Source organism: Buteo buteo, chromosome 15, assembly GCF_964188355.1.
Source record: "Buteo buteo chromosome 15, bButBut1.hap1.1, whole genome shotgun sequence".
Taxonomy (NCBI): domain Eukaryota; kingdom Metazoa; phylum Chordata; class Aves; order Accipitriformes; family Accipitridae; genus Buteo; species Buteo buteo.
The window spans coordinates 1-288,358 of record NC_134185.1 but is presented as its reverse complement, the minus strand read 5'-3'; the positions used below and the strand labels follow the sequence as shown (position 1 = coordinate 288,358).

General features: G+C 39.6%; 4 protein-coding genes and 1 long non-coding RNA gene across 8 annotated transcripts; 1 reads left to right on the top strand and 4 right to left on the bottom strand.

Moving 5' to 3' along the window:
• Nucleotides 1–64,401: 64,401 nt before the first annotated feature.
• PRIM2 (DNA primase subunit 2) lies at nucleotides 64,402–196,824 on the bottom strand. 2 transcript variants are annotated; one of them, XM_075046408.1, is made up of 13 exons: nucleotides 196,286–196,808; nucleotides 195,525–195,628; nucleotides 195,145–195,224; nucleotides 188,554–188,674; nucleotides 167,526–167,615; nucleotides 166,565–166,702; nucleotides 123,458–123,525; nucleotides 113,496–113,568; nucleotides 112,179–112,364; nucleotides 88,609–88,735; nucleotides 87,674–87,756; nucleotides 71,026–71,094; nucleotides 64,402–65,028 (listed from the first exon to the last, which is right to left on the bottom strand). In XM_075046408.1, exons 1-13 carry the CDS (start codon nucleotides 196,440–196,442, stop codon nucleotides 64,801–64,803), a joined length of 1,524 nt encoding a protein of 507 aa, XP_074902509.1. In that variant the 5' UTR covers nucleotides 196,443–196,808; the 3' UTR covers nucleotides 64,402–64,800. The 2 variants fall into 2 exon arrangements, 1 of the variants encoding a protein (XP_074902509.1); XR_012653012.1 differs by lacking the exons at nucleotides 64,402–65,028; nucleotides 71,026–71,094; nucleotides 87,674–87,756; ... (1 more) ...; nucleotides 112,179–112,364; nucleotides 113,496–113,568 and adding an exon at nucleotides 137,651–137,746 and having other exon boundaries at nucleotides 123,495–123,525; nucleotides 196,286–196,824.
• Nucleotides 196,825–213,549: 16,725 nt separating this feature from the next.
• Nucleotides 213,550–229,602, bottom strand: LOC142039668 (uncharacterized). Its single transcript, XR_012653011.1, has 3 exons — nucleotides 229,552–229,602; nucleotides 222,422–222,498; nucleotides 213,550–213,659 (listed from the first exon to the last, which is right to left on the bottom strand). It is a non-coding gene; the product is annotated as an uncharacterized LOC142039668 (long non-coding RNA).
• A 1,638-nt stretch (nucleotides 229,603–231,240) lies between these two features.
• RAB23 (RAB23, member RAS oncogene family) lies at nucleotides 231,241–246,422 on the top strand. 3 transcript variants are annotated; one of them, XM_075046406.1, is made up of 7 exons: nucleotides 231,241–231,636; nucleotides 233,309–233,546; nucleotides 234,374–234,459; nucleotides 240,021–240,177; nucleotides 241,719–241,801; nucleotides 243,090–243,182; nucleotides 244,046–246,422. In XM_075046406.1, exons 2-7 carry the CDS (start codon nucleotides 233,392–233,394, stop codon nucleotides 244,183–244,185), a joined length of 714 nt encoding a protein of 237 aa, XP_074902507.1. In that variant the 5' UTR covers nucleotides 231,241–231,636; nucleotides 233,309–233,391; the 3' UTR covers nucleotides 244,186–246,422. The 3 variants fall into 3 exon arrangements, with proteins under 3 accessions (XP_074902507.1, XP_074902506.1, XP_074902504.1); XM_075046405.1 differs by having other exon boundaries at nucleotides 231,241–231,640; nucleotides 233,345–233,546; XM_075046403.1 differs by having other exon boundaries at nucleotides 231,258–231,636; nucleotides 233,345–233,546.
• Nucleotides 246,423–251,017: 4,595 nt separating this feature from the next.
• On the bottom strand, nucleotides 251,018–259,756 carry BAG2 (BAG cochaperone 2). Its single transcript, XM_075046407.1, has 3 exons — nucleotides 259,365–259,756; nucleotides 252,917–253,026; nucleotides 251,018–251,881 (listed from the first exon to the last, which is right to left on the bottom strand). Exons 1-3 carry the CDS (start codon nucleotides 259,520–259,522, stop codon nucleotides 251,481–251,483), a joined length of 669 nt encoding a protein of 222 aa, XP_074902508.1. The 5' UTR covers nucleotides 259,523–259,756; the 3' UTR covers nucleotides 251,018–251,480.
• A 5,861-nt stretch (nucleotides 259,757–265,617) lies between these two features.
• On the bottom strand, nucleotides 265,618–288,097 carry ZNF451 (zinc finger protein 451; the record flags this gene model as incomplete). Its single annotated transcript, XM_075046638.1, has 7 exons — nucleotides 265,618–266,778; nucleotides 268,898–268,972; nucleotides 279,099–279,285; nucleotides 280,346–280,476; nucleotides 284,496–284,630; nucleotides 285,752–287,406; nucleotides 287,950–288,097. Coding segments are annotated over 7 exons (2,384 nt in total), but the record flags the coding sequence as incomplete, so codon positions are not given.
• Nucleotides 288,098–288,358: the final 261 nt, after the last annotated feature.

The window sequence follows — 288,358 nt, the reverse complement described above, 5'->3', positions numbered from 1 at the left end:
TAGAGGAGAGATTTTAAATCATGCTGAAGCACAAATACGACTCACAAGACCGTACTCTGCAGATTTTATGCAAGTGCTAGAGCATCATAGCTTACAGTTCAAACACAGTAAAGATTTTGAAAAGAAAAGCAGAATGGCTCTGATTCCACATTGCTCTGCATCCTGCAATCTTCTACATACGTACAAAATGTAATGCAGCCAAACAAAAGCAGTGTTTTTCATCCACTTTCCAGTGACACCAGTGAGGTACCTATCCAGGCAGGTCATTTAGGAGTACACACAAATTTCAACACGCAAGCACCGTAATGCTACTTCTAACTTCCCAACAGGGTAGCAAGAGCTGCTTTGCTGGATTGGGCCCTAAATAACGACTTGCCATACAAGACAAAGGAAGATACAGTATTTTCTATTAGATAACCATTTTAACCTCTTCTTTAAGTAAACAGAGCGCAAACTGAAGGTTCAGTCTAGCTGGCAGGAAAGCTCGTTTCATTAGTAATGGGAATTTAACCTGTAGGAAACAGGGCGGGGGGAGGGGAATTAATTTTGAACATGCCTATCTGAACACACAGTCACAGCACTTGGAGAGGAACCTCGCTTAGAGGTCCCTGGCGACGATGAGAAAAGTTTTATTAATTTCCCTTGAAGAACAGCAGGCAAGGGTAGGAAACATGTCCCTGCAAGTCTCCAGTCTGAAAGGGGCTGCAACACACAGATAGGGGCAGCCACAGCAGGGTCACCCTTAACAGAGGTTGCTTCTTTCCAAAAAGCAGCCTGGAGGCGGAAAGGAGTTTCCACGATGCTGCCTCGGTGGGGCTGCTCCTTCCTGCCCCCATACGAAGGTGAGGTTCTCCTCAAGGACTTCTTGTACCGAGGGGTTTCCCATGCCTCCTCAGCTCCAAAGGGGAGCTGAGCAACCAGCGCTACCCCCGGACAAGACACAGAGAAACACACGTCTGAGGGCAGAGATGGCAGGAATTGGTATTAACCTTCTCTGTCTTCATGGAAGGGCTGAGGTAGGGTCATGTGTGAGGATGGCCAGTAACCTCCCTGTGGTACAGGAAGGGTGAGAGTCTCCATGACTGTCGTATTACTTGTGTTACTATATAGTAATGTAACAGGCAGGGGTTTTGTCCCCATTTCTCTGCTACGCTGAGCTTCTTCCTGAGCTGTTCCTCCCACAATTTTGTGTTGCTGCAGTTTTGCTTGTCTTTGCGAAGCAGAAGAGCACCAGCATCTCCTGTCGCTTAGGAAGAACTGTAAAAACCCTGATTTGAAAGGACCTCTGGGCCTGCTGCCTGGCTGCTTCAGGCAGCAAAGGATTCGCATGCTATTGAATTACGGTCTTCTGTGGTTGAAGGGAGCAGCAAGGGAATGGCACGCTCACTGGCTGATAGCGCAGCTGCTGAAGCATCTTTTTACAGATTTTAAACATCAGGTCTCTCTCCTATAGTAGCTGTGTTGCATAAACAGCACATGCAGTGCCTTAGCTTTCAGACTAGCATCCAACTGCTGAGAACAGCTTAGCCTGATGTCTGGTGGGGTTAGTCTAACAGTATATATAAATTTATACATACTCCTGCATTACAGAATTATGTTATACGCACATACAAAAATGCAATCATGCCTTATGTAAGGTAAGCATGTTTACATGAGGTATCCCAAAACACATACCTCTAAAGCCCTATGGAATCATCCATATCAACATTATATACTATAGAACAGAAATATTTTTTATATTATTTAAATACAAAACGTTTACAGGTTTTGATTTTCAAATTACACCTGTCCAGTCTTTACAAAATAATGCAGGTATGCATACAGATCTGAGTCCATGTGCATATATCTAAAAGATCACATATGTATATATACTGTACATATAAAATCACACACTGTGTGTGTGTATATATATATATATACACATTCTCTGTAATATGAATGTGTTATTATGTGAGAAGAGAACATAACAGCTTGTTTCCAGGGAAATTACAGCTAAAGTTCTTAAGCACATCTCTCTCTGCCCACATGAAGAACATTTGAGGCAGTGGAAGAAAAAAAAAATAAGACTATGGTATGATCTCACACTTGCATGCAAGACAGAATTTTGCAAGGCTATGAAGAAAGCAAGGATATACTTTTTCCTCCAGCTGCCAGTGACTGTTGAGCTCAGATACTGCAAGCCAGGAGACATTCCCTCTCATAGAGACAAGACACCACCAAGCTGCTGGTGACTCCCATCTTGCTCCTCAGCAAAATCTTCCATCAAGTTGAAGAACTGGCAGCCTTTTGAAGGTACCAATGAAAATGTTTCAAAAGCAGCAGTAAAGTGGCAGTGAATCCACTTTCTCTCCTCCTCCTTTGACAACCTTACATACCACACATACACACATGCAGATTATCTATCCTTATACTTATGAATGTATTTCTCTAATGCATGTGTACCTGCATGCCCAATATAGAGTGGTTCTACAGGAGTTTAGGACAAATGGTTAAAAGAATGTAAAAATGTATGCACTTCTACATGTGCACAGATTATCTAGGACTCCGTTACTCATGAGCAGAACAAACGCAAATGAGTGGAGAAAACTGCACAAAGCTGTGTCTTTCACCTATTTTATTTCTTTATAACATTTATGGAGGAATTTCAAAGCTAATTCTCAATCGTAACTTGCCATTTTACAAGCATGTTTAACATCTGCCGTGTCAGGTAAATGTGTAGCTATTTACTCTTCTGTAGAGATGGTGCTGATTACATAAAGGAGCAGGTGTATGTCTTGGGTAATGCAGCTGAAACAGAAATATTTTGTCCCTGGGGAAACCAGCCATGATGTATGAAATGTGCTGAGGATACAGGATGCAGTGCTTACTAGGAAAGTCTCAACAAATTCCCTTGCAAGGTGTGCACCTCTGTACATCGGGAGCATCACCACCAGGTACCTGAATGTGCTCTAATGAAATTATTGCACTGACAGTTGCAGACTCTGTGCTTTCAACAGGGAGGCCAACAGCAATTTTCCTTCACAGCAAGACAGACTACGCCCTTTTTCTCTCTGTCTCACACAAACACACACACTTTGCATACAACAGCCCTTAATATGCTCTTCTTTCCTTTGGGGACCACAGATGTCCTGACTCAACAAGCGCATGCAGCTGGCCAGGACCCTGCTGTGGAGCTTCGTTACTGTAATGGTTATGAACTGTGCCAAAACCTACCACTTTCTCCTTCTGTGCCAGTACCATCGTTTTGCTCTAGGTGCTCTTCTCCACATTTAACCTCAGATTACAGCCCGCACCCATCACTGTCTGCCCTGATGTTGTTCTCCTCCATGACAGGCAATCAGCTCCCAGATCATACTCACAGCCACCTGCTGCACCTTTCTCCATTTCAGCTTAGCTTTCCTTTCATCCACCCAAAATATAGCACCTCCAAGCCATATCACACATAGGCAGCCTGTCTTTGGACGAAGTTACCTCGCAGTATTTACTACGTAATTTGGTAGCTCACTCCATAATGGGCTCTACTCTGGCTGCAGGCAGATCTAGTCAAGATATGTTAATTAGCAAGCAAGCAGACCTATGAAATATTGGCCTAGTAATTATCCACTGAAAATTTTCATCTTACTGAACCATTTTTGAGCCCATCTAAATTGCTTCCCATCAGCCCAGCAGGGTTGTTTCAGAGGTAGTGACTGCTACAGTACAAAGAGGGTGAACCTTTCTAATGAAAAACCCTTCCTGAGAGTAGTATGCAAATAGGATTTGTTTCATTCCTTATAGTCAGCAACTCTAAATGCTGCATGGCTGCCCCACTAGCTAGAAGAAAGGCATCGTGCTGGATGTACATGCTGCCCTCTCTCCCTGCTGTTTCTTTCCTCAGTAAAATTCACGCTCAGGAAGAGCAGCGTAGTCAATATAGCTCACTGAGCAACGCAGCACAGAGGAATGAGGCTCTTGCAGAGAATATAGAGTCACACTGCAGCCTTCTCACTTCTGAAAGCCCAAGTGGTTTCCAAACATTGTGCCCTTCCCTGTACGCTCTGCTCACAATCTGGAAAATCATAAAAGGGTTGTAGTTCAGAATGGTGCAGAAAGGGCAATGAAATACTGCCCTGCTGGCACAGTTCAGTGTTAGGTGCTGCTCTGACTTCATAAATTGCAAGAGACCACAGGGTCTTGCCTGATGGAGAACTTCCTCAGTGGATTTTTAACAGCTCTTTGATCTGAGACTTCACAGTGTGATGCACAGATTGACTGAAAGACACAATGATGTTACTGAAGTTTGAGGGTTGTTTGATTGGTACAGAATTGTACTAGCTCCCCTTGTCTCCTGTGTCATTTAATTTGATCTTTCTTGAGCTTCTTCCCTGACATTTCTAATCATACAGCAGATTTTTGTAAAAGCCAGGGGAGCAGAGGGGAATGCAGGACACTGGATTGTTCTCAACCTTTTGCAAATGCAGTGGCCTACCACAGTATTTCTCTCTTTTGCAGGGGTGCTTTCCTGGAGTTTTCCTCCATTCTTCCATCACATCTGTACAAGCGCATTTAGAGATGAGAATTCAGAAAAAAATAAATGTATGAGCACAGACCTTGCAGGGGGTGAGTTTGTCATTATTCTCTTTAATGGCATTGATTTCCTTTTCATTTTCACTGCTGAAGAGAAAAGAAGAACTGTAAATAAGAGAATAACGCTACTGTCACACTGACATACTGTAATGAACAGCACAATACGCCTTGAATGAAAAACACAGGAAAGCAGTTCTGCAAAACTACCATTTCCAGGGTCATAGGTGATGTATTTATGGAGTTTTATTTTTTCCTGGCTTATTGTGTAATGGAATCATTGAAATGCAGAACCAGAAGGTGCTCAAGGGGTCACACAGAATAGCCCTTAGTGAGACATTTAACTTCCTCCTCCGAGGACAGGGGAGTTTGGCATCCCGCCGCACCTCCCCTAGTGCCTGGGGACCGAGGCTACGGGTGCAGAAAGCCCAGTTCATCAGGGCATGGGATGAGCTGCACCTACCCAGCATGTTCCTTCTGCCCCTACAGCAGCCCTGGACCCGTGCAGGAAGGTTGAGCTGAGGAAGACTTTTGCCCAGAGCAGACCACTGCTGCACCAGAATAAGTCACCCTAGCACCCTCATGAATGAGCTTTTGGGCAAGCCAGAAACAGACATGAGGCTGAAAACTTCTCATCTACCCAACCCCTCCTTGTACCAAAACACAGTCCCCTGTGTCCAGACCCCCATGTATCCAATTTGCCTTCATGAACTTAACCCAAGATGTTCTATAACTGTGCATGCTGCATTTACCCTAGAGAGAAAGCTTTTCCTAGTATCAAAAATAATTGGTAAATCAGGCTAATTTATTCTGGTCTCTCAGCAGAAAGTAAACCATGGCATAAATTACTAGTTCCAGAGTAATTTCTAATAAATTACTAATTCCAGAGTAATGTTTCATGCTTCTGTCATTACTCCATGATAAAGCTTGACCCTAAGCAATTTGAGACTTATATTTTTCAAATAGGACTGTCACAAACATAATCCAGCAAGAAGGCAAGGATAGAAAGGTTTGCTGTTTCTTAATGAGAAAGATGCTTGGAAACACCTCTTTTTAGGGTGATGCTAAGATACAAGTGAGTAACTTGTAGCGACCTTACGTGGTAGGGTCAGAGACAACCTGAGAAGATGACTTGGAAAACCTGGACTGGTGATGATCTGTGACAAGAGGAAGTAAGTCTGTTTTAATGGAAATATTTCCTGACATAACTATTCGGAGATATTTGAGTTCAACAGTGAGTCAGACCCAAAAGCAATGAAGCTATTCGCACTTATTCAACCAAATCTCATCAAAAACTACCTTTATGAAAAAAAAGCTTTAATGATACTAGAGAAAGGGGGCTGGAGGAGGGGCAGGGGTGGTAACCACCAGGTTAAGCTAATTAATAGGGTTTACAAAAAAAAAAAAAAACCACACAAAACAAAACAACAAACCACAAAGGCATTTGTTTGGTGATTGCAACAGAAGCCCAGAGGATATTGTGAATTCTTCTAGACTTCAGCAGAATACCAGTCATAGTGATTTTGTCCCTCTCCTATCTAGCAATTATATGCTCACATTTTACTTGATCCTAGTCACAGTTCTTTAATTCTTCTTGTGGAGCAGACTTCACTGAAACAGATTATCATACAGCAAGGTCTTTGCTATTTCCCTTGCTGCATTTATCTCTCCAGAGACTTGTGTAGGAAACCAATCACAGCATCAGCTTCTTTCTGTCCATGCAGAAACATGAAAGGTTATGAGTTTCACTACTCAAGACTGCCTTATAGTCTAGTATTTTAAATGAGGCCATTTGAAAGAGAACTAAACCTCAGAAAATGCCATAAACCTCCTTGGAGAGTATGTATTCTTCTGCAAGTTAAACTTAGCTACAAGTCTGAATTTACAGTTAGCTTTAGTATAGACTTGCAACAGAATGAAGGAGTAAATGCCATGATGTCATGCTGAGACAGACCTTTATGTGAAAGAAAAAAATGCATACGTGAAATTCTGAAGTACTTGGAAGCAGTGAATCTGAGCATTAGTGTCCAGAGAGGGAATTTATGTGATACGCAGATTTATCTGTCCTTATAGGGTCAAGTTTTTTATACTAGTGGCTTAACAGTAGGGGTTTAGGTTTTGTGCTCACAAGAGTTTTATGATGCTTCCTGAATATTTCTTTGCCTATCAAGCATTCACAGACAGAGTAGGAATAAAGATCAATGTATTTTTAACTTACTTACATGGTACATTTGTTACAGATTATGCCATTTTGAAGACAGACAACAAGCCTCAGAGCATGACTGTGAAGCAGACCTTCAGCCAGAAGATGAGTTCTGCCTATAGGAAAAGAAGCACAAGAAAACATACTTAGATGAAGAATTGTTGTATGTCAGACATTAAACAAGAGACAGAAGGAAAGCCACAGGGAGAAACAACAATGATTTAACTGTACACTAAGAAATGCAAGCTGGGTCTACTTGAAGATCATCTAAGGAGAACTTGAAGAGCTGATATGCCAGGCAATCACTGGCTCTTCCGTATCAGTTCTCCTCAGCTTGTACCTGCCAGCGTGACTGTAGGTTGTTGGCCAGCTTTCTGTAAAATAAGCTCTACAAGCAGCTGGGGGGTTTTATACATGAATATTAGTTACCAAAGAAAGAAAAGAGCAGAAAAGAGGAGAGCAGCAGCCGAGCAGCAGGAAAGATGTCCAGAGTTGCAGGGCAAGCAGCCATTCCTGGGAGCCGCAGGGGTGGGAGCCCGGTGCTCTGGGCCATGCTGAGTGTGCAGAACATGAACAAGAAAAAAGCCTGGTCATCACCCAGAAGTCCGAGGTGAGGTAGACTTTGTCTGAAGCCACAGCAGCAAACTAAGGGGCTGCAACAGAGCAGCTGGGCCTGGAGCAGCAGCCTGGCAAGGGCCAAGGAGCTGTCAGACGGTCGCAGAGAAAATGGGCTTTTAACTCTTCCAGGGCAAGTCTGTAACAGGGAAGTATTTGGACCACTGAAGGTGAGTAAAAGATCTTGCTGGTCCTACTTCCATTGACTTGAAACACTGTCTGCTTCACCAGATGAAATGGGCTCCACAGAGCTTCCAGGTCCCACGGGAACATGCCAATGCAGAAAGGTACAAAGGAAATGTCACCACCTTTCCCATGCAATGCAATTCACACTGACACACATCACTCTGAACCCCTCTCCCAAACCATTTGCATTTACAAAATGAGCAACTCGCACTTGCAGTTTTTACTTTATTGCCTGATCTGAACACCGGTTGCTTAATCTCTAATGCTTCTCTTAGGGAGTTTCTAGGTATCAAGACTGCCACCCTGCAGATGAGGAACCTGCTACCTGGAAGGCTGTGCAGTGTGTTTTAGAAGCAAAAGATGGACCGAAGTCCAGCTCTCCCTCAGAGCAGAGTCAATACAGCAGCACAATATTTGCAAGTAGCTTCAGTGACATGAAATTTAACTGACATAAAAATGTAACCGAATGCTGTTAGCTTGTGCATGCCTGCCAAAATCAAACTCTTACTCCAGTGTGCTCAGAGGCGTTACACAGCTCCTGAGCAAGAGGAGTACATCAGCACCACCTCCTGGCAGCTGCCTAACTCCAGAGATTTGTGAAATGACGAACTGCAGGAGAGAAAAAAATCTGATCTCCACGTGGGAAAAACGGCAAAATCATGCTGTCCATGCACTAACGATAATATTTCCAATTCCCATAATCGTCTTTTGGTACCAGGATATGTCCCTGCTATTTGGGAGTGATCGTCTAAATGGTAGCTAATGCCTTGAATGAATGCAGGGCACCATGGTAGGGAGCGGGATGAGAGATAAACACACCAAGACGCACATCTTTGGCACATAAGGACTTGGGTGAAACAAGCCCAAAAGCTCTCCCCACATTATGTGTTGTCATCTGAAGATCAAAACACTCCGAAACTTTAGTGCAATGGCCTGAGAGAGGTTTTGAAATGTGTATAAGCAGTCTTTGCAGTAAGAAAGTCTGAGTACATCCATGCTTTGCTTGCTCCCCACATCAGTGTAGCCAAGACTGTGGTCTTCTTACAAAAGCCAGAAAAGTGATGTCAACATTTGTCTGGAGCAGAGAAAAAGCAATTCAAAGATAAGTGCTGGCAGTTCCTTCAGAATGTGTTGGATCCTGTACTTGAACATTATGGCCTTGCAAAGGGCAGCACGTTGATTATCAGCACTACGAAAAGGATCAAGACAGCTTCCTAGCTCTTTCTTTGCACACTTGACAGTGCAAAATTATGATGTAGGAGGGAAATCACTGAGCATAAAATGCTCCCTGACTCTCAAAACTTACAGGGAGAAAAAGGGAAAGAAACTCTTGCAATAGCAAATGAAATTATATTATACTTACACCAGTTTTTCAAGCTGTGAGATTACTCAAGTAAGCAGAACTGCTGGTAACCAGGAGGAGGGCCAGCTGGCAAACTGAAACCTGTTTATGTCTGTGGGAAAGATTAAGGTCCTAAAACAGAGGGAAAATAAACCTTATTATTTTTAACTAAACCTAAAAAAAAAAAAAAAAAAGGAATTTGGGAGAAATCCTGACTTTAATGCCTCACAAAGAAGCTGCAAACTTCAACATTTCACAAAAGCTGAACAGCGACCTCTCAGGATTTGCACAGAGGGCTTCTAATTTGAAGGTTAGAAAATTAATTTTCCCACTTCCAAAGTTCAGTGAAAAGGTTTTCAAAAGCCCTCTTCTTTTTCTGGTTTATATAGCTCCCCTCCCTTCACTTTCTTGTGGCCAAATACAACTTCTAATATACATCAATAGAAGAGCTATTTGCAGGTATTAGCAAGGGCTAGCACCTTTTTTTTCCCTTACACAGATTCAAGGCCTTTGTTTTTATAATGACTTAATTTATTAGTCATTTTTAAAGGTTATTTAAGGATAATTTCTGCTCATTCACTAAAAGAAGTGTCACGAGTTAATCTGGCTCCTGTGGGAGAACAGAATGACACTCCAAGGACAGACTCAGTCCCTCTGCTCTTCAGCCTTTGACGAAGAGTCACCTGGGCAATTGTCACTGCGGTGCTATGATAGGCAAGCAGGTTATGTTCCATTAAACCTGGGGACAGAAATGTTTTTCCCTGGCTCAAAGCTAAATCTCACAGATCCTGCTTCAAAATTTAAGCTGATCAGGGAATAAATCAATATCTAAATCTGCTTGGAATCATGAGGAGGGAATATTAGTAAAAGTGAGATGTCACAAGTTCTATGTCTCACCTACCACTTCCCAAGCATACTAAATACAAGATACACCACCTTTACCCAAAAATCAACTGAACAAGTCTGTTTTGCTGGTCAGGAGGAACCACAGAGGGAGGCTACACAGCACACATACGTGAATAAAAGCCAGATAAGTAGGTCAACTTCTCCTTAAGTACAATATTTTTTTAACCTTCCTTTAAAGCTTAATATCTCAAAGCAATATCAAGTAGATTTCCTGAGTGGACATCCAACCCCTATTTCAAGCTCTAGACTTTCCTGAGTTGTTGATAGTGAACCTTAAAATTAAGGAGGAGGGGATGGATCGTTCCCAGAGCTGTCCATGGCTCCATCTCAGGTGGATATGTGTTGTTGGTAGCAGTGAAGACCATAAGGTAGAAAACACTTGTCCTTACCATTCGTACCCAACTTCCTCTCCAATCACTCAATGCTTTCAAAAGCTGGGACTGCAGTTTTGCTTTAGTCTGTGCAACAAGTTCTTATGCAAAATCAGAGGTTTTGTGAGACAGACATGAGACAACCTTTTTCACTAATATGCTCAAAGCAAACAACAATCTGAATATACCAGACACCTCATCATGGCAGATACATCTTTTCTACGTGTGTATTTAAACATACGATAATGCATAGCATATGTTTGAAGAGCGGGACAGTAAGCATTCATGTTGCCAAGCTAGGGGATGGTTATTCAAATCTGTTATAAAAAGCAGGATGCAAGTATTGGTATTATTCATCAGTCCTATAAAGAAGAATAATTATCCCTGTTAAAAGGCCTAGGTTGCTGGAGTTAATTCAGGGGAAACACTGATGAGCAAAAGCACAGCCCCCAAACGCTGTGCTTACACCACTTTGGTAAATTAAAAATAAATAATTTCTTAATGATGAACAGACAGATATAAACATAATAGTTATTTTCTCTTAAAAGGAGCTTAAAGATCAACTGAGAAGTTTGGCTTACCAAAACATGCTCACATTTTGCAACCAAATGAAATAATTTAAGTTAGAAACTTTTAATTAAAAGTGCTTTATAAATTGCATTCATTATGTATGTTTGCAGTGATATATTTCTTTGCTCTCTGAAGCAATCTGTTTTCCGTGGTTTCTTTTTTTTCCCACTTAATAAATTATCCTCATTTACACAAAATGTTAATACCAAACTCTTTATTAATAGGATAAATATGGACTTCAGTAACAACAAATTATGTGGTGTCACTATTAAATGATCTGCCCCTTCCCAGCTTAAGTTCACTGTTCAACACCAAGCCTGCCAATGGTTTGGCAGCTGCTTTTTGCAGCACAGCACAAGAAACATTTAAAGCAAAGCTTTTAGGAATTACTCCTTTGGAGTGGTCTAGTACAATCTGAGGTTTCCTGTGCCCTATTTTGAAAGAGGACTGTGAGCATTTCCCTTCGCTGCATTGGCCTTCCTCCCACAGTGCTGCAGCAGATTAGGATGCTCAGGAAAGCCAGTGGCAGGGCGGACAGACTCTTTCTTAGCTGATTTGAACAGCTTGACATTTAAACAAATTTAAGACATGAGCCCCCAAATATATTATGTTTTCTCACAGATTTTGCCTGCTATGCCGGATGCTCTATCCTTAAAGAGAACACACAGACAGAGACAACTCAATGGAAAGGGGAAAAGACTGCTTCCATAGTAGCATTACAAGCTGCAAGGCGTATGCAATGATAGCAGAGCGTCTTGCTTTTCTTATAAAACCTTATTGAATTTTTTTCACAAGAACAAAAAGTCGGGACATGGCCTTCGGCTGTCTCAAACACTCCCAGCGCTGGCACCCAGGCAGCAAGGAGAAGACTACCACCTGGTGCAAAAACAGGGGCCAAGGAGGAAACAATGGAAGGACTAGGTTAGGACGAGTAATGGCTAAAGATCCAGGCAAAGCTGGTAAGACTGTGTTTAGCTTAGAAAGAGGACTGACCTCAGAGGACTGAAGAAGAGACCGTGATAGATGTAGTCAAGAAGGATCTCTAACCACCAAAGGAACTCCCTCTTCAAAATGCAGAGCATAACCCCAACTTCCTAAACCTCACCACTCCCCTGATATCAGCCATGGGCTATAAAGTACCTTGGAAAGGGCACTTTTCATTCTCCTTTACTGCTGGTAAACACAAGCGATGACAATCTGATACTGCTATCAGTTATTCTGCTGCTGAAGTGACAAAGATCTGTGTGATAGAAGGCTCCAGTTCTGTCAATAGACAATTCCTCATGAGAAAATTTCTGGGTTTTCAGTCTGACTTCTAAAAACCCAAGAATACATAGGCGTTTCTTCTGAAGAATCAGTAAGGTTGCAAAGTCAAGGATTTAAAAGTTAACAAATGGTAGAATTTGTGCAAATTCACTATGATACAGTTAAAAACTACAGGGTCATATGACATCATGTTCTTTATAGGCTCTCCCACATCATTTAGTGAATAAAACAAACAGTACTCAACTAAATGAACACATTTTGTTTTCATTGTTCATTCTGATCCTCCAGGCCTTGCATGCTGCAGTATTGTTTACAAACACCAAGGGGCTGGGACTTACCTAGGTTTCAATGCTCTCATTGTAGACATCTGTTCCTGAGCTGGCCACCTACCTTCTCTATAAAGCAATGAAGAGGATATAGGCAATTTTAAGAAGTAATTCTTGAGACCCAGTTGAAACACCTGCTTTATGATAAGATAAATCATGCCCTACAAGTGCCTGCTTCTCACCTTCAAAAGAAGCCAAGGTGCAAACACCAACACCTAGTTGGATAAATCCCATATTCACAGCCTTAGATTTTTTTCCAGAGTCCATCTGTATACCTTAAGCACAGCTTTTAATACCTTTAGTGGCAGTTGTTGAGTGCTCAGCAATTTTGAGCATTGGACTTAGATGTATTCAGTCAGGTACTAAAAATTGACACCTTTCCAGACAATGACCATGTGAGAAAAGTCAGTGGACAAGCAACAGCCAGGAGTTTTGTGGCAAAGGCCAGAAAAGACTCTCTCTCCCTCCAGGGCAGTAGTATTGCCTCACCTAAGAATTTGTCTTTCCCCTAATTTACAGTTCTCTTAGCTTCCTTTTTTAGGGAATTTCCTATTTTTAGGTGATTTTGCAACTCAATGACCCTTAGGATGTAGGCCGTGCATGTGCATGACAAAGGTATGAGAGTGGAAGACGAAGGCTACTTCTTTGTTATTCCATGCAAAGGCACTCGTGATTGCCTGCAGACTGCTGCAGCTGACCTCCGGAGGGTCATCAAACAGCCAAAGCTTATTTGGTCTGCATGGACAGTGGAGGTTTTATAGCAATTTCAAAGGTGTTTACCATCTTCACCCTAACAGAGAAAAAGCAGGCTCAAGAGCTGATCAAATTGTAGCCTGAAAAATAGGGAGACAGGCAGGGCTGTCAAGAGAGGGGTCAAGATCTGCAGAAAATCACATGCTTAGTTTCCTTAAGGAATAAGGAAGTCCACCTCTTGGCAGGACTGTCTTTTTCCAAGGTGGCCTGGTCCCACACCAAAAAAATAATTTCCCCCCTTTCTAGACATTTATTTTAATGTAATACTGTGGTGCATTGACCCTGGCTGGACATCAGGTGCCCACCAAACCTCTCTATCACTCCCCTCCTCAGCTGGACAGGGAGGAGAAAAATATAACAAAAGGCTTGTGGATCAAGATAAGTTACTGTCACAGGTAAAACAGACTCAACTTGCGGAAATTAATTTAATTTATTACCAGTCAAATCAGAGTAGGATAATGAGAAATAAAACCAAATCTTAAAACACCTTCCCCCCACCCCTCCCTCCTTCCCAGGCTCAACTCCACTCCCAGTTTTCTCTACTTCCTCCCCCGAAGTGGCACAGGGGGACAGGGAATGGGGCTTGGGGTCAGTTCATCACACGTTGTCTCTGCCACTCCTTCCTCCTCAGGGGGAGGATTCCTCACTCGTCTCCTGCTCCGGCGTGGGGTCCCTCCCATGGCAGACAGTCCTCCACAAACTGCTCCAGCATGGGTCCCTTCCCCGGGCTGCAGTCCTTCAGGCACAGCCTGCTCCAACGTGGGTCCCCCGAGGGGTCACAAGTCCTGCCAGAAAACCTGCTCCAGTGTGGGCTCCTCTCTCCACGGGGCCACAGGTCCTGCCAGGACCCTGCTCCAGCGCGGGCTTCCCATGGGGTCCCAGCCTCCTTTGGGCATCCCCCTGCTCTGGCGTGGGGTCCTCTATCCCCAGGCTACAGGTGGAGATCTGCTCCACTGTGGACCTCCCTGAGCTGCAGGGGGGACAGCCTGCCTCACCATGGTCTTCATCACCACAGCCTGCAGGGGAATCTCTGCTCCGGCGCCTGGAGCACCTCCTGCCCTCCTTCTGCCCTGACCTGGGGGTCTGCAGGGCTGGGGCTCTCACAGCTTCTCACTCCTCTCTCCGGCTGCCGTTTCTGTGTCCCAGCAACTTTTTTTTCCCTTCTTAACTCTGTTCTCCCAGAGGCACTACCACCATCACTGATGGGCTCGGCCTTGGCCAGCGGCGGGTCCATCCTGGAGCCGGCTGGCGTTGGCTCTGTCGGACATGGGGGAAGAAGCTTCCAGCAGCTTCTCACAGGAGCCAGCCCTGTAGGCCCCCCCCCCCCCGCTATCAAAACCTGGCCACACAAATCCAATACAAATGTGTATTTCACTCCATTAGCACTGTGAAATTCCCTCCTGAACCACCCTGCCCTCTGCCACCCTGCAGGCAGGAGCCCTTGCAAAGGCCGATGTTTGTGATGTATGAGCGCGAAGAAATCGTGGAGTACAGGAAGCATCCAGAAAATGAGAGTTACCTGGCTTGAAAAAGTCTTTTATCCACTGTCTTCAGACAGAAGATGAGTTCAGCCACATGCCTCAGCAGACCCAGTTACACATGCCTGAAAATGAGGTGCACAAGTGTGAATACCTTAATATGGAAAATGAACTGCCTTAAGAAGAAAACTTAATGTAACCACAAAGCTAATAGGTACTATCACCATGTGTTTGTTCATATTTCCTGGTGATATTTTTGACATGAAGCTTAGCCTGGAATGGAAGATATATAAATATATATTTCATTTGGCAGCCTGAACTAGATAAACAGTATATCACTTCTGTGGATACAGGATTTACAAATGTCTCTGGCGACTAGAAACTCTTGACAATCCTCAACACAGTAATTGATCTTACTTGCTGGCCTTTTGCATTCATATCACTTCAGTCTCTCCTCATATGTTAAATAATTCAACCATCTTATTTTCTGATTGCAAAGTTAGGCTTGACTCACATTTTTTTCAGCAGCATGAGCCTGCAGAGTAAAGAAATGGTAACAGCAGGCTCCTGTGTGGTGGATCACTTTCGTGACAGCGTTTTGTTCTTGCTGTGAGTGTGTGCTACACTAGTGCCTACTTACATTTTATTTAATAAGTCAAAGCGTGAATTCCAAAAATAAAAGCACAAATGTTTCTTTTATGGGGAAAAAAATACTGGTTGTCAAATACATGTACTTATTGTTGAGGACATGAGTGAGTTAACAGCATATCTAACCTTTACTAAGGAAGGGTATCTGTGCTATTCAAATACTTTTTTCTTCTCTCTTCCTCTAATAAATTAGAGGACAGAAGGGTAGGTGTGTCTTCTTATGCAAGGGCTTGATGGAACACAAAAAGAATTTAACCACTAAACATGGACTCATTGACTGTTTTCCCAGGAGAAGCTGTACTTGCAGCATATTTTACATCTGGTGTACGTTAGCCCCCGTCAAACAAAATATTCCTTATAAACACATGGAAGGGTCATTTTAATTCCCCCTTAAGTAGATTGACTTGGAAGTACTTGGCAGAGGAACACTGGTGACAACCCATCAGCACTAACCACATTTTCAAGATTTCTCCAATTAGCGTTCCAAATCCCTAGAGCTCCTCTAGAGTACATCTGCAGAAAACACAACTGGGAAGTCCCTCAGCGTGTGCTGAGTGGGGGGGTCCTCTGACTCCGGCCCCTGCAGGGCAGGAACCGCTGTACAGAATTACACCCACCAGGCAGACCTGCCCTGGACGCAACCTTCTTCTCACCAGGGAGAGCGGTGGGGCCACCACAGCTGATGTGACGCTGGCAGCCGTGGGGCCTCTGTCCCCTTCCTGCTGCTCGTGTTCCATCTTGATCTCCAGGCCCCCATTGCCTGCCTGCTGCCTGTGTTTCTCAAGGGCCTTCTCACCTCTCCACACCCTGGGGGAATTTCATGCTCCAAACCAGTACCAGTGGCTGCGTGCCTTGGAGTTAAGACCAAACAAGCAATGATCACATGTGGCCTAATAAATACTTAACAGCCCATTACAAACTCACAAGAATTCCTGATGCTGCCCCTACATTTCTAGACGACAGCCTTAAGTGCCGACATGAGGAGGCTAACCTTTATGTTTTTCAAACAATGGCTATTCTAAACACGGCATACAAAAACACAACAGAAAGCATTATTTTTAGCGTTGGGGGGGGAGGCATTGCTAGCACGTGTATGTTTAAGATGTAGAGTACAATATATGTTACAGTGTTCAAAGGGCACGTTTAGCTTGTGGTTTGGCAAAAGCCCTGCTTGGAGACATACTCAAGGTTTTCTGCCTTTGACAGCTTTATGCTCATGTTATCAGCATGTTCATCTTCTCTTGGGGTTTTAGCATTCTGAATGTTCCTGCTACGGTGTCTTCAAATCAAAATAATGAGACACAAGCAGGCACTATCTTACATATGTCATTGTCGGTAATTGACAGGGACTGCTTACTTGCAGACCCTCGTGGCTGTAACCCAGGCAAAGAGCTTAAACTCTATATTGAACTATAACTCTAAATTTAGAACCATTATGGTCCTTTATTAATAGTAGCAATACTCAGCACTTGCGTATAGCAGTGCCTTTTATAGGAGAACCTTGAATGTGCAGTGAAAGCAATAAATAAGCCACAAATCACCCTTGGATAGTTCAGGATGATTATTATCCCTTCATTTTACAAAGGAGATTCAAGATGGGTTTTTTGTTTTGGTTTGGTTTGGGTTTTTTCAATAGCAACCATTACTGCTTCATCTAAATGTTTGCAAGGAAAACCAGGTCTGCCTAGCTAAGTTTTTAGTAGGTTTGGTGGACCACTCTGCTTTTACTCATAAATTTTAAGGCCATGAGGAATGACTATGATCACCTAGTCTGACCTCATGGGTAGTACAAGACTGATCTTTCTGGCTGGAATATGGAAATTTTCCAGTTCTGTAGAGCAGTGTTATATCTGTACCCTTACTACACACATTATACACTCTATAAACATATGCCATACGCACACTCTCAAGTGAATCAGTCCTGTTAGGATCAAATCAGAGTTTTTGTGACCTGTCAATGTCTCTTATAAATTCATTTCACAGTTGACCTTCCTCAGCTGAGTACATGTAATTGCCAGCACCCACACCGCAGCACGGTGGTTTATGGAGAGTGGACTCTATTCATGCACCACCATGGCTAAACACTGCAGAGGTTTGTTACAATTAGAGTAACATGCAGCTTGGTGTCTTATTGCCCAGAGTGAATTACATCCTTACTGTGAGCAGAATATTTAGTGTTCGACAATAAAAGATGATAGATGTCTGCAAGGAATATTTTGTAACAATTACCCTGTGCCACGTGCTCCGCATTAGCATAGCAATGAACTACTCTCTTCTGAGATAACGTGAAGGAAAATCTACCTCAGAGGTTTTGTCTCTCTTTTTATATTTAACTCATTTCAAACATACAAGATGTGAGAACAAAACAGAGTGGGCAAGACAAAGCCATTATGACGATGCATGAGTACATGCATAAATTCACCGGAGAACAATAGGATGAGAAAAAAATCAAAGATAAACAGCAGAGGTACAGGTACACTAGAAGGATGTATATATACCATAGCAAACTGAAACTCTTCTTTCGACTGGTTTGCTTAATGCTATAGAGGAATAATTCTGTTCATACTCTCTTCAAGGGAGATATGCCATGTGTAAATCACCAGGCACTGCATTTTTACTCTTCAGAAGTGTTTTCTATTAGATATATATACAGGATTTTTCCTACTCAAAACCCTTTTCCTGCGAGCCTCTTTGTCCATTGTTGAACCAGTGGCTGATGACATATCAGTGGAAAGACCCACTGTGGACAACAGACTGGGCTTCTAAATGTATCTCTTTTTCATCAGAACCTAGTGGGGTTTAAATCAGCAGCGTAACAACAATATTCCAGGTTTGGGGAGAATGTACCATTGAAGTACTTTCAAATAAAACCCAGGAAATTAAAAGAGAAGATATGAGGAAATGATGGGGGGGGAAATGCTTCCTACTGACAGCATCTTGCCAACAAACAGAAATGCTTGAGGAAGGTTATTGTACTGTGTAGTAGAGATATAACTGGAATATGACTTGGTAACATTTTTTGTTTTGTTTTCAGCAGAAGTGGAGCAGCTGTTGTTTATGTGTCCTATCAGGGTCTCACATACAGAGAACAAAAAAATTGCATGTCTTAACTACCAACCTTCCTTCCAATAAACCATGGACAAGAAAAGAAACACACACAGGGCATGTGTTAAATCAATACTTTCAATGTCCAGCAGAAAGGAAAGATGTTAATATTTTGTCGCTGTTGAAACAGCTGTAATTATGATAACAAAGAAAGGGAGAGGACAGGGAAGAGATGGTACCAAATTAAAAGGACATAGAAACTAGGGACTTTAAAAGATTAAAAAAAGATAATGGAACTCTGTTTGGCTCATGATGCAGCTACATTGCACCGGCAGCCTGAGTACTCCCTGTATAGGTCCATGCAAGGAGGCTTGCTCTTACACAAACATAGTTGTTCCTACAGCAAAATTGTCCTGCTGTTAACTGAATTCTTCCTGCCCAGTATGTGAAAAGGTTTGTTTTGCTGGGAATAGTCTAGTACCCCTTCCCAGTCAATGGTGCTAGTTGCAGAACTTCCCTGTCCCTCAAGAAGAGGCTAAAAAAGATACAGGAAGACTGCAAGTATTTATGGGATCTCTGAAAGTAGCTAGCGCTCAGCGTGGTTTTAATCACACCATCTGCCATGTGAGGAATAATGGGTTAAATATATGTGCTTGACAACTGTGGACAGAAGGGCTCAGGCAACAGGACTTGCCAAATGAAAGGCTAAGACTACAAATTATTGCACTCTGTGAAATCAAAGTCTTGACAGTTATTTCTCAGAACTGCTGAGCGCCTTTTCTGACAGGTCTCTTTAGGGGCGACTGTCTCTTGAGAGTAATGGAGGTGGCACTAACTTTTGAGGGAGGCAGAAGTGCAAATACAAGAATACAGGGGGCTTCTGCAGAGACAGCTCTGCAATAAAATTGGCATAAGTGAGCAAAGGAAAGGGGAAAAATCAATTGTAGGAAGTATCACGGACTTTGATGCTCCAGTCTCTGTAATAGAAGACGTGTCATTACCTCTGACAGACATACACACAATTCTTACTCTTATACATAGAAGACCTTGTCATTGATTTGTTACTGAGAGCTCCCATGAGGTCAATGAAAGCCTGGAAAATGTGGCCATATGTTTCAGTCTTGCCCTTGGTTGGGTAGTTACTGACACCTTCCTTATCCAAGATTAAAGCTTCTTTATCACATTTTATGTTTCCAAGATATAAGTTATTTTAAAGTAATTGACTGAGATAGTGATCTCTGGAATTAAGATAGGTGTGATTTGCATGCACATCTGCTTTGCTATAAATTGTTGGCAAGGAAATGCAGTATCTAAACTTCAGCTGCTTTGATCATCCCCGTATTATATTTAATAAGCTCAAAGTGAAAAATATGTAAATAATAAACTAATTTTACCAGAAGGAAGGAAGGAAGGAAAGGAGGGAGGGAAGGAAGGAGAAAGGTTGGCCCAGCCTCTAAATAAAAGACAGCATGACACTACCAAAACTTGTACAAAGGCCCCTAGTGATTTTTTTCTGTCCTGAAAGGTTTGATCTTTTGGATAACAACAGTGCAACTGCAGCAATGTTTCCAGATGTATAAGTATGTTTCTAAGACACAACTTTTGGTTTTAGTTAGGTGTTGCTGAGATAGAAGTTAAACCAAAGGAGAAAAAGGAGGCCTCACATATCTGTTATTTCACATATGTGCCAAAATATATTGCCTGAACTGCATAGCATGAATCCTTTAAGTATTGCTTGTGTAACACTCACTCAAGGTGAATTAAATTCAATATTTAGAAAAGTTTCAAGCCAGTCCTACTTTTATCAGTGCAGTTCAAACTGGAATGCACTTTGGCCAATCTTAGGACTTTTCTATTGTAAATGAAGCTAAAATCATTGATCAACTTTTTGCATAGTCAAACATAACATAATGATTTATAATAATGGGGAAAACTCTCTAAATTTCTATTCAACATCAAGCAAAATTAGAATATTTTTTTACTTCACCCCCAAGAAAACCCCATATTCTTTTGCAGTAAGTTTCCAGATGGTTTGATTTTTGTGTATTCAAAACCAAAACGTTTCTAGTGATTCTGTTTTTAATATCATTTGACAAAGGACTATAACAGGCATCTAGGTGCCAACAGATTTAAATCCTATTTTAGTAGGTGCTGCAAAAAATCCCAATCTCTGCCATAAGAATCATAAACTTAAAAAGATAACAGACAGCAATAGAAAACAATCATGTTGCAAACAAAAAAGAGAGGGGGCACAATGAAAGGTTAATAGTGATTATTTCCTGTAAGTGCTGTTTGAAATATAAGGTATTTTACTTTGGCAAACCAAAAGTAAGAAGGATATGAATATCAGAGGAAAATAGTAAAAAGGCCACAGGTAGGTATGAAGAATATTTAGGAAGAAATGGAAAGGTCCAGAAAGGAAATTAAAGGCTCTGAAGTTGCCTCTGAAGAAAGGAGAAGGCCTGAGGGATAAGAAAATCCGTTGTTAAAAGCAGCCAAAGCCCACACTTAAGCCGAAGCCGAGAGGGCAGAAGACAGTCTGTGACCGCCGCTGTCAGGTTAATTGCTCATCATCATCTGTGTTACACCGCCCAGCCCCTGCTTGTCAAGTCCTTCCGCTGTCTTAAAACATAGATTAGAAACCCTTCAGAAAAGACACCAGCTTTTAAATGAAGATTTGGTAATTTTGTAGTTAGCAGAATGGAACAAACATTTCTGATTTGGGTCTCCCACAACACAAGGACCATTATTAATTGCAGAAATTGTACAGCCCTGTGCAGTTGTCATTTACACTGCACGGTTAATGCAGTGATTTTTGTCCTGTGGCCTACAAACTTCCAGGAAATTCTTATTTCTAAGTCCGCAAAAAGTAACTAAACCCAGCATTCTGTTACAAACAGACTAATAAATAGACTACGCAGGAATCCATAGCTCTCCTGGAAAGCACTGAAGCATTAACACATTGAAAAAAGATGAAAGCTACCGATCTTGTACCATTTTGCTGTAATCAGCAAAGGAGATAGAGACACCCTGCCTTTACGGCCAGCGCGTGCTCTGTGCCTGGTTGGGGAGCAGAGGAGGTCCTGGGAGCTCCAGCCACCTCGTGCCAGGATGCTGCCTGCTGCCGCTTTCTCCCTGCAGGTAGCAGAGGCATGTCCCCGCCTCTGACAACATGCAGATTCGATTAAGAACTCTGCCTCGGGTCTTCAGAATTTGCATAATCTCTTTTCTTTTTTTTTTTTTTGCACGCCTATAGTTGTAGACATTATACCATTTGGCTAATTGAACGTACACTGAAGATGGTTTCCTTGCAGAGCGGGTGTTTTGACTAGCACTTGGGAGGTATCGAGGTCTTAAGGAAGGGGAAAGAGAAGAGAGAGTCGTGCAACCTGTTATATTTGCCGACTTTCTCTTGTTGTAAGAAATGCAGCCCTTGGAAAATTGTTGAGCAGAGCAGGTCAGGGTGCTACTGCCTCGTCCTTCCTGACACACCGTGCATTCCTACTGTCCTTGTTCAGTTCACAGACTTGGGCAGAGACACTATACAAGGTAAAAGAGCTAGCTACATATGTATTGGAAACATGCTTTTAATTGCTGGCCTGCTTTCACTACCAAGTATTCTTGTTTCCACCTGTTTTATAAAGGCCTTCTGCCTAGTAACACATTTCTATGGGGTTTTTTTCCCCTGTATGTTTTGGCTAGTTCTCCCTGTTGTTTTTTTTCTTAAGAAGTTGCTTATTTTTAGTCATTCAGAGGAGTATTTCCCACCATGTGTTGGTATGTTTTTGTACAGTTTGGGTTGGGGAGGAACAACAAGTGGTCATTTTAAAAAGGTCTGGTTTTCAACTAGGTAATATCAGATGTGAAAACACAATTGAGTTCAGTTATAAGAATTTTTATATATATATATATATATATAGGTGAGTAACAGAAGATACAGGGACACTCAAAATACAGATTTTTAATAATGACATTATAAAAAATAGGTAGTTAACTTGAAAGGAACCTCGAGAGAAAATATAATCCATTTCTTACCTTCAAGCAGGATTGAACGTACCTACACTATTCCTGGCAGATACTTATCTAACCTAGTCTTAACAATGCACACGATGGATCTCTCAAAAACCTCTCTAAGCAACCTGTTTCCACAAATAAGCACCCCTTTAACATTAGAAAGGTTTAGGGAATTTTTTTATGTTTTACTGTCTCATGCAAACTTGTCTTGCTGCATTGAAAGTACATTTCTTTTTGTCCTATTCAGAAAGAACAAAAATTAATATTTGGAGGGATTGGTTTTCTCTTACTCAGAATAAAGAATAAAAACCTTCTCTTCCTAAGAAGATAAAGATAGGTACCAAGTTTTCATTCCTTCAGAATTTCACTTACCCTCTACAAATTCCCAAAGATTAATAATGACTCATGATTGATTCAGCCAGTTCTTCCAATATCCTACACAGATGTCTTGATCCAGATAATTTGCTAAACTACTTTAAGTGTTCTCCCATCTGTCTTTCCACTGGTATAACCTGAGCTTTCATGCATTTATTGCCAGTCTAAATAGCAGTTGGCCAAGTGATAATCTGATGAATGAAGCTAAGAAAGCTTTAAATATTTCAGTATTTTAGGTTTCATCTGTCCACAACTTTCCCTCTTCACTGAGTGGAAGGTTTTTCTTCCTGCTGTTGTACTTATATAATGATGTATTTTATACTGCATGTTCTTGGTTTGCTTATCTTTGTATGCCTTGGTTTTTCTGAATTTTTTCTCTCACTCCTATTTCATTCTTTACAATTCATCCTTAGTAACTTGACCGAGTCTCCACATCTGCTCTTTTTAGACTTAGAATTTGCTTTTAGCTAACCTTTTTCTTATAGCACTTCCTATTCTTCCTCCTCATTGAAATAATTCATACCTGAACATTTAATATTGCTTCTCAGGGAACTGTCAACTATTTCTAACTCCTTTTTCCATCTCAGACTTGCCTCCTGTGATTAGCAATACCACTGCCACCATAAATCTGAAACCACATGCAGAAACCTAACACAACTTTTCCACATAGCAGGGAATGAATTTCAGAAGTGAGAAATGACTTGCAGAACAAATATGAACTCCATCTATATATATGAATTGGAAAAAGTCTCCTTTCAAATGGTACATGAATTTGTCAGGTTTTAAAATGTGTAATGATGGGTTAATGTTACTGCATTGAATCCCAGCAGTCAATGGTGAAGAAAACAGACTTTCATAAAATATGTTACTATAGTTCAGGAAGTTGCGTGGAGAATTAGAACCAATTTGAAAGTTTAAGACAGCTTTTCTCAATGGCAAAAGTCAGCTTAATAAAAGGTTCTGTTGCTAGGACACAGTATTCACTAGATGTCAGGATGACATGCTTTTACTTTAAATAATAAATGCTAATTATGAGTTTACTTAACAGATAACAGACAAAGGTGTTTCCAGCTTATCTTTGTCACATAAAAGTTTGGGTATTCCCATGGGGACAGAAACGAGGATCACTAAAGTCAGCACAAAGCCTCAGATTTACCTCAATGGTCTCTAGATGCACCTTTAATGTGTATGATAAGATAATGTGAAGTGAAAAACTTGAAGATAAACATAATCAAAGCACAGCTGAAGAGCTCTGCAGTCATACAGACTTGTTAACCAAGTAGAGGTACATGGCATCGCTGCTCAGATATAGAGAAATAAATAAAATCTATCCCATAAGTCAAGTCTGAAAAAAGAATAAATAGGTGGTGATGTAGAAAGATCTATGGAGCTCTTTATCCTGTTGGTGCTGAGCCAAGTTATGACTATTGGAGAACATATCATTCAAGTGACTTTCATACTGCTGTATAATGGACTGATTAAATAGGCTTATAAAACATTAAAGAACATAGAAAAACTACTACAGATTAACAAAAAAAGGTTTGACAAAGCTCCAGGAAAGGCGAAAAAGATCTGACAAGATATAGGGAACTCTCCAGCCATCCAGGTACACTTCTCAAGTCATTGACACGCTCACTACAAAAGACTTACAAGTGTGTACATGTTGGTTGCTTAAAAAAACTGAAAATCCAGAAAGGTAAGCTGAAATTTATCAGGAATCCTCATAAAGCATGGAGATTTGCAGGCTGCATAATAGGATCAGAGCATGCAAGTTTCTAAAATTAAATTATCTTTTCTACTTGAACTGTAAACGGTATTTAGAGCATATCTCATCTTCTGGGGACCATCACAGGTCCAGACAGCAATGGATTTTGGATTTCATAGCATTACATCTATTTTCAGATAAAGCCAACTGGTCAACTACCCATCCCAGCCGAACAAAAAGTTTAGTACCTTTAAGAGATAACTTAATGCAACCCAAAAAGTAAATAGTGACAGCAAGACAACACTACCCTGAGAGAACAGAAAATACACAGCTCTATCCAACAGCAGCTCAGCATTCCCCCATTAAAGTAACTGTCAATATGTATTATTCTTCTCATAAAGACAACATATTGTGAAGTGCCAAACTGAACTAGACAACTGAGCCACAAACAGATTTCCCTGCTGCAAAAAGTTTCATAAACTGCTATCCCTTACCTAAGGGAGCACTAGATTATTCAAAGCTGGAAGAAAACACAGTGCTGGAAAAAGCTGGTGAGAAGCAAGTAGGTATTTCTTAGCATTATTGAGATTCAGAAATTTTGTCCTTAGGTACTCAGAAATAGCTGAATCAACATTAAAGATATTGAGAGAGGACTGGGGTTTTACACAAGTTCAGGATGTAATAACTTCAAGGGAAAACACCTAAAGAATAATGACAGCTTAAAGGTGTCACCTTTTTTTCTTTTAATGTCACACAGGTTTTTAGCTTCTTGAAGAAAAAATAATTTTAAAGCCATTTCTGTGGCTCCAGAGGATTGCAATGTAAGGTTTGAGCCCATCATCTTCAGGGATTTCCTACCCCTTGGCAGGATGAAGGTCAAGCTCCTTTCACTAGCATGGATTCTGAACTTACATCTAATGATCAGCAGCTTATAAACATATATAAACCATATACATTTCAACCCAGGCATTGCTTTGAGCTTTGCTATAGATACTTCTGAAAGAGAGATGATCTTTAGGGTACTTGCTGCTCTTGGAAGAGTCAGAGAGGGAATCATTTGGCCCAACAGGTTTAATTAGAGGTTGTACAAGAAAAATGAAAGGACTGAAACTGTCTTTTCCTTTTCAAGACCATTCTCTATTATCCTGTCTGTCCACACAAAAACCATGGTCTACTTTTTATTTCTCTTTCAGATCTATTCCTTCCAAAACAGACACATTTGAATTTAGCTGTACAAAATGTTTATGTTCATCCCGGTCTGTAAGTGCCAGTAGCAATACCACCAGATGCATGATCCCAGGGCTTGGTCATGCATTACTGTAAATATTTACAGTACAAAGAGTTATGCTACAGGATTTGGAAAGATGAGATATTCTGATAGTACGGTGGTACTTACACAACCAGATGTTTATGATCAAATTAGAAAAAGGTTATACATCCTGTGGGAATGACTCAAGAGGAGCTCGAGGTACTCCCAGAGCACAAAAAGCTGCAGGTTACCTCTTCCCAGCTGACATTTGGCAACAGACCACATGCCCTTCCAGTCATTTGCATTGCAAAGTGAACAACAGGCATATAAATCACCTAAAATCTCAGACGTTCACCTGACAGTGTTACGAAGAGTAGATGATTAACAGCACTTAGCTATGACTAAGCGAGCTGACATGAGGTTTACTCCATGTTTTACAGTTGATATTTCACTTTTGTTTTCATCTCTGCTTTGCTTTTGCATTATACTTTGTTAATTGCTTCAGGAAATAGTTAGAGTTTACAGGCTGCCTGGAAGTTGGGATGTTTTAAGAGCATGTACTCAAGCACATTGATCTGAATGATATCGAATCTATTCTTTCCCGATGATGCGTAGCAAGTGACCTTACCTGATTGCACAAGTCTACTGCTCTTCCATTAGTAGTTTACAACTCATCGTTCCAGTTTTCATCCATATTAAATATATTATAAATCTTTAACTTGAGAAGCAGCCAGCCATTATGCAGGACTCCAAAATGTACTGAAACTCCTCTGTTGTTTGAAATTGTGGTTAGCTCCTGGGGATGGGTTTTGCTCTGGGCAGGCAAGTTCTCTCTGCTGGAGTATGCTATTAGGAAAAGCAGTGACAGAAGATTTCTTACTTAAAGAACCCCATACCCAATAACACCTTTATGCAAGTCATCATGAATATATGAACACATGCACTCACCAGTAGCCTTTACTGAGCACAAGTTATCCCCCTAAATATAGTGCAGGTACAGGACAGCCTTGGCACCTAGCTCTGTCTTTTAGCATTTAGTGAGTGACATTATAGCATGATCAGCTGCTTCAGAGAGTATGTACAACATTTTAACTAAAAATTACATTACTTTTTTTCCTTTGTTCCTTAGCTGATGGTCTCACACCCCTAGGCAACCTAGTGCTTGACAGAACGCCTATACATTCTTTGCAATAAGACATAGAGCAGAGATCCAAATTCAGAATTGTCCTTTAGCACTGCAGTTTTGTCTGAGAAGAAAATATACATTTAATGATTTGACGGGGTTTCACCTATCATATCCATCATTATTGTGCTGCTATAACTAACAAAAGTTTTCAGAAGATCCAATAAACTAAACAGCAAAAGTTCTGTTATTTGATGCAACCACTGTCCACAGCATGAGGGTGATTTTTGTCCTTGCCATTTCAATCACTGGAAATAGATACAGAAAATTTGAGATTTTAGCTTCTCATTTTGTTTTTGAAGCAGTGAAGTGTCAGCCATCATTAACTACGTACAATGTACCTGAATACAAATGAGAAAGGAAATGTGAAGAAAACCTTACCTATAGCAGTGCTACCAGATAGTGCAGTAGTACAATATCCATATGGACAAGAATAACCAGAACAGTGTCTACCACTTCTTTTTGACAAGGTAAAGTCCATGTAGTTTGAACTTAAAAAAATAAAATCTTCTTCTAATGAAGTTGCAGTCACAACTTACAGTCCATGTGTAGTTAATACAGATAAATATATATTTATCTACTTCAGTTCTCCATAGTCGAAAATTGATGAGAGGACAGTCATTATTAAAGCAGGCATTATGCTGAAATAAAATGGATTACAATTATAATTTTCAAAGAAGGCTTTACGTTTACTTCACAAAACTTGTGTTTGTAATGTCCAGGAGGCTATGATGCTTTGCACACAGGTTTGCCAAGTTTAAACTGGAATGGGCAGGACAAGGAAAATTAATCTGTGCACTGTTCTTCTCTTCTTGAGAAACAGTTATGAGAACTTCAGCACGTCCTGCCCAAAACAGAGCTATTGCATACACAGATGCCCGCGGTCCCACCAGGGCAGGCAGGGCAGCCCCAAATCCCACCCTGATGGAGAGGGGATGCACAGAGGCTGCTGCCACCTTCCCTCCTCCCTTGTTTCCACTACACTTTCTGTTATTAAAGGTCCATTTTGCTAGAAGATCAGCCTGCAGCTTCTCCGTAAGCTGCTGTCCCTGCTCTGCAGCCTGTCCGGGGTGGATCAGAGGGGGACTGGGCAGGAACAGCTTTGCTGGGCTGCAGCTGGCAGCTGAGCAGAATTGCACTGGAGCCTCCCCTGTGCCCAGCTGAATTAATGAGCCCGGCCTCGCTGGGTGGAGGATGTTTATTCCTAAAATTATCTGGGGCCCTGGGAAGCCCACGTTTCCCCCAGGCACAGGAGCCTGCTACAAGCATTTCAGTTTTCTAATATCAACTTTTTTCATAAGTAAGTTTCATAAGTAAATGTGGATGCTTTGCGAGCTTGCAGGTAAGCCTGGAAAGGTTTACAATTTTTCAGTTCCAATACCTGCGATTGGATGTGATTTTGTACGAGAGCTTAAACAACATGTTTTGTATGTTTTTTTAAGGGACCCTTAAATAAGCCTAAACATAAACTCTCCTGGCTAACAAAACTCACATTTGTTGGTATTTTGCATACCTGATCTCTGATACTATTGCACAAAACCACTGCTTGCTGAGGGAATTAAACACTAAGAAAGCTTCCTAGTAAGTCTCTGCTGTTCAAAAACCCAAAATAAACCAAAACTCTGGAGGCTTACACAGACTTAATTTCCTTTCTCACTAACCTTGCCAAATAATTCCTTTTCTGTAGTGATCCCTGCACACCACCAAACCTTTTAGTGTGAAAACCAAAGGTCAACTTTATGGTGATAGTGCTGCTTTACTGTTTCGTTCACTGTAGGAGTGAAACTAGGGCAATGGAGGCTCTTCTTTTCCCACTGGCATTACATTCACATGGATGATATTAAACCTTAACAGTGAAAGAAAAGGGTATATGGTGTATACATAGAAACACTCACTGTCTTTGCCTTCACACCTCTTACCCAGAAACTATGGACCTGTAACCATGAGAGCTGGACTCAAGAGGAAACATGCTGCCCCTGTGTTTCCTCTTACTGATAGATGCTATTCACAACATAGTTTAAAAACATTTAAAACTGACCCTAACTTCTACAATGAAACATTATTGCGTGCTGCAGGCGAAATGGTCACGCCTGAAGTAGTGTCCTCCACATGCCTGAAAGTTTTATTCATCTTCAAGGTGGGTCTCAGCGGTATGTCTCTAACAAAACTTTGTTTCAAAAACAAGTCAACTTTGCAAACTAGTTCTGCACAAACAGCACCAAAGGGTTTGTCATGCCTTCACGATTTACATGAGAGTTGTTCATTTCACAAATAAGGAGATGGGTATTTCTGACTCCAGCTAACCCAGACCTCCTTCTGTGTTACTCATGAATCATACAAAACCTCCACCACGGAAGTTTTCACAGGCTATGCCCTTTCTCTGTGCCTTTAGTGTCCTCCCACAGATATAAGTGGCGGCTCGGCTTGGCACCACAAACCAGAACTTATTTAATTGTTCTCTTGCGTTGGGGAAGTCAGAAGAAAATCCATTTTAGTCCTTTCCAGGTGCATCTGCAGGGCCAAGAACAAAAAAGAAAATAGGCAGAAAAAGTTTAAGAAATTCATCTGCAACAAGCAAAGTATAATCCAAATCTGTACACACACAGGAAATGAAATTGTTCCATGAGAACACTTTTATATATTAGCTCTCCAGAGATAAAGTGCCCTTTAAGACATGAATTCTGGACATTACGGGTAAGCAATGAGAGAATGAAATTCCAATTACTCACCTTGGGCACTAAGAGAAAAACTCAGAAAATAAACATACCGCTTCTACTGTCCCTAGCAGCTCTACCCATACACAAGGGGCAGAGAGAGTTTGTGATAAACGGGATCCCTTTCAAGGTCATGTCCCCATAATAAGGATGTTTTGTATTTTTGTTTTCCTTTATCCTGAGGCTATTCCACCTCCAGTCACTGCAGAAAAGGGCATGTTGCTACTTACAAATGAAGAGTGACCTAATACAGTTTTATTACCAGGCTCTGGTAAACTGGGAAACAGATAAACAGTGGCTCAAGAGAAAAGAGCTCTTATCTACTTAATGTAGACAAGTGAGCACATGAACAGAGGCCAAGGGGAGTCTCTGGTGGAAAGCAACCAGCTCTGAACTTTGAGCCAATGCAATGGTCACAAGAGACCTTCATGGGGACTGCAGCATGCTGGAAGACAAAGAAAAAAGAGGACATTACATGGAAGAACAGCACACAGGAAAAAAATATTTGCCTGTTTGATACAAATGTGTTTATGGAGAAAAAAAGTTCAACTCCTCAGAGTATAAGAGAGGACATCATAAAAACTACCAGAGTAAATGTTAAACTGTGAAAAGCATATCAGATAAGAAAGTTGTATGTTTAACTAGGTTAGAGGTTACCGTATGTTTTTAGCCAACCTTCATCTTATCTCACATATTAATAGCTTTATGAGCACACTCACCTGGGAAAGGTATGGGTTTGACCACTTAAAATGACTCTAAGGATCAGCTGCAGATCACTTTCCACCGCTCAACGGGTCTCCCCAGCAGTCCCCATCAGCTGGAGAGCCTCTGATGCCCGGGTCATTCGGCACCACACCACTGGTGACACTTGGAGGTGAAGGCCATCCCTTCTCTCCATTGCTCCTGCCCCTCCACCTGCACAGCACGGATGCTCGTGGAACTGCACTAGGAAATGGACTGCAGAAATGGTCTGGACTGAAATAACCCTCCCAGATGAGCTACCTCACAGGCCATGAGCTTTACTTCCAACTGTTTAAAACTTTTTTTTTCTTTTTTTTTTTCCCCAACTACAGCTGTAATGACTGCTTAAGCATGCTACAATTTGAAAACTAACTTTGCAGATTTTATGCTTTTTATGCAGCTTTGCACATTTCACATTTTTTTCCTGGACTTGCTGGGAATCCTGCTATGACCATTTTGAACTGGGCCCATCCATACCAGGCAGGACCATAAAGCAGTGTCTGAAGGAATCAGCTACAAAGAACAGACTAGAGAAGTGTATGAAGCGCTGATCACCCCAAGACTGAAAAAATAACTTTATGTGCAAATTAGAAACATTCCTGGAAGCATGTTTGCTCTGCAACATTAAAAGCTTAATTCACTTGATGACTTTGAATAAGAACAAGCAGAACTTTTCTCATTTTTAAATACAAAAGATACCACTGCATTGCATTATTTTCCAGTTAGTAATGCTTGCTGAATAATTATATTTTATTGTATCTCATTCTTTTAGTATCCTTTTTCTGGAGAAATAAGGAGCATGCGTGATAGTAGGGAACTGCCCACATCTGCTCCAGTGTATGCCATAAAGAAGCATACTTTATGATCACCATTTATTATTTACCAGATTAGTTGCTGGACAGTAAGAGCAGAGCTCCTCAATTTTTATTCTCAGTGGCAGAGGATGAAGAAAAGAGGAGTGGCAAATGTTAGAGCAGCATCCCTGAGTGACCTCCCCATCTGCATTGCAGGAGAGAAACTCCAGCACCACCCTGCAGAGTAGGCAGTCCAACACCAGAACTCTTCTAAAACATTTTTGGCATTTTACCTGTAGACACATGATGTTTTTGAGCAGTAGGGAGCAGGGAGGTAGGGGCAGTAGGGGCAAGGAAGAGGTTTCTGCCCGGCATGAGATAGAGATGACCCAAGAGCCACCATGCCAGGCCCAGTGGGAAGAGGACACCTCCAGCATTGGTGAAAATCTTTTACAGCTCTCGTTTGCTTCTTCCTTTCCCTCATAAATAACATAACAGGCACATCTTTGCTGGGACACTCCCAGCCTTCTTGAAAACTGCTGGCATTTCATAGCTAAAGACAGGAATTACATGATGAAACGGGTCATTAAATAAAGCAGCTGCTTTTATTGTAGCATATTAACTTCTGTGTTATTCTGGAAAAAATACTTACACTTGGGTTGAGTGCATGCTCCATTCCTCCAAAGCCAGCCACTGAGCTTAAACCATTTGTCAAGCATTAAGGGAGTCAGAACCACACTATCAGAGGTCACCGACTGCCTCATACATTCATTTGCTATAATTTATTTTTTTTTAAGCATCCAAGGCACTTCTTCACAGTAACCCACACGTGGTACCTGGCTCCATATAGCACTTACGGCATCTGTCAACATCTGTAGCTGCTCCCAGGGTAATGTGGGAGGTGCCCTCAAGGAATAATAGCCCTGCTGAGGGAGCAGGTTCTTAGGTCTGGGGGCTTTGGGTTTTAGGTTTAAGCTAAAGGTACTGCACTTGTATCTGTCAGCCCAGCTGATTTTTCCAACACACATAGAAAAACCTTGTGGGATTCACAGAGCAGGTGGTGCCCATGGGAGTCTGGGAAATGAGACTGGGGCTTTTATTTTCCAGAAAAGACACAAAACACATCTTAAGGAAGGACAACAGAGCACAGCAGAGAAAGTATGAAGGGAGGTAAAGCGGGGATGAAGAGAGGAACACCCTGAAAGTCCACCTCACAGCATGCTCAGTGGTAAAATCAGATCCTGTTAACTTCTAATCAGATGGATGCTTGGAGCTTACCTTTTTGTTTCTGCTTGAGGAAACTCTGTGCTTATGCTCAGATGAATAGTCTCCCATCTAACATGCACTTTCAGTTTATGGAAATACAACTTTTAACATTACAACTGCTTGTATCAAAAGTCATTTTGATGCCAGATGAGAGTTGCTCAGGATTGTTTCATTGGAAGGGTTTTTCTTCCACAACTGCAATATGTTTTTCCTACCAAAGGAAATAATAATGCAACAAAGGTAGAAAGAGAGTAACTCTGCAGAAGGGCTGTGCAGTGGGGTTCTTCAGACTAACCTTATTAAAAGGATTTTGTACTGGGATGCCCTCCCTCTTCCTTTTCAGGGTTATTTTTTTTTTGAGTGCCCCTCTAGATGTTGGCATTGCAGTGGGACAGGCATCCATGGCACCTACTGTCTACAGGAGCAAGTCCCAGATGTGCCACAGTCCAAGGAGGAGACTTCTAAACATAAAGGTGCAGTGGCTTCATACACGCCAGCATTGCCCTACAGCCTAGGATGCCCTCATCAGGCACTGTCAGGGCCACGTACCCATCTCTTCCTCCCTTGGCATGGACACTACAGACACAGGCTGGAAAAGCTACTGCCAGGTCAGACCATAACTCCCCACAGCATCCTCCTTGCACCAGGGACATCTGGGTAGCAAAGGAAAGCTTCCCTTGCGAAAGGGAAGATGACAAAAAGAAAAAAAAGGATCTACAGAAACCAGCAGTCTGGCTTTTTTTAAGCATCAGTAAGCCAAGAACAGATTTCCCTCCCCATTACAGTAATTTGGGTTTTTACTCTGACAGACCCGTTTCCTCACTGCAGCATCGCCTCTCGCAGCTGCCCAGGCAGTAGACGGGGCAGGATGCCTTGCACTGCCCGTGCTGTCTCAGTATTTTCCACCAGCTGCAACATCTTCTCTTGCACCAACCTCAGCATAAAACACGCTGTTTAAGGTTGTCCAAGTCACCAAAAACATGGAGCTGTTTTGCTGCCTCTCAGCGAAGTGGGCGAGCCAGTGCTATAGGATAGAGGACTAACCAGGGACAGGGCAGGAGGATGGAAAGGGACAGGTGATGAGATGGAGGGCCAGCACAGCAGCAGCCTTGGAGAGCTTCCTCTGCTCTCAGCAGAGGGATGGAGGATGAGGAGGTCACAGGGAGAGGAAGGACCGGCCAGGGCTGCCTTTCTCACGCACAGCCCGGCAGCCGCTGCAGCAGCAGCTCTCCAGGGCTCTGCCAGGCACAGAGCTGGGCAACAACATCACGGTCATATCCCTGATTTCCTAGGCACCCACCTCCTCTCTCTATGCATGAAACTACTCTTCTTGACCTTTTTTGGCCCCCTTTTTTTGGCCCCAGTGAGCTAATAAATCACAGAAGGTGGGGTAAGGAGGGGAGGAGGGACTGCAGTGCTCCTCTGCACACAGGCTGAGCAGCACTGGTTTACACAAGTCTGCTCCTCTGGTGTCAGAGGTGGAAGTAATGAAAAGCTGTGGGTTGATACATTTCAAACCCTTCTGACAGAGGGGCAGAGTTCCTGTGCTCATACCCTTCCACAGCAAAGGAAATTATACCTCAACCCTCAAAGTTAAACACCTATTTCTCCCCAGTATCAAACAAACCTGAAGCTTACTCCAACAAGGAGATTTACCAACTGCTACTTTAGACTATTGAAATGTAAATTAAAATCTCTTAGGGCTGTGTTCTAGCAATTTAATTTTAGGGTGTGCAAAGCTGTGGAGGAATGCCAGGAAACGATCTCCCTCCCCTTGTAGAAAAGCCAGATTAAAATATGGAAGCTGGTTTACAGTCTTTTGTGCTGTCATTCATCCCACGCTACCTCTGTCAAACAAATGGCTGGGAATCAGGTGGTCATCAGTAAGTCTCAGAAATATCAATGAACTTTACAGGCAGATTTCATACTTTGTACTGGGTACCAAAACCACTTCTCCTCAGGAATCCTCCAAGGTGGAGCTGAAGAGAACCAATACTTTACACCTGTGAAGCACCAACCATCCTAGTCCTGCTATCTACCCCAGAGCAAAATGGGTGAAGCTTCCTGCCAAAAGACTATATGGGTGTGAAGAAAATGTATGTCATCTAAAGCTGCTGAAATTGCCAGATCCAGGGTCTGTGGACTGTGCAGTGGGAGTTCAGGTGCTGAGGTAAGTGGTCCTCTGCTAATCACTATGATACAAGGTAAGTAACACTAAACTATAACCAAGTTACTTCCCATTGCAAATCAGAAAAAGAAAAAAAAAAAAAAATCAGTCTTTTCTCTTCATTATGAGAGAAGTGAAGCAAGGGAAGAAGCCTGGAGGGAGCAAATGCTCTTCAGAAGCCATTAGAGTTAAATATAGAACAATTTCAAAGACCAAACATTTGTCCCCTCTTCTGCCTAACCCACTCTGTTGCCAGTGTGCAGGATCATTTCTATGGAGTCAGAGTGAACACGTGGGACAAAAACGTGATCTCATCAGTCTATGGCAGCCCTGCACATCAGGCTTTCCAGGCCTCTTTCCCCAAAATTGCTACAGAGCAAATACTCCCCAAACACTGCGTTATGAGAGGCTGCTCCCAGCACGCCCAACTCCAGTATCCCACTAGCCTAGAAACATGGGAAACACCATCATTCACTGTTAGCACAGTCTGTGGCAAAAGTAATACCTAAGGCTACAAATTAGCCTACATGCTGGTCCACTCCAGAAAAAAACAAGGCAGTCGGCACCTAGGTTTCTTACTCATTTTGGGGGACGCCACCATCACCAGTGTAACAGAGACACCAGAGCTATTTTATCACTCTCCATGCAAGTCAGATTTGCCAGCCACAACCACAAGAAGACTGCGCTATATGAATGCCTTGTACAACACCCTGTGCAAATTCCTTCCAGACCAAATCAGGGAATGCCATAAAAAGGCCATAGCTGAAGGGAGAAAGCAAATCCATATATCCTGACTGCTAGTAAAGAAATGTATCCAGCCCACATTAGTAAAACTAGAAAAAGGTACCATATTACATCCCAAAAGGAAAAAGCTGTGCAACAGAATGTTCATTGAACACTGCTGACTGTACCAGAGCAATAGCCCTTCCTCAAAAATTAGGACCAGAGAGACAGAATTGCTCGGAATCCTCAGTCTTGTCACTCCTCAAACCCACTCCATCCCCCCGTGACCACAAACCTGCTCTGTTTCTCATCTCTCTTCATTCCAAGTCTCTCCTCATTGCTTTTTGGGTCCCAAAGGCTAGCATTTGGAGAGAAAGCTCCAAAATCAGCAGTGCAACCTATTGCTTTGCATAGTACAAAGGACATACCCATGCAAGGCAAGATTCACTCCTTAGCTGTAATAATAATTTGGCAGCCCTTCCACACTGACAGGTATATTGTTACTGAGGACAGCGGGGCTGAGCCCATGCCCTGTGGTGTGCTGGCCAACTGGCTTCTCCTGGGACACCTGGGAGAAATTTTGGAGAGTTCTGAAAGCAAGATCATTAGAGGTACATTTCACCACTGCCACCTTGAACAGCAAAAATAAGTCTGTAATCACAATGGCTTTGTCTGATTGTGGGTGTAAATTAAATATGCTGGAAGTACAGGGAGCAACAAATACTCTGATTTATTGTAACAGGCACTGATCCCCATTTATAAAAACTTGAATTTGTGCTGTACAGCGGTTCGACAAAAAGCCTCGGTAAGTCATTCGCTATCCAATAGTTACATTGAGTTATCACATGAGCAGCCATTACTCAAGGTGACAGTCTCAGCACAACAAGCCCCTGTTGAGAGCACTTGAGTTTATGTCAACATGAAACAGATGAGCCTAATGGATATCTGCCTGGATGAGTCCAGTGCCAGCACGTAGCCACAAGCCTGACTGTACACAGTGGGACAAATCGAGCAAGCAGTGCATCCCTCCAACATTACTCTCTGCACAGTAAGACTGACATTTTATCTGCTTTTCTTTAGATAAGAGATAAGCCTGGGGTTTTGTTGATTTCTTTTTTCTTTTTTTTTTTTTTTTTTTTTATGAGGGTGTAGGAAGTAAAAATAGCTCCTAGTTAACAGCCACCAGTCACATCTGGCAACATGTTTGGGGGGGGGGGGGGGGGGGGGGGGGGCAGTAACCTTTCAAAAGTGATGGGAGAAAGTTTGGCTTTGATTTTCTCCATCAGACCTGATCTGCCTGGCACACTGCAGCACAAAGATACCCAAAGGCCTGGCTATGCAGCCCACTTTGGGGAAGAAAGGAGCTGTGCCCAGTTCTGGTGCAGGTTAGACCAGTCTTGGAGGCTACTCTAACCCAAAATCTATAATCTTTTTTAGCTAATGCCGTAGATTTACCTATTTTATCAAACATCTTGAAAGGCAAGTTTTCTAAAGCTTGTAGCTGAGAAAGATCAGGATTTCCTCCATGGCTCACTCTTGATTAGCAGGTATTTCCTTACTGCAAGCAGAGATCCCTCTTTCTGAGCTGATCCCAAATTAGTTTTCTTAAAACCTGTAGCTGAGCCTCATGGTACAAAGAGAAGATTCATTCCCTAACCAAGGATAGTAGAGAACAAATAAAATGCATGCCCGTTATTTTTCTACTGTCAAAGTTACTTCAGCGTCATTTTATAATACACAATTCTCTAAATTGCATACAGAAATTTCCTCCTCCTTCTAAAAAAAGTAATGAAACTCAATGTCTGAGTTAATTCATCTTCTGACTTTTTTTACTGCAGTTTTAGGCTTCTATATCTTCACTGCATATTAGAAGCAGGGGGGGGAACCCAATAAGTAGCTAGTGAGATTGATTTCTGGAGTTATTTAATCTCTGGGGTTTTTTCAGCACTGAATGCAACGTAGCCAGTAGGGAACAGTCATGTTTGTGTTCATTCGTCTGACTGATAAAGGAGAAAAAGTCACTGCCTATTGCCACACGTTCAGCAGGGGATTAGCCAAATCGCCGCGGTCCGAGCCGTCAGGCCCGTAGCCGCCCTCCCTCCATCAGCCTCTGTGCAGCCCTCCCAGCGGGCAGACGCACGGCATGGCCCCGCACCGCTGCACCCCCAGACCCCGGGTGCCATCGCCCCAGAGCAGGGTCCGGCCAGGGCCAGCCCCAGCCACCGCCAGCTCCCCTGGCCCCGTGGCGAGTGCTGCTCCCGCAGAGCCCGGAGGCAGCAAGGGGCTGAGAAAGTCCTCCTCGCCACAGGCACTGAGGAAATGTCGCCACGGGCAAGCCAGGGAAAGCTACCTCTACCTGGAGTCATTTATTTGGAGCTTTGTTTAAAAGGAACGCAAGGCAGATGGGGACAGAACAAATCCGTGGTGAGGAGCGAAGTGGGATAACAAATAAGACGACAATGTTGAACTCCGCTCTTCGGGGAGCACGTTAATATTCTTGTCTAACATGCCCCTTTGGTGATAATACACTGGAAACAATTCAAAATCGTATTAATATAAATAAGGGGGAGCTGTTACCAGAGCTCAGTTTAAATGGCGAAGCTCTCTATTAATGTGTGTTCGTTAGTACTCTCTTCTCTGGATGTGTATATCTAATTTGCAACTAAATTATTCGGGGGTGGTTATGCTATACATGACCCCGACCTGATGCTGCAGTACTTTTACCCCCAGAGAACCAGGGGTGGAAGGGGTGAGGAGCAGGCTCTCATCTGAACCACTGCCAAACAGCATGGTACAGCAACTTCAGTACTTCATCAGGCAAAACCTCCTTTAAAAGGCAATGGTTATTTGCAGAGAGTAAAGAGCAAGAGATTAGAGCTCCACTGTGCGGCACAGCCACAAGAAATTACACTGTGTCTCTGTCCAAAGATGGAGAAGCCCACTTACAGAAACCACAGCAAAATTGGCTGAGTCGTCCTCCATCCATCACAACGTCAGTAGCTTCCTTCTCAAGGCAGGCAAGATGATGATAGATACAGCACAAGCGTATTGAAGTGTGTCTTTCTCCTGAGCCACAAATAAAGCTGCCTGCAGGATCTGCCTCCCCAGGAGTAAATGCCAAGGAGAAATCCAGGGAAAACAGAGGGAGCTGGTAATTGTGCGATGCCCACATCCCTCAACAGACACGATGCTACAGAATGGAGCATGCAGTCCCAATCTGGCACTGTTTACAAACACAGTGCAACTGGCATCATTTCAATATTGTTGTAACAGGTGAGCATACGTATAGCCTGGGGAGGAAATAGCATTTTTATTGACTGACAGATTGCAGTACTACGTTACATTGAACATCCCATTAAAAATGGAGTGAGCCCTGCCTAAAATATGGCAATGTGCAAAGGTTAGCGGTACGGTGGTCATTTTATCAAGGTTAAGGCCACCCTTATTTGGAACAGCTATGTTGGTTATGAATGTTAAATAAACAAATAAATACAAATTGTATCTCAAAGCCAGCTTAGCTCTGCCAGGGGAAGCCTTAGAGTAGGTACAGATATGCTTTTATCAGTTTAGTTGAGCTGTTTGAGGAAATAGCATAACAAAAGCAGCATCTATATCTGTATCTTTACCGCAGGGCTCAGCAGACATGCAATGCCAGCACAGCTGCTGCAACAGCACTGCTTCCACGATAAACCACCCCTGATGCAAGCTGTATGCATGAGTGTATGTACGTATAGATAATTTGTGTCTGTATGTACATATCCTGACTCTCAAGTCCCAGTTCCAGCTGGGGCCACAGCCTTTGACTGCTTCTGGGGCACATGCACTCCTCAGCAGCTCCTGACAGTGGTGACAGTCGCTCCACTGCCTGCTGCCACCTCCCTTCACTCTGCACTTCTGGCCTGCCTAAAACCAGACCAATAAAGTACAACACAGCTTAAAAGTTATTATGCACGTATAAATTTGACACTTCAGCACTGAAGATTTTGCAGGGATCTGAATTACATCTCTGCTAATTATACATTTAGTTTTCCTCACTCTGACAAACTCATGACTGGCATTTGTTTGCCTCTGATTTCTGCACTGAGCCTCCATCTCTACTGCAACCGGTGCTTGAGTATTCATCGAATACCATTACTCATCAAATACCATAGAGAGTAAGTGTTCTGGGTTGTCAAAAACAAGGACTGAAGAAGGCCCCATGAAAGATTATATCACTTAAAGACCTTCAAGGGATATTATGGAATAGCCAAAGAAGTTTGGATGGGATGACATTCCTGTCTTGCAAAAATTTTTCAAAGGTTTCAGAATGTCTACTATACCAATCAGAACATGTATCCCAAATGAGAACGATGGGAATTAAATCTTGCCTCTTTCAGACCAGGAACTTCCCTTCAAAGCCCATTCCCTCTGAGAAACACATTTCATAAAGAAAAAAAAAAATATTCAGCAATCTCTTTAACTTACCTCTGCATAAAAATTCTGCTCTGAACTATCAGACAAGGAGCAAAATGGTAGCAACTCACATTTAGGTTAGAAACATGTATATTTAAATAATCTTTCATTGAAAGCAGAGCCAGCCCTGAGTGCAGGCAGAACCAATCATTTCATCACCTGTCTGTGCAAAGGGGGATGTCCTAAAACCTGCACGTTCCTGTCCTCCAAACAGCAGCACAAGAATAAAGCTTTTACAAGCCTCGACCTCCCCTCCCATGCCACTTGCACCTTCTCTGGAGTCAGGATCTGGCTGTTCCTCCCCAAAACGACAATGCTCAGGTCAGCTTCTGATGCTGAGCAGCTCTGAGCCAGCTCTGGGATTACATTGGCTCAGTCATTCTAACTGGCCAGGCAGAGCTTGGGTCTCCCAGGGAGCTCTGCTGAAACAGTAATTAATGAGAAACTGGAGATATTTCTCCTATTTGTTATAACAGCAGCATATACATGGGCCCTCTGTCCGTGGAAGAGCAATGAGGAAATACCTGCAGAGTATTCACACATATGTCACTCCACCTTTTTAGACACCACAAGGTACTGGTGCTAGCAAAAGCTTTACAATCTCCCCTGGGTTCATAAATCTGAGGGCCTATATAACTCTCAGTATCCCCTAAATTCTACCTTACATTTGGACAGATCCAGCACAGCATTTCTTTCATTGACTACATGTTACACAGAGCCATAAGACTCCTTGGATGGAGCACAGTTGGGAATGTATTCTGGGGAAGCAAATATATTATCTATTATAATATATACATGTAAATATATATACACACACATATATAACCACTAATTACAACACTGCTCATGAACACAGACAGAGAACATCCATGTTCAGATGACTAACAAAAACATATTTACTACATGTGGCTTCCCTTGTTCAGTTATAGCCAGTCATTGCTGAAGTACTCGGGAGCTTGGGGCTTTGATAGCAAATGGACAAGCGGAGAATGAGATTGTAAAGTAACCCCCTGTCTGGGAATCTGCTCCCTGTTAAGCAGAACACACCATTACTTCTTACAGGAGAGAGAAAGGCTTTCTTGGCTTCTCCTTTGACACAGCTAATTCTGGTGGCAAGAAACAGCAGAAGGAAAACCCTGCCCCGGGTGTTGTGCTGCGCACCTCACACTTCATTCATGGTCATTCTTGCTGTTGGTTTTCAGAAGCCTGCGCATTCTTGCGGAAGTAGGCTGCTCCCATTAAAAAATCCCTCTAATATGTAGAACAGATGGAAAGCATGAAATTGTGCATGGAAAAGTGGGGGGAGGATTACCAAAAAGTGGCTTTTCAGTTATTAATTTCTTCCAAAGTCTGAAGAAAAGTTAACCTATAATATTTCTGCACTCACTTCAGCCAGCTCATGTTCTTAAAATTCATGGGAATTACAATTTTCAAAATAGCATTTAAAGGCCACACTGGATTCCAGACTTTTTTTAATCATGAGACAGAATAATCATCAGGTCACAACAGATAAGGCTAGAAAGAGCCAAAACCCACTGAAGTTGAAAGATACCTCCAAAAGCTCCAGCAGGATTTGGTCCAGAGTTCGCCTTGTACTTTCACTACCCTAAAAGCTGCTGGCAACGACATACATGGTACGATTTCTCTTTTCTCATAGTGAGAGTCACATGAATTGATAAATGCTGCCTCATTTGAAAGCCGGGTGCTTAGTCCCTGGCTCTAATAACACTCTGCAGACTGATGACTGATTAATTGACAGGCATTTTGGGGATACCTAGTGATGAATATCAACAACAAAGTGAAATGTCAGCAAGTGAGTGAAATATATTGCAAGGCTTGTGTGGATTATGAGAAGTTGTATTATCAAACAAGAGAACAAAGTCAAGGGATAAGCAAGTGTAGAATCAGAGCATCCAGCAGGATAGTAATAATTAAGTCCAGGGAGATAATTTTATAAACATAGATTTAACGGCTTTACTGAGATTCTCATCTCTTCTTGTATAACCAGTAGGTTTATTCAGAGATCGTGTTAGTAATCAACTTGAGTAGAAGTGGCAATGTGAATAGAAAAGGGGCTGCACAGAGGGATGGTTAGGTTGAAGAAAAGCAAAATTACAATTTCCATACTGCCTGCTAATGACTTAACGACCTCAAATGTGGTCCATAGGGGGCTGCAAAAGAAAGCTGTCTTTTGAAATTCAAGCAGAAGTTTCATATCTGTTATGCTAATTTCCAGACACTAATGTGACCAATTTTGTATATAAACAACAATTTCATCTGTCATTTTGGGCTCAAGTTGCAATCCTTTTCAGTAAAAACAGTAACAGTAAGTAAGTAATAATGTCCCTTAGGCTAGAATTGTGACCCTGGTGTCATCCAGAGAACAAGCCATGTTAATCACCCAGCTGCAATGCCATGAAAATAAACACATCTGTTTATGAGCAATTGCCTGTTCTTACGTTCCTGTTACTGGGTGCATCCTGTGCACCATTTTACATTTATAATGAGGCTTGCCAGAAAAGAAAAACTCTGCTTAACAAAATGGTTCATATTTCACCACTGAGTTTTGCCTGTTGTAAAGATGAGCTAGAACAACTGTGCATGGCTTTGGGAAGGGACAGGAGAAAAGCATGGTCCTAAGATAATTGCTGCAGATATCCAGTGTTAAATCACCATTCCTTGAGATGTCTGATTTCTCAGCAGTTCCCTAGCCATGATACTGTGCGATCAATATTCCACACTGCACGTATAAATGAAATGACTGGCTTCCAATTTGCAGCCTCTAGACCCCTAAGGAGTCCATGGAGTGATTTTAAGTTGTGCAAGAAAGGGGATTACAAAAGCAAGCTCCTATAGTCCACATATGGTTGGCTTGGGAGTTTTTTAGTGTCCACAAATTGCTAGAAATTGAAATTCTGTAAATGGGGTTCCAAACAGACTAACAGGAGTGGCAGCAACCCAAATCATGAGGCTTGACCTGCAGCCTCATAAAACCAGTGCAAGCACCACTGCCCTCAAGGGCTCCTTCAGCCTTCCTGCTGCACACACCAAGCCAGAACCTGAGGAGCCTTTGTAACAGACATCTCCTTGAAACTCTTGCCCAAAGCTTTTCATTTCAACAGATGAGAATTTCCCTACATCAAAAACTTTCCAATCACCTGTAATAAACACAGGCATACATAGTTTGCACAAGGCGCTTCAATCCTTGGGTTTTGTAAGCTTAGAATCAACAATTCAACTGGAAAATTGAAAAAAGCCTCAGTATAGTGAGAGATTACAACCGAAAAGAATCATCATAAATTATTATGAGAATAAATATATATTCTTTTTAAACATTGTAAAGTCTGATTTCACATTTAAGCAATTGTTGCATTATAACAGCACTTAAATACTTATAATTACATGTTGGTTTCTATTGTTCAGACCATTTTATAAGAACATGTAAGGCAAACGCTCAGATATAAATCCCAGGCGGTGATTATTTTTAATAGTGCAATTATTTTCTCATCATAATCACTGGGGTACAATTCCTGTTAAACTATTCAACATTCCTTGAGAAAGTTAAGTAAAAATCAATCTGATTTACTTTAAGGTAAGAGCTTCCCATTCCCAGCTCTGCTCTCTCCCCATTCTGTGCTCAAATAAATATAAATGTGTATTAGCTATGGGGACAATCAATGAAATTATGTTAAATTTGCAATTCAGCCAAGTGTCTGCAAATTCAACTTATTATTTATATTTTGAGTCTTGTTGATACTGCTGTTATTGAAAAGCTCAACAGCCCATCTCTTTAATGTAAGCAATATCTGAGGCTTTTACACCTCCATTTCATTAAAGTTCAAAAATTTCGTGGCCTAGTTAAGTGGTGTAGGCAGTTTTCTAATTATTTACTGGAAATTGTGAAAAAAGGGTTGGTCTCCTGAAATGCATTTTATAAAACAGCACATTTTCAGTAGGTGCCGATAGCTTAGTACACATGCTGTATAAAAAGATTTGGATGTGTGGACCTTATAAAATCATGACTGACTGTTTTTACTTCCCATAGGACTTCTCTGAAGAGCTCCTGGTGGAGGTCAGAGAGCAGCAGGTCCCTCCAGACCCTGTGCAGCATGTCTTGCTCCAGGAAGCTGTGTAAAAAAAAAACCAAACTCAAAATGTCATTCTCCCTATTCCAGCAGTAAGAAAGCAATTAGCCTGATGCTAGCAAACCCTGACAGGGATGAGGAAAGCCTGCCCAAAGACTGTAGGGCAATGAATTTCAACCCATAATATGACAAACACTGGTGCAAATACTTCAAAATCAATTTGAATCTACAAGGATGAGTTCACCGCAAAGACCTCCCCTCCCACGATTGCTAACACCCCACGACATTTATCAGAGGAGTACAGGTAATGACCTCACTTCTCCTTGGAAGATTACATTCTGCCTCCATGAACTCACCTTTAAAATTTCAAATGGATTGTACATTAGTTATTTCCTGTTTCAAAACATCCATTATTAGCAAAAATGACATTTTGGTAGAGAGAGAAACGATTTCAATGTAATCTGCAAATCGATTTGTAAGGATTTCAGCAAAGCAATTAGGAGAATTTCTGGACTACAAACGCTGTGTAATGTGAGATTTCATCTTGACTGATAGACCTGTCAGGATTTCCATCCAAAAATACAGCTGTGTTTCCCTCCTCACCACCCTACCTTTTCATGAGTTATATCTGAAAGTTTTTTTCTCTCCTGTATTTATTATTGGCACCTTGGCACTTTACCCAACTTTAATCCATTTTAATCCTCCTGTTGTCCCACTGAGCAGAACAGATGCTGAGCAGGACTGGAGAAAAAGGACAAATTGTTGCCATATCTGCAGGGCTCAGGATCCACCAAAGAGAAATGCAAACCCAATTAAACCTCTAAAATGTACCGAGTGCTTATTGGGCAGGGGAAAGCAAGGCTGACCAAAGCTGAGTTTGGGTACAGCATGCAATCTGCAAGATGACAACCAGTCTCAATGTTTCCTAAAAAATAGGCAAAATGCAGGATCACAAGTTACAAGCTCTGCCAAAAGGCCCCAGGGCATCATTTTAGGAAGCTATATGGCTTTTCTTTTTTTTTTTTTTTTTTAAGCTTTTTTTGCCCCTCCTTCCCTCTAAGTGCAGTGAATTCATAGTTGTGTTCCAGATTCTTTTGAACTATGCACCAGAGACATCATAAATAACAACCTTGCTGCCATCTCATTAAGACTCAGAAATTTTCCAGACATTAAAAAACTGAATTACTTTCACACTTGCAGATTGTGCTGCCTCACTGGCAGCTCCCTCTGAAAGGCTCCCTGACATCCCAAGCTTAGTGAAAATAAAATCAAAACCTTAATTCATCCTCTTTCTTCTTCTCCCCCAGTTCTTTGTTAGATATATCACATCCACAACACTGTATTTTTGGCCCCATATCTCAAGGGTCATCTCCAGTTCCCCCTTCCCTCTCTCACAGCCCGTGTCATTCAAATCTGTGAAGATCTATTATTTTTCTTTTCCTCCTTGGATGCAGTCAAGTCCCAGTTTGATTATTGCACTTTTCCTCCTGGGGCCCTTCTCCACCGTAATTTTTTCTAGTCTATCCAAACCTCTCTTCCATTCTGCCTTGTGAAACCCCTCAAACCTAGCTGGTAGGTTAGTTTAGATAGTTAAACTAAACTTAGTTTAAGTAATTAAATCTTGCACATGTATAAAGAAATGCCTTATGAGAAGCTGGCATCCACACGCAAAGCTTAGCTTTTGCTTTGACCTGCATGTCCCTGCATCGTCTCGCTAGGGTAGGAAAGAAATTAATGAAGTATTTAACCAACTTCCAGAGTTTTTGTGTTGGAAACAGAAATATACAGATCAGCTGAGCTGGGCAAAAGCATCCAGCTAGGATCCTCTTCCCTAAGCTTCAGACACAGTCATGCCGGCTGCACTGGGAGGGAACAGATCAACAGAACATTCAAAATAATTAGATACCCACAACACTGCAAAGAACTTAAATAGGGGGTTTCACACTCTGAAGAAGTGGGATGGACCTGTTCATGACAGATTTTTCGTGGCTGTGTCTGAACTGACTATTAAAGCAAACAACGGAGCAGAAGAGTGAACTCAAGGCAAGAGCAGCCTGCACCACCCATGCAGTCAGAAGGGAGTTTTCATTTCCTACCTTATGTACACCGTGCTGCAGCCCTTACACACAGATAATACACGGCCCTTAGGAGCGAAGCAGAGGATATGTTATGATAGGGGAGTGGGAACAGTTCCAGGTGAGCTGCCAGAAGCACAGGAGGTTTGAAGGTAATATCAAATGGCAGATAGAAATCTAGCATCCCTGGACCAATGTGAAATTCAAAACATTACAGAATTAGCAACTAGGAGTGCTCCAGAACTTTTAGCATCAGGATGCTAGAGGAGGCCACCTGGAATATTTGTTTCTATTGTAATGCAAAGTCACTGCTCAAGTAAAATACCCCTTTACACATCAAGTGCCTGGAAAGAGACTTTTCATCATTGCTCATTGTCATTGCAGGCAAGCTTGGAGAATCCAGCTGCAACAATCCTCTCAATGTGCTATACAAACTAGGAGAATCAATACACATGGTGTAGAGTGATGCAAATGGGCCAGAGCTGGGGTAAGGAGGGATGGTTCCCTCCACTTTGCAGATGAGACAGGTAGGCAGTTTGCCATGGATCACTAGGGAAATCCATGGTCACATCTCAGATTGAACACAAACTCTTCCAGGGTCTGTAGCACGGTCTTTGAGTGGCAAGAAAGGTGACGTTCAGTGGGTCAGCGCTAACAGCAGCAATGGAGTTGTGCCAGCTAAGCCAGCATGAACCTGGTATGTTTATTAAGAAGGGAAAATGAAAATGAATGCATTTCACTCACTCTTGTGTCAACATTTCAGTGTGTCCCCACACAAGGACTCCTCTGCCTGCTGCTGGCACATGGGAGCTCACGGCTCTGTTAGTCACTTCCCATTCCCTCACCTTGTAGCAAGGTGTTTTCTTCTCCCTTTGAACAGCCCTGCAAGCAACTCCCCTTTATTTGTAATAATGTCAAGCTCTTCCTAAAATTTGTCACGTCAGATGAAAAACAGGTACATGCAAAAGCATTGTGAAATCAGCAGCTTTCCATACACAACCAAAGCCACAAGATTTTCAGCCTCGCCCCGGGCTCCAGCAATCAGGGGCCTTCATTTTTCACTTGCTCCTGTTATATGGAAGATATCAAGTAATTCATGTTTGAGAGGAACTGGAACATGACTGCTCATGTCAGAAGCTGTCCCCTGCCCACCACCAGCATGATGTGGACAGTTGTGCAGCCCTGCCTGCATGGTCAAGCTCATAAAGAGGAGAGCTGTGCATTTTCTCAAAGCATCACAGAGAGATGAAGAGATTAATGGAGCAGGAAAAGCCAGTGTCAACAGCACAATCTGTTACTGCAGCTGCACCACTTCAGAGCTTTGGACAGCAAATTGTGTATTTGCACCCTCCCCCACAACTTCCCAGGGAGAGCACACTATTTTAGAGGTATGACCAGAAAAGTCTAGATACAGGCTCAGCACTGCCAAAAATTCACTGTAAATGGATAGAGGGGTTTGCAATCAGGTTAAAATTCAGAAAATATTTGGCCTTAGGCTCACATCTGGCATTAAACTCTGGCAGTTTCTGGTAAGCAGGCAAGACAACGTTTTTCTCCTCATATCTTAATGGTCTTGCCATCATCTCCCGGTTCACCAAGGCAAAACCCTATTCCACCTATGTATGGGACATGAACCTTCTTTTCTTGACAGGATTACCCACCTCACCCCCATTTACCATACTTCGTCATGCAAGCTGAATACTCTACCTGCTTACGCAGCCTGAAGATGTGACTCTGCAGGTTTTCATTATTCTCTTTGCAAACTACTCTGTATCCTTTTGTAATGGAGGTAGATAAAACTGGTTTCCCTCTCCAGGCCCTAGAGTATTTTCATTTTTTAAATACTGAATAAAACAAATTAAAAAATCATGTTAAGTGACTGCTTTTACCTATACTTATGCCTAAGATATGCATTTCGTAGTGCATTAATAAGAAATTTGTATGTCAGAACACAGAAGTATGCCCACAGTCCATTGTGACAAAGCATTTATTTTTTACTGTATTCAGCCGCCATCTGTGGCTCACTGCGCAACCTGTCAGCTGCCACTGGTGGTGTGACCTCCTGAGCAATCCTCATTAGTACAGCTTCTTACCCTATCATTTAAGAAAAAGAAATTACTATGGAGTAGCTCCCAAATGTGCACCTCTCCCTACAACTAAAATTCAAGGGATGAGGCAAAAGACAGAACATCTGGCAGAGAACAGTATATTTTGTATGTTAATTAGCAGTAGAGAGCAAATAAAACATGTTGTGGAAATAGAAAATTGACTTCTCCCAAATCAGGAGAGATTATAAGAATATATGCCTACTCTGAAAAGGAAAAGCAAGTGACTTACTCTGCATACAAGAGCATCCCCAGTGAAAGGCAAGGTAGCTCCCCAGCCTGGATGCTGTTCAGCAGGCAGAGGAAACACTCCCTCTCCCACAAAGGCTGAGGCTTCTGGATGATGGAAATGCCTTCCCTCCAGTGTACACTTCAGGCATTATTTAAGGGAGTGAAGTACAAAAAATATTTTACCTTTTTGACTTTCTTGTTTGGTATCTTTCTAGGCTCTTTGATGTTGTGTCCTTGGAACTGAAATCTCAAAAAGCAACTACAGGAAACTGAATTTTTATTCTTCTCCAGTCTTTTGTCAGGAACAAAAGTGTTTGCTTACTGACCTACCTGTGGAGAAACACAAAGCAACACTTCAAACACCCATTCCCAATCAGAAACACAAGGTAAAAGCCAAACAACGGGGACCCTGCTCAAGGATCATAAATTTCCTTATGCGACTCCATTTCTCTAACAAGCTTCTGTTCCTGAAAGTACTATTACAATTAAAAAAAAAAAAAAAACAAAAAAAAAAAACAAAGAAACAAACAAAACAAACCCCCCACACACAAAAAACAAACCCCCCACACACACCCCAAAATGCTCTCTTCTAAAGCAATTCTGGAATGGCAGAAAGAAGTGACCAGACTACTGTTTTGAACATGTTTCCAGTGCTCATGAAATATCTTGAACATATTCAAATGACAGCTCTGAAAATAAAAACTTCTGTGGCTAGAAAGAGCTGAACAGGAGTCAGAATATGCTTCTTGCTTAGCTCCAGACATGTCTCTTTAACCCTAACACTTTAGGGGAATGTATCTAGAGTGGGGAAGATAGCTCAGTCATCATGTCAAAGATGAATAAAGTGTTCAAGTACCCATTCTGGATATCCAAGTATCCAAAAATTGTTTGTCATAAATTATTAGATTGCATTTAAACAGATAAGTTAACAGAAACAGGAGTTCTCTTATTCCTTAGTCAACCAAATCTGCCAAGCAAAAGATATTTTTGTTGCTTTTTTGGCTATGTAACAATTTACATATTACAAATTGTTAATAGTTATAATTACAAAATATTAAAATATGAACTAGACCAGTTTTATGGCATCAATCCAAAATCATTTGCTGCAGCACATAAGCTAGTGCATGAAATTTGCTGAAGCCAGAGTTTCGCTCCAGCTGTAAAAATCACAAAACTAGAGTACAAAACACAGGGTTCAACTACAAAGACATTTATGAACCTTAAATACTTGTGTTTAGAGACTATGAGATCTCTGATGCTCCGAACAAGAGAAAGTGTTTACAGACTATACACAATCCTATTCTTTGCTCCATCAGTAATTATAAAAATAGTTTATATTTGGGGCATTTCATCTCATCTTCAAGATCTTTCATAAAGGAGTATGGTGATAAAACATGGGGCTGGCTTTGGTTTTTGCAACACTGAAGTCAATCAAGTATCTGTATGCAGTCCAAAGGGACAACAAATCATGTTTGTCACACCTACACCCAATTTTCTGAAAACAAAAGATGTAATAATTTACAGAATCCTAGATGCCCTATATTTATCCTTTCTCTGAGAGCTAGAAGTGAAGACCGAATCCATCTCCTCCCACCCACCCACCCCCTTTTTTTTATAAGCACCTTTTTTAATAGACACTTTTTTTTGGTGGTAGATTTCTTACTACAGCTGAAGCTTTTGCTTGAGGCAGAAGATGTTCGAATTGTTTGAAACAGAGCACTCTGGGCTCCATGGAGTGGCCTAGATTATACTTCATATGAATGAAGTTATTATATTAACCACAACATTCATCACAGAGTATGACAAAGTTTAAAGTGCCTTAGATTTGTTATGAAAAACAGTATTACAAAAAATCCTTCCTATTATATCTGTTTAATTTACTACCTCTTTCTACATATATATTCTAGTTACAAGACATGTTTCTTTTCTTTATTGGTAAATATTAGAATGATATGAAGGATGAAATTAGAAAAAATATGTGCTGTTGTGAACTCTTAGTTACAGAGTTACTTGCTTCCACTGCACTGCCTGCCAGGTAATTCACTGATCTATATACCCTAATAAAAACTCACGCAGGTCAGTCTCAAGCACAGACCCTTATCAGGCAGATGGGTTTGAGGCATCTCAGTTTCCGGAGCCATGAAAACACAAAAAAGTCATTTTCTCCGCATCATGTCCAGCCACCTTTGGTTACCCCCAGCTGAAATTACCAGGTACCCAATTACAGCCGAGTTAGCTGGCAGCAGCCTTCAGGCAGGTTTGCCACAAGGTGTGAACTCGTACCTCTGGCTGTGGAGCAAGATTCATTAGCCACACTGAAGCAGTGACTGAGCACATCTCTGGAGCACCAGGACTGAAAACACAACCTGAAGGCTGCGGTAGAGGTAAATCACATGCAAAAAAGACACAGGAAAAAGAAATATCAGAGGCATAGAAGAACATCTATGTGCAGAAATATTAAACACTGGACTCTTCAGTTTAGGAAAGCAATAACTGAAGAAGGAGAGCTAGGACCTCTTATACTGAGAAGGTGAAAAGAAGTTAGCTGCTCTTTCTCATCATACAACACAACAATACGATCAGGCACTGAGCTTAAAATAACAAAAAGGAAGCACTTTTTCACATAATACATAATCACATTGTGGAAACTATTGTTACACAAGCACGTGAAGGTAAAAAATATAAATTACTTCAAAAACTGTTTTAAAAATTCATGGACTGCCCAGAGAAGGATCACTTGCCCACTTTCTCTCTTCCTTTTCCTAAGCATCTGGCCAGTTACAGCTGACAGGGGTGAGATATGGAGTAGGAAGCTACAGGACTCACTCACTTAGCTTCATTAGGTAGAAAGCACTCCTCTCAACTCAAAATGCTCAGGGAGTTCAAAGCAGCAGCAATAACAACGAAAATTTAAGATTTGTCCATCAGAATAAACAATATACCAAATAGGCAATAAGTATACATGAAGCTCGTTACTGCCATTCTATGCTGTGAGAATTGGAGCTGGGATTGAGAGATTCCAAGCAGCTCCAGTATTTTTCACCGGAGTTACAGAGCTTCATTCAAACAGAAGGTCCTTCAAAACAGAAGGTATCGTGACTAGTTTGTGTGCGTAATATTTACTTGTTTTTATTTGGATTGAAACAAGCAAAGAAATCCAGGCTCTAGATGCCCTTGTAACCACTCATAAATGCAAGTAGTGCACCAAAACCCAATACATTAAAATAATCTTTATAAATAATTATGAACTGACACCTAAGAGCTGACATAGCTGAAATTACAAATTAGAAATGTCATCTCATGATGTGCATTAGCCCAGTGCCACTCAAAGCCAATGTATTTTTACTCATATCAAATTAGAACTCCAAGCTACTGTGGATTTTTTCCTTGAACAAGGTACAGCTGAAAGGTCTGCAAAGAGAAACCTGACTCTGAAGCATTTCTTTTGGAGCAATCCATAAACCATCTGCATGTGCCATTAATGTTGGACATGGGAACAAGGCTGCTCTGTGTCAAAATGCTCATGACAGAAGTGTTTATTTGGAAAACAAACCATAAAGGCTAATAAAAAGGTCCTTGATAAGATGACAAAAAGATTACAAAGCTGAATGAAGGAGACTTGGACAACAATAAAACAAAGACGTGGGCTGTTCTTTCTCCAGAAGTTCCAGGCAAGGGAACAGGTAGAGCTTTCTGGACTCTGAGAAGAGCAACATCATGAATGGAGGTCTTGTCAGACACCAAAGCATCCTTCTCATGGACATATATGTGAAACGGGCCCGTTCCTGTGCCTTTTGTTATCACTGCAATGTCACATCAATGACACACAATGAAGAGCCAGAAAGTGAGGGCTTCTATTCAAACAAGAGCTTCTGCATTGTCAAAGATCCTCAAAAGTTTGTGGACAGCAAGAGAACTCAGATAGTAAGGGAGGCACAGCCTTCAGCTCAGGGTTATTTAGCATGTAATTTGATTTCATGTGTTTTCCTGCTTTGTATTCATTGATTTCAAATCTGTCCTCAGCACCCGTTTCTGCCACAATAGCTATGGTAAATTTCCAGCTCATATTGGATAGGCAAGTCGCCAGCTGAGACTATGGACATAATTAACTTGTCTATTTTAGCAACACACCTCAAACCTTCAATTTATACAACAACACATCAATGTAAAAACATCTTCTTGTCACAGTTCTTTCTGGTTTTTTAATCATCTGCCCCTCATATTTGTTACTTTAATTCATCACAACATCTTGTAATTTAAATTGTAAGCTGTTGAGGACAAAAAGTATTCTGTCTTGCATATTCTTGTGTAATGAGACCATGAAAAATGAGACCCTGCCACGATAGCTCCTCTGAAAATTAATATACATCATAATATTATTATCACCCTTCAACCATTTCCTTATCACCTCGAAGTATATTTTTTCCTTGTCATGGTTTAACTCCAGCTAGCAACTAAACACCACACAGCCACTCACTCACTCCCCTCCCCCGCAGTGGGATAGGGGAGAAAATCAGGAAAAGAAGTAAAACTCGTGGGTTGAGATAAGAACAGTTTAATAGAACAGAAAAGAAGAAACTAATAATGATAACACTAGTAAAATGACAACAGTAGTAATAAAAGGATTGGAATGTACAAATGATGTGCAGTGCAATTGCTCACCACCCGCCGATCGACACCCAGTTAGTCCCCAAGCGGCGATCCCCCACCCCCAGTCACCCCAGTTTATATACTGGGCATGACATCACATGGTATGGAATACACCGTTGGCCAGTTTCGGTCAGCTGCCCTGGCTCCGTCCTGTGCCAACTTCTTGTGCCACTCCAGCCTTCTTGCTGGCTGGGCTTGAGAAGCTGAAAAATCCTTGACTTAGTCTAAACATTACTTAGCAACAACTGAAAACATCAGTGTGTTATCAACATTCTTCTCATACTGAACTCAAAACATAGCACCATACCAGCTACTAGGAAGACAATTAACTCTATCCCAGCTGAAACCAGGAACATTCCTGTATTTTTTAAGCAGAGCAATGGAAGCTGCTCTCTGATTGGCATTCAAACGTAAGATGCCAAGTGCTGCACCTCTTTGCACTTTGCACCATGTGCTTCCTACAGCATGCATCTGCCACAGAGAAAAGTGTGTTATTGCAGCAGCAGATTAAATGAATCCAGACAGTTTTTGTCCTTCAGGGAAAGACGCTTTGTTTTTGTCAGACTCCGGTCTGTCAATGCTCTAAAGTCACAGGATAGCATTCCACAGCACACGGCATCTCAGTATTGCGCTGGAGATTAACAAATGGAAATTGTGTTCTTCTTTGGGAAAAAAATGATCTTTCTTACAACATCTATTGACCAAAACGCTGCAGGTCTGGTGAGTAGTTATCATTTAAGCAACCTTAGGCTTCCTACAGACCGATGAAGGAAGCAGATGGGTCTTCACGCATTCCTGGTGCGTATTTTCCCTCTTCCTGATTCCCTGGACACAGAACACATGAAATGAGACATCGACAACAAAGTTCATCTGAATGTTTCCATTAAGCCAAACCTGTTTTGAAGAGCAAACTTGACATCAAAAACCCATCTAGGGAGTGTTTTCCACTGAAACTCTGCTCAGAGAGAGCACGCACAAATGGAAAGCTCTGCTGCCTGCGAAAGGAAAAAAGCTCTTGTGGTTGAATCACACATCCATTAGTAGCTGTGAATAGTAAGAGCAGCCTGTAATCATTAATACTACACCTTGAAATGATCACTTCATACTATTTTGCTTATGGGCAAGGGTGTTCTTAATATATTTTTTTCTTTTATGCTAAGCAACCTGTTTTAACATCACAATTCTTTTGATAGTGTGATTCTGTGCATACATAGAAATGAAAATCTATACAGGACTTTTTTTTTTTTTTTAGATATTTGTCTTCTAATAATCATGAGTTGTAAAAAAAGTCCTTCAGATGTCACCCACAAGACCTCCTGTTTTTCTAGGGATCTGATGGCTCTTTTTGACACATGCAGTTTACAGCCCATGTCCCACTTAGCTCACTACTCCACAACCAGTTCATCCATGCCGAAAATAAACATATTGATGCTTTTATCCCTCCCTTCCCTATTCCAAAGCCACCTTGTGACCCCAGGGACCAGGCCAGATTCCTTTCAGTGCTAACAACTGCTCTGAATCATGAGCAACAACAGGAGTGATTGCCAACAGAAACCTCACACTCCTTTCTTCATCCCTGGAAAGTTAAGATTTTACCAGTCACTTACAAACATCCTGTGGAGACTATTTTAGAAGTATACGTTTATTAGATTTCAGTCTTCCATCTTGCAGAACCAACAGATGCAGAGTAACCCATGGTTTTAATCATTTTCCCTCCACAGGCACAATTCAGCCGTACAGATAATTCATGCTGTAGATTCTGCTCAGTGAAGCACTGCAAATTATCCACACAAGCAAAAAACCACTTCCAGAGAGTAGATTTAGGTTAAGCATGATTCAAGGATCTGCATGCAAGACTCTCACCACAGTGAACCATGAAGACATTAACAACATGATACATTGAAAAGATACGCTAAATGCATTTATTTATTTAGACTACAGAGAAGAGCCAACTTTTCATTCCCAAAACAATCATTCAGCGACAGTTGAAAATTAAAACTCTTCAAAAGCATACAGGAATAGCATGTGGTGGTGATGTTTGTTTGGTTTTAATTAAAATATTTAGACATCTGGAATTGAAGGGAATGCCAACAACCTTCAACTTACTGGTAGAGAGAGGAAATAAGATACTTCTAGTATATTCCTACCACTTAATTTTAGTTCACACAATTAAAAATGTTAGTCCAAATCAACTTGATTATTATATTATCTCATTTATACACTAAGCATTCAACTTCATGTAAGATCTCTGAGTTTTCTAAGCAGCTGGTCAAGGTACACTGCACAGTCCACCTGCCTGGCAGACCTGAGTTCATAATCCTCAGCTGAATAAAGTCATGAAGAACAAACACTTTAGTCTGACACTATGAATCGCAGCTCTGTTAAGACATCAGCTGACACCAATTGCAGTATAAATCTTGCTCAGTAAAGCAGAAAGGGTCTATTCACTTCTTTATCATGTCAGTTTAACAATGTCTGTTAAAAATGGTCTTTACTAAAGCTTCAGTTGCACTCATTTAGACATTTCTTCCAGGTTTATGGACAACATCAGGTCTCAGTAATTAAACGGTCTCTATAGTTTTGATGATTAAGAAGGTGACAACTGAACAACTAACACTATATATAGGACTCCTACTTTCTTTTCCATTTTAAGATACTGTTCTTGCAGGCTGAAACACTCCTCAGGTAATTTTTGTTAGAGGAAATGGTTCTTGCAGCCATTCTCAGTGAGGAAGACTAGTGACTTGGTCAGGTTTAGGTCTACTAACATGAAAGGAAAGAAGTAATTTATTGGGAACAAATTTTATCACTGGCAATAAGATCCAACTGACTTTAAGAAATTATGAAGAGACTGTAATAAAGAAATGCAGCATTTTTCCAAACAGTTTAAATGTGATTAAAAGCTTTTTAAAAAATTCTTTTTTTTAACATTACCTGGAAATACTAGATCACTACAGCTGAAGAGTGGAAATGTAATTTTTGAAATGGCACTGAATTCTAATAAGGAAAAAAGCATTTCTAGAATTTGCTACATGTTCAAAAATAATTTTGTATCAGAAATAGTGTGGCCAGCAGGAGCAGGGCAGTGACCGTCCCCCTGTACTGGGCACTGGTGAGGCCACACCTCGAGTCCTGTGTTCAGTTTTGGGCCCCTCACCGCAGGAAAGACATGGAGGTGCTGGAGCGTGTTCAGAGGAGGGCAACCGAGCTGGTGAGGGGCCCGGAGCACAGGTCTTATGAGGAACGGGTGAGGGAAGTGGGGTGGTTTAGCTTGGAGAAAAGGAGGCTGAGGGGAGACCTTATAGCTCTCTACAACTACCTGAAAGGAGGGAGTAGTGAGGTGGGGGTCAGTCTCTTCTCCCAAGTAACTAGCGACAGAATGAGAGAAAATGGCCTCAGGTTGCACCAGGGGAGGTTTAGATTGGATATTAGAAAAAAATTCTTCACCGAGAGGGTTATCGAGCATTGGAACAGGCTGCCCAGGGAAGTGGTGGAGTCACCATCCCTGGAGGTATTTAAAAGACAGGTAGACATGGTGCTTAGGGACATGGTTTAGTGGTGGACTTGGCAGTGTTAGGTTAATGGCTGGACCCGATGATCTTAAAGGTCTTTTCCAACCTAAACGATTCTATAAGATCAACTACTAACTAGCCTTTTGAGAAACTGGGTCTGAACCGAGAACCCAGAGAGTTGGTGGCGGGGATTACTGCAGAGATTTGAGCGGCATCCCTGGAGAACTGGGCTTAGTGTGTTTTAAATTCTGCACAACAGACAGTTTAGTAAATATTGAACCTATCATGTAATGAAATAATCATGTGGCAAGAACATTGCTTGCAAAAATATGAAAGGTCTGTTACCGCTACAGCTATTGTTTTTTCAGACACAAACCCCATTTATCAACAGCACTTTAGCAGAACCAGTTATACAGCTATATGGTATACAGAGATATGATTTTCCCCTCCCAGTTCTGTATTTAAACACCTTAAGTAAGTATCGCACAGGTGAACTGCTTTAAAATAGTTTTCAACTACCTACAGGAAACAAGTGGCTCTTCTCTCCTCTGCTACCTAATTTGATATGTTTTGGGAGCCCACATCACAGTTAAAAAGAGTCGATATCCCATCAGATCTGCTTCATAATCAATTTGGATATGCCAGATCAGTGGCTGTGCTTCAGATCACTTTGGCCTTCAGTTTGGAAGCAATTAAGCAGGCTGCATATTCTACTATTTTCATTTCTCATAAGGATAGTGAGGTTGGTTTGCTTTCCCCTCAGAAGTGAAGTTCCATTTACATATGCTGCAAAACAATTTGGAGATCAAAAGAACAACATTGCCCCTAGAACTGGCACAAATAAACTGTCATGAGGCCTCCTGGGTGTAATAGGGGAACTTCTACAGAAAGTTGGACAAATGTGTTTAGAAGAAAATTTGCTTAGATTTTTTTTTTTATCTATATGCACTTATTTCATTTGGTGGGAACTTCAGAAGGGCAAAGGCAGGAGTTCATTTCATATGGCCTATGAAGGTCTTCCAAATTTGTATTGTGTAGGGACTTTTTTCTAGCTGATGCATGAAGATAAAATGAATGAAGTGGCATTATTTAATCCAAAGTTGCAAAATCCTGAGGTTTCAAGGTAAGGCCTAACATATCTCATAAAAGTCTGTTTAAGCCAAAATATAGAGGCAATAAAGTCCACAAAAATCAGTGATGAAATTAAAAAGGACATTCAAATGTATTTTTCCACTGCATAATACATTTGAAATTTTTACAAAACAGAATTAGAATATTCTTTAAATGAACATTAAAAAGGGGAGAGGTTTTTTCCAAGGCTCATTTCTAAATATACTGATTATATCAACTATTATAACTCTTATTACACACCCTATAACTGATCTGAAGCATATATTTAAACAATAGAATTTACTTTTACTATTTGTATGTTGATTCAGATATTTGTACTTCTTATTCTTGATATGCTGTAATAGTGATGAAACTGTGAGAAGCAAGACGTTAGGTGAATACCTAAATCCAAGCGAAAAGTTCCCCAGCTGTCAAAAATTATATTTCTATTAATACTAGATCCTGAAAAATGCAGTTTTACAATCACTGCTTAGGACATCATAATAAAGAGATGTGATCAACTGTAGATAAAACCATTACCTTCAACAGTGCCTCCTGATTTAACAGAAAGACAGTGTAAGAAACTCCCAGCCTCCTTTCTAAGTCACAGTTGACATGGATTCTCCATTTTCCATTCAAAATCATATAGCAACAGCAATTATAACTATTTTTTACCTACAGCACATTAAGACCTTTACATATATTTAATTATGCTCTAACTCCAGAGATCAGGGTAGAATTAATGTCATTCAGCCGGTTTCCCGGGATTTTTCTACAGCCAACCATTTCTCTAAAAACTGTAGTTGGCCAAACCACTGACACTCCAAAGACCTGAACACTGAGTGGCTGAATCACACGTTTCTAACTCTCAGGGCTCTCTGCTTAGATTGCCTCTATATTCTACCCAAAAGCACTAGAGCAGCTGTCTGAACCAAGGACACTCTGCAGCTTGGAAGATTAAATTCTTATTAAACATAAAAATAAATCCAAGTGTCATAGACTTTAATGGCCAAAAGGGCCAGTCAGATCATCTGCTTTGAACAGTGCAACACAGACCATTACATTTCATCCAGTAGTTCATGCATCAATTTGAGCAGTTCAGTTTGAGCAAAGACATTTTGTCTGACCTAACTTGATTTTTACTGAAGTTCACTTTATATGTGCTGCCATTAAGAATGGCAGAGACTTTCTGTTTGGGGAACACCTCCCATGATACAACTCTGATCCTGATCAGAATGTAAAGTTCTTCTAAAAAATAAATACTAAGGTTGTGCCATACCTGCTTCTGCTATACTAACGTCCCTCTCATTATCCCATGTTCATGAACCATCTTAATCAAGATTTATATGACAAAACAACTTCAATTTGGCTGAAAACTTTCATTTCAGCTAGACACACAACATCTTGTGATGCTTTCATTGTAGTTATCAATTTTGTTTCAAGAGATATTGAGAATTCATGTATCTTCCTGCTTTTTGCAGCCTCATCACCAAGTCCTGCTCTCCCTCGACAGACCTACATCAATATCACCTTCCTGTCTCTGCTAGTGATCTACTTTTCACCTACCTTAACCCACTTCTAAAGTCTTCCAGTGCTTCCTCTGTTAACAAGTTAGTATTTAGGTTATCTATTCCTACATATTTCCCAGCTACAATTCACTCTTGACATTATTCCAGCCATTTTTATACCTGTTTTCCATTCAGTTTACCTACATAAATGCTTCAGGTTCCTCGGGGGATTGAATTACACCCATTGATCATAACCTTTGACCAATTCAAATGCCTTAGATCCTTCAGCATTTGAGGGATTTAAACAAATCTTAGCAAATAAGTGTGCTAAGGGGTGAAAGTCTTTATTTTTCTTTTTGTCAACTAGATACCAAAGGTAGAAGTTTCGATGTTGAGATAATACCATTACCAAGAGTACTTCAAGAGTGCAGATCCAAGTCGAAAGAAAGGTTAATATTCTCAAAATAGTCTGTTAAAAGCAGGGATCCACTGACATGAACTAGGCTTCAGATTCAGATGGGCCAGTGAAGGATGATAACATTTTGTAGAGTGGAAGGGATAATTAAACATGAAAGGCAGAGACTGGCAAGGATGGCAGCAAGGACAGGTTACTCTGCTAATGTGAACTAAGTAGTGGACTTCATACAAGTTCTAAAAACCACCATCAGTAACATCTATTTTGTAGCAGATAAGGAGGAATACACAGGATGGTGAAATAAGGAGACTGTGAACAGCAGAGGTTAGTTAAAAGATGCCAGTTATTCAGTAGACCCACAGTGTGGTAAAAAAAGGAAACAAAAACAAACAAACACCCATAAAATGACCTAAAAGGACAAAGTGATTCTTTTGTGGATTTTTAAGAGACATGAAATAGACAGATATTTTAGAATATTCTATATATGCTTTAAAAAAAAATAAATAAAATCTTAAGGATCATGATGTGAAATCTACCCAAAAGAACCACTCAGATACTGAGACCTTGACTTCATCTGTCTAGCTGTAATTCATTAGATGTGCACTAGGGAAAACAAGGAAAGCATCAGTAATTATATTGCGATAAGCTTGCCCAAAAGCTCTGCATTACATCTGCCCTGCCCTAATGGTTTAGGTACATGTAGGGAAGAAACAAAAACCATAAATGAACTCTTAAGTTTAACATCCCTGCAACAAATCTGGGCCAGGAAGCCAGAAGATGATAGCAACCCAGGTAACACAAATGTCCTTGACAGGCCAACATGTCTAAGTAACACTAAAAGTTTTTTGCCATAGGTGCAAGGTTTTAAGTGTTTTCCTTCCTTGGTTACAGTGAAAAAAAAAACCAGGGTGCTAACCCTGGGGTTCTGGAATCTTTTTATTGTATTTAGCATATTACCAGATTTGTGGGAAAATAGGTTTTTCAAATAGTAGAATCTTTGATATGTTAAACTTCCCTGAGTATTTTGATAGTAGAAACCACAAGAAATTTTACATTTCACAGCCATGTGAAAAGAACAGCACCACAGAGCATGTACCTGCATCGCAAACACGTTGCCCTATCTCATTCTCTACACATATTCTTGCTGCCATGTCTCTTTCAATTACGTGGGCTTGAGACTGACTGAAATGTTCACCATCTTCAAGGGAATCTCTCAGTCATCCCCACTTACTCTGCTTTGGCTTGCACTGCTGATAGGTCTGGGAGCATGCAAACTGGATTCCTTCTGGAAGAAATCCACCCAAAAGGCACACTCTGCAACGCTCCTCTATCTCCTAATGCCCACTCCAGCCATACTATAAGACTAAAACTAGTCAAAGGAAAACTCTCAAAACATGCCCAGAAGGAACACCACATGCTCAGCATCAATGCTTTTCCTGCATGGACCCGCTCCTATCATGCCATGACGGTACCAGCTGCCCTTGCTGTTCCCCTTGCCGAGGCAGCACTCCACACCTCAGCAGAGCACTTCGTAAGTCACAGCCAACCTGTGAGCTCCTCACCTTCCTTCTGCAGAACACCCAATAATGAAGTTCTCTTCATTAGATCTTGAAAGGCGGTGAAGTCAGAGACTTTTCTTGTCTTTGATGCTAGCACTTCAAAAGATTACAAGCTATGGACCGGCACCCCTTTTGAAACACCCACCTCTAAATTTAACCGTGGTAATATAAGATCAGATGTCGTAAAGAAGAGTACTTCCTACATGAGCACCATGGCTGCACAGGGCTATCTTTTGGCACAGTGAATCCCCTCAGAAATGCAACTGAGTATTACCTTAGTATCTCCTTTACTGATCCAGAATACAGAAGTGTCTTGTCAGAACAGTTTCAAACTTTAGATGTTTGTGTGTCTCCTGCTTTTTTTCAAGTAGCAAAATATAACAAAATTTACTTTAAAGATCCACTTAGGAGAATTGATGCTTGCAAATAGATCCATCTGCAATGCTTTATTGCAGAAATACATTTTCTTTTCAACTTGTGAAAGAGTAGCATTTGGGATTTTGGGGGGGGGTTGATTATTGGTTTGGTTTGGTTATTGGTTTATTTGCTTATTTGGTTTGTTGTTATTTCTGACTACTGCATAATCATATCAGGGTCACTGAGTTTTCAGAATCCTTCTCTTGTGACTAAATACTATTTTTAATAGCACTACTACAATGCAGGGAATGTTTTCAACTGAATGATTTACATATTCTTAGTGATTTTTCCTTTCTAATCTCAAACAGCTCTATAATTAAGGAACAAGTGATTTTTACTGTATTTACAAAGCAGTAAGAGTTTAAAGCTCCTCAGTGTCAAACTGCTCAAAAGGAGGATTCTCATTTTTTATTTTTCCACATTATCAAGTTCAAAATATTCTGCTTTCAAAGACAAATCAAAACAGTCAAAAAGTATGAAATATGAAAATAAATTGCCATTTTCTTCAAATAGCAGCCAAAGCATTAATTTCAGTCCTTTGCTAGCTACTTGTAACTGTATGCTATAATTTGTACATTTTTCTGTTATATATTTTATTATAGTCCTCCTGACAGGTAATAAAAGGGAAGAAAATATAGTTTAAAGCAATTTGTAGTACTATTAATCAAGAGAGGTAAACTCACAATAATGAAGTAAACCAATGAAGGACAAAGGCTTTGTCACATACAGTTACATCTGTTGCATTTCAGATTAAGATTTTTCGCTCAGAGGATCTGTGTGGACCTATTCTCTTCCTTGTAATAGAGACTTATTTTTTAAATTTTATGCTTGAATTCCAAAAAATAACTTTATTCTGCTGATGTAGCAATCCATTGTAGAATCCGAGAACAAGCAGCTCATTCCCAGCATAACGGATTTCAAAGCACGCGCGAAGCTCAGAAACGCAGAGCTGGGAGTTTTATCCACACAGCAAGTGACAGTGTCCACACGGGTAGGGTTAGGGCATAACAGAAACTTTTCTACTGAATCAGAAATCCCCTCGGCTGGGAAACACCCCCTGCGTTCAGTGCCCCGACCACCTCCTCCTTCTCCCAGCCGTCTCACTTAGGAATGTCAACCTCACTGCAGGTCTGGAAGAGTTTCGCTCCTGTTAAGAGGGCCCACCATGTCCGCTAAGGCACCTCCAGCTCAGGGAGCCAGAAGACCCTTGCCACTTGTCAGGACACTTCAAAACCCCAAAGCCGAGTTTCCCAAGCCTCTAACCCCACCAGCGGACTTCCACGCCTCAGGCGGGGTGCTGCCAGGAGCTTAACCGACAGGAGAAGGCAGGCCCCCGGGTGGGTTCGCAGCTCCGGCCCCTGGGCCCAGGACCCCCAGCGCCCTGCAGGGCCCGGGCGCAGGGCCTTTGCTCAGGCTGCAGCTCTGCTGCTCCCTCGAACAGGTAACATCCAGAGCTGTATGGGGTTTGGTCATTTACACAAAGCAGTGGCTAAAAATAAACTGAGGAATAAATCAGGGAAGAGAAGAGGAACAGCGAACCCCGGCAGATGCTCTTCTAACCACAGACGACATGCTTTGTTTTCAAAGCCTGGTCTTGCGCTAGCCCTATGCGAGTTACGTGCCCTTACAGGAACACTCTACGTGTGGAAAACCAAAGATTTAAAGTTAGGCCAAAATCTTAAGAGTAATCAAATAGCCTTTAGTCCAGTCACAATATTAATAGTCTAAATCCGTCAGTTATTGTAGAGAAAATAAAACCTCTAACATAATACAACTAGCAAATGTTACATACTCACACACTCCCTCATATCTGTTGCACACACCTTTCCACCACCCCTTGGGGTCCTGGCATCAACAGCACATGGTCAGGGTCCCACGGTGTTCATCAGGAGTAGTAGGATGCTGATGGTGGGGATTGTTCTTTCTTCTCTCTAGAGTCCACCTGAGGTAATATTACACACTTCCAAAAATGTTCTACTCACTGTTCTTTCTTCATTGGTCTGACAATTCCACATTACAGCCAAATAATTATATATAGCATGGTTTACTCACGTTGCGTATTTGTTCTTTCTTCTCTTAGCCCTAAAAACTTGTTTGGCACAACTCTTTATGTTGTATTTCTTTAAGGATCAGCACTTGGCCATGAGCAATTTGTTTATGTCCATGGGGCCTCTGGCACCTAAGATCATAGATTAAATGATTCTACACACAATAACTACTTACTACTAGCCATTAGCTACAGAAATACATCAAAATCATCATAAACATAGGCAGTACACTACACAATTGTACAAAGTTAGGCTGTCACTCAACTGTTGCTGTTATGGCTAAAACAAAGCTTCAGGAAGGGCAAGATAAGCCCAGATAAATCAAGCTCAGTGAGTCTTCATGCTAAGGCCTTGCAGAGTTAATACAAACTACTAGCAATGACAATACTGTGTTTATGTGGTTACTGGTCTATACCAGTAGCTAGGTCACCCTCCAGAGAAGGGGAAATGTCGTCTTGAAACTCCTTAAACATCAGATAAAATAAAATGCAGGCCTTCCAAATCCCCAGGAGAATACTCTAACAGCATGATATAAAATACCAGCTCTACTTAGAGCTTCCACCCACTGCCCAGTGGCCACTGCTTGATTGCATGCCATTCCTGTGCTAGGTGACTTGGGCTTTGGGGGAATGGGTGGAATATAGGTGACCAAAGCTGCGTTCAGACAGCTGTTTAGCTTAGCAGGACACAGGAGGCTCCAGCCACGCTCAGACATTGAGGAAACTTTAAAATTGAAAATGAATATATGCTAGTAAGTTTTTACCTTCTTCGAGATGAGTCGGTTGGTGGAGCATCAGTTTTTTGGATTACCTTCTTACATAGAGGTGTCTCAACTCTGCTTATGTTCTATTTCAAGCACCAAAACCAGCTCTCTAAATTTAGTGTCAAGGTACACAAATTAGGAAGCTGATTTCCCTCAGCTCCTCATGTAGAAAAGAGACAGACTCCTCCAGAGGGTAATTTTGATCATAAGAACTCCTACTTAATTACCATCCAAATACAGCTAAAAAGAAAATACCACAAACTTTTGCTTTGGAATTTATTTATTAAGAAGAAACATATAAAAGTGACCACAAAATGGGATAAAAATATTTAAACATTTTGAAGAAAAAAAATAAAGGTAAGTCAGACAAAAATCACCTAATTGGGAAGGAACTTTCATTTCCCACCCTTCAACATGCCATATAAAACAGTATCCTAAAGCAGCAAGAGTAAGTACTGGATGCAATTATAGCTTCATTATCTATCTTTCTTTCCTTCAGTCTATTCAAAGCACTAAATGCCTGCATATTCCAAGTAGCGAAGTGCATATTCCTGAGTATAGACGCAAATTCAGCTAGAGAAGGGAAAGAATGAAAGAAAGGGGAAAAAAACCCCCAAACAAACCCACAATCCCAAACCAAAACAAATAACCCAAATAACACAGCTGCTTAGTCTTCAGTGAAGTACGCCTCCAGTCCCTCCAGGTCTGCATCAGCTGTTGTATTTGAAGAGGTGGGAGTAGAATTTGAATTCATGCTTTCCTGACTATTATTTTTTTGTTGAGAGTTTCCTGAATTACTTGGCTCCTTCTTCAGTTCTCTACCACCACTTAATAGTCTTTGACTCTCTGTAAAATACTGATTAGGATGATTCAAAGAAAACCCAATGTCATCAACCTGCACATAAAAGGAAAGGAACAGTGAGTTATTATATTTATTTCAAAAAGTCATCTTTTTCACAGTCAAGAACAAATTAATTAGCAATTTAATAAGTTCTGATTTTGTTGAAGAAAAATGCATCAATTTGTAAATACTGTCCCAGTAAATATTAGCATGACACAGATTTACTTTCATCACAAAATTTCTTCCTTCATGTTAGAAATAAAACAACTGCTTTGGCACATTCAAAACAGTATTTCACATTGTCTTTGCTGTAGTAAAGAAAAAAAAATGACCCCATCTGTCCTACCTTTACAGATGTAGGACAATTGAACCTACACCTTAAAACAGCATTTCCCTACCCAAAAGGGACTGAGACAAGTCTAGAGTGCAAATGGCAGTAGAGAATATATATTGATATACCACTATAAGTTGTAAAAACTGTACAATATAAATCTAGATCTTAAGTATCAGTGTGAAACTGTGAACAGAAACAGGTAGCTTCACCTCTTCCCCTGTTTTCTCCAGTAGCCACAAATGCAATATTTACATGGCAGCAGGCTAAGACAGAAGCCCTATAGATCAAGCTTATCTCTGCTCCATCAGTGCCAACATCACCACCCTGACACTAGATGCACCACCAATACCAAAGAACATTTAGTCTTCAGTAGAAAAGAACACAGAAAACTAGCACAAGGTGTGGCGTATTTTTATTGCTCCTTTCCACTTAGGAGGTGCATTCTTTCAGCTCCATAATTATTTGATAAATGAACATTAAATTAATGCTCATCAAGTATTTCAAATGAACAAAGCTTTCAGCTTTAAAAGTAAGCTATTCTGACATATTAACCAGAAATCTCAATTATAACCCTTGTATCTCTTTTCAGGGCCTCAGAAGTTGAAAATGCTTACTTTAACAGGTGTTTCCACCTCATATTCAGGCAATCTGCACCTTCTATCTGCCCATCAGTTCATGTGAATACTAAGAACATTTTTAGAAAAATACTGCTTTTAAAAAACATTGGAAAACTTCCCAAAACTGGGATACAAGAAACCAAGGAAGACTAAGAGCCATATACTGGTAATTTTTTGCTCCCACTACTTCTCTTTTTCCCAGAAGGGTGGGACCAATTCAAGAATAACAAGCAACTTTGCACACACACAGCATCTCATAAGGACATATACTGTGGCTGATCTGATATGCTAAAACCCATCAGGTTACATTTCAGCCACTTGTGAAAGATCATAAAGCAGAGAATCAATGTGTGTTTTAAATGGAACCCTGATTCAATGCATTCCCACCACCTAGCTTAGCTCTGTCAGAAAATGGCAATGTGTAACAAAATCTAATTCAGACACAAAAAAGACATTAGCAACTGTAGTAAGTGACCTTGTGTGAAAAATCTTAGCTATAAGTGACAGGCCTACCACGCTAATTTGGCACTCAAAATAAGACACAAAGTAAAAAAGAAGAAACCTGAAGCCACCACTGAGTTTCATTTCAGTCTTATCTGGATGAATTTCATCCAGCCACCTTTCATCCATGCTCCAATTTCCATTATGTGGGAACCAAATCACTTCTTTGCACCAAAAAGGCTTAAAAAAAAAAGAAGTGATGCAGTAAAAAGCTGGCTTTCCTAGAAGCAGCTCTTAATTAGTTCTATTATTTTTAACCTTAAAATCTCAGTTTTCTTCAGACCAATTTAAGGTTCACTTTGTAACTCCTAATTTTGTTCTAAATTCTTCTCTCGCCAACAAATTGGAGTAAGCTGTAAAAGTAGCTCATTGTACGAACGGAGCCTACAACCATGTTCTCAGAGGTGATTGACAGTATCTGGCTAAAAGCTATTTACAGGTTGTTAGTTAAAATTTAATATGACTCCATGTACCCTATTTTAATTAAAAGAATTCTGCCCATTTTATCACCTTTTTTTTAAGAGCCTGAAGAGAGAAAGGGGAAGTTTTGTTAATCATCATTATCTTCATTTGTGATCTAGTGATACATAAACAAATCTGTTCTGCGTAATTTTCAACAAGGTTCTCTGAATAAAAATATTCTGCTCTGGCTGGAAATACACAAGAAATTTGACCACAAAAATGGACGTGAAGCTAAAACAAATTTCCTGGCTTTTTTATGTTAGACTGCTCATGTTACTTTATATAAGTTTTACAATGCTTTTAGGTAATATGGATCAAAGCACATCAGTTTTAAAAGCTGCATCATTAACTTAATTATAAGTTACCTGAAACTTACTACCAGAAATAGAGGAACTAGATATCCCCAACTGTTTTATCCATTTACACCTGTAAATCCATCTGGAATCCCCATGCCAAAAGAAAAATGTATTTTCTGGGCAGTCAAAAATTTAAGTTTACAACATGTATTGATCCAAGTGAAAAGACCTGTCACTTTGGCCAGAACTGTTTATTCCATCTAGTAGGTGATACTAACACAAGACTTTTTTTGGATTCAACACATTTTGCACGTACTGGCCTTCACACAAAATCTAGTTTTGTATTCCTGCTATAGCACATCTTGTTTTGAAAAACCTGAAGCTATCATTTTGTAGCTATAGTATCTTTTGGTTTTAACCAAGAACTTTTAAAACAACAGCTCATAATGCTATAGCTGAAATTACAGAAAAAACATGTGGAGCAATCATGGTGCTACAGTAAATGATATCAATTAACCACATCACTTTTTTCCTTAAAAAAAAAAAAAAAAAAAAAAAAGAAAAAAAGAAGTCCAGTGTTCTCACGATTTGATCACAAAGAACGAAGAAAAAACATTTTTTGCAGATGTTTTAAAATAAACTATTCAAAAGTGATTCTTCTGTACCAGAAAGTTTGCTATGTGTCAGATTTCATTTACTTTTTAAAAATACACAAGGACTGTAAAATATCAGTATGCAAGAATAAAATGTTTACAGATAAATATTCATAATCAGCCATTACAGCTGTAACTGTGACAAGTAATTAATATAGCAATATTCATGCAAACAGCATCAACATCATTAGTTCCTTTGGAATATAACTTAGTAACACAGGCATTAGCCAGTTAGGCTTTCTTATTTGTTCATAATGCTCAGGCTCTTAAAACAGTAGATTTATACAGTGGATTTATATACAATCAGATTTCAAAGCACTAATTATTTCTACAGGCAACCTGCCACAAGAACATTAATTTAACCTACTAGTAGTTCATAGCTGATATCACCAATCTCTTTTACTTGACTGCATATATGTAGCCAAGATTTCTGAACTGTTTGGTCTGCAAATATGTTTCTCTATTTTGAGTTGCCATCCAATTCTATCAACTAAAATAAAATAAAATCTTGCCACTATTGTGACCATGAAAGGAATTCCTCATTGCTGTGACTATTTACTTCGGGTTACAGTTATGCTGCTTACATTTTCAGGGTGTCTCATTTCCACTTGACATAAGTTGCTTTGTGTCCTCACTTTAGTACAAAATAAAAACTTATCTAAAAGGGATAATTAAGATGAAATATCTTATTATGAACTCAAGTACAAATATTGGAATTTCAAACAGTTATGATGCTTTCCATATGGCTTAAAATCCAAATTTGACCATAAAGAAAGGTACTTTAGTATTTTGGTAGTGTTTGACAGAATACTTACTCTAGTTACACATATAAACATAGCTTATTCTTGATTTTTATTAAAATATCCCAGGAGAAAAACATGTCAAAACCATTCATGCATTATAAGTACTGCTTTCCTTTCCCACACTTATTGAAAGACTTAACAGATTGTGTACATATGCATTTCCTTAACACATTAGTTCCTGCCTGAAGACAATGCACTGGACCACACAAATAATGTTTGCCTTTGTTTTGTGGTTGTGAGATAGTGAAACAAAGGTTCAGGAAAGGTATAGCATTAAAGTTAATAAGCCTAGTTTACACTGAATGTGCAGAGAAGCTGCTTTTAGGTAACCTATGCTATTTGAACCAGCAGCACTAAGGTACAAAGACACCTCCTCCCCAAAAAGTAGTTCTAAACATTCTCACTCTAGTCCAGTATAGTCTTGGTGCCAAGCACTGGACTACTGAGGCCAACAGCAAAGCTGCTGCCAGCATAAGATGCAATAGAAACTTAAGAGGTGATGATGGGGAGGAAATACAAAGAGAGTCCTTAAGTAGACATAGTGTGCAACTGACCCCATGAACTTAGAAAAATATCATAATCTTAAACAAGTCTCTAGTACAACGTCATTCATAGTAGATCTAACTTACATATGCACTGTAACTGTCAAGAATTATACTAACAGCTCTGCTGAAAGTAAATCAAACATTTTCTTGATAAAATCTTTACATAATTGAAGATGATATTCTCCATGTGAACCAGACCATTATTCCTAGGAAAGTTTTACTTAAGATTATTCACCTATTTGAAGAAACAATAACAATCAATTTTATGCTGATTGATTCTTCAGAAACTTCCTTCACTGAAGAGCTCTGCTAGGCATATACAGGAAAGCAAGGGTTCAATTGTTTGATTAGGTGTCTCCAGCTTCAGAGACACATCTTTTGTCCACCCCATGGAAAAAAAAAATTACATAGCTATAGGACAGAAAAATCATTCCAAGGAGGCTGGTAGCAAGTTTAACAGCTAAATCCTGTAAAAAATTGTCCTCATAAGCATGTGCCATTCAAACTACATAAAATGCCTTTCTGTGCATTCTGCTTTCTCTCGCTAAAGAGACTTACCAACAGCAAAGCAGAAAGATGATTCTTAGTGCAAGCAGCAAAGACAGATATTTATATTACCACAAGACTGAAAAAAATAATGCTCTTCTGGAATTTGCCATAGAAGAATGGAAAGACAGCTTTCTAAAATGCAACAGATCTTCAGCGCTGTGCTGATTTATCCTACGGTGAATGTTGACCTTGGGATCTTATAGTCATCTTGGGAAAATATTGTTTCTACTGACAGCCTTACACAGGACAAGTGTTATCTAAATTTCAAACTGTACGTAATTTTGAATTTCCTTCCAGATTATTAGACCCGTTTTATCATTTTCTAAGACTGTAAGAAAAAGTGTTCCTCTCAGATGATAGCTGCAGGTACTGGTTCGGAGTATACCTTTGCTATACATTCACATGTAAGACTGCTGGAAATTTGGGAAGACAGACAGTTCCATTTAAATCAAAGGTGAAAACCAGTAAGAACAAAAAAAGTCAATGGTAAATGTCTCTGAGTGGGTCATCTAATCCTCATCCATATCTTTAGCAAGGCTGTCCCATAGTCTGCTGTTTGAAAGAAATGTTTCCATTTTTGAGTTGTGGAGGGAACAAAGGTATAAGAAGGGCTGTGCTTTGTTTTTTCTTGATAACAAGGAATCTTGAACCAATGCGAAAGCTGGTTCTTTGAATCAAGAAATCACATAGAAGATGGACTATGGCCATTGGCTATCTTACAATTTTGTGGAGGATCTTACTTTAATTTTGTCTATGATTAAGCAAATGGGAAAGCTCTGCAAACGTTCATCTTGATTTAAAAACTAATCACACATGACTAAAAATGTGAAAAAACATCAAGTGAACATTAACAATATTAACCATGTACGTGCTGGGAGATTAGAGTTTTAATTACACTTTTTAGATCCTTTTTGTTTATTTTTTTAAGGTATATCTCAAAATATCAAACTTGCGTAACAGGTTAAAAACCACAAATTTGATTAAAAACAGGATATTGAAAAAGTTAAATGGCTTGAAATAGATAAAATTCAACAATATTGACATTTTCAGGAAGAAAGCATAACCTTTTACTACATCTTGTAATGTTCAGGATATTAATAAGATCAATATATAAATGCAGAAAAATTACAAAAGAATATTTGAAATTATTGAAATGAAAACTAACAAGGCAAGACAGCTAATGATGGATGTGAGAACCACAAATAGTCTCTGGACTTCATGCATGATTTCCAAGGCCTTCCTCAAGACAAAGACGGTGATTACAGCGTAACAAAAATTAGTAGCTACTTACATCATGCACCAACTCAAAGTACTTTTGACAGGCCAGCTGGTAATGCATGCCCTTCACCAGTTCCAGGATCTATACAGAGAGAGAAAAGCATAAAGGGTTCAGAAGTAGCACACATACATCTTGGTTATACTTACCATGACAAGGTATTTCATGACAGCCTTGTGTAATACCTCATGGAACTTTGCAGCACAAGACTTCTTTCACATTTGTGTACCCTACTAATAACTGACAACATTTAGACACACTATAGTTCTTTAAAAATACCCTGGCTACATTAAAAAAGAGATAAAACCACAGGAAGATACACTTCGTCCTTAAAACATAATTTCAATACTCTAAACTTCAAGAGTAAGTTGAATTTATTTTGGTAATATAATTGTGACAGTTATTGTCAAACTATCATATTGCAACATCTCTTCCATAATTGCAGACATAAATCTAGTAATTCAAGTGGTTGAAGCATGAAGCAATCAAGGACACGATTTGTATTTTTATTTTCTATGTTACTAGTTCATGCAGATGCAGAATAAACTAATACTGTGCTCACATCAAGAAAATTTAATGCAAATCCTTTAGACAAGTATCTGTGAGAGGGGAATGCTTTTACTTTCAATCAGATTTGTCCTTTTTGAAATGAAGTTATTTCTAGTCAAGCTCAGCAGAAATGTGAGTGAATAGCCTGTTTTGAACACCTATTAGGAAAATCATGCCGTCTTTTGTAAATACAATTTGCTTCCCAATCCTGCTTCAGGTAATCTCTTCTGTGCTGCATAAAGTCCCATTCTTATCACCAGAATGCAATGCCGGTAGAAATTTTTTAAAGTTTCATCACCTCCTCCCTCCTTTATATAATCAAAATGTATGCTCTCTCTGCTTATCAAACAGAGAAAATTGCTGGAATTAAGAGATAGCCTCAAGTGGAAGGAAAAATAGTTTTCAAGAAATGTTAGTTTCAAGCCCCTTTCCCAAGGTTGACCTTTGTGTCAAACACAGCAATACAGTCTGGCTTAAATCCCTGCTGTACTCATTATTGGATGCCGTCTTGTATTTATTGACAGATGTATAAATAAATCACATTTGCTGAATGGATAAAAACAGCAACATACTGCCAAGAAAGTACTTAGCCGCATTGTTTCTCTGTAATAGCCCAACTGATTACATTTCTATCCCTCTTGCCACCTCCTTTTAAATCTTCTGCAAAAGATCAAGGCCGAGGCCAAGTAGGCAGTGAAGTCTGAAATCTAGCAGTATCTGTGTACATAAATTTTTTTTTCTTTTTTTTAACCTCCTCCCTCCTTTGACTAAAAAAAATAGTGTCACATTAGGTAGTTAAGGATTGAAGAAAACTCATCTATTCTAAATACTTCAATTACATATTGACTTATGTTTTCCTGTTTGTACCTTACAATAAAATCTATGCTGTGCCAAAGAGCTATCTCTATTTTTAAGTAAATGCTAACCATATTGTATGTACGTACTTTTTAAAAAAGCATTTTTCACGTGATTTGGAGTAATGATCAGAAGACCTCTATGTCTGTTGCTTAGTTGAAAGAAATATTCATCACATTCTGTAGCATTCAGACTTTTCAAACCCGAATTTTCCAGCTGAAATAAGTCAACTAATTTAATCTAGTTCATAAATACTTTAGGTTTTCTCAAAATTATTCTTCATTTAATCAAGATTACACCTAATAAAAATTATATAAATAAAGAGTTCTCTAAACTCAGGTGTAAATACATTTTAAATCTCAGAACCTTAAATCTCAAACAAAAACTTGAGTATGAACAAAGTCTGAGTATAAACCCTGAAAGTTTAAAAGCATCAAGGTTCTCTTGTAATTCAAGAGAACTTTTTGAAAAAGCTGATCACTTAGAAGGCTAGTAGTCATTCTGCGGTTTAACTTTTGAATCACAGACCACGGTTATAGCTGCTTTTTGTATCAACGATGCCATTATCCAACCATCCTGAAAAGCGGAAAAGACAAGGATTATCAAAGCTAGCTTTTGATTCACTAATTCACAATGATTCACAGGTTGTGAGATCAAGCTTCTGTTGTCTTCTCTGACAGTTCAGTGGAAAAAATGGTAACTTCAAGTGACAGATTATCAGAAGATGGACTGCTGACTGACACAGCATATATGATGACAGAATAAAGGGGCACTTATAAATAAATTCCAGTTTTGGAAGAGAGATTATTCTGAGCAAACTATTCTGAAACCAAGCCCATTTAAGCCCTTGACCCATCCTTGGGAAAATCTTGACCCACTTTTAAGGTGGAGAAGAGGACTTCATTGAATTGATGCTGCTGACATATGAAAGCTATAATGGTCATGTTATCAGAGCTGGCCTTGAGGGACTTTAAATTCTTAAAAAGCAACCACGTTGTCTTGCAGCAGCTCAATCTTTACTGCCCAGCTACACTGCTGTTTCACAAAGGAACTACTGTCCCACTCCCTTGAGACTCCTTCTCAGACCTCTCAGAGGCTGCTATTAGGTCACCACGTGGATTTTTCTGCTGTACTACTATGAAGACATATATCTTGGAGAACAGCTGCTAGAGGAACCTCTACCAGCATTCTCCAGTGAAGTTTGGTAACTAGGTCTTCATGCCACTTCTTTTCCCGACAGAGTGCTCCATAGAACAGATGCCCACCAGAACAGACCACAGACTTTCACCCAGTTTGTTACATTTATTAACGTACATGATTGCACTGGTAGTCATCATTTTACTCCTGCTCCTTTACCCTCTCCACCACATCACTAACCCAGCTTTGACTGGTTGGCCAATTGCAGCCAAATTTGACAAGTAGAGATGACAAAGCTATACAATTCCTACATGTTGATTAAAAGTTGTGGTTGGGTAGAAAAGCCAGACCAACATTTGTGGCTCATTCAGAAAAAAACAGCTATCATTCAGCTCCTACTTGTTCTGAGAGGCAGCCAGAAGGCAGCCAAATGATAAGCCTGATGTTTAGCATATATGTAGGTTCAAACCAGCTACATCATGGGGGACCAGGTTCACCTTCTGCATATATGATAGGGTTGAGGAATAAGGGGCATATTAAACATATCCAAAGAAGAACAGGTTTAGTAGATTAACTGGCTTTAACAGGGAACAAGTTGCTAAGAGAAGAAACAAAAAAAAATGTTAAAAATGGCAATAGAATGGAGCCTAGCTAGAAAGGAGTCCTCTGTGTGAGAGAAACTAACAATCCTCTATTTAAATAAAACAGAATTATCATTCATAATAAATATTATCTTTCCCACTACATTTGTGCACATAATGAAAGCAAGCTTGCGGCTGTTTTTCACTAGTGTTACCCAGAAACAGACCTCCACTCAAAGCTACCTTAATTCACAGCAGCAATCTTTTGCCTCTACATATATTAAGACATTTACACTACATTGCTCTATCTTGCAAGTAAAGGTACATACTCAAGGACTCTTTTTGTTAGTCCTTATGTGCCTTTTCTTTCACTGCCATCTGCAACTTGCTTTTCTGATGTTGCTTTACTGACTACTAATGAGGTTAAGATGATGTTTGGCAGCTGTATGCAGCCACCGGCTTTATAGATCCTCAGCATTCAAAGCTAAGATCTTGCATAGCAGGATAGTTTGGGCTCTGTAATTATCCATTGTTATTTTCGCTTACTCCAAGTTAGTTTGTTTTATTTGAAAAGTGCAGAATTAACTTATATTTTCAAAATGAAAATCTTTCTACTATAGATTCAGTAAAGTATGACTCATTTCTAACTTTAATTCAAAGGTGACTGAAGATATGATTGGGTGCAACTGCTGGAGTGTATCTGAACACATTCCAGTTTTCTTCTCCTTCAGGCTGGTTTGTGACCATCTCAGCACTAAGTCGTGTCCCAGGACTCCCCAGTGCCCTTTGCCTCCTGGTCAGTACAGTCATCAGTCCTTTTTGCTGCTTTCAGATATTTCCTTTATATTTTAAACTGATTTTGAAGGTTTCATGTTTATAATGTACAGATATATAGCACAATTTTCTCAGATTTAAGCTGCTTTCCCTGAGGGACTCTCTTACAGGCTAGAAAATCATTGTTACAGCTTTGCCAGAGCTCCCTTTCCTTTTATACTCTTGTTTTCTGTAGGGAAGAGTTCTTGATCGCACAGTGTTGAGAACTGCACATCATGATACTTATGGCACCATAAGAGATCAATTTCTCCCCTACAATTTGCATCACAACTGTCAAACAACAAAACCTAATTGTATTCTAGCCCACTTTATAAAAGTAAAAGAAAGAGGCAGTCATGATTCAGAAGAAGGTATTTTATTAATGTCTCTTAAAAATACCTGTATTTTTTCCTCCATTTTTACTGTACAGGTTTTCTAGCCTGAAGTTTTTATTTCATGTGTGTCAGTTAGGAACTCATTAAATACTTAACAAAAGTGTTAAGTGAATGTCTGAATGAAAAGAATATGTCGACATGTGCCCATATAGCTGCACCAACCCCTGGGCAGCTTATTAAACGAAGATGGATGTTAATTTAAACTGAGTTAATCATTTCAAAAGGAAACAGCTCTAATGCTAGTTGGTTTTGTTTGCTTGGTTGTGGGCTATTTTTCAAAGTCTTATAGAGTCATCTGCTGAAAGTCAATGGTGTGAACATCAAATGCAAGAAGGGTTAATGCACCTGAGTATTCCACTTCTCTGTTTTCACGTAGTTTTAAAATAACGCTACAAAAATGTACATTTTATTATTAGAAATTTTTTGGCTATGTTTCAGTGACACATTTTCATTTAACTGACAAATCCTGCATGAGTTTACAGCCACCTATTTTAAAAGACAGTCATGCCTGGTTTCAGATATGATAGATAACCCACATTCCTCTGTTGCAATGCTGAGTCAAAGCCCAGACTGTTATCAAGTATGAAAGCAAGCATCTGAAATACTTCAAAATTAAAATAAAAGGAAAGTTACAAAACAAAATAAAATTGAACTATTTGCTTCTTGTACGTTTTAAGTTCGTAACATAACAGTTCCAAGAACAATGAGCTGAAACATTTTTATTTCATAAGTTCATTCGTTTTCCTATTTTCTCATCCTGAACTGTGTGTTTATCCCTTTGACTTTTTTTGTGTGCTTTTTTCCTTCTTTCTCTTCTAAATAAAAATTTCATGAGTAGTTTTAAACACTAGAAATTGAAGCTACTGAAGTGTGAAGACACAGCCCCTAATTCTGTCCACCCATTCCTGCCATCTGAAAATGAACCTCATTCTTCCTCACCTTCCCCAGCTGAACCTATAGTTAGATAATTTTTTCATCTATTTTACCACTTAGTAATCTATTTTACCAAGGAAAGGAATGGAAACACAACAGGCAGGGATGAACAGAGTAGAACTGCCTTCCACACCAGCAGGGCCCATTTAGGCTAATTAACTGCTCATGGAACTGAAGTCTAAGATTTGACTAATGAATTTGAATACTTCTAAATTGGACACACTGAAATTAATGCCATTCATCTCTTTAACAACAGGAAAAAAATATGCATTTTAACTCTACTTTTCATATTATTTGCTCTAAAAGGCACACTTGACTGAGCACTGCCACATGTTGCCCAGAGACATTGTGGAGTCTCCATCCTTGGAGACAGTCAAAACCCATCTGGACACAGTCCTGGGAACCTGGTTCTAGATGACTCTTCTTGAGCAGGGGGGGTTGGACAAGATAACCTGCAGAGGCACCTTCCAGCCTCAACTGTACTGTGATCCAATAATAAACAGTCTCAATAGCACCTGACCATACATTTTTACTACATCCTTTTGGTGGTTAGAATATCAAATCCAAACTTTAAGAAATATATTTTCTAGTTCAACCATCTACCTTATGTACTTTCAACTGTGTTCTATGTGTAATAAAATCTGTGCACATACTCTAAAAGTCTTCTGTATTCTTATAGGGGGTTTTTTATTATCAAACAGGTTAGCTGTGCTTCTTACTGTTTTTCTGCATCTGTCTTGCATTCTCTCAAGTTTTCTCTTCCTATGCTGTTTTTTTGTTTTACTGTCACAGCCCTTTCACCAGTCACTAGTCAACATTTACACTTTTTTTATTACCAGCACTTAAATCAGATTTTAGAACAGTCCACGCTTATTTAATCACATACAGACTTTTTTAACGTTATAATCTCGCCTGACAACAGCCAGATATAACTTCTTATTTCTAATACTTGTTTCCACTTACCAGCAATAAACTGAAGATTAGGAAAATTTAGTAGTCTGAAATACTGTAACTCAAATTTTTAAAATAATTAGTTTTAAGCCGTGTCATGTTAGGATGTCTTAAGTCATCTTAAGATGTTAAGCCACGTCATGTTAATACTCTACAGGATTCTACTCACTGATGATGTCAGTAATAGTAACACCACAGCACCAATAAACACACACTATAAAAGTCAGGTGGGAGTTTTTAACATCAGAAAAGAGCTGATCAGCATTGGCTGGTTAAATTTGTAATTGTATTCCTTCGGCTTACATGCAAAGTAGTCCTAGCGAAATCAGTAAGCATGTTCATTCTTGAAAAAATAACTAAATACAAGACAATTAAACAAGGCACAAATTTCAGCTGAGAAACCATAGAAGTGTAGTGTCAAAAATACAGGGTCTACAGAGTAAGTCAGAGAAAGTATAATCTCAGATAAAATGAGGAAGACATAGTCCTAACACACAATTATTCTCAAAACAATGGAAAGGCTGAATGTTGTCTCCTATCTATTAATGTCTTCCATCTATAGAAAATACGTGGAAACTTTCAGCACACAAATCTACACCAGAGTGCCACAAAGATTTATTTTCACTGTGAAGTTTCCTTGAATAATCTTACTTTTGAGACTTTTACACTGTCCACTTTGAAAGATTCAATAATTTTAAAGCATTTACAGGTTTTGATGTAGTAAAGGCAATAACTATCTGAGAGTTTTTGGGCAGTGAACAAGGGGTCCTAGCCACCAGTTGAGAAACCTGAGTGATGTACAGTTTCTGGATTCAAGGTCTAATGCTTCTAAAAAATTCTTGACAGCAAATGTGTAAGGGTACCCTGTTTTATGATCTGAGTTTTAACTAGTTAATTTGTGGTGGGATTTCAATGGTGGTGGGAAGTGAATTTTCAATGTGGTGAGAAGTTCAACGAGTCAGTCAAAACCTTTAATTTAATCCAATTATGGCAAAAGCAGCTTTTTAAATTAAGAGAACAATTCTACTAGAAAGAACATTCTTTCTTCTTTCTTCTGAAGTTATCTACTGTTCATTTATATAAGCATTTTTCCCTAAAGAAATGCTTTTGCTCCAATTACAAAAGTAAAAGCAAAAAGGATGAGTCTAGACGCTCTATTTCTCTTGATTGTAGAACCAGAAATTTTTACTACCTTTTGCTATTGTGATAGAAATGAATTGGTAAAAAGGTAATTTCTCCAAGAAAGCTTTCAGAAACAAATAATAGGTACTTTGAAGTAACTCTAATTCAAAGCCTATCATATCTATTTTTCTATTTGAGGTGTACAGGCAACACGTTACAGTGCCTTTAGTACAGCACCGCAACAGATGTATTTATCTTAACATATGCTTTCATCTTTATATTCTTCAAATTGATTAGCTATTGTCAAACCTGGTTTCAAAAAGATTTTACCTTATTAGCAGTATACTGAAGACAGAAATGAAAAGTGATCTGAAATATACTATAAATTCAAATGTTATACAATCACACATAAAATGCTCAGCTAACCACATTACTTCTCCAAGAAGCATTTTTAAAACAAACAAAAAAAGCTACTATCATAAATAAAGAAATAGCCTAACCTAAGGAAAGTGTGAAATAAATACAAGTTAAATAATTCAGTTCTTGGAATAAACATCCGGATTCATTCTTTCTGCTTCAGGCTATATAATAACTAGGCGAGACCTGGAAGTTATCTGCTCTATTACCTCAAGAAGATGACTTCAGCAGATGCAATCTCAGACAAGATACAGCCTCAGAAAATCTGGACTGGAATAGCAGGCTGGAACTAGATACTTCACAGCAAGCAGATTCACACATTCAAATGTTTTGATCACTTTTTCATTATTGACTGTACTACAAAATGACTGCAATGTAAGCAGTCCAATGCTCAGATTGACTACTGAAGTCATGTGAGGTCTGGCAGTATTTGCTCTGCACCATCATCCCAAGTTCCAGCTTTCCTTTTTCACACCTAGCCTGTCCGCAGAGAGCCCTTAGGAAAAGCACTGTGAGGATGGGGTTTGTTTCCACCACAGACCAGCCAAATGCTTTATCTGTTGAAAAAAGCTCAGAAACTTCCTGGTCTTATGAACCTAAAAGGAAACAGTGTACTCCATATCTCAAGAGCATGAAGGACAGCCCTAGAAACAGAAGACTGAGAACAGCACTGGAAAACTAACCATATTGGGTAAACCCACAACCATCCAGGCTGGACTCTAGCCCACATTCTGGCTCATATAATAGCCATGAGGAACAAGCTTCATAAACAAGAAAGGTGCTTGTTCACAGGCTTGAAGGGAAAACATGTTGAGTACTCTAAAACAACAGATTAAAATCCCAGTGAGGGACCAATTCATGACTACATAGCTAAATCCAAAATAAATGTTTGGAGAATTATGCATCAGTCACATAAAAATGGACAGGTCTCATAAATTAAAAATTCTGAGCAGAGAAGGCCAGTACTTGAGAAGCTAAAGAAAGGCTCCACATTTTTCAAATCTAAGAAATATCCCAAAATAAGCAAGATAAAAACACTAAAAAGATTGAAAATAACATTAATAGATGTATTCTGACAGTGTCAGATTGAAGTATACACTCTTGCTGTTGAAAAACACCCAAACTCTTGACCAGAGAAGAATGTAGTTTACCATGGAGAATCAGCTACCATCTACACTAGAAAATGGAGAACCTTAAGGACAACTGAAGCACTTGACCAAAGTGCTAACAATAAACTGCAGGAACACGCAAAGGCCTCAGGTTCTGAATGGACAGACAGAGAAAGCCTGGAACCAGAACTAAAATCAAGGCGGAGCACGGGTGATTTGGAAAGATCCCATAAAAACAGATGGCATAAAGACCAAACACAGCAAGAGAAACACATCCAAACCAATGGGTTGCTGCTTGCAGTTTTTTCCTGAAACAACCAAATCCACCTGAAGCAACTGCCAATCAATTTGAAATCAACTAAGACAGTAGCCTGAATTTTATTATTCAAGGACCTCCTGAGATAACCTGTGAAACTTATGGGAGAACTAGGAAAAATAATTACTTACGTGGTTGCTAATGTACTACAAATCCAAACCTTCTGATGGTCTAAAGCACAGTGAACTAACTTCATCGAAGTTAAACCACCACCACTCAGGTGTCTGTATCCCCTTGATGAACACAATATATTCAGGAATAAGCTATGGTTTTTGTGCTGATAGACAGCACAAAGATCATTGAAAAGAAACACATAAAACATGAAAAGAGCATTGTCCTATGACAGCCCCCAGGCCTCTTATCAGCAAAAAAACCCCCACGTTCTCAAGACTAGTTTGTCAGCAGGACCTTGATGAATATTAAAAAATGTTGTGAACAAATGGAAAGGCAACACCCTCAAACAGTACCAGTTCTGATCCAGATCACTATGTATGAACTGGAGATAATAAGGGTTCAACAGACAGCTATGAAAAACAAAGAGTCCCCCAAACAAGAAACACAAGCCTCCAGGCACTGCTGATAAAAGCATGTGCTAGGTCTCTGTCAAACTCAGACTTGAATATCTGTACTCATACTTGCACAAATTAAGATTAAGACACCAGCTCTGTTTCATCTGGGGTACAAAATAGCCACCAATGTAAAATTATTTGTGCACAGCCTAAGGTGCCATGGTTTCTCCAGCCCCTCTGGCCAGGACAGCATCTACATCCTGACTGATGCTTTTGGAAGGCCTGACGAGTTTCCAGTCAACCTCTGTTTCAGAATGAGAATTTAATCTCAGTAGGGAACAGAAATTGTTGACTTTTCAACCCTTTAAAGTGAACTTTTTAGCTTAGGAGAGAAATATTTATTACTGCTCGTGTGAAGAAAGAAGTGTGATGTACTCCTCTCACAAATAACCACTTGCCCAGAAGAGTGCCCTGGAGTACCCTAGTTCAACAAAAACTACAGGACTGTACAGAACTTTCAACAACAGCAAAACAGTTGGTGAGCACGTGAACAGAACTGTAGGTGCGAGCTCTGAAGATCTCACAATCTTGAGCACAAATATGCTCCCTGAGACCTAGCATGAAGATGTCTTTTAAAACTCTCATTTGTTTTCATGACAATGGCTACGTAACAGATTTGCACATTATCTGATAAACACAGGAAAAATTTTAGGGCAGAAACCATCCACCCAAGAGGTCTCCTGGGTAAAGATATTGGCACATTCTTGAAAAGAAGCATGCTATATGCTTATACCATATAAGTAATCTGTAGCCCCAAAACATTTAGTTTGGGTGAAAAATACATTACTAAAAAAAACCAAAGATTGATCTCCTAAAATTTAGAAACCACTACAAGCAAAAACCTACGGTTCATTTTAAGAATTAAAATTATCTTGAAATGGATAGAATTGGTGAATTAAAAAAAAAAAAAAAGGATTCCACTGCTCTGTTGCAACTACTGTCAGCTGAAGGTCATATTCCTAGAAAGGCAAAAAAGGAAGCAAGTGCCCATTAGTTCAACAAAATAGTGAATGGCTAAGTTGAGATGCTGCTGGGAGACTGGGTTCTCACAGAGGAAATGCCATAGCTAAACCTTCGGAAAAAAACCAATAAAATTTATGTCTGAAGATGAAGGATTTCTCTGTAGCCAGTTATTGGCTGAGTCAGTTCAGGAAGTCGTATCTTCTCAAGTCCAGTAAATTACTATAAATTACAGGTAAAAATCACCTATTAGGAGGATAGTAACTGTCTTGGTTTAACCCCAGCCAGCAACTAAGCACCATGCAGCCGCTCACTCACTCCCCCCCCATCCAGTGGGATGGGGGAGAAAATCAGGAAAAGAAGTAAAACTCATGGGTTGAGATAAGAACGGTTTAATAGAACAGAAAAGAAGAAACTAATAATGATAATACTAATAAAATGACAACAGTAGTAATAAAAGGATTGAAATGTACAAATGATGCACAGGGCAATTGCTCACCACCTGCTGACCGACACTCAGCCAGTCCCCGAGCGGCGAACCCCTGCCCCCCCCTTCCCAGTACCTAAACTAGATGGGACGTCACATGGTATGGAATACACTGTTGGCCAGTTTGGGTCAGGTGCCCTGGCTGGGCATGAGAAGCTGAAAAATCCTTGACTATAGTCTAAACACTACTGAGCAACAACTGAAAACATCAGTGTTATCAGCATTCTTCACATACTGAACTCAAAACATAGCACTGTACCAGCTACTAGGAAGACAGTTAACTCTATCCCAGCTGAAACCAGGACATAACCTTGACATGCACCAAGTAAAAAAGCAGTACCCCAGGCCACAAGTGATGCCCAGCAGAATGTTTCCTGATGTTAATCAAAGACACCCTCTTAAGACTTGAGCAGGAATACTCTATTTTTTTAAAGTCAAACATGAGGTAGTTCAAACAGGATTGGGATTTAGACAGCAAACTTGACCAGATTCTAGAATTAGGTGGTCTTGGCATAGTGACCGAATCCTAGGATTCCACAGTGAAGTAGCCTGATATCAAACTGTCTTGGATTTTTTTGCACAGCAGGAGCATTCTTGCTGAAGAGAAGCATCAGAGGAAAAGCACAGCTTTCCCAATTAGGGAAGCTGACAGCAGTCCCACAACCTGTCCATCCCAGGAACAGAAATACTAGCACTTCTTAGATTCCAAGATGGACAATTCAATTTTGGAGTGCCCATTCATAAAAGGTGACTTCTAAGACACCATTCCCCACTGCTTGCAATCCATTAAATATGTAAGTCTATACTTATATATACGTTTGGTTTCACTGCTCAGTGCATTACTTTCACAGATCTTATAGCATTTATTTTGCTGCTAGAGAACTTGGTAGTGCTATAATACCTGCTGTACACAGAGAGCTGAAAGGATAAATTGATTCAGGAACAGAAGGTGTATTGGGTTTGCGTGGCCAGGTTTTGGTAGCAGGGGGGATACAGGGGTGGCTTCTGTGAGAAGCTGCTGGAAGCTTCTTCCCCCATGTCCAACAGAGCCAATGCCAGCCAGCTCCAGGACGGACCCACCACTGGCCAAGGCCGAGCCCATCAGTGATGGTGGTAGTGCCTCTGGGAGAACAGATTTAAGAAGGGGGGAAAAGTTGCTGCACAAAAGCAACTGCAGGCAGAGAGAGGAGTGAGAAGCTGTGAGAGCCCCAGCCCTGCAGACCCCCAGGTCAGTGCAGAAGGAGGGCAGGAGGTGCTCCAGGCGCCGGAGCAGAGATTCCTCTGCAGCCCGTGGGGAAGATCACGGTGAGGCAGGCTGTCCCCCTGCAGCTCAGGGAGGTCCACGGGGGACCCCACGCCGGAGCAGGGGGATGCCCGAAGGAGGCTGTGACCCCATGGGAATCTCGTGCTGGAGCAGGGTCCTGGCAGGACCTGTGGCCCCATGGAGACAGGAGCCCACACTGGAGCAGGTTTGCTGGCGGGACTTGTGACCCCGCGGGGGACCCACGCTGGAGCAGTCTGTGCCTGAAGGACTGCAGCCCAGGGAAGGGACCTACACTGGAGCAGTTCATGAAGAACTGCAGCCCGTGGGAAGGACTCACGTTGGAGAAGTTTGTGGAGGACTCTCTCCTGTGGGAGGGACCCCACGCTAGAACAGGGGAAGAGTGAGAAGTCCTGCCCCTGAGAAGGAAGGAGCGGCAGAGACAACATGTGATGAACTGACCCCAACAGCCATCCCCCTGCACTGCTGGGGGGGAGGAGGGAGAGAAAATCAGGAGTGGAGTTGAGCCCAGGAAGCAGGGAGGGGTGGGGGGAAGTTGCTTTAAGATTTGGTGTTATTTCTCATTACCCTATTCTGATTTGATTGGCAATAATTTAAATTAATTTCCCCAAGTTGAGTCTGTTTTGCCTGTGACAGTAACTGGTGAGTGATCTCTCCCTGTCCTTATCTCGATCCATGAGCCTTTTGTTATATTTTCTCTCCCCTGTCCAGCTGAGGAGGGGAGTGATAGAGCAGCTTTGGTGGGCACCTGGCTTCCAGCCAGGGTCAACCCACCACAGAATGTCCAGTGTGTTACCTTTCAATGTGATTTCCAGATTGCTGTAATTTGCACTCAACAGCAACTGCCAGTCTTGCGCTTTCATTTGAATTCCTTAAAGCAACTCCTTAGCCACAGAGAAGCATGCATTACTACTAATCTGGAAAACAAAAGTCTACTGTTCACATGATCTTACGCCTGTTACCACTGCAGGGAGTCTCATAACTCCCTCAGTGTCAACCATCAAGAACTGAGCTGGGAAACAGTTGAGCAAACAAGAGTTGGTTCAAGTTACTTTTGCTCAGATTTCATATAGAGGCTTGTAAAACATCCAAAACTGAATTTTCAAGCTGTCAAGCATGAACCTGCTAGCTAGCTGCAACTGGTATAGGCTAGTTGTAAATTTTGGTTAACATCTGGACTAAACAAAAGTGACATGTTCTGATCTTCCCATTAATAAAGAGACATGACACAGAACTACCAGTTAGGAACCTGACCACAGCTTTTGCAGATAGACTATTTAGATCAAGAAAAATGGGGTCTTGGGAGCCCAGAAAGATGAGGGTGAAGATCCTGGGAAGCTGAGGATTATGCTGGAGATCAGAGATGCATGGAGATGAATGCTGGGGAAAGCCCTGGGACCACAGCCTGTAATGCCTGAGACTGTTAACTGCAAGCAGCAGAAAAGCGGGTATTGGCATGACTTTCTGCCCCATCCTCCCAAACCAGCAGTAATTCCCTTGCTGGGAAGGAAAATTGAGACCTCAGTAAATACACCACCAGGTTGGGGAGCAAGTGTAGGACCGTGTGAGACAATCAAGCAGGGGTATAGCTCTAATCTCCTTGATTCTTAAAAAAAAAAACAAAAACAAACAAACAAAAAACCACTCCAAAAACAAACCAGTATCCAGATCCACTACAGGCTGTCATTTACTGTCTCATCTGTGACACCATGACACACATTTGTTGATGATTCAACTACTTTGTACACTATCTTTCATTAAGCGTGAGAGACTTCCAATCATTGCAGACAGCTCAGGGTCCTGGAAAACTGATGTAAAATTCCTGCTCCTTTTGAGTTTGCTGTCCTGTGCACGTGGCCATGTGAGTGTCCCCTCAGTCTGGAACAACACATTTATCTACCATAAACCAGGCAGAGAGAACTGAAAAAGCATTTAGGTACATACATTGATCTGGTTTTGGCAACACAGAAGGGAACTTTTCACTTTGTGACAACTTGCTTGTCTAGAGCACATAAAGCAAGAGAAGACACAAAATGAAGTCACATTTGAAGACAGCAAAAGAATTTTGGAACAACGCAAGGAACAAGTGTAAGAGGCCCTGAGCCCCAGGAAAGACATACCATTTATTAAAACACATAACTGAAAGGTCAAGCTCTGAATCATTCATCAAAAATAGGAATCTGTCAGGTTGTAAGGAAGCTCTCATTTGATCTGGAGTTAACAGGAGGTCTAACAGACTCAAAGGGTATGGTTTGAGTCAATGTCAATCTTGAGGCCCAGTTACGGGAAAAGCAACTACATCAGAGGCTTCAAAAGATTGCCAAATCATCCACCCCTAACAACCATTCACTGAGCTAAAGGAAAAACAACATTTCTGATACTCAGCGACTATCACCAGCATCAGAGAAGACTCTAAAAAGCCACGGTCTGGACTGAAGGATCCTGAACTGTTATTAGTCATGCAAATAATATTGGACCACGCAAACATAGCAATGAGGAGTGGTAGCAATAAGATCTGTACGAGATCTTGGGGACAGATGTGAACCGATCATCTTCCTCTTCTCCTACTGAGTATCTCAAAGACTGATGTAAAAGATCAATTTCTGAAAACCCAGCACAGCCAACTTCTTTTGTATTTATTTATTTAAGTAGTAGGAGTAGTTTTTGAGTGGAGGGTGTTTTGGTTTGGGTTTTTTTCGGTTTAACACTAGGAGTGGCCACTGCAGAGCCCTGGACCCCAACTGCACTTAAACAAAATTCGTGGACAGGACAGCATCTGTTTCCAGGAAAAGACAACGTTGATGGAGACAGTTTTTCTTAGTCACTTTTGATAAGAAAATTTAAGATTCCTGGTAAATCCCAATCCTACTTTACAAGGGAAAAAAACCCAAACATACACACACAAAAAACCTAAAATCCAATTCACATCAAGTGAGGAACTATGTTAAATATAAAGATACTGCCCTACTGTGCAAATTCACTGAAGAAATAACCTCTACTAAATCCTACCCACACATAGCAAGGCAGCTAAAACAGTAAATCCTCACCAATCTTTCCAATGATCAGCAGGATAAAAATCTCAGTGCAGCATCAATTTTTGATGCATATAAAAAGGAAAAAAAGCCAAAGGAAAGTATCTCTAGTGCCTGTCAGATATATGGAAGGCAGTCAAATGCTTATTTATATGAACCAGGAGAAAAGAAAAAAAACAAAAAGAAAAAAGGAAAAAGTCTGGGTATTTCATGAATGACTATGAGTGAACAATAAACACTTTAAAACTATTCTCTTTTAATTTGTATCTTAATTATTCCTTCCAAGGGAGAAGGGAGTTCCACTACTTTAAGTGGAACTTTCATGCTCGTTTCTGTCTAGTTCAACACTCTGTTGAAGCCTGACAAGCAATGGTGATACTCCACGTGAACTAAAGACAACAACTTAAAGCAAGTTTTTCTTATGGACCTAAAGCAAGTTTCAGGCAATTAATATACACAACTTTTTGCTGAACTGTCTCAGCTTAACTCTAACCCATACTCCATTGAAAATGATGGCATACTTTCATAGCCTTAACCTCTTGCTAGAGCAAGCAATGGGAGTCACAGTCCTAATATATACACCTCAAAAAGTTCCAATTCCTACATTGTCCTTGCTATATAAGGCAGGGTTTCAATTTAATGTTACCTTTTAAAAAGCTACTAAAAATCTTTGCTTAATTTCGCTAGGCATTTCATGTGCTTTTGTTGTTTAGGGGAAGTTAGCACAATGGATGATTAAGAGTGTATGTTTTTTAGAAGTTTATTACAGAAAACAATTACTTATGTCTACTGACTACACAGTAGAGTCTTCCACAAGTCACTGCAAGAATAAAAATTCTCCAAAATATTGCCAGATTCATTTAAATTGTTTTTTTATCACAGTGCAGTAAAATGAAGTAAAACAAAATTCTGCATTGTATCCACTATAGTAATAAACCAAGTCATAATATTAAACAATAAAAGGTGATGACAATAACCAACACATCAGTGGAAGCACTGGAGCCAGAAAGCCAAGATTCCAGTTTAAACCTTTTATAAGAAGAGATACATCACAATACATACTGACAAATTGCATATAGCACTCCTACAAAAATAAAAAGTAAAATTGAAAAGCAGTGCCTTATTAATGAAAGCACCAAACAAAATATGCCTTACTTGAGTTATTCCACTGGGAGGGATCTTGTATGACTGCAGCTTCTGTTTCAATAGCTCAGGATCACTGTGGCGGAATGGGCACCCTGACAGTAAAAAACAAGCAAGCTCACAAACAAGGCTGTTTACCCAGGAGTTAGTGCAGTAAGGCACTCGAGAGACCAGCTAAGCTGTTCCTAATTGTCTAACAACTTATTAATAAGAAAGTTAATTGCCCATGCATACAATTGCTTACTTTTTTTTTTTTTTTTTTTAATAATTACTCCACTGCATGGTTATCAGGGCACCACAGGCTCAAGAGTTACATAAAATACCCCACCATAAACAGGCCACAATTCTCATTCACTGGCAGGAAAAGAGTTTTAGTTAGTTCCTTACTAACAATGATAGCGCTGGTACATTTAATAGCTGTGAAAAAAAGCAGGAAAAGACAAGTAATGAGAGCCAAGTGGTCTTTAGAGCACAGTCCTTTGTAAAAGTATTACTTTATAAATACTTTAGGAAGTTCCACCACCTTAAATAAGAGTGAGGTTTTTTTGTCCCAGAATTAGTTTTGAGAGACAACTGAATGAACGACTTAGTACTAAAACAACAACAGTGAAGCCAGTGCAGGTTTTCCATGTTTAGTCACACAGAGGCAGGAGGTTTTCAAGTACCCTAGCAAACATCAGAATTTCTGTACGATTTAATTAGTATCTCAAAACACCTCTAATTGGTCACTTTTTAAAGCATCTGTACATTTAAAGTCTCTTTGCACTGCATGACACAACGTATATAAAAACAGAAGGTATCAAGTGCTATCTAAAGAGAACAGTGCAAGACCACTGTGGCCTTGAAATTAAATACATAACTTAAGAGACTACAGGAGGGAGCAACTTCTCTAGCCAAGGGTTTCCACTGTTTTTAAACTTCCTCTTTTTTTTTTTAAGGTAACTCACCATGATAATCCCCTTGACTTGGTGGATTGGACATGATAATCTTCATGCAGCTGTATGGAGTATAATCAGTTCTCTTTCCTTCTTTCCCATAGCTGTGGCGAATGCTGTAAGCATAACCTTTGTCAAACTAAATAAAAACAAAAGAATAAATTCTTACATATTGTGCCAGTGATTCTATCTGCTCCACAAACAGAAATATTGGATAACAAAATAAATCTTTCAAACATATTCAAACTGAGAAAAACAAAAATCGAGTTGCTTGCTGCTAGCTTTGATTTTTATACTACTTGGACTTGTATATGCACATATACATGTTTTACAGACACATCAAGAGAGAAGTGTGTAACTGCATTGATTTAAGGTCTTTTCAGCTCATGCAGTAATTGCTTTAAAGATAAGATGATTTAAAGATCAAAATTTTGAACCCCATGATGTTGGTAAATGGAGAAAACATAGTAATTCAAAATCTTTCATAAATGGCCATAAATTGATTGCTTTATCAGGCAAAAAATAGAAATAAAGATTTCTTTACTCAGGTTCACATTCATGTTCTCCCAAAGCATAATGCTTCACCTATACTTTGTTTCAGCACTGAAGTTCAATTCATTAGACTTTAAAATGGAGTATAGTTTGCTTGTACAAAAGAGAAAGATTTTAGCAAATCTCTTTTGTCTACTGATAGATTACCAACTCCTCCAATAAAATGAAATCTTCCAATGTAATATAGATGTAAACAAACATTTATCTTGGCAGCTGAGTACAGCACTATCAATATATCATTTTAGATAAGTCCTGTGGAGAACATTCAATGACATAAGTTCATGTTATTTTATATGTGGCAATAGGTGACATAAAATCTGTAGTAGAATCAGCTAATTTAACATATGGATTCCGTTAAGTTGCATTAGCTACTATAAGACATCAAGGAACATTTTTCAAATACCACACTTCTACTCCTAAAAAAACCAAATAGGATAAAATAATGAAGCATCATATTTACAGTTACACATCCTCAGTCTCTCTTCTCTTCAAAAAAGCTATGACAATACATAAAAGAACAACTGTGCTCTTGCTCAATTCAAAATTTTAGCATTAAAGTTATGTAAAGTTCTGTGTCTGAATATAAACAACTCCCATAAGAATTTATGTTACCTTCTTAAAAACCACTTTAAAATGATTTTTTTACTCTGGTATTTTACTAATGTAAGACAATGTAATATACTGAGAGAAATCATTCACGCATACAACTCGTAACACTACTACTTCAAGAATACTCTCATTTCTACAGATAAAAGTAGTCCCCTGTTTGGCCTGTGGACTTCCAGACAGTAATTCAGAATATTCATATACCTATGAAATACCTCGACCTGCTAAAATATCTTTAAAATAAAATAGAAAAATAAGTATATTTTTCTTCATATAAAACACTTCAATGTTTTTGAAAAATATCTATAACATAATATGTAAATACATAATAAATGTGCATAAAAATATACACAACCTTTGAGAATAAAATCCTAAATTGCACCGGATTCAAAGGGTAAAAAAGAAACTTCTCCATCAAGATGCTGGTCATAATCAAGTCAAAGTATCAAGAAGAGTAATATTCAGCACTCATTCAAATAAGGCTTAAGACATCCAAAGCTCTGAACAAACGTAGACCAATTAATCCTTACTGTGCATTTGACAAAGTCACTTTATTCTATTTTAAAAGATTTTTTTTAAAGGGAGAGAAAAAAGAAAAGAGAGAGAGAAAACAAACAGCATTGTGTTTTCCAGCATAGCCACAGGCAGGATCCAGCACGTCGGAATATTCCTAAGCCAACCATTTTGCTCAGGAGAGAAAAGAATTGGTTGGTTGAATAGTAAATGAAGACAATTTTTGCTAGCAACACAGCTGGGCTTCCTTAGAAAGAAGAGTAAGACTGTATGAGGATGTGCTATAGGTGCATGCACATACTTGGGAAGGGCCAGGAGAACAGGTACCCTCCCCTTAGCTGAGTCCTGCTGTTGCTCTTGCAGGAGCTGCAAATGGTATATTTATTCCAGAAAAACAGCAAACATCAAATACAAAGATGTGCATATTTTAATTACAAACCTCTGAGTGAACCTGTTAAACTGAAGATGGAGTCTGTGATCCTACAGCCACCTATTCTTCCACCCAGAAGCTCCGGAACCTTTCCTCCTTCTTTGCAAAAGATGAATGAAAGCATATTTCATTTGCTTAACAAAGGATATTTGAGCAAGCAGTTACGTTAGATTAAATTAGGTTTTTGTACGGGAAAAGCAAATCTTGTATGCTTCAGGATGTATTGCTTAGTTTGCCAGAAAATTAACACCCCTCTTTAACAGTTCTGTATACTAAAATCTTGGGCTGTACTTTTCACATCACTTGCCTTAATGCCCACAGAAATTACTTTTACTACCTAACTCATTATTTTATGCGGAGAAGCAGCTCTTGTAGTAAATAGAAACAACAGCTACATAATAACACAACATGGCCTTGAGACAGGTTGGGTATTTTCTCACTGCTTTCTTGTAATCCTGTTTGGATCTCAGAGTTTTTCCAGTGACAGATGGCAGAAAATAACATAGCTACGTGGTGCAAGTTAGCACCTGCGCAGTTACATGCTTCACTAAGAACTCTCTCATCCTTGTGATTCAGCGTTTCTTATCACTGATCAAGGAAACAGGATTCTAGCAGGGCCAATATCCAACAGGCTGTGTGGTCATCCTCAGTGGGAATAAACCATGAATTGCAGCATTTCATTTCAGGAAACACATCCTGCAGAACAGCCCTCTCTGTACATTGGGGGATGAACTCAATGATCAGACTCACTCTTTCCTAATACCATTACTCTAGGATGGGCACAAAGAAAAATCCACCTCAGGAGCAATCCCTTTTGCCAGCAAAAGCATCAAGGTATAATTAGAAATGTTTGAAATGTGCAGAAATGAGAAGGCAGAGAGGTAGGGAACTGTCCCCTCCTTTTTATTCTAACCCCCCAAATCAAAGTGGTAGGATTTTCACAGTTCCTTCAACAAAATAAAACAAATTATGTGCAGCACGCATCACGCATATAGGTGTTTGCAGGGACATTCTAACTGCTTATAAATTGCTTGGTTTAAAACTATGTCAGAAAAACAGTTTAAAACCTGTAAAACTACTATTACAGTATATTCTACTGCAATCTACTGTAAAGTCATTATGGCAAAAACCTGTAAAAGGTCAAAACTCGAATTAAGTGATTTGAAAAAACACTTTTTTGGTGATGGCCCTGTAAGAACTTTTGAGGACTCTATTGAAGTCTGATATGAACTTGCTCAACAATAAAGATGCTGCATGAGTGGGTGCATTTACCTTGTTTTCTGCCTGACAGTTTCCATTGAGACAAAAGAAACTCAAGAATACAAAGGCAAAAAATTATTCTATTACCATAGAAAAACTGAGTATGCACATACATCCCGCCCTAGTCTGTGCTAAATATCAATGGAAACTTACTGCCAAAATTACAATGTTACAGAGTTATAAAACAGCAATGTTAAAACAACATCATTATATTATTGAGTATCTACACCTACTAGATCACCTACTGTTGGTAAGGCTTTGGAACAGGGATTCTCTGCAACTCTTTAACTGTATGGCCCACATCTCAACTATCGCAGTTATTTTTCCTCTATTTAGCTCTCTAAGCTTTCTAAAAACTGCAAGGCATTTGCAATTTATGTGCTGGGTGGATGGGCTATGAGGGAGAAAGGGATCAAGAAATATGTCTCATTTAAGCCGTGAACTGATTCACACTGAAGCTAAGAAGCTGAGGCAAAGACAGCCCTTTAACAACATCTCTATCAAAATTCATCACTTAGGTGCTGGCTGGCATGTGCAAATCTTGGGATTAGCAGCAGTGTGAGTTTTAACTTCATCACTGAAGATACCAAGTTTTTTGAGGACTTCTCTTTCCTCCAGGCAAGGCTATAGGATGCACGTGACACCTGGTCTGAAAAGCACTGCTGATGACAAGTGGGTAGTTTCGAGTTTTTATGCATCAGTATTTGTTGTAATGAACCAAGATGCCCAGTGTATGGTACCGAATGTACTAATGATGATCCCAGAACAGGTGACACCAAGCCTTTCTTAGACTTCTTCTCCCTATAAGAAACTAAGCTCTTAGCACTGATCAGTGGGACTAAACCACTAGTCCAAAGTCAGAATCAAGGAGGCTGAGGGAAAGTTCCCTGGGCATAGATGAGCATACCGTACCAAGGAACTTACATTTTGCTTTTATGTGGTATATTCACATGAGTATCAGACTAATGCAGATTAATTTGCCTTATAACTCTTAGTTAAGACACACACACTTCTAACCTTCTCTAGAAGACATACAAGTTATAAATTAAAGTATAAGTAAGGTATAAATAAAAAGGTGTTCAAAAAAAAAAAGATATATAAGCATAAATTAGCAACTGATACAGCCTAATACCACATTACTACATTCCAGACAGGAATTTAAGGAAATGTTATTTTCAATAAACTCTGGTCACAAAAATGCACACAAGATCTTTGGATATGGAATGAGGATGTACACCAAAAGGACCATTTGGCAGGTATACGCTCTCCTCTGAAGAACAAAGAAGGAAGAATGGGTCATGTGTACATCATAATTATCAATTTCATAGAATCACAGAATCACAGAATGGTTTGGGTTGGAATGGACCTTAAAGACCATCTAGTTACAAGCCCCTGCCATGGACAGGGACACCTTCCAATAGACCAGGTTGCTCAAAGCCCCCTCCAACCTGGCCTTGAACACTGCCAGGGAGGGAGCAGCCACAACCTATCTGGGCAACCTGTTCCACTGCCTCACCACCCTCACAGTGAAGAACTTCTGCCTTACATCTCATCTAAATCTACCCTCTTGCAGTTTAAAGCCATTACCCCTGGTCCTATCACTACATGCCCTTGTAAGAAGTCCCTCTCCAGCTTTCTTGTAGGCCCCCTTTAGGTACTGGCAGGCTGCTATAAGGTCTCCTCCGGAGCCTTCTCTTCTCCAAGCTGAACAACCCCAACTCTCTCAGCCTGTCTTCACAGGAGAGGGGCTCCAGCCCTCTGATCACCTTCGTGGCCCTCCTCTGGACTCGCTCCAACAGGTCCGCGTCCTTCTTATGTTGGGGGCCCCAGAGCTGAATGCAGTACTGCAGGTGGGGTCTCACCAGAGGGGAGTAGAAGGGGAGAATCACCTCCCTCGACCTGCTGGTCACGCTTCCTTTAATGCAGCCCAGGATACGGTTGGCTTTCTGGACTGCAATGCAAACACACATCGCTGGGTCCTGTTGAGCTTCTCGTCAACCAGCGCCCCCAAGTCTTTCTCCGCAGGGCTACCCTCAATCCATTCTCTGCCCAGCCTGTAGTTGTGCTTGGGATTGCCCCAATCCATGTGCAGGACCTTGCACTTGGCCTTGTTAAACTTCATGAGGTTCGCACGGGCCCACCTTTCAAAGTCTATCAAGGGCCCTCTGGATGGCATCCCTTCCCTCCAGCGTGTCGACCACACCACACAGCTTGGTGTCATCGGCAAACTTGCTGAGGGTGCACTCGATTCCACCGTTCATGTCACTGACAAAGATGTTAAACAGCACTGGTCCCAATACCGACCCCGACAAACGCCACTTGTCACTGCTCTCCACTTGGACATGGAGCCATTGACTGCAACCCTTTGAGTGTGACCATCCAGCCAATTCCTTATCCACCAAGTGGTCCATCTGTCAAATCCATGTCTCTCCAATTTAGAGACAAGTATGTTGTGTGGGACAGTGTCAAATGCTTTGCACAACAATTTGATACAACTGAATACACTTTCAAAAGAGAACAATAACAAACGACATTCCCAAGGCCTTCCAGCTACAGCAGAATAAAAGTAACATCATCAGTGAGAGTTACTTTCCTTCTATCAGTTGTATTTGCAGATTAGTATGCAGATCTGGAAATAGAACTAGGTCCTCCATAAATTTTGTTATCAATTCTGATATTCAGTGTGTGTATTAGGATGCAAAATAAATTGCTGACAGGTCTTCCAAGCCCTGCGTGCTCAAGTTCACGCTTCCGCAAAACTTTCATGTTTCAGTTTAACTACTTTTATATACTCATGCAATTTTTTATACATCTATTCCTTATGGTACTGAGAGATTTATTTATTTAAAGTCTAACAACTAAGCAAAATGACTGCAGTAATTTTGTCTAGCTTCTTGGCTGACCACCAGATTAGTTCCAACTCTGCAAAATTCAAAGTAGTAATGGTTTAACACCTTTTTTTAAACAGTCATTGGATAATTTCCTGTCTAAAAATGTTGAGCTTGTATGGATAACAGCTTCAAATTCATAAATTTATCGCACAAACTTGTGTACCTTCTGAAATAATTTGTTCACTTTTTCATCCATTTCCCAGGAAGTCACTCAAACCATTACTGTTGACACTGCTAAGTTGGCATATCTTTTTCCAAGCAACTTTTTTTTTTAAGCTCTTAAAATAACCTCCAGTTGAGGTTATCTTTTCCCAAACACAATTGTCATTGAGGAGGACAAATAAATGCTTCTCCATCTGCCAACAACAAAAAGTTTCAATTTATCCTAAATTCTCCACCTGTAGCACAATTTGTACCTTAAAGGTACAGATCAGAGACATCAGCTAAAATTGAGCTGGAAAATTCTAATATATTGTGTGGCAGTCATTACAGACTGATTTACATCAAGTACAAAAAACCTCTTCCCCTCCAATTTCAAGTTTTCCAAACCACATGAGGCAAGAACTACTTTGCCCTGGAGATGGCTCCATCTACCACAAGGAAATCAGCAAAGTTTCGGTCAAACTCCTCGTGTACTACCCACATGAATATAAACTGTGTGGCTGATGAACTAGTTTTTGGGCTACCCCAGACCACTCATGCAAAAACATGATTAATGTAGGCTTTTATTTACAGTAGTCTAAGCTTGCCTTAATATAACATAGCTAAATATACTATTTACATACACTATTTCTCCACACATTTACATGGACCAAGACTTTGAACCAGGAAAAATATAAAATAAACCATAGCAGGCTGTCTTCTGCCTTAAGACACTGCATCAAATTACCAGCACAACACATCTTAAAGCCATCTGCTATAACAACATGATTTTCCTTAGGCACACACTTGGTAATCTATGAAAGATTTTATAAGCTACTTCAAGACACTGCAGTATTTCTTTCTGTATCTAAGTTATCAATACTTTTTTTTGTCTGTTAATGTTTCATGTACATTATATTGAAAAAATTCAGATACAGAAGATGTGTTTCAAAACAGATGGTCAAAGAAGAGACATTTCAATTCAGATTTGATTGTTTGCAGCAAACAATGAAGGAGTTGCTTTCAAACTGAAGCCTCTAAACAAGAAACTGGCACAAGGAAGAATGCTCTTTTGTAGACGGCCACTATAAGTTTCTGTGAGTATAACAGCTTGTGGACATCATAAAGGTAAATGCTACTTTAAAAACTACTTTAAACAACAATTAAGAGCATGTAAAATTGTGACTTCGTTTTAACGTTCACCAGCAAGAGTAGAAAAAAAATACTGTTATGTTTGTTATAATACTTGATTAATTTCTACTTCTAGTAAACTGAAATGTCTCTGTGACTACAGAATTATACAGTAGTCTTTGTTTAAAGATTATTTCTACAGAACATGATCTGATTCTCTTAGCATAATGTCCTACTTTCTTGGCATAGTATCACCTATACATAGCATTTTTCTTAGAGAAAAAGAGATATATCTGAAAGAAATAAACCCTTTCCATATTACACTGCACTGATCTCCAATTCTTTATGGGATTATAATGCCTAAGTCATTTCACACAGTACTCTACTAATTATACTAGTAATTTTCTCTAATATCGGTAATATTTCCAAAAATTACAAACTTAGAAAAAGATGAAAATGCTATGTATCTGTGAATATCACTGTTTTGATATTCCCAAGAATCATTATTTTTCCTGAATATTTGCTTAACTTACTGCAAAATTTTCAGTAACACTATCAAAAAAAGAAAAATCTGAAAGAACAGCCGTTTTAAGGCAAGAATCAGCTTGTGGGTGACAATTTCACCTATATCAGAATTCCACTAACAAATTAATACATAATCTTATTGAAAATACTGAAAGTTTCATGCTGGAGGTTCAGAATGTTACTGAACATAGAGGTGTAAATTCCTTGTCATTTCAAATGAAACAACTACACAAAGAAATAGTCATGTTTATGAATTATAATCAAGAATTAGAATGAAATTGGGAATTATAGCAAGAAAATAAATATTTTAGATGGTAATTAACACTAAACAGGTGATGAGAACTTCTGTTGCTTTTTTTTAAATAGAATAAAATATTTAACCTTATTTTAAACAAGAATTAAAACAGCTCAATTAAAATGGCAATATTTGACAGCACCATAAGAGATACCATGCTTTTCTTAAGTATCTATAAAAATACTTTGATATTTTCCTTCAAATAACAAATGAACACTCAATAAACCTGATTACTGTAAACATGGGCTTTTTTCAACAGATTCTGCAGACCATTCTCTACAGTTTTAAGGAAGTCTTAAGAAAAGTCTTTCTAACATCAGAGAACAATATTGAATCCTTTACCAAATATTTAGTCCATAAAACACTAATTTAGAAAGTTTAATATGAGATGGAAAAAAAAAAATCCAATAATCAATTTCTAAACCAAGAAACCTCATTCAGTTAGGAAAAAAACCCACACTGCACTTCTGGTACTCCATGGATTACAAGCACACCAATGCCTTTCAGATTGTTCTGCTGATGTTTTTCAATCAGTGTTTCTCACATTTCAATATTCAGGGAAGTTAACTGATGTAACTTGGAAGTGTACCTTTCAGCAGAAGGTAAGCAGTAAATTAGCCAGGGTATTCGTTTCACGAGAAATGGCAGAGAATAAGAGTCCCCAAAACATTCAACGGCAAAGCACTGAATGCACGGAAAGCATTATCACTGAAAGAGATGTAAGAGAGTTAACAGATTGCAAAGTAGACAGAAATTTGGCATGTGGTACAATAAAAAAACGACTAAGAAAGTTAAACAGAAGTAGAATAGTAACTAAATGTGTGCATCTGTAGGAATAAGATTCAGCTCCACACATCTAAAACCAGACGTCTCCCATTATTGTCAATGGAGGTCAATGCAATCAGAGGAGCCTGGGGAGCAATTCAACTTACCCTAACACAGGCACCTAGAGGCTCATTAAATAAATCATTCTCTAGACACTACTGACTGTATAGGCTAGATCTCTATTGATCATAACAGCAGCTTAGGATCCCAGTGCAAAGAATATGTATACCAAGGAGAAAAGAAATTCAGTAAGTCTGTATCAGAATTGGGAGAAATCCATACTCATAAGTATACTACTGCAGCACGTATTACAGATTTTCAGAGAAGATGGATGAAGACTGGCCAGGGACCTCTGCAAAGTCCAAAACCTAAATTCCTACTGCTTATCCAAGCTCTATCAATACTCTAAACAAGAGTGCTCTCATATGATGTTCTATAGTTTTATCTGAGCACAGTGAACATATAACACATTTACAGTCTCATGTAGCTCATGATCTATTACACTGTTGCATATACTGGAACCTAGATCAGCATGTACAATAAAACCCTAAACGTATAGGGAAGAAATAGGAAAGAAGACTGATGTCAGCATGGAGACATGTTTTCACTCTGTGAAGAATACTGAAATGTATCCAACTGGACTCTGGTTATAAGACCAAGCAGCAATAAAATGCAGGACTGGGACATGAGGTTTAGACTGCATGCCAACAGAGGGTTTATTCTCACTAGTCTGCCACAACATCTTAAAGCTATGGATGAAAAGACAGAGGCATTCAGCAGACCAGACTGCAATCGGCCAAACTGGCAGCCAAATGGACTTCAGAAGAGATTTAGAGGAGATCCTGGCTCCAGCTCATACCGTAGATATTTGGGATATCTTCTGCTTCACTGAAAATAGTCCAATGTGTTACCATGTCCAATTGTTATCATTTAACTCAACAGTCTAGGATAGCGGGCTCCTTCATTCTAGTAATAATAAATTTTCTTATAAGGAAGGAGAAAAAGCATACCAGAAAGCAAAGCTATCCAAGAAGCCATACTACAAACTGGAAATTTAGCAGGGTATGATGACTCCCAGGTCGCTGGGATAGTAAAAGAGAAACTCACAAATGAGAGGAGGTCTGAGGAAAAATTTTCTTAGCCATTCCAGCCAAGCAAAATTAGTAGGATCTGCCTCATTTTGAACAAGAATCTTGGCATTAGAACAACAGACATGTTCAACCACAGCACCAGAAATTAGTCCAAAGGAACAGTGCGTATTGATCTGCTCTTGAAAAACACTGCTGCTGGCACAGGCTGCAATTCACCTATGCTAGGGTGTTCCCAATTTCAAAGACCTCTAGAGGATACTGGAATTAATCCAAGGAAGTCTGGCTCATTATCCAATATCCCAGTTCTACTCAGTAACTCTGCCAGAGAGTCAAAAGACCTCAGCAAGGTCACCACAACAGTTGAAGTTCTCTGTCTATGCATCATTTCCAAAGAGCAATCATCTCCTGACACAGTGGAAGACATCATGTGCTCACTGAATTATTTGTGTTTTCCAAGCTGGTTGAACTACGCAGCATTCCCTAAACCTGCAAACTTTGAAGCAGAGACTGGAAGGTTTTGCACACCTTTTGGACTACTTAAACCACAGAACTGTTCTTCCCTTTCAAAACCACATACCTGCATAGGGAGTTCACCTGAGTAAGCACTCCCCATCTTGACTGATTAGATATCGTTGAATTACTTTCTTAATTTATCATCGCATCCTCTTGCAAGCACCCTTGTCATGTAGCAATGTTATTAGGAATCCTTTATAGACTGTTATTCCTCAATCTATACACTGATCAGAATGACATATGAAGCCAAGTTCAGCATTAAATGACAAAAGGCATGCCAGAAGCAAAGTGAGTTAAAAACACAAAGGCAGGCCTTCTTCATTGATATGAGATTGAGTGGTAAATTGGTGTTACCATCAGGTTTTAACAGTCCAGCAGCAAAGCACTCCTCATTCATTAGAAATCCATGACTGACCTAATCTAGGCTGTAATGAGATACAGTAAAGTCCAAGAGATTCAATTTTACCTTAAGCCTCAGATTTGCAGAAGATACAGCATCACTCAGAGATCCAGTGACTTGGGCTGGAGAATATGCCTTCAACCAATCCAACTGACAAAGATATCAACATGTGATACAACTGTGGCAAAAAACTTGCCTTTTTCTGAGATATAGTTAAACCTCTTGGACAAGGATCAGTGTCAGAACAGAAGGATATTAAGTGCCCACTCACACAATGTCTCAAGATATCAACAAATCCCCAGTATAAGTGCATATTAAAAAAAAAAAAAATCTGGATAAATTGATCATTGGAAAAAATCAAGTAAGTCTGAAAATAAAACTACAAGGAGGCTGAGTAATGAATACGTTTCCTCAGACTGATAAGTATTCCTTATGTCTACTCTTGAAACATGTAGGCTTAACTTTTTTGATGCAGTCATAAAAGAATGACAAAAACAAGGCATTAAAACACAAAACCGTATGTGGAGATTTTATGTTTGTCAGTCTGTTTAAATAGAGTAAACTACATATTGGAACTCTCCAAACAGCACAGTTTGGCTCAAGAACACTGGCATTCTCTCTGTAAAAACTCTGCTGTAAAAACAGATTTTTTTCTTTATTAAGAGCACAATAAAAGACAAAATCACATTTTAAGATGATATTCAAAAGAAAGAGAAGTGCAGAAAAACAGATAGTAGCCCTTGCTGCCATAATAAGGAGAACTGTTTACATATAAAGACCCTTTTGTACTCTATCTTATGGACAGTGCACTGCAATGAAGACATATTTGAACTTTAAACTGCAAGTATGACAAGAGTCTTTCTGCATTCAACAACAGAAGAAAGCTTGTTTTAAACCACACAAGACTATTTTCCCATCTTTAAATTTTTTTTTTTTTACTTTTATTAATTCACCATTAATTAAAAGATGTCTTGAATGCAGGGAAAAGGCAAATGGAAAAATAAAGAAGCTCTACTGCCAGACTGCTCTGAACTGTCTCAGGAGAAGTAACATGCACCCTACTTTTCAGTGCCTGCTGTAAGATTCTGAAAACAGGGAAATAACTCTGGTAACAAAACACAAGAAAAAGCCCAATGATTGTAATTAATCTAAAAAAACAATCTTTTTTGTTTTTAAAAAAAAAAAAAAAATTCCTCAGAGTTTCACTGGTATTGCCCCAGTCCTCATGCCCTAAACCCAACTCCATTACGTAGATGAATTAGAAAAAAGAAAAAAAATTGGAATTTAAACAACAAAACTTGTCATAAAGACCCCTTCTGCTCCCCCATGTACAGCAGGGACATTTGTTTTTCTCCTTGTGCGAGTGGACTTAAGAAGGGACATAGGGAACAGGAAAAGCTCAGAGCACACCACATTATGCTGAATTCAGTTTCACAGCTAAATAGCATTGTACGTTTCAATATAAAATCAGAACCTAACCTTCTTTCTAGCAGTAGTAACCTCTATAATGTTGAAATACTTCAGCCCTATCACAGTAATTTAACTTTCCTAAATCAATATATTAAATTTCTGAAACATAAATTGTGCATAGCACAAATAATGTATGAAAGAGCTGTCCTGTCTTTATTCATGAGATTCAATAGATTTCAAAGTCATGTGGCAGAATGTTAAATTAATTCTGAAAGTAAAAATACATTTTTATTTACTTCGTGCCTATGTGGTATATCAGCAGAGTGCACAGTTGATACAGCATGCTGCTTTTCTGGATGACTGAATATGAAATATAGCCACGATTTGCTGGCTGAATATAGACAGATGGAGTATGACAGCTATATGATGTTATGACAATTACATGGACATTATCAAAAGAGAAGGCAAAGTATACAGAATTCTGGGTTTTGTTTTGAAAGTCAGTTTATATGATTACAGGAAATCTTAACATTTAATAAAATAATTTTAAAATACTCTTTCAAACAATAATATCAAGATTAATAAACTATTCTATCAAAACTCTTCTGTTCAAAAAGCACAGGAACACAACTGGAAGAGACCTGCTATGTCATTCAGTTTGTCCTGGAATGTAATAAAAAGATACAAATTAATAGATTTGCATCTCAAAAACAGTTAACCCCTGTTTCAGAACTTGGAGTAAATGGCTGAAGAGCTTAAATACATTACTGGTGGTGTATGTGGCAACATACAGCTGGTGTTTTTCAGCAGATGGCTATAAAGAGAGAGCTGCATGGTTAAGAAGGTATTCAACAGAGCCTGCTAAAGACTGTATTTAGTGATGCTCAGATACTTCACAATTGCTGAACTTAGAAATTTGGCAACCAGATAGACAAACCCATCTATTACTTTTCTTTAAACATCATGAACTTACTTCTTTACTGCTGCTGTGATGACTAATAAAACAGAAACCTCTTCTGACAAGTACACAGCCTTTCTATAGAGATAATAAAGTGCAAGTCTGACAAGTGGTTCAAGACTACAAAAAAATTAAATGTCTGGCTTTAACATCCATTTTTATACATACAATTCTAAAAAGGTTCTACAGTATGGAAAAAAAATGTGTGTTTCTGGGAACAAAACAAGTCATAAGATACCAGATTCTGATCTAAATTAGTTTTAGTACAGGAAGGATACTTACTGCTTTCATTCTTGTCAGTGCAAGAAACTTATCACTAACCTGTTCCTGCACTAGATAACTAAATACAGATTTCAGTGCCTAATATGTAACAACTATGAAAACTGACCCTATTTCTTTTTATGGCAGTTAGTACAGTTTAAAAAAATCACTAAAATTATGCCAGCACTGTAATTAATGTCTCAGAAGAGAGATTATGTAGCTAGAGCTCGTCTCTGTCCCTAAGACATGCCACAGGCTGAAAGACCGTCCAGAATTTCCCTGTATAACATACTTTTGATTTTCAGTTTTCATCATCTGAATTAAGGGCAGATATATTTTTAACAGGTTAAAAAAAAGGCTGAACAAATTGAAGTAATTTAAACTGAATAATCATAGGAAAATGCCACTGTAACTTTGGCTTCACAGCAAAGACTGCAGAATTCCAGTTTTAAAAGAACATAATTGAGAAATGTGGTAGCAACTGAAAAAAGGATTGTGTTTGGAGTGAAAGAGCACACATTTTTTACCATAGCACTTATTACTGTGATTCCTAGAATATTTATTTGCCCACACAATAACCTCCAAGTATATTATAGTCTAAAATTATTTTATGTTTTCTAGTACATCATCACCAGTTGTGGTCTATTTGAATAACACCTATGAAACAAAAATATGGTGAAAAACAACATCTTTATACCAGCTCCATTTCATTGAAAAAATATTGCTTTAAGATTTCGATCTATTACACAAAAATTAACTTTTTTTTTTAATTATTCTAAGGGTTTTTTTAAAAACAAAGTTTCTGTAAGAAAGATACTGTCTTACCAAAAAAGTTAAAATATAAAATGACAATTAGTGAGACAGATCCTTGTCAATATTCAGTAAGCTTAGGTAACTGTAAGATACACTGATAAGCTAATTAGTAGCTTAAGGGCTGAGAAAAAGTTTCAGAAGGAAATACACAGAAGCATGACTGAGTTTAATATGCATCTACATTAGCTACAGGGCATAATTAAAACTATATCACTCTCTTAAATCTACATAATTATGTCCCAAAGACACTTTCTCTTTAGTATCCCCAACTTTACTGATAAACCAGTAAGAGCCTCAGGTTTAAAAGCTCAGGCAATATTGGTTTAAAGTAAAATACAACCTTACAAGTAAAAGGGTAAAAAAGTATGGGTTTGGTTTGGTTTTATTCCTTCTAGTGCTCAGAACTCCAGATGTGGCAGGCAAAACAAAACTCTAACACACACTGAAAGAAAACAGTACCAACTGAAGTTGCAGATTATTCCCCTGCCAAAAGGTACGGGGAATTGATGCAGCATATACCACTAGGGGTAAAAAAAGTGAACATGACTAATTTTGGAAATCCCAATAACTCCATTAATTGATACTAAAAAGCATCATTAATTTGGGGGGGGGGCGGGGTGACCCCTTTACTGGTGAATATTCTACCTGTAAATTTAAATACCACCCAAGTTAGCTAGTTGGATTCAACAGCACAACATTATGCACCACTTACCATGTATTACTATTCTTACTCCAATTTTTTAAACTTCTGAATACAGTTAAATCATGTGCAGGTTATATACACACACATATACGCACACATATATATTCATTTATTTATGTATTTGTTATATAAAGGTGTAAGTTAACAGTACCTTTTCAGTCATGATTACAGACATTTCATATGGGTATAAATGGTGAAAAACTGATTACTTTCACCTTATTTTGCTGAAGTGGTAGGACATTTCTACCATGTATCACAAAGAACATCTCATCTTATAGTCACATCTGATTTCTTACCATCTGACTTCTTACAAGTCAACTGGAGTTATGATGTGCTTAATTTACTTGCCTAATCTGGAAAAAGAAGTAAAATGGACTATGAGAGAAAGAGTCACAAAACACATATCTATACTCTTTGTTTAATAAAGAAGTCAGAGCAGCAATACCTACAAACTTGTACACATTTGTGTGAGTATTGTGAACAATGTAGATAGATGTTACTGGTAAATCTCTTTGCAGCAGTCAGGATTTCCTATTTACAGGAAAGTAGAAATAGTATCAACTGCTTTGCAAAACTTGTGTTATTAATCATGTCATGCAATGATGGCCATAAATACAACATAACACGTTACTTTAACGACAGCAGTTCCATACTACTACTTAACCATAAGTCCTAATAAAAATCATCATCTGATGCAAACAACTTTAAACTATTTTGATTTGATCTCACGATGCTTAATTAAACAGGAAGCAAACAGCTATCTCTAGCTCTAACTAGATGAGCTAATTTTCTGCAGTCTTTCCAGAATGATTGCATCCACAACAGTATACAGAAGTAGTATTGACAACGCTGACAGTGACTTCCCTTTAGCCACGGGCCAGGGTTATGTGTTTACAGGCATTGCTAATATTCTCTACATTTAATAGAGTCAGTGAGGAATCTTATCCCAGCACCTTCCTAGGACTCAGCAGAATTGAACAGGACTCTGCAAGAAGGTATTCAGGTTTCATCATACTTCTTGGAATACAATCAAATGCAACCCCTGTGAGCATGCTTTCTCAGTCCTCTCACTCCCAGAATCCATTACAGATCTCTTTCCTATTGCTTTGGTCAATAGGTACACAAATCAAACTGAAGAAATCAAACCATGCAGACCAGTATGTCAGTAATATGCCAACAGCACTCATTTGAGTGTTTCAAAATTCTGAAGTGCTCCACAAGAGAAGGGAGCAGAATGCTAGCAAGCGTAAATGAACGCACACAGGACACGAAGGACACAGACGACAAATTCCCATCTATAAAACACAACTTTAGATAAAAATGATAATATATGATAGCAAGAATCTTGCATAGACTTAACATACTTACTGTGATATAGTTATTGCCAAAAAAAATCCAATTTTAATGGCAATTGAAGCTTATTTCCATTCAGCTAAAGAAAGATATTATGATCCCTTGGACTAAACTCTGTGGCCAGACCACAGAGGTTTTGCAAGAAATTCCTAGTTTTCAGCCTCAGCTCTAACCATTCATATGGAACCAAATGGGAAAACGCAATAGCTTTCCACAATGTTAAGTGCTCAGGATTTTTAGTTATTGAGTCCAACTCCTCATTGCTTTTTATTAGCAAATTACTGTAGCCAAAGGAAAGAAAACAAAATGTTTTTCCACCTACAACCAACAAGAAAATTCTACTAATTCAGCTTGACTCAGAAACAACAACAGCAATGCACGCATTTATGGCTTCAAGTCATGCTTTTAATTCTCATGCCTAGTTGTATAAATTTTAACTATAAACCAAATTCACTCAAAACACCTCTTCTGTATTGTTTATTAAAATATAAAACAAACTCCAGACTACCCTGTTCAGTCAAGATCACACTAGCTAAACAGATCTCAGCAGCCATCTCTCTTCACATGAATACCATCTTCAACAACAGTTATGTCCCATTTGAACAATGTGCCTGTTAACCTCCAGGCTTCAATCTATATGCAAAAAAAACCATTAAGGAAGCTATATGAAAGGAGTAGATCTCCTGATCATTGATTCACTGCCATAAAGCTGATTTCTGGAAACTAATATTACTATGGAGTTCACACTATCAACATTGTTAACTTGGTGTTCAGTGTATCACTGTGGCAAAGACTGTTCAGCTCCTAACAACAGACATCTTGGTCAAGCCACTTCACAGTTTTGCACAAATACTCTGATTTCATAGACCTGGCTGTTCAGAGGAATACCACAAAGGACTATACCACAACCAAATAAAACAACAACAACAAAAAAACCAACCCCCAAACCAAAACCACACAAAAGAACTCAGGAATACCGAAATCTAAAAGTCCTTTTCTTTAGCCTTTGGGGTTGAAATTAAAATTAAATATTAACTTTTACTTCAAGCCTACATACCTAGGATGCACTTGGACCACCTACTGTCTTGAAATCCCCATAACAATTGCATATGACTTTTTTTTTTCTTCAAACTTGCATTTAAAGAAAAGGTTTAATGCAAATTCAATAGTAAGTTTGGGAATCATAATGAGTCATGTAAATGAAAATGCATTTTCATGCTTCTTCTGACAATTACATCACTTTTAGCCTGCTATTAAAGCAACTTCAAGAGCTAACTTTGTTTGTAGAATACAAAAAACATTTTGAAACATAACAGTATTTTGACTTACTTTATGCTCAGTTATACTAGGTAAGCATAGCCATTCAACATATAATAATGTTATGAAAAGAATGTCATTTTTCCCAATACAGAATAAAAATCATTCACTCAAAATCTTTAAAATTCACCTGTTATATCTCACTACAACTAAAGTATGAAATGATAATTTCCAAATAATGAAAGAGAAATACAGATAGTAAGTGGTTCTACTGAAGCTAATTTTTACAGTCACTGGTAGAGGAAAAAAAAATTCTATTTCATTTTATGATGAGTTTAACACAAAAATACAATTTAATCAAGAACTTGACTATCTATTCCCCTGATAACCAATGAAAGCAAGGGCAATATGCTTAACTACATTAATACTTTGTTACCATGACGTACTCTTCCACTTCCACAGATTTCAGGGGGATAAGATTTTACAGGTAATATATGCTGGACTTTTATTACATTTTTCTAATATCCTAGAAGAGAACAAACATTTTCTTAAAGTTCTATAACATCCTTTATACATCTCAGGAGAATTCAAGCTTAGCCATCTATTTGCATTACAGTACTACTGATGTACAATTAAAAAAAGATCAGATTTTAATCTGCATAGAGGAATTTCAATTATATTTATATCTTTATCTCTTAGATGTCAAATATTGTGGCTTGCTGTCACTCTAGGCTGCAGATTTGTAAAGTTTAAATAATTCAAGAATAAAAGTAGTAAATGACATTCAATTAGAGAATTATAATTAAAATGTGACAGAATAAAGATCCTTTTCTCATTTATGAATCAAAATATGTTCCCAAAATAGTAGGCACCATTACCCAATATAAAGGGGGCAAGTAAAAAAAGAATCTAGCTGCAAATCAACCCCCAAATCTCAAAGAAATAAGAAAGTAAAATACCAAAACCAAACGTAACCAACTGACTGATAAAGAAAATATTCCTGGGGATTTAAGGAGGTGGAGGTTGTTTTAAAGAATCACCACATAATCCATGCATTATGAATTGCATTGGGGATAGTTGTGCATGCTTAAAAGCACTGCCCCGAAGATGATATCAAGTGCCTATTTTTATTTTCATTTAAATACACGGGGCGGGTTGGGGGTGGGGGGGAGGGTGTATAATATAATTGGATAGACCTACAACGCATTATAGCATAAGCACTTCTAGTTTACATCTATACGTTATATTTGTTTATTCCTTATGATCGTGTCTCCCTCTAGTGGCTGGCCCTCAGAAAAATGTACTTCTACCTGCATTCAGACCTGTATGCAGAATCACAGGATAATTCAAGCTGGAAAGGACCTCAGGCGGTCTCCAGTCAAGCTCCCCCTCATGGAATTTCTGGTTGGCCCTGGTAGAAACATTCAGGACCAGCTCTTTGCAATCAAGGTAAAGCCTCACTTCTGAATCTAGATTCAAGGACCTCCTAAGATCATCTAGAAAAGAAATGGAAGAGCCAGGAAAATCAAATCACTGGAACTACCTCATTGGGATGTATCTTCTTCCCAAAGTTTCACCACTTCTTAACAGAGTAGGAGACCTATTCCTTTGCATATTGATGCAGTATATGGCTGGCAAGTTGTCTGTCCTCAGTTTCATACATGATCATCACATGTGGAAGAAACATCTAGAATATATTAATAATCAGCTGAAGCTCAAAAGCTTCATTGTGAAGGGTTTGCTTCTTTACCAATCACAGATTCTGAGCAAGGTTAAGTCTGAGTAAATGCTCCTCTTCCTTCTCCCAGGAAAACATCTGTCATGAGGACCTTCACTAGCAGGAAGGGATGAGGAGGCACACCTCAGACAGGAACCTCTGACAACTAGAAAACAGCCTGGTTATTGCTACTTGTGACCAACTGCTACAGAAAACAAGACGTATGCAGTAAGATGATCTGGAAAATTAAGTCAAGAAGAACAAGAGGCTTCACTAGCCTGAATACCACCACATCCCCCAGGAAAGAGTTCTAGAACACAGGGGCTAAAGAGCCATGTCTTGTTCTGAGTAAGAGGTCACAAGGACGAAAAAGCTGTTCTGTCATCAGGGTAATTTTGTAAATATAATAATGCTTAAGTTTTGGAGATTTATTAAATAAATAAATAATTTTTTAAAAACCCGAACTCTTGCACAATTTTCCGATGCACTTCAGTAGTATATGCAACAATAATATCAGTGCAATATCAAATTGCAGTATCAAAGGAATTCTTTTTCAACACAGAAGTGCACAACTAGCAACTGTCTCTTCTGTAAAAAGTGGTAAATAATCAGAGTACTAAAGAAATAATTTTATACCACCGTGCACCAAATACTGCTAAGAAAAAGAATATATATCGTAAGTATGTATGTAGCAAAGGAAAGCAAAAAGTGACGGGTTGCCCTAAAGTCATCTATCTGCATCAAAACCTTGATTCCAGGCTATTAGCTCAAAAAGTAACTGAATAATGCCCTAAGGAAACTGATCCAGCTTTCACTCTTTCCTTTGTTCTAAACACCACATTATCTTTCAAGTCTCCTATTTCACATTCACAGACTAATGATATAGAAATCATATTGAAAACAATAACAGCCAAGTAACAATCTTCACTATGAGAGGATTTTATTTTCAACTCATCAGAGAATTTTTGCAACTGTACTGTAATTATTTAATTTGCCTTGATTGATCTTACTACTTTCTTGTTTCAAATACTTTAAAGGCATACTGGAGTTACTCCCCTCTTTTTTTGGGGGGGGGAGGGGGGGGGGGGTGTATTTTTTAAGCAACAAGAACAGCATGCAAAAGAATCTATGGGATCTAATATCTGTTTAGAGTAAGATTACATTTTATAGAAAAAACAAACCAGCCTTAAAATAATACTGAGGTTATGAAGCCAACTGGCATAACCAGTCAGAAGTAACACATCTACCACCATTTGACAGTTGATCCTATCATCTGAATAATAATAATTTACCATTTAGGCACTCCTAGCCTAGCACTTAGCAGAGTAATTTTAATTACAGTGCCTAAAGAAAAAAACATTTTATTTTGCGCTTTGCATTTGCGTCTGTTGTGAACGTGCCAGTACATGATCATCCCCCCCCCCACTTCCCAAAAGAGCATGTCGACTGGTTTCAGTGCTTTCTTTGTAGGCCCTACTTGTTTTTTGGGTTTTTTTCCCCCCACTGAATACATGGTTTCACACTTCATTTACAATATACTTTACAGATTCCTCTCTAAAGCTAAAATACTGTTTCTTGAAAACTTTTCTACAGTGTTTTTATCAATGAGCCCTGGGGTATGTCCACATCAGTGATTCAGAGCACAGGAGGAGTTCTTTTTAGTGCAAGTTTTCCTTGTGCCTATGCTTAACCTGGTGGTAGGCACTCCAGTGCACTGCTGATGTGTCAAGGTAACTTCCTTCCTGCTGAAGACTGAAGTTGTGTGCCAAAAATTATTAGGATTGAGAACCGGTGTAAATGTTGAAGCCATTAAAGATGAATGTGAATACACAATTTTGAAACCATAACCATTTGCAGCAAATTGAACATTCCCTCTTTGCAATATACCAGTCAGTAACAAATAGTCTTAGTCTTTAGCAAGTATCATGCATGTATCTTCACAATGCTCCGGTAAGACAAAACAGTGTAATTTTCTCCACTCTACAGGAAAGGAACAATGGCATGAGTGTCAGAAAATAAAAATGTCAAAAGAAGAAACTACCAATAAGAATTGTATTAATCTTCATTTTTTCAGGACATTAAACATTATGTGGCATTTTACTGTGAAAAACCACAGGCCACTGACTTCAATTACAGGTGTGAAAAATCAGCTTTTTTTTTTTACCCAAGTCTGAAGTTGGTTATCTATAACTTGAGAAGAATGAAAATTACGTGGAAATAGCAGCCTGCTTCTGAAAAATACAGTAACTACAACCCCTTGCTTCATTCACAATATGCTTTCTAAGGTCTGAAGCTAAACACAGGATCATAAAACTTCATTTATTTCTAGGGTCTATCAAGAGTTTCAGGACATGGTTTAGTGGGCATGGTAGTGTTGGATTGACAGTGGGACTCGATGATCTTAAAGGTCTTTTCCAACCTAAACAATTCTATGATTGAGAGATGCTATAGTAGAAAGTCATAACCCTGTGACTGAAAACAGGATCCAAGGTGCACCCATGTCTTCATACATGTGCATACACCTAGGGTCAAAGCACAAGCAGGTGGAATCAGACCTGTTCACATGATAATTTTTTAAAACAGAAATCATAAATGTATATATTTACACTGTTATTTTTTCTGATAGCTTGTTTTTATTATTTCAATTTCCTTTAAGCACAGGGAATTGCAAGTGAAAAGTCTGTATTTTCCTAATTTGACTAGGAATTAATTGGCATTCAACTGCAAAATTTAAGTTATTACCTCTCTTCAAATCCTTTCTCGAAATCTTTGTAAGGGAATGCATGTTGGATTTCTTTTTTAACAAAATACATATCTCCTCTTAAATCATATCCCATTCAAGGAGCTAGATTTACAGAGGTTTAGGTACTCCTTCAAATTATACCTTCAAATCCCTTTCTCCTTTCCAAAAAATCTGCAGACCAGTGGATTTATCTTCCGGGACTTGAAAGAGACATATGTACCATAATTCATTGTAGTTAATATTACTTTCTGCCCCATATCTTGTATAAATAGCCACGTCCCAGAGAACCTAAGCTAACAAAAGATTGTCTACCAAACACTCCAAAATACTTCATAGTATTCTGGAAAGCTGAGATATCACAATATTAGATGCAAAGTATCACAGTCCAAACAAAAACGACATAAGGTCTGAAACATCTGCTCTAACACATGCCACAGGCCAGGCAGAGACAGATGAAAGAGGAAGCCTGCTTGATTCTACCTAGGCTGTTCAAGGCAAGGAGCAGGTCACAAATCTCCAAAAACTGGCATGCATTTTTCATGCTCGCAAAGAGACAGTACATGTACGTTACACTTTCCTCACTCACAATACTCTCAAAAATATTAGCAAGGGTTAGACCAATGACTAATATATCAACAATACTGCCCATTGCACCGAACAGCATTTTCTCACTATTTCCTTGAACACACTCGTCTGTCTTCATTTACCTCCAGTTTCTTCTTTTATTCTTAGACTAAATTTGCTAGGGCAAGCTCACCTTACACATAACTGTCCAATTATTTTTATTTTTTTCTTTTTAATTAACCAACAAAAAAAGGCTAACCTTGCCTTTCAGATAGTACTGTTTGTAGTCAGTTACCTGCCTGGTGATTTAATTTAGTCCCATAGTACCTGTATTTCATAAAGGACATTGGTTTCCGAGTGATTTAGTGGTAAAGTAAGATTTTTCTAGCCCTCATCTATAAAAAGCCTCTTTGTGGCTTGCCTTTTTTCCCCATGCTTTAGGAGAATGATCAATAAAATTAATAAAATCATAAGTAAAGAGGAAAAAAACTCCCACCTTTAAAAGATATAACTGTGCCTTTTGCCCAATTATCTACTTTAACAAGAATCTATCCAAATATGTAGCTCAATGTACATATTAACTACATCCTCACATTCATATATTTAGATATTTTTCATTTGTTGAATTACCTTGTCTGCATCCACTTTTCCTCTGATAAATTCTTTCTTCCAAAATTCCAGTGCCTGTTCCAGAGTCAAGCCAATGCCTTTTAAGAACAGTCCGTATTGCATACGGCCTCCGTGACGGAGATGATGGTTATCACGCAGGGCTTTGTGCAACTGGCGCATGCAAAGAGGGAATGATTTCCCTGAAAGCTGTCAAGAGAAAAATTTGTGTTTGAGGCATACTGATCCTTTAATTTGTAGGATATATGCTTATTGTGATTATTAATTAGCTCCACTTGAAAATGCCAATGGCTGTAAGAAAAGATATTCATATGCAGAGCACCTTGGGACTGATGATAACACAAGTGTATCCTTAAGCCATCACATCCAATAACCATCTCAAGAACAAAATCCAAAAGACAGAGTAATAAAGGTGGTAATATCAGAATATTTTCTGTTACAAAGCAAGAAAGGTTTAACTACCATCAAAAAAAATATATCCATAGTTCCATTACAAAGTTTCTTGCTTCTTCCTTATTCTAGAAGGGCAAGGCGACCTTTGTTAAGTTTTCTGGGGTTGGGGCGGGGGGGGAGATTATTTGGGGGTTTTTAAACATCTTTGAAAAACTACAAGCAGGAGTAAAATTCATTACAACCAATCTGCAGGTTGTTCCCCTGAAGAATACTATTTCTTAAAAAGCAGGCTCTCAGAGATAAAAAAAACATAATGTTCAAGTTTACTTCGGCTTTGCATTTTTATTTTTAACAGTTGAGTCATGCCATGGAATTCACTACTAAAGGAACACTGTCATGGTTAAGACAGACACTGAAAACACAAACGATTTCTGAAGTTCAGATAAAGGAGCTGTAATGTGTTTTTAATTGTCTCTGCACCATTGAGGTGGTTTTACATCCATTTTATTTACTTCCTTGTTTTGAAAAACCCTTCTGTAACTCAAAAGTCAAAAAAACAGCACTGAAAGGGCTAATATTGCAATGCAATAGTCATAAACTAAACATCATGGGCTGCAAAATTATTAAATAAGAAAATTTTGTTAAACTCTACTTATAATTGTGTTAGGTATTTGTGAAAGTACACAAAATTAAGCAGCAAATTAAGCAATTCATATAGCTCCAGTCTAAATCCTGATTAGATGTATTTTCAGTTAATTCTGCTCCTTTTAAACTTTATCATAATTTCATTCAAGTAGTTCTCAAGAGTTACAAAGCAAGTATGAATCAAAAAAAGATAAAGACTCTATATGTTAACTGTACAAAGAGTATTTGAATTTTAAAAGTTACGTATCAACATACAATATAGCTCAAACACAGAGGACTTACAGCATCAATCTGTTCTAGAGAAATTTTTCCAGTGTTCTTTTGCACGCTGTAATCTGGGCCGACATAAGAATGGCTGGAAAAAAAAGCAAACAGTACAACATCATTTAAAACTGTTCAAAAAAATTATTTTTTTTTAAAGTTTACAAATTTACAAAGAAATTGTTTTACCAATTAAGGGCTGCAAATATTTTATATCAGGCAAAACCAAAAAAACAGTATTTGATAGTTACATAAGTAATTAAGATTTATAAAACCAACATTAGAGTAAACATGGTAAAGAAACCCTCCCCCCTTTACCTGAAAGGGGTAGTGAGGGGTCATTCAGAATTCAGATCACAGGACCACGGTACTGCTGAGGCTGAGAGAGACCTCTGAAGATCACCTAGTCCAAGCCCCTGCTGAAACCAGAGTTACCTACAGCAGGTTGCTAAGCATCTCATCCAGCTGGGTTTTAAGCATCTCCAAGGACAAAGACTCCATAACCTTCTGAGCAACCTGTTCCAGTGTTTGACCACCCTGGCAGTAAAAAACTGTTTTCTTATGTTTAAGTGGAATTTCCTGTATTTCAGTTTGTGCCCATTGCCTCCTGGGCTATCACTGGATACCACTGAGAAGAGTGGTATCCCGCTTATCAGACATCTATTTATATGTGCTGATAAGATTCACACACACCCCCTCCTGAAATTTATCTCCTCCAGGCTGAACAATCTTGGCTCTCTCAGCCTCTCCTTGTTATGTACTGGGGAGCCCAGGGCTGGACACAGCCCTGCAGATGTGGCCGAGTAGAGGGGAAGGATCACCTCCCTCTGCCTGCTGGAGTGCTTTTCCTAATGCCGCCCAAGAGACTGTTAGCTTTTTTTGCTTCAGGGGTACACTGGTGGTTCATAGTCAGCTTGTTGTCCACCAGGACCCCAAGGTCCTCTTCTGCAACCCTGTTTCACAGCCATTCAGCCTATACCGGTACCTGGGGTTACTCCTCCCCAGATGCAGGGCTTGGCATTCCCTGTCATTGAACTTCATAGGGTTCCTGTCAGCCCATCTCTCCAGCCTGTCCAAGTCCATCTGAAAGGCAGCACACCCATCTGGTGTAAAACATTCCTCCCAGGTTTTTATCATCTTAGACTTGCCGAGTGCCCACTCTGTCCCATCACCTACGGCATTAAAGAAATAGCTAATTCTATAAAGGAGCCGGTATTGACCCCTGAGGTACTCCACTAGTAACTGGCCTCCAGCTAGTCTTAATGCCTCTGATCACAAACCTCTGAGCACAGCACTTCAGCCAGTTTTCAGTCCACCTTACTGTCCATTTACCTAACCCATATTTGATCAGTTGTCGATAAGGATGTTGCAAGAGACAGTGTCAAAAACCTTGCTAAAGTCAAGATAAACAATACCTACTGCTTTCCCCCCTATCTATTGAGCCTTCTGTTATAAAATGATCAGCAATGAGGTTGGTCAAGCATAATTTCCCATTCACGAATCCATGCTGACTGCTTGTTTTGGGTTTGTGTGGCATGGGTTTTTTTGGTAGCAGGGGAGGGGTCCACAGGGCCGGCTCCTGGGAGAAGCTGCTCGAAGCTCCCCCGGCTCAGAGCCGGACCCGGCTCTGGCCCAGGCCGAGCCCCTCAGCGATGGCGGTAGCGCCTCGGGGAGAAGAGATTTCAGAAGGGGAAGGCCCCGTGAGGGAGTCGGGGGAGTGGGACGTGAGAGGAACCCCTCTGCGGATGCCGAGGTCAGGGAAGGAGGAGGGAATGCCCCCGCAGCCCGCGGGGAGGCGGCAGGCTGTCCCCCCCAGCCCGTGGAGGGGAGCGGGGGAGCGGATGCCCACCTGCAGCCCAGGGAGGAGCCCACGCCAGAGGAGGTTGGGTGCCCCCGAAATGGCTGTGACTCCATGGGAAAGCCCGCACTGGAGCAGTTTGTGACTGAAGGACTGCAGCCTGCAGAAAGGACTCACGTTGGAGAAGTTAGTGGAGGACTGTCTGCCGTGGGAAGGACCCCATGCTGGAGCAGGGGAAGAGTGAGGAGTCCTCCCCCTGAGGAGGAAGGAGAGGCAGAGACAACGTCACAAACTGACCACAACTCCCATTCCTCGTCCCCCTGTGCCACTGTGGGGGAGGAGGTAGAGAAAACTGGGAGTGGAGTTGAGCCAGGAAGGAGGGAGGGGTGGGGGAGGGTTTTTAAGATTTGGGTTTACTTCTCATTATCCTTGTTTTGATTTGATTTGTAGTAAATTAAATTGATTTTGTTTATTCCCAAACTTGAGTCTGTCTTTTGCCCATGACCATAAGTGGTAAGTGATCCCCCCCTGTCCTTGTCTCGACCCACAAGCATTTTTATATTTTCTCCTCCCCATCCCACCAGGGCCGCGGAGGAGGAGTGAGAGAGCGGCTTTGTGGTGCTTTGTTACTGGCTGGGCTTAAACCGCAACACCACTCACGATCACCTTCTTGTCCTTCATATGTTTGGAACCAAGATGAGGCTGACCAGCCTATAGTTCCACAGATCCTTCTCCTCATTCTTTGTGAATGCAGGGTTCACTTTTGCTTTCTTCTAGTGATCAAGAACCTCTTGTACTTTGCTACTTGTGTAGCATTTTAAAAACACAAACTTACATATCACTATGAACATCTACCATGAGGGAAAAGTAAAAACTCAAAAACTACTTACGTGTACCAATAAAAAGCTGGGAAGGCTTTTACTGCAATACTGACATAAAAACACATTAACTCCTGACAGTAGCTGTCTAGCCAAAATAGCACAGGACTTTGCATGTGCTGCCTCATCTTTCATTCATACTGCAACGAAACTACTTCTGATACATGACCTAGATTCAGGTAACCCTACACTACAGCAGAGACAGTCACGTCAACATTTTCACCAAAGTAATTTCAAATCAAATACAAGCGTCTAATGCCCAGCTTTTACTTTTAAATATGTAGACTTCTTGAATGAGGATATATGCAGGGCTGCAGAACAGGCCAAGAGAAATGCTCACAGCAGAATCCAACTGAACTCAAAAGTGACAGTACAGCAAGCAATAAAGCTAACAGGGACTTTGGATACAGCATCTTGGTCCAAAAACCAGGTTGCAAAGTCTGGGTAAGACCACATTTCTTTGTGCAAGACAGATTTTGCAAGTAACAAAGATAATTTCTTAAATCTTCTGAAAGCATATAGAGGTTAACTTCAGAAAAAAGGAATTTAGCTAAATAATGATGCAAGGTACTACAGATTATTTTGTGACATTTCAATACTGTAAAGTGTGAAAAGCATATAGCCAAGAGTTGATTTTACTACAGTACAAATCATTTGTTTAATTATACATGCATTCATTTGGTCTGGCACACACTGGAGCACTAGGCAAGCTTACTGTACTTAATAGTTGTTTTTTTCATTACTCAAAAATGGATAAATAAATAAAAGTATTTGAGCTGTGTATGTCTATTACTACTGATTCTACTAAAGTATCTAAATTTCCTTGCAGAACCAGATCTACATCACTTCACTTAGGCAAACTACAAACAAAACAAAAAACACAGTCCCAAAAATATTACCATCAAAGCATAGAACAGCAGAAAACAGCTGTTGCTTAGGCAACTTCACTTTTTTTTGGAAAACAACCAATTAGGAAAATGACCGGTCAGTTACCACATTCCAGGATGAGTGCTGGTAACTTCTTAAGCTGCTCTACCCTAATCACTTCAGATCATCTGCTTGTGCCCTACAGTATTTATTAGAATCACACCAATACTGAAAAACACTAAGCTAAAGAAAACCACTTTTTCCTAGCATCCGTAGAAAGGATTGGCCTGGGAAGAGCGGGCCCAAAGAGAAGACACAGAATTTTTCCTATACAATTAGTGAACAAAGACTTCAGAAGTTACTGCTAAAAAGAGGACATACTCTCTGAATCTTGCGGACCATTACATCTGGACTTGGTAGAAAACATTACTACAAGGCCAGAAATACCAATGGAAGAGGGTGGGAGGGAAGGGAGGGGGAAGAAGAAGAAATTATACTTTTTGGACTCTGAAAAGCTCAACTATTCTCAGCATGGTAAGCAAACAAGAAAAGTTTCTCATAAATGTTTCCTCATTTTTACACTAAAAAGTAGCATACGAGCTTTGCAAGGTCAAAGTTTCTCGATATCTGACACCACTCACCAAAGAGCCAAACGCTACAAACAGCCTTCAAATGCTGTGCTCTGAAATAAGAGTGTGCTTTATCCATCTGTCCTGGTTTCACCTGGGATGGAGTTAATTTTCTTCCTAGTAGCTGGTACAGTGCTATGTTTTTGAGTTCAGTATGAGAAGAATGTGGATAACACACTGATGTTTTCAGTTGTCGCCAAGTAGCTTTTAGACTAAGTCAAGGATTTTTCAGCTTCTCATGGCCAGCCAGCAAGAAGGCTGGAGGGGCACAAGAAGTTGGCACAGGACACAGCCAGGGCAGCTGACCCAAACTGGCCAAAGGGATATTCCATACCATGTGAGGTCATGCCCAGTATATAAACTGGGGGGAGTTGGTCTGGGGGAGATCGCTGCTCGGGAACTAAGTAAGTATCAGTTAGCGAGTGGTGAGCAATTGCATTGTGCATCGCTTGTTTTGTATATTCCAATCCTTTTATTATTATTGTCGTTTTATTATTGTTATTATTATCATTATTAGTCTCTTCCTTTCTGTTCTATTAAATTGTTCTTATCTCAACCCTTGAGTTTTACCTTTTTCTTTCTGATTCTCTCCCCCATCCCACCAGGTGGGGGGGAGTGAGTGCGCAGCTGCATGGTGCTTAGTTGCTGGCTGGTGTTAAACCACGACACCATCCAATATATGTGGTAGATTAGAGCTGGGCATAAAGAGGCCAGCAGTGGTCATGTGGCCTTAGAGAGCTAAGCAGTTGGATCCCTGTCCGAAGGAGCTGAAGGGACTAGGGCTTTTGGGTTTGCCATTTTAGGTGCCAGGTCTTCTGATTTCCTACAATAGAGATTCCCAAGGTCCCTTGATTTCACCAGAAGAAAACACCACTTTGATTTCTCCATGGATTGCCATTATTTCCCTCTACAACCTTGTGTGGTGGGTTGACCCTGGCTGGACACCAGGTGCCCACCAAAGCTGCTCTATCACTCCCCTCCTCAGCTGGACAAGGGAGAGAAAATATAACAAAAGGCTCATGGATCGAGATAAGGACAGGGACAGATCATTCACCTATTAGCATCACAGGCAAAACAGACTCAACTTGGGGAAAACTACCTTGATTTATTACCAATCAAATCAGAGTAGGGTAATGAGAAAGAAAACCAAATCTTAAAACACCTTCCCCCCCCTTTATTCTCAGACTTAACTTCACTCCTGATTTTCTCTCTACCTCCTCCCCCACAATGGTGCAGGGGGACGGGGAATGGGGTTGGGGTCAGTTCATCACTCGTTGTCTCTGCCGCTCCTTCCTCCTCAGGGGGAGGACTCCTCACTTGCCCCCTGCTCCAGTATGGGGTCTCTCCCACGGAAGACAGTCCTCCACAAACTTCTCCAACGTGAGTCCTTCCCACAGGCTGCAGTTCTTCACAAACTACTCCAGCGCGGGTCCCTTCCCCAGGCTGCAGTCCTTCAGGTACAGACTGCTCCAGCGTGGGTCCCCCGCGGGGTCACAAGTCCTGCCAGCAAACCTGCTCCAGCGTGGGCTCCTCTCTCCACGGGGCCACAGGTCCTGCCAGGACCCTGCTCCAGCACAGGCTTCCCATGGGGTCCCAGCTGCCTTCGGGCATCCCCCTGCTCCAGTGTGGGGTCCTCTCTCCCCTGGCTGCAGGTGGAGATCTCCACTGTGGACCTCCCTGGGCTGCAGGGGGACAGCCTGCCTCACCATGGTCTTCCCCATGGGCTGCAGGGGAATCTCTGCTCTGGTGCCTGGAGCACCTCCTCCCCTCCTTCTGCACTGACCTGGGGGTCTGCGGGGCTGTTGCTCTCACATCTTCTCACTCCTCTCTCTGCCTGCAGTTTCTGTCACGCAGCAACTTTTTTTCCCTTCTTAAAATATGTTCTCCCAGAGGCACAACCACCGTCACTGATGGGCTCGGCCTTGGGCAGCGGTGGGTCCGTCTTGGAGAGGGCTGGCATTGGCTCTGTTGGACATGGGGGAAGCTTCTAGCAGCTCCTCACACAAGCCACCCCTGTAGCCCCCCTGCTACCAAAACCTTGCCATGCAAACCCATACACCTTGAAAAAAAAAAAAAAATTAAGACTATCCTTTGTTCTATGGTCAATGGTCCTCATTTTTTCATGTCATTAAATGTTGCCAAAGAGCTTCCTGCTGCTGGTTTGAAAACACAGTACAACACAAACCAACTACGCTTGTGATCACCTTCACTTTCTTGTGCTCTTTTTGCTTCCAGTTTTAGCTCTTACTTTGGACTTATCCTTTCTTTTATTCCATGTACCTTCTAGGTTACATCCTGATCCTGATCAAGCTTCTTACTCACCTGAAATATCTGTAGCTCTTCATAATTTCTTTTTGTGGTTTACTGCAAAGCAAGCATATCTTGCAACTAAAGATCAATACATACATTCACAGCACTGTTGACCAAGAAGAAACCTCCACTATAGCAATGTTTCCAAGAGTGGGACCTATGTCTTTCAAATAAACAGCTGCAGGACTGTTCTAATAAATACTGTATCATTCACAGATGTGTTAGTATATCATGAGATTTAGTAAGGCTATGAAGGGCACTTTATAGATGTTGAGAATAGTAAATGACACCAGACCATTAAGGTGTGCATTCTTCTTTTCTTGCTTGTGAGATGAGCGTAAGTGAGGAGGGTAAACATGTCTGCATGAGTGTTGTGTTACCCATTAAAAAAATCCAGTCTTGCAAAACACTTGGTTGCTGTATCAACCTTGTGAACTACCATTTGAAGACAGAATTAATAGAATCATACAAAACGTTGGTTGCAAAGGACGGTAGAAGACCATTTAGTCCCACACCCCCACTTCAACTGGGACTACTGCCAACACTAGTCAGGTGAGACATGGCTTTTTCTAGCTGCTTCCTAAAAATCTCCATGAACCAAGATTCCACATCTCTGGGTAATCTCCTGCACCTATCATTCTAGCAGAGGCATTTTTCCTAATGTCCAATCTGAACCTCCCAAGCTGCTATATGTGACCACTGTCATTTGTTACATCCTCTGGTACCGTCAAGAATTCCAATACTGTGATGTTTGCCCTTCAAACACTTCTAAGCTGCTATTTGATCATTCCTAAACCTCCTCGTCACCAGACTAAACAAAGTCAACTCAGCTTCTCCTTATAATTCATGTACAGGCACAGTCCTATAGTAGATTGATGGGATTACATATGACAGCTTTTGTCTATCTTTGAAATTATTCCTGCTGAAGATTTTAAATAGTAGAGTGTTACGACCCTGTAATTTCATCACGAAACCCATATAAACTCCTTTGCAAGCAGGAGTTGCAGAAGTGTTCTTCTCATGCATTTAGACATAAAGTTTCCATTTCTATTAAATTGCTAAAATTTTAGCAATTTAAAATCTCCTTGTAGCCTACTGTGAGCATGTTGCATCAAATACTTTAACATTTTAACTAAATATTTTCTCTTTTTTTTTTGTCTAGTACGATTAATACTAGAAAGCATCAATGAAACAGAATAGGACAAAATGAGGATCTAAGTTGCAGATAAAATATTTGTTTAGTCCAGAACAGTCCAATTACAAAATACATGTTATGTCCATTTAAAAAAAAAGGACACAGATTAAAATATCTATGCAGACATAATCCACAGTGAAATGACCTTTTCTGAGGACTAGCTAATTTAAAAGTCACAAGCAGATATGAATAGCTGCCAAAAAGTGTGTGGGGCATTAACAACCAAACAAGGGTCTGTAACCTTCAACTGCATTCTCTTTTCATATGTTTCTATCTAAGTTTTGCTCCCCTGATAAAGCTCGATTGACATATGCCAAAAATAAAATACTGCTGTAAGAATTCACACAATGAAGGTAGAGGAAAACCTACAACTAACTAATACTCTCCTTTCTTAGGAGCAAGATGAAGCAAAAACAAATCACAGATTCACAGAAATAAATAACAGAGAAGACCTATTTGGTCATCTGTCTGTTCACTGCCAGTGCTTGGTTTTCAAGTTGTAAGGTTTGATTTATTTTGTCTATTTTAAAGGAACTTCCAAAAAGGCAACTCGGAGGCAATTGGTGACAAAATGTACTAGGAATAGCCCCTCCATTTTCACAAAAGCAAAATGGAAGTAAGTTACCAGTCGTTAAACATACATACCCAAGTTAACATAAGAATGTGCAAAAGATACCTTTTTGCATAAATGTAGGATTCAGTATCCCTGTTAAAGTAGCTGATGTTTAACTAGCTTTTTTTGCAACATTTTCTTTTCCCATATTTAAAAAAAAAAGCATAGGGAGGATTGTGTTTGCTGTGATACTGAAGACTGTTCCACTTACATAGATGCACAGCATATATCAAAAGAAATTTCAAATTTTTCAGTAATTGCTCCTAGAAAGCACGATTTATAAAAAGCTAACCTAATTGCTCTTTAGCTTCAAATGGAGAAAGGTATGCCACAGAGGTGGATTTTTTAAAATCTCAATGAGATGTATAGTAATAAAAACATGGAAGGTTATTGACATTCAGAAGTATCCTCTAACCAGCTACGTAACAGTTACACTGCAATAATTTTTTTTCATTTATTGCTCTTCAACAAAGTTCAATCATATGTAAGTAAGCAGAGATACAATGAAAGCTATTTTTCCTATTCTGATTTACACTAAAAAGCAATAAAACATGAAACTGTTCCTATGTGATAAAAATTACAAGTTTGTTTTTTTTTTTTAAATTAGAATAAAATGTCAGGTTTTGAGTACTGATACCTCAAGCAGTAGAACGCCATAGGAAATAAAAAGAATGCTAACTATATCTGCATCGTAATTCCGGTGCAGTGCTGTCATGACAGAACCTCACCGCTTCCATTTCTAACTCATCCAGCATCATTTCAGTGATCTTAATGCAAAGCTGTATGTGTTCAAAAAGAGAGTTTCATTACTGACATTCAATATTTAAGTAAATTTCTACCCTTAGAGATATTAAAAATTCAACTAAATAAATACCTGAGCAACCCAATCTAACCAGATCTGCATTGAGCAGGGGCTAGATTAAATGATCTCCAGAGGTTCACTCCAAGCTAAATTATTCAATGATTCTAAGCCAAGGCATCTCCCTCTAACTACATGGTCTTTGTCCTCCTGCATGCTACCATAGTAAGAAAACTCCCTCAAACAATACAAAGTGGTAGAAAGCAATCATGTGTGTAAGAAAGAGACCAGATCTATGCTTAACCTGAAGAACATGAGAAAAGTATTTTTTCTTAGTCTTCATCCCCAAACACATTTGAAGAAAGCAGAACGCTTCTATATACTGTATACTACTAGGAGAGAGGCAGGCTATTTTAACTGTGTCGTAGAACACTTTTAATGGTTCACATTTTCAGCTCTCTCTTTAGGTCCATTAAAAGCAGAAAATAGGACTTCATTAATCAATAACAGTGATGGAGAAATCTCCCCAAAATATCATAGAGCACAAAGTATTTGCAACAAGGAAGGTCCATACTCTGAGCAGTGTCATTTGGAATCTGTTTTGGTCATAAAGAAACTTAACAACTTCGCCTTTACTATAAAGAAAAAACAGCTTTTGTAAAAGCTACAAATACTTTCTTGTTACTGAGAAGAAATACAAGCTCTATAAATTACGTTTCGTGTCATTCATAAAGCTTTTGTTAAGTTTAAGGTATACTTTCAGAGGTTTTTTTCCAGTCAAAGCCAATTGCACAGATGAGGCATCTGAAAAAAGACCGTAGCTAAAACATTCTAATAATACAATTGTGTTTTATCTGTCTGAAAGAATACACTCATGCTTTCAGTTTATGCTACCTGAGATGATTAAGCAGAGGCTGTAGTCTCTCATCAGACTGTATGGAAGGCAGTGATCGTGCTGTCAGCTAAAAGAAAACAAAGGTTCAATTAATAAAATATTAGCTTCAAAACAACTGATAGCACAAAGCAGGAATGATGTAAGAAATCACCCTGCGTTGCTACTCTACACAGCATTGGATAGGACATACTTTCTCCCATTAGAAGTAACTAAGCACAACTCTCCAGAACCTGAAGTTAGCAGAAATAATTACAAGTTAATGAAGTTAAACACTGAAAAATAATTTTTCTAAAATTACAATGTTATTTGAATTAAATAGCAAGACATCATTGAAAGTGCTATACTTTTTTCCAAACATATTTGAACTAGAAGTCATATTCTACCTAGACAGCCTTCTCGCAATCACATAATGTAAATATAGTCCATTAAGTCACATTATATACAATTTACATTTGTATAGAAAAATTTGCATAAAATTTAGCACTATATGACTTTTATACAGACATGCCCCTGTGTACACTGTTTTAAATGGGCATAACCTGTATTTTGTAATTTTACTGTTCTAAACTAAATCCATACTTCTTTCTTGTTACTTTCATATGACTAGTTAAAACATCAAGCTTTTTCTGAAAAAATAAACCTAGTAGTCTATAAATCAACAAGTACATGTCACACTATTGCAGGATACTAGTGAATTGGTGTATTAACTAAAATAATTGGAAAAACATGTATTAAATTTGCTTAATATCAGTATATAGGTGTCTACCTTCACCTATAAAAGTTACAAGCATAGCAGTTCTGATAATGCTGACATACATCTAACACAAAATATTTAACATAACATGCATTTCATGATTCTATTGCTGCCAAGTTAGGCTGTATTTTGAAAACTACCTTTGTACAAATTTAAAATTTCAACATATTTCACCTTGTATAGATTACCATTAAGTTCCTAAGTATTTTACAGGTAACTTAAAATAGCAGGCATGCAGTTATATATACTCTTTAAAAATCTTATTTAAAAAAAAAAAAAAACCACAAAAAAACCCCAAACCTTTTAGCACCAACACTGTAGCTTCACCTTGCTGGCTCCAACACACAAGTAAAGGCAAGCACTGAAGTAGGACTGACTAGTGGGCTGCAACTTCTATTTATAACCCACAAATATACCCTGTGCTCAGTGTTTGGGTACATGGGGTTTATTTGTAACCATAGGATCCATTGGCTCATAGGTAGACTGTGTGGATATGGAGGAGTTTAAAATTTTCGTGAAAGATGACCCATTCATCACATCCATCTCATAACCTTTGCTGCTAGGCAGAAGTCAGACTGGGGCCAGATTTTAAACTTGTGCCTGAAGCTAGCAATACCAACCATCGGCTAAATAAGAGGAGGTTCAAAACAGCTAGTCTGTCAAGTGAAAGTTGAAGCAACTGAACACAAGGACAGCAGGGAAGGAGGAATGGGCCATTTCAACCATTAAGCCACTCCTGACCTGCAGCAGCAGCTCTTCTCAGTCTCGAGTAACTCAAGTGTACTCATCCCATCCGACTGCTGCAGTAAAGGTAAGTCAGGCAGTCTTAGCAATCCATTCACCTTTCTTTTTAAAAAGGCTGGTATCTTGGCAATTACAGCATTATCCGCATTCCCTTATTTTATGGAGCTAGACTGAGATGCATACAGTATACTAAAAATTCAGTAAGCTCTATATTTATTCAGAAGTTTCTTTTGATTAAAAAAACCTAATTTTGTTACCACTGAGTATTAAAGGCCAATACACATATTGTTCTATATTTGTGTCCTCTGCAAAGTAACCCTCTAATTTTGTTTTAAACACAATCAGAAAACCAGAAATTATTTCTGAAGAGAACTTGGAAGCTTTCTAAATACCAGCCAAGTTATTCCACTTGGCTAAAATCAGAATAGAGCCTGAATTACCTGAAATACCATCTGCTTCTCTTTCTGTTAATAACGTAACTGATACAGAAAACAATATTTATGTGCACACTTACATACATATGTATATTTTTATATGAGACAAGCATACAGTATTTTTCTCTATATAGTACTTCAAATACTACATTTATTCAGAAAAAAACAAATTTTTTCCTTGTTATAAACAGTGCATTTAAGACAAGATGACATTTATGAAAGTCAAAGTGGACAGTGATATAAGCAGCAAAAACCAGTAAAATTCAAAACCTGCAAAAGTATTGATATTATTGTCAAAGTTTATATATACAATAAACTACATTGTTATGGAGATATTACCAATGAACAGAAATACTGTTTTAAAACTAATTTGGGAGACTTATAGGAATTGAGGTAGAACCAAGAACTAGTGATCTTGGTGTTTAACCAAGTTTTTCTTGGTGTTGCAATGAGAGAATATGGAAGAAGTGGACTACCCTGGCTTTTTCGGGAACCACCATTAAAGGGGAAAAAAACATAAACCCTTGAAGTCACAGGAGAATCCACATGGCCAATGTTTTTCTTTTTTTTTTCTTAGTGTCTTGTGTTTCACCAACAATTATGGAATCTGCAAATTTTACGAGCAAAATTAATCCCCATTTTCCTCCGTTATGTTGGCTGGAAGGGCAAAATAAAGTTCTCTACAGAATATGCTCTTGTGAACATAAGATCATATACCTTTCAACTCTTTGTTAGGGTAGTTCAAATGTTTATTTTCAGGAAGATGTGGGATTCTCATGACACTGTCCTTTTCTATCTGAAACTAAGGATAGTTTTCCTTAAACACAGTTGAGGACACCTCAACACAGTTGAGGAGAGACCATCAAAACTTTTGAACAATTTTAAATGAAAAAGCACATTTTCCTTTAACTTACCTGGATTATAAAAGTAAAGGGTAAAATTTTAATTTTAATGTATAAAGTCTTTCCTCACAACTGTATTTTTTCTAACTGAGCCACACTGTAAATAAAATTAGCTTTTACAAAGGTGGTGGTAAATGCTAGTGTTTTCAAACAGCTAAGAATTTTATGTCCTTTTCAACAGTCTTCTTCTAAAAGAAAAAGATAATCCCAATTACAGAATCCAAACTGAGATTCTGAAGACTTTTTCCAGTCACTCTGAAATGAAATTTAGACAAATTCCTGCAAGCACAGCCTTGCCTTCATCTCTATATAGTACTCAACACAAAGATCACCTTACCAGAAAAAAAAAAAAAAAAAAAAAAAAAAAAGGAAAAACATGCTATTCAATATTTTAGATACATGGAAGACATCAAAATGTTGTCAAGCAAGGAGCATAGCTCCCAACTCTAGTCATGCTGAAGCAGTTTAATTTACAGAGAATATAAAACATCACAGACAAGCTATTTCCAGTCCTAAGGCCTGGTTGATCAGAGGAACAGGCAGAGTGAGCCGCAGATAGAACATGTGGACATCTCAGAGTTGAACTGAGATGGTGAAAGCTGGGGTGAGTGATGTAGACCATTAAGGCAAATTAAGCACCATGTTATCAACATCACACATTTAAAATTGAGAAAGGAGGAAGAATACTTAAGAATATGAGGAAAAGGAATGAATAAACTGAAATCTGAGATGACATCGTCAGTCCAGCTCCATACTAGCTTTAGTACCAGAGTCACCAGCTGTCTTTGCTGCAATTCAGACTGCCAACAGTAAAAAAAAAAAAAAAAAAAAAAAAAAAAAAAAAGAGAAGGCGCACAAGCATTGGAGGGAAAAATCAAACCAGAATCTTCATATATTTGAAGTAACCAGAATTTCCAAAACCAAGCTTTCTAAAGTTTTGACAAAATTCAGTAATATTGTTAAGCAATCTTGTAGAAGAAGAGCAAGAAGCTGAGTTCTTTTCTATTGAGCTCTACGCAACAATCACATCTCTAGTGTTCACTATGCTGAGATTGAGGCAAACAAACAGGACATTTTCATATAGCATGAAGAAGGTAACATTTTGAGAATGCAGAAAGCACATGATGATTGGAAAACTACATGAACATTAGAATTATTTAAAATCTGGCATTGGTACTTCAAGTAATAATGAAGGTAAAAGGATGACAACTCATAGGCTGATGTCTAAGAATTGGTCTGGTTTTCTTCCACCCAACAAAAAGTTAACTTGACACAAAGCCTGAAGTTAAGTAGCAGCTCCACATGCTATCAGGAAGGAAATGACATTTTTATACATGGCAATTAAGAACAAGATTATCGTGGCTCAATTAACTTGTCTCAATTTTTTTAGGAGTGTGTGAATTTCTTGATTTTGAGGTTACCATGTGAGAGCTATTTGCTCTCTGTTTTTCTGCACAAAAAAGAAAATTTTTATTTTCACAAAGAGTACTTTCTAAATGAGATGTCCTAACTAGCTGTATTGCACAAGAAAATTTTATTATGCTGTCAGATCATTTGATGAATACATTTTTTTTTTTTTTTAAAATCACATTAAGTTGGATGTCAGTGAGAAAAAGTACATGGAAGGCTCAGGAGCAAAGCACAGAAAGAAGAGTTTTGTGGCAAAGGTTACTTTTAGCCGAGGCAGGCTACTGAATTACTCCAGGCTCTTTCCACAATTGGGGGGGGGGGGGGAGAAGTTCCTTTAGAGGGGTGCATTAGAGAATCTAAAATGTAAATTATTACCAACAGTATTTCCTTATCAACTGCTAAGTACTCCTAGAACAACAAGGAGTGTCTGAAGGCATGCTGTCCAGATGCACATCTGCAGCCTGCGATTTGCCTCTACACAATTTGTCAAGCCCATCAGGGTTGTTTTAATATCCCAGAACTACCTGTGCAGGCATTCATGCTACTTCTTTCATATTTTAACAAACATTGTACAAGCAGGCTTAGTGTGCTTTTGCCTCCTTAGTTCTTTTAAAACCCAGATAGGCAGGATTACATCATACGAGACTCATATTTAAAAGGGAGGGTGACTGCACTGTGAATATGTCTAGGGACAGGGCATCTCAGAGAATGCTCAGTCCTTGGAAAGTTACCTTGCTTTTTCCCCCAAGAAATTCCTCCTTCATAATTCCAAGCTTTATAACCAAATCTACTTGAAGGAGGCTTGCAGAGACTTTTTAGCTCTATTGAGTGCTAAACACACCTCCGAAATACCTAGTACGTTTAAAGGTGAGCCCACAGTTCCCAGAAGGCACTCTGCAGTTCTTGGAAATACAGGCACTTCTCTACAAGGACTACCTAAATTATTTAACCTGTATCTCCATTGGCAGTTCCAGAACAAACATCACCTCCATATGTGCTCCACTGTGTGGACTGTAACAAGGTCTGGATTAAGACCAGACATAGGTTTGGGAGCCTTATGTGGCATAGGTGAAAAGATTTTCCTAGAATGTTTTTCTCTGTTTATTTCTGCTATGACAGTTACACCGGTGACAAAGGGTGTGAGGGAATGGCTCTAATCCAAATGCAAAGATGAAATAAGGTTAAAGTAGGGATTGATCAAGGCAGCCATAAAAACTAAAGACAAGGCTTTAACAAAAACACCCAAAACCAACAAACAGAAAAAAGACAGTTACCTTTGCCATCTGCAAAACTCTACCATCACCTACAACCATATAACATCATGCTCAGCAATAAAACTGAGGGGCAGTTTTTCCAAAGTAGCCATTGCTCAGGGCCTGGTTGGGCATTGGTCTGCTAGTGGTGAGCATCACTTGTGGTTTTTTCCCTTTTTTCCCCTTTCACTTAATAAACTGTCTTTACCTCAGCCCATGAGTTTTCTCATTTTTGCCCTTCCTGAATCTCTCTCGCATCCCTCAGGGAAGGGAGCCAGCCTGGGTCAATCCACCACATACATACATAAATTCATTTCACACCAATAAGAAGCTGATTAAACATGGATTTCACAGTATTTTGAAAGCTTAGTTGTTTATCTTATAGGAGTCCAAAAAGAGCTGCTACTCGTTTGTACAAAATCTACTGAAGGTTGTTCTTTACCACTTCCTTTTACCTTTGACACTCAACAGCAAATCTTCCCTATTAACAGAGGCAAATTTAAAAAAAAAAAAGAAAAACTATATTCCAAACTTTGGAAAAAAAAAAAAAATAACGTGTTTAACTAGAAACTAAGATACAAAGGGTCAAAATCCACTATAAATAAAGTATTTTATATCCCTTTAAAAACCAGAAAGTTGATCCCATGTGGATAGAAAAAAATTGAACTTCAACCCCCACTCCTAACTGTTTCCCCAGTAATCTAGGGACCTGACCTGAAGAAGCCACCTCCAAAAGTAAGAAGTATAGTCACCATATGCATTTGAAATGGTACTAACAAATTATACTATTTTTAATTATCAAATTTAATGTACTAATTTAGAGCACATTTTTGATACCTCCCAAAAAGGTCAAAGAAAAATGCAGGAAGACTGTGCTTACAATACATAGTATTACACATCAGCTAATTTTTCCCTACAATTGCACATCTCCCTACAATTTTCCTGTACAACCATTTTAACACTTCACCACTCCATTACTGGGCTTCATCTTTTAAGTTGGAGAGATCACATCCTGGTTAGTTACTTATCCATTTTACTTTTAGTTGCTCCAATTAAACAAATTGGTGCCAAAACTAGTTTTAAACACTACAGGGGACAACACTGACAAGATAATTATATGGTCTTTAATACTATCCGCAAATGTTTTATACCATTAGTATAATAGTTTCTAAGCCTTGGTGAAAATCAGTCAACAAAGGTTCATAAGACCTGTTCTCCACCCACAGAAATTTAAAATTAATAAATTAATTAAGTAGACTTGAAGCAATTACACTATTAACAGTAGCAAGAAGTAAGAGGACACTGTGACAACAAAGCACACAGATGAAAAAAGAAAAGCAGAAGAGTATAGAAAGTGTTTACCTTATAAAATTTCATTGCTCAATTCCAAATCTTTCCAACTTTGTAGCAGCAGTAACAAAACCAGTAGAATAAGTGAAGTAAAAACCTCTATGACAAGTTTATTGTATGCTGATTTTACGGATTTAGAAACACTCCTATATTCCATACTCTAACTCTTCAGCTAAATGTCATGAATGCAATCGTGAAAAACACCTACAGCAAATTTCTTTAACAGTGATTTTGATGCAGCATAGAATAACTAAAGTTGCTAGGCTTTTGTTAGATTTCAATTAGATAACTAGCAAGTAAATTTTAGAAAGTAATAAGAAACAGAAATTAGAAATTAAACTATTGGAGGGGAAACAAACCCCTACATGTTTTGAATCTTACACCACACAGGTTACAGACAACATTTTTATGAGGATTAAATTTACACTGTGAAGGCTCTTGCATCTTCCCATTTTATGTATTGATGAACAGAAAAATAAATTATTAGATAGCTAAAACTTTAAGTATAGAGAGGAAATTTCTATTTAGAAAGCAAAGAAACAAACCATGGATTGGTGTATTCTTTTACTGTATTCTGTACTCTTTAGTTCGTTCTCCCACAAACAACTGTTTGTTCCTATGATGCACTTCAATGCCTTTAGCATTACAGGCAACTGCATCCTGCATTTCTATTTCCCAGTTGTTATGATCAGAAAAGAGAGAGTATAAAGAAAATCAAAATTAGTTTGGATATCAGAACTTCAATTTCAGCCTTCCAAGTGAAAGCTTTAGATGGTTCTTTATTGCTTTAGTGCAATTTAACAAATAGTTTTAGGAAGAGAGGAAAGAAACATTGTCTGTGTAATGCCAACAATTTGACATATTCAGAGTGAACATATCACTAAAATCCTTCCTGAATAATGCTGTATGGATTTAAAAAAAAAAAAAACAAACAAACAACAACTTAGCTCAGACATTAAATTATTACAGTTAGGATCTTAAAAGTTTAAAGAGAGAATCTATTTTAGCCTCTTATTGCTGCCTAAGGAATAAGTCTTAACTTACATTTTTTCTAATTCATTTGGATTTGTAATATGCTACTTCACAGAATGTGCCTTTCCCGTTAAAATGTCTTAATTGTGACCTTTGCTGTTTGTTAGCTCATCTTAAAAACGTTTCCTACTCACTGTTGCCCTGAAACATTTAGTTAGATAATTCTTCCCTGTCTGCTCTGAAAAGGACACAATACTTATGTGATGGTTCAGAAAAGCATTAGTTATCAGCCCAAAGCTTACAGATTGGCCTCATGTGCTGTCTAAAAGGAAAACAAAGGCATGAAAGTTTAGATTGTTTGCCAGAACTGCTTTTGATTAGTATGAATTGCAGTATTACAAACTTATTGCCAAAGTTATACAAGACAGATTTTTCGACTGAGGTTGGAGCAGAGAAGAGAAAAAGATATTAAACTTGTGGGCTATTTCTAAACAACCTGTAATGGACATTGTAAAAAAAAAACAAAACACCACACCAAAAACAACTATTATCCAGCAGGCTTAAACATACCAGTAACTTACATCTCTACTGTATTTTCCCATAGATCTGTGAAACAAAATAAATAAAGTGGAAACCTTGATGCTAACATAAAATTGACAACTTTGCTTCTGTAGACAATAGCAATTATACCATAGCTTAATCAGTGTCAACAAGTGAGTAGAAAATGAATACATAAACTAGACAAAAATAAGAGAGACATGGTTCTATGCATGTAGACTTCACAGGAGCCTTCTCAAGCTGACATGATGCCACCATATTTCTGTAAGGTAACATTACGATTACCCTAATTTTAACAGTGAAAGGTGCTAACTTTGCATCCTGCTGGAAGTTTTAATGAAACAGTGACTTTTTGCTATAATGCTCCTGTGATCAGTCAGAAACAAACTTAGCTTAGATATGAGCTAAAGCAGGATCTGACCTGCTGACCAGTAAGACAGAGGAAGATGAAACTCCTTTCACTTGTGATATACATGCAAACCACAGCTTTTCCTGAAATTCTTAAAACCTGCTTTTAAAGGTCCCAATATGAACAGTTCCTCTCCATCAAAGACTAAATAACAAGCCTATTTTCAGGAATTTAAAATCTATTTATCCAACAAACAAACTTTGGCAGAAAACAGAGGTTAACAACTGCATTGCTCCTCAAACCATTCAATTCTTAGAAAATTATTAAAAATCATTATGCTATACATCTACTAGAAATAGAAAGTCTTCCTTCTTACACCTCTGACTATGGAGTATTTGTTCCTGTTAATTGCATCACCCAGCTGAGTATGAGCCTGCACAGGAGCAAAGTGCAAGAGGGAGATAAGGTAAAAGATAAATGGAAGCAAAGACGTGAGTAAAACGTAACATTGTAGTAGTACCCGCAGTAGTAACACAGCCAAAGTAACTGTAGGGAATTAGAAATTATCTTTTGTGGAATGAAAGAAAATTATGTTTTAGTCTGGTAATCCAGCAGTACCTATTCAAATCTTTCTCTTGAATTTTTTGACAGAGACTACATTTAGAGATACCTATTTAACATTACTAAGTGCTACACTTGTTCCAACTAACTCCTTAATACTAGATAAGCTTTATTCAAAGATGTGTTTGGTCAGCAGCATTTTAAGTTGTTTTCCAGATGTAACCACTGTTACAGAGTATCAGCTTTTATGTAACCAAAACCAGACATACACATTTTTTTATTGACAGCACAGTAGCCATGACATATCTGAGAGTTAGAAATACAGATCCCAGCTTTCCCCCTCTCACTGGGGATATCTGAAAAATGAGAGAGGACAGCAAGATGTTTTCAGTGAAACTTTTTTACCTTAATTCAGGCTTTTTCTCCTTATGCCTAGTCTAGATTAGTTATCCTCCTGGAGTCTCTGCCTGATCAAAAGAAAAATCAATCTCCAGGAGACTGATTTGAAAACAAAGGCATTTGGGAGGTTTTCCTCCCCTCAATCCCATTTTAAGGTACAGAACAGGTTAAACATAATGCTAGTTCTACTTAGTTCTACTTACTTAAGGACTGTGTCATAACATTCATTATATTATTATAGATACACTACACATATCGAAGTACTCTTTACATATTTTTAGTATTTAGGAACAACACGAACCATGCAAATACCCAGCATGATTACAGTAAATAACAGGCCTTTAAGTCTCAGTTCCCCCTATATTGAGTCCAACTACAAGTGTTTCTCAACGCATATAATCAAGACCATGCTTTTATTTAAAAAGGGAGACTCTACTACATACTGACATCTTATTTCAAACATAAATCACCCAGGTAAAGTCTTTTTCTGACTGCAATCTGATTGTCTGCAGAGATGAACACTAGTTTCGATGTACCTGTTATTCCAGAATACAGCCTAAATGGGGGGAGTAATAGTCACAAAAGGCTTCTTAATACATTTCTCTTTGATTAGAAGCACTGTTGATGAATAGGAATTCTAAAACTTTAAAACAACTTCGTTTTCAACAAAACCTGAATTTTAGCTAGCAATTCCCTGAAAAGTAGTTTTAAAGGATATGAACTCCCCAGCAAGGCAGCCTATTTTTCTATCCTGCGTTTTTATGCACCACGCATCAAAATACTTGCCTTAAATTAAATTTAAAATATAGTGTCTAGAAAAGTTTGGTACTTCTGAGGAAGTCTAATATTGCTTGCTTTTGCCTTTTTTAAAGATATTTCAGAATTATAACCTTACATGGTCTTCAAAACTGTACGATTTTGCAGCCACTGCTAAGAAGTCACGAGATGCAGATATTGCCAGAACCCAAGAATTCAATTTAATCACATTTCAGAGAAACACCTTCAACATCCAACTAAGTTGCAGGCTGCCTCATACAAACAAAAGCTGATTGATTTTGAAACATCAGCTATCTTGCTAATGTTGTAAGAAAATGTCACAATGCAAATGCTATGCAGCTGGGGAACCTGAAATAAGAGAAACAGTGTTTGCACGCCAGTATGCTGCTGTACCTAGACAGTTGACATTTTAGCGTTGATCAATTTTCTTTCGAAAAAAGTTGGGGTTTAACCTTTCACAGCATGTTACAAATCTCCAGTGTTGTACAAAATTAATACGTAAATTTTGCCAAGGCTTCTTCAGCTATTGAAAGTTATTTCAGCAACACTTACACTGAAATATGCTCAATAAAAATTAAAGCAAACAATTAATATTTTATTTATTCCACATGAATTGTTCACACACAATCTGTGTGACAGGAGATAACATTTTTCAAAACTAACAAAACTATTTAAGCAAAAATGTTTTTGACATTACTAAATGTTTTTTTGCAATGGGCCAATATAATTTAATACATAAAGCATTTAGATTATTTTCATATGGCACCACCAAATTTATGGAAGAAAGGAAATAAATAATACAGACTGGCATTACTGGGCTCTTCGTACAAATGTAACAACTGACATTTTCAAAGGACAGGAAAAAATTCCCTCATGAATCTCTAGTGGTTGATACAGGTGTCAAAATAAGGCTGAAGTTGTTTTTGTGGGTTTGTTCTTTGTTTTTGGTTTTGTTTTTTTTTCAATTAAAAACTCCCCACGACTCTCTCCTCTCACACACACACACCCCTTCTCAATAACACAAACCAGCCCAAAGAAAATCACAGAGAATGCAAAGTGGCCTTTTATGTTTTAAGGAAAGCAAATCAAAAGCAATGGCTAACTAATTTAAAAAAAAAGAATTCAAGTTGTAGTCTTAGCACTGTAATTTTCTTTTTTTTTTGGACTTTAAAGGGGATGGCACAACAGTTGTTATCAAAGTTGCTTAAATGCTATATCTAACAATTTAAAAGCTATATATAAGTTATATCATAAAATATAGATTATAAACAATAAATTTTATTTTATATATATATAAAAATATATATAATTAATGTCTTTTTATGTTTAGTCAGTTTATTCAAGCTGCCAAAGAACAAATCTTCCATGGCAGAAGAAACAAATTAATAGTTGTGAAGAACTTCCTTGCTAGCATGTCCTAGATATTTACCTAATACTTTAAGAACCTTGAAGAAACTGAACTCCACTAATTTCAGCTCAGCATTTGTCAAATGCATTCAGAATAATAATTAATGTTTTCCTTAGGCATTTGCTTCTGAAAGCAATTGATTTCTCTTTTCCATTTGGAAATGTCTAGCTTTCATATTCACACTGAGGTATAAATAACATCTGTGTTGAAGATTAATATTTAGTCTTTAAAGCAAAATTTTTCAATAATTAAACGTTGTTTAATTGGTCAGTGAACTGTTGCTGGTTTTTGCATCATTATTGCTTGTGCAGATACTCATTTCACTTGCATATTAGGGTGAAAGTATGTAAATGAACTCATCTCTTGTACTTTTTTGTATTCTAACATAAAGCTAAAGTTGACAGTTACCAAGATGTTCATTAGATATTTTTCCCCAAAAACAGATTATTAATTCCAGCTTTCTTACAATAGTCCATAGTGTCTTTCAGGCTTTAATTATATGTAGATTGAAGTAGCCACTTAGCTACCTTGTCAGCAAAATCCAAATCTTCTGTTAAATAATACTGCTTGCCATAATTGTGGAGGTTCTTCAGTGATTTTATCAACTGTTACACCACTGATTTGCCCTTTACCAATAGCTTACTCAACTTTTAATTTAGTCCTCAGTCTTTTTTGTATCTAATTCCAGATACTTAGTAATATTAAAACTAAGTACATAGTGTACTGGAACACTTGTCTTCACAGCAAGCCTGGAAAATGAAATAATTTACTTTATTTCATTACAAATTCTGATACATGCAAATATTTCATCTCTTCAATACTGCTTACTGTTCTTTGCATGCAGATCTTTTGTTTCTTTTTCTGGCATTATTTATGAACAGAAGCTTCTACCTTTTGCTGTCTTTCTCCCAGGTTCACAGACTAAATATTGATTCCAGTACTCCAAGGTAACCTGGAATCTGTTCTTCAGTTCAACTATACATTGCTGCTTTAATTAACTTGCACCAACGGAGTGTTATTGGAGGGGGGGAGGGTCACTCAGACAGCAGTGATTTCCCAGAGGTTTTAATGTTATGATTTTGAAGTTTTTCCCCCCTCTTCCCTACATTCATGAGAAGGAAATAAAGAAACCAACATCTCTACATAATTTGGTAGAAGTTACTAGCCAATACCACACAGGGAGCAGTCAGCTAGAAAGCATGAAAGATTCATTATTGCTTCACTAAGCACCCTTAGAGTCACTGTCAGAAACCATCCATGGTAGGATTTTCCCATCACAAACTTCATCAGTCTAGCGCTAATGCTATGCTCCAAAACTGCTTTAAGAACAACCATAACCACACTAGCAAAACTTCTCCAATGCTGAAGGGCAATATGCAGTCAAAAAGAGAAGAAACAAGTGTCTATAAACCCATGCAATCCACTCGATTAAAATCTCATTTTCCATAGTCATCATTACTACTACAAGGCTTCATTTATTGTTCTACAGTGTAAACCATCATAAAAATTTTGAGTTAAAAAGCTGTTATGTAGTTATTAATCTTGACAAACCTTATTACTAAAGCCCTATGCCATTCACAAGGCATTACAGGAAATACATATATCTGCCACTGTATAAAAATGAGATAAATCAGTTTTATTACAGAACTTTAGAGGAGATATTTCATTTTCTTAACAGGATTTTACTACTGGGAATCAATTATTCAGTCCAATTCTGGGCTCCCCAGTACAAGAGAGAGACACAGGCATACTGGAGAGAGACCAGCATAGGGCCACAAAGATGATGAAGGGACTGGAGCATCTCTCCTATGAGGAAAGGCTGAGAGAGCTGGGGCCGTTCAGCCTGGAGAAGAGAAGGCTCCGGGGGATCTTAGCAATGCATACAAATACCCGAAGGGAGGGTGCAAAGAGGATGGAGCCAGGCTCTTTTCAGGTGTGCCCTGAGACAGGACTGGAGGAAATGGGCACACACTGAAACACAGGACATTCCATCTGAACATCAGGAAACACTTTTTCACGGTGAGGGTGACCAAGCACTGGCACAGGTTGCCCAGAGAGGTTGTGGAGTCTCCATCCTTGGAGATATTCAAAACCTGCCTGGACAGTCCTGGCAACCAGCTCTGGGTGGCCCTGCTTGAGCAGGGGGGTTGGGCCAGATGATCTCCAGAGGTCCCTTCCGACCTCAGCCGTTCTGTGATTCTGTAAAAAACCACAGATCAGACAAGTTCCACCAATCTTCCAATCTCAACTGCCCAAGTATCAAAGATGGTCAAAAAGAATCATGGTTGTTTAAAACCAAATACATGATACGTAATACAGACCTCCAGTACCAAATATTTCTGAACAACTACTAGCATTCCTGTTTTCCGTACAAGAACTTCCATTCTCTAAGCATCCTCAAAAGTCCACATTTTCATCTGCAATGTAGAGAAATTTTCAAAATTACTAGTGATTAGCAATTAGACACAAATTCTAACAAGATTATTAAATCCTTTTTCAGGAGTTATAAGGACAAAATGAAGTGATTTTTTTACAAAAGGTTCATTTTACTCTTAGACTACTTTCAGAGAAAAATAATTAACAAAAATCTTAAAAACAATTGCTGGTAGGGACCAGGATTATTTACTACAGTTTACACTGCCCAAGGCTATTTTCCTATTCAGTCTTTAAACAGTAGGGTAAAAACATTAACATCTAAGGAAAAAGGATCGCATTGCAAAGCAATTCCTCTGATTAATGAGCTTCTCAAATATTCATATATTCAATTCTTTTTCTTGAGAAACTTACTATACAACTTCAAATAAATTTAAGTAATCCTTAAGAATTCCATACTTGATCTTTAGTAACAACAAACATAGAAAAGATTTTATTACAACAGTCTGTGTGATGCCAACCTCTTACTTTCAAACCTCAGAAGGCGGCATTTGAATTTCAGTGTTTTATTCTCTCAACATGTGATACTGCTTGGAAGTAATTGTTTTGTTGCCAAGACTTAGAAAATATCCACCTTCTAAAAGTAAAAACGTATCTGGAATACTTTTGCTCAGTTATGCATATTTTACAATATTGGGGTTTTTTTCTTTTTAAGAAGCAAAATCAAATCTTGCCAACCTTTGCAAGAGTTTTAAGCCCTAGCTTCCCATATGTTCAAGTACCAGCGATTACATTCTTATCTTTAGTGAATAGAGCTAAAAACATGACAGGCACTCAAATTTCATGCTGCTAAAAACCAGCATTAATCTGAGCCTACTTGTCATCATTTTCAAATATTTTACTTAATCTCAACTGTCAGCAACAGCAATGACATTTCTCAAATATGAGTAAAAGTTTAAATATTTTCTTTCCAAACCAGAAAAGGACATTTGCATCAAGGAAAACTACTAGCAACTCCAACAACGTGCAATTTTTTTTATTCCCATTCTTAAAATGTTGATTATTTACATTTACAATTATTACAAATATTTTACTTCTGAATAAAATACACTCTGACATAAGAACACTTACCCCAGGACTCAAGTTCATGAAGCAGAAAACCAAGCCTTCAAAAAACTGCTTAATTATAAAACATAATATTGTTGCCTTAGAACTTAACTATGGTAGTTGGACCTCCATTTCATCTCCTATCAAGGCCTGTGGCTTGGTGCTTTTAGGTAAAAGCAGAAGTGCCCACAGCAAGCTGCTAAAGTGAAGCTGAAGCTGGTGGGCTTCAAGGTCCAGGGACATTCTCCTTCCCAGCCCACCGCAGCCAGGCTGCTGCCACACCTTGACCCTAGCCCCAGCCAGTAGCAAGGCTGACCACATACACACATTATTCTCATACACACACACTGTACAGACACTGCTGGCCACCAGAACACTACAAACACAAGAACAGGCACCACACATAAACAGCACATGCATAAACAAACTATAAAAATGGTCTGATCTGTTCATACATGTTGGCGGATCTCATGCACATGAGCCTCTTGCAGCTGGCCACAAACTGTGGTCTCCTCAGAGGCTGCCTCTCAAAGCCCTGACTCGCCCTCTGGAAGCTGACTTGGACGTCATCCCCTCCAGCCACCAACTCCCAAACCCTCTGCTCTCTCAAGTATCCTGCACCCAAACCTATGGGCTCTGGCTCTCAGACCTCTGAAGGCACCCACCAGATACTCTGGATTGAAGTTCACTAGCACCACACACACAGAGAACAGAAAACCCTCAACCATGAAAATAATTAGGAATAGTGTTTAGTAAGATAGATTTTCTTATCAAGTTATTACTGCAGTGATAAGGCACTGGGCACAAGCCTAATTATCAGTAGATTTCTTATGCTCCCTTTTCCTGCCTTTGGGTCTCCCACTAGATGATCCATAATAACTTATACACAATCCCACAAGCCCCCTCAAACATCCCATAATAAGTTTGCTCTTTTCCGTGAGACAGATGATAATCTTGTTTCCCTCAAGGCTTTGAGCTGCTCCTTCAATGGTCCATCAACCAACAGTCTGATAGCTTTGGTCTTTGGTATCTTCTTAATTATCTCCCATTCTTCAGAGTCTTTGTATCTGAGTGTTTAATTTATTACTTGTCCTGTCTTTTGTCCTAGCTTTTCATGCCAAATAGCCATTAACCAGGTATGCTTGCGTAAGGATATGTGGAATGTAAGACTACTTCCCATGTCCAACAATTAGATGTGTTTTGCCCCTTGATGTTAACCAATAACAATAGCAATAGCCCTATATTTTACAGAACCAGTAAGAAAGGCGACCACTTACAGATGAGGTAAAGGAGAGAACACAAGGAAACCACATCACAGGTCAGTCCAGACTGATACAAAAAACCTCAGTTACAGCTCATGAAGCATTAGGACACAAATTCAGACTGCTTCACCACACAGTTTGGCAAGATTTTGGTTATTAAAGGACTTATACAGTAAGACATGAACACTGGAAAAGCACAAGGTGTGGACAGTAACTTCCAGCTTGTTTAAATTAGCCCTGCATGCAACAATGAAATGTAGAATGTGGGGCATACTCATGAAAAAAATGGCTATCCCACCAGGATGTCTTTCCTGAATACAGATGGTATAGAAGAATGATCTTGTTCACAAACAATGATGCTGTAAAGTGGCAAATACTGTATTCCACACACATGTGCTAAAGACTGCCTGAATCACTAGAGCCATGACACAGAAGCTGAGAAAGTAAAAATCATCATTAAGTTATGAGCTATAATAGTAATGCCAAGTTTAGTCCCTCAGTCCCTCAGAACTGGCTCTGCTACCTCTTTCTACTACTTTTCTACCTAATCACAGAATCACAGAACTGCTGAGGTTGGAAGGGACATCTCCGGAGGTGATGGAAGGAACCTCCTCCAGAAGTCATCTGGTCCAATCCCCCTGCTCAAGCAGGGCTACCTAAAGCCTAGGACCATGTCCAGGCAGGTTTTGAGTATCTCCAAGGTAGGAGACCCCACAACTTCTCTGGGCAACCTGTGCCAGTGCTCGGTCACCCTCAGGTATTTATATACATTGGTAAGATCCCTCTGAGCCATGCCTTCTCCAGGCTCAACAGTCCCAGCTCACTCAGCCTTTCCCCACAGGAGAGATGCTCCAGTCCCTTCATCATTTTAGTGTTCCTTTGCTCCATTGTCTCCTGTATGCCCATGTCCCTCTTTTACCAGGTAGCCTGGTACTGGACATGGTACTCCAGGTATGGCCTCACCAGTGCTGAGTAGAGGGGAAGGATCAACCTCCCTTGACATGCCAGCAACACTCCTCCCAATGCAGTCCCATTAGAACTCCTTGCCACAAGGACACATTGCTAATACTCAATCTTGTCTAGGCAGAGCTTTAGTAAAGGATGAAGATGACTGTCAACTACTTCAGTTATCCAACATGATATCCTCAACCTAGACATGCTCTTCTTAATAAGCCTCCTACTAGATTCAAAAATATATTTAACAGAAAACACCCTGGACCTGAAAGCCAATGACTCTTCAAGAAAAAGGGCAATTGCACAGAGAAATAAACAGAATTACCTCCCTTAACAGAATCTTATACACAAGCTAGCAAATCCACTCCTAACTGGAGTATAAAGGCAATTCAACCCTTTCCTAAAGATGAATACTATGAAAAGCATTACATCTAATATCAAGACACTGCATCTTTCAGTCTCCATGCCCCCTCTGGACAGTAACTAATACAGCTTCATTGACAAAGACAGATTCATTTTAAACCAACATAGGTCTAGAAAATCAAAAGGTAAGTAAATACCATGACAACTATTTTGCACATTTTTCCCAGACAAAATGAGGTTAGAGTGATCCTGCTATCTACACTCCTCTTCAAATGTTAGAATTAATAACTTCTGCCCATCTTGGCCAATCTCACTACATTTGATAGAGAAAAGAATCTGAAAGACACCAAGTCTTAACAAGTTTCACAGGAAAATATTAGTTGAGAAACATTATTATGTCTCAGAAAGCAAAACACTACAAAAAAAGAACATAAACTGTACAGAACAGCAGAGACTCTACAAGGAAAACATGTTATATGTCAATTACAAGAGAATTTTCAGAGTTTTCAGTTTGCTAAATTCTGAAGTATCCAAACAAAATAATCACAGGAAACTACCCCCCTGCTCAGATAACAATGTAACTGAAAAGATTAGCAGACAAATAGAGAACAATTACCTAGTAACTGAGGTGTGTCTACTACTTTTCAAGGACAAACTTCAAGAACAGGACACTAGCAAAATATCAGAGGGCACTATCAGGACCATGACTCTCATCAGCCTGTATTTTTTTCTGACTACTGGTCATCTGGAAGAAAGTCTGAGAGCTGCTCCTATTAGCTAATGCATCTGACTTACTGTGAGATGACTAGTGAAATAATTAGGCACTGAACAAATAAATGCACGTAATGACTGCAGCACAAGGGTTGAAAGAGACTATGGAGTCCAGCAACCAAAAGTGTACAGGATTGAAAGATGTCAGTGGCTGTTTGAAGCCAGCTGAATGTGTAAAAGAAGAATACCCAACCTAAAGAAGTGTCAAACCAGGTATTACCACTGCATTTCAGGAGAGAAGCTACTTTACAGTAATGTGGTCAAATAAAGGGGGCATTAAAAAAAAAAATTTATGAAGAACGTACTCCCCAAGCATTAGTCTTTCAACAGATCCAGTATCCATTTTCTAAAGCAAGAAGCACATATTGCTAGGCAAAACCTGTGAGTAAATACCCTTTGTAATCTTTGTATTATTCTAGCATTCTTCACAGCTTATCACCAGTTGGGACCCATGAAAATACACAATGAGTATTGGCCAAGTGTATGATGGCAACGGACAGCAGAAGTTTGGTTCCTCCTGAATTACAGCAGGTCACCACCGTTGGGACAGAGGAACAGAGAATGTAATTGCTATTGGCAGAAGATCAGAGGCTTTAATTACCAGTTCAAGTAACTTTCTACATAGTTCAGCAAGCCACTGTTCAATATAGTAAGAAAAAGTAAGGTCTATATACAATTTAAAGTTAGAAGTGACTAGACCCAAATATGGATCAGTCTTGTTCTGGGTAGTTTATCAACACAGCAATAGCAAATAATAATAAATAATCACTTGTCAATGAGAGTCAATTTACTAATTCTTTTGCAGATTGGTTTGGCATAACACTTGGACACCAATAAGGCTCCAGTAATCTTCTTACTAAACTGTGACCCGATGTGTTGAGTGACACTTTTTTTTTTTTTAAATACTCGTTAAATACTTTATTATTTCCTGAAACACACTGATGACAAGTCCTACTAAGCATACATCCTATAGCACTCAACATATTCCATAAACCCTATGACCATAAAAACCCAGACTCCAAATCTGCACTGTTCTTAAACTTTAATTTTGCTTTTTACATTTTCTCTAATGGTTACTGAAAAACATGTGAAACACCACTCCCCATTTTGCATAAGAAAACTAGCTTCTTTTCACACTAACATGCGACCTCACCAAGACTAAGCATGTACAGAATATTCAAGCAGGAGAAGAATTATCTGGGACAAGGACAATAAGGTTACTGAGGTTGGGAAAATAAAATTATTTTCAAATATATACAGGAGACAATGAGAGAGATTAGGAGAAAACAGAAAACATCTCCGATAAAATGCCAGAGCAATCACAGTCACCCCACAGCCCATATACAACAATATTTTAGAAAGCAAGGTTTAATGGGAAATTATTTGTCTAAAAAGATTATCTCTGCTTTTTAAGGTCAACTCAATAAGTCAAAAATGAAGGGCACATGCAACAAAACGTTAACTGCTTTTTTTTTTTTTTTTTATTGCAAACTTTCTGCACCTAATGCCTTTAATAAGTGACAAATGAAAACAACTGTATATTGTCCAAGCCTGCTTGGAAGTTTCACTCAGAAAATAAGACATTGACTACATTTGTCCAGCTCTAACTCTTTAGATGATTCCAATATACACTGGGAAAACAAGGAAAGCATAGATAATTGTTATGGGGGTAAGCTTGCCAAAAGACTACATTTGCCTTGCTCTAATGGTTTAGGTATGCACAGGACAAAAACAAAGAAGCATGGATGAACTCGTAACAACTTTACATTCTTACAACATATTTGGGGCAGAAAGCCAAACAATGATAACACCTCAGGTAACAACAGCAAGCAGGCTTTAGATAGGGAGAAGGTCAAAGACATAACATCACCAACGAGGCCACTGACAGTTTATGCCAAGTGTCTGCATTAGAAAACAATAAATAAGTGAAAAATAATAGCCCTGTGTAGAAGGAGGTGACACATCCATGAACATTCAAGACTGCAAAAGGCTGAGCCCAAGGTGGAAGCACTATACAAGGAAGCCAGGACACCAGCCACAACCTGCACCCTTGAACAGCTGGAGTGCCCTGTTCAGAGTCCATGGCACCAGTCACAGCTTGACAAGAGGATAAGATAACTTGTTTGATGTGACTATTCTTCACAGAATGTGTGAGCGGATCATAAAGTAGAAGCCGTGAAACAGTTTGGTGAGTAGACCTTGGCTAAGGGCCAAACTTCCACCCAGACATTCACATACGCCTCCTCCACAGCAGAGTGGGAGAAAATAGATAGAAAAGCTCATAGGTCGATTACCAATTACTGTTACGGGCAAAACAGTCTTAACTTGGGGAAAAATAATTTAATGTATTGACAGTTAAAATAGATCTGGATGGTGAGAAACAAAGACAAAAACCAAAACACCATTTCCCACAACCCCCCTGTTCTTCCCAGGCTCACTCCTGTATTCCCAATGTCTTTACCCAACTCTGCCAAGTGGTGCCAAGGGTGGATGGGAAATGAAGAAAGTAAATCAAAATCAGTGTGCAGTGTTGCATTCAAGAAACTGCAATGTTTTTAACTATGTTCTCAAAAAGGCATATTAATGGTATGCTGTCATGCAGGTTTTTTATTTGAAATTTTTTTTTACTATTTTACCAATTATTTTACCTTTTGCAACAGTCTTCCATGAAATAATCTATATATAAACACAAAACACAAAAACCTTACTACCAGTGAAGTAGCATTAAAGATGGGCAGCTCTTTTGTATCATCTAGCAAGAGGTAGTTTTCTGCCATGTAAGGCCCAATACCTTTTCTTTTCAGAAAGAGGCACTCCAGCTCTATCCCCACCATCCACTGCCATTTTACTTGTTCTTCACCAAATGTCACATCTGTAAAGTACTCCAGATAAAGAAGGTAATGTACACATTGACTGTATACCTGAATGAACACGTTACTAGTAATTCAGTTTGTCTGAGACAGTTTGAAAATTGGATAAAGACAAGGGTAACAGCCTTCACCAACCACGTTTATTTTAGGAGATCACAGTGGAACTAGGAATATGAAAATATGCTTCCTGCAGGTGGTATATTTGCACCTCCTTTCTTGAACCACTGGCAGAAACACAGACCAGATCATCTTCCCAAATTTAAGTTGTGAATGTGGAAGTTCAGTTCCCACAACTCCAGGGTTAGAAACCAGTCCCCCTTTAATTTTAGCACAAGTAATGTTGTAGGAGCATTTGCCTTGCTCTTGAGCTGGCAATCTCTAAAGCACTTTTCATGAGAGTGAACTAACCTCCTCCTGGATCAAGATCTTTCAAGAACAATGTCACTGTGGTAATACAACTAGATAGTAAGACATGCCAACCTTGCACCAAACAACAGAGAGATAAAAAACAACAGAACAAGCAAGGGAAGTCATAGAATTTCATTGGGGCTTCTGGGTAGAAACAGACAGGTGATAAAAGACAAGTTATACAAGCTAATCAGTCAAGTCTAGAGACAACAAAATTAAAAAACCCAAGATACTCTTCATAAAACATTGTTTAACTCAAATATTATATTTCAAAAACCTAGTAAGTGATCAGGTAAGACATCTCGGGGGGGGTTAATTAAAATGCAGCAAAGTTGTTTAAAACAGCATGTTTAATTTTTGCGTATTACCAAATACTCAGAAACAAGAATCTGCTAATTCCCACATCTGTTTTCAATAAAAATGCAACTGTTTTTTACATAGTCCTAATGGTTAACCAAGTACACTTAAGAAACAAAAAACACTCCCCCGCCAAAAAAAAACCAAAAAACCCCACTCAAAAAAAGAGCTTTACATGACAGCCTACTATGCTCAAAAGAAACTGGAATCTCTATCAAAAAAACATGAACTTCAAGTTGTTTGAGATATTCTGTTTATGTTTTTTATCTTCCTTATGTGTTCCAGAGAATTTTTAATGACTTAGCTGATAAAAAGAAGACTGGCTAAGTCCTCACCTTTTTGAGAAAAGTACTCAGGACTGATAGGTAACTTGAAAAGGTATAATAAGCAAACAGAAATTTAAACTGTTCCCACCATTCACCTTGTTCAATAGTGAGACAAATCTTGTTTTAGGAATGACACATTCAGAACTTCATTATTCAAACACTAAATGAATGTGACTCTTCCACAATGACTGTCTGACCACAGCAGTGATACATATCCTCAACTAATTAAATTAATAGTAAATTAAGTGACTACACTGACAGGTCTGTTTCATTTTCCTAAATTAACATATTCTTTTGATTCAAGCTTTAAATAATAAAAAAATGCCTGAACATACACATTTAAAATATGTATAATTTATAGTACTCTTTTAGTGATTACAAGCATGCAAATGCACTGTACGGTACATCAGAAAATAGTGATTAGCTTTTTTTGTAAGCAAAAAAAAAATATTTTATTAGGACTAGCTTGCAAAATTTAGAATCCCTTCTCTTTAACTCATAGAATTCAGCTCTAGGATTGGTTTAGAATGACTTTGTATGCCGAAGACCTTTCACTTCATCTTGCAGATAAATAAAATTTATCTTTCTAATAACAAACAATTAAGCAAGCACACCTGATACTGCCCTTCTTCAATAAAGACTTGCAGTTTCACAGGTCTATGGTCGGCAAGAAGCATGAAAAAATCCTTTCAAGTGCTCAAAGTCTCCTCAGATGCCTGTTTCTAAACAGATGCACCCTGTGGGGCCTTCTAATATAATGCTGCATAATTGGATCTTAACAGAATTGATTAAATATATTTTCAACTCAATGCAGTACGCAAGTATACACAGCACACTGCTATTCTGATTCAAACTTCACAAGCAAGGCTTATAAATGCAAGTAGCTAACTGAAAAACACAGGAAAGACAACTTTTATCACTGAGGTATCACTAACATCTTACGGTTAGAATTTATAGAGTCAGATCTCTACTACTGAGGAAGTACTACTTATTTTATTACTTTGAGAAAGACTGTTGCAAACTGCAGGAGGAAACTTTGCTACAGGAGGAAAACAGCAAAACAGCCATATAAGAAGTGCTGCTTACAGACAAATTATGTCAGAAAATGTGTCAAATATTTTTCAAGGCTATTTTATTCTTGCCACAAGAGCAGACAACTACAGAAGCAGATAAACACATTCCAAACTGATGTATTTTGTAACTCAAGCCTCTACTTCTTCATTGGTTTACCAGCTATAACATCGGCAGTAACAGGGTTTCAGCCCATTCCTCATGTGAGAGACAACCTGAATTTACATTGCCATTTAAATCAGCTAGACCTGAGCTGAATCAGAAGCAAATCTGAACTGTTTGCACTATACTCAAGTTCACATGCAGTAGAGCCACAATATGTAGAATCGTGTTCAGAACGTACTTGCCTTCACATGTGCTAGGCACACACAGCTTTCACTAGAGATACCACCACAAAACCTAAGGATAAAATCATTGTGTTAGTATGGAACTGCATCTGTTACTACTTGCATCCACTTCTCAGAGTTATCAGTCACAGCATGACATAACACAGATACGGAGCTGAAGGTAACAGAGCCACAGGTAGCTAATTCTGTTATCTCTGCAGTAAGCTGCACAGTTACCACCTAACTTTTTTTTAAGGCTGTGGCTCTTCCAAGAGTAAGCAGTGTGGTTCATTTATTTATTTATTTATATTGTAGGCCTCTGTAATAGAGTTGTGTTTTGCTTTTTCAAGCTTGCTGAAGAATTGGGATTTGTTGCCAGGCAGAGAACATACAACACAACATAAGATCTGACAACGTACAAAATTCAAATAGAACACAAGTCTGTGGGAAATAAGATTGTAATATTAAGACTTCATTTGTAAACTTCCTTGGGTAAGCTGATTCCAAATCTTACTATTGGCCCAATGAAAGAAAAAAGATCTGGTTTCACCAATAGATCTAGAGAAGGTGATAGAGTATTTAGAACAGCAGATGGCTTAGTTAAAGATGTAGGACATCAAACTCTGACTGCAGCAATGACGTGGGAAACTGAGGATGAGGAAGACCACTGCAACAAGTAATCTGGCACCTTGGGTTTTCTCCTATGCCTGCTGCTATGAAGACATGGAAGCTACATGAAGCAATTGAACAAGGGAAGGTTAATAGAAAAGCCAAATAAATGAAAACTAAGTGAATTCAAGTAAAACTTATAACGTTGCTCAAGGACTACATAGAGATAGTTATGTCATATTCTTGCATATGTGTCCACGTATCAGAGCAAGGAATGGTGACCATATAAGCACACAATCATTTTGAACACTGAAACATACAGCTGCATACAAGTATGTACATCCATACTGAATACTGAAATACATGAACAGATCAGCTTTAATACTGAACTCTCTAAAAAAAACAAAGAAATGAAGTTGAGGGTCATTCAGGGCATTAAGGACACTTGAAATGAATAGAGTCGTTTAAGGTATTGATTGTAACGTGTTCAAGTGAAAAGGCTTGATTGAAGTCAACTTCCACTGGCATGGCCACATTCATGACTTGAACTGACCCATGACTGCTGAGCTTCTTGACAAGTTCGCTCTGTTCTACATTAGAAGGTGAGACTGTACAAGACCCCTCTCCAGACTTAGCTGTAAGGAAACATGCAGTTGACAGGGATGAGAAGGATGCATGAACACCTCCCAGTTGCTGGTTCTGAAAGACACAGAGGGATTTGTACTTGGTAATAAGGATTCCTGCTTCATCAAAATACCAAAACCAGAATCAGTGTGAGAAAGTAAAGCATCTCCAGCAAACACCTAGTCTTGAGAGATCTAGATAAGGAGCAAGATTTGTAAGTTTCCTTCTCCCTTCAATCAAAACACAGAGCTTGAGGCTATCCCAAGCTCTGATAAAACTTTCCAGTTGCCAGTATGACCCAGTATAATACAGCTGAAATTGAAGACCTTTGGCAAACTCTACATGTAAGATCCTTTCCTCCTTCCCCCATTACAAGTTGAAGATAGGGGTCTGTGGAGGTCAGGTCAGTGAAAAAAAACTGAACAGCTCAGAACTGGGGGTATGGATGTTACATCCTCTCCTTGAAGTTTTAGATACAACCTTGTGATATTAGCTAAAACCTGAAATATGTCTTTTCTATAAGAAACCTGACAAGCAATTTCATAGCTGTGCTGACAAGAATAAAAATTTGGGACTGGAAGCAGTACCACCGTGACTCCAGAGCATCAGCAATAGTCTGTGCTCTTCATACAATGTCAAATGCAGGACATCCCTCTAAATAGACAACTGGTAAATTGTTATCTGCAGAGATCCAATAAGGTACATTTGCAAGAAAAAGTCAAACACACACACAGACCTTAAACCGTTCAAAAGAATGTCTAGAATACTAATCATATTAAGGTTAGGTGTGACGAACATAATCACGTCAAGGCCAAGAACAAAGCTCTAAGCACAGGATGACTCCTACAGCCAGATGTGCACTGATGATGAGGGAACCTGAAAGGATGCTGAAGGAAACTGCCCAAGTAATAAACTTAGAAAGCTGAAAAGACATGAAAACAGAAGCAGACTTTTTGAAACGGATGAGTAGCCAGTTGACTAATAACACAGTTTTCCATTTTATGGACAAGTCCAAATAGCATTATTTTCCAAGATCAGCATTCGTTGGTAAAAAAATATTCTGACAGAGAGAATCACTGATCTTCTAAAGACGATACAAAGCTTTTAACATAGATTATTTTAAAAAAGGAACATGAAGTGCCCATTTAATAAGAATACAATGACATTAGGAACAAAATTAACTAAGACACTAAGGAGAGAAAACAAGAACAAGAATTACCCATAAAAATTAATGCTAAGCAGTCTCGACAATAATTAACAGAAAAACATAATTGCTCATTTATGGTCAGATACTTGGTTTAGTTGATGCTAAGCCTTATGGAATAAAGTCTAATGACTCAAAGATTAACCTATATAGTCATAACATCATGGACAAAACATAATATTATCCCAGATACTGAAAACCTGGACTGCACCAGGTGATATCTGCTACACCAGATTAAAAACCAGAATGAGCTGCACATCACAAATACATAAAAGCCTAGCAACTGCAAATGACACATGCAAGCAGATTCATGAGGCTACTGTTAAGACATCATCAGAATTTCTAAATGTTGATCATTTCTTAACTTTTGCTTATCAGTCCATACTGACAGATACAGGGAAATTAATCACAGAACTAAAAATTAATGACATTAATGACGTTTAGTGAAATGCTTATTTGCATTTGATGTATACCAAGAGAATAAAATCAACCTCATTTACATACATTCTGCATCAGACCCAATACAACACATTTTTCTTTAGAATTAAGAACTCAACCCCATGTCTTCATCTCCCCCTTAAAGGAATATCATTGCCATACAGATAGGCTGCATTTCAGGCATGATTTGCCACCGTTACCTCGTTCAGCACTCTTGCGGTGCCCTCTGATGGCTAAGGCCACAAGATGCATCTATAATTTCTCAGGCCAATCAAGCATCTGGACGTGTACACTGTAAGCATCACTGGTCAGGCAACAACCATAAGAAAAATGAAGTGACAATTTGATTTTAAGCAAGACTAGATGCAATAGCAAGCCAGAATCTTCTCCCAAACCTCACCGCATTAACTCTGTGCTGACCAGAACTAAAACTGCCAGCATAGCTTACAAAGAGAATCAGCTTATAAAACATGAAACCAATAAAGTTTCTCCAAACTCCACGCTCAGCAGGCGAAATGTCCAATTGGACTGCATGAGAAAAAATGTGGAGCTGCAGCAACCTGGACAGTAGTCTCACACATAGCATTTAATTTTTAGTATTTTGTCTGGGTTTTTCTTTTCTGAAAGTGAAAGTTTCCTTGAATTCAAGCCCAACACAGAAAACAGTGCTTTCACAGAGATCACTTAAAGAGCTGAATAAAGACATCAGACATAAAAAAACCTAGCAAAATTTTAAAAGCTAACTTAAAAAATTGAAAGTATTACCTAAATGTATTTTGCAATTTCCACACTTTGCATTTTGAATTCTGCAAATACAGAAAACTTTTGTTCGAGTCCAATCATGCAGTGATTAAGTATAACTGCTGTACCATTTCCAAGTAATGCTAAAATTGCATAGTTTACTTATATTTGCCAAGTGACTAGACGCAGTAAATAAAAAAGAATTATCACGTGTTTCCTTGTCAAATTTCCACAAGTAAATAGAAATAAACTAGACCTTAAGTATTTTAGCTTCAAAGAGTACTGCTACAAATTAGAGACAATCATTTAATACAAATGCAAGTTAGAGAGCAATTCTACCCTCTACGTTTTCTGCCCATCTTTACTGACAAAGTTTTCCAGGCATTTATGTCTTACAGAGGTTATTCAAGGAAGTAAAGAACTACCAAGTAGTCAAAAAGGACTAAGGGATCTACCAAGAAATCTCCTTTCATGCAAGTCCATGGAACCTGATGGGATGTACCTAAGGGTGCTGAGCGAGCTGATGTTATGAGCCTGCTCTCCATCATTGCTGAAAGACCACTGCAATCAGGAGAGGCTCCTGGTGACTAGAAGGCAAGCCTTGCACCCGTCTTCTGATAGAGCACTAAGGATGACTGGGAAACAGGCTCGTCAGCCGCATTTCAGACCCTGGGAAAGTCACAGAGCAGGTCTTCTTGGAATGCACTTCTGGGCACACAATGGAGAAGGTCATGAGGAATAGCCAGCACAGATTTAACAAGGCTAAATAATTTTTATTATTATTATTATTTTTAACCAAGCTGGCTGCCTTCTGAGACTAAACGAGTAGATGTGTGACTAAAGAACAGTGGATGCCATCTGCCAGGGCTTTAACAAGACTTTTGATACAGTATTCTACAGTATCCCTGTATCTAAGCTGCAATTTTATAGTCCAGTCACTTAACTAGAGGGGTGAAAAGCTGTTTGGATCACTGTAGTGATCCCAACTGGAAGATCATTGTACATCAAGGAGTTAGGGATTCCCCTAACAGTAAACCTGAGTAGGCACAGGCCTGGGCGGTGCTACACTGCGTGTGTAACTTGGTCTTCTGGTGTTGTGCCACACACATCCCTTGGCTGCAGGACAAACTTAGCTAATTGTAATGAAGCAGCCTGTGGGCAACTCCCACCAGCAACTGCACCAGCTGCACGTCCTTGTCTTTATTTAAAAGTGTGGCAACAAATTCTCATGTGTGACATGTAGAAACGATGAACAGAAGTGTTGTAATAAATTCCTGTAAGAGCTCAAAAGACCAAAATGGGTTAACCTTTCACAGACAGGATCTGCACAGTGAGATGTGCCCTGGTTGGTGGCTCATTTGATGCCACACAACACTGAGTTCCCAGAACCCGAAGGGAATAAGATTATTGGTACTATCCTCTCTTTATCATATTACCTCCAATAAATGGTATTTTAAGCAACACTTTACTGCGTCTGACTGCCTTTCTTGCTGAGATCAAACCAAACCAACAGCCCCTGATGAAAAACAGTCATCAGGCTCAAAGGGTAACAGTTAATGTTTTGTACACTACCTGGATGCCAGTTACCAGTGGAGTTCCTCAAGTGCCTATCCTGAGAGCTATGTTGTTTAATATGTTTACCAATTATGTAAAGGAGACAAAATTCACCTTCAGTAGGTTCATAAACATCAGTTCAGGGAATGCAGTCAATGCACCAAAGAGCAGTGTGGCCATTCAAGGGGATCTAAACAGGGTGGAGGAATGGGCTGAACAAGAGAACTTCATGAAATTCACCACGCACAACTGAAAAATCCTGTACCCATGACAAAACAGATCCCTGCATTGGTACAGGATGGTGCCCAACTCCCTGGGGAACAGCTCTGCTGGAAAAGACCTGCAGATCTGGCAGTCAGCTCAATTTTGTCAGCAAAGACAGGCAGAAAACATAGAGGGTAGAAATATATTCTAAACTTGCCCCTGTTGATCTACATCTTTCTTGTATCAGGAGCCCCAAAACTGTACACAGTATTCTAGATGTGGTCTAATGAGTGTCAAGTAAAGGGGGGGATCCCTTCCCTCTACCTGCTGTACTTCCTTTGATACAGCCCAAGATACTGTTGACTTTCTCGGCTGCCAGGGCACTCCCTGGCTCACGTTGAGCTTACTATTTGCTTAGATGTGAACTACACTAAATCCAAACTATAATGCTTATAAAGTAAAAGTTTAAGCAAGGCGATCAGATAAATGTAAGTCAAATCGCATCTCATTAAACTGATACACAATCCCATTGTGGTTGGCTTTGTCTCTATATGCCATTTAAGTGGCTGAAGAAACACGCGTCAGTGGTCAGGGAAATTCTTGGTGACTATGACTTAGATTTCATTAGTCCTACCCAACAGTCACAAGAAAACGTAAGGAAGAAAGTTGAAGAACTAATCCTGAGCTTGGCGCAATCACTTGTTAGATAACAGCATGTTACCATCTGCTACACAAAGTAGTAAATTCCTACGGTGAACTAGATCTTAAAAAACCACCACACGAAAACAACCCACACCACACACAACACGCACGCACACAAGCAAAAGCCTCTTCTTTTCTATTTCTGGGATGTTTCTCTGTGGCTTCTGGACATTGTCACAAAGGATGTTATGAAAAAGATAAGAAAAGAAAATGGGTTTCTTTTTTGCAAATATCTCATATCCTTCTACTACTAGTAATAGTATTCACGCCTGAGGAAAAGGAAAAGCTTCCACCTGAAAGAAGTGCTGAGAAAGACCCTCATCTAGCTTCTGTACAGATTCGCTAGCAATGGTGGCAGAGCACCCGGTGCAGGGCAGGCCAAGAGCTTTCATTCTCCACTACTCTGCAGCTACTTTTCAATCCCTCGGCCGCAGAGCACAGGTTTATGCTCATGCATTGTCTGATGTATTCTTCTTTGCATCAACTCAATTGAGGTCTCCCCTAATCTGCTCATGAAACAATCAGACTCTTTACACAGCCAGGTACTAGGCTGTGAACTTCACAAGAATTACCATTATCTCTGAACCATAATAAATTCCCCAAAGTCACAGATCTAACACAGTGCTGGTTTCAAAAGCATGCAGCTTGGAAGAATTTTTTATTATTGCCCCTCTAATTATTACTTCAATCAGCTCTCTGCTCTCATTGCAGGCTCTACCAGCATTATCTTACACCATAAGAAAAATACATAGATGGATAGAAGTGCCTAATATTTTTCCACTAGGAAGTGTACTGATAATGAAAATCAGGGGTTACTCCCCAGCCTAAATTTAGGCAAATGCACATCATCAGATGATCCACAACACTCCCCTCTTTATTCCTCCCAAAATAGCTTCAGATCAAAAGTCCAACTGGACTTACTGTTTAAAAATGGTTACTCTAAAATTAGCTAGTTGGACTATCAGTGATGAAGTACTGTAAGGGTGGAAAGAGAAAGTAACTACCAGCAGGAATATGTCTCCTCTCCAATGCCCTTTGTTTCTTATACAGGAGCATCAGAGAACATATCAAATTTAAAGGCAGATTAACCTCAAGATTTTCATTTGTTCAGTAAAAACAATCTAGAGAAACAAATTCAGTAAAGTCTAGAAGCATGTTTCAAAAGAAATAGTGTAATTTGCCTTTGAAATTCCACCTACTAATATATCTAACAAGGCAAAAATGTTACTTTATGTGACAGATAAGAGACTGATTTTAAATTTAAATATATTCTAAACTAATTCATAGCTCTTCTTCTTTAGCCTATATCCTCTGTTACATTTCTTTTACTTATTTGTTCATGCAATATGAGGTATCATCAGCTTTCATTGAGAAAAACGTATTTGCTTGCTGTCACCAAAGGGTATTATGCAGTTAGCATTCTATAACAGTGCCTGGGAGACTCAACTCTTCCAAAAAGTACTTTAAAAGCTTGTCATTTGGAACAAGAACCAATTAATAGTTTTGTTCATTCACTTTGACAACTCGTGGGATTCTTCCCACTTTTTAACAAGTAATTCAACATTTTCATATACTCCAAAGAGGAGTCTTCTGATTCACAGTTCAGTTTTAAAGGGAGGGTAAGGGGGTGTTGGGATTTCCACATTTTTTTAATTTATTTTTATTGTCTGTACATCAAAAGGATGGAGTAAAAAGAAACACAAATCCTTTGGTATTAACAAAGCTGGTAACACAACAACCTTCTCCTCATTTTGGCAGCATAACCAGGAAAACAACAGGAAAAACTCATGGGGTTTTCTATTACTTAGGAAGATCTAAGCACTACATCCAAATTTAATCCATTTCTTTCATATGTACATATATAAACAAAGGCTGTAGTCATTAATAAACCATGTCATTTTGCTTAACTCGTGACAGATGATAATAAAAAACCTTTGCTTTCTGATATTTGTTCAAGACTACAGATTATTTAAACATCAATCCTTACAAACAGAAAAATACTAGTATTTACATAAAAAGGAATTTGTTTCCATAAATACAGAAAAATATTTATAGTTAAAAAGATCTTTCACAAGCTACATGTAAATTGAAACTGTGTATCTTCATTGGCCTGTTCTTCCTTGATACTTCATCTTATTTTCTGCCTTTCTACAACTCAGACACTGAACAGCTAATTCAATGTCCTTTCAAAATCTACAGAGCACATACAAGCTTTTACAAAATTTCACTTATAGCTGGGGACTTTCCTGTGACCCTGCATGCTGAATAAATCCATCATTGCCTTTCAAAATCCATTTTTACTACACAACATCTATATTACAGTACTTTTGTGATGAGGCATCATCAGATAGATGAGATGATACAAAACATTTACGTATATACTTACACTTGACACACTACCAACATAACCCACGTAGAATCTGTGGAAAACCTCTCCTGGTTTTCTATTTCACAGTAATAGAAGATCCAAGGAATAACAAAAACCAGCCCAGGTAAGGCTGTACGGACAGGCCTACTAATGTAGAGATTATCACTATTAGACCACCTCCTCCTTATATACCTCAAGAGAAAAGAAAGCCACTTCAGACAAAGAAATTTCAGTTCATAGCAATGTCAAAGTGCTCCACCTGAAGTTACTGTCATCCATCAGGACTCCAGTGCTTATAAGTCCAGGCAGGCTTGAAACACTGACAGATTAAGGTAGACCTGTGATGGTGGAACACAGCAGCACAAGGCCTCTCTTTAGGAAAGCTAACTCAGTAATGTTTGCACACCCAACTTTTGATTCATACCCTTCTTCAGGCTGAACAGATCACATGAGATAATTGGATATGCAGTGTCGTGGTTTAACCCCAGCCAGCAACTAAGCACCACGCAGCCGCTCACTCACTCCCCCCCACCCAGTGGGATGGAGGAGAAAATCGGGAAAAGAAGTAAAACTCATGGGTTGAGATAAGAACCATTTAATAGAATATAAAAAGAAACTAATAATGATAATGATAACACTAATAAAATGACAGCAGTAACGATAAAAGGATTGGAATATACAAAAATGATTCACAGTGCAATTGCTCACCACCCACTGACCAACACCCAGTTAATCCCCAAGGCGCGATCCCCTGCCCCCACTCCCCCCAGTTTATATACTAGATGTGACGTCCCATGGTATGGAATACACCGTTGGCCAGTTTGGGTCAGCTGCCCTGGCTCCGTCCTGTGCCAACTTCTTGTGTCACTCCAGCCTTCTTGCTGGCTGGGCTTGAGAAGCTGAAAAATCCTTGGCTTTAGACTAAACATTACTTAGCAACAACTGAAAACATCAGTGTGTTATCAACATTCTTATACTGAACTCAAAACATAGCACCATACCAGCTACTAGGAAGACAATTAACTCTATCCCAGCTGAAACCAGGACAGCAGATACAATATAGTACACCTCTCATCAAAATGCAAGGCTAGACTCCTCAATAAGGAATGGAAAATTAACTAGAAAGTATGCTCCCTAGCGAGTGGTAGCTTGCATCACTGGATCAGTATTTCCCTGTAGGTCACTAATTTGGAAATTTGGAAAAAAATAACAGAGGTGAACTATAATTAACCGGAGATAATCCAGTAGGGGGTAAAACAAAAAAAAAAAGACCAGCCAACTGAAAAAACTTTCAAAATCCATGTCAGGTACCCAAAAGAAACTTAGCAAGGAAACAGCTAAAAAATCCACAGAGCATAAGGCACGGATTAACCAACTTTAAAAATGGATCCCTGCAGTCAAAGTATTCAGGGATAAAGCAGTACCCTCCTCAGGGAGGTAAGCTGCTGGCCCCTAGAAGGAAAGACAGTGATGATCCAGTAGGAGCCTGGCAGCAGAGCAGAGAGGCACCTGATGCTCTCCTGGAGACAAGTAATCGTTCAAATAAGGACCTGCTTCTTCACAACCCAGGACTGCAAAATGAAGTCACAGCTGGGAAGGGAGTGGGCCAGGCCGGGTACTCCAACAGGACCAACACTCCTAGAGCCAAGTTTAACTACCCTAGCTCTCAGCCGAATTAAATCATGTTTCTAATACTGCAGGAAGACAGCACTCCAGTGATTTCAGTGACAGCCTGTACAGACAGCCCATAAGACAATGGGGTGTGTTTTTTTATTGTAAAAATTCTGCTCAACTATACTGCCTCTGAAACATACCCTGCTTTCCTATTACCAGAAAAAAATATTCTGGACAAATAATCTTCATTTACAAGAACTATAAAAAATGTCCACTAGTTCTCTAGCCTAGATATGCAGATTAGGAATTAACTGCAGAAGAAGTACATTCACAGATGAACTTCCCATTGGGAAATTGCAATAAAATGGAAAGTCATGCAACGAGACCACCCAGAAATCAGCTGCAGCAATAGTGACAGTGACTAGCATTTCTAAAAATACTCACTTCATCTATATTTAAAGCAGTTTAAAAACAAATATTCAGTAAGTTCAAAAAGCACATTGCTACAATTGAGTTGTTTGCTTCAACCTTGCAGGTAAGTCTGCAAGTGAAGTTCAAGTCGTTTGCTTGAACCTTGCAGTTAAGTCCTTTTCCATCACAGCAAGGGCATGTTCTCCACAGAGCTTTCAAATAGAAGAAATTTTAATTTGTCTAACAGAAGTGATTAAATGAGTTACCAGAGCAATTAGACAAAGAGGCAAGCAAGAATAAGTGTATTATTTATATTCTACAGGAATTGCAAATTTAGCATAAATAGCAAAGTTTAAGTCATAAACAATCTGAAAGTTAGAATAAAAGTGACATGCTCTTCAGAAGTGTTATAAAAATGTAACTGTCGGGATCTGACCATGTTTGTTCAAACGTGTCAGTGAGGCAGCAATGTTGCTTTTCAACAATCATGAATTTAAGAATCCACTTATTAAGCCCAAAGAATAACTGTTCTGTTCTAAAAGCAACTACATCACTTGAAAAAAATTTGTTTAGACAAAGCATATCTAAGATTTATGCTCCTTTACAGAATCCTGCAATGTTGTAGGCAAGATTCAATATATTCATTTCAAGGGAATTTTATGATTTACTGTACGCAGCAGTGGTAGGTAAATTATGTCTCTTCAACCACACCTAAAACTAGTAAGTGGTTGAAACTAGGATCTCAATAATGAACCTCTATTAATGCATAGACAGTGAGAAATCCAAGTCCCACTATCACAGAAGGGATTCAGCCAGCATTACTGAGATATACAAATCAAGTTTCCCCAGGAAACAATTGCATGCACAAATCAGTCTCATTTCACAGTGAAACACTGGAAGGCTGAGAAACACACTAGGTACGTCTTCACTGGCAGTTTGGATGGCTCCCTGTGTCACTCGAGTCCTGCTCCATTGCTGGTCCACAGTAAACATGAGCTAGATCACTTAACAGTTAACTTGCAGGAACTTAACTAGTTTTCTCCATGAAAAAGACAAAACACAGTTGACAATTTGTCATTAACTCCAGTGTAAACAAGCTCCAGATAGATACTACTACAGCTATCATATAACAACTGTCTACGGGTCACAGAAGGCCATAAGAAAATAATGAGGAGAAAACTCAAATTTCTAACAAAGTGTCATCCTGAAATACAGACTTCTGTTTACTTACCAACCACATATGCCATTGCAGCTCTTTCTTACTGACTATAGTGTCAGTATAATTCTCAAATTACTGTTACCAGCATGTTAATAAATTGTTGTCACATGACATTAAACAGGTACTATATTAACTGATGCATATCCAGGTTATTGCATCTATCACACGACATAGAAATAGAATTGTACTTCCTGCTAATATACCCTATTCCAATAGTTTTTCTGCGATTTGGGGAACATTTCTAAAGTTAAGCAAGCCTTCCACATGCCTCAAATCCTGTACATCTTACTTTGTTAGTTTTACTATCATGAAACGCCTACGTTGATTTGAAGATGGAAGTATTTCTATAAATCAAACCAAACAGGATCATGCAGAGACCGCAGCAATTGTTTACATTGCAAATTTAGTACTTAACAAAATCCTACACTTTGTAGTAGATGCAAGAAGCAGATAGAAGAAATAGAAATACAAAATACTGAATACAGTCAAATTTCATTTAGCCTCCTGATATTATTTATAATTACTTTATGCTACCAATCTATGTAGTCTCTAAAAGAAACACATGCACTTCAATTAGTAGAGGAGATAAAATACTGAAGGATGGATTTCAGAAAATAGCCAACAATTGGACCATTAAGGGGCCATGGCAAAAAGAAGGTCCACAAAGAAAAGTCCAATGAGTTTCCCTGTCTTGCAGGTAAACATTCCGCATACAGGCTTGAGCCCTCTCTGACACACAAACACACAGTGAAAGTCACTTCCCTTGATTTTGCTTCTCCCATTCAAAATACCACCATTTTATTCAGTATACCTGTGCCTTAGACAATGACCTTACAATATAATACTACTCAAAAATGAAGACCAGCTGCTTCTCTGCAAAACTCTCACAGCAAACTTTCATCTGAGAGATTCAGAGGACAAAGTCACTGTAATCACGTTTTACCCTGCACTGCCAAAGTCATTACCTTACTAACCTTGTATGTGCATATTATAAAAATCATTCATTTATGTTACAGTGAATTACTTTAAGTTAACACCAGGAACACAACATCTGAAATGAATTTCAAGTGACAAGACCATCATCAATCACACTTTCTCAACATTAATGCCACTACATAAAGCCTTCTGCTTCACTGCTTGAAAACGTAGGTGTTTTAGGAAGAAAATGTTTTGCAGGTGGTGCCATATATACTGATACTTTTCCCAAATTAGCAGGTTCTTTGAACATATAGCATAAATCAACCAAAATAGCATATCTGACTAATATTTAAAAGACAAATCATTACAAATATTAGTAAAGCTAGAATCAACTTACTTGATCCACATTTCTAACAATATTGAACATTACATCCCAAATGGGGAAAGGAATAAACAAAAAAATACATAAAAATTAGAAAACAGCAATACCCAACAATTTGATTTGTAGACATTTTATCAGATTACACAAGATCATTCTGCAAAGTAAAAAAGCATAGGCATTAAATTAAAATGTGCTATCAAGATCGTACATATTAATATTGGAATCTTGATTTCTTATGGTACCAGTTTGTGTTATTTTCAGTTATTATTTTAATTTGCAGATGGTTAGATCCTACATGATGTTTTGACAAAGTATTGTCACAAAAGCAACTTTTTGCAATACAGTTATAATACAAAGACCAGCCAAGTTATTACTTCAATTGCTAGGCTCAAGATGGCAGAAAAAGGTGCTGGATTTAAATACAAGTATGACAAAGCGACTGAAAAACCGCCATTATAATATGAATGGAAAGTTCAGTTATGCTATCACTGATAATTACAACTCTTTGTAAAATAAACTCTTCAAACCCCCAATAAAAGCACTTATGCTACACAGGAGTATTTACACATTCTCAAGCATCTGCTTATAGTTTTAAAAAATGTAATGTTCAACAAGCACTAAAACTTTAGGACAAAACATTTTCTGAACTGTAACATTTGTTAAGATAGGAATGATGTAACAATTCAATCTAGTTGATGCAAACACCTGACACTAATGGAGGCATCCCAGTCAGAGTCAGGTTTTTCAGTAGCTATTATCCCCCACCTCTGGAACTTATCCAAGAGCCATTTCAGAGAAGGAGCCCAGGAAACACAGAAGCTAAGATGATTGTGTGAGCTGGAAGCAGAGTGCTGAACCTCCTTTCCTCCAGTATCCAACCTCAGCAGATCTACAAGCCTAAAGACCAAAAATTAAAAGAACAGCCAAGGTTAACCCACTACAACCTAAGGGCCAAACTCCCACCCAGCTGCTCACTCATCCCCCCGCCCTCAAAGGGACAGGGGGGAAATAGGATGAGAAAGCTCATGGGTCGTGATAAAGGCAGGGAGATTGCTTACCGATTACCACTGCAGGCAAAACAAACTTGACTTGGGGAAAACTAATGTACTGTCAACTAAAACAGACTCAGGTAGTGAGAAACAGAGACAAACATTAAAACGCCTTTCCTCCTCTCTCTCCCAAGCTGAACTTTACTCCTTCGCTCCAGACTCCTCCACCTCTCACCCCAAGCAACGCAGGGAGCGGAGGGCAGGGGCAACTATGGCCAGTGCATAAGAGCTCCTCTCTGCAACTCCTGCCCGCTCACATATTCCCCCTGCCCTGGCATGGGCTCTCTCCCATGGGCTGCAGTCCTTCAGGAAAAAAACCAACCTTGCTTCAGCGTGGGCTCTCCACTGGCTGCGGTTCCTTCACGAACTCTCCACCTGCTCCATCCAGTGTGGGGTCCTCACGGCTGCCATGAAGACATGCTCCTCTCACCTTGGTGTTCCCTCTGCTGCTTCTCACTCCTTTTGGTTCCCTCCTCCTCTCTCTGTCAGCTGTTTTGCCCTTTCTTACACACATTTTCCCCGAGGCACCCCCCCGCTGGCTGCGGGGCTCAGCCGTGCCCGGCGGTGGGTGGGTTGGAGCCGGCTGGAACCAGCTGTGTCCGGCGCGGGGCCACCCCGGACCCTCCTCACAGAGGTCATCTCTGCAGCGCCTCACCGCCAGCGCCTGGGCACCTGCACCTGCCACACAGGTTTAGTCAAGACTACTTGCGTTGTTTTAATAATAAAAAGAGCATTTTATGTGCTCAACCTAAAACCATAATCTCTATATAAAGGATTTTCTGATCAATCACATGGGAAGAGTATTTGTATCGGACACTAATGGTACTTTGAGAAAAGTGCTCCAAAAAACCTAAACACATCTTCAGAAATCACACCATTTCTGGGGATCAGACGTTACAGGGAAGCTCACACGGACCGCTGCAATGCTTACAGCAGGTGGGAGACGTTGTCCACCCCTGCACCCATTGCAGTTAACCACACAGGACGGGAATCGTGGAGGCATACTGCTGTCCACTGCAAACTCCTGTTCAAACAAGTCAGACAACTGCTAACGTAACAGTAAAGTCATTTTCTCAATTATGTGAGGACACTGCTGATAAAGGCAAGTCCTAGCCCATGCTTCTCGGCAGCCTATTCTGTCCTTTCCCCCTTTAGTTCCATTTCAGATTTCTCTGGAGCAATCCTGCTTTGTGCAGTACCGAGTATAACACAGCTCTGATACGGGTCTGCAGGTCTGAACCGCAACACTTAGCCAAATCATCTGATTTCAAGAAATCAAAAATTAAAACAACTACCCTGAAAAAGGAGATTCAGTACCGCCAATAATTTCACAACCTAAGTTCACTACGTGGCTATAACTGAAATTACCAAAATGCAGCATAGCATTACTCAGAAATGTTTGTGTATGAGCGTAAACACAGTGAAACCCTCATAAATAAAACATAATGCCATTTTAATTAATAAAAGTTTGCTTTAAGTTATAAAACAATTGTAGAGCTAACATCACAACTTCCATGAACTACAGAAAATGTTTAGGCTTTCTACAGTTTAATCATCATGAATGGCACAAAGGAAATTATTTGCTATCGAATGGGTCAGAGAATACAGAAAGAAAGTTCTTGCAGTATTCATTTTGCACGTCGAATGAACTTCCTCAGTTGTGTTTGCAATTGTCGAGAAGGCTTGAATAGTATTAACTCCCCCTATTAATAGAGCCTCAAGGAATAGCCACATAGTCGAGATGTCAAACTCATTTTTAAAGGATGAAACAAAACATACGACTGCTTCGTGTGTTTGATTAGTAAGTGATTAAAGCATAACTCTGACTAAACTGAATTTGTGCCAGTGTCAACATAAAACTTTTTTTAAAAGTCAGTGCTATGAATTATTTACTGTTCTCTCAAAGCTCGGTATCAACACATGAATTCACTCTCATGATATTCCTCCTTTATAACCCCAGCTAGAATCACCCTGTAACATGCAGGACAGAGTCAACACGAGACTGCAATGTAGTGAGCAAAGTAACAAGGCTAGGCAATCACCCAAATTATTCAATGCTTTGGAGACCTAGGAAGAGTAGCTCTAGCACAAACACACTCTTACCATAAAGTGTAACAGCTTCAGAGCACCTTGGAAAAGACAGGGCAGGCCTTCATCATTAAATCATTCCTGTGTAGGGACAACTCCTTCCAAAAACCTGTGCATGCGACTGCTTGAAGTAGCACCAAACAACCTCAGAGAGGCAAAACATGCATCACAGTACGCATAATCAGTAACAGCACACAAACAAACCACAACAGAAAACTATGCTGCTTTAACGTTGAAGAATTGAGCCACTAATGAGAGCCATAAGAAAGATTCCTCAAAACTACGTGCCTGAAAGACCATCTTTCCATTATCTATATTCAGGGTATTTTGTCCCTTAGAAGCTTGTAACAGACTGTCAAAGCCAGAAGTATTGGCCAAAGTCAAATTACCACATAGAAGATACAAGTATTTAGCCTAATTTTATGAATCTGTGAAGATACAACCCCCTTCTTTAGAAATAGCATTCAAGCCTATTTGGATTATCACACACATTAAGATCTTTAATTCCCAAATTCTAATAAAACAAGGATTGCCCATTAGAAAGTGCTGAGAACAAAGCATAGCCAGATGCTGCAAAAACACTATAACACATTCCCAAAAGCACACATAAATAATGCTTACAAAAGTGGCAACATTATCAAATACATTCATTAAGAGACAACGTAAATAACAAATCAGTGATGCTGTTTAAGGCTCTACTGCTTCTTAATTAATTCTGGCCATGATGCACAACTTCTGCGCAAAGTCATGAAGACCTCTATACTATCATATAGCGCCTGAAATTCAGCACTTTTCTCTTGATTTCTCCTTTGCAGCAGACACATACGAACATGCATGTGCTACAAAAGCATTACCAAGCACTACTAAACCAGCTGTACTTGCAGAACTTTCATAATATTTCAACATAATATTTCATAATATTTCAACAACTACTTTTCACAAACAATACTGGAAGTGTGCTACTGTGTCACAACTTCTATTGAAATGTGCCTCTTCACTCTAGATAAGTCTGAGGAAAATCATTAAAGGTTATCCTCCTAATTTGTGTGTTGTGGAACAGCTACCATTACCATCTTTAGATTTTAAAAAGTTTCCTTATGTACAATCCTTTCTTTAAAAGTGTATTCTTATAGTTTCACTGAAATGTAATTGATGATTATAGATTTGTTCCAGTGAAAACTATACTAATTATCCAGCTACCGAGTGTCATACTCCAGTTATGCCTCTGGTATAACAGAATAACGTTAGATTGACCTCTGTGAAACATGCTGGATTTTTGGCCTTCATTTCCAAAAGACTCAATTTAATAATATTCCTAACACCTCTCAGCAGTGCACTATGCTGGCTAAAATTAGCTGAAACAGCTTATTATATGTGGTTTCTCAAACTAAATTAGTAATCAAAACCCCACAACTTCAATCAGGAGCTTTGGAACAGGACAGAAATCACTAATCTTCTTTTATTCCTTACTCTGAAAATATGATGAACTTTAATAAAAAAACAGTATGTATTAAAACTAAAAACTAATGCAAACCTGAAATACTGCAATAAGTTAAAACATAGCAGTTCTACAGAAGATAGTTGTCCAAGCTCATGAGAGTGTTAAAATTTCTAAACCGTGATTACAGAGGATAACATCAAGAAGTACTTCTTTACTATAAAGCAGCTATTGGCTTGAACAAAGTAATCTGGGTTAAATGAATTATACATAAAGATAGTGTGTGTGTTCATAAGAAATAATTGCAGATTTTCCTCGAACTAAAAAGTCAGGTAGCCTACTCACTCATTACAGTTCCTGCTCTTTTTCAGACTTCTCAGCTACTCACACAACAGGCAAATTCCAGAAGTCCATGAAGCTTCTCAAAGGTGTTTTAAATAGATGCAGATAACCCACATACTTAGCCACATTTCTATAGAATACACTCATTGTTTTTAAATCCCACACAAGTGTTATCAGCTTTCAGCAAGAACATTATGCATCGACTGAAATAAGGATGTCTCTAGTTGCAGTTGTATTAAAGAGTTCTAATGGAAATGTTCACATTAGAGTATCATGATTTTCACCGCACATTAAATAATTCCACAGACTCCAGTTATAGACAAAATTAACAAATTGGAAAATTGCATACTGGCAGCTTCTTAAAGGAATGCATTTTTACTTCACACTGTTTGTTTACTAAACACTCATGGTCAACCTTGATATTAATGTGACATAGCAATATAAGGCTTTGAAAACATTTTTAAAAAGAAATCCAAATTGCCTTCATGTTATTCAATGCCATATTTTCTAGGGCTAAAATTCTGTGCATGATACAGGAGCACCAACTTTTAAATCCTGTGAAGAGTCTAATATTGTAAAACTAGCAACTGACCACTGAATTACTAAAAGAAGAACATTCATATACAGCATTTATCATATGTGTCCTGACTAGATTTGATACCTCAAACATTCATACAATGAAGACTTTATTTTTGCCTGACACATTCTGACTTACCCTCATTTCAGTTCTCACTAACAAAAGAAAAATGAAAAAAAAAAAACACAAATCACTATTTTACTTGTTTCAACAAAAAAAGGTTCCGAAATGTGGGAGATAAGATTGATACAAAGACAAAAAACAGTTCTGTGTATGGGGCTAACACTTTGAATGAAAAGTCATGCTACTCTTTATGTGAGAAACAATTTTAAAATTCTCTAGCAGAAATTTCTTTAAATGCACATCACATGCTAAATTCCATTTAAAATTAATGAACTCTCAGCCCATAATGAACTTTTTTTTTAGTGCTGCCAGCACTTTTGATAGGGTTTCTGGTATTCTCCAGACGGAAGCAGATAAATTTAAAAATCCAAAAGGCTACTGTCCAAGCGTGCCACTAAACAATGCAAGAAAAGTTGTAAAAATCAGACTTTATCAGACTTACCGCCAGTGCTTTGGATAACTTTGTTCTATAGTTATTCAAAACAATTGCATCAATCTCCTTATGTGGCACATATGCAAAACCGTCTTTAATAAACACTCTTCTGGCTCTAAACAGATCCACAGCATCTGCAAGTCCAACCTGAGAAAGAAGAAAAACCCACATTGCAGAATAGCAAAATAATGCAATAATAATGTTTACAACCCTAAGACTCAAGATGGACCAGTAAAGCATTAAGTCATTCTCTCAAAGATTTTGAAATTAAATGTTGGCATTGGAATAGCTGATCATTATTTTGGTGGGAAAATATTGTTTACTTACAGAAAGTCATGCAACTAGGCAAAACAAGCTACTTTAAAGTTTGTATCTATGATTATTAGCCCAATTATGTAGCTTTGCATCACTTACTGATTTGTTATTTGACAATGGACTTCTGTTGCCTTTCTGTTTCAGACATCTTGAAATACTTGATTCATGTAAGCTATTTATAAAGGATCTTGAAACCCAACCAACTTCACTCCAAAGAAGAATCAGTGAGCTACATTAGATACTTCTTTCCTCTCCCCGCGCTCTCTTGCAAAAAGAATTTCAGACTAATACAATCAGACCAAACCTAGTTTCAGCAAAAGATGTTCGAGAGTGTCTCCACCCTGAATGGTCTGTCAGCCAGGCAAGTTAAGCTATTTGTCTGGTAAACATTAAAACTTAAGACCGTTTTTGTGGCAAAAAACAATGGATGACAGAAGAGGACAGAAGACATTAATAGCCGTTTAAAGCTTCCTTCATTCTCCCAACCCCTCCCTCTACCCTTATACGGACATGAAGAACTCTCACTAGTCTCAGTTAATGTAGATACTTTGATTAGCAGTTAGCAATAGTATTACGCAAACTTAAAATCAGTAACTCCAAGTTTAACTGAGAGAGAATGAATGCAAATCTGTGGAATTTAGCAATTTCTACTTACCTTATAGAACATTTGTTCTTTTACTTTAGTCATTCCAGGGGTTGATGTACACAGCTCATTTGCCAATTCATTTTTCAGGTCTTCGCTAATCTAAAATTGAGAGCTTATTTTAAAACTGCTAACATACTTGAGAATAAGGCTTTTTTTTCATTAACATAAGCTAAAAGATTACTTAATCTGTAAATATATCATCACTTTAGTTGACAAGGGAGAAAGAATTACATACTCAGCAAGTGATCACTAATAATTAATTAAGCAGAAACCAGCAAAACACTAGTGGCCAATAGTATTAAATAACCTTTCTTCTGAAGCAGTAATGCATATTTTAGAATATAGTAATTTTAAACATTAACACAAGAACAATAAAACACAATTTTTAAAAGTCAACCTCTTCAAAATGAAACTTGGGACAATCCCTGCTCATATCTAGATTTACTGTATGCATTAAAACAAAGCATGATGACTTAATGCCAATTACTAAGGACTTAAACAACTTTGTCAGATGTTTAACAAGAACATCAGTCGCAGCTGATTTTTAAATCCAAACTTCCAAAAAAATGACATATCATCTTACATACATGGATTTATCTCTCTTTTCCTTTTTTTTTGAGGAGCAAGAACAATGGTATACTTATTGGTCTCTAAATGTTAGTGCTTTTCCAGTTCTTGGAGCAGGTAAGTTAAGCAGTAGTGCTCAAATTTAACAACTTGAAGTATTTAAGCCAAAATTTCTAGCTTGAAAAATCATGGACAATGTTACATTTCCTAATGTAAAAACTTAAATACTGCATATACACAAATACATATATTATACTTTTTGACTATTTAATAACACACCAAATGCAGCAGAAAGCCAAACTTAAAAGTAGTGTATTGTAATGATTTTACTAGTCAATAAATCATTTGGGGTTTTTATTCAACAGAAAACAATTAACAACAGAACTTGAAATCAAATTGTTCTGGTTCAAATCATGATTAAGCTCAGGCTTTAAAACCTGAAAAAAAGTAATAAATAAATAAAAAATTAAATCATAAATAATCCACTCTGATAAAACAGATCATACATGCTGGTAATCCAGCAATGATACCTAGTAACTTAAATACATGCAACAACAGTCTTAAATATTTGCACAGTATGTTCTTGATAAAGTATAACGGAAGTAGTCCCTTACTGAAAGGGATTAAATGTTAAGGAACTCAGAATACCCTCCCAAAACATAGATGGACACCGATGTCACTACAGTATAACACATTGTGTGACACTGCTCTACATAACTTGGATGCGTGCTCCAATGCCCACAGAGAGGTGATATAGGGCTGCAGTCAAGATAGCTTTTAGAGACCAGTCAGGAACAAAGCCAAGGCTATCCCATGCAGTAGATACCCAGATTCCAAATGCAAGACATAAAAGACTTCCTTCCTCTCCATGGAAAGGCACATATGTGCACAAGCAGTTCAGTTTCTTCTCCGAATGAGGCAGAATATCTAATTTGCTGACTAACACTTCTATGCAGTTAAATGGGCATTTAAACAAAACTTTTTTCCTTCCTCTCAGTTGAAAAACTGAGAAAATGAACCAAAACAAACACTTTTATTGGAAGTCATAGGAAGGACCCTTTAATTTCAAACTTGGAGGAATAGCTCAGCAAATCCCCTCTATGAAAGTGATTTGATAGATGCATATGAAATGGCCAAGGCAGTGATGTCTAGAAGGTTTAAGGTTACCCTGTCCGCATCTTGACGTAACCTGTGGTACTCTCTCAGGAAAATCAGCTTTAAAAACTAATAATAAAGCTGCCAGCAAGGCAAAAGAATGTAACTTTGAAGACAGAGGAAATACACAGTAGCATTATATTTCTGCATATGAAAATCTAATGCTCAGGGAAAAACAGCCTGTAAGGAAACCATTTTTTCTTTAACAAAGTAGCTGTATCAAAACAATTAAATGTGTTTGTACAAATGATAGGAGAAACCACTTTCTATAAAGTACTCTCACTAACAATCTTGTTCTTGTTAGTCTTTGAAAGATTCCTGCTTTCCAAACGTGACACCCTGGAACTATATACAAATTTCACAGTGCTACCAAAACCCTAGTACTCCTTCCAGATGATACACTTCTAGTTTAAGTAAGTATAAATCTAAGTCACCACATCAGCCTGCAAGCTTGCCTTTCACCTAGTGTAGGCCAAAGTTCTAATTTTAACTCCAAAATAGTGACTTCCATTTTTCAAATTTAACAGTTTTACGCGTTCTCAGTTGAAATTGCTTAAGAGACCCCAGTCTACCATGTCATTCCAAACCCTCGGTGAAACTGTCTTCAAATAAAAACAGTACAACATATTGTACAGCTATTGTGGTTACAATTGCATTATTTGTTTTAGGATATCTCCCTAAAAAAAACACCAAACCAAGCCAAAGATAGGGGTTTTTTACAGAAAGCTATTAAAGCAGTCCAGTGACTGTTTTACAGACAGGCTTGCAATATTGGGGGGAGAATGAGAATAGGGAAAGGCAAGGATTCCTTGCTTATTTGTTTTTCAAAAAACAATTAGCTCATTTTCATTAGCAAAACCATTTTATTCAGTATTACATTTAATTTCAAGGAGATTTTATCTTTTAATATACACATAAAATAATTATACTGACTCCAAACTTCACAAGCTGTCTAGATCCTTCTGTATTAATAATTTGACCATATCAAGCTTGTACAAGTATAAACTCACAGTGATTTTAGATTTTCTTGCATCTCACTAGCAAAAAATTTAACGCTGTTGGGGTAAAAGTGATCCTGGTGAAACCTCCAGAAAAATAGGTTAATGGTCCATGACTAAAGATTTGGATAAGACTGTGGACAGTATTACTGAAAATACAGTTTCATCAGAAATTGTACTTTTTTAAACAATATTCATCATATAAATAAGTAATACTTATAAAGCTGTTAAATAATTTACTTCTTACAACCTCAAGTATCTTATAGGTTAGGCAAACCTTCAGCAGCCCTATAAACACTTTGCTCCTTGCCTTTTCACCAAATTCGCATTGTCTTCATGTTTTCAGCTAATAGAGAGGAAGAGGAAACAAGGATAACCCTAGCCCCTAACTAAAGCTGGGAGATGACTCCAGAATGCATTTAAAAATAAAATTTGCTTCCCTAAAGACTGGAACATTAACAATAATCTTGCATTGACATTAAGGATTTCACCACTTTCACGTAAAATTGACAGAAGATGCAATGCAATGAAAATAAGCTCCTTAAAGTCTAAACTCAGTCTCAAGCTTTCAGTTAGGTCATGCATGTACCTCTGTATACAGAACATGATGAAACATGTATCCCAAGTTTTCTTGGTTCATGGAAGCTGGAAAAGCTTTTTTTTTTTTTTACTTTTTTTTCTTTTCTTTTTTTTGCCTCTTTTTTTTTTTAATTTTAATAAGAACACTGCAGTTTGTACATTTAATAATTTCATCTCTAAAATGGCACCCGCAAGAACACATTCCGGTAATCATTAAAAAATTAGACACAATTAAATACAGCTTTTAGGATTCTAATCAAGATTGGAAAGGTAAACAGACTGCTTAACTTTTGACAGCGCTCTATGATGTTCACCAGATAAAATACTGTGATGTTCAAAGTATTAAAAAAAAAAAACCAAAACAAAAAAAAAACCCAACAGAATTCTTCTGAGGGTGCCATCTGGTCCTCATCTGACCCTCCACACTGAACTGATTCAACTCACTCCACAGAATACAATTCACTAGTTTTGCCTCTTTAGTTTGTTGCCAGTTTAGTAAACTGAAACTACTTATCACCAAGTTAGTCTTTGCTTTGCACAAGCAAAGAACAATAACATCAAGAGCAGGATCTTCCCTTTTCAGTGACAGTGGGTCACATATCGCATCTTGAAACAACTCAACACTTCATCATAAGTTTCTGAGACTTAGAAAAATTAGAAAAATCAAGACATAAAAAGGGAAGCCTTGAGAGAAAAGGAAGGAATCAAAGATTTGGGAGAAGTTGCATTATTTCTAGTTTTCTTGCTTTCTACATGCAGTTTATTCATTGATTTTTAATCACAGAATTGCCCTGGAAACACAAAGACACATAAATTTAGATTAAAATATTAATAATTCAATATGTAAGGCTTGGTTAAACAAACACTGGTAGTGAGGCAGTCAAAAAACTTCAAAATAAATCTGATATCCCTACTCTGTTTTAATGAAGAGTTGAAGATGCATGCACACATTATACTACTATACATGCACAAATACTTAATTTTGCCATTTATAAATCTCCCAGTAAGGAACAACTCAGTGCACAAGTCCTTTCCTTTTCCAAGACTCCGCTTCAGTTAATTCACATGCACACATCACTGCTGTCCTTAGAAAGTGAACTTTTTAAAACTTGCTTTTAGTCACTGAGCAGCTCGTACTCAAATGGCACAACACCCTTCTCAAAAAGAAATGGTGTCAGTCTCAATACAGCGCTGCATTACAATTTTAAGTATGAAGCAGACAAAACAATAATTGCCTAGTCAATCTTCTCCATTGCCACACATCACAGTACAAAGTTAGAACTAGAATACAAAAATATTAACCTAGAAACCATTAAATTTAAGAATATAAAGTGTATTCAGCCAGTTGATGAAGGGAAGGACATCATTCCGAGCGGTCCTACCAATTTAAAGCATGAAGAGCCTTAAATAAAACATTCCAGAGGCTCACAAATCTGTTTGTCACAAATCTGATGATGTTTCTTAAAAATGTATCAATTCCATTTTGGCAAGGCAAAAAAGAATTAAGAAGAAAATTGTATTTTCCATAGTACTACAAGTTACTATTTTAGCTCAAGTTCAGGTTGCTGGCATCCCTAAAAATATAAAGGGCTGCACTTGGAATTATTATGTATTCTTATCCATCCACTGAAATGTTGTTTGGGCTTTTTTTAAAGTCACGAGTGGGCACAGAAAGGACATTTCATGGATCTTCCTCAACCATGCAGCTAATTCATGGTTACCATAATCACAGAGAAACTCGGTGACACAGGTCCAGTTGGCTACGTTCCTGACAAACATTTCCCTACATCCATGAAAAGGAAAGCTGAACAAAACAATTACTACAGATTACTCTCAGATCATCACACATACATATTAGAGTTGCACATGACTGAATAGCTAATGGAAGGTCGTCGTGAGAAATACAGCAACATGATTCCTTCCATTTACAAATCAGGACGCTAACACCAGACTCAATTTTACAGAAACTTGTTCACAAATGTTTCTCTAGATTCAATCACACAATTAGCAGGGAAGAGTATTTCAATGTTTGCAGACCATTTTATGAAACTTACGTCCAAAGCAGCAGCTAGTAAATTCTAGTTGCAGTGTAATTACATCCTGCACAAACTATCCCATCAGCTTTTACGCTGCTGTACTAAGGAACAATATAAATATTTCCAAACTTACTGCATTCGCTGCCATGTGAAGAATAAATTCATTTTGGAAACATTCTTAACCTCAACTACTACAAAATAATTTAACACCTTGATTATCCAAAGAATTAATTTTCTTCTTGAATAACATATGGATATAATTTTTAAAAATACACCATTATTTCCCAATTTTCTCTTCCCTTATGCCCCAAAAGAATATCTAAAATATTTATAGAAAAAGAGAGGACACTTGATAACACCATTATCCTTGTCTACACTAAGTTTCGCCCAGGAATCCAAAATTACTGATTGCCAAGAACTGAAGATCTACAAGGATCAGGTCAGGACTTACTTGCTATTCTTTCATCATTTCCAAACCATTAGATAAATGGCAGTCAAGTGTGACCTCGTCAACTACTGAGTACTAGAGCACATTATCACAGGAGGAGTGTGGCTACCCTTCCCACCTCTATCATAAGCTGAAGAACCCAGTGTAGAAGATACCTATTCTCCACCGCGTTTCTGGTATAGCTGCCATTTCATATTACTTTAGAAATCCAGGGTTGCAGCAGAACATCTACCTCAGGATTCAGACTGTATTCCAAATGTTATCTGGATGCTTTCAGCTAGATTAGGAGGAAGAAAATTCTCATTCATCATCTCATTTTTATTACAGCCTTTTTTGCAATTTTTATTTCAAAGCACGTAACTTTTTCAAAGTAGGAACAGAATGTACTTCAAACCAGAAACAGCATGTACAGTACCCAGCACAGAAGGATTCAACCTTACAGTGGACTCTAAAGGTCCTGTTTAACTCAAATGATGAACCACACAAAGCTATTTAGTAAGAATCGTAGTGCTCTAGTGCACTAAAGGAGGCATAAGTAACTGTACAGTTTAAGTTTGACTTTAGTTTCACAAGTAAATTTTAAGCAATAAAAGCTATCTTCTAAGGGTCCATTTAGATGTCTGCAGATGATCAGCATCTGTTTCTAATCAAAGCGAGATGATTACCAAATTAAAACTTTTAATTAGCATTTTGCATCATTTACAAACTGTTGTTCATTATGTTTATGAAGGTGAAAAGGGTCATACCAAGTAGCTATATGTTCTTCAAGCACATTTATTACTTCATTCCACCGTTTTATAGAACATCATCAACACCATATGTGCAAATCATAGAATCATAAAATGGTCTTGCTTGGAAGGGACCTTAAAGATCATCTAGTTCCAAGCCCCCTGCCATGGACAGGGACACCTTCCAATAGACCAGGTTGCTCAAAGCCCCCTCCAACCTGGCCTTGGAACACTGCCAGGGAGGGAGCAGCCACAACCTCTCTGGGCAACCTGTTCCACTGCCTCACCACCCTCACAGTGAAGAACTTCTGCCTTACATCTCATCTAAATCTACCCTCTTGCAGTTTAAAGCCATTACCCCTGGTCCTATCACTACATGCCCTTGTAAGAAGTCCCTCTCCAGCTTTCTTGTAGGCCCCCTTTAGGTACTGGCAGGCTGCTATAAGGTCTCCTCCGGAGCCTTGTCTTCTCCAAGCTGAACAACCCCAACTCTCTCAGCCTGTCTTCACAGGAGAGGTGCTCCAGCCCTCTGATCATCTTCATGGCCCTCCTCTGGACTCACTCCAACAGGTCCACGTCCTTCTTATGTTGGGGGCCCCAGAGCTGAATGCAGTACTGCAGGTGGGGTCTCACCAGAGGGGAGTAGAAGGGGAGAATCACCTCCCTCGACCTGCTGGTCACGCTTCCTTTAATGCAGCCCAGGATACGGTTGGCTTTCTGGACTGCAATGCAAACACACATCGCTGGGTCCTGTTGAGCTTCTTGTCAACCAGCGCCCCCAAGTCTTTCTCCGCAGGGCTACCCTCAATCCATTCTCTGCCCAGCCTGTAGTTGTGCTTGGGATTGCCCCAATCCATGTGCAGGACCTTGCACTTGGCCTTGTTAAACTTCATGAGGTTCGCACGGGCCCACCTTTCAAAGTCTATCAAGGGCCCTCTGGATGGCATCCCTTCCCTCCAGCGTGTCGACCACACCACACAGCTTGGTGTCATCGGCAAACTTGCTGAGGGTGCACTCGATTCCACCGTTCATGTCACTGACATGATGTTAAACAGCACTGGTCCCAATACCGACCCCTGACAAACGCCACTTGTCACTGCTCTCCACTTGGACATGGAGCCATTGACCGCAACCCTTTGAGTGTGACCATCCAGCCAATTTCTTATCCGCTGAGTGGTCCATCTGTCAAATCCATGTCTCTCCAATTTAGAGAGAAGGATGTTGTGCGGGACAGTGCCAAATGCTTTGCACAAGCCCAGGTAGATGACGTCTGTGGCTCTTCCCTTATCCACCAATGCTGTAACCCCATCGTAGAAGGCCACCAAATTTGTCAGGCACAATTTGCCCCTTAGTGAAGCCATGTTGGCTGTCACCAATCACCTCCTTATCTTCCATGTGCCTTGGCATAGCTTCCAGAACGATACGCTCCATGATCTTGCTGGGCACAGAGGTGACACTAACTGTCCTATAGTTCCCTGGGTCTTCCTATTTTCCCTTTTTAAAAGTGGCAGTTATGTTTTCCCTTTTCCAATCAGTGGGAACTTCCCTGGACTGCCACGATTTCTCAAATATGATGGATAGTGGCTTAGCCACTTCATCTGCCAGTTCCCTCAGGACCTGTGGGTGCACCTCATCAGGTCCCATGGACTTGTGCACCTTCAGGTTGCTTAGGTGGTCTCGAACCTGATCCTCTCCTATGGTGGGCAGTTCTTCATTCTCCCAGTCCCTGCCTTTGCCTTCTGTGACTTGGGCGGTGTGACTGGAGCACTGGCCGGTGAAGACTGAAGCAAAAAAGTCATTGAGTACCTCTGTCTTCTCCATATCCCAGGTAACCAGGTCTCCCATTTCCTTCTGGAGAGGATACACATTTTCCCTAGTCTTCCTTTTATCACCAATGTATCTATAGAAGCTTTTCTGGTTGCCCTTGATGTCCCTGACCAGATTTAATTCTGTCAGGGCTTTAGCTTTCCTAATCTGTTCCCTGGCTTCTCGGACAATTTCTCTGTATTTGTCCCAGGCTACCTGTCCTTGCTTCCACCCTCTGCAGGCTTCCTTTTTGTGTTTGAGTTTGTCCAGGAGCTCCTTGTTCATCCATGCAGGCCTCCTGCAACTAATAAACACATGCAACTAGAATTACTGCAGCAAAATGCTAGTTTTCTCCATGACTAATAAAAAGTCATGCTTATAGTTCAAGGATCCATTAGAGAAGGGTAAATAAAGAACAACCCTCATCCATCCTGCCAGTGCACAAAAAAATGGCAAGTGCCTGTTCTCCCCTCCTTACAGGCAACGCTTCTCCCTCTTAGATTTATGAAATGTGTTTATATTCTCCTGCGAATCAAGCTTTATTAAAGAAGTCTGTAAGAGAATACTACAATTCATTTTAAGCCTAAATGTTTTAATTAAACCTCACCCCATCTACCCATCCCTCACAATGTTAGCTCACTAGAATGCTCAGGTTGCTTTGCAATCAACCCAATTATTTTGGGTTGCAGCCAGTTAGTAAGACTGCTTTGCAAAAGACATTACTTTATAAACAGACCTGCCAGCCGGCCTACCAAATCCTCGGACTGCAGTACATTGGCCTAAAGAGTACTACCAGATTCCTACACTACTAATACTTTTGAGGAAAGAGGTCTCCCTAGGATTTCATTCCCCTAATACATAACTACAGTCAACTACAAGAGGTAGCTATAAACCTAGATACTAATGGAGGGGTTTTTTTTACCTGGCACAAATAACAATTTTAACAAAGGAACAGCCAACTCCCTGACAAAGCCGCCACTTCGTTTCACTTAAATCTGTCTTCTGAAACTTGAATCATTAAACTGAGAAATGTATTACTTCCTTTGAAATTAAGCACTTTAGGATGAGAGTAACCTGTTACATTTTTATAGCGCTAATGGTATACATATTTCGCTGAATTACTTAAACTCTAGCATTTAAAAAAACCCAACTACTCCTAAGCCTTTCCACATACAATTTTGTTTTCTATTATGACTTTAAGCATGGAGTTAAGTAACAGAATACATATTTTTAGCTTACTTTGGCAATAAGGCACTATTCCCCAATTAGACATGCATCACTTCTGACATTTGCTGTCACCTCTAAGACAAGCATCATTGGTTTTCAATCAAAGGGACAAATACAAGATTCAAGTAGCAGGAAATTACGATGAAATTCAGAACCATTTCCTTCACAAATGCAAACTGCAGCCTACTTCGATATAGCTACTACTTTAGCTTGTGTCTTGGTTTCAGCTGGGATGGAGTTAATTTTCTTCCTAGTAGCTGGTACAGTGCTATGTTTTGGATTCTGTATGAGAAGAATGTGGATAACACTCTGATGTTTTCATTTGTTGCTAAGTAATGTTTAGACTAAGTCAAGGATTTTTCAGCTTCTCATGCCCAGCCAGCAAGAAGGCTGGAGGGGCACAAGAAGTTGGCACAGGACAGAGCCAGGGCAGCTGACCCAAACTGGCCAACGGGGTATTCCATACCATGTGATGTCACGCCCAGTATACAAACTGGGGGGAGTTGGCCTGCGGGGATCACTGCTTGGGAACTAACTGAGCATCGGTCAGCAAGTGGTGAGCAATTGCATTGTGCATCACTGCTTTTGTATATTCCAATTCTTTTATTATTGTTGTTGTTATTTTATTATTGTTATTATTACCATTATTATTTTCTTCCCTTCTGTTTTGTTAAACTGTTCCTATCTCAACCCATGAGTTTTACTTGTTTTTTCCCCCCCGATTCTCTCCCCCATCCCACTGGGTGGGGGGAAAGTGAGCGAGCAGCTGCGTGGTGCTTAGTTGCTGGCTGGGGTTAAACCATGACAGTGTGGTGTAAGTTTCCACACAGTAAAATTAGGCTCTAGACAGTTTCCACTTGTAAGCATTTTTCCCCATCCTGTTTGGGAAAGGAAGAAATATTATTTGATACCTCTGAAACGCAAAGCCATAAACCCAATCAGAAGAACATTTTGGTTTATACACCAAAATGGATAATTATAGTCACAGCCTTTTAGTGGCTAGACATGATATTGAGTATTTTTTTTTGCCTGTATCTGTCCTTACTAAGGAAACAAACCAGTCCCATTCTCATTAATCCAAAACTGACTTTAGGATCTTCCGTACCCAATAAAGGCAGTCATAAAACATTTTTTTAAGAAGCTAAACTACAAATATTTATACAACTGCCCCACTACTGAGATACATGCTTTTGAAGAAAGCATAATAGTGATATCAGTAAGTCTCTCATAGGAGTGCTCTGATCATAAAAATGGAAATTAAAGAATTTTAATTTCTACTGCTTAAAGCCGCTAAAAAAGCACTTCAATAGCAACATCAAAGAGCTACTTTGGAAAAAAAAAAATTAACTCTAACACTAATGCATTTTGCTCTTTCCTTTTATTTTGCAGTGCTTTCCTCTCAAATGCTGGCAGATGCACTACAGAGCATTAGCTCCCCCAACTGACTATTCCCATCTGCTGTTCCTTCCCCATTACTATGATCCAAAGCATTTTATTAAAACAATGTGCTTTATAACAGCATTAAAAAAATTAAGATGGCTAATTTTGCAACAACTGGCAGTTACCCAAAAATAAGGCATCCAACCTAGAAGTTATAAAAAAAGTCGTAATTTTTTTTTAAATTTCAAGAGGCTTTTCAGAGGTGAAGAAGTTCTAAGATAATTTAAACAGGATTTTTTATGCTCTGTGGAGAAGAAACAACAACACAGAAAGATGTATTCAAGAAGAAATATACTACACTTTGAAGTTTACTTCTTCTGCACACTGCAGAAAGATAACACAGAACAGAAGCATTGCAGGGAATCTAAATTCAATTATACATCATCCTTATACCACTGATAAAGACACGATAATAACTATTAATTTTCATTTCTTGTGGAAGCAACAAAGAGGAAATATGTCTGTTTCAAGGAACAAACAGTCTGAAGATAAGATGAAGGAACGGTCACAGGAAATCAGAACAGTCAAGATGCTGACTGATCATCACTGGAAAATAAATTTAAGATAAAACTTTACATTCTATTCCACTCCACATTCCAGTATATCAAGTTAAATTCCTGGAAAGGTACAGCAACAAATCAAAGTATCTGATAGCACTTAGGAAAAAACACAGGAGACACGTAACAGCCCACGTGGATCTGTCAAAAAACAAATTGTGTTAAGCCAGTCTCACTGCCTTTATGACTGTGCAACAGACCTCAAGGATGAGGTAATGAATACAGAGGTGCTGGGGTCTTTGCAAGCAAAGCTGTGGAGTTTTTATGCACAAGGCAAATGAAACAACTGTCATCTTCAAAGTGCTACTGAAAGAGTCAAAGGCAAAAAGAGAAGAAATATATAGCATTTTGAAAGCAACCACCGAACTTTTTGGTCCACATGAACAGAAGACAGACCCTTCAACAACCCCCAGAGAGAGACGAAGTCTGACTGGTTAAGATGAACAAGTTTCATGGCAAGTTTGCGCAAAAACCAAGTGGAAAGTAACCAGAAGTTCCCTGGATCTTCCAAATCAATACAAGATGTATCACCAACCTACAGAGAACTTCAGGTGCAGATGCTGAAAGGATAGGTATTTCATTTGATGTCTAAGAACAAGTGGTAGGTCTTGGACAGCTACAATCATGCAAGGCAAAGCAGAAAATTGGTGAAATTCAGAATGAGGGCTTCAAAGGAGACACTTCTGACAGTGCCAAGAACTAAATGGTGTTCTAAGGAAAAGTACAGCTTTGCTAAACTAAACATTAGCTAGGAGAACATCCACCAAAGAGTAAGTGGGAAAGATAAGACTAATTGAAAATAAAGAGCTAATAGCAAAAAAGTATTTTTAACTATCAGGTAAGGGTTGAGACCACAGTAACAGTGATACCACACATCCATGAAAAAGAAGAAAATTTGAAGAACTGAATCCTATTGTCCTCACCACAGAAATAGAACACAGAAAGGGTAAGTTAAACGAAAGTAACCAAAATATCCACAGCCATACACAGTGAGAGAAGCATGACTGAGTAGACTAGAAAGTAGTTTCAGTAGAGGAAGAAAAAGCCGTATCTGAGAAACACCAGAAGGACCTGAAGTTGAAGTTAGGACAAAGAAAAAGCAAGCATTAAAAATGCTACAGGCAGTTAATTTAGTGATGAAGTATTGAATACAATATTGGCAGGAGAGCTCATTACTTGCAGACAGATAGCGAATTGTTAAATTTAAATCCTGTGAAAAGAAAGATTATGAACAGCTCAAGTACATTATCAGTTTCACTGAAGCAGACTATGGCATGGAAGAATCTCCCAGAATTTAAGAGCAAAATTAGGCATTGCTTCTGCTGAGATTTGTACACAGGAAGTAGGAATGCAAGATGCTGAGATGGATAAGTTACAGAGGGTTACTTTCTGACAGGAGGACTAGACTGATTTGAGAAACAGGAGAGAATAGTGAAATGAGTATGGCAGGCCTATTCCAGGAATTAAAAGTTAAAGGTCCCAGAATATGTGGCAGTTGTCTAAAAATGAATTAGATAACTGATAGCTCCAATATGAAAAGTTCTATGAAAAGGCAATGAAGAGGAAAGTTCTGTTCATTGTCACTTTAGGGAGCATAAGCATTGAGCAACAGCTGAGGAAAAAGTCAAATTCATGGAAAGAAGGAAGTGTTAATAATTACAGAAATTAACATGTAAGTTAAATTCACAAGGAATGAAAAGAAAGATAATTTAGACTTCTGCTAGTAGAGTTTCCTTTTAAGGAAACTTTACTCCAAATACTAATTTACAGTAACTGGCATGTTAGTTGCCAATCCAGGGGACTCCACTTCTAACTATTGAGCAAAGCTAAGATAGCAGTATGACTAGGTAACTTTTGACCCAATTTCTCCTTTGAATGCTATAAAGCACCAGTTGGCATGTATTAGAATGAAAAAAAAAAAAGTGTAAATAAAAATCTAAAGAGAATACCCTCGTCTCACTTTCCCAAAATATCTTACAACAACTGCTGAAAGAAGCAGAATATATTAGAGGTGCCTATTTATATTTCAAAAACATACAGAAATCCGGCCTAAGATCTAGGAGTTACTGTGCAGTATGATATACATAGACACAGCCCTGAAAGGCAAGAAAAAGATAAACAGTATACATAGTGAAGGAAAGAATAAATTTACTCAATTTTTATGGTTTCAGGTTGTTATCATCATCATTACGATTAATTACTTCCCCAGTGTTAGGTCCTGTAAGACCAAATATGTGAACAATAGGAAGCTCAACACCTTAATTCAGGAATCTCTAGGAACACCAATAACCCAGATATCTTGCAGTTTTCCTCAAACTTACAGACGCCTTGAAAGCTTTTCAATAACAACTTCTGACAGTTGCCATAAACATTCTGATTATCTCAAAAAGGCTATCAGAACATCAAATCAATAAACTAGGATTTATCTCACACTATGAAGGTCTAAAAGCATTATTATAACAAAAAAGTGTCAGTATGGTCATTTCTCAAGGACTTCTGATATGGGCACGCATAACCAGCTACAAGAAAAACGGGAAAAGGACAAGTGAAAAGGTTGGGGCAGGAACAGGGGGACAAACGGGGAGGTGCATACATAGCAGGGCATGTGGAAAACCACACAGATAACCAATCTCACTGATAAAGTTACATGACAAAATGGGGCTCGAGCATAATGTCAACTGACCCCAAACAGGTCTTGTATCACAATCTGACAGAAATAAAATCAGGCACTCCTAACACAAACAAAGCAAAACATCAGATGCCCACAGCTTGTGGCAAGAAAGAAAAATTACTTTCTAGTTAAAGCGCAAGTGTCACTTACCTGTAAAACCATTTACTTTATATAATTCCTTCATATATTGAAGAATTTACTCTGAGATTAAAATATTTTCTTCAATGACTATAATATTTAAAATATTCACTATATTTCCCTTTAAATATCTTAAAAATCTGTATTAGTGGCTTTTACTGCCAGAAACTGTCAGGCATCATTACTGTAATTACTCAGTTATAGTAAGATTTTAATGCTTTAATCTCCTAAATTAATGTAAATCTCAACCGCACACCTGTGTTTGCATATTCTCTTTGATGGGCTCTGTCACCTTAAATGTCAGCATTTACTTAACTCTTGAGTGCTGCTTAAGGATTTCCTGTGCTCCTTATGTGACTGACTTTGCGCATAGACTATTTAATGTGCCTTGAGAGCTGAAAATTACATGCCATATATAAAAAGCTTCAGTATTTATCTGGATGATGACAGCACTGTCCCTTAAAAATCTTTTTTTTTTTTTTTTTTTTTTTTTGACTACATGAAGTATAGAATAGACTGAAAACATTCTGAAATACCTCCAGAACCATTCCATGATTTTCCTGTTACTGTGATAGAAAACCATTCAACGTATCAGGGGGAAATACTCTTAAAGTATAGATTAAAAATAAGCAAGCTCTAGAAACAGGGAACAGCTTATTATTTCTTGTTTACTAAAAAAAAAAAAAAAAAGAAACAATTATACAGCGGAATCTTCTTCTCTTATTGAATGCCCCATATTAAAGTGTCAAGAAAGGTAATGCAGCACTTCTCTCCTTTCAGGACAAGGAAACATCAAAAGCAGGAAACTCTCACATCTGAACATATTCAAAGGCTGACAAAGCACATAATGCTAACATAACATAAACATATACCACCAGGTGAAAAAGGATCGAGTCATGGATCTATGTGTGATGGGTTTTTTTTTTAAAAAAAAAAGTAAGTTTAGTTTTGAGGCAAGACTATTAACCAGTATTTCAGTCTCTTCTCCCTTAAGCAGTTCCCCAAAATTTAGCACACACCTGACAGCAAGCCATCTACGAAGTATTACATAAAAAGTCAAGACAGAGAAGCTTAGAGACTGGGGTCCAGAAATTATAGTGTCAAATAAGGATAAAAATAAGCTTTACTGAACAAGAGAACCGCAGAATTACTACACAGAAAGTTTAGCAAAAGTTCCTTTATGTCTACTGGTCTAAGCTGAACAACTAGATGCTTTTTGCAAGACAGCAGGATTTTTACTAACATGAAGCAAATGCTATTCAAACAGCCATTTTCCCATGGAACAGGTAACATCAAGAGAAATACCCCACAACTGGCTATCCGTTTGATGACACTGTTCTAAGAAAACTACATTTTAAATGAGCTAGTAAATACCTATAATAATACTTTATCAAAGTATTATTTCCTAGAAGTTATTATTGTAAAAGTGTCACGTAACAAATCCTGCTCCCAGACCAAGCCTAACCCCTCCCAAGTCAAGCCTAACCACTCCCAGGAAAACACACGGAAAGGACTTCTACCAAATAATGTATCATAGGGTGAGTGACTGTGTGGTGTGTGTATATAAAATCATTTCTGTTTGCCCCCCAAAGTTCTAACTACTGTCAAAGGTAAAGTTCAAAAGTTAAATTTCTTCAGTGTCTTTCCATTTACTGGAAAGGAGGCTATATTGTAAACATCACCTTTGACAGCATGGTTCAACCACAGCTTATTTCAGAGAAAACACAGGCTAAATTATGAACTAAGTTCTTGTTACAATAATTTTGAGGGTGAAGCTATTCATGAAAGATGTACAAATGACTGTTAAGATAGAAATCATCTTCAAAATTGAATCTGTTTTAATTTTTAAAAAGATATCTAAAAAAGTTTAAAGTGTCTGAACAGCACAAATCTAAGATAATTTATTTTCTAATGCAATACCAACAGCTTTAAAGCTGTTTAGAAAATAAATGATGGAAATGAACTAGTTAACTAATACTACAAAGTACACCAGTCTCTATTATTTTTGCACTATTTGCAGGCAAAGCAGCACTTCATTAAAACTCCCCCCATCCCCAAAAAAAAGTTGAGGTTTGGTGTGCTGATAAAGAGCCTAACACTCATTACACTACACAATTATTTAACCAAAAGGAAAAAAAGAAAATAATTTCACTCCCAAACTCTGACCAAAAAGCAAAAGCTGAGGCAAATTACTGTCAGAGATGTTGAATACATCCTCTCAGAATTTGAGACCATTGAGTTTTTCAAACTGAGAAGTAACAATAGTAAAATTTCAAATAATCCTCATCAGTCTCTATTCTTGGGCATAACCTCAGCCCTTGCCACCAGTGATCTGACAACCTCTTCTCATCCAACCTAACATATCCATGCTTAAACAAAAGGAAAAGACCACTGCCATTTATGTAACTTTTTTCCCCCCTACCACTTACAACTAACTGGAAGAATATCAGTTGTCAAAGGCTCCAGCAGGGTCCCAATCTCAATAACAGTCTACAAACAGCTACATCAGAGTTTAAAATAAAAATGTAAATAATAAAAAATGTACAGAAGTTGCAACAAGGGAATCCCATACATTCATGAGGCTGTCATCTCACATTATCATACAGTTACAATTAACAGCTCACCACATTTTAAAAAAAAAGATAAAAGAGAGAGAGAATGAGGTTCATCACTCCTGCTCCCCGACTTGTATTCTTGCTTTCCTTCTACCTCTTCCTTTCTTGACATTTTTTTCAATACCACACACTCTACCTCTTGCCTATGCTGGCATAAATTGGTAGGATAATATAAACACTAATATTGCAGAGTACTGTAAAACTTTGAGCACCAAACCAATGTTCCAGTAGGCTGAGCAGCACCAGTCCAGGCATCTTCCACACTTGCCAGAAAACAGGCTAGCCAAAGCTATTTCCTACAAGAAATATAAATGCAATCTACCTGTTAGTAGTTCAAAAAAGTTTCTCAAATATAAACTCAAAGCAAACTTCCATTTTTTTCAGAAAGACCAGGTTCCAGAGGCTTCTCACAGAAATACTAAAGATGGACTAACTTAATCCAGTGACAGCTTTGTAAAAACATTTCAAGGAAGACCTAAGGTTCAAATTTCCATAATTTATACTAAATGTAAAGAAGCTTATTTTCACAAACATCATAAAAATTTTAAATTATCATAATTCTATCCATGTTCAAACACAAATTCATCACACTGAAGTCATAATCTTTAATCTGAGTACTTCGAACAGTTTATAGCCTTCCTTTTGCAAGTAAAGGGCATCTTTATAATCAGGTGAAACTCCCCAGAGCAAGTATTTACTTATTTCAATAAACCTTTTCCCATGTATTTTGCTCCATCAGCAATATAAATGTCAGTCACAGGACATAAGAAATCCTATTATAAAAATTAAAACATTCATTTTCATTAAATTTTCGTTTCAGAAAGCTCGTGCTCTTTGACTAAAATTCTCTTCAATGAGATCAGAACTACTATCACTTCAAACTCTCCGCAGCTGACTGTCATATAAAAAAATTCAAAAAGTCTAATATTTTTTTCTTCTAGTTGTTAACAACTTCATTCTTCCCCAAAAAGTTGCTAAATAAGATCATCGGCGCTGAAGTCTCCAAAGAAGATCTTAACAGCCAATTAAGTATTATCCCTGAGTGGGATTAAAACTTCTTGATTCTATAAAGCAATAGTTCTCAATCCATAATTCACAAAATCTCAGCAATTAGTTCGCAAAACCCCTGCAAAAAATTATATGAATACATGTCTCACTTTCTCATGCATGTAAGCAAACATGAAAAGGAGGGAAGCGACAGTTACTGAATTCTTAATGTTAGGTTCACTTTGTTGGTGCTGTAAATGAAGACAACTGTGACAAAACTATACAAGACAATTACTCCTCCTCCCCACAAAAAATTTGACCAGTTCTTAAATACTGAGAATCGCTTCTTACAGTGGCTCTTAGAATTGTTAACTGGAGAGACAGCTACACCAGACTACACTGAGATCTGAACTTCAGCTGCTCTGGCCTATCTCAGATTACAATTCTGAAATGCAGAACCATTATCTAGAAAATGCAAGGCGCCTGTCTTCTCTTTAAAGAAATTTAACTAACTTTCTTAGGATAACTTAAGCAATTAAAATTTCATAGTAGAATTTCTATATATTTACCAATATAAAAACTGAACTGTGATACCAGAACTTAATTCCTTTTCCTGAAGACCATCCTTGTCTTCTAACAGGTGGAGCACAAAGTTTGATTTCCATCTTGGCTTATGCACAGTAAGGCACGAAAACATTGTAACTTCTAACAGAGAAGTATGAAGAGCATAGTTAGTCTTCATTTCCTTTTTAAAGCCTTTTACAAATACAACATTGAGAAAAAGAAAACTACTTTTACAGCAGCCCCTACATAACACCATAGAGTTTAGACCTGTTTCAGATATGTATGGAATTCCTTAGTAATATTTGAATGTTTTATACATGATAGTGCAAGGAGGGATTAGTTTTGCTTAAATTTCCACTATTCCCACTAGAATTGGAGGGGGAGCAGGGAATAGAAGCAGGGAAGTAGATTTTCAATGAAATGATGCTTTTTTGCCTCAACAGGCGTAAGAAAGTAATACCTTCTTAATCATTTTGACATATTGAAGGCACATTCAATAGCACAGAACCAAGCCATACTCCTAGCTATTTCCAGCAACCTGCAAACATTAATTTATTCTCACAAGCCTGAATGCTGAAACTGCGACACACAATATGAGACTGGGGAATAAGCAAAGGAAATACAGCTCCACAAACACAGTGCTCGCTGAAAGGTCTGTTGAACCAGGGAACGACATTTCTAATAGTCTCCTGAAGACCCAGGAAAGCCTATGTGTTACTGTTTAGCTAGACAAATTCATTCTCAACATTGCACAAGCCATCTTTCATCATCAACATGCACTGGTGCCAGATCTTTCAATCCAGCAACATATAATGCAGGTCAGGCACATATTTTAGAATATTTAAGTTCTTCTAATTAAGCAGTTTTTTAAGAGAAAGTTTTTCTCAGTAGAGTGATGATTGTATGACAATTTTTATTAATTTAAGTTTACTCTGAGAGCTACAGGCAAAGCTGGAACTTTCTAACAAAACAATTCATAGCTGCAATGCAAAATTTTATCTAAAACATTAATGCAGAAACTGCAATAGACATTTTCCTTTACTCCACTCAGACAAATGAAGCAGTATATAACAGCAGGAACCCCTTTGTAATATCCCTAAAGTATCTGAAAACCAACAGTTGTTTGTCTAGACAGAATTGGTATTTTCAGGGGTTTTCGTAAGTTGGTAAAGAACTAGAATGAGTTTAAGTCAAAAGGGACAAAAGCTTTGAATCTAAGGTCTAATGAGAAAGCAACAACTGTGGAATAAGAGCATTTACAGAATTTTGGACACAACTTATATATTCTGCATTCTCCATAGCATGTACTTTATAGGCCAAAATCAAATGGTCTATTAAATGAAAAGAGTATAGTTTTCGTGTATGTGTATGTATAAAGTCTATGTAAGAATAAAACTGTTATTTAACTCTACTTTTTTTTTTTAATTATATATAAATCCTTCTACACAGTAGGCAATATTTGAATGCTGTATCTAATACCAGCATTTTTGTTTGGTTGGGTTTTTTAAAGCTAAATATAGTCTTGGTTACACATCTACAGCTCCAGTAACTCACATAATATGCACAACAAGCAGAATCGAAATTATTTTTAGCATGCACAAACATACACCCATGTGTTGAAAAGATACGTGCAAAGTAGAAGCCTATTATTTTTAACCCACAGTGACAATTACACCATAAGCTACGTTCTTGAGCAGTCAGGATTTTCATACATTGATTATTAAATTTTAATTATGTCCTCAACAGCTATCTTAAGTATTCCCTGAATGCATGTCTTTTTCATTTTCACATAGTTTTCCAGATGTCAGTATTCAAGATACCGCACGATGTACAAAGTCCCCAGGTCACTGTGGTTTGCTTTGGTTACTATAGCAAGAAACCAACATCTTAGAAGTAGTTAGTAGATTGCAAAGATTCTAGAGCAAAGTTTATGAATGAAGACATATGTTGACCAAAACTATTTTCCAACTGAAGTCAGTAATCTGATGAGAATGGATCGCACACACACTTCAGGTTAGAATCAAACACAGCCATTGCCTTCTTATCGCTGAAACCTTTAAGGTGAATTATCACATAATTCATCACTTACATGTAAAAGAAAGCAAGGTAATTCTGACTTGAGTGTTATTTGCCCTGATGGACAGATGAGACATATGAATGCTGTATCTGAAGAACACAGACTAGATCTGACCCATCCAGAAACTTGATTCAAAATACCTCCTATCAGCTTTTGTAAACATTGTTAACTTACCTTTGTAATTACACATTTTTTCAGTTAAGTGTTGGTTGACTGAAACAGACTGAGCTTCTCTTGTTGCAGCTCAAAATTACATCACTTAATCCTCGTTTCTGTGGCATGCACACTATTGTCCAAGTTCAGAAGTTCTGTGTGGTTGTTTTTTTAAAGCCAAAACTGCACTTTTTATTTTTTAAACAGAAGCACTAGAACTATCTTAATGAGAATTTTAAAAAACAACAGGCACATGCAACGTAACACAAATACAGAAAGTAACATACTTACAGCTTCAAACAGTAAGTTAACATGTTCCAGGAATTTCTGTCTTAAAGTCTCAGTTAGTTCGTTGAAGCGGTATCGCAAGAGATCCATTTCTTGTTGAAGAAACCAACGCCTGAGATCCTCACTGCAAAGAAATAATCAAAAGAAAACACATAACACATTTTCTGATTATGCATTCTCTCTTTCGTTATAAACTAGATGTCAAACCTAGTGAACACAGCATTAAATACAACACTGACTTTGGCATGGGACCCACAAACCAAGGAGCTTGGAAGAGAAGGCAGGAAACCTTCAGGAAGGAGCACTCAATCAGAAAAGATTTGTGAAGAGACAGTACGAAGCCTACTTCTTTTAATTCTCACTTTTGGGGTACCTGCAGCTGAAGGAACATGCACACATCTCAGATACTGTAACAGTGCTCTACCCTAGGCAACAAATAGCCTGGAAGCAGGCAAAAGGAAAAATACGTGACAATGAACTTGGGTGAGGAACACAAATAGAACATCTAACACTTGAAAAAAGAGCAAGAGAGGTTTAGCAATTGCAGGTGAGCAAGTAGGAGAATAAATGAGAACACAAGGACAGTAGTCAGTAGAGAGCATAAAAGAACAACACTGAAGCCAGTCTCTAAGCACTCATATGACTCTTTTACATTCCAGCACTCAGGTTCCCAGGCATCAGCATATTACTCAAAGCCATAGCAAGTAGCTACCAGAATACTAGTAACAAAACCCACCCTGTACATGCAAGCACAGAATGCAGATGATACCGTATCTCGCTATTACAGGGCATTCTTTTAAACTGTCCTCTGAGAGCTACGCTGTGGGCTAGTGCCATGCCAATTCACAGAGCACAGAAATACTGCAGTCTTACATGTTCTCCTTAGAGTATTTAAGCACCTTTTCCCATAGGGAACCAGCGAATTACAACAGAGCTGTTTGTGTTTTTGTGGACAAAACTTCTGCTTGAAATATGGCTTGGAGAAAAGTAATTCTTATTCAAATTATAATTCCAGACAGAAAGGCTCTGTTAAGGTGCTTTGTAAAGTATAACCCTGTGGAGAGTTTCAGTGCTTGGGATGTATTGATAATCTGTGCAACTTAAAATGGAAGTTAATGCCTTTATGACTGATCTTCTGCAGTTCTTCTGTGATCATCCTGGACAGTAACAAAATTCTAGGATGTGACAATTTTACTGTTTTCCTAATTCATCAGCTTTACACTGCATTTGTTTTCCTAAGCAAAAAAAATAAAAAATAAAAACAAATCAAGCATATATAGTTACTTTGGAGGCCAGCCGGTCTCTTGTTCTTCCTTTCCTTTGGGAGAGCAGATCAAAGGCTATAATCCCACCTACCCATGTAAGTTACCCAAACAAGAAAATATTACTGTTATCTCTACAATACACACACCTACCTGGATTCTTCCTACAGTTGACATACTAGCTGATGAGCTGGCTTACATTGCTGTATATGTCCAGCATATACATTAAAACTGACTTTCTTAGGAACGTCATCATTAGGACATTATTTATGCTCATTTTTTTCCTTATGTCTTCAGAAAATTTTACATCATTTCTAAACCCAAATCATGTCTTATACTCATTGTTAACATTTAAAAAAATTGTACACTCTCGTTCCAGACACATATTAGTAATAACACTTATTATCAAAACCACAAGCTTAACTGAAAAGCAATGTCACTGTCATCAGATAACTAAGCAAGCTGCTGCTGAAGATGAGACAGTTGCAGGTAGTTGAAGCGTGGACATTAGAAACATCTCCTCGTTTTTTGCCACTTAACTTTTTTGTGTGCAGAATACTCAACAGTTTAAATCAGTTCAGTAGATTCCTGACTAGGAAAATAGTATGAAAGAACAGGCTCTTTCATATCAGGTAACAGCACTCGGGGGCGGGGAGGGGGGGGAGGAATCCTTTTCACCCCCCAAGGAGCGGTATAAAAGACCAGCATATTTGTTATGAAGCATCAACAATCAACACAGAAGTACTTTAGAAAGACATGAAAATTCTCCTAAATATGGAACCTAAGACCAGTAGCTCACATTCCAGAATTAAATATGAGAGTTCAGTTACCAACAACTTAATGTTAATTTGTGAAAAGCCCGGGCAGGGGCCAGAGCTCTATTTTACTAGGTGACCAACACCAGAAGATTCCTCAGATTTAAGTTTCAAAAGGTAGACAGCAAGGGCAACATGGGTACAGAAAGCACACAAAAGTAAATGCTAGTCAATTTAAGAGGCAGCAATTTCAGCACACAAGTCTTATTTATTCTATAAAAAAAAAAAATGGCAGGAAGTAGAGAAAAGGCCTTGCTAAGTTTGATGAAGAACTTATGTCTTTGTTATGTGACACATTAAAAAAAAAAAAGGCACTAAAGTATGTTTGAAGTTTCCTGAACAGAAGAGAGTCTTGCTGTCAGAGCAGCGGCAAGATTTATTTCTTCCATCTTAAGTAAGTAAAGTGAAGATTATGCTCCTGTGACTTTCAAGAGTCTTCATAGCTAATCTGATAAAGTGAAGAGAGATGCAACAGACAGAAGCAGAAATGCATGGTCATGGCCAACATGCAAGTAAAATTCTCTTTAGAGCTGTGTTTGCCATGAAAGTGAATGAAACAAGATTTTTCTATTTCCTGGTCTTGACAGATACAAGTGACATTACAAGAAGTGTGTGAAAGAAGGGTATGGGTGAGACTGTTCACTCAAGACTGTACATACCATATCTTAGCAACATTATATGGGAATAAGTTTTCAAGTCTTGGATTTCAGAAGGCAGAAGAAGGACAGTCAAGAGATGATAACTACATTACAAATTTAACTGACAAGAATGGTGGAGCTGGCCACTTCAGACCATGTAGAAATGAAAGCAAAACAATCCAATTTATAAGTGAGGACTGATGCAGACTAGAAAAAAAAGTTGATGTAAACCCATACCCCTGGGTGGCACTGTTGGCCAACTGAAAACTTAAAAAGGCAGTGTCACAGAAAAACAAGCCTGTAAACACAACTGCCTGGCACAAGGAACTGAATTCAACCTAGTTTGCAGTTACGTCTATTCAAGTACACTTTTTCAAACATTCCTATCTTAATAGCTTTCATCAATTAACCTAATGATTTGTGCCAAGCCTGTTTTTCTGATCCAATATGAGAAAAACTTAAGATAACCGTATATTCTATTTGCCTCCCAATTTTATCTTTTGGGGCACATGCCAGTTTTAGAGCATAGAAATATCTCATCCCGGAAATAGCTGCTTTTCAAGACGGAATGAAGAATGCTGGGTACATGGTCACCTCACAGTGCTTAAGATGCTGTCTTCCATTTTACCAGTAAGCACGAAGTCCACCTTTTCAAAGAAACAAAAAAAGCTAGCTTAAGTGGAAACTGACTATCAAGCTGCTTTATTGAAACACTGCACCAAACTATCTGTATATGAACGGGAACACAAATATACATTTGCAAGTAGTTTTAAGAGTGCGCTGGAGCTCTATCCAAGGCCCCACTCCCCTAAGAAGGGGTCTTTCCCCCTAGACTACAAAGCCAGGCTCTTTCCTGCTGATTCTGTGGCCCAAAATAGCATGTACTCATTTCTGTACAGTGGTTCACCTTCAACAAGCTGCCCACCTCTGCCCTGCCTATAGCCTAATTCTTAAGATGCTGCTCTGAAACACAGGGTTTGAACCATGTCTCACATTTATTTCCTAGGCAAGCACTGCAGTCAAATAAGCTCATACAAAAGACAAGGATCTTCTTTCAAAAAGACAGCTTGCAGAGTAAAAGAAAGCAGCCCTATTATCTGCATCTATCATTAATTCCAGGAGATTCCAGAGCCATTATAGAGATGCAGGGCAGCAGGGGAAAGATCTCACTTAGCCAAGTCACTGCTTGGTTATTTCTGACTGAGGCAGCCTTTCACTCAGCATGCTAACCACTGTCATTCACATATGCCTTCCTCCCTTCTCAGCACAGTGGACAAAGCTTAGTGAATTCCACTCCTGAACCAAATACCTAATTTTCAGGCTTTTGGTACATGGTTTGTATTGCCTTCTGTGAATCTGACCCAAACACGTTTTTCCTGAAGGCACAGACTAACCAAAAATAGATGCCTCTAATTCCAGATCAGATTCATGCCACCAGACAATTCTACCTTCCAGAATAGCAGAAGGTTCTTCAGAAGTGTCACTACCAACACCCTCAGAGCATCTCATCTCCTACAGAAAAGCAATGGTCCCATCTAAATAATAACTAAATGCTTAAAGTTTTACAAAAGAGGATAATGGAAACCAAACTGACTATTCAAAATGCCCCTAGCTGCACAATAAGCAAGTGTCCTGGTTTCAGCTGGGGTAGAGTTAATTTTCCTTCTAGCAGCTGGTATAGTGCTATGTTTCGGATTCTGTATGAGAAGAATGTGGATTACACTCTGATGTTTTCAGTTGTTGCTAAGTAATGTTTAGACTAAGTCAAGGATTTTTCAGCTTCTCATGCCCAGCCAGCAAGAAGGCTGGAGGGGCACAAGAAGTTGGCACAGGACAGAGCCAGGGCAGCTGACCCAAACTGGCCAAAGGGATATTCCATACCATGTGACATCATGCCCAGTATATAAATTCGGGGGAGTTGGCCTGGGGGGGATCGCTGCTCGGGAACTAACTGAGCATCAGTCAGCAAGTGGTAAGCAATTGCATTGTGCATCACTTGTTTTGTATATTCCAATCCTTTTATTATTATTGTCATTTTATCATTGTTATTATTACCGTTACTATTTTCTTCCTTTCTGTTCTATTAAACTGTTCTTATCTCAACCCACGAGTTTTACCTTCTTCCTTCTGATTCTCTTCCCCACCCCACTGGGTGGGGGGAAGTGAGTGAGCGGCTGCATGGTGTTTAGCTGCTGACTGGCATTAAACCACAACAGAAACATTAAGTTTTCAGGTGCTTTTTAGTCCCAGGGTACTTAAGGATACTACCTTTTAGGAGTTTTTGGTAGAAACTTACAATACAGGTAAAGCAAGATATATTCTTGTAAAAATCAGCAGGACCAGTGTGACTAAGGGAGTTTATAAAAATATACACAACAAACATCAGCACGAGAAAGAAACCAATTTTACATTTGTTATTCTTAATCGCTAACAATACATGTAGAATACAGAAGCATAGAAGGCATTTCAGCTGTAATTCTGTTATTCAACTTCCTTGCTTATTTCAGGATTTTAAACTATGCTATCAGAGTCACTGCAGCAAAGACTGCTATTGATCTTCACATCCACAACATGTTCTTCACTATACATGCATCACAGATCTATCTGGCTCATCGATCACGTACATCAATAAACTGTCTTCAGCACAGCCCAGGTGTCTTTTGAAAGGGCAACACGATGGGATGTGAATAATCCAGAAGATTTCAGGCTGTTTAAAGTCACCCAGGGCCTGTCATGGTGAGGTTTCCTCCATCTGGAGGCTTTTTGAGGCTTCTGCTACTACCTATTCTGTAGGTACCTATATATATGGTCTGTAGCAGGCACCCACCATGTTTTTAGCCTCCTTGCTCTCTTCTCCAACACTTGCCCCAAAACTCTCAACTCTCTCATGACCCATTCCAAGGAAAAGCCCCATCAATTCCAGCTCCATATCCTGGCTTAGAGCACAACCCCTCCTACTCACCTTCCTGGTCTGTTTTTGCTTATGAATCTGTATCCATCCATAGCAGCACTTCAGTCATGTCAGCTATCATGGTATCATAATATGTTTTCTACCACATTCACCTAATTTAAACAAACTATATTGCAACTTAAAGTGCAATTGAATTAACAATTTGAAACTACACACTTTATATTTGCCAGTTTTAATTCTAAAAAAGGACTGCAGTGGCAAGGAGTCAGGAGTTCACACTGATGCATAAGCATAACAAAGCTGCTAACAGACATAAAGCACTGACAACCTCTACAATTTCGTCCAAAAACTACAGCTGAAGCAACAGGAATGCACTTGACTGGATCAACTTTGTGCTTGAGACTTCACACAAGAAAAAAATTGCAGTGCAACCATCCACAGCAATGAATTTGGAAGAAAAGCAGAGTCAGTAGAGGAAACCTCAAAGTCAGATGGTATTTTTAGTTTGCAAGAAACAAGGCTCTCTCTTTAGACAATAATATAAAGCCTATTTACATAGTCAGGGCTTTGGTCAGTAATCAACAGTTTAAGCATATGCAGCAGTTAATTTAACTTATCAATCACTGCGAATGCTTGACAAATACTTAATACTGGTGTGCTTTAATCTCAAAAAAGGTGTCAAAAGGAAAAGACACAAATCAAAATTCTGTATGTAAAACCCAGAAGTTTATACTGTCGGGGTTTTTTAATTATTACAAAATCTGGATATTCATTTTGATCCTGAGTATCCCTTTTCATCACAGTTGAAATCAGGTTCCTAGCAAAAAAGCCCTCTGTTCGAGCCTACCTTTCTATTTAGTAGCCATGCAACCCTACAGTATCTGTAATGTCTATAATAAAGCAACATAGTATCTATATACATTTTAAATTAATAATAAAGAGTACAGCATAATCCAAAAAGTACTTACGACTGACAGTAAGCAAGGCGTAGTATGAAATGAGAGATATGGTCTTTTCTTCTTGCCTCATAATCATCCTCAGCCAAAGCCTACAGAACAAATTATTATTATTTCAGAGAAATAATCTCTTCCAGATTAAAAATCCACATTTATCATTGCTGTTCAACAGTGTATTAATAATCTTCTTTAAGACAATAAATGCAAGACTATTAAAGAAGGGGGTTGTCCTAAAGACAGAAATACATACTCTCAAAAACCACATCTCTGACAAAACGACAGAATATAAGTTTTAGGAATAGTATTTCATCACGTCTACTTCTATTCAGAATTCTTGGATGGTGTAAAAAAAATTAAATGCAAGAGAGTTCCCTTTTTTGATTTTTACTCACTTTGTAAGGAAACTTAAGCTTCCGGAGCTCAGCCTCCAGCTTAGTTTTGTATGAATCACTACTTCTTACATAGCTCACACCAAGGTTTTCAACTACTTTGAGCACTGGGAAAAAAAAAGAAAAAGTCCATGTTAGAGACAAAATATTGAATAGAAATCTAACTGTATTGTGTCTTGGGAAACTCACGAACTGGGGTAAGGCCACAGGAATTGCTTTCAGTGGTATGGGGAGCAAAGGAGTAAGAAATAGGGAGGATGAGGTGTAGCCCACAAGTCCCGAACAGCTCGCCCAACTGTGGGATCCATACAGCCACCACGGAAAGGGAGACAGCTAACTCTGATGGATCAGTCTCAGAACATCGGTTTCCACGGCAATGATAGAAGCCTCGGTTTTCAGAAGTTCAGGGGAACCCTTGCTCCCAGCCACAACGATCCGAATCGCTGTACTGAGAGACATCAAGTACATCGCAACACCTAGGAAGTGAAACATGCTCCTAAAAGCCACCAGTGTGAGCCAAAACTATACAGTCCCGACTGCTTTGCACCAAGCACTCGTCGTGGAATCAGTCACGGCTCTCCGAAAGGCCTGCAGCAACACGTTCTCCTTCACGGGGGGGTCACTGCAGCAGAGCGGGCAGCCGGTTCGCCTGAACAACCAGCAAAGAGAGCGTCGGAGCCCGCCAAAAACGCATAACAGCCCTGACGGGAAGAACCGAAAGCTCCGCCGGGTGGGGGGGCACGGCCGGGGACGCTGCTACTCACGCTTCAGGCGGTCGATGGCGAAGCTCTCGAACTCCACCAGAGAGACGTTTTCCGTGGGGGGGTCCAGGTAGAACTGCAGGCTGTGAGGGTACAGCTCCCGCCGGTCCCCGGCCAGGCGCGCCTGCTTCAGCCTCGCTCGGCCGCTGGAGAAATCCATCTCCCCGGCCGGCGGGCGTGGGGGCCACACGGGCGCTCAACCACGGGGGCGGCACGACCGGGAGGGAGGAAGGAGAGAGGGAGGTAGGCGGGGAGGGGAGGGGGAAGGCGGCGGCCGCCGCCGGCCCTCGGCCCGGACAGGGCCCGCCCACCACCGAGCCGCCCCGGGCTGCCGCTGCCTCCGGCTCTGGCTCCGGCTCCGGCTCCCGCCCGTCGCGCCCAGCCGCCCCCCCCTCCCCGTTCCCACGGCGACCGCCCCCGCCCGTCGCCGTCAGGCAGAAGGCCCCACCTGGGGCCGCGCGCCGGCCCACCGCCCCAGCTTCCCGCGCACAGCCGGCCCCGCCCCCGCCGCGCCGCCGCGCCTCACGCCCAGCCCCGCCTACCCGCGCCACGCCCCCCGCGCGACGATTGGCTGGCGGACGGCGAAGCGGGCGGTGTCCCGTGGAAAGGAGCCCGCCACCGGCGTGGCGGCTGGTGCTGCCTGCGGGCGGGGCCCGGCCCCCCGGCCCCCCGGCCCCCCGGCCCCCCGGCCCCCCGGCCCCCCGGCCCCCCGGCCCCCCGGCCCCCCGGCCCCCCGGCCCCCCGGCCCCCCGGCGGGTGCTCAGCGGTGGCGCATCGTCCCCTCCGTGCCTAAGCTGGCGAAACGCGTCCTTCGGCCTGGGTTTTCTGACAGCGCGGGATACGCTGTCTCCGAGGCCTCTGTCCTCTGAGGGCGCCCGAGGCCTGCTGTCAGGATTGGCGCAAGTGCTGGTTTTCGTCAGTCCTCCGCGGTCGTCCCCTGCTTGCGTTAGCGACGGCGGTATCGTCCAACTCCTGCGCGACCGCAGTACCCAACGCCGAGGGCCGCCACACCGCTAACTTTCATGACGCCGTTAGGCTGGTTTGAAAGTGAAACGTTCAGCGCAGTATTCAAACCCTGAGGAGCTTCCTTTTAATCCCATCCGCACCGTTCTACAGTTGTAGGATTTTGTCATTTTTCCAAGAGAACTGCAGGATTTGCCATTTTTGCTGCTGGTTGACCATTTTGCCGCAGCCGAGGTTACGTTCCATTTTGTGTTTCTGCCTCAAAATGCCACCCATTTGCTGATTTTCCCCAACCAGAAAAGTTGACTAATGGTCCGGCAACAAATTCAGAGTGCAAAGGGGTGGAAAATCAGAATGGACGCACAGTTTACGCCCACAAAGTGAGGAAAATCAGCTTAGGCTGGCAAGTTCTTAAGAACAATGAAGCAATCATGGACCAGGACACATGCTACTCTCATGTTCACAGGTGATACCCAAGACATTGCCAAGTAATCTGATTGCAGCTTTTAACAAGCGCTGCCACTGGAAGGCAGCCTAAAACTGCAGCTTGCCTCTGTACTACCAAATTAACCACGGTGCTGAGTTCAGCTGATGGGGAACAGCCCACTCCAGTTACCCTTTAAAACAAGGTGGCCACATCCATGTTGCCTATGGAGAATACTCCTATCCTCATGCCAGTTCTCAAACTGTGAAGTGTGCTCATTGGTCAGGGCCAAACCTCTGCCAAGGGGCCATTTGAAGAGTTTAACAGGATAGAAAATAAAGTTTCACTCTCCAGGGCTGCTCTGTAGTTTTCCAGGAAAAAACATTCTGTCAGTATCTTTTTATATATTTTTTTTTAATATTTAACCCAAAGCAATTTTATATTTTTATATATATATATATAAAGCAACTTGCCATGGTTTAACCCAGCCAGCAACTAAGCACCACGCAGCTGCTCGATCACTCCCCCCGTACCCCTGGTGGGATGGGGAGGAGAGTTGAAAACAAGTAAAACTCATGGGTTGAGATAAGAAGAGTTTAATAATTGAAATAAAAATAAAATAATAATAATATAGTAATGAAAAGGAAGGTAACAAAAAGAGAGTGAAATATAACCCAAGAAAGACAAGTGATGCACAATGCAATTGCTTACCACTTGCTGACTGATGCTCAGCCAGTCCCTGAATAGCGATCCACCTCTCCTGGCCAACTGCCCCCAGTTTATATACTGGGCATGACATCACATGGTATGGAATACCCCTTTGCCCAGTTCGGGTCAGCTGCCCTGGCTGTGTCCCCTCCCAACTTCTTGTGCCCCTCCAGCCTTCTTGCTGGCTGGGCATGAGAAGCTGAAAAATCCCTGACTTAGTCTAAACGCTACTTAGCAACAACTGAAAACATCAGAGTGTAATCCACATTCTTCTCATACTGAACCCAAAACATAGCACTATACCAGCTGCTATGAAGAAAATTAACTCTACCCCAGCTAAAACCAGGACATAACTTCAACCCAAAGCAACCTTCTTTGAACAGCCAGTGCTCATACCTCCACAGTTTCTTCCCCTCCTCCACCTGGCTGCTACATGAGTTACTCAGGAGTAGGAGTAAATCTGCCAAAGTCTACCTAGTAGTTGCAAGAAGGCAGAGCTTCTGTTTTTGTCTGGCCAGTGTGTTTAAATCCAAGAGATCTGACTGAGCCTGGCAGTGCCCCATCCAGGGCAGGTCAAGGAGTAAGACAAGAGCTCGCGCTTTTGCTTGGAGTGCTGTACCCGGCCTGGTCGGGAGGGGGAGAAGTGTGACAATGCCGAGGAGCAGTCCGCAGAAAAAAACAGCAATGTTTTTCATTTTCATTTCATTTCAATTAATGTTTAGGGTTTGACACATAAATGGTACCACACTTTTAGAAACTGTGGTATGCATTTTGCTGTCCATCACCACTTCTATTGAACCATGTCCTGCTGATTTTTTACAGGTCAGCAGTTATGTCGACATCTGCCTTTTTGTTGTTGTTGTTGTTTCTCTACTAGTCTCTTTTCCTCTAATGCTGAGTAATGAACCCCGAATTGTCTGAAATTAGGTGAAGACCTAAGCTGTTTCTTTTTTTTAAACCATTAACACTAACCTTATTGCAAAAAGTAATATGATTACTTCAGCAGAAATTAAGAAGCAAAAATAACATCTATATTACTAGACTCAAATCTTACAGTGCAAAACCTCACGAGGGGTTTGTCAGCCCTTGCACATGAAAATCCTTTTCTTGGGAAAAGAAAACAGACAAATAAATGAAAAGATATAATCTTACTGGAAAACTCCCGAAACCACAATTCAAACAATCTCATAACGCAATCTTTCTTACTCACATATTTATTGAAACCTATAGACAGTTTCAATAGCATTTTTGGTTACTTTTTCCCATGTATATTTTCATCAATTCTATAGGTAACATTACCAGCAGGGACTGATTTTTTAAGTATTTTTTTAACAGAATCACTGATGTTGCAACAACCCACCTCACAAATGTTTTACAGCAACATCCATATGGTCAGCTGTCAAACCGTCCCCATCATCCCATCCAAACACAGTCTAATCCGTCCTACCCCAACCTGTTCTGCTACCTAATTAACAAAACCCAAATTCCTTATTTGCATTACATGTGTATCTTTGCACAGTTTCTACTCCCACTTTTGTTATACTAAGTAGCAGAGTGCCTGATGCTAATCCGTTGGAGCCCAGTTCTTCTCTACTTGCATGATTACCACTGCTAGTAGGAGGGTAAACACGGTGATGCCAATATCTAGTCTCTCTTTCAAGCTGCCCTGTTCATCCATCATGTCTGGGATGTTTGGATCTCTAGGGATGGCAGGGATTAGCACAAAATGTCCCTTCTCTGCTTCCAGCTCCCTTTCAGCTCTTATTGTTAATCTACCCACAATCTTACTTACTGCTTGTATCATCAGCCTGATCAAATTCTCGTGTAACTCAGTCTTTAGATATATTATATATTGCCTTCATAACTTGCTTTCTTGATGTTTTCACCTCTTAAAATACTCTTGAATTTTTTTTAAACTGCTGTTTATTCGAGATATTTATTTATAGATTTTTTCCATCACTTAATTCCTATAATGATCTGACTTTTTCAGAAGTCTTGACAGGTTTACAGTTTTCTTGGAGTATATTTGTGTCATTTCTAGCCCAACTTCTCTTTGTATGTCTATTTTGCAGTTCTTTGCTCCATGCTTTTTATTACTTCTTTAAATATTTGCCATCCAGGTTATACTGAGGGTTTTTTTCTGACCATGATGCACGGACACCTCTGTACTTACTATAAATAGCAGGGTAAATCTTCTGAGCTGGCCTTTAAATTCCTGCAGGCTCTGAAGTGAGTAAAGCATGAATCATGGAGTGAAGAGAGGTTCAGGGGGCTATTTTAGTTGGACTATGGTCTCGGTCTCTCAGTGTTAATTTATTTAAGTGGGGAGTGACAATGGTCACATTCCTTGTGACCACTCTAAGTCTCTCTGGCTCCACTCATACAGGGCTTTCAGATCCTGGATTTATTCCTCGAGTCCTCTGCCCAAGACTCTAGTACACAGGCAGAAGAAAGCTAGATACATCTTCACAATCTTCTTAAATTTATCCTGGCAGGTAAGTAGGTCTGTCATCCACCTCTGCCTCTCACTGCATGCATCTTCTTCGGTATGCGTAGGCTGCTGTAGTGAATAAGCTCGCTGCATCCTTGTCCTGTTATGTATCATATTTTCAATCCCTTAGCATCATTTTTCAAGCTACATATCAAGGAAGAATTTGCCCTACGCCTGTGCTAGGATTCTCTGAAAGGATGCCACTCTTGTAGTCCATTACAAGATGTTCCATGCATTTTGAATAATTTTGCCTGCCGTGCTGGGGCTTGGGGGCGGGGGGGGGAGGGGTCACCTGGGTTGTTTTTTTTTTCTCTTGTTAATCTCTCTGATAACTTTTGAGCATTCGATCAATGTTAGAGAGGGGGGTTGAAGCATCAAAGATAAGTACTCCCAAATTTGAGAGATTAGAATCTGGGTAAAGGAAAGAGAGAGAGACTCAAATTTCTACCAGAGGAAAGAAAAGCAGAACTCGGCCTCTTGTGTGTGTGGAGCAGCAGCAACCAGCCAGTTAACACAAACAACCTGGCCGATCACAGTAAATACAGCTTGAGCTCAGCCGCTGCGCCATCATCTCCAAACAAACAGGAAGATTTGAGCTGTCGGGCACCAGCACCAAGAAAGGAGAATTAATTTGTAGACTTAATGTATTCTGCTGCACAAGGATCTCCTTCTTCTTTTTCCTCGTATGTCTATCTTTACCATATTTAAATTGTGAGCTTCTGAAACACACAAAGAAGTTTTTCAGTCTGTCTATCTGTATAGATACGGAGGTTTTCTTTTCTTGGAAATTATTACCACTAAACTAATTTACAAGAAAAAAAAAAGCACTTGTTACATATAACATTTAAGATTTGCTGCATTTCTAATACTCTCTCTTGAGATAAATCAAATTTCTACCAGTATAGCAGTAAAGAATAGGATCCTTTCTTTTCAAGTAATATGTAGGTAACTGAAAAATTTCTTTACCCCGAAAGTATTGCTATCCAACATAAAAACTAGACATAGCTATGTATCTAGGGTTTTTTATCTTTGTCTTTTAATTGTATAAAAAATTAATTGCCACGATTCAGAATAACACAAAGAAGGTTTAAAATATTTTTTACAAGGAGAATCTCCTATTGTCTGAAAATGCCAAAATATTATTCCATCTGTAATAACAGAAAGCCACTGCAGTTTAAGGATTTTCTTCAGCCTTTCTGGTGTTTATTTAGGGCTATTGAATAATACAGACTTGGCCAGGCAGATTTCCTGTATTAAGCCTATGACCTGATCATGAAAAAATGTCCTGTTCACTACTGACACACACAGAGTTTTCAAATACCCAGTTGCTGTGTAAAACAGTCTGCAAAATTCCAACCTAAACCTAAGTGGCCAGCTGCCTTCCAGTTGCTAATAAATCTGTGTTAGACTTACCCAGAGCGCTTTCACCATTACAAGTGAAAACCCCCAAAATGAACACCAGGCTGGGATCTGGACTGCCTAACTGAGCCACTAAACCTGCACCTACCTTTTAAGCTCTTCTTTTAAAAGGAATATTTTCCCACGAAATACTTGGAAGGAGGTAGGTATCCTGCTGGCCTCCGAAAGGACATCCAGCCTGCCTAAATTTAGGTGCCTGGGTAGCTGATTTATTTTCCATTTGTTTACCTCAAGTTTGTTTGGGCTGGGGGTTTTTTTTGTTTGTTTTCTGGGTTTGGGTTTTGTGGTCTTTTTCAAATGTAAGTGATGCACAGGAGGGGAAACTTAAGTATTTTTGCAAGTTAGGGGAAAAGAGTCTCCCTTGCATGTAACACTAGATCCTGTTCCCCATTATGAATCGATACCAGCATAAGGAGTTAGAGGTAACTCCTACATTCCTTATGCAAGCAAAATTCCAAATTAATTGGAAGTTGCCTGAGCAAGACATATGAGATGAAGATGATTAACATACTAGCTAATTCTTGAGCCACTTTCCTACTAGAAACTAAATATATTACTTTGTCTTAGTTCTTAGTATTTTGTCTTTATGTTACTTTTGTGCTAGTATTTCCTTTGGCTGAGGCTTTGTGGAAGTTGAGCTAAATAAGCAACACTGAACAGTTTATCAAAAAGTAAATGTGAGAAGTTCAAATAAAGGCTCCTCTCCCCTTTGTCTTGTCTAAAACTGCATTGGTTTCACTGCAAGCAGAATGTAGCCTCAAATTGTAAAACCTCAACCCCATCCTCCAACACGGTGGACATCAGTTCCTACTGCAACACTCCTTAAAATTCAGGGCTTGCTGATAAAACTGTTGATTTATTTTCAGACTACAGAGCTAGACTAACTATTGGCAGCAGCATCTTGGCAATCTTTCTTCAGATCACCTACGTGAATATGTAGAAATCTGGTACACCCATTATTGTTTTGAAAACTACATGGTACCTTTGCATAACAAATTTCAGAAGCTGAGACTCATCCTAATAACTTTTAAACAAGTGTTAAAATTGCCTACAATATAGCCGCACTAAGTACAAGAGATTACTATGTTCATACTTCCAATTAGGAAACCAAGTTTATCAGTTGCACATCTATTAATAAAATATTGCTTTCAAAACCACAAGGTTTTGATATATTTTATATTTTTAGATATATTGAAGACCTAAGATTTTTGTAACAAATCTGGTAACAGTTAAACAGCAAGGGTGGATCACATGAGTCTAAATGAATCCATCTGGTATACCTTACTGTCATATTTTAGGTGGCATTGTTGCACTGCAAAAAAAAGCAACAGCATTTTTTTTTCCTAGCATATAGTGTGCCAAATGCTTTCAAAAGTGACTGTGTTCTCTTTATACATATTTAGTTTTTATGGACCCATTACTTACATGGGTATCTCCATGGTATTATACACTTTGGTGCCTGCAGTTTTGCCTTCTCAATGAACCGTATACAGTTAAATATGGGTACAACTGATGGCCAATCTGTAATTATATATTTAGTGTAGTGTCCATGAGGAGGTATTGAGTGCCTTACCAATTTATGATGAATATGATGATCTCTGCAATAACTTGATACTCCATGCTAGTGGGAGAAAGTTCTTCCAAGATCTTCTAGACTAGACTTTAGTCTAGAAGTCTACAAAAGTAGACTTTGAAAGTAGAACAAAGCGAAGATCGGTCAAACAGGTACAACGGTTACAATGGCAGTCATCACAGCTAAAAATCACTGTTGGCCTTTCTCCTTGCTCTTCTTGCTATTCTCTGGCAGCCTGTATACTCTCCCCATTCCTCCCTCTCTTGACTGCATAGCACACAGTGCGCACACTCGTCCACCTTCACCTTGCCAGGAAAGCAAAACAAAATGAGCACAGTTTAGCTGCAGCAAAATGGTCAGCTGTGCAGCGGAAGTACTGAATTTTCCATTTCAGAGAGCCAGCCAAGTCTTGGTTTAGAGTAACAGAAAATTCATGTGTTAGAGCTGCTGTAGTTTACAATCACCTACTACTTCAGAGATCTTTTCAACAATTCTAAAGACTGGAAGTCTCAAGTCAACACAGGACATTTTTTTCTACAATGTCCACAGCTGGGGGGTCACATAGCACAAAGAGCTCTCAGAGTGGTTTAGTTTGTGTGCTTTAGTTTGAACTGTTTGCTGTATTCCAACAAATTTGTTGGTTCTTTACTGATTATGAAAAGTTTCTGTCTTTTCTTTTTCCCTGTACTAGCTTGCTATTGAACACAAAGTTTTTCTCTTACTCTTGAGGACAAGCAAATTTCCATGGCCAAAGGATCACCTAAGATTAAGGTCAATAATTATTTTCCTCAGGAACAAAGCATCTTTCTAAGTCAGTAAAAGATGACAGGGGCTTGGGGAGGCAGTTTTCCATGTTTTCACTTCAAGGCAAGAATTTCTTTGCCATCCTTTCTCTATCATAAATACAAATTGTTAAATAATTAGAAATGCTTTTTAAAATAAAACAGTAACATGCAGCAACAAAGCACTAAACTTCACATACAGTTCTCCCTCTGGTAAAGGTATGAAAGAACCAACCGTATCGGACAAATTCATAATATTGCACATAACCCTAGAAGTTGTCCACACAGTAGAGAGATGAGGCTAATACAAAAACCTACATAGGACAAAGCCCTATATGGTGTACAAATAGGTACTACATAACAATAATATATTTGTTAGCAGAAAAAACTAAATATACCAGAAGAGTAATAAAAGACAAACTACATCTGGGTTTGATTAAAAAGTCCAATTAGTTGGAGATTTAAAAGAATGGGAAGGACAATAAGAAAATCAGATAATTGGCAATGTGCTCTTCTGTGACAGTAACTCACGCTTAGGGTTTAAAAGTCCACTGTATCATGTCTCAGGGACCTCCTGCACAGAGGTGAACAGAGAACTTCCTACAACAGAATGCAGTTTTACAGCAGTGACAGAGCTGCCAGTAGCCCTTTGGTGGCAAGCGGTGAGCAGGCAGCACAGCCTCCATGCTACACCTCCTCATCCAACGCCAACCGACCTCTCTGCCTCACAGGAGGGAGACGGTGATACCCTCAGGGAACAAAGCCAAGAGCGTTAGTTTATTTGCAGGCCTGGGAACATCTCGGTTTTGCTTTGTATGCCCACGGCAACCTGAAAATTCTACACAGGGCACTGAGAAAGCCAGAGCTGTAGGAGAGGAGTACCCAGCAGGCAGTCTCCAAAAGGGAGGGACAGTTGCAGGTGTTCTCAGAAGTAGGCTGCTTAGGCTGCCATCCCTACCTCCTCAGTCTCCTCCTCTGCCATCCCAGTTCACTTACAACATCTCAGTCCACTTGGGCAGTTTCTGGGCCCAAGGAACTCACGATGCTTATTTTCCCCATCCCGCCGGTATTTCCTTCCCCTGTTCTGTCTCCCGTAGAGGCAGCACTTGTGTTACTGCCTGCACAGATTCCCCAGTTCCAAATACGTGGACATCCCTCCCTTGTAGGTAGCAGTAATTCAGCAGTTGGAGCGATAGCAGTAACCCCGTCCCCAGCCAGCCTGGTGCCCTGGACAATGCCACCACAGTTCCCTTCTCTCCCTCACTCGCAGCCCTGTAGCCAGCCCGATGTCTTCCCATGCTTCTTTTCACCAGCATCAGTCCTACCAACCTGCTTATTCTGCACTTCCAGGCACTCCCTGTTCAGCAGTCGCAGCTGAAGTGATCTCGACCCTGTTCTTCATGCCAGCTCCATCCTAGCCTTGCCATCCAAGGAGTTCAGACTGTCCCGGGAAAAGGAGCAGAGCTGTGCCCCCCCCAGCCCCTCCAAATGGAGGCATAGGCCAGGTAGGCAACAGCAGCACAGCTGCACCTTCCTGGTGCCATCTCCTGACAGTACTGAAATTCAAAGGAACACATCGGACAAAGGGCTTTTCTGAAAATTCAGTGATGTGATGTATAAAAAGAAGCGGCGGGAGGTAATGACATAATAACAAATAATTACAAATGCATTTGCTCTTACAAATTGTTGGCTCCGGAGGCAAAAGACTAGCATAACTTCTCATTTCATTTATCCTTCTTCATAGTGTTTTGCTTCTATGATTATTACTGAGCATTTTCCTCAGAGCCTGGTATAAAAATATCTGCACTCACTTATAAGGTTCCTGTCTCCCTCAGTAAGCTAAAGCTGGACTCACTAACTTTTTTTTTAAGGTTGCTATGACAGACTCTTCAAAGTTCAAGTGCAATAGCCTGAATATAGATGAGCTTTCAGTAGCAGCCAAAGAAAATGTCAGAAACTCATTCTCCCTGACATTTTTGAACTTCGAAAAGACTGAAAAAAATGCCTGGCTGAGCTTTTGCAAAACCAACCAAATTCTTATATCAATTTGTTTTTGCTGTTGGGACTCTCTACTAGCTGGTTTGTCAGCCACATTTTTTCCTCTGGGATATTATCTTTCCCATGCTGTGTAAGACTAAGAAGTCAGTTGGCTAGAATCTTTGCACATCTGTAAAAACTCCTTAAAAAATGAGATAGCTCTGGAAATTCAACAGTATGATTTCTGTATTGGTTTTGTGATTGACAGATCATTGTCCATCAGTGACAACTGTCTATTTTAAATTGTGGTCTACTGATGATGGGTTGACTGTAAGGTGCTTGATGGTGGCCTACAGAAAGAGACTGGTTACGCAATTAGAAAAAATAGAATATGCTCTATGATTTACTTTTTCTGCTTTGTTTTTAATAGATTTTAGATCCAGAAGGAAATATATTTAAACTGCCTACATATGACAGTCCATAGCATTTAATCCACTGTGTGGATCCTTACAACTAAAATTGCTCTAAGATACCTGGTTTAGAAAAGCATGGATATTAGGATCTTTCAGTTAAACTGAAATCCAAATTTTCTGGAATAAACTTGAAGTAAAAGGGAGATCTGGTTGTGCCAAAACTTAGTAAAGCCCACATGCTGTGGTCACAAGAACGTGGAACATATTACATATCTGAAATTTGCAGCAAGATGTTGCAAACGGTCCTTCAGATCCATCATTATTTATTCACATATGACAGCAAGACTGGGGCTGGTAGAGACCACTGTTTATTTTCTTATATCTACCAAAATATAGGGATTTTTTTCCCTATAGTTTGGCTGTAACATCTTACAAAGTCAAATTTTGCTGTCTTGTTGCTTTTAACTAAGGGCAGCCCTTCTTAAGTATAAATAGCTTTCCATTCCTGCTTGCAACAGAAATGCAGAAGACTTACAGCGGGTGGCCTGGTAAACACAGATGCAGAATATTTCCACTGTGATTTGTACAAAGAAGTTCTAAAGTTGTTTATATGTTTCCCAGTTGTCTTTTTGCTTTTATTGATGCTAGTTTGTTCCAAATTTATTGCCTTATTTTCCTCCTTATGGGCGTGGACATAGATTTAGTTTTTATGTCTACATTGACATGACCTCAGCCTGACACTACATTATGGGAAGCTGGAAGGTTTATTGGCAGAAGAGAGCCTGTTGGGAAAAAAGCTGGGTAGTGGTAATTGGAGAATGAGCCAGTGCCTGGAGTCCAGCTGTGCTTGCTGCACAAGCCTGACTAAAGCTGAGTTACTCAGATGTCTTCAACTATCTGAAACAGGCTTTTTAAAAAAAAAAGAATAGGCTTTATGTATGCTGGATACATTTTTAACTGGGAACATTTGTATAAAGGCAGCAAATTATCCTTCTTCCTTCTTGCTGTTGTTAGTATTGCCGTGGAGTGTAGGAGCCACACTCTTGGAGAAGCAATTCATTATACACGCACAAACCAGCATGTCTGAAAGATGTCATGGCATCAACATCTCAAAATGCACCAATAATAGTTTCATATGCAATAACTTTTGTGACCAATTTTGTAAAAACACCTGCATCCTGACCCTGGGAGGCAAAGCATTGCTATTTCTTATTGCATGCATTTAATGCAGCTTGCTTCATAAACATCCCAAAAATTGAAGTTCTAACCTTTGAACAATACATTATTTTAAGGAAAATGGCATTCAAATGTCTTTAGAGAATACTGTCAAATTAAATACTGAATCTGAAGCAAATTTTATAAAACTAAGGTCTTACAAATCCATCATCTTTATCTCTTTTGCCATAATAATATAAACAGTTAATTCTAAGTGAAACATTTCTCGCAGATTGCAGCAAGAATCTCAAAGTGTTACGGTGGATATAAGTTACCTAACTTTGTTGTCAAGACTGAAAGAAAAACCAAGAATAAATTAATTGTGAATAATTTACATTTTTCCATTTCATTGCATTTTAATAATTCCTGAAAGTTTAGAAATGTAATTAAGGAATTTTCTTTTTTTGCATATAAGATTCATGAAAACAAACATTCAAAACAAAAGAAACAGTATAAACAAGCTATGACAATTTTGGACTATAGACATAGAGGCTAGGATGATAACAGCAGTACTACGTGAGCCACAAAAAGGTCAGGATTGAAATTTATGAAAAAATTGATCAAGCACTGGGAGCATCATTTAATACAGAAAAAGCGTTTGGCAGTCAGCTGGAAGAACATTTTGAGGAAACACTCACATATTAAGACCAAAGTTTTGCCGGTGATATGATATCTAAAACAGTTTCAGCTCTTTAAAATGTGACATGGTTGCCCAGTTTCTTGTCTGTTTTTGGCTTATTCATTGCAATTATGATTGTAGATAAGTAGACCAAAAGTTCAGGTGAGCAAACCTGACAAGACAGTGTATCTTGTATTTGTTACAGGCATTAATAACACTATTTCTGAAATTTTAGATCCACTTGAGAATTTAAATAAACTAAAAACAGAAGGGAAAAGATACCAAGTCATGTTATCCATTCCTTTCCATCCCCATTACTCCACACAGATGTTTCAAAACTATTAATTCCAGCCCTGTGTAGCTATAAAGCTAGCAGTGCCTGCTGTGGTGTCGAGGGCTGGATTTCTGAGTAGCTTTGTTCCAGCTGGGAATGGAGAGCGACCTACACAGGTGGTGGGAACAGGTCATTGAATAAAGAAGATCTCCCTGAAGCACCTGGGACCTGGCATAATTCCTGAACTCTCTATGGCATTAGAAGTACAGCACTTATTCTATGATTAGGAGGACACATACAATTTGGCTTTTTAGGGATCACCATCTTTTCTTTCCCCTAGCATGCCAACAACCCTCTGCTCCATTCCACACACAGCAACCTCACCCTCTTCCCCATTCTTTTTCCCTAGGTCCTTCTTTTCTTCCTCGCTGCCAGAAGAAGATGATAGTTATATGTGCTGAGCATGGCCTGGACACTGATTAGCTAAGTAGTGGCTACCAAAAGTGACAGATGATTTCTGCTGTCTTGCCTCTGGTGAACACACTCATTTATCTAGGTTTCTTCCATCTACTTAGCTGCCAATTTTCAGACATGTTGAATATTTACTATCTTTTAGATGCTTCTCTATCTATATCATTTGGTTTCTATCTATATTATTTAGAGTCTACTTTTATTAGGAGGAATCATTCACCATCATTACCAGCTGCCAGCTCAAATAGAGAATTCTTCTTCTGCAATTGCATTAGCAACAGTCTGCAAAGGCAGTCAGCAGAGATCAGTTGTGTGGACAGGATTTGCTACTCAGATAGTGAGTCCCTGTCTTCACCACAAAATGTCGCATGGAATGGGGACAATGCTGGTAGGTGATCTGGTGCCCATCTTGCAAATTTATAGCACATTGTTTCTGATGAGGAAAAAATAAGATTTTTTGTCACAGTATTGCTTTCTCAGTTCTCTTGTACGTCTTACAGAAGAAGGTATTTTATTGTAAGGTCTTTAAGAATTTTGACTACCAGAATTCAGTTCTATAGAATATTCCATAACTCACATGGCTTCTCACACCATCGTTTCACATTATGATAAATTCAGCAGTGAGGCTAGCATAGGCATTTTCTTTTATCCCTGTGTGATGATGTGCCATGCTGTGAGGCAGACCAGGGAACTGATTTGACTTAAGAAAACAAACTTGGTGCTTTTTGAACACTAGTTCAGTTCATAATCCGATTTACATTATAAGCACACAAACTGTTGTTCCAATGCAACTGAGTGAGGGGCGCAGCACAGAGAGGTGGCTAGCAGTATCTTGAGTATTTCCTTCAAACATTAAGCTCCTATATACACTTACTGGTTTGCCAGGTAATGGACCTGCTATGAATAGACAAACACTTTTTGTCTTCTTGTTTCCCATGCTGGATCCCTGCCATGAAGCTGTAAGGAGAAAAGCTGGAGCAGCAATGTAAGCTTGAAGTCTCAGACTCCTTCTGCAACTGAACCCTACTCCCCCTTGGACTTTCAGTTCACATTAGGAGCCTTAGCAACCTGAACCTCCATGCCTACTGATAGTCCTTGCCCCAAAACACCACCTTCAAACAATCTTCAGTTCTAGTTACCAGATCATACCCATTTGTCCTAGCTTCCAAACAGCTTATGCTCTTAATTTCCTCGATATGCCTACCCACATCTATTTAGCAGTTTCATCCACGATATCCAGATGTCCCAGCTACCACAGAGTAGTGCAGAGGCTGCTGATCTAAAGGCAGTGCTCAAGGAAATAGAAAAGTCCACAGGATTTTTAGTCCTTAGCATCACCTGTATGATAGATAGATCTAAATCACACCTTCCTAATCACACTCAGCAATGTCGTGTGAGGCTTGTTCTAGCCTGGAATTTTCCAGGGTTCACAGCAAGAGTCTACCCTGATTTGCATGAAGGTATTTCCCTCATTACTGTTATATTGATCTGAAAATGATAAATAGTATCTCCTGTTTGTAGGGAGGCAAAGAGGAAAGTGAAGAGTCACATACAAATAAAGAGGATCAAATGGTACTTCTGAAACTCTCTTACTGAGAAACAAGGGAGTTCCCTGGATGAGAGCCAGGGTTAATTTGATCCAGTCAGTAGGCTTCTCATAGGCATCAGTTTTGCATCACCATAGTTATTCTACCTTGAAGGTGGCATTAGCTTTAACTATTACAAATTCACACATGAAAGAAAACATTTAATGATTGAGTCCTTTTTCTAAGTGACAAAAACATGTCCTCCTGACATTTTTCTTTCAAAAAAAGTTTGAGCTATGTGATGTTTTAGGAGAGAAATCAGTTCCGTGTATTTTTCAAATGCAACAGAGACAAGCTCTAAGGGGAAAGTCAACATAATAAATAAGGAAGATAAAAATTTAACTCCTACCAATGCTAAGGTGACTGATAACCAGTCACTAGGCAAAGAGCCTTAGTACTGAAAGAAATCTAAAGCTACTTAAGTAGAAAATACATATCTAAAGCAAGATGACCACTGTGCACTAGCCCCATAAGTGGGGCATTGGATTGAAGTGCCAATATTCTTTCATAGCAACCATCACCAAGGACATCAGTTACATAAAAATGTGACATGAAAATGTGAACAGATAGAAATCCTTCTACAAATGAAGTAAAAGGGAGTTGTCTTCCATCTGTAATGTTGATAAATGAAATGTTGAACTGTTTGGTGAAAAACATCAGTAGCCATTAATACATCTTTTATAATCACTTTCTACACCTGTCTACTCACTAACATCAGGGCAATGCAGAACATAGATTGGTTGTAGGTCTTTTTACACATATATATGCATCTACACAAAGTGCAGGAGCTGCAAATACAGGAGCAGCCCAAGCATCTACTTAATGCGATCTGTTTCTGACAGTGATCAGTACCGGATGCTGCAAAAGAAATTTCCACGGAATCCACAAGGTAAGCAGTCATGGAAGAACGGGTAAATAAGGACAGTTTCTTCCTAACTTTGCTGTTTAGCTGGTGCATGCCCCGAAGAATGGCATCTTACGCCCTTTCCAAATTCACTCTCTCCCATCACCTTAATAATATATCACCTGTTCAGCAAACCCCATCTCTTTCTTTCTGTACCCTGCTGCAAGCTTCCCCTGTCACCAGGGCTTTAGCAGTCTGTGCACCAAGGATCCATGGGCCAGCTCTGACACCACAGCTGCACAACCTCTGCTCAGAGTGCCAAAAATGAGCTGTGAGTCTGTACGGAGACAAGAAAAATAAAAATTACAGGTACTGGTGTGACAGGATTGTTAGCAGCTCAAGGATTCAAGACAGAAAACACCAGTGCATGGAAATGTGTGTAATCCTAAATTAAAAAAGAGAGGGAAGCTTGTTGGCCCAGGGACTAGTCAGGAGCTACCGGGTCAAGTCACCAGCGTCATGAGTGTCAGTGGAGCTGGTAGTAGGTGGCAGGCTCAGCAGCCCTGTGCACCCATTGCAGAGAGCTGCAGGACAAGCCTGCCCTCCCCATTGTGACTGATGCCTGGCTGGGCAGCAAAGACCCTGGGTGTTGTATCTGGAGCAGTGGGTGTATTCATCCTTAACCTAAGAGGTCATTAAATCCAACCTATTTCCCGCCGCCCCCCCCCCCCCCCCCCCCCCCCCCGAGTCAATCAGCACTTGCTTAGTACTTGTAAATTGTGCATATCCTGCTTGTAGAAGATCACAGGGTATGGCTACACATGCCCAAACAAACCAACTCAAAATAGGGACCATAACAACTGATGTGCACTTATTTCTGAAATCTACTGGACTCTTAACCTCAGTAATTTATTGAATCAAATCCATGGATTATGTGTTGTATAAAACACTGGTGGTGATTGTGTAAACTGAGAGAAATTGCACATTTCTGAGTCTGTGTGGCAGATGCATGATTAAAGCAAATCTTTTTAAACATGTTGTTTTCCATTATTTTTTAGTCTCTGCAAAACCAGCCAATTCCTACCACCCAATTTGCTCATACTACAGTGATTCAACCCTTGGCATTTTTAGCAGATTCACCACAGGTCATTAGTTGCAACGTGTGTGTACAGTTTATTGAGCAGATAGCCCACAACTGTGTCTATTTTGTTTTTACAAGCATTTTTGTTCAGTTACACCAGCCAAAGCGGTCAGCAGGATAATATTTCATGAGGTCATCTTTTGCAGTAATAATTTTTTTTGCAGTAGTGATGAGAATTTCTGAAACAGAATATTGTTGCTAATTACTTTTACTCACCTAATTTAGCCATCTAAAGATTAAGTGTCTAATTTAAGCTAATTGACTTGGCTGCCTCAGTGGTTACTGGAAAGAGAGAGAGGTCTCACATAGCAAAAGATCTCCAGTGTATTTTTGATACTTACTTTGTCCCAAGATGAATCACCTTCCAGGAGTCCTCCCTCTTTCTGCTGAGTGCCGAGGTAGTCAAAATGGTAAATTTAAACTGGATGCCCACCCTTGCTTTTATGCAGCATACATATGAAGTTCTCTGCAGATGGACTGCAAAGGAACGACATTACATAGACACAGATTGAAATCACAGTTAGCTGATACGTATTATTTTAGAGATATAGGAAGCAAGCCTGAGATTTTCCACTCCAAACCAAACCAACCCCCAAGTCTCTGTCTTTTGTGTTGTTATGATGAAAGCTGGATGAAGCTTCACTGAATTTGGTGAGCATAATGAGTCTTTTGCACAGCTGTTCAGCTCAAGGTAGTTCAGCTTCTTTTGTGGGTTTTTTTTGGGGTGTGGAGGGTGGAATTTCAGTAGGAGCCATGACCAAAAGCCCAGACCACAAGTCCACAAGGGAGGCCATGAATATGGTTTTACAGCTGGTCATCATATTTCAAGAAGGATACCAAAAAACTGGAGAGTCCAACAACAAGTATAATCAAAGATCTAAAATCACAAAGATAATATAAAGCGGGGTTGTTTAGCTTAATAAAGAAAGACTGATAGGGGAAAGTGGGAACGTGATGATTTTCAAAAACGATCACAGCGGAAAAGCAATGATCACAGCAAGGAAAATTTCAGGGCAGACATGAGGAAAAACCTTCTCATAGTAAACAAGTGCCTGGGGGGACTTCCCAAGTTTTCATTACTAGAGCTTGTTAAAACTAAACAAGACAAATGTCTATCAGGAATGACTTGGGCATAGGTGCTCTGCCCTAGGGAAAGGGAAATAGAACAAATACATCCTTCCTCTATGATCTTTCATTATCTAAATCATTTCTTTTATAAGAAATTTATTTCATATTTCTCCGTTTCTTGTGCATTTCTTATAAATAAGAAATGGGCTGACAGGAACCTCATGGAGCTCAACAAGGGAAAGTGCAAAGTCCTGCACATGGGGAGGAACAACCCCAGGCACCAGTATGGGCTAGGGTCACCCAGCTGGAAAGCAGCTTTGCAGAAAAGGACCTGGCTGTCCTGGTGAACACCAAGTTGAACAGGAGCCAGCAGAGTGCTCATGCCAGAAAGGCAGCTAATGTTATCCCGGGCTGTGTTAGGAGGAGTGCTGCCAGTAGGTAGAGGAGGGTGATCCTTCCCCTCTACTCAGCACTGGTGGGGCCACACCTGGAGTGCTGCGTCCAGTTCTGGGCTCCCCAGTACAAGAGAGAGACACAGGCATACTGGAGAGAGACCAGCATAGGGCCACAAAGATGATGAAGGGACTGGAGCATCTCTCCTATGAGGAAAGGCTGAGAGAGCTGGGGCCGTTCAGCCTGGAGAAGAGAAGGCTCCGGGGGATCTTAGCAATGCATACAAATACCCGAAGGGAGGGTGCAAAGAGGATGGAGCCAGGCTCTTTTCAGGTGTGCCCTGAGACAGGACTGGAGGAAATGGGCACACACTGAAACACAGGACATTCCATCTGAACATCAGGAAACACTTTTTCACGGTGAGGGTGACCAAGCACTGGCACAGGTTGCCCAGAGAGGTTGTGGAGTCTCCATCCTTGGAGATATTCAAAACCTGCCTGGACAGTCCTGGCAACCAGCTCTGGGTGGCCCTGCTTGAGCAGGGGGGTTGGGCCAGATGATCTCCAGAGGTCCCTTCCGACCTCAGCCATTCTGTAATCAATGGCGGGGAGTAAGCAGACCCACAGAACAATTTTGAATGTTACTGTAATTGCTCTTTCTGGATATGCCTGTCTTTTTCTGAGACCTTTACAAAGAGTTCCCTGTTTAGGTGTCCATGTTTATGGGCAGGAGGGGATGAATCTGGGCCAAGGGCTGAAGAAGACAAGTAGCAGACAGCTCCTTGGAGGCAAAGTCCCTGCTCAGCTTCCATTGACCTCCCTAGGAGTTAATGGTGCTTATCAGCCCACTGAATAAAGGTTGGTTGGGTTTTTTTCTGACAGAATTTAAGCTTCTGCATAACAGGAGCTAAAACATAGCCTGTCAGATTGTCAAAATTACTGTCTTTTATTTCTCTAGAGTATGCCAGAGAGGAAAATCCTAAAGTAAATGACTGAAAATTTTGTTATAATCCTCATAATGTTTAAGTAAAGCAAAGACCCTCTGTCTCACAAATGCTTCATTTTTGCCAGTCTTCATTTTACTTAAAAATTAGCGAGAATATAACAAAATCTTCATTCACTGACACTACGAAACGTAACAAAAAGAGGTTTGCCAATGAAATAACTTTCTTAGCATGTTTGTAATACCTTTCTGCATTTCTGTAATCTTTTTGTATTTTCTTTTTTTTTAATTTGGCCTTTTTTCCAATTGATAATTACATTTGACAGTCTGAATCTGCTTTACCTAAATACATAAACTCTGTTTTAAACCTTCTGTCAGGATCAAGAGTCAATGTTAAAAAAGAGATATTCAGATTCCATATTTTCCCTTCTGCCTTGTGGTACTGAAAACCAAACTTTCCTAACTGATTTGAACCTTCCCATCCAAGTTAAGCTTACCTACACCACTTCCCTAATTCCATCTCCTGCAGGATAATGCCTTCATTTGAATCTATCTTATAAATGCAGCTCATTGATTTTTTTATTTACAGGCATGACACAACCTGCCCTAACTTCCTTAAACTATTACTAATGCATTTACTGGTCTTTAAAGTGATGTAAATATTTTGTTTCAGTTGTCAAATATTCCTCTTTATGTATAATCATTGTGAAAAGACAGTATGTTTAGTGGGTGGTGTCTGTGACGAGCAAGAATATGCACTCTGGAAGCACAAGGAGGTTACCAAGGAAGATTGATATTTACCTGAAGGTAATCAAGTATCAGTAAATAGGCATGAAAATAAGCAGCACAAAAATTATTGTGATTGCAAGACAAAATCGCAAAGTTCTAAGTCTAAAGTCGCCACCAAAAATAATCTTTTCTATTTTCTACACATGAAATTTCAAGATAATCAATCCTCTTTATGCCACAGCTTCTCCCCACACAACATGTAGATATAGTATTTCCTTTTTTCTCTTTTATTCTCTCTTTAAAAGATGTACTATTGCCATTGGCTATAAAAGCCAGCCAGATGAAGTGCTTCATTATATATCTCTTAATTAAGCTAGTGAGAACATTTAATACAGCCATTTTTTAATTTTCTCCTGCCACTTTACAATAAAAATGCACTCCCTAGTCTCCCAGTCAGCTTTTAAAAACCTCATATAATGAGAAAGAGATATATTGGGCTCTTGATCCTTGCCATTTGGCTAGTACATTTTACTTTTATTCTTCCTCCTGGGGGGGGGGGGGGGGTGGAGATATTCAGTATAACATTGTTAGAGTTGCCCATTTAAAAGTCTTTTCCTGAAGAACATTTTTTCTGATTTTTGAGAAGATTTTATTTATGGAGCTTAATATATCTTTGCTTTTATTACTGAAGTCTGTACTGCAGCAAAGCTTTAAAAGACAAACCTGAAAGTAGATGAGTTATCCCAACTGTTCAGACTTTCCAGACCCACATTGGCACTTGCTGAGTTTCATTAGCCTTTCTAGCGGGAGGAAAGCTTGAAATGTAATCCAGTAATAAAACCAAAACCCTCAGTAGGCCCTGCGAGCAAGAGTGTATGGAACGGAGTGGGAAAATAATACAAGACTTGTATTTTATCGCTGGGCCCATATGGGACAGACATCTCATGTAATGGAAGCCATGTCAGAAGAAAGGTGTTTAGCATAATAGCGGGGTCTCAAAATACAACTTGGGCTTGAAGAACAGGTTCTTTCAATTTTCTGACAGCAGAATTTACAATGGTGAATTTGTTAATAGTGGAGATAAGCAATATCATCTGGGTGCTGTGTTCCTGTGGCTTAGGAAAAGTTAGGAAGTGCCACGCATCCCCAAATGAACCATACTGCTAAGAGGCAGACCTGGAATTTGGATCTGGTGATACGCTCATGTACAGATCCTCACATTTTCAAGATAAAGAAATCTCATCTCTAGCAAATAACCATATAGTTATGCTTGGCTAAATACAATTCCTAATCCAACTGATATCAGAGGAGGGATTATTTTTTTCATCCCAAATTATTTTGACATGTCAGTCAATGGTGGATTTCCATATCTTAGTTACTTACAGCTCCCTCTGAAGCTGTGGTCTGCTTGTTTAGCAGACGTACAATACACCGTGCCAGTGGGAAGTTAACCATGAGCCATATTCATTTCAACAGAGCCGTTGGCAGAGAAAGTCAATCCCTCTGTTGACAGGAGCTATGGACAACCTACTTGTATAAGGCAAGCTGCAGTGCTGTACCAGGTTACCACGCCTCGCAGTGAAAAGCTATGCAGTAATTTCCTCCTCTTTTCAGTGATATTTTAGTTGACATCAATTTTATCAATGTATATATTGACAGGCTAAGTTACATAGCTGACTCCAACAGGCATTTTGGAAAAATAACTTGTGAGCTTTCCTGAGATTTGTAGTAGTCTGGCAATGCATGTGAACATCTGAAATGAATACTGAGGTAAGACCTCTTACCCCGTCTCAGCTGTAACCGGCCATACAATATAAATTAGCAATGTATGAATGTGAAGGAGCAAACAGGAAAGGTGAGTCTTTGAGCCGACGTTCAGGAGTGACTTATGGCTTCATGGCTTTCAGGCTTCCCCCTCCCCCCCGCCACTGTGACTTCTGATTTCTTGGACAGATAGTTCCAAAAGCACTGAAAGACCTACTTTACTCGTAGACCACAAATCTTCTATATAATTCTACTTTATGAATTATTTTTATTATTTTCCTTAAATCAGCCAAATAGATATTCCCAGTCCTAGTCCAATATAAAATCTAGATGTATTGAAAACAACCCAGCAAAAAAACCAACAAATAATACAGGTAAAAAAGGATAAAAGTCTGAGATGAAAAAAATCTCTTCTGTAAATCGTCTGTGAGAAGCAAAGAGCAGGCTGCTCCCCAGGGAAGGCCAGCCAGGAGCTGGTATGACAGCAAGGTGGCATCCTCACCAGCAAGGGGACAGTCCCACTGTGCCTGAGCAAGGAGAGCAGGGCAGGTCTGCCAAGGGTAACCAGGGTCAGTCACAGCCCAGGCAAGGCCCCGGTGACAAGAGAGGTCCGAGGTCAAGCCAGCAGGTCAGGATCAGGACCAGGCACAGGCACAGCTCCAACGTGGCTCAGGCAAGAACCATGGTCGAGGGTCTGAGCTCAAATGTAGCTCCCAGGCAAAGAAGAGATGTGCAAAAGAAGCATCTTGCAGCTCTCTGTGTCCCCAGCAGCCTGATCCCAGCTTACACGGCTGCCCCACACCAGAGCTGGCCTCCAGTCCAGGCAGCTAGCCCCTGCCTGGGGGGCAGAGGTTGCAGAGGCTGGGGGTGCACGTGGGGCCCTGCTGCAGGGTTTCTCTTGGACCTCTATCTTTCATCTTCCTTCTCCGCCCATGTCTGTGATAGAGGTCACAAAACAAACTTCAGTGTTTGCCTAACCTTACATATGAAACGATCCAGAGTTAGGCAGAGAGTAATGCTCCCCGGTCAGGATTTGCAGCAGCTAGCACAGTGAGGTGACTGAACCAGGCTATCACAAATGCCAAAGAAAGAGGTGTACCTAAAACATTTTCTCCTCTGTGCGTCTATTTTAATGGCTTTAGACACCAAAACTAATTCCCATTTTAAAGCATCTTCATTTACTCAGGATTCAAAAAAATCAGCTGCCTTTGGAGAAGAAGGTCTTTCACATAAAGGTCAAATTTTTGAGCACTCACCCATGACCCGGGAAACTCTGGGTTCCAGTCATATTGTAGCTGGACAGGGTTTGAACTTATGTCTAACCCTCTTAACATGTTTATGAGGGTTTTTTTATACCCCTTTTTGAATATCCACTACCAAGAAGGGGACAGGAAGGGAGCAGACAAAAAAAAAAAGATATCTCCATAGTGACATGCCTATTTCATAGCATAGACCTTGTCTTCTAATTACCTATCTATCCATATATTTTATTTCATTTCTGAGGTGATGTGTGTCCTTGGAAGGCTGTAAAATTATTTCAAAGGCTATAAAGCAGCAGTGGATTCACTGCCACCAAACTAGCCACCAGCTAAAATGCAGACGTTTGGCCTGGCTAGGCTCCATAGAAAACAATGGCCTCTGTCCTGTTTTCATGGCAATCTGACAGCAGGTCTGACAGACCTGTGCTGTCGCAGCAGGGCAGTGGGTACAGCATTCTGGAAACAGCCCTTCTTTTCCTAAGCTCAGCACTAGTAATCCCCAAAATGGAAGACAATATGGTTCCACAAATGGGTGCTGGCTCCCTCACCCAGAAACTCTCTTGGATAATAGAAAGACTGGGCTGGGATGCAGTTGTCACCTGGACACAGGGGACACTGGCCCTGGCTGCTATCCAATGGAGGACATAAAGGGTACTGTCCCATCAGAAACAGCACCAGCTACACTCAAGCGTTTTGGGTGAAGGTGAGGTCTGTGATGCCAAACTTTACCCGTCTGCCCTAGCCTATAGGATGTTGATGGTGCTCAACTAGCCCTGCATAGCTGAAACTTTGCCAGCTTCACTGGCAGCAGGCATAGCAAGGGCAAATTAGAAGCCAAGGGGCAGTGATGGGCATGGCCCCTTATACAGAATATGGTGATACAATCAGAAGGCATATGCCAACCAGGTGACAAAGAAACAGGAAGCGTGCTAAAAACCTATATAGTACAAGGGTGAAAAGCCTGAAGAGTTAAGCTTTCGCATCACAGACCACTCTTGCCATCATATTATATGAGCTGTCTGCCCCCAAGGACAGTGAGACAAGAACAGCATGCACCATTTGCCCTAGGAGTCATCATCTGGTGAGCTTCCAACCTCACACAAAGCATGAGGCAGCATCTTGGCAGTTCTTTATGCTTACTTGCCCAGTGCTTAGAGTTATAATTTGGAAAACTGAAATCTAGTTCACATTCCTCTTCTGCCTGATTGAACTCAAATCTTTTATCCCTCCAGTGTGTCCTTCCAGCATATTGGTAAAAACATGACTGAAGTTACTTGGGCAGAGAGAGAAGGTTTCACCAAATGGCATTTTACCTCAATTAATGCATTCCCACAGCAAATTATTTCCTTATGAAAATTCATTTTTGATGAAACATATACACCAACTTCAATATACATAAATTTCCCTCCAAGCTCATTGTGTTGTATAATCATAAACACAAAAAATCCTAAGAAATCTACAGTTACTTGATGGCAAATGTACAAAACCCAGCATTACAGAGAAGGTACAAAAGACAGGTCAGCTACCAGGACGTAGGAATCAACTTTTTTATCAAATAACTCGTATTTGTTGTTCTTTTCAGCAGTTATTTAAAACAAGCCTACAGCATTTTAAGGTATAATACACAATATATTGAGAACAATACAAATAACTATGTAGTCATAGAAAGACTTGTAACTACTCTCATGACTGTATATTTATTAATTTTTTATGAATTTTCTATTAATATCTCACTCCACAGGGAATAAGCAAATTTTAATCATTCATAATTACAACACTAAACAAAAATCTCAGAAAACACATTATGTTGTTTTTATACTACAATTAACAACTTTGCATATTTTTGCATTTTGTCCGTTGTTACAATCGGCACTTTTAGTCCCAAATAAGTTAGTCTTAATTAATTGGAGGCTTAGTGAATACATACCCCAACTATCAGGCAAAGCTTTCTATAAAATTACATACAGTCAGGATATGCTTTCTAGCTCTCCTCCCTCTGCTCTGCTCCCCAAACAAACCTGTGCCTCAGTTTTCCAGGCAGAGTATCAACAACACGAGTTCCCGCCATGGCTTCCGAGTCCCCGCTCCAGTGCCTCCAAAAAGGGAACATAATCCAGAAAGGCCACTTCATCCTCACCCCAAGTTAGAGGCTCAGAAGTAACACTGCATGGCATGTGCTTTGGTCAGGCCATACAGTCTGGGTGAAGAACTGTTTAATTGTGACTTAAAGTTGTTGTCCCCACAGGAATTAACGCACTTAAGCTTCAGGCTCTGCTGTTGAAACCGTAAGAGTTTAAGGGAGCTTCAGAGAAAATTAGAGCTTTGTTAGAGAGCGCTGAGGCAGACCCTAGCAAGGACTTTTATACTGTCAGCCACAAGTGAAGCTGGAAGGAAGGAAGAAGTAGCCTTATATAAAAATACCGACAGTTTATTTTAACATTGTTTTTTACTGAGTAAAGTCAAAACATTTGGTACTTATTTGTCTGTACACTTAATAAAATACAAGGTTTTGTTTCATTTGCAGCAGGTTTATTCAGTTTCATTCAGTGTGAATTTAAGTAAAATTACATAGATTTCATAGCAAATTGACCTATTATCCTTGCACCAGTTTTTTTGACAATTCTGTCTGAGAGTTTTCTGATTGCTCTAATGCAAAAATCCTGCTTCACTCTTGTGGAGTGTCCTTTTTGGCATCTTCATTTATATTTAACAGTTTTCTTTGTGTTTATGTAAAGAAAAGGACAATAAGTGGAGTTTGTTTTTTTTAAAACAGATTCTGTTACATTTTGTAAATATACTTACAAAAGTATCTAAAAATCTATCTAAACTCAGTCCTGACATACTTCAGGAAACACCTTTCTAAAATCCCACATTACCAAAACCATTAAACGACTGCAGACAATTTCTCTGGCTTAACAAAGGGGAAAAACAAACCCACATTTTTCTAAGAATCTAAGAGCATTTTCATTTCTGTCAAAAGTATCCTATTTGATATGTAAAGTATTTTCAACTATAAACTTGTATGTTAGGACACCTTCATCTCACAGTGCTATGAAGTTTAAGACATAACTGCAGATGGAATACCTGATTAGATACTGTCTGCCATACGATATACCAGTGGCTGGTCACAGCATCATGATTGTCTTGCAGGTCTCCTCTAACTGAAAATATCAAAAGGGTAACATGTTAATAATTGTATACTTTCATTTTGTTATATGTTCTGCTAAAAGATAACTGTATGTCTACATAAATATATAAAGTTAATAATATAAAATACCTACAGGTCTGCATTAATCTCAAAATATTTATTCACAACCTCTTTGTTACAGAGATCAGCAATTACTTTTCTGTAGTTTTTGAGTACAAGACAGATGGCGTTTCACAGCAGAAACCAGATGAGATATCACATAGGCAAATTTGTAACATATGGTAAGTAAAGTCTCTTCCTGACTGTGGTAGATCATAGCAACATTTTCCCCAAATACTTGTGTTGTTTTGTAGTAGTGCAGTATTTCAAAGCTTTATTCAGACAGTGATTATCAGTGTCTTGATTTTCAGAAATGTATGTCCTGAAACAAAATTGGTTTATGATAATCTCACAACATTTAGTTTGTTTTGTGGCATTTTTGCCTGAAATGGGCTAAACTTCACAAACTGAACTGGAATAACAGCACATAATGTGGCAGTCCATGTTTAAACGGCTTTCTAGCAACAAGCGTCTGCAAAGACACCTGTCAGCATGCAAAATTTGTAATGTGGAGAATCAATGCTTCCAAAAATAAGGATACAAAGATGCTGACTACTCAACACAGTGAATTGACACCTTCTATCTAACAGAGCAGGTTTAAAATAAAGTTACACCAGTCTCACATAAGACGTTAACTTACTTAAAAAATAGTTTGCACACATACAACTCATTGTACACAAAGCTGATTTCTTCCACTTCTACTAATGTGACAATTATGAATGATTCCAGTCCCTGAAAAATTTCTCAAATAATAAAAGTTTGGCAACCAGGCAAAAACATTACATGCCTAGCTACAGGGATCCACGTGTATGTTTTTTTCTCTAATTCCTGATGCTGCAAATTTCAAATGGTATTACACTAGTAAGTACATCTTACTGACGGCCAAGATTGGGCCACAAAATAGATAAGGTCACACAAGGCATTTCTCAAATCATCTATTTCGTATAAAGCCCTCAGTGACTCAAGAGAACTTGAAAAATGTGGGGGAAGCTAAATGTTGATGAATGACAATGTATCTATGAAGAAAAGAGGCAAATTACTATCTTTGTAAAACCTGTAATTGCCTCCGAGAACAACCTCACTTAACTTATTGCATTCTGGCAATTCCAGTTCCTGAACGGCATTAGTTTATTGTTACGAAGGTTTTGCACTTCATAGGAACATTCTCCTCTAATTTCACATGAGGATTAAAATACAGCTCTGCAGAAAGTCTGAACAGCACTTAAAAATGACAGTGAATAACAAGAAAAACTCTTCACAGTTTAGGTCTCTGGATAGCTTTGTTTTAATTAATTGTATGTATTTCCCTAACAAGTTCTCAAGACTAAAGCAATGGAAGTGTCAGCTTTCCTCTGACCTTCTTAGACTTTTTGACTTTATCCTGTTGAATAGCAAGCTAATTTCCCCACAGTAATGATTGCTGCCAATATTTCAATTTTTTTTCTATTAGTAATTTCACAGTTTTAAGAAACCAGTTAATTGGAATCTTTTTAATTTCACAGGATTATTGTCACCTTCCTGGTATCTCCTTTCTATTCTATCTGCTTAATTCTTCCCAGAAATGCTGTCAAAATGTTTACTCACAAAATACACAGAAGTAAAAAAATGTATTTTCACAAGATATTTCAGTCAACATAGGCACATGTACTGTAAGGTACATATATATATATATATGTATGCAGGTATGTACTATACAGGTAACAGTTTTCTAGGTTACTCAGATTCTTCAGCTCCACTGATTTCCAGGCAAGCTGTAAGTCCTCAGTATACCCAAAACTTATATAGCCTCTGTTACATGCCTTTCGATGAACTCGGGTGCCTAAATGTAACACTGTGAACTTGAAATTTATTTCTATCATTCCAAATTCTGGAAATTCAGATGTAATGCTCCAATCAACAACATGTCCTGAAAATACAGTAAAAATAAGCCGATAGTTTGCTTGACTATAGTAAGCATTATGTTCTCCAAAATACTTCAGAAGGGTCTGTATATCCTGCCAAATTTAAATAAAGGAATGAATTACTAATAAAAAAAATCTGAATGCCTAAGCCTTCTGATCATCAGCTACCTTCAGCAGCAAGTTTTAATCAGAAGAGTGTTTGGTTTGTTTTCTTATCCCCAAATAATTTCTACTTTTAGCAGTCCTCATTTTGCCCACTGGTCACTGAAATTCTGATTTGGAGATCCATCATGTGGAAGGATTGATAGGCAGTATTCAGAACCTGCTTTTCCAGGGGAATATGGTGCTAATGCCATAGCAAATATTTAATTTCAAGCTCTTTATTGCTAATTTTGGGTCAGTTCCTCCCTTCTTTGCTATCTATATCTTTGTACCTTTGTTGTCTGTCAACTGTTAAATACGCATTTTCTGTGCTACCAGGAAATACTTTCAATCAATTACCCAATTAAGGTTAATATCTTCATTTCCTTCTTGTTTGGTGGCAGATCCCTCTTTCTCAAGCAGCCATTACATTTCATTCACTGGATACGTATTTAAAGTAGCAAGAGCAGGAAAAGAGAAGCAAGTCCATTACCACAAGCAACTCAGCTAGTACTGATTTATCAGTAACTCTGAATATACACAGCTTTAAACATTTTCAGCATTTTATTTGGGTAAATGCATTTCCAGATGAAGTAAGCTATAGCAAATACTAAAACTACGCATGATTCTTCAATACATATAACTGAATTATCTAATATTTAGTGTTTCAATCCTGATGTTGTCCTCAAATGTTTCCATTTCTCTTCTCTTTACATTTTTATTACTCAAAAAACCCACAGCACACAGATCAATTGTTTTGATTTTTTTCATTAGTCTCTACAGAGTTAATAGAAATAACTGTATTTAGAAATTGTGCTTTGTCATTGTATGATGCACTGTTTGTACCTGATAATTCAACAGCATCACTGAATATATTGGTTGAAATTAGCTGAAAGCACTGCTGCCAGCAACTTATCTTGTTTTATTTACTTTATTTACAACTAGGCATAGAAACTATTGCCTTCAGCATGAGAAACACCTTCAGAACTGTTGACATCTCAAGGCTCATTAACTTCTACATAGAAATAACATTTGGTTTGGGCATACTTAAGATTTACATAACAATGCATTAATAACTGCAGTCTTAAAACATTAGTATGCTCAGAATTACAAAAATAGCCATAAAAATACTTCAGTGCAACACATCTTACTTTCTCTGACCTTGTTGACATAGCCCCAACCCTGGGATTACAAAATGACAATGTCAGACTGTATCATACGATCACCACTTTCAAAAAATACAAAAAGAATACACTCAAAACCTGTATTTTTATATGTTTGTGAAATATATGAAAATTAAAATTGAATATGATATATAAACAGAAAGTATGAAAACTAAAAATAAATGGTAATGAAAAATGGCATGGCTTCTAAGAACTTATTTTTGCCTGTTTTTTTCATTTAGATGCCAAGCAAAACTGGATTATTTGTAGAATAAATTTTTAGTGCCAAAAATGCAAGCAAATATTGATTAAAAAATGGGACTTTGTATTTCACAGATAGGCTTCACGTAAAAAAACACTGCATAGCTACTGACACTTTTACACTGTGGCATTCAAGTGAATGGTTTTTTTTCATACCCAGATATTCCTGTGATTGGGTTGTATATTTTTTCTCCAACTTTCAGCAGAGGTTCTGTTTAAAGACAGAAAACATAAAACTGCTTTGGGATGACACTATAGCGGATATGACGTGTAAGCTTGGAATCTAATGAAAAGCTTGGGATCGTTTTTATTTTAGGCTACTCAGGTGATTCCTTACAGATATTGTTTGGAAACTTAGTTCTGGTATCATAGAGAGGACAATACATAAAAACTACAAAAATATAACAACAGCACCAGTAGGTCATAAGAAAATGGTAGGTCAGAATTGCAAATTTGCAAGGCTCTTAGTAATGGGAGAGAGAGAAAAAAAAAAAATGAAGAGTATCAGTGGCAACAGATTTGAGAGCCAAACCTTGGCTTCCAACTCAAACCTTTCAAAAAGTCCAGATTGTGTCCATAAGTATGAGCTGCTGAATTGTGGAGAAGTGTCTCTCTTGGCAAGCGTTAACCAGCTCTCTTTGTCAAGCAGTGGAGTACAGAGAGAAAGCCTGAGACCGGGAATCAGTGCAGGTCATTGCATGCCTCACTATGGCAAGGTCCACTGTCACCCCTGTAAGTTTAGGAGCTTGTGGGAACTGGTGATGTTAGTCATCCACTCAAAGCAGCGCATCACCGTTCACTTGTGTCTCTGACCCTGTATGTTCTACTTCAGCTGTATGATCTTAAAGACTTATTAGTATGCAGGTCGGCTCCTAGATATTGTATTTGCGCAACTACATTAAAATCCAACTTCAAAAGGATTTAAGATAGTAACATATAAACATAGACTCATAGAATCAGAACGGTTTGAGTTGGAAGGGACCTTAAAGACCATCTAGTTCCAAGCCCCTTGCCATGGACAGGGACACCTTCCAATAGACCAGGTTGCTCAAAGCCCCCTCCAACCTGGCCTTGAACACTGCCAGGGAGGGAGCAGCCACAACCTCTCTGGGCAACCTGTTCCACTGCCTCACCACCCTCACAGCGAAGAACTTCTTCCTTACATCTCATCTAAATCTACCCTCTTGCAGTTTAAAGCCATTACCCCTGGTCCTATCACTACATGCCCTTGTAAGAAGTCCCTCTCCAGCTTTCTTGTAGGCCCCCTTTAGGTACTGGCAGGCTGCTATAAGGTCTCCTCCGGAGCCTTGTCTTCTCCAGGCTGAACAACCCCAACTCTCTCAGCCTGTCTTCACAGGAGAGGTGCTCCAGCCCTCTGATCACCTTCGTGGCCCTCCTCTGGACTCACTCCAATGGGTCCGCGTCCTTCTTATGTTGGGGGCCCCAGAGCTGAATGCAGTACTGCAGGTGGGGTCTCACCAGAGGGGAGTAGAAGGGGAGAATCACCTCCCTCGACCTGCTGGTCACGCTTCCTTTAATGCAGCCCAGGATACGGTTGGCTTTCTGGGCTGCAAACGCACATCGCTGGGTCCTGTTGAGCTTCTTGTCAACCAGCGCCCCCAAGTCTTTCTCCGCAGGGCTACCCTCAATCCATTCTCTGCCCAGCCTGTAGTTGTGCTTGGGATTGCCCCAATCCATGTGCAGGACCTTGCACTTGGCCTTGTTAAACTTCATGAGGTTCGCATGGGCCCACCTTTCAAGTCTATCAAGGGCCCTCTGGATGGCATCCCTTCCCTCCAGCGTGTCGACCACACCACACAGCTTGGTGTCATCGGCAAACTTGCTGAGGGTGCACTCGATTCCACCGTTCATGTCACTGACATGATGTTAAACAGCACTGGTCCCAATACCGACCCCTGACAAATGCCACTTGTCACTGCTCTCCACTTGGACATGGAGCCATTGACCGCAACCCTTTGAGTGTGACCATCCAGCCAATTTCTTATCCGCTGAGTGGTCCATCTGTCAAATCCATGTCTCTCCAATTTAGAGAGAAGGATGTTGTGCGGGACAGTGCCAAATGCTTTGCACAAGCCCAGGTAGATGACGTCTGTGGCTCTTCCCTTATCCACCAACGCTGTAACCCCATCGTAGAAGGCCACCAAATTTGTCAGGCACAATTTGCCCCTTAGTGAAGCCATGTTAGCTGTCACCAATCACCTCCTTATCTTCCATGTGCCTTGGCATAGCTTCCAGAAGGATACGCTCCATGATCTTGCTGGGCACAGAGGTGACACTAACTGTCCTATAGTTCCCTGGGTCTTCCTATTTTCCCTTTTTAAAAGTGGCAGTTATGTTTTCCCTTTTCCAATCAGTGGGAACTTCCCTGGACTGCCACGATTTCTCAAATATGATGGATAGTGGCTTAGCCACTTCATCTGCCAGTTCCCTCAGGACCTGTGGGTGCACCTCATCAGTTCCCGGTGCACAGACTTCTGCACCTTCAAGTTGCTTAGATGGTCTCAAACCTGATCCTCTCCTACGGTGGGCAGTTCTTCATTCTCCCAGTCCCTGCCTTTGCCTTCTGTGACTTGCGCAGTGTGGCTGGAGCACCTGCTGGTGAAGACTGAAGCAAAAAAGTCGTTGAGTACCTCTGCCTTCTCCATGTCCCAGGTGACCATCTCTCCCGTATATATATGGAACATATGTAAACGGAAATATTTCCATCACATTAACAAAAACATAGTGACTAGAAGTCCAGCATGCAGCATATTTTCACAGAAAACAAATTATATCAAGAAGTTGCTGTCTCTCTCTGTTTCTTTTTTGAGGATTGCACTGGCTGAAATGCATACATTTTGTGGAAAAAACAGGGCATGCAACATATGCATTAAATTGGCTTACTAAGAGATATCAAAGCATAGTTGTGATTATGGAGACAGGAAGTAGAGTGACTCTAATGGGACTCCCAAGGACTCTCAGTGGAAGATTATTTAACATTTTCATTGATTAATCAGACAATAATATTCATGTAAAGCTTGCCATTAACAGATGACTTTATTAAAGGATGGCATTACTTTCCTGTTATAGATCGATTCGATTTGCCTTGCAGTCAAACAAAATAATTTCATTGTAGCTAACTGCACCATAATACATCTGGGAAAAAAAGAATATGCCTATATGCTCATGTTAAAAAAATGCCTTGGAAAGCAGTAATCACAGGAGAACATACAGAAAACTGTCTGAATAGGATTCCTTGGTGAAATGGTATGGCAAAAGGGATTAGCATGACCTTTTGGGGGTCTGTAAAGGGGAACACCAAGTAGAAGGTAGGAAGTTGCCTTAGCTCTGTACATCTACTACTGTAACACTAATTTGGTATAATTTACTTCCTAATTTGGTGTATCTGCTTACAACATCAAAATACTGGAAAGCATTCAAAGGAGTGTCACAGAAAGTGAACTAGATGCTGAGAAGTTAGCATTATGATAGGTGTCTTACAGGGCTTGGGATATCCAGTTTGTTGAAGAGAAGTTTCACAGCTGACTTCATTAGTGCATCCTGGTACCTGCAAATGGAAAAGATATCCAAGAGTGGGTGCAAGTCAATCTCCATGAAAAGACATACTAACATCCAGTGACTGGAATTTTAATTCAGACAAACTGAAAAGAGATACAATTTTTTAGTTGCAAACAAGTCACACTGCTGGCTGATCTCATCACAAGTCATCAAATAACATATATGCTAAAGCCTTGAAATCTGTGAATGTACCAGTTCTTCCATTCTTCTCTTTCCTTGTGTGACATGATAATAACAAGTTTCCTGAATTGCTCTCAATATACCCATAAGACATGCTGGAACAGTTTAGCGTCACCAAGTTGTTGGGGTTTCACAAAGAAATATCTGCGCATCACCAATATGACGGACAGATCGTTCTACCCTTACACTTCATAAAAGCATTACCCAATATATGGCATTTAAAGAACAGAAAATCAAAAACTAAGATTATTTACAGCAGTCACTAACTTACTGCCTAAATTAGGGCACTTAAGATAGGCTACATCTCCTCTAATCTTACACAGCTGTGGCCACAGGCTCCCTTTCCAGTCAATGGAGGGAACTGAGGGAGCAGTTCACCTGGGCTACTTGGCAGCCATCTGAAGGTGGACCATACCATACAAATGTTTACAATATAGGTAGTAGGCGAGATGAATCCCAGCTATGCACCTCTCATCTCCCATGATGAAACCTGGAATGTACAATAAGGAGCATTTGCATCTCTGACATAATTACTTTGGTATTAGGCAGGTAACAAATTTCTGTGAAGAGTTAATGGGAGGGCTCTCTAATTCAAGGCCTTTTGGCACACACAAGCCCTGGCATCAGATGGAATCTGAGACTAGCAGCCGGGGTCAGCATTAACAAAATGAATGCATAAATTTCAGAATAAAAACAATGCATAAAATTTAACTATTCTTTTGCGGCATAGCTGCAAAACACACTAAATCCAAAAGGTACTTATGTAGGCACAGGCAACACCAACTGACTCTAGAGTGAAGACGTAGCCACGGTAAACACAGGACAGGGATAAAGAGACCTCAGTTGTGCAAGGCACGTTTTCAGCAACCCGGACTTGGTAACACCCGAGTGTTACTCGACCACACTGGACTAGCAGCAGTGCCAAGGGGCCACTGAGAGCAGCCACCCCAGCCAACGGGATGTGCTTTGCAATATTAAAAGAGAAAGGGATTTTAAGGCAGGGGGCATCTTTTATCAGTCTCACTTAAAAAAAACCCCAAGAACAGAACATCTTCAGATCTTAAGACTATCATGTCCACAATTATGATGAAACCTATCGTATTCTGTTTCATGTGAAGTGTGGGAGCTGGCCGACCATGTGCCACGGTGATGGGCCAAGACCTGGCCCAGTCAAACCCTGGCCAAAAAAAATGGGTGCTCCCCACAGGAACGGTAGCTGCCTTCAGTGACAGCCTGAGGAAAGCCCCATGGATGGTCACACACGGTTTCATTTTCCGTGGAAGTTGAGGTGAGAAAGAAAGGGCGCCGGATAGGGAGCAGAGCAGGGATGAGCGCACCTGGGGCCCGGGAAGATCAGCCTTGCCCCGGATCTCTCCTCAGGAACCCAGACAAAAATCCTCTCACAACCAGGCAGGCAGATCCCGCCCCCCGCCTCTCGGGCGGCCAACAGCCCCGAGGCCGATCCTCACGGGAGGGGCTCCCGGCCAGCCCCCAGCCCCGCCTTCGTCCAGTCCCTGAGGAGCGCCCCGGCCGCCTCCCGCCGCCGCCTGAGGGTCGGGGGGGGGCCGCCGCTGCTGCGGGGGCGGAGGCAGCGGCAGCGAGCGAGCGAGCGGGCGGGCGGGCACCTCCCCGAGCGGCGCCCCCGGTCCTGACGGCGTTTCCGGGCGGGGGAGCTGGGATGTGCGTCCGGGTTGGGTCGGCCCCCGCGAGCGGTTTCCTCTCGCCTTCCCTCCTGCTCCCCTTCCCTGCCTCCCTCCCTCACCGTCGCTGAGGTGGAGCCGCCGCCGTGCCCTCTGAGGGAGCGCCGCCCGCTCGCTCCTGCAAGGGGTTGGTGAGAGGGGCCGCGGGCGGGAGTCGGGGCCCCGGCGGCGGCTGGAGGCGGCCCGAGGCGGGAGGGTGTGCCGGGCCGGGCGGGCTGGTGAGGTGCGGGGCCGGGGAGGCGGCGGGGCGGCCGCGGGAGGGGGGCCGGGGCGGCCGGCCGAGCCTCCGCCCTCAGCGTGACCGCGGCTGCGGCGGCGGCCGCCGCGCAGGGCCGGGCCGGGCCGGGCCGGGAGGTGGCGGCGGGCAGCAGCCCCTTGCGCGGAGCCCACCGAACGGCTGGCTCCGCCGAGCGTGGGTCCTCGCTTAAAATGGCCATCCGCGCTCCGGGGGGCCGACCTAGCGGCGGTTTCAGCGATGCTTGCCGAATACCCGGCCAAAACGCCTGTGTGCGAACGTGTCACGCAGAAAGCGATCCAGCAACGAGACGTGCCGGGGCGTGCTGAGGGGCAGCCCCGCTCTTCCAGCGCGGGCTGCGTGTGCGTGGGGACGGGCCAAGCCCTTCCGAGAGGCGTGCTTTCTCCTCCCTCGGGAGGAGGGTTGCTCGTCTCTGGGGGGGGAAACTTGCCGCTCTGCAGACGCGAAGTGTTACCAGGATGCTACCCCGGCGCGGCAAGACGCGGGGGAAACTTAGCTTCTGTGGACACCTCCGTTTCTGTTCAAAAAAAAAAAACCCCAAAAACCCCATCGGCACTGGGATGAAATAATCTTCACAGTAAATAAACGGCAATTAACAGTAAATAAAAACAGCCCAATAAGTTATTTTCCATTATTGCACATCGGGACTTTAGTTTATATGAAAATCTCCGTGTCTGCTGTAACCGCTTGAGGTGTGAACTTTGTCCGTGTACTTCAGCAGCTTGGCTTTGCCTCTGGTTAATGTACAGTGTGCAGGGGCAAAATTAAATCGGAGGGAAATCAGGTGGCTCCGTTGCAGTGGCCATGTGATGCGAGATTGTGGTCACACCTGATGTACTTACGATATAGACTTCTTAAATGTAAATAGCTTGTGTATTGAGTATTGATGAAATAAATTATCTAAAAGTTTAAACATTTTTTAAAAGCATGTTAAGACAGTTGGATTATTCAATCTCTTCTTCAAAAAAACCCCGACTTTTGGAAAATGCCTTATCTTCAGAATTGCCCAATAATATTTATACCTTTAGTGTTTTGATTCACATGCCAAAAATTAAATTAATAGGAGCACACAAATTTATTTGATTATGATTTTTATCAACTTAGACAAATTTAATCGAGATCATAAGAACTCAAGTAAGGGATATAATCATAGAGTGATACAGGTTTATGTCTTCAAAGCATCAGTGTTGGTGTCAGGCGACGATATCTGAACTGGGTATAAGAGAACAGTGGCCGAAGTTAGAAGTTGCTGTACTTCAGACTCATGCTACGTGCTAGGTTGAGCAGTTGAGCATCTTGTATGTGTTAGCAGTGGAGCATCAGGAATGTAATCAACATATGATGATACATTCATACAGTGGAAGGATATTTTCTGTGAACAGCTATATTGATTTCCAATTAGTAAGTGGCAAATCGAAGTACAGACTTGCTAAATAACTTGCCTGAGGTCACTTCAGCAGTCTGTGGCAGAGCTGAAAACAAATTATACAATCTTTGTGAATCCTAACGTGTGATCATATTTTCTCTTGCTTTCTATTCACAGCATTTTTATGAACGTAGCTATTTACTTTGTTTACAGAATCAGTAGTTTCCTGAATAAGCTAGAGAGTCACTTGGGCTGCAGAGATGTTGGAAGAAGATATGGAGGTGGCCATCAAAGTGGTGGTAGTAGGAAATGGAGCTGTTGGAAAGTCCAGTATGATTCAGCGATATTGCAAGGGGATTTTTACAAAAGACTACAAGAAAACTATTGGTGTAGATTTCCTGGAAAGACAAATCCAGTATGTATTAAACAGATGCCATACTATTGATTTTTCCCTTTCCTTCTATTTCTTTGTTCTCTTGTAATCCTAAGATTTACAAAGGCTTGAAACAAGGCCTGCTGTCTCCAAAGCACAGTAAAGGGAGTTGTTTTCTCTCATGCACAAAGGGCTGAAATTAGATTCCTCTATTTTCTGTGCAAGATTTAGAATTATAAATCAAAGCAAAATAAAATTTGGAATCCCTGTTGTACTAAGCTTTTTGACAAGTTTCCTTTGTGTTTTACCACCAGTTGATTTTTTTTTTTTTTTTTAATTTCTTGTGGAGGAAGTGGAAGTGCTTATGCTAAAATGATTACACAAATTTATTAGCCAATATAGATTAAAATGCCTGTGGCAAAAATAATTAAATATGCTATAGATCCAGTCTCTTTATGTAATATAAGCAGATAATACCCAATTATGTTTGATAATGAGAAGTAAGAAAATTCTGTAAATTTTGTAAGCTGATTAAAAAGACAAAAGGACCGTTATTCAGGCACCTAAATTTTGTTTTGAAGTCTATGTTATTTTTTACTTATAGAGGGAAATGTAGAGGAAGAGGAGGAAAGGAGGAGGAAAATATAATATGGATTGTGAGGAAAGAGCATGTAATATAATTGAGGGACTACTGCCATGACAAGTTACAGAGGTGAACTGTCATCAATATTAAGTTACATTATATTTAAATGAAGTTAAATTTGAACTGAATTACTCTTATATTTTAGACATAGAAATATTTCCCTGTCAGTTGTTCTGAATTGCTCTTGTTCATTGTATTGATTACAAAACTGTGTCGTTTATTTCAGAGTTAATGATGAAGATGTCAGGCTAATGTTATGGGACACTGCGGGTCAAGAAGAATTTGATGCAATAACTAAGGCCTACTATAGAGGTGAAAATACCATATTTGTTATTTGGCATTTGGGGTTTTTGTGGGTTTGGGGGTTTTTTTTTGGTCTGCACATCTCTAAGATATTTTCCTATCTCTGTATTAAGAATTTTAGTTATTTCATGTGTGTGCAAGGCATCTTTAGTTCACCTTTTTCAGTTCTTAAATATTTTTCCCCTTTGTGTAAGAACTTTGCCTTAGTTAAGTGTCACTTTGTGCAGGATGCTCAGTCATGCCCTTTTAAAAACGTAGAACAAAATGAGACAAATACCTGCACAGAAACTGCACAGAGTGTAGCCATTCAGACAATCAAACACAAAATTATATTTTTCCCTCTAAAGGTGTTTTCTTACTTCTGTAAGACACGCATTTGTAAGTGTTCCAAAAACTGTGGCTGAGGCACTTAGAAATTAATCCAAGAGGAAAAAAATGCACCAGTCATCCTAGAAAGATAGTTTACTAGGCACAAGAGTTCTCCTGCTGGTACAGACTGCCTTGAACACATTAACACAACAGAGTAATAAGGAAAGCCTATTTACTTAATAAACTAGAAACTATATTATTCAGTCATATACAGGTAGGTTATCTATTTAGCCAGTTACAAGTTGCATACTTAGACTTTCTTTGCATCTAATTTAACAATGGTTGTGAAAATCTTTCCTTTTTGTTTTTTAACATGAGAGATATGAATGACTTGGGAAAGATTCCATCATTCAGTTCTTGTCAAACTAATTACCTGATGGCTGGGAAAAATATATCACTGTGGTATAAAATCTTAGAAAAATTACCTCATTTAGAGATAAAACAAAAGGTTATGTTGTGCTGTTTCAGGCTTGTATAGTCCTCTGACCTTTCTATATTTCATGATCGTTTTGGCAACTAATAGGATTGGGGTTTTTTGTAGTATTTCTGGTTGTCACTTGTAATTGATGATTACCATTTCTTCGGGGAAAGGTCTTTCTTTTCCTATTTCTTTTTATCCTCATGTGGAAGTAGATGATTCTGTTATTTTACAGCTGACAACTTGAGCATATGAATTTTAGAAGGTAGTACTTGATTCTCTTGGAGCTTCCTTTTTACTCTTCTGGCCTTCAGTTCTCGTGTGCTTTGCTCTCCTCAGTTGTTCCAAGCCAAAGTCTTTCTCTCCTAATTACTGGGACTGATACGCTAAAATATGGAGTCTTCAGAAGAACTTTAAAGTACATTTACTGGCCTCACTTACCAGGTATATTGAGTATCTTGAAATCTTGCTCATGACTCGTGCCCAGCATAGTGCAGTTAGATCACTATCTTCAAGATCTTTATACTGAAGAGGCTGCTGTGAAACAGGACATAGTCATCCTGTGGATACATATTGTAGGCAGCATGATGGATATATTAACAGTTCAAGCTATTGGATACAGTGACTGTTCTGCATCAGACTTTGTCTCATGACGGACAAGGGAAATTTTAAAAGCCTGGAATGCAGTTTTGGTTTAGCACCAGGTCTTGCAAGCACAATATTATAGAAGCAGAAAGTCAAGCTTACTTTGGAAATGTAAGGATTTCATTGCCAATTATTGCTGATAAGGGGAGGACGCCTCTAAGTTAGGTAAGAGAGATGCTGGCTGTTACTTCAATGTTTGCCTCTCCCACAGGTCACTGTCCTACTGTCATTACACTAGGGCTTACGTACTCTCCTGGAACCTTGTGCGTTGTCAGTTCTTCAGGGATCAGCTGCTGATCCGTGGTCACACAATGAATGCTTCATAGCCTGTTTCTGAGCCCTTCTTGTCCAGGGACCAAATTCATTCAGCCTTGCAGAAAAACAAAATTGTAGCTGACAGTGGATATGTCATGTGGTTTTCTATGTACAGGTGAATATGTGCAGCCAGTGTAGCTGCATGCCCATGATCATACAACGCAAGGAGTCCAGCAGCCTAAATTCAAAGAGTTGAAGGAAGCTCTGTATGTATTTAACATTTCTTTTTTTATATTGTATCATGCATCTTACCAGTTTCTGTCTGATGGAAGTCACACACTTTCTAATTGGCTAGGTATGTCATTTATATGCTAAGCACATACACAAGTGGCTGTCATTAGCAGCACCATGTGTACTGTCCATGTTACAGATGTTTCTCAAAGCAGTTATTTGACCACTTCTTTGTGCGTGCATCCTCTTCCATCCACTACCACTGGCATCTTGAGTAGACCCTTGTTAGGTTTTTGATGGAAAACAGTCATCTTGTTCATTAGTCTGTTATTCAGTTGCTGATTAGTCAATTCTCAGGATTCTCATTTTGTTGCACAATAGTTAGACTTCGTATTTCTCAAGCCTTCATAGCATTGCTGTAGCTTGCACTTGTCAACCACTTTTGGCTGTAGTAATTATGATAATGCAAGACTGTTCTGGTCCAATCTGGAGCAAGGCAGCCCTCTTTTGGGTATTGTTAGTGAGACCTTAAACCCTGCTAAGCCTGTTAAAGACATCCAGGATCTGCAGCACTTAGAACATCAACAGTAAACAAGAACTTCTGGATGATGATATCATTTGACCTTGCATTTTCTCTCGCTTTAAGGTTGAAGGAAACACCATCAATTTTATAGTGCATGTGTGTTTTCTGTCATAGCCTGAAAAAGCTGAGGGAAAGGACAGAAGACTGAAACGAATAGGTGCCAAATATAAAGCCCTGTATGAGTCCACTCATGGCAGGGAATTTCCTTACACATTTTTCTGTTACATAGGCTTTGTACTGTTACAAAAGGAGAAAATACGGTTACGGAGTCTATGAGGATGGGATAGTCTGCTGAGGATCTTGGAGACCTACGCAGCTGACAAGTTCATGCTCTACTTGAATCAAGTAGAGATGCTAGTACTACTCTTTTATTTTTTTTCTGAATTAGTCTATGTATGAATATCATACCAGTGATTATGCAGCCAGTTGGAACCTTTTTAAAATAAAGATATAGAGGTTATCAAAGCAGTAGTTGCACACAAAAAATCCAATGTCCTTTTCTTCAGTACTTTAAAGTAGCTTTATGAAACAGCTTCTTACAAAAGAACTTTGATTTAAAATACTCATCAAGAACATCCTGGGTTTAGCTGTTATGCTTCTGTCAGACACTATCCTGCGGCGTTGCTGCTGGTGTCTGTTGTTATACACAATGTGTTCTATGACAGACTCCATTTGCAGTGGATGAGTGAGATAGTAATGTTGTTGACTCTCTTGAATACTGTCAGTTGTCACTGCATACAGAAAGGTGTTTCAATGTCTAAATCCTGGCTTTTGTCTTTTTTCTTTTTTTTTTTTCCTTTTCTCCTTAGAGCCCCTACATGGACATGATAATTTCTTAAACTTGTTTATGTTCTCAATAAAAATATTGAGTATTTAGCAATATTCTTAGAAGATTAAAAGAACTTACCTAGTAAGATCTCTGCCCTGCAGCATTTTCTGGTGAACTCTGGCTATACTAACTTCTGCACTATACTGAAGCATACTTTCAGAAAGATCACATTTGATATTGTTTTGATTTGAGCATGAGAAGAATACTGCTTTTGTTGTTCTCTTCTTAAATAAGCGTTTTGCAGGGTTATTGGATTAGTTAGTAAATTCTGACATTTCTTACAATCCAGTGATCAAAACCTTCAGCAGACGTTTGGAAATACACAATTACATATAGAATATATGTATAGAATTTGTCATTGTTGATACACAGGTATATTTTTTGATGAGGAAAGACACTTTCACTTACTGTTGTTTGTTAATTTCCTGGTAAGAACCTTTAAATGTCAGAATCTTGAAGGTCCCCAAAAATATTTCAGTCCGATTCCTAATTAGAGCCTATCACACAATTCTCTTTAAAAAACAACATGGCCACGCTGAGTTACTTTTACTGTCCCTGTCCACTGCATTCTACTTTTATGATATCTAAATTGAATAAGGAGGTCTGATGTTGTAAGTCACCCCCTTTTTAACTGCCACATGCTAGGACTTTTCCCTCTAAACTTAACTATTACCAAGTTATCTCTGTGTTTTAGCATTCAGAATGAATGGGTGGAAGGAGAGAGATGAAGTGAAAGTGCCGTAGGGTGGAGACTTCACAATGAATTTCTTAGTCTTAAAACTGAATAAGGTGATGTTTACAGATGGTGAGAGTCTTGTAATGAATATTCTCATCTTCAGTAGAGAAAAGAACTTGAGAGGCTTTATTAAGCTAGACTGCGAGACAGTAGGTTAAATTCAGCATTGACAAATGCAAAGTAACCTGCTCTGAAAAGAATGATTAATTTTACGCCTATGTATCTCACAGGATTCTCAGTGGAATTGCATCAGAAGAATCGCATCTGTTAGAATATGGTTTGGACATTAGGGAAAACAAACAAAATTTTAGAATGCAAGGAAGAGGGAAAATTATGGAAGACTACATTGCTACTGTTTTATTGGTAGAGCTTGATTTAAAATTCTGAGGGCAGTTCTTACTATTCTGTATAAAACCATACCAGAAGGGTCTTAATGGCATGCAAAAGAATGTTAAAGAGCATAGGAAAACTTTGTAAACATAGACTGAACTTGGCTTTGAAAAGATAAATAAAAGAACTCGAGTGCTTTGTGTCAAAGAAGTAAAAAGACAAACAGAATATCGGATTGGGAGATACTTGGTGAAACTCAGAAATAAAAGAAAATTCATACTGATGAAATAATTTTCATGCTATATGTAATTAGATTGGGATATTTGCCACAAGATAACACTGGAGTCTCAAAAGACATTAGCTATCTGTTCCTTTTAGACTCTTACTAAATACCAAGTATATTAAAGGCATATAAATAATAAAGTGTTTCTCCATGTGTTTATGTGCAAAGAAAAGTAGTTTGTTGAGGATAACAAAGGGCTATTGGACAGTCAAAAGACCACTCACTAATTTTTTGAGTGTGGAAGTACCTTCTCAGTATCCATGGGTTTTAACTATTGTTTGCTAAGGCTGTTACAAAACCGTAACAAAAATGGTACAAGACTTTTTGTGTAATTTATCATAGTGCTGTATTAATTAGAAATACACTTATTTTCTCCAAAAAGCTACTAAACAATTCACTTAAAATAATCACAACTTTCTCTGAAAACTCTCTTAAGTTTTCTGCTTTTCAAAATCCGAATTACTGTAGCACAAAGAATAATGTGAAGTGTGCTTTACAGATACTGTGTATGGAAAAATATTTGCCTTCTGGCTTCTGTTAAGCTGTCTGGAAAACAATGAGCAATAAGCAAACCTCCCTTTCCCTTTCTCCAGCCTTTCCACACGCTCCTATTCCTTTCTCCTGCATACATGCACCATGCTGGAAATAGCTTGAAAGGTAACAGACCCATAGCCGTCATGAGGAATGGGTATAATGATCAAATGGCAATCTATTTTCATTTGGGGAATTTATGACCATGGGTTTGACACAAGCTGGTGGTAAAAGTGCACTTTTATGGGAGAAACTTGAAAACTCCCTCATGTTTGAACTAAATATGAATCTTCTTTTTTTTATATGTTTGCTGGTTGATTTGTGTTTATTTGTATTTGTAATTGATTTGTGTATTTTTAGGAGCCCAGGCTTGTGTTCTTGTGTTTTCTACAACTGACAGAGAGTCCTTCAAAGCAATCCCTACCTGGAAGGAGAAAGTTGTGACTGAAGTTGGAGACATTCCCACAGTTCTGGTGCAGAATAAGATTGATCTTCTTGATGACTCTTGTATAAAGAAGTATGAGTTTTATCTTACTGTTTTTAAAGAACAATATATGTTCCCTGCATACACACGTTTAAAAAAAAAAATATGGGAGTTTCTGGTGAAGACTTAAGATACCTAGGTTGTCAAACCTATGCCCTGCATCAAAACATGCCCTAGAAGCACAGGCGAAAGCTATTGCTGCATGAGTGTTGTTACTTGGGCAGATGTGCTTGCTAAGCTAGGAGCTTTCTGTTCACTTCATGCCTTCTTCTGAAGTGTCAGCCAAAAAGATAGAGGAATAGCATGAAGAGTTTGGTCATGCCATGATACGATTCTCTCTCTCTCTCTCTTTTTTTTTTTTAAATCAGAAATTCTAAAACTCTAAATTTTCTCTCTTGTTAAAATTTACAGTTATCGTTAAACTGTGCTGTGCACCACTGAAGTTACATTGTTCAGTTTGGCTAGTGAATGCTTGCTGAAATGATGAAGAAGTATAAACAGGTTGTTTGAAAAAGTGTCTTTAATGTTCTTTGCTTTGCTTTTCTTTAATTTTTTTCTATTGCTCATTTTTATCAAAACATTGTAACTCTCTAGAAATACGTATCTGTTAATATTCTCAAACTGCATGGTGCTGATCTTTCTTCACTCTATTTTTCTTTACAGATTTTACTGTCAGTTCATTCTGCCTTTGTATATATGACCAATTTCATTCTTGCCATAAAATTAGCTTAACAAATGCTAACTTTTATTTACCACAGCATATCATGTAGAAAATACTGCATGATGAAGTTGATCATTCTCCACTTCTTTATTTCTACCATCTTCCTGAGAGATTTAAATTATTGTTTCTTTTTGTTGTTTCCTGCACTGGCTTTCTTTGTTCTCTGTTTGCTGTCACTGATGGCATAAATCAGCTTCTACTCCCTCTGCAAAGAATATGGAGGATCTTTCAAAGGAAAAGCAAAATTGCATTTGAATTCCTTCTTTCTTCATGATATGCCACTTAGGTTTTGCTCTCAGAATACTCCATCTCCCTCAGTAACTTCATCTTTCTGATGATGTGATTTGCCTTGGTGAGATTTTCATATGTTTCATCAGCTTTTCCTCAAAATTTAGCCCAAGTTCTCTTTCACATCACAGAAAAAAGTAATTCTTGATTTCATCTCTGCACTCATCTGATTTGCATAGTCTACTGCTTCATTAAAATATACTTAAGGATTATTTTTTTATTGTTTTGACTGTGCAGTGGTAATTGTTCTGATTCCAGTGCTGTTAATTACAGCCTCCTCTTTTTTGGTTTCACTGACACCTGTTCTTCGAACCCTTGGGAAATTTTAGTTAATGAAGTCAATAAGTACTGAAAAGCAATTACTTTTGGTCATAAAGAAACTGCATTTCAATGCCTTCTTGTCATAGTGGAGGTACTGTAAAGAAATTAAGGATCAGGTACTTTTCGACTGAGTTTCTTAACCCACCTTGCCATGTGTAACTTACCACAAAGCATTTTGTCTGTAAAAATAAATGCTGACAACTAATACAAATCAGTATTTACAAAGTCGTCTTCTGTTGTGCAGTGAAGAGGCAGAAGCACTGGCAAAAAAGCTAAAATTAAGGTTCTACCGAGCATCGGTGAAGGAAGACCTAAATGTAACAGAAGGTACGAGATGCAGCAAAGTAGGTGTCTGTCCTGCCCTCTGCTGTGTAGTACTGTACATCTCTCTAGTTTGGAGCTGATCTCTTACTTCCCATGTTGTTGCATGTTGTGGGCAATCCTTTTTATATTTCTTAGCAGGACACTTTAAACATAGCTAGAATTACTTGATATCAATGTTTTAGGCCCATTTCTTTGTGCACACCTTTCCATTCTCTTCCACAAACAGTGCATAGCTTCAGTATTTAGAAGTGCCAGTGTGTTAAGGCTGCTTAGTCCTAACGACTGTCAGTAAGCACTCAGCTTTTGAAAAAATTGTATGTAGAAGTTCAATTATTACAAAATACAAATTGTGGAACATATTATTTTGTAATTCTTAATAGTTAATAAATAATTTATATGAACAATTATTTCATAGTTTAGTTATATTTAAATAAAGTACATTAAAAGATTGGGTCTCTTGCAGCCTTTTGTCTACTGGTGATATTTTACTAGTTCCCAAGTACCACTTTTTAATGTATATATTTAATTTCATAAGAGTCCTGTTATAAAAATCAGTTACTATCTTTTGTGGGGTGGGTTTGAATAGTCATGAATTATAGTCTCTGATAACTTTTTGTTTGTTTCATCAGGCAAACTTAATAGTAAACTAATTGTTTCTTCTCTGTTAACATCATTCACCTTGGAAAAAAATCTGCAAGAGAAAATGTGAACGTGATACAGAAACATTTTACAAGTTATTAATTACAAGTGTAAATAATCATAACACATCTAGGTTCTCAAAATTCTCCTATAGTTGAACATTTTTTCAGAATCCTAGGTGGTCTTTTTATATACCAGTAAAATGAGGGTAGCATTAATTAATTAGAAAAATGTTGCTGCCAAGTTTTATTAATAGACTTACTTTACATGACTGCTATTATTCTATGGCTTCTTGCAAAAAATACATACATTAAATTCCTACATAACTTTAAAAAGTTCCAAGTTGCATGGATTGGAACATTTGGAAATATGTATGTGCCAGCTTTATTACAGGAGTGTTAAGATGTTTCTGTCTGCTGTGAAAGTCTTCAGTACTGCAGACTGTAAGACCTGGGTAAACACTGGACTAATCTGGACTCTGCTCAGGTACACAGGCCTGCTGAGAGAGGGTCACTTACCAGATCATGCTAAACCTGTGGTGTCGAATGCACTTTTGTCACCATGTAGTATTTCAATACAAAGGTATTATTATTGATATGAAGATTATTTTTAAGCATGCTCTGATGTGCCTTTTTTCTTTTTAACATTCCAGTTTTTAAGTATTTGGCTGATAAATATCTTCAAAGGCTCAAGCAACAAACAGCTGAAGATCCAGAACTAGTACACACAAGCAGTAACAAGATTGGTATGTATACTGTAATAAAAAAAACAGAAACAGTATTTTGTGCTGTCAAAGCTTATGGTCTCATCTGTTTCCTTGTGGAGTTAGTACAAGGTGAATCAGGGTCTAGTTATTACCTTCCTATCTTAGGATATTGTCTCCTTTCCTTCTGTAAAATAACTTTGTGATTCTCTGAAGTTATTGGACTCTCAAACTGATTTACTAAAGTTTCTAGCTAATGTTTGGCAAGTGCCTTTTTATTAAATTCATTTAAACAAACATTGTGTAAGGACTTGAGAATGGATGTTTGTTGGGTTTTTTAATGTAATTAGTATTAGTGTTTCTCATCTTGGTGCAGATTTACAAGAGACTCACCATGAAAGAATCTGGCATGTAATCAGAAGGTCTTTGTAAACTGCCTTTTGTAAGGGAACACTGAACTTGTGTAGTCCTTCTTTAAAGCACTTCTGAGTCAGTTCATTTATTTTCCTTAAAGCACTCCCTTTTTATTCAGGCTTTTTCCTTTATCTCAGCAAAGTTTCTAACTTTAAGATTGTCATGTTTTTCTTTTATTATATTACTCAAGTAACCATAACTTTGTTACCATGCAATTAGTAGCATACACATACGCAGGTGAGTGCATATGCTGCCCTTCAATTACACGGATGTATACCAGCTTTAAATACTGCCTGGCTAGTAATTCCAACTGGCTCTACTTCAAATGTAGCTGCAAAATTGACCCAGAAATAGATAAAGCCTTTAAAAACTAAAATATGCATTTGAGGTGCACTACTATGCCTTAGTAAGTGTTGTATCTTAAGTGTTAATGTATTATGCTGCAGGAAGTAAAGAAATACAAATACTTTTCTTGTCTTTAAATTCTGTAGGTGTTTTTAATACAGCTGGTGGAAGTCACTCCAACCAAAATTCTAGCACTCTTAATGGTGGAGATGTCATCAACCTTAGACCAAACAAACAGAGGACCAAGAAAAACAGAAGTCCTTTTAGCAACTGCAGCATACCTTAGACCACTTTTGGAGGAGGAAAAAAAACCAAACAACCCAGTGAACTGGATGAAGTTGTGCAATTGAGTACAGATTAAAGCCAGCTGTAGAGGTATTTTTACCAGTGCTTTAGCAAATCTTGTGCCTATGGGATCCTTGATAGAGCGTGGATTTACATCAGCTTGCTCATGCAGTGTTTTTTGGTGTGTAGAGTGAGGCACCTGCTGGCAAAACACAGAACTGTGGCTGCCCCATGCACTTTGTAAAAATTAGGCAAGCTTCTCCTTTTTCCAGGAATTATTTACAGAGCTATGAACTAGGTATTGCTGAACTGCAAAACACATTTAACATAAGAATAATACTTACAACTGTAGGTACAGACCATAACACTATGGCCCAAGGTAAAGTAGCAACCTTGCAACTAAATTTCAAAGAAGATGTTAGAATTGGTTAGTCAGGACACTAAGAAGATAAATGAAGAGCAAAAAGAAGGCACTACATTTTATGCCTAACTATATTAATATGGATTCTGGCAGTTCTGTTGGTGCAATATACTTGTATTTTATATATGAGTGCTAAGGTATAGATGTAAACATTTGCTATGAATATTTAGGCTAAATTCCAGTGTATGCATTACTTGGAGATCAGCTAATGATCATAAAATAGCATCTTCAAAAAAAAAAAATTTACTTTAATAATGTTGCATTTCAGATGAGGCTTTCCCAGCTGCCACTGTGTACATTTAACTTGCTATACTTTGGGCCTAAAAGCTTAGATTTAAAAATGTATGGTGCCAGAACTGCTCCTTCTTTTTACCTAATGCTGTGCTACGGATGTTTTTGTAAGTTTGTTTTTCTCAGTCTTAACAGGTTGAACAAATAACACAGTCTTTGACACTAACAGCTATTCAGAAGGAACATATAATCACATTCCTGTTCAAATTTAATTGTTGCATCCTGTGTTGGCTATGAAAAAGGAACTTGCAAAGTGGTGTCACAAAATATTTATCTTCTTTGGAAAATCTTTTCATAGATACCATAAACTAAGTTATGGAGGATCCAAAAAAATGCAGCTGATGACTGAATTACACGAACGAGCCTTTCTTGAATGTTGTGTCAGATTCAGAGTGAGCTGCTGGTTACAGAAAATCTAATTCTGCAAGATCCAGAGACATGGCAAAAATTTTTTAAAGTGCTTAAGTAATTTTACAGAATTGATTTCGATGTTTAGGAGCCCAAATCTAATGTAAAGTTCTTTGGACTTAGGCTCCTGAATCACTAAGGTGCTTTTAAAAATGCTAAGCAAGATATCTTTTATTTACCAAAAATAAATACTTTCTAATCCTCTTCAAGAGCATGCATGCCTTTTAAAAAGTATCCATTTTGTTTACATGTTTTTGTATGGTATAATTTTAACTTTCTAGGATTTCTACAACAAACCTGCCAGTGACAAATGCAAAATATGCTGCTTTAAAAAATTCAGAGTTTTAATAGTTTTTTACATGGTGTATGAGAATGAAAATGAGTTGAGTGATCCTGTATATTTTTGGAGGAAGGACTTTTCACTGTGTGAATTCATGTAGGAAGCTTGGCTGGCTTTGTTTCTAAGTCAATGAGTGTGAAAACTGAAATGTACTTTTTCCCACTGTCTGCAGGGAGAGAAGTGGGTAGCAAGTTATGCATAAACACTAAAGATCTCTGAACTCTGTATTTTATGTTTACTATATTAGACTTTCTACCAAGTACCATTGTTTCTTTGACAAGCTGTTAGAGCATCTCCTGTTGCTGGCAAGAAGGCGGCCTTCAAGGCACTCAATCCCCTTTGCTAATGCAGCAAAACTGTGTTCTTCACCATAATGTTTCCTGTATTTTCTCTTGGATAAAGGCCTTTATTTTTTAACAAGTGCATTTATTTAATCACTGTATGTATGTATAAATGGAGTCAAGTCCTATCTGTCTCAGCAATTTAAGAAGTAAGGTACTTAGGACAGGACTGCCAATTGCACGTGATGGGGTCACCTTAGAATTTCAGGATGTAGGATAGAGTGTACGCATGAAGAATTTTGACAACTGTTTTTAATTTGGAACCTTTTACATTTCATTGTCTGTCTGCCGGTTTCATGGGTTTTATTCATTTTTCTTGAAAAAGAAACAAAACCACAAAGTGTCTGAAACATCTTTTTTGCCTTGTTTGTACAGAGTACTGAAAAATAAGTCTTTATTACATATAATGAGCATTTGTACTATTACATGTTACACTGTAGACATTGTACTATTACGTAAGCCATTTCTATTCAAGGTCTGTCATTATAAATCACTGTTCTAAGGACTGAAAACTCAGTAGAAATTTTCCTAGGTGGAGACTTGACAGACTTGCTAAATTTAGGGTATGTTGAAATTTAGTACACATACTTTAATGTAGAAATATATATTTGTAGCATTGGGTAACAGTTTTCATTTCATTCCCATCTTAAATCTAAAGTTTTTTTGTTGTTGCTTTGTAGTGCTTGTTCTCCAATATGACTTGAGATGGAGACTGTTGAAATTAGCATTGTCCTGGAGCATGCTCTCCATGTACGGTGCTTGAAAATTTATTTTTTATCCTACTGGGGTCAGTGTGTAGATGTAAACCAGATGACTTCCATATTGCAGGAGTCCTTAGGTCTTCACCTCACTCTTCAGTGGGAGTAACTTTCACCTTTTGGATGAAGAGACGTGCCTAAACGTTTAGCACTCACTCGCATTGTCCCTTGTGAATAGTTTTTGACAAACATTGTCCCATTCTCCACTCAAAGCATTCTCATTAAAATACCATATATTTTAGTTACCAAAACCCACAGGTGCAGAGCTGGCAATAAAAATGCTCTTCTCTGTGCATCTCTGTGACTGCATGGCGGGAGCGGATGTGGCTGTCTGTTACACCCATGGCAGACTGGCATCCTGGATTAGGAGCAACAGATGTTCTGCCACAAGACACGAAGTTTTGTTCTGTGAGACCAAGCTAATTGCACTCCTGTTTTATCTGTTAGTATCTCTTCAATAGCTGATTGGCAGTATTACCTGAATCTTGCCAAAATTCTTTGCTTTCAGCTGATAATGCTACCACTAGCAGAAAACTTTGGTAGTTGTTAATGCCTTAGTGAAATAAAGCCTTCACTAACGAGTATGACGCTAATGCATCTGTCACTCCCATGTTGTATCCATTCAGTGAATGGGTGTTCTCCCAGTAAGCGGGGCATCATTTGATGCAAAGTGGTAATGCCAGGGAGGTATTTCCAACTGGAAATAACAAATCTCAAAGTTGTAAGACTGATCACACTAAGATTTTTGTGCTTGTGTGTGCATGGTTAATTTAAAAAAAAAATTAAATATTCCACTTAAGACAATTTTGGAGCTTTCTTATTTTCAGTGTTTCTTAAGGCAACGCTTACCTTTTTTAGTCAAAATACCAGAATTACCATACTGTCAGTCTGATTTCCTGTTCAACTTTTTTATGCCTCTGTAAAATTTGTGTCATGTTGTGTGTGTCCTTCCCCCCCCCCCCCCCATTATTGGGCTACAGCATACCTGTCATAGTTCTTCTTTGCATCACTTCTGTAGATGTACATTATACTAAAGGGAATTGAACAGCTGAACACATTGTACTGCCTGGAGGTTATGCAGGGGTATGTGCGTAATACTCAGTGAACATGCACTTTGAACCTGTTAATTTATCTATTCAAGTTGATAGCTACCAGTTAATAACAGAATTAATGATTTGCACTGCAGAACCCTCTTGTTGGAATTCAGTCAAACTAACAAGCATGCTTCTTGGATTCCAGTGACAGTACCTAAGCTCCTACTGTTTTTCTAAAATAAATGTAATCATAGAACTTGAGCTGAAGTTGCAGTACCTGGACACTAATTGTACATAAACCAGAGAGCAAGCGTGGTCCAACAGGCTTGATTTCATCAAAACTACCTTACCATCTTTTTGTAGGAAGCAACAGTCATGCGTGTCTTCTTTTAAATGCTCAAATAGTATTGGCAGAAGAAAATACTTCTCTCTGCTAAATATTGCATCCAAACAGGTAATCAAAATTGTAGAAAAAAAAATGCAGCAATGCTTAGATTTAAGATGAAAGGTGCTATAATAGAAGAAGAAAAACTTTCAAACAGTTCCATGTCGAAGAAGTGCTCTATATGAGTCATCTCAAAGCCAGGTGAGCCCTAGTACTGAACTAGAGTCACTCTCAGGTTTCTAGTAGTAGGGTAATACTGATAAATAATTTGTGGACTGAGAATTCTTTCTTCTCTAACCGAGATAAATGTGGTTCAGCAGAACCAACGGAAGTTGGTCAAAAAAAGTAAAAATTCTGGACCTGGAGAAATACTGCTGTCATTGTGAGGATGAAGATGCATTGTGACTAATAAATGACTTACTCTTATTTGCAAGTTCATGTGAATCTGAGTGGTTAAAACAGGTAATGTATGTAACTGTTTTTATCACCATCATGATCTCAAGTAAATGTAATATATTTTTAGAAAAAAAAAAGTCAACTTACCATAAATCCTCAAGTGGGAAAATAAATGTTTAAACCTGAATATTCTGTGTATGCTGTTCCTGTAGAATCCCTACGAGTTAATTCTGCTGCTCTCTTGTAAGTGATGTTAGTTGTATTGTGCAACTTAAACGTTTATTTGATTACTGTTTGGTCTGCTAGAGTTCACTACTTTTTTGTGGTTATATTAAATTGTCAGTGTATTAAATTTCAAAAAATTGCTATAACCCTGTAGCTGTGCAACCTCAATCTGCTAGAGAAACTCGTGTGCCTGATTCTACTCCATGTATTGCGAACAGTTGGAATCCAAGCCACTACATTAGGTACCCTCAAAGGAACAAGTGTGGGCACCCCATTCTAATAGAGATGCTGTTTCTGAGCTCTTGCCTCTGATTTCTTCACCACATAGTTCAAATACAAAGTATGGATTCTGTTCTGCTTTCTGGTCATTTTATTTTTCATGATTGGTCTGGCTCATACAGTGACAGGGTTTAACTGAATGGTTGTAGACACTGGAAGTGGCATTGAAATATTACTAATATATCAAAGATGCCTGATGAGTTTTCTGAAAAGGTAAATAGTCACTGGTGGGTTTTGTTTGGTTGGGGTTTTTGTTTGTTTTGGCTTTGTTTTTTTTTTTTCTTTTTTAGTAAAACACAACTCAGCATCTGGGTCTGCCTCTTTACCCAGGTATCTCAGGAATCTGGGAAGTAACACACTCCTGCTTCCTCTTGCGTGCAGTTCTGCACACAGAAAACGATTTGCTTGCTTAAGACCCCAATAAGGATTAATTAGCAATGGTTTAGGTAAGAAAAAAATACTGAAATGTAAGAAAACTCCTGGTTTTATGGTCATGTATTTTTAGGTGGGAACTGTTTAACTGCAATTAAGTGAAGACCTTGAGAAAACTGAAGCTTTGACACAGGTGGGGGTTTTTATGTGCTGCGCAGCCGTATCATGTTCAACTTCAGGAAGCTGGGTGGCCATTCAGTATGGCTTCTGCTGCAAGCCCACAAGACACCCACTGCAGATGCCTGGGTACTTTCTTGCATCTCTGAGAAAATGTTTCATACTCCCAGATATCCCATTTCCAAGACTGAGGCACAGCCTATTTTATTGCTCAGGAGATAACGGGACCAGAAGGTCACTGGTTTTTCTTACGCCTTCTTTGTCCCAGCTGTCTCATGCCTGCTGAGCCTTGCCTACTGTCTTTTGATTACTGACAACAGAGCACTTACTTACTTAAAAAAAGTTAAAAACTTTAATCTGTTCTTTTGTTCATCTCCATCATGTGCATGATGCCAGCTATGTTTAGCCATTTTGAGTTACTTTAAGATAGCCAGTATGGAACTACAGTAAAAAAACCCAAAAGGTAATTTTTGCTGTGTCTTACAGGTATGACTGTGTGAAAGAAACTTCCAAGGACAGTAGCACTGCTTTTAAAATTAGGTTGTTCGAATCTATGGGGTCTTTAATGGATGTGGCATGTCAGTATGCAATGTTAAAGCATAGGAGAGGATAGTGATGGCTGTATTGGCAGACCTCTGTGGGTCAGATAACACAGAATTTAGGAAGTGGAAAGCAAACAGAAGAAAGAATTTGAAAAATAAACCAGTAATTCAGGTCAAAGTGTCTGATCTACACTATTAACTCATCTGTAGATAGGCAGGTTGTGATCACTTCATTTTGTCCTTGAGAACAAAAATGCTTGTACTAGTGTAAGTGCTATAAAAAAATAAAAATACTTTTAGCTATTGGTACAATAAAGAAGATTTAAAAAAGAAAACTAAAAACCTTAACACTTTTGGCCTGAATAACCTTATAATGGTCTTAAAAAAATCAACGATTGAAGGAATATTGTAAGCATTAATAAGCCATGTTCAACTTACCTATTTCACAGCATGATTTCTGAGAACAACTTATGCCGTATATTATTGTCAAGGGGTTTAATGCTGTTAAATAGCCAGAAGATTTACTGTGCTTGTTAAAGTTCACAAGGATCTAAAACATACAAAAATAAACCAGTTATTTTTGAAGTGGAATTACTGCGTTAAGCTCACCAAATTCTCAGGAACTTTTAACAGTCTCAAAGCTGAAACTTTGTTCTGAAAGCACCTGAAGTGCCGCTTCTGTGAATAAAATGCAGTGACAGCAACCTCATAGCTGCTTAGTTGTGACCTTTGGGTGGATGTGTTGCTTTTCATGTCCTCAGTTACAAACTGGAGGTAGCTCGCTGTCTCTGGAAAGTATTGTGATCTACTTAAAATTAGTGCCAAATCATTCAAATTATAAATGGTAATGAGTAGGACAGTGTGTTGTTTATGAAAATACCATATACAGTTTATTAATGTCTTTGATTTATTGCCATGATTTGTCTTTTGTCCCCAAAAGTCTGGTTCATACACTATGTATACAGCAGAGAAAAGCTGATATCTCACAATATGACAAAACAACTTCAGTTAAAAAAATAAAACAGGAGAATGGAGGAAAGGCTAGATTTTGATGGTTTCTGACAATTCAGCAGAAGCACAATTACAATTTGCAATAGAGCGGTATCGACTCTACAGGAGAACTGATGGCATCCTTTATTGCCAAAAGAAAATGCCAATGCTACCAAAACCCATTAAATGCTCACACCTCGCAATCAAAGGTACTTTGGTGCGTGTGCATGCGTATATACGTGTGTGCTTGTACACAGAATTTTTTTCTTAGCTTCTGTGTGCTCTTTATGGAGATTTGCTCATCCTGCGATGCGCCAGAAGTAGCCAGGAGCATAGTTTAATCCTGTTTGCTGTTGCAAGATTGTCGAACAGATGTCTTCTGATGCTCCAACAACGTGATCGACTTTTCAGAATTTTCTAAGTTTCTGAGCAGAGTCTCTAGCCGCCTTTTGATTTTCTTCTGATCCTCAATGGCACATCCAATTACAACAGACTGAAATTTCTGATCAATGGGTCCTGCTGGCACGTCAGATGTGCACGCACCGTAAAGTGACATTAAGCGGATTTTTGCATCTTCCAAATCATCTAGAAGTTTATTGACGATTTCATCAATCATCTTTGTGGCATGCAGCAGGGATTCCTGCTGCTGGGCATTTCGGATGGTTTCTACAGAAACCTCCACAGTGAGGGTGCGGCCCATCAGACGATTAGCAGTCAAATTAAGTTCTTCTCTCTCACCTAAATCGAAAACAATAAAGTATTCTAGATTACAGGCAAATGCTTTCCTGTGCAAATCACATCATAGAGACAATCAAACTGCTACAGCTTTGCAATAAACAAGGTTGTTTTTTTTAAGCAACAGACAATCAACAAGATTTCCAGGGGCCAGAAATGAGTTTTTTGCATTTGCCCAAGTCCTACTTGTTTCACAGAAGCTAGTGGCTTCTGATTTGAAATGAGGCATTAAGCTCTGCTCAAACTAAGCAATGCTCTTCTGCTGCTGACACAATGCTTGCTGCGTCACCTTAAAGCAAAGCATACAGTATTATCAGGAAACATTATTCATTAACAGAACTGGCATATTAAGGACCTTCTGTGGCACTGTGAGGAAGGGATTTAGACAGTACCCCAAAAGGCCATAAAAACTGATTTCTGACTACCAGACGCAATTAGGGGCCATGAAAAAAAATGGTTTTCTGTTTTCTGAAAACTTCTTTCCTAAAATATGGACATAACGTACTTGACATGTAGACTCTTGAAGAGCTAATAAACCAGCAATGTAAAGCACCTAATATAAAACATACAGATTTAGGGAATATATTTAAAGCCATATGTCACACAACCACAGCAACAACCTTAATCATCAGGTTCTTGCAGGCTGTACACTTTGTAGCATTCGTGCCTGTCCAGTAGTCAAAGCCATTAAAATGCTGGTTTTTCAACTATATTTATTCATCATCATTATCATGAACTTCTCTCCCTCAGCTGAGCTACATTAACCCTGATTTTGAAAATAAATCAGTGAACTGAGTATGGGCTTTCATGTACCCAGCAGTGACATTCATGGTAGACCATCCAACTTAACAGTAATGTGAGTTTACACGGTCAAGAAAAAGGGGATCCCAGGATAACGGATGGCCCTTCAATAACCTTAGCTGCCTCCAATGCCCGTACCTTTACCAGCAGCAAGCAATCAAACAGAGCTGCTCCCTAAGGCGCGGGCTGTTTTGACTTTGGGTGAGTTTGGGGGGGTATGGCAAAGCAGCTTCTCACCTTCACTGATGTGCCTCATATCCTGGCTGTTCTGTATATTGTGGATCATTTCTAGCAGGATTTCTTTCTCCTGTTCCATAGCAGATGCTGCGTCACGGAAAGCCTCTACCCTGAACATGGTTAAACCAAACAAAATGTTTAAAAAATAAAATAGCTGTTCACCTATATAGCTGCCAAGAACTGGTTGGGTTTTTTTTTAAACTTCAGCTTAAGAAGTATGGTCAGTTCTTAATTATCCATGAGCCAGAGTCTGATTTCATGACCTTCTCCAGTATCTTAACTTTGCTTTTCAAGACTCAATATAATTTTAAAAAACAAACACATAGGGGAAGAAAAAAACCCCAAACAACAGTAATTTCATCAGACTTATACTGACAGTGCTGTTCTATCCTACTCCGCGGTTAGTCTGAATATCCACAGCCTGATGGTACTACAGCTCTGTAGTGGAAGTCCTGTAGCTAACTAGCAATTATCAGCTCCTTAACTAGAAGAGAAACAGATTGAGTTCCCATCAGGGAACTTGGGGCTGAAGGTTGCAGCTGCAGGGATGGAGGCAGTGAGGGGGCCTGGCCCCCGAGGCCAGCAGCACAGAACCACTGCGACCCACCTACAAAGCAACAAACGCTCCAGAAAACTCAAATGCCGCCTTATAGCTGAACGAGCCCTTTCACGAGGGAGAAAAATGGACGAGAGGGACAAAGCTCACACTTATTAACATGACAAGGGCATCCCTGCCAAGTGGCATGCCTTGGTCGCTGGGAGAAGATGCCGGACCACCTGCCCCCAGTCACTGGTGTTTTCCACGGAGCAATGCTCGCCGTGATTCACACAGGGCAGAATCTCCTGTGGGAGCAGCTCCTGTTTCTGGGCTTGCAGGGAAGCATGGAACTCGGTTCCTCCTGACACAGGATGCCTACTCCAGTCCTGTTGACTACGCTGAAACTCATATGTGATGTGGCGAGGGTGAGGGGAAAGCCCATTGGAAACTGCTCTGCCTGATAACTATTCAGTCTTGGTAAGCTGCATGGTTGTGTGCCCATAGTCATAGTCTGCCCTCCTCCTCATGGCATAAGGTACAGACCCATCTGGCTATGGGCAATGTGAAAATGCCATCCTAGAAATATGAGTCCAGTTCCTTAATTCACATTCTATTCCCCGCCATGGTTTTAAGGAGGGGGCTTTTGCATTCAGCCAAGTAATATGGAAAAGCACATTTGGGAACTGCCTACTTTGGAGACCAGGGACAAGAGGGAAACATCCCCCTCCCTTGGCTTTGCCCTGGAGGATTGAGGATAGGGGCTCACAGAGGACTTGCCAAGTTGCAACCGACTGCAAGAGTTGTGTGAAAAAGCGTCAACTCTGCATTCCCAGACCCCACAGAAAAGCAGTTTATCACATGAACCTGGCTGACGGTTTCAGATGCTTTCAATGTGCAGCTCAGGAGGTCTAGCTGCTGTAAGCAGCACGGGAATCCATCTATCCTGAAATGTTTCTTAAACCTGGGCAGAAAAGGGGAAACAAACCAAAACACTGTTAAGTCTCTTGGATGCTCTGTGCTCTTCAACATTACTGGATGCAGCCTTGAGACGGTGGTGGCTCACTGCTGCTTCTGCAGACTGAGGGCTTATCTCTTGACATTAGGCAGGGAGCTCCTGCTCCCTCCTCAAAGGCTGGCTGAGGGCAGGTAACTTCGAAAAAACGGCAGGAAGAGAAAGGAGGGTGAAAGAAGGCAGAACAGGAGCATTTGAGGATATAAATAGTCACTTCACATGCAGCCTGCTCACAAAATGGTTCTGTTTTACAAAGTATTTAGCCTAATCTAGTCAGTGAAAACACAAGCTTTGAGCCTTGCCTTTAATGTTCATTCTGAGGAGGAGTGGGAAAAGTTAATGCAATGCAAATTCTTGCCGAGAGCAAATACTTTTAATTATTATTTTGGACGGGTTAGTAAGAGCAATGAGGCAGGTGGAGTCATTTCATACTTCAGATGTCTGCACTTTATAATTTAGGAAGTCTAGCAATATTTTCATAAATGCCTCACCGTGCCTTTTTAAAAAACTAGTATTTCCACAATTTAAAAAATGCATTGTGGTCACTGGAAAGCTTAAAATTAAAATTTGGAAGTAGAGAATTTCAATTTTAGTAATGTTTTTAAATTGGATTTGTTATATCATTGTATTGACTTAAAAACTAAAGGTCTGCCTTCAGCAGATGGATCAATCCATGATTTCCACAGGCTTTGCTGGGTCCTATGAAGAATGTGGAAAAACTGCATTGCAGAGATGCATCCTGAATTGGTGTGATTCTAAAGAGAGTGCCTAAAACATCACTGCTTCCAAAAGCCAGCTACTGGCATGCGAGGTAGGACCTAAAAGCCAAATGATGAGAATTAATGATTGTATACCGCACAAGCCCCCCCATAATTTACCAATTAAGAGCCTCAATTGACATTATTTTACAGAAAGTCATATAACCAAATCTTGAGAACTATTTTATTTGCAACAATTGCTTCTTGGGAATTATTTTAACCACTTTTTTGACTGCAATAGAGAGTGCCACACAACTAAAATCCACTGGGATTTTAATTTTAGTGTATTTGCTTCCATAAACAGCAGTCAAAATGATCGCCTACCCTGGCACCACATAATGGCAGGGGAAGGAGGCATAGCAGCTCCTGCCACCCGGGTAAAGGGACAGGAAAGCAGCACTTCCAGGGCTCCCCCACCCCTCTACTATCCCTTCTGAAAACTTCCATCTTGACCAATTATTAGCAGTGTGATGGGACTAAATAAGTCTAAAAACCAAACTCCTCGCATTTCGGAGACCTCTTGAAGGCAGGGTGGAGGCAAGGTGTGGTAACACAGCACATTGGCAGCAAAGGCAGCATCTGAGCAGCCAGCCAGACAGGTGATGGGAGTGAGACCCTCGAACAGAAGATGGGGGAAATGGCCCAAGAAAGGCCAGACACGGGAGCAGAGGCAACAGCCAGCTGTTGCTGCTAGGGACCTGGACTTCACGCAGTCAAAACAACAATACAGGATCATTTCAGAACAGGTCTCTAGGGGGAAAAGAACAAAAACCAAGGAAACCACTCACACCGGCCTCAGGAAAACAGGTAAGTGCTCCAGAGAAGATGCTGGGGGGCTTCATCCAGGTGAGACACCTCCCACCACCTAGCCCTATTTGGCCGCCCCAGCTTGTACCGAGGCCCCCAGCCGCCTGCCCCCACGCTGGGGTGGGTGCAGCTGGCTGCTCCCGGCCCCCAGGCCACAGCCCTGGAGAGACCCCGGCCCCGGCAGGAACTGCATCCCTGTCCCTCCTTACTCGCTGCTAGAGCCATCAGGTCCACACCTCGCGGTCAGCTCTCGTAACTTCTTTCCCAAAATGTGCTTTAACTTCATAGGTTTGTGTAAATCTTTACTTTGTTGGGGTGGGGGACCAAAAAAAAAAAAGATTGGAAGAGATAAACCTCTAGCAGAGGCGACTGCTGTGGAAAAGGGGTGAAAACACAGTCCAAGTCTCAAAAAACCAATGAACCAAAGAACAGAAGGCAAATAAAAGAGAGCAGAAAATATTAATATTTATGCCCAGCTGTCAATTATCTCAATACAGCAGTACAGTCTTTTTCTACCAGATGAAAACATCCAAACGTATTTGTACTTGGAGTGTATTTGTCGCTTTGAACAGCAACTAAATATTCCATCCATTACCTAAGACTTAAAAAACATTCCTTACTTCTGATCTTCCCCGGTCTGAGACCGATTAGCCATGCAGTGCCTTTCTTTCCTACATACCATCTACATGAGCAGAGCATTCCCCCGAGGAACAGGTGGACCAGCCTGTGCTTTTGTTTCCAGATGAGAAACTGGATACCCACTTTCTTACGACAGCTGCAAAAACTCTGTCCTTTAAACTACTGACTGACTTAAATAGCTCCCTATTAAAGCTTGCGCGCTGGAAGTGCAGAGAAGTTTTCAAAGGAAATCAGAAACGTCTGAAGACAGTGCAGCTTTTTTCCTGGAAGAGAGCTGAGCACACTGGACAGAGACAGAGCGGGGGGGGGTCACCCCAGCATCATCAGCTGCTTAAACTGAGTTTCTGTTCTCAGGTGAGCAGTCCAATGAACACAGAAATGAATGGTGGGGTAATATGGTTGTTCCAAAGGAGAACAGGAAAAAAAAGTACAAAAAATTAAGATTACAAAAAAACCCACAACGCCCAAGAGTCTGACATATCTCATGTACCATTAGACCTAGGACTGCATGTTCACTTAACACAACCACCAGAACACAGTGACTCATAAACAGAGACTCTGGTCCTGCTTCCAGCTGCTCCTGAGATGTCAGGGCAGTCACCGGCAGCCAGGGCAACACAAAGGCCCAAGCTCTTACAAGGGACAAACATGCCACCTGCCCCCCTTGCCACCCCTGCCAGGGGGCTCGCTCCCTGGCAGCCAAATTACTCCCCCTTTCCCATTCACTTTCCCTACAGAAGAAAGCCCCTCCACAAACACCTAGCAGGGAAGTACAAAAATACGCCATTACTGTCAGAAAAGCAGCTCTCGCGATGGAAGGGAAGGGAGAAGAGGGAAAGCTGTTCAAACCAGAGCATTTCCGATGGGATGAGAGTTGCCATGGGGTTCCGGCAACCTTAAGCAACTTGAGAACGGAGGATTGTCAAAGAGTTTAATTAAAGGGTGTAGTTCACTTTGACAAATTTTCACTTATTATATTTACAAGCAACATCTCGAGGGTCTATAGCTAAACTAAACCGGCTGCAGAAGGAAGAAGTGTGGAAGCTCTTCCTCTCCTGTCACTCAAATAACTTTGAAATGAGGCATGCTGTTTAGTTGTGCATGGAAAAAAAATAAGACTTGAGTGACTTTAATTGAAGTAGTTTGACTCTTTTTTTGTAACTGTTCCGCATTTAGAACTATGCCTGTTTGAAAGACCCACAGCAAACTGGGAAGTTTAATTTGGGGCTTAATTTCTGGTTAACCAAACTGTCTGCTTTGTTTCAGAGTTGCTCAGCAAATTTAGAACACCTTTTTGCATACTCTGATGCTCATTTTGTGATTATATATTCACATGCTAGACCTGGAGGTGAGCAGCGAGACCTGTTTGCAGACAGTGATTTTGTTTAGTCAAATTCAGAGAAGTCTGCAAAGGACTTCAAGGAGATTTAATCAAGCTAAGTGAAAGGCTAATATAGTAGCACATAAAGTCCACTCCTGAATAATGCAAAGTAATGCAGGCAGAAAAGGGAAAACGCAACTCCTGTATCTCATACAGCTCTTTTAATTACAGGAAAGTCCTAGAAACCTGCTGGGTGGTTCTGTGAAAGCCGCTGATCAATATGCAGCTGTAATGAAGGAAAGGGCCTGTTGAAACAGTCCAGGCAGGAGGTGAATCAGTGGTACACCCATGGCACCCTGCGCATCCATCCACCTCAGAAAGAACACTGTGTAATTAGGCAGAGCTGAGAGGACAAGGAAGATGATTAAAGGCAAGGAATTGTCTCTCATGCAGCCGAACTAGGAAAAAAAATCAAATGGGATTATTCGGGGAAAGTCAAGTAGCAGAAGGAGACAGGACACGGCACAATGATGAAATATACATCGTATTTGCAATTACTTTGGGAAAATACACCTAAGCTGCAGAATGCAATGCTATTCACATTACACTTACATGATTTACTACACTTCAGAGAGAAGGTGGACGTAAACACAGGCAACAAAAACATCCACAGCTGAACCAGTAAGCACAAAGGGAGGTTTGGGGGACGCGAAGCCTCGCACGCCGACGTGCAGCCCTGCAGCTTAAAGGCCTGCTCCGAGAGCCCGAATGACACCACGTTTTATCCTCGGCTTCCCTGCATCCTCTCATAAAACACCTGCCCGACAGATGCGGGATGGGGACTGTCGGGCTACGGAGTGGGACGACGGACATGATCCACTGCGGGGCCTGCAACCCGTCGTGTCGCTGCCACCGCGCCAGCCCCCGTGTGCTGAGGACTCCCCACACCGCAAAGGGTCACAAACCCGGAAAAGCCTTTTGCACTTTCTCCGAAAAACGCCTGTTTTCATACCTTCACACACGTCCTCCTATCTTCGTGTACTTCCAGACCAGGCTGCTTCACCTCAGAGCAGCAGCTGCCATTTTCAAGCTCGCTCGCCGCCCCCGGTGAAGGGGGATCCTTTTCCCCTCGCTCACCTCAGGAAGCCTCGCCCCCGCGCCCTTCCCCTCCCCTCCGCCCGGGGCAAGGCCCCGCGCCCCCCGCCGGGCCGCTGCCAGGGGCCATGGGCCGGGGGGCGGAGGGGGGGCAGGCGGCTCCCCGGGCCCCGCAGCGCCCGGCCGCGGCCCCCTCCCCTCCACCCGCCCGGCCCCGGCCCGGCCCTCCCCTCCCCGGCCGCAGCGGTGCGCGGTGTCGCCGCCCTCCGGGGCCCCACCTGAGCTCCAGCTGGTCCAGGTTCTCGAGCAGGCGGCTGGAGCGGTCCGCCATGGAGGTGGAGCGGTAGAAGCGGCCTCGGAGCTGCCCGCCGGACTGCTGCTGCTGCTGCTGCTGCGCCCCCTCGCTGGCCTTGGCGCTGATCTTGGCCTGAGCCATAGCACCCGCCCGCTGCCGGCGGCGGATCCTCGCTGCGGCCGCTCCCTCCCTGCGTCCCGCAGGCGGCGGCGGCGGCCGAATGCCGGCACCTCGCTCATGGCCAAAGAAGGAGCCCGCCCCGCCGCCTGCCCCCGCGGCCACCCCGCCTCCGCGCCGGGCCGCGGCCCCGCGGGCGCCGCCTCACGCAGGGCGGCGGGCCGCCTCGCCAAGCCTCGCCTCGCCTCGCCAAGCCTCGCCGGGGCGGACCGCCCCCCTGCCCCCGGCGGGTGTGGGGCGGCTGCGCGGGACAGCCCCGCCGGCGGGACGCGCAGCGCTTCTCTGGCAGCGGTAGCGCCGATCGCGGCAGGCCGAGTTCCTCAGCGAGCCGGCGGTACGGGTGGGTCGCCCGCGGGGACCGAAGCCGCGGGGCGACAAGCGTTCCTTCCCGTTACCGACACCCCCGCGTCACCCTCCGTCCTGTCCCACGCGGGAGCCTGACAGCGGCGCCCGGCCACCGCGCAGGGCTCTCCTCCTCCCCGAGGGCTCTCCGGGGCCCAGGGAGCCCCCGGCTGCCCCCGCTTCTGTCCCCGCTCCCCGTCGCGACCGAAGCAGCGAAACCCGGACCGGCCGGAAGCAGCGTGAACCAGAAGCGAAGGGAGGAATCGTGAGGTCTTCAGGATCGGCATTAACTTCGTCCGAGAGGGTAGCCGTCAGTACGAGGATTTGCTTTCCAGAACTGTTCTGTAGGGTTGGTTCATTGGTTTGCTCTTTCGTTACAGGAAACGAGAAAACCCCCGCTAACCCTATCAAAAGCTATTCAAAAAGTGAGCTACAAAGCTGAAACATCTGAAAATGCAAGAAATGGGAGGGGGAAAACAAGAAATGCTTTAAAAATCTAGGAGCCCAGTTGAGGGGAGAGAAAAGTTGGAGAAAAGTAAACCAGAGACAGCCCTTACTGTAAGCAGAACCTGAACAGCATTCCAAAAAACAAGATACTTGAGATACTGCCACTGATAGCACACCTTTCTGGTGCCAACTGTAAGAGCCACCTGACTACCTGCAGAAAAGAAGCCATTCCACCAGCCAGTGTTGTCCAAGGTGATATGAAAAGGCTTTCCAGTAAGAAAAGTGTTTAAAGTTCCCCTTCTTGCCAGAAAGAAAAAAATACATCTATTTCACGGTAGCCAAGGTAGCGGATCTACATCACTAATGATTTGTTCTGAGATCGTATTTAACTTGACTGTACAAAACGCTACCTTCTCTCTCGCAAGCGCCCACTGTGCCAACTTAGTAAACAACTTGCACAGAATCTCTTGTACTTCAGGTTCCTGCTGGGACCATTGGTTCCAGCAATTCAAGTCACACATAGGCTTTACTTACCACTGTGGTGAGCATTTAAAAAGGAATTTGTTAATCCCGAAAGACCAGGTTTGGGCAAATACCCCACAGCTCTCACAGACCAATTTTTGGCACTCAGCTAAGAGGGATTTTGTTGCACAGGGATACTGTTTTGTATGCTTATCCTGCTGCGATTCAAAATAGCTGTTTTCTCAGGCTCATCCATTCAGAATGAAAACATGTCCCAAGCGCTCTTGTTGAATTAATTGCTTAAGTTTTCTTTGTTTTAGGTAGTTGGATAAGTAAGGCTCATTGCCTGTGAGCTCATGGAAATAACTTCATTTGAACAATTGTTCCACCCATCTCTCTAGTCTTTGTAGAAGATAATTAAAAACCGCTTCCTACCCCAAACAGAAAACATTTGTAGTCATGACACACAGTTTGCAACCAGTTTTTTCCCTAGGATCCTTCTACTTAAGTATCAATTAGATTGGGTTTAAAAAGCAGAAATCAAAATAGCTGAACAGCTATGAACATTTTTTTCCTGGCACAGGGGTTTAATTCCATGCAGGTAGAAGCTGCAATAAAACACAGGCACAGGACAGCTTTAGTTGTGTCCAAACGTATCACATATGACTTAGCCGCTTTAACAGCAAAATAGCATTTCACCTTAGAAGTGAGACTAGCACAAACCATGGAACCAAAACGCAGGTTTAAAAGCAAAAATGGTCTTCCGGGACAAGCCTCGACATCACTGCCTGTGCAACCCAGGATATTTTCCCATTTAGAAATTTGGAGGGACCATGAAAACTGCTTTTCCTGTTCTCTAGAGGGGTAGACTGCCCGCTGTCCCCTCCCTCCGTTTCTTGCTGAGGTACGTAAAGGGGCAGTTATCACGACTTTTCCAAAATAATAGATGGCTGGGCTGGAAAGATAGGAGTCTGTCTCTGGAGGAAGTGAAATGACTTGCAGCTGAATTGGAAGTCTGCAGACGCAAAAGGCAGGAATTGGGTCCTTCAGGGCCACAAGACAACGGGAGGAGGAAGGGCCCCCACATTTGAAAGAAAGTGCAGATCTCATCCTCCTCCTTGCAGTCTGTGGTGAAGAACAGCGATGGCCAGGTCAGGACTGATGGTGCTGCCATGCCTATGTCCCCCTCCTCATCTTCTCCACAGCTGTCTTCATGTGATGGACTGCACAGCCCTGCTCCAGCTACAGGCACCAGCGAGAAGAAAATGAGAAGAGGGCATGTATCTCATGGTCTCTGCATTCCCACCTCAGCAGTGAAGCCGCTGGCTGTCTCTTTAAACTGCAGCATCGTAAAAAATTGGTGCCACTTGCAAAACAGAGCAACATATAGAAGAGTCTCATTCACACACACAAGGTCCCTTGAGGCAGCAGAGAGCAACCTTCCCAGGTCGCAGACGTCAGATGTATCTGTAGAAGTCCCAGAACCAGGGAGATGATCTACACCAAAAGCACCACAAATTGTCACATTGCCAAATGGCACTTTAGTTCCAGCTTTGCCATATTCCAAACCCTGATACAAACCTTGTCACATACCCTAATGCTTATACATGAGCTGTCATGGAATAGGATCAAAGAGAAAGTCCACACCCAAGTAATGCCATGCCAGATTATTTTTCTCCCTCCGCCTACAGGAACTTCATCTGAAGAACCTTCTTTATGCGCAGGTATTATGGAAACACCACAGTTCCCATCCATAGCAGGATGCAACTGTGGCTTGGGCCAGCCAACCAAAGCCAGCTTGCAGGCTCCCTAGCACCATAACCATAGCAGTAAAGATGGGCCAACGTGAGTTTTTAGGGTATGTTTTCAATCAAAATACATACCCGCTATCATAGTAGGCTGCCCCCTCACTTAGCACCTGCTGAGCCTGTGCTACTGTGTCTTTACTGCTATTGCTAGCAATGCTAATTAAAGCTAGCCCTGTATTTGCCTATACATGTCACAGTCATTTTACTGTGTAGGCAAGCCCCGAGGTCCCAAGCCTGTCAGAAGTCTGAATGAAGTCCTCTATCTCAGGAGCAACCTGAAAGTTCGTATGAGCATTTCGGGGCATGCAGCAGTTCATTCTCACAGAGAGGAAAAGTGACTAGTAAGTGAGCCAGTGAATTCTGTACAGCTGCAGATTCTTGGCCGATTGTTGATGGAGCTCTGAGCCAAAAAAACAAATGGAAGGACTCGCAGAAATTAGGATACTGCAGTCAGTGAAAATGAACTTACACAGATTTACAAAGGGAACTTCACATTACATTTCCATGCACACAGAGCTTTGCCGTCCAAGTGCCCACTTTGCGTGTCCTTGCCATAAATTTTCTGACATGTTTACATCCACTTTTATAATATCTTGGACCATATTATTTGACCCAGATTATTGCAACTGAATTAAGAATTTCTACAGGAAGCTTTAAGAGGTTTAGAAGCATCAAAGAAATATGCAGATGCAGACTTTAATAAAGCTACTTAGCTGGAAAGAATTGCCAGAAAGTATCTTTGTGCTAACGTCAGCCAATTTGTCTAAATTAATTTTCAAACAATTCGTCATCCATCCTCCTCGCCTCCTTCCAATTTACAGCTGTTATTGTAAACATTGCTAGGACAGCACAAGCAGATGATAGAACACTTTCCTTTTAAGAAAGAAGGCGGCATAACATCATACCTCTACAAACTTCACCATATTTGGTAAAGATTCAGTAAACGTTTGCATTCCGTGACCACTATAGGAACAGTAGTGGTCATTTTGGTCATTTCTGTGTACCTTGAAGAGCTAAGAAAATTAACCCACCACCCAAAAACACATACAAAGCAAGTAGCTCATAGTAAGCTAATCCCCCCTTTTTTTTTAAATTCTTTTTTTATATTAAACTACAGCAGCAGTCAGGCAGGCATGATGTTTTAGCATTCCAGTAACTTTCGTAACAGTTGCACTGACTTATTTGGCATCTCATCTTGTCTCTGAATATGACCAAAAGAGGGATTTTGTGTGATATTAAAGAATACGGCACACAAAGTACTAAAGAAGCAAGAGCCTTGTACCAATCTCGACTTGTCGCTATTTCAATTTTGTAAAACTTACACGTGAACCATACAGAAATTAAGAGCATTAAAATGAACAGCTGGTGGTAGCCAGGTAGAGATTAGACATTTTCCTCCTTAAAGATAAATACAAAAAAGCACCATAGGGTTACTTTATACTAATGAAGGGTGAACTCCAACATCACCACAAAAGCAAATTCTTTTAAAAAGGGCAGGACAAATCACTTCTAGTACAAGCACAAAGGATGCTGGGCAAGCTCCTTTTAACAGACAAGTTGTGCTTGTAAATGCAGACGAGTCTCTCAGCATGTACAGGGCAAGCCTCAAAAATTTCAGCCAGTTAAACAAGACTGCCCAGCCAGCAACATTAAATTCTGAAACACAACCATTCACAAGACACCTTTTCCAGCTGAAGAACAAGGTGCAGTACCATGGGATGTTGGTAACAAGTCACATGTCTGTACATGCAGTGTTTTAAGAATCCAATTTTCTCTGCCTTCCTGGAAACAGAAGTATCACAAGCCTGTGATGGCAGAAAACTTTGCAAAGAAAAATTTCAGAGTTAGGAGAACCATAAAGAGACCAAAGAAAATGTGGACAAGTTTCAAGACATTGATAATTCTGGAGACTACTTTTAACATAAAAAGAATACAGAGACTAGAACTCTATTTAGCTGTTTTATAAAGCCATAGTAGCTGTGGTTGGGATCTACTACTCGTTTACTTGTTTTGGTGAGCGGATGAGGAGGCCAATTCAACGTGTTTAGCAACTGGAGCTCCAAGTACAGAGAATGTGTATGCACACATGGTGGCTTTTTTTTTTTTTTTTAACGCAACCGATTAAGTCATGGCCCATCAGGTACAAGCAAACTTTACTGTTATGATGGAATAAAATGTTATGAGTAATAAAGCACTTGATCAAAATCTAACAGCAGACTCTGGAGAAGACCATCTACCCAGGTTTTAAACATTTGTTGAGCCAAGCAAAGAACTTTCTCAAGCTGAAACATCTTTTCATGTGAAAGAAATTTGCAACTTTAGGGTCTGCACTGAACCCCGCCCCCCCCCAAAAAAACCCAAAAACCACCTGCCCAAAAGCCTCCATAATTTGGACTGAGATGTTTTTGAGGATGAAAACTGTTTTCTGTCCACTCTTTAGTAGAAGAACATGATGTGAAAAATTCTGCAACTGATTTAGCTTGAGTCAGTAGCTAAAGGCAACTCAAAATCTTCCAGAATAGGGCTTGCTCAGCAGCAGTATGAACTACACACCCAGATTTTAAGAGGAGTGCAATTAATCAGATTTGCAGTAGGAAAGCAAGCAGCAGGGACAAGGAAGAAACATTAAGAGGTCCTGTTCACTCTGTAACACTTGGGTGTCAGAGTCAAATGCACTGGAAGTGTCCAAACTAATTTCTGGCATTTGAAGAGTTTTGGCAAGTTGCATGACTGCTAACGAGCGCTGAGACAACTCACTAGATTCTTCATTAATTCTATTTGTTTCAGAGATGGCAATTATGTCAGAATGATTGGAAATAAACCAGTGCCAATTTTCCAGCTTTTCTAACCGTGATGACACACATCTGCAGTTACTCCCTTAGGAATCGAGAATAAGAAAAATCTAGCCTTCCCCTTGTCTTACTCGTCACAAAAAGTATTTCTTTGCATAATAAATATTTAGATTTACAGCAGTTAGAAGCAAACTCGCAGGCTAATGAGTAATAATAAAAAAAATCAAGCTGGCATTTTATTACATTGAGATTTCTTACTGATTGACAGCAATCATTAACTGAAGTGTAATAGGCTGGTAAAGCTGGACAGCTTGCATAGGTATTTTTAAACAAAGGAACTGAGAAAGGTGGCATAGATAATTTTAAACACAGAAATAATTGTTCACCTTAATATAAGGACAGTACAAAAATAATTAACACATTTACATTCATTTATCCAAGGCCACCTCTTCATGAACAGGAGGGAGCAAAGACAATAGTATATTAGGAATCATACAGCTTAAATTCTCTCACATCTATTCCAAACAGGAACTAGAAAGTTTATTTAGCTTCTGTTCCCTTAAAAAGTTGTTCCAGCCTCAGATCAGGGAGAAGAACTGAACCCGTCAAAGTTTAAGCCATCAAATCCAACACTCTACCACGCTACTATTGAAAAAACATACACATTTATAAAAATAAAGCTAACTAACTAACTGTACAGCCTGTGGTCCTGATTCTGACATTTACAACAAACAGGACGTAGACAAAAGTATGGTCTATGAAGTGAGACTGGCCACAGGCAAGAGTTAGGCCATATGTTTAATTTATAAACCTGGGATCTAAGCTTCTCTTTATAACAAGATTAGCTAGGCAAATCTGAGATAACTGGAGTTTACTATTTTTATCTCTTGTTAAGACCACATGAAAAAGTAAGTAACGACAATGACATTCTGTGACAGAAAAATTAAATAAAGAACCAATTAAAAAAAAAAAAACAAAACAACGAAAAACCCCAAAATACCTAGTAAGACCAGCCTACTAATTAGGCAACAGCTTATACAGCTAGACTGGAGAGACTTAAGTCATCATCCATTAGAAACAGAATACACAAAGGCTTAAAAATTTATTTTTATCATACACAATGTATTGCAGCGGATATCCATAAACTCCAGCTGTTCATCAGCATGACAGAGGACATCAGATTATAAATCTAACAATTCAAGATACAGACGTTGTTTTTGAAGTGGTATTTCTGAACCTTTGTGAAGAGATGAACAAGCTTCCATTTTTGTGAGTAGCTCTGATGACATGGTGTTAGTGTACTGAAGTATCTTCATTTACATTTCCTCAAGGCTTCTCTTGATAGCTTCTTCCAATTCTGCATCTTGCTCTGTATAAATACAAAAACCCAATTATAATCTCAAACTATGGTTGCTAACTGGTCATAAACACAATTACATTAATATTACTACATAAAGCAATGAATTACTTCTGTGGGCAATGTCAGCAGACTGCAAAAAAAGATAGAGAAACAGAATGAAAGTTATTTTCCCTCTTTCTGTCTTATGGTATCTTTTCAACACTTCAACATACAGGAACAGCCTCTGCAACCTTCCACTGTATTAACTGTAGGGGCAGCCCAATGATCAGTTTAAGACTATAATGCAACTAGATATTTACTAGTCAAAATAATACCAACATTAGAACCCATATGTATGGGCCAAGCATTTTGGTATTTTTGCTCCAGTTCCATATCAAAAGATACTCCCGCGTCTACATTTTAATTTGGCACCACAGTTGTCACTCTTACTAGGAAGGCCAGACTTAAGTAGATAAGAAGTCAAATCAACAGTAAGAATAGTCTAGATCAGAGGGGTAATATTTTTGATGGTGGAGAGGGAAGACTGCATTGCACTCATCTGACTTGTTAATAACCTCCCTTAAACACCTTTCATAATACTCAAAGAAGAAACTCCATGTCTGCATTACATTTAGGTTGTTTTGGGCACTAATTGTTTGCTGTTATTGAATTAAATATAAGTTAGACAAGATTTATATGTATAGTAAATATTAATACTAATAGTATAGTTGGAAAAATTACAGCAGCTTTCAGACACACTTGTCATTCTTGAATTACTCATTCTGCTTTAGGAGGACACAAGCACATCCTATAAAAAAAAAAGCTGTCTGTTCTTATGACAAAGGAAACAGAATAATTGTATTTATTAACATTAACAGAATTTAAAACTTTAACTATTGTTGGGCTGTTTTATGCAAGGCCTATGTTTGGAACAGAAATAGTATCAAAGAATGCTTCCTCATGTCAGCAGAGCCGTATTCATTCACCTGGAGTTTATTTTAACATCGGGTACTACTGATAAAAGAGGTAACTTTTTGGCATGCAGTTAGCTCCACAGCAATACCTGGATTGTCCCCTATTCCTGTCGCTGCTGAAGCAGCTTCTTCTGCCTCCTACACTTGCTTTTTGCTTTCTCCTCTTCCAGCAGCTGCTAGTGCTTTTTCCTTTTTACCCCTTTCTGGGGTTGATTTTGCCTCCTTAATCCCTCTTACCCCATGACAGAACTGCCATCAACCACACACACAGCCAACAAATGCAGCTGAAGCCAGGCTGCTTCATAAGGTCAGATGCCTTCAGCACTGCAGCATCAGAACTGGGACCTCCTGTATGCAACAAATGCCACTGCTATCCCTGATGGCAGTACCCAGTGCTAGGGGGACCTGAGTGTGGCAAACTTTCAGTACTGTAGATGAATATGTTGGACATTTAGTAACTATTTAATAACAGTTGGTAAATTTATAACTGAATAAATTCTGGGAATATAAGATTCAGTTATCAGTTTCATCACTCACCTTGTACAAGTTATTTATTGATTTTCTTTAGTTCATTTTATTTCCATCAAGTGGAAAGGCAGAGTCAAGCCTTTAAACAAATTATTTTCAAAGTGCACTGTAGTCTGTCACCAAAAATTAATGATTACATTGTATGAACACCACCAACTAAGCACAACAGCAAAAGGATAAAAGCAATTTCAAATAAGATACGATGTGAGCAGACAGCTGTGCTGCTGATTCGAACTTTTATGTAGATCTACAGCTCTTTTAGGAAACCAGAATGCTTTGCTGAGATATTAATACCTAATTTTGAACTATTTATTCAGAAGTTCAATTATTTAGTCAGCAGTTCTACTCTGAGTCAACACAGTCATGTTAAACTGGTACAAAGTGAGCTCAGTCAAGTCTTTTAATTGCACAATACCCTGTGGTGCACCAATAAAATAGACTTTGAGTCTGCTGGCACACCTTTCAGGTTAGGAAATTATTTTTTATTTATAACTCATCACTGTGTTCTTAACTACTCATGATTGTCCAGCGGATTTTAGAGAGAATTCGTAAGAGGTCACTTGCCATAAAACTGATTGTAAGTTTAGTTTCTATATCTTCCATAATTAATAGCACTCTTGAACACAGAAAAGTAAAAATTAACAGACCTTCCTGTTTCTTTGTTTCTTCTAAGCTCCTCTTCACTGTTAGTCTGATATTTTCATCTTCTTCGCTATCTGAACCTTAAATGCACAAATGAAACATAAATTACACATTGGTTCTAATAAAAAAGTTACAGTCCCCTCTTGCATTTCTTCTTACTGTAACAACATTGTAGGTTGTATTTGAAGAAATATGCTTGTTATGAGCTGAAAATCAAGATAAAAATACATTATAGTGGTAGTTTAAGACAGTAACTCAAGCCAGTTATTTTTCAGCTATCTTCTCCCCTTTCTCCCCAAAATCTAGAGGCAGACTGCTTCAATTTATATTATTTTAAAGCAGTAACAAGAAAGAATAGGTGCAGAAGCTACTGTTAGTGTCTACTGCATTTGCTTTTTTGCAATAGTTATTAAAAAAAAAAAAGGACATTACTCACTTTCTACAAAATCTATCAAGGATTTAATTATGGGAAGAATTGCTATTAGTGTCTCTGCCTACACATGATCTTAGCTGTATTTTGTTGCCTAAATACTCCATTTGGACAATGGAGTGCTATAACTCAACTGAGGAGTGCAATTCAGCAGATGTTGTTCAAGTCTCACAGAAGAAAAAAAATCAATACACTTAGTTTAATCTGCTAACTCACTATAGCCAAGCCCAGCCAAAACTCCACCACCTTTCCCATTCTAAATAATGCTATTCATGAGGCTCGTTTCCAGTTCCAGAATGACAGCTCTGTTTTGAAGTGTCTAGTAGGGACTGGTGTACCGAAGGTGGGTTGGGTTTTTTTTTTTTTTACCCATTTGTTTTAAACAGAGTCTCAGTAAACTATAGGTTAAAAAAAAATGAAGTTAATGAGTCACATTATGTATTCATTCTCATGCTACAGGCTATTGCTATTTTGGGAGACAGTCTCTGTAATGAGGTCTTATAGTATTCACAATCAACTAGGTCTCCTACGGTCATATCAACAGAAGCACTTCCCTTCAAGTCATCACATTTATTAGTACACCAATGTACTTCCGATTACGTTTACCAGCAAAGAACATTCCCATATGGACATCTAATTTACTGACTGTGTGACATCTGGCATTTACATGAACCAAGTTAGGCATTCAAAGTAACAGGTACACTTGCTAAAATTTGTTTCAAACTTCTGACACATATATTTTGTTTGAACAGCAACCTTGCTGATTTTCCCAATTCCAGGAATACAGACTCCAACAGCTGGTATCAAACAGAGATCAGGAGCCCACAAAGATGCCAGAAATAGCTGGATATACACTGCAGTTAAAATGATCTTTCTCCAGTCACCTGGCAGACTGTGAATCCTGTCTTGGAGCTGCCTGCTATCTCCAGGCAGAAGAGATACTATTTTTCACATCATCTTCCAAAGCAAACAAACACAAAACCCAAAAAAGTGTCATTATACTCACTTACGAAAGGAAGGAAAAAGCGCAGGGAAAAGGCTTTACACAAGTGCCTTCTCCCTTATTAATCATCCTTTCAATCTTCCAACCTGGAAGACATCTTAGACTGCTCTAAAAAGTTTTGTATCTGCTAGAGGTGTAACAGTTGAAGCAATCACTTCCTAACTCCTTGGCATAAGTATAAAGGAAGAGTTGAGTTCTTGTGAGCAGTAACGCACAGTACAAGAGGGTCTCTGGTTTATTACCACTTCAAATAAAAATGCATTAAGAGCACTTTTCTGTAGGTTTGTGGGGATTTTTTAGGCGACTTGACAGAAGATGGAGCCAAATGGGCAAGGCAATATTCTCCCGATAGGCATCTTGCATAGACGGTTAAACAGCAGAAGATAGGAGTAGCCAGAAATCCAGGAGTTTCTTCCAGATATGACCTAAAGAGGTCAACTTTCCTGGAACAGGTTATAGAGTCAGTTAGCATTCACCACAGAAGCAGCCATGATGGCAACCTATTGGCACACTGTTAGACGACAGCACCTTCCACCTTACTCCTGGCTTCCCTGACCCAGGCAACAAGCCAACTTGACACTCGCTTTTCAGAATACAGCAGATCAGCAGCTAAGTTGACTTTACTGTCAATTAGGACAGTTATGAACACTGAAACAGGATCTGTAGATAGAATTATTTTAGTTCATTAAGAAAGTTTATGATTCATTTTATGTATTAATGCAGGCCTCACCTTGCCAAAATGTTTTGCTAGTCAGACCACCTTAATTACACCACTGTAATAACATGGGGTACATACTCATATTGGAACAGAGGTATATGCAAACTAGCATGCAAAATATTTAAATGTTTTTAAAACAAGCTGCCTGCACCATGATTTATCACTGCACCTGATATGCAATAACTAAATACTACTCGACAGTTATCACAGAGAACAGGTTTGCTTAAAGCATAGTTGAAGACAACAATATTTCACTGCCAGAAACTATGAAACTTTAAAATAATTAGTACTGATGATCTTCTGTTAGTTTGAGGGGGGGAAAGAAAAATCAGCTCACAGTCAAATGTAGTTATGAAGCATGTTTAAAGTCTCATGAGCTACACTCTGCCTTCACTGATCTGGCAAAGCCTCATAAGCAACACTCTGCCTTCACTGGTCATTATTTGCAATACTTCTCTCCCCTTTACCTAACTGTATTAACATACATCCAACTTCCCATGGAGGCAGTTGCTGGCTTCTCTGAAATATTTGAGTTAGTGAAAGGTAACATATTAAGAGGCTAACAAAAAGCCAAACCTTATTTAGGAGGTTTTCACACAAAGGCTTGCAGGTATCTCAAATTACACTGAGACTTTCCTTATCCAGAAACAAAGACACGGTTATGCTTGTCCTCAGTGTTCCCCCCCTGCCCCTACCCTCCCCAAACTTATACAGAGCAAAGACTAAAGGCACAAAAGCAGTAAAGATGAGAATTTTAAGATGTTCTGATATGGCTCTACAGGAATTGGGAATAAGTCTGTAACAGTCAGAAGAAAAGCTGCCTGTAGGCAAAAATTGTAGGCAGAAATGCTCCAACAAATAAGGGGGCAGGGGGCAGGAATTCAGCTTTGTTAGGGGGTAGACAGCAAGAACTATTAGTGTGTGTCATGGTTTAACCCCAGCCAGCAACTAAGCACCATGCAGCTGCTCACTCACTTCCCCCCCTGCCCAGTGGGGTGGGGGAGAGAATCAGAAGGAAAAAGGTAAAACTCGTGGGCTGAGATAAGAACAGTTTAATAGAACAGAAAGGAATGAACTAATAATGATAACAGTAACAATAATAAAATGAAAACAACAATAATAATAAAAGGATTGGAATATACAAAACAAGTGATGCACAATGCAATTGCTCACCACTTGCTGACTGATGCCCAGTTAGGTCCTGAGCAGCAACCCACCTCCCAGGCCAACTGCCCCCAATTTATATACTGGGCATGACCCTTTGGCCAGTTTGGGTTAGCTGCCCCAGCTGTGTCCCCTCCCAACTTCTTGTGCCCCTCCAGCCTTCTTGCTGGCTGGGGATGAAAACCTGAAAAATCCTTGACTTAGTCTAAACACTACTAAGCAACAACTGAAAACATCAGAGTGTTATCCACTTTCTTCTCATACCGAACCCAAAATATAACACTATACCAGCCAACAGAAAGAAAATTAACTCTATCCCAGCCAAAACCAGGACATTGTGGAACTCATCACTTGTCAACCAAAGAGAAAGAAAGGCCAACTGATTGGACAGAGGCATTTTCAACTCAGAAGACACCAGGCTGCTTTTCCACATGGGAAAGGTCATTGTGCTTGATCTAATGTTGCTCATAACATGTCTGTACCCTGTGACTGAACTCTGCTCTCAAGGAGACTGTGGATTCCAATTAAGAATATATTCCATGCAGGTATCACAGAATGTCTGAGGTTGGAAGGGACCTCTGGAGGTCATCTTGTCCAGCCCCCCTGTTTAAGCAGGATCACCTAGAGCCAGCTGTCCAGGACTATGTCCAGATGACTTTTGAATATTACCAAAAAGATACTGTATTGGGGAGCTCAGAACTTGACAGTTATGGCCTTACCAGTGCTGAGTGAGTTATGGCCTTACCAGCGAGAGGGAAAGGACCACCTCCCTCAACCTGCTGGCAACAGTCCTCCTAATGCAGCCCAGGGTACTGTTGGCTTTCTTAGCCATGAGAGCACATTGCTGGCTCGTGGTCAACTTAGTGTCCACCAGGCCCCCCCAGCTCCTTTTCTGCAAAGCTGTTTTCCAGTTGGTTGACCCCTGGTCAGCATATATCAGTGCCTGGGGCTGTTCCTCTCCAGGTGCAGGGCTTTGCACTTCTCCTTGTTGAGTTTCATGAGGTTCCTGTCAGGACATTTCTTCCCTGTCAAGGTTCCTCTGGATGGCAGCACAACCCCTCTGGTGTATCAGCTGCCACTCCAGTTCTGTGTCATCAGCAAACCTGCTGAGGGTACACTGTGCCCCACCACCTAAGTCATTAAGGAACACATTAAAAAGGACCAGACCCAGTACTGACCCCTGGGGTACACAGCTGGTTACTAGCCTCCAACTGGACTTCATGCCACTGATCAACATGTTCTGGGTCTGGCCATTCAGCCAGTTTTCAATCCACCTCACCGTTTGCTCATCCAGCCCTTCATCACTTCATCAGCATATACTCCTGTGGTACTGCTGGCATCTTCTGATGATGAAAAGTAAAGGAGAATGTTTAATTTAGAGAAATCAGGCATGTCCTGTCTCTCTTGTTAAAATGCTTAGCATGTTCTGTAGCTCCCAGCTCCCCTGGGGTCAGAGGAAAAGCAACTGCCCAGTTTCTCAGCCAAGAGATCTTAAGATATGGCCTCTTCTCTAGTACATTTTATTAAATAAACAACAGCTAAGAAACTCTGACTGTACCTATTCTCTCAAGAAAATCCTACTGCTCACTATTGCCCTCACATATTGCCAAATTCCTGCTGGAAGAACGAAAAAACAGGAAAGCAAATTCTGGATGAATATAGAACACAGAGGTCAGAAAGATTAACCCTATAGATGGGAGCAAATATGGTGATTTTTTGGCATTTGGCAAGTTTCTCATAGAAACCTGTTCTGGGAAGAGACTGGTAAACTTTCAGAGAATGCAAGCGCCACCCGCTGTCCTGACATCAAAGTGCCACAGCTTGAATTTGGGTTAGCTGCCCACATGGCTCAGCATAATCCCCGCTCTATAGCTGATCCTCTCCTCTTGCAACCCCCCCTAGTTACCACAATCCCCTTAATTTCCATCAGGTTTACTGGTTCCTCTGTCTCACCAGAGACTTGATTTCCGTTCCCCAGCCTTAACCGTCCTCCCTTGCCATACAACTTCTTAACACACCTCCTGACTACTGCACACATTGTACAGTCCCACACCCTACCTCCACTTCTCTCTCCTACAATGCTCCTTCTCTTAGTCTTTTCTGTAACTCCCAATCTCATCCTCTCTTTCCCATCCCAATGTACGGTGAAATTAGTATCACACTTAACTCAGTCTCTCTAACCACTGACCCTTTTCCTTCTACAGTTGATGTCTGAAGTTTTAGTGCTACCTTACCTTAAGGATACCATTGAAGTTACCTCATTTAGGATCCTAGTGACTACTTAACCAAAAACTTAAAATCAGTACCCCATCCTTATCTTCATAAGCAATGACGTTCAGTATGTGTGATCATGCTGCCTTTATAATACTGTTCCTTGGCTTCCAGAATCCTTTCCTTTATTCCTTCTCCCATATGTCCCCAGAGGATCCTCCCCACATACTCCTCCCCAATACTTACTGCTCTAATCTCCGTTTCTTCATTAAGGTAACATCATCTGTAAATGCAAGTACAGCTGCTCCCTGCTGAGGGTTCACAAATACACAAGACCTCTCTTCCTCCATGCAAATTAAAGCTTCACTCTGTATCTCTCTCCCCATATATACTCATTCATCTGTTCATTCAAGTGTAGCATGACTAAAAATAAAGCTCTCAATCCGCCCCCCTCCTCCAATTGCGTTTTTTGGAAACTGTGGCCAATACCATGGTGATCACTCAGGCTTTCATTTAACCTTCATCTTAGACACCTCTCTAAAATTCACAACCAGATTAAACTAAACTTTGAGGATTATTTTGTATGATCTGAGGTCTTCCCAGTTCATCCACTTGGCTACAATTCTTGTTCAGACTCATTATCTTAGGTCTTAATACACTGCTTTCTCCCTAGGGGATATGCATATATTTAAAAGGTGCACACAAGAGATGCCACTGACATACCAAAGCCAAGTAGCTAAACACACGGTTACAACTCAAGGGTGACTTTCTTATCACTCCCCACTGCAATAGGCTGTGGCCACTGTAATAACAGTGTATATAAAGAAATAGATTCTTACTAGAGTAACCATCATTCATTCACGGTGCGTCACACTGCAGATGCTCATGCCCTTCACGTTCAGTCTCTTTGGACAGTGGGGGCTGGAGGCTGTGACCTATCTTCAGTCATGTGCAGTCTGTGTTAACTGAAGGTTCGAAAAAAGCAGAGACTGGGTGGGGTCAGATGTGGTATTCATATTGGATGGACCTCAACACCCACGAAAACTTGACCATTGAGAAGGCGAGCAATTATTCCCAATTTCTACTGTAAATTAATTCTTAACTCCTCTTAAATTTTTTTGTTGGCTCTATGTAAACCAAAAGCTTTTTGGGATAGTGGGAACTAGGAAACTTGGCAGCATTCATCAAAATGAACTGAAATCCTGCTCTTCCAAATATAAACTATCATAAAAGCTACATGCAGTAGTATGTAAACACTTCAGGCAATAGTAGCAGATTGAAGATGCAGGCTGACAATGCCACTTGAGCACAGTGGAAATGAACCTAATTCATCAGTAGAAGAGGTGCAGTGGCTATTTGGCAGACAACATAGTACATCACTTTACCATTGATTTTGACAGTCTCATGAAACAGCCTGGCTCTTTAAAAGAAAGGAGGAGAAATACTCCAGAAAATTTGGTCCTCTTATTATTAAAAAAAAGTCTATTTTACTTAAAAGCTCAGTCAATAAAGGTTCTCATTTGAATACGACTGAGAAATACAGTTAAGCTAAAGCCATCAACTTACACACAAATCACTTTTGTCAACTAAGAAGTTGGGGCACTCCTGTCAGTGTCAGGATGGACATGATGACCCCTAACCTACCATCAGCTTTGCCCTCAACATTGTCCAGCACTCATTAAAAGTATAAGCTGTTGCAGTACTGTCATGACTAGATATCAAGTGTCAAGACATAGACAAGGGAATAATGGTGTTTTTCTGCATGCTACAAACTTTTCTTTACAAAGGAATTGCGAAGGGAGACAGAGAAAACTCTTCTCTTCTACCCTTCTCAAACCACTCTAACATGCATGAATTGTACATCATGTGTTGTGCCTTCAGCATGAAAGAAAAAAAAAACCTTCTGTGTTTACGAACTCAGGTTTAGCAGCAGGAGAGAGCAAATAAGAATAAATGTCTTGCCTACTCTTTTCATACCTAAAAGGAAATTAATGCATTCACTACTGCCAATGGTCTCCTAAGGCAACATACAGTCGATACCCTACTGCAACATATGCAGGAAATTCTATTTTTATTTATTTATTTTAAAATGAATGCATATACCACAGTTCCCACAGCAGTTCTGCTGACATAGTAAAATGGTTCAGAAGGTGCAACTGTCAGATTGCCACAATTCAAACACAATCCAGCTGCTCACAAGCTAATGATAGCTCTGTGAAGGCGATTCAGGGAAACAGGTTTTTCATTTTGAAGTTCATCCAATACCAACAACTGTCTTATATTTTTCAACACAATTCTCTGTGGTAACTGTTTCTCACTTATTTCTCCCTCCAGAATAATAGCCATAGGCTTGAGAAAGTCACAAAGCAAGCAAATCTTGTTTATATTTCCTTATGTTCAGCTGCATTTCTGTAACAGGACAACAGGTTATACCAGCCTATGATACCTTGCATGACTTTCCATCTCAGCCCTCTGATACTGGTCTTGCCACACTAAGACTTGCAAACGCTTACTGATGCTGCTGAGCCATACAGTGAAGTGCGTATTATGCAGTGGCTTTATCTTTTTAAAAAACTTTATAGACTCTTCGTAACAACATCATCCCACACGCAGCAAACATAGGCCTATTAGCAAAAAAGATTTTCTAATGTCCTGTTTTAATACAGGAACAGGAGACAACGGTGGCTCTCACTGTCTGGGTCCACCCCCTGCTGACACTGACTGGAAAGGGGACCAAGGATGCCTCAAGACAATTCTGTTCCTTACAAGTTTGCCAGGGAACGCTGACAGCCAAGGGACTTGTGCAATTCCATCACTTTCCTGCTCAAAGTATTTTATTTTTTTTTATAACAACTGCATGCATAACTTAAGTGGGATGCACAACAATCAGACAGCCAGCAAGTTGAGGTTTAGGGCCTCGCAGTAGAGTCCATCACCATAATAGTACATTAAATATTAACATAGTAAAGGACATTGAAAGAAGGGTTAGATTAGGAAACTTCTGAAAGCAAATCCAATATAAAAAAAAAACAAACCTGGAGTATAATTTATACACGGAAAATTGTTAGATCAAAGATATCACCTCTGAGCCAGTATACCCCCGTGAATAAAGCTATCCTAGCCAAACTACCCAGGCAGGGAGCTAGAGTACCCTTACATAGCAAAACAGTCATTCCCCTCTCCTCACCATCTCGTAACGTTAAGTTGCACAACAAACTGTACAAGAAAGGAAGCGCCTACAGCTGAATTGACTTAAATTGACTGCTTGCAAGTTCCAGCTCTCTTCCAACTCTTCCTCCCAAAAACATGCAAAGCTCCCAAAGCAAAAACAGCCTCCTGCATTAATATACAATTATAGCTATAATTACATTAGAAGAGATCTATCAATCTAGGAATTTCAATACACTCTACAAAGAAAACATTCATAGTGGGAATACAACGATTCAATGTGTAGCTTTATGGACAACTGTGGAGAAAAGCAATCTTCCCCTTTGAGCAAAGTCACCTGCACCAGTAAAAGGTGACAGTTCTATAATTAACTACGCCAGGAAATTTTACTGGTATGGCTGCTTCTGGCTGGGAATCACATCTCCATAATCCAGCTAAAAAATCTAGACCAGCAAACGCCTGGGGTAGCCAGAAAACTCTATAAGCACCTTTTCTGTATCAGAAGCACATAAATCAATCCCAGCTCACCATAGATCATTTTTTTCAGGAAACCATTTAATTATCCTATCTTTCTTTTTCCCTCTAATCAATCGATGCCAATTCACCAGTAGTGCTAGCACTCCACTTCAATCTTCCCGGTAGAACAGGAGTACCACGTGATAGCTCTCATACACCTGCATCAAGACTAGCAGTGTATTTTTCTGAAAACAGTTTAGGGCTAGTTCAGAAACAACTTTCTGTAATACACACTTAATTTACAAGCCCCCCAAACCACAACAAGAACCCAGGAAAAGCAATAATGTGTTTACAGAGAAACGCCAGGTCTTCTAGGAAAAGTTTACTTCCAAGATATTTTTAGATACTGAGAAGTATTAAAACTCACCTCAGCTCCGGTATCCTTTGCACGAAAATGAACTGGCTCAGACCTCTTTGATTATCCTATATAAAACCAGCGTGATTGTTTTAGCATGCCATTAATTAGAATATGGCATTCCAGAGAACCTAAAAGCTTTCCTTGATACTTATCCTCCAAACAGATGTGTTAGCCATGTACCAGTGAAGACACTTATCAAGTGATTGGGAGTAAAGAGGAGGACAATCAGAGTTAAAATAGGCAGAGATATTTGGGGAAGTAATGATGCTTTAGCAGGGTCATGTTTGTTTCAGACCCAGAACAAATCAAGCAAAGCAGATTTGAGTACATATTGACAAATATGCACATGAGAGTGCTCTAGAAAGGAGTTTTCAGACTGAAACAACAGTTTGTCTCTGCTATAATAATGAATACAGGGAGGACAGAGTTTGTCATGTTGAATAAAAATGCTTAATTAAGTCTGTTTTCGAAGCTTGCCCCAAGCAAATTGATTTTTCTGATCTATATTTCATAGAAATACCAGTACAATACAAGAAGCATCAAGCAACAGCTTGTGTTACCAGCACAAGTGTTCAATTCTTTTATTGGAAAGAACTACCGGTTTACTGGAAAGACAGTGTTTAATGTTTACTTTCTACCTTTTGTGGTATCTGAAATGCTGTTTAGCAAGGCACACATCATGTCTCCTTCAATGTGGTGAGGATTTAGGATGCGAGCTGACCGCTGGGTCATCTTAAATTGAGTTTCCAGTTCCAAGAAGCTTTTGTCTCCAGAAAGTATGGTGAAAGGAATTTGCTTGGGCAGGTGCTCATCCAGACGACCAGCCTGTACGGGAACAAATGACAAATGTTGAACTGAGATTATGTTTTTATCTCATGGGGTTTGGCTAGCTTTTTGTAAGAGAGGTCTTCATAGGAAAGCCTTCTACACTTCTGTATCACCACTTTTATGGTCCAATGCACGTTATACCACTGTGAAAGGTACTATTTCAACAGTTTGACACTGCATTTATTCTATACATATGACAACAGATACAGGAAATGGCTACCAGAACAGTACAGATGGAATGTGGAACAAATTCCTAAAAAGCAGCATTTCAGAACCATCTCTACATAAAACAAGTCATCTGTGCAGAGCATTTTAAGAATCATAAAAAAGTGTAATGTAACATACAAACACTGTTTCAAAACACACATATCATGACACCTTGATTAATTAGATCCTCAAGTAGCTTTATCTAACTCATAAAGCACCATATTAAAAACATGAGTCCCCATGGCATCCCAGATTCCTGTCCTTCACTTGCACCCCTCCCAATACAGCCAAAGCCCTAGGTCTACTGAACAGAGAGACTGCTCTCTTTCAGCCCAACAGGGTCTCTGAAACTAGCACCCATCCAACTCCAGCTTAAAGATGGCTCTAGATTTGGGCTACTTGAAGAGAGAGGCAGAAGTTACATTTCTCTGAAACAGAAAGTGTAAGAATTGAGTTTTTTAAGTCATTCCCTAACCAGTCCCCTTCCCCTCTACAACAGACTATGTCCTATTTGCACTAACTTTCTTATTCCTATGGAAAACAAAAGGGGGTAAAAAAACGGGTAAAAAAACGGGTAAAAAAACGGGTAAAAAAACGGGTAAAAAAACGGGTAAAAAAACGGGTAAAAAAACGGGTAAAAAAACGGGTAAAAAAAAGTAAATCACTTCTCAACAGGCTGTCTCCACTCAATTCACTGACAGGTTTATCATTCTTTTTAGAGGATGCAGAAGTCATATGAAAAGAATCTTAGAATCTCATCTGTAATTAGTACTTGATGTCAACAGCAGATATCATCTGTCACTCTTCTCTGGGTTCAGAAACACAACAATAAAAGTGTGTACTAACTTACATGAACACAGAGAGCAAAGTCTGCTGCTTCTCTTCTGGTACCACAACGTGGATGAAGAAAGAAACATCCAATCCTCTTAAGATAATTGTAAATTTTGCACTGCACTGGAGGTTTCCAGTTGCTGTATCCTCCTAAACATTGAAGAAGAAAAATAAAAAAGAAAACAAACAAAAACCAGAAATGCCACCATGAATTAAGAATGCAAGAAGGCAAAAGCAAAGATAAATCTGGCTTTAAAGACAGAATTTATTTTGACCAATGCAAAAGCTAAAATAAACATATAACCAAAATCCCGAAAGAACCCTTGTTCTTGGGTTAGAAAACAAAAAAGGAAAAAGTAGCTAGCCTGATCCTACACAAAGCTTCTCATTCAATTTTGTACGAATTTTTCTGCTAATCCTGAAAAACTTATCTTCTAGATATCATGTGCATTTAGACATAAGAATGTATTTTTTTTAGTTTTAAGCAGAGTTATGGTTAATGTGCAGAAGCAGAGGAGCTCTGGGAGCATAGTACAATAACAGAAATGCTTCTCTTAGGGAATCCTGTACTAATGTAATGCCCAAGGTTATTTCCACCAGATTCTGTAACTGCCTGACACATCACATGGATCCTCTTCTTAAAGACTTCTGACAAGAATTGGAGCAACAGCTGAAACAAATGCTGGAGTCCTGACAAACACTTGGATGCAGTCAAGGATAAGCAAAATGACGCTACAAGTGGGGAAAAAAATAAGTGCAGGAATTTACTCAACAGTATCCTAAAACATGTAGTTACTGGCTGAGAAAACAGTTGGATAATAGAGATGAATCAAGTAAGAGGTCTGCTACAGATAATACCAGGCTGAAACAGCTTGTAAGGGGAAGGAAAGAAGCAGCAAGTCTCTTGAGAAGAGAGGGAAAAACAGAGGCGCTGGGAGTTACTCTGACAACATAAAAAGACAAACAACTGAAGGACAATTTGAAGGAGTAAATAAGAATTTCATGACATTCCCAAGAATATAATAATGGAAGAAATAATGGGTCTGCAATGGGGAGGAAAAAAATGTTGCTTTTTCTGCCAGATGATAGAGTGTCTGGATGTAAGAAAGGATTTTGAATGGAAAGTGAAAGCAGTCATTAATGGCACTTCATGTGACAACATGTGAAATTAAGGCTCAAGTAAACATGCAGTAGAGGATTGTGTATTCCAACCTGCCCACACCCAGTCCGACAAAGAAGTAGAAGCAATCTTCAGTAGATTTCTCCTGGGGCTTTTTGTGTCTTCCCCGTCCCCCCTCCCCTTCCCAGCCTAATGGTTATAAGAGGGTATCAAAAATTATCTCAAAGCTCAAAGATTTAGTAACAGAAAACACAGAAATGATTTAGGGGTATCTGTCCATGAGAAAAACAGTATTTGCAAGTCATTCACATCTGTTGTGACAGCCTTGGTCACGACTTGTAATCACTAACCTTGGCTTTTGGCTGCATAAATGTGCAACACAAACATTTGACCAGGACAGCTGAAAACAATGACAGAACTGTATTTACTCTGGCAGAGCTAGACCACAAATGGGTGAAGGACAACAGAATATCTGAAAACAGAAACAATACAGAGCAGGGGCAATACAATGGAGGAACTCAAAGCAAAGCTAAGGCTGTATTAGCAATAGGAATAACAGAAATAATACAAAAGTATTATATAAAAATAATAACAAAAAATAAATTGGAAACATTGTTTGGGAAATGCAGAAAAAAAATCAGAAGAGACAGGGATGTCACCATTTTCACAGGCTAAACAAACAAGAACAGCATGTATCAAATAACTCTGTAAACCACTATTATGAGAGGGCACCTAAAACAATGAATCCAGATGTGCCTGGGAGCCTTAGTGTTCCCAGGCTCTGTAACAATATAGTTGATGCTAATAAACTGATGAAGTGTTCTCTGATATTAACATGGCCCATTTTAATCACCATTTACTCTTCGGTATGGGTTTTTCAGTTCAAGTGCTCCAGGAGCCACTCCCACGAGACAGCCTGCATGCAGCAACCCTGTTTGGGGAGCAAGAAATTGAGTGGCACTGATGTGGGCTGGGCTGTGCTAGCAGGTGCCTGTGTCTGGAACATCCCTGGGCACAGTGTCATAAGCTAGCACAGAGATACCTTTGGGTAAGATTATTATATTAACAATAGATTAGTAACACTAAAACTGTACTATGGCTTATTTCTCTTTCTTAGATAGGTCAGCGAAGAGATATTTCTGACAACAATACAGTTCAGGCATTTCTGGGTTCAATCAATTTTTTCTTACTGAATCAAACCAGGGCATTTTAACCTTGAAAAACAGCACAGAAGACTCTGTCATAACAGACAAGCTTGGGTCAATTAATGACAAACCAGTTTTGAGTCAATTAAGTAGAATAACAAAGTAAGACTGAAAGCAAGTGTCTGAATTCAAGTGGGGAAAGTTTGATATAACTGTGAAAAATTATTCTTTACTAAATAATTATATATAAAACACAACAGAGTAGCTTTGGACTTCAGATGTCAAACAGGCCTGACATTTCTTCAAGTCATATTCCTAATAGGTTCTTATTTTTATGTGCAGAAAAAGAAAAAAAAATGTTTCTCCAAGGCCAAGTGGATTGAATAACTATAGAAATGAACACAAAACCTTCAGCAATTAAAACCACAACCAAACCCCAAATCACAATAGCCTTAGAAGTCAAGAAGTGCAGAGGTGAAGTGAAATTTGACCAGAAGTCAAGCTGGGTAAAGCCTCACAAAAGATAGTAAGAACAAACAACAGGTTGTTCAGCCATACAGAAAAGAGAATATAAATAAATGGAGTAGCCAGGCAGCAAGGATGGAATAGAAATCCAGGATGATTAGGTATAATCTCAACCCTCAAAATCAGTGTTTTCTGTGGCTTTGTGCATGTACGCAAGAACACTGTTACTGTGCAGAGAGGCCAAATGGTAGGTAATGACAATACAGGCAATGATACAGAAGTAAAGCCTGAGCAGAACACAAAATCCTGAAGCGTTAACTTGCTTTAACAGAGAAGACCAGAGGATTTGTCCCCAGAACTCCTAACAACCAGACATTACACTCAGGTCCAGGAGCAGAGCTAAAGAAGTTATACTTTACATTAACAGACATACTTGCTCTGCCTTCATCAGCTAACTGGACTACCTGTTTCTAAGAGGGAAAAAAAAAAAAGGGATTCAGGCATCAACAAGCCTTTCTGTCCAACCTCAGCAGCATGGAAACTCTCAGCTTTCAGCATGCCCTTGATTATCTTCTAAAGGAAGAGATAATCAAGAACATTAAGTGAAGAACTGCAGTGCTGTCCACCAAGTGTAAAACACACCTGACAATTCCTACGAGTCTGCTAAGATGATGCCTATGTTTCAGGCAATAAATATTTTGAAACTATCCCTTATCTAGGTTTTACTGAAGTATTCAATGTACCAGAGGCAAAATAATTATAAAGGCAGATTCAGAGAAAAACAGTAGAAAAAGCATGAGGTGGACAAGAAGTTGGTTCAAGAACAGTCAGGTAAGGAAAAGTATCAAGTTAGAGGGATGCTATTGGTAGACTTTGCAAAAAGCTTTCTTACAAACCCGTAACTCTGCGAGTTCCATCAATCACCTTGTACCACTACTGGTACCTTCCAGATGTGAGATACACCTATTGATATGCAGGACGACCACGGACATCCTTAAGGAGCGACCCAGAGACAGTACAAAATTCAAGTACAAGAATGTAAAATCATGCCTTTTGAAACTAAAAAGAAAAAGAACATGACAAGGACTTGGGAGTTAGAAAGAAAATAATCTCTGAGTATTATGGCTGTCCTGATAATTACAAAAACCTAGTATGATACAGCCTAGAGTAAGTTCAGCAGGTAAGCCAGAAAGCCTCCTAAACCGTTCAGCAATTCTGGAACATATTCTACAAGGAATAATAAGAGCAGAGGAGGTTAAGACTGACTTAGAAAAGCTCAAGAACATTTCTATGACATGGTGCCTGTGACACTGTGACTTAAGAAGCCCCTGTGGCTGCTTCTTCCTGTCCTTCACTCTCTCAGATTCAAAGAATCTCTGCTCAAGTATCTGTGTAGACTTCTTAATCTTATCTTTGTATTTCCTTCAATCGCTTTTTACCTTGAAAACCCCAGATAAACGTCCCTTGGTTCAGGTTAGCTGGCAGCTGCGTGAATAAGCTTCCCCAGTTGTCCAGATCCACCAACACAATGTGAGTCATGGTACTCAGGTAGTCAAGATCAGGAAGTTCACCATCTTCAATGGGATAAAAAGGATGCATTTAAAGTTCACCTGACTTTCTGGTCAACCAACATACATCAGCTTAAGATATGCTTTTGAAAATTTATGTATTCAACTGTTCTATAAGCTAAAAGTTATAGAACATGATCGTATTTGGTAATTGCATTGTTTTTAAATCAACTGAAGTAGCATTTAGCAACGCACAAATCACACAAAAGAAAGTAAAATCTAGCTATATGATGGCATAGAGCTGGATAGTTTTGTGGTAGGCACAGAAAGCTATTGTCCTGCACTGAGACATTTTAATAGTCCATTTAATATTCAGCTGTGCACCCCCGACTATGGCAAGTCTCTGTAACATTTAATTGCTTACATGCATAAAAGCACGTAAAATGTTTAGAGACATACTTTTTGCTGTATATCTAACATGAATGTCAACCTTTTAATCAAAAGCATTATGACACCATGAGTAATTAAAAACACTTCCAATTTTTGAACACAAGGTACACCTTCAGCATTCTTGTTGTCATTCTTAGAAGTGACATGAACGTAAAGAAAAGTATTTGCATGCTCAAGGCAAAAAGCCTAATACATAATGTGACTATAAATTCTCAGCCAAAATTATTTTTTGGCAAGCTAAGGAAACTGAGAAGATGGTGTTATAATAGGACTGCCCACATAGAAAGTACTACCAGGCTCATAAATATTTACACATACAAAGGAGACAAGTTTCTCTTGAATGTGTAAGTATTACAGACCACTCTTACATTTCTAGGAGCCAGATCTCTGTTTGCGGTCCTTGATTGTCCTCTTCCTTTTAACACCAAATTATGCTCCCAACTAATTTGAAAATTAAATGTTTCAGTCCCAGGGTTCCCACATCTGCCTACTTTTTGTTTTTTGAAGACTTCATGCATATGGCATATAGCAATAAACTGTTGAGTCCAAGTTCTGGAAACTCAAATACCAAGAATTCAAAATGCAGCTTTGAGAAATAACAAACATCAAATTCTGAGCTGATTTATAGACCGGATGTAGGCAAACAGTATGCTACATACTTGCATTGACATTGAAACAGAGTATGTTAAAGACAACAACATTTTTCTAATGCTAAAAAAAAAAAAAAGTCTACAAACCTTCACCAGATTCTTCAGAGTATGTTGAGTTCTCTTTTTTTTCTTTCTTTCCCTGTACTGGTCCCTGCAGAGGAGACGATTGTGGTCTTTCCTGAGTCTTGGATGGAGATGCTTGAAATTTTAGTTTGTGAGGTCTTCTGTCCACACAAGCCCCACTTGCTGTGAACTTGAATACTGTATTTTCCAATTCTGATGCAAGACTTGATAGATCAGGTTTCTGCAAGAAGCAGTGTTTCATGTGATAGTGCTGATGTGCACTCTGAAGATCGTCAAAGTTTTTGTTGCATGCAGCACATCTAACAACATACATCTCTCCCTTATGTTTCAGTGGCGTGTGACTGCTGAGGTGACTGTTCAAATCAGCAAAATTCTGTGCAGTTGCAGAACAGAAGCAGCATCGAAACCATAAATTTCCTTTTTGCAGCATGGCTTTCTGACAATTCCCATAATCGTGCTTCCTGTTTGCTTTGGAGACATAAGTTGTCCGGCAACCACAGGTTAAACGGTCTCCTTCTTCTACTGGGAGGAAGTCCTCCTCTTTTTTTATTGATACTTCCATCTGCTCAGGCACAAACGCATAGTCCATGCTATGAATCTCCTTATAATGGATTAGAAATTCTTCTTCTGTGTCAAAAAAGAGATTACCACAAAGGCCACAGAAGTATTTAGTCTGTATCTCCTGGTTATGATGCTCTTGGAAGTGTCGCTGTAGCGTTCCTACTTTCCGAAAGTGATTTCTGCATAAGCCACAGCAGTATCTGTGAAATGCATGGCTTTCTAATGACATGCAATGCTGTTTAACACTCTCTTCAGATTCAAACATCTCTTCACAAATGTGGCATTGCCATTTTCCCAGAATAGGACTTTTTTCAGAGGAGAGTTCCATAGGACTAGGAATGCAGTCTTTCCTTTCACCTGCAGAAATGCATGCTGCGTCAGAAGCAGATGGCATAGGCTCATCTTCTAAAGCTTCTTGCTCATAATAGTAACTATGTCCACCATGAAATTCACTCACGTGTCCCATAATATCCTCTTCTCTGAGGAGATCTACAGAGCATGCTCTGCACCAGAGAAGAAAATTAGTCAAGTGTGCTCCCCCATGGAATCGACTCATATGCAGGCGGATAATGCTCGAATTTTCAGCAAGCTTTCCACACACAGCACACTTGTGACAGATCCGATTTGCTGATAGAATGTGCTTTTCTACTGACTCTTCTGTAAAAAACTTTTGAAGACATTCACAAAACCAGGCTTTTACTTTGCAAGCACTGCCCTGACTTTGGTTTGCTACATGATCTTCATTTTTATCTTTTGAATCGCTCTTCCGTTTTGAAGGAGTAGACCCCATTTCACTGGTAGACTCATTCAAAGTCAAATGTCTTTTAAGCAGTGGTCTTGACCGATCCATAATATGGCACAAATGAGACTGATTTTTATTTTTTCCATTGATATGACAGAACATCAAGATGGACTCTTCCATTGTAGTAAGAACTTTAATGTTATGTTGAGTGGTTTGCTTATGCTGGGTGATCTGATTCTTATCAGCAAACAGTTTATCACAGTTCTCACAGTGACCTTTTGTTTTAAATATCTCTGCAACTTGGGAGATGCTCTTCTTTGACAGTGCTACGGGCCCAGAATTACGACAACGTGTTCTAGAATGGATTAAAAAAAAAATAAATAAAGAAGTTATATCATAACCTGAAACATTTTTAAACTTTCAGATTTACTTTGAAATATTACCTAGTAGCTACAGCAATTAGTCCATGGAAATAGTGTCCTCTGTATACTTTAACTCACCTACTAGCTCGCCAACAAAAACATGCAATGCCTATCTAGGCTCTGCACTTTAAAGAGAATTAGGCGCTAATTTCCGAAACTAGCACTTAGATTGATGCTTATGTTGTTGACATTTTAGAAATCAAATGCTGCCAACTTAGAAAAAGTGGAACAGAGACCAAGTTCTGTTGTTCTGTTACAGAAAGCAACAAAAAGGATACAGACATCAATCAGCATTCTGCAGTGGATTGTGTGGGGTAAGGCAGGGTAAAAGACACAGAAAGGGGGCAGGGTTTTTGATAGTTCACTCTGAAAGTCAACATTCAGGTGGTCCTAGATGCCCTGAAATCCACTAGCACCACTAAGAACACGTCTGCCTATGGATGTTCACATTATAAAGACAGCTGTCTCTCACAAACCTGAAATGAGCCGTTAATTCCATATGCGAGCGTAGTATCTGGTAGCAGGATATACACTTCACTTGGAAGGGGACCTCTTTGCACAGAGATATCAGAAGGTTCTTTGCATAGGATGGGAAAGGTAGAGGAACACCAGCCTTCATTTCATCTACAGTATGAATGGCAGAAAGTTCAACCACACGTTAAAGAGTTCCTTCATAGTACATCTGCTCTCAGATGACCTAGTTACAATTGTACTTGTTGTCACGGGGTTCAGAAAGCAAGTTACCATGTGTCAGCTGAGTCGGTAATTGTGCAATGGAAACTTTTAAGTAAAACTGCATTAATTTTTTAAATCTCTGTAACAATCTCATTTTCGAATGGGCATCTTGCTTTTTCATATACTTAGTGACTGACTCTACTTCCCTTT

Bases quoted from the DNA above. Each gene is read 5' to 3' on its own strand.
- PRIM2 (XM_075046408.1), bottom strand. From the start codon at position 196,442: ATGGATTTCTCCAGCGGCCGAGCGAGGCTGAAGCAGGCGCGCCTGGCC. The intron at 195,225-195,524 runs GTGAGTAAAAAT...TTTGTTCTGTAG, and splicing joins AGCTTAAGTTTCCTTACAAA to GCTTTGGCTGAGGATGATTA. The intron at 123,526-166,564 runs GTAAGTCTGATA...GTTTTCTTTTAG, and splicing joins AGTTATCCAAAGCACTGGCG to CTGACAGCACGATCACTGCC.
- RAB23 (XM_075046406.1), top strand. From the start codon at position 233,392: ATGTTGGAAGAAGATATGGAGGTGGCCATCAAAGTGGTGGTAGTAGGA. The intron at 234,460-240,020 runs GTGAAAATACCA...GTGTATTTTTAG, and splicing joins AACTAAGGCCTACTATAGAG to GAGCCCAGGCTTGTGTTCTT. The intron at 240,178-241,718 runs GTATGAGTTTTA...TCTGTTGTGCAG, and splicing joins GATGACTCTTGTATAAAGAA to TGAAGAGGCAGAAGCACTGG.
- BAG2 (XM_075046407.1), bottom strand. From the start codon at position 259,522: ATGGCTCAGGCCAAGATCAGCGCCAAGGCCAGCGAGGGGGCGCAGCAG. The intron at 253,027-259,364 runs GTGGGGCCCCGG...AACCATGTTCAG, and splicing joins CTGGACCAGCTGGAGCTCAG to GGTAGAGGCTTTCCGTGACG. The intron at 251,882-252,916 runs GTGAGAAGCTGC...TTTTCGATTTAG, and splicing joins TATGAGGCACATCAGTGAAG to GTGAGAGAGAAGAACTTAAT.